We start from the raw sequence: 273772 nt of genomic DNA, 5'->3' as shown, positions 1-273772 counted from the left end.
AAACAAGAAAAATTTAGTGACTAAATACTATATAATTTCAACTTTAAACATTTCTGTATTTCGTAATTTTTGGTTGCAAAATTTGTTGCCAACAACTCGGATCATGTTAGTACAGTAAGGGAAGAAAGAAGTGAATCACTAGTAGAGTATTATATTTTCCCACCAGCCAACTCAGAGTCTGGCAGTTTTAGTTTGATAAGGAATAGAACAAATTCGGACTTCCCTATTTCCATTCCATCAATTTTCCCAGCCATTAACACAGATAGTGAAAATGATGGTAGTTCAAAATCCAACGAAACATTTCCAAGATTCTCAAATAATTCCAATTCCATAATGTCATTATTCCCACCAGTCAGGTCTGCAATAGACAATCCCGAAGATTATGAGATAAAAATTACAAATCCTTTCATTACCATAACTACAAGTTTTTCCATTTCATTAATATTCCCACCCACCATTTCTGAGACTAAGATCGACAATAGTTGTTCAGAGTCTAACTAATCACCTCGTGCACAATTCTCTTGTTCCATAGTGTCACTATTCCCACCAGCCGGGTCTGAAACAGACAGTAGTAGCTTCAAAAATGATGAAATAATACTTGGTCAGATCTTGCCCACCCCAAAGTTGAGGATCTTGCCCACCTAAAACATAAATACACATACACATAAACATACATGAACACAAACACAAACAAACAAACATAAATACACATATATATAAACACGCATAAACAAACATAAATAAAAACAAACAAACATAAACACACATATACATAAACACATACATATAAACATAAACATACATAGACATAAATACAAATACAGATTGAGAAAAATGAAACCCTTACATATACTGGAAAAATTGCAAACTAACACTAATCCTCAAACAATTTCGTTAGTTATTTTTGTGTGCTAAATCGAGCATTTATGTATGTTTATGTGTGTGTATATGTTTATTTATGTGTTGTGTATGTATGTGTGTATGTATATGTATGTATGTGTATTTGTAGTGTATATATGTGTGCTTATATATGTGTATGTGTATAAACATAAACACATACATATAAACATAAACATACATAGACATAAATACAAATACAGATTGAGAAAAATTAAACCCTTACATATACTGGAAAAATTGCAAACTAACACTAATCCTCAAACAATTTCGTTAGTTATTTTTGTGTGCTAAATCGAGCATTTATGTATGTTTATGTGTGTGTATATTTACGTTTATGTGAGTTTATACGTATTTATGTGTATGTATGTTTATGTTTATGTATATGTATATTTATGTGTATTTGTATGTGTGTATGTGTATGTGTTATGTGTGTGTATGTTTATGTGTGTGTATGTGTATGTGTATGTTTATGTATGTGTATGTGTATGTGTATGTTTATGTATGTGTATGTGTACTTATGTGTTTATGCGTGCTTATATTTATGTATGTTTATGTGAATGTGTATGTGTTTATATGTGCTTATGTATATGTATATGTATGTGTATGTATATGTGTGCTTATATATGTGTATGTGTATGTATAGGTCTCTTTGTCTTTTTAAGATTCAGGTGCAATACTCTGATGCAATTGTAATTAATGACTGAGATTAAAAGTTGAAAATATAACTTTCAATTTTAACCATTAAATAAAATATATTAAAGGAGAATTAAAAAGTTAAAAAAATAGTAAAAAATGTAAAAAGATACCTACGACAGTGCACCTGATCTCAATCCGTCTTTCTTCTCTCACAATTTTTCTTTTCTTCTTTTTTATGCAGTGCTTTGTTCTTCTTTCTTTTATTTCTCTTTATACATCGCCTAGGCTGACAGGAGAGGAGCGAGCGAAAGCTACGTCAAGAAAGGAAATCGAAGATTGTTCTGCCGAGTCAAAGACTATGAAAATCTCTTCCTCTCAATTCAGAAGATCCTCTTAGGTGAAATTGTAGCTCACGAGGCTTCACCGAATTATAGTGTGTGATTTTTGGTTATTTATTTATTTATTTGAGATTACGAAGCAAATAGTTTTTATATTTTGCTTACCCTTTCTATTTTCTGAAAACATTTTTTTGGGAAATACCATTTTTTTTTCTTTGCTTTCAGTCTATCATTCTTGCTTGTGGTATGTGTTTGATTAATTTGGATTTAAAATTAGCTTAACAATATGATTCTTCTTCTAAAATATAATAACAAAACCAATATATGTTTTTTTAACGGTGGGTTCACTTTCAATGTTTTGATTTTGTGATTTTGGTTGTTTTGTGGGTTTTATACTTTGATTTCGGTGGGTGTGATTTGATTTGTGATTTGGTGGGGTTCTGGGTTTTTGTTGCGATTTGATTTTGGCTGGGTTTTGGCCGTGGTGGTGGTTGTGATTTGATTTTGGCTAGGTTTCAGCAGTGGTGCGTGGTTGGAGGTGGTGAGCTTGAAGCTCTGACCATGGAGGTTTAGAAGGAGAGCTTGGTGGTTAGCCATGGAGCACGGTGTGACATGTGTTGAGACAAAGAGAGGATGAGAGGAAAACATGGGCGGCCCTAGACATTTTGGGGCCTAAGACGAGAACTAAAAATTGGGTCTTTTTTATACTTATATATATTAATTAAATTAATGTTTATTTAATATTTTTTATATTATATTTTTCATCATTATTTTCATTTTCTTCTAAATTATTTTGAAATTCATTATCAAGATTTGTTGTATTGCAAAATTGAACATCATTTTTTTCTAAATTATTTTGGTGAATTTCTTGCTCATTTGTAATATTTTCATATAAATTTTGTGTTATATTTTGTTTATTACTAATAACAAATTTATCCATTGATCATTTTTGAGACTCAATTAATTTTTTTTTCTTTTTTTTAAAGTTTTTCATATCCAGATGCATATTTTCTAGTAGACATTTCTAATCAAACAATATATTTATAAAGACTAAAATAAAAAATAACTTTCAAGTGTAGAGCAAATGAGAAATAGAACCTGATTTATATAAAAAGTATTATTGTAGTTTCACTGAACAATAACAAGTTTTTAGCAATCTCAACCTGCATAAATTAAAAAAAAAAAAATTAAGCACAAGCATAACAAAAATTTAAGTACAGCCATAACACTAACATAAGACTTATTAATAAGACCCACCCACCCAAAAAAAAAGAAAAAAAGAAAAAACACAAAACAAATCCTATCTATAACCAAAAAAAAAAAAAAAAAAAAAAAAAAAAAACTTCAAGGCCCAAACTTAATGCCCAGTCCAGGGAGGGTCCAGGCAGCCATAATGATAAACTGATAAGTGATAAACAAAGTTACAAAACCAGCCAGGGACAGGGAGGGCCCAAATAAACAAAGTTATCTTAAGTTCTTAACAAATAAAATGGCCCAAATATTTATAATTTTATACCTGATTCCTAAACCTCAGAACCTGATACGGTGAGCTGAGCAGTTGAGACTTGAGAGAGGCGGAGAGCAAAGAATCAGAGAGAGAACAGACTGAACAGTGGAGACTGGAGACTAGAGAGAGGCGGAGAGCAGAGACTAGAGAGAAAGGTAAAATTTTTAGGTCTATACTTATGATATTTTGCCGTTGTTAAATTGTTATCATAGGTCTATACTTATATGGGTGTTGTAATCAAAAAGAAAGAAAAAAAATTTTTTTTTTAACTTTGTAAGGGATGGATGTACTGCATTTCAGATAAATGAGGATTTCTATAAAAATATTTTGGGACCCTTAAGTCTAATAATAACTTCAACTTCTGAGAAATCTGTCAAGGGTAGGGGTTCACTTTGAAATCTTTTGATATCATATACTATATTTAGAGAGCAATACAGATAAGGATTTCTATAAAAAAAAAAATTATCTAGGACACTTCATTGTAGTTACTTCAAATTCTGAGAAATATTTCAACTTTCAAGGGTATGCATTTCATTTTGAAATTTACAATGTGTCTCTATTATATTTTTAATGCTGTTCATTGGCATCAGCTTCCTATAGGTGTATGTGATAGAATTTGATGCTTTCTATCGTGTTTCATGGGAAAGGACTCAGTCGGATCTATTAATATGGGTTGTGATTGCTCATTTGATTCTTTTTTTTAATAAGAAATAAAGATTTATTGATATAAAAAAAGAGACACCCAAGTACACAAGGAGTATAATGGGGGTGTTCAAATCAAATACAGAAATTACATAAATCAAGTAAATTAAAAATTGAAGATATGGATTGGTTTCTCCACACTGACAACCAGTCCATTAAGGTTTTGATAAATAATAACTTAATATCAGGCAGAGAAATCTCATTATCTTCAAAGCTGATGTTAATGGAAATTGATATTTTTGCTTTGGGTAATGTCAACACAATAGGGGATCAAAGATATTTGTATATTTTGTCAAGTTCATGAAAAGCAAGGGTGCTAATGGTCATAGCAGGTTGTCTTAATGAATTGAATGCATTGCTCTCCGTTAAGCATAAAGATTTGTCTTGGCTTTAAAAGTTTTGCTTCTGCAACTCATATCAGTCCCAATTCTAATCTTCGCTCTAAGACTCTATTTTATTAATTTCTGAAATTTAGCTTTCTGTTTTATTTTTAGGAATCTTATAAATATAAATGGATATTTGGAGAGACATGGTGGATATGTGGTTTTATATTTTTTTTGGTTTATCAATGGTTTTTATATGGTATAGTGTCATTGAGTTAGATTGGTAGTGAAGGATTTTGATTGCAATATTAAATCAAATTCCTTGATACATTGTATATTAAAATATAGATTGGTTCTAAATTTGAAAATTGGCATTGAGGTTTTTTTTTTTTTTTTTTTGGTCTAGGATGGCAGTTTCCTATTATTTATGTCCTCAATCTCTGAGAGTGTCCTCTGGGTCCCGTCTTTTTATTTCCAATAGTGGCTACAGTTGGGACAACCATAAGAAGAGGATCCATCATCTTGTTTGTGCATCCGCCAGGCAACCAGAGAAAGACCTTTGTCTTGAATCCAAGGTATTTTACTACTTAATGTAAGTTTTTGTCTCTTCTGTGCTTGTCATTGTGCATTCATAATATATTTATGTGTCTAATTACCCTCCTCCTTAGTGTTAAAATAGGAGTTGATAAAATTTGGTTTTGCTGCATGTGTGTGACCTGAATATACTTGTTCATTGTTTGCTATTAGTTTACCTAAATTGGTTATGCCCATTCATCTGGATGGTTTATTGGTGTGATTATGTATTGTGTGCATTTAAGTAATACGTTAAAAACTGAGTTATGATCTTGTAAGTACCAACATAAACTACTTAAAAAGCATGTTTTTAGTATTAAAGGAAGAAGATGCATCATACCAAATTCGGAATAGGACATAAAAAGGAGAGAAAATGGACTAAGGAGTATGTAAGGCTTTGTAGCCTAAGCTACATAGATTAGCCAGTGGAGTTGATATGTGAGCTAGGATAAAATTGCAGGAAGATTTGTTTACTATGACACAGTTTTTTTATTTTATTTTATTGAGATCCCTGGCATAAATTGTCTACTAGAATGGATTAGTAGTAGGCGTAGTCCCCAACCAATCTCTAAATAATAGTAATCTTAAGTTTATGTTGTTGATGGGGGCAAAACAACTCTATCACATCTAATGGAAAGTGCTTTGAGCTAGACTAATTATATTATAAATAACCAGAAGATTTAGGTTAAAAGGATGGGCTATTAGAGTGAAACATGGCCAACATGATTTGCTTGATCAATGTACTTTTAGTGTTCAATTTTGGGCTCTCATTGTAGACTCCCTGTGTACGGTTGGTGCCCTTTTAGCCTTTTCTAATGAAATTTTACATATATATTAAAAAAAAAAAAAAAAAATTCTTTGGCCTATTCTGTTGGTCTTGGACCAGAGGTAAGAATTGCAAAAAATTATTTACAAGTCCTATAGTTTACGTGGGTAAAGTAATAATATCCTCCACTTCTTCTATTTTAAGGTTTGAACAAGTCCATCTTTTTGTTCTTTTTCTTCTTTTGCAGTTGTAGCTATAGGTTCTTATATAGATAAGTAGCTATTGTTTTGGTTAGGAATATAGGTGATGGAAGTAGAACTATACATTGAGGAGGTCAAATTCCCTTCCAATTTCTATTTGGATGGAATCTCATTTTCTTGAACAATGACCTTCCCCACCTGAACTGCTTGATACAAACACAGTATTGGTATATGTAATGTTGGTGTTGTTGCCACTCATACTACTAGTTTGGGTTGTGTCGTAATTTACATGATTTTCTTATGAAGTGACATTTACCTTATCTTTTAGCTTCTTCACCTTCTTCTTCTTTGGGTGAGAAGGGTGGAGGTTGATCCCCACTTGTCACCACCCAAGGTTTGTCTAGACGAGAACCAAAGGGGTGGTAATCATGGTATTCACATCTAGAACATCTACCAAAGAGTTCCCCTTTAGGTAAACTCTGGGTGGTCCCATGTGGATTCACTTCCAACCTTCTCACCTAAAGAATATGACAAAGTTGAAAGCTGATAGATGATGTAACTTCTTCATCAACAAAAGGTGCAAATTGTGACACAGTTGGAGTTGGTAGTGTGAGTGGTGAGTGGTGACATAAACAAATACCAATGTTTTGTTTATCTCAGGGAATTCATGTCTGTAAGGTTGTCTGAAGACTCTGAACACATGAGGTTCCCCCTAGATAGGAATTGAAAGGGAATTCTCCTCAACTTTTACCTCCACCCTTTATTGCTTATGTTGCCTAACCAAAATAGTAGCCACTCTTCAGAATTAGTACTTATATAGCTGCCTGAGAAGAAAATGATAAGGACTTGTTTTACTTTTTAACAGCATAAATAGAAGAGCAAGAAAAGAAGAAGTAGAGGAGGATAATCATACTTTACCTATGGAAACAATGTGACCTGTAAATGATCTTTAGTGATCCATACCTTGCTGGTCCAAAACTAACAGGAAATGTCAAAAAAAAATTATTGGTCCACATCTTTAGCCTGCCAACACTCTATTGTCCCCTCCTTTTGACCTAACTCATCTGGCATCTAATAAGTCTAGCTTGAAGGGGTTTCCAACACTCCCCAATGCCAACGAGCTCTTATTGGTTTCCTTCAGAATGTGCATTTACAATATTATCCTTTTTGATGGTAAATTGTTATTGACCATCCAATTGTTTTTGAAATCAAGCTTATAACCCTAATGTTTATAGAGAGATATAGCCTAACTATGTTTTTTAAATTTTACAACTACAAAAAAATAAAGAAATTATTAATATATCAAACTTCTACTCATAGGATTTGCGAGGTTATATTGCCTAAGTAGGATTTCAAATTTACAATTCAAAAGACAACAAAAGATGAGCATTGCAAGAGCCTCTTGGCATTGAGGAGTGCTGTCAACCCTTTCAAGCTGAACTTATTAGATTATCCTCAAGAAGAGTTGTATTAAAAGAAGGGGTGTCAGGTTAAAGAATTGTTTCTGTGGGTAAACTAATATGACCGTTTTCATCTTCGAAGTGATATTTTCCTATTTGTAAATCAGGGTTCATACTTCAAAGTGATATTTGCAAATGGCCAAGGCATGATGAGCGTTCAATGAGGGACTTGTCACTTCGCATTTGTAGGTGAAGTTTGATGCAAACAATGAACAGTTAGATGGAAAACAAGATTAAAGGAAAAGGTTATTTAGGAGTTCTAGTCCTTGCAGGAATAGTATTGGTGTTTGGTAATAATCTGTAAAACAATCTTTATGAATTGAATAAAGGAGATAGAGACGTTGAATTTAATAAAATTCCAGTAGCTTATTTTTAAGCTTTATGGATGTGATTCCCTTCTCATTCCTAAGTCTAACTTCTTAGGGAACCTAGGTGTGACTGCTTAGAGTTTATCTTTATTGTTTCTTGTTCTATTCACCGCTTTAACACCAAACAGGCAAACAATCATCAAACTCATTCAAGATCCAATATTTTAATACCTAACCTACCTAATCCCTTTAACATCAAAGCCCTATTCAAGAACCTTAACTGAATGCTGATTTTTTTAAAATCCTGCATCAAAATTTGTATCAGAACCATTAAGGCTTCTGTCCTGCATCAGGTTCATTAAATTAAATTTGTGTCACAATTGTTGTTTTGCGTTAGAGTAAAGTTACAGCAGTCTTAAATTGTGCATCACCTCTATCTCTATTGTTAGAAGAGGAAGTTTGGCAATAATTTATAACAAAGGAATCCTATGTATAATAGTATATTCAATCCTATGTTATTGTCCTTTTGTTTTTTAATTAAGCCTTTCCGAAAAGTTGTCATAGTTTTCATCTAATTCACCTCTATGCATTATACGATTTCATCTTTTGATGAAGCTGTACAAATTTGACTGCTCCTTTTGTGCTGAATGCATAATTTATAAACTGAATCCTATAGTCCTCTTTCCTTTTTTCTTAATTCCTTTATTTCAACTCTACAAGCATTATATGTTTGATTTGGGATTAGTGCCACAATCTTTTCTTCATCTTGGCATCTTGGGTTTAAATAATTGTTGGGATGGTTTGTTAATAAATAAACTATTGAGATGATATGTCAAACCCCCCACCCCTCCCTTCTTTTCTATTCAATTGATTGATATAAAGTGGGAGAGGCAGCAGTTTGGTACAGAGACCAACGGCTTAAGGTTGAGTTTTGTGATTTCAACTAAAAAATTCATTATATTGGTGATAGTTAGAGCGTATAAGACCATCCCCGTAGTTGCAGTTTAATAAAAGACAGTGAAGGAAGTCTTTAAAGTAGTTTATAACACTAAAATATGAAAGGTCATCCTTGTCTATCTGAATGTTTTTTTTTTTTTTTTTCCTCTTGATTCTGTTTTAATTTTGTTGATTCTTATTTCTATTTTAACTAGTCGGTAACCCTTGCCAAAGGAGAGTTTTACATAATATCACTTTTTCTCTCTTTTAATTTTTGTCCAAATATGAAATTGGATAATTATGATAGTTATTAATATGTATTTATTTGATAGTTGGGGGATAGGGGTTTTGAACTCTGGAATCTCAATTGTAAACTCTAGGAGGTAGCAATTGAGCTACAAGGCTCTTTAGCATACATTCTATCATTTAAAGAAAATATGAAATGTAAAGTTATGAGACCTCAAAAATAAAATACATTAGAATAGAATCTAAATTTAATTATATATTTAAAATAATGACTTGTAAAATTGTGAGACCTCAAAAGTTTAAGCAACACAATATTATGAGGTCAATTATGATGCTTTGGTTATATATATATATATATATATATAGATGGCTGAAGTTTTGCATTTACAAGTAATTAGAGGGTAATCATTAATCAATAAGTATAATTTCAGGTTCAGACATTGTTAGACAATGTAAAATGGGATGACAAAGGTTTGGCGGTGGCAATAGCTCAAAATGTTGATACAGGAGCCATACTAATGCAAGGCTTTGCAAACCGAGATGCGGTTGTTACAGCAATTTCCTCTCGGAAGGCAACATTCTATAGCAGGTCACGATCGATGTTGTGGACCAAGGGGGAGACCTCAAACAATTTCATCAATATTCATGATATATTTTTTGATTGTGATCGTGACTCTGTATGTTTCTGAAGGCTTTTAGTTTAAAAATATTGTAGCTATTTAGTTTTCTGAGATTTGGTTCAACTAACTCACAGCTTTTTATCAGATAATATACCTCGGGAAGCCTGATGGGCCTACATGTCACACAGGATCAGAAACTTGTTATTATACATCAGTTTTTGATTTAAAAGAACACCAACAGGTTTGCACACTCAACCATTTGATAAGCAATGCTAAGTTGCTAACATATCCATTGCCGGCATCACTGTAGACAAACTTCAGCCAGTTTTGAGGTGATATAGATCATTCTTGTCAGGTTGAAGGAAATGAGTTGGCATTAACCACTTTGTACTCATTAGAGTCAACAATCTTGCAACGCAAATCTGAAGTAGAAGCAGAACAAAGTGGAAAACCTTCATGGACAAAACGATTGTTACTGGACAATCACCTTCTGTGCTCAAAAATAAGGTTCTTGATTATTTGGACTATCCATGTTATCATCCTTTTGGAACATTTTGACTATTTTTGTGTGTGTTTACATACTTCAACTTAAAATTTTTATGAGTCTGAACTTTCCTGTGCAGGGAGGAGGCAGATGAGCTGTGTCGAACACTGGAGGAGAATGAGGATAAGTCACGTACTGCCTCAGAGATGGCAGATGTCCTCTACCATGCTATGGTTCTTTTGGCACTTAAAGATGTGAAGGTAGAAGATGTTATGCAAGTTCTCCGGCAGAGATTTTCAAAGTCAGGTATTGAGGAAAAGAAAAGTCGAGTATCACAGGGCTAGGCATGGGCTGTGTAGGCTGCCGAGTCTGTTCATATTCACTTTCATGTTGTAGGCCATTAACCAATAATGGAACTGGTTTGGCTCCTGGTGACTTTGTTTAAAGCTGTTTTGTTAAAGGCTGTCAAGCAAAATTTGTTTGTAACCGTTTCCCTTTGGAATTGTTTTGGGAATTCATTCATAATACTGTTAACTTATTTGTATTAAATGGTGAATGAATAGAATTTCAAACACCCAGCCTTTAAATGTGGTCATGGCATAGGGTATCTTAACTTTTCTTTACAGGTTTTAAATCCTAAGCAACGGTTGAATTACTATCTGCTCAATTTAGAATATTCTCAAATTTCCAAATTTGTGGCAGCAGCAAGGTACTCGTCTCCAAAATTTTTAGTGATTGAGATCATTGTTGTAAAGGACACCGCTTAGAGTCAACACGATATGGACACGTGTCCAAATTTTGCTATGTGTTCACATTGTGTTGGTTCCAGTGCACTAGAACTAAACCTTATCCTATTGTAAAAGCTGACACAATACGGACACGTGTCCAAATTTTGCAACATATTCATATCATGTTAGCTCTAGTACATTGGAGCTAAGTCTTAACATGTTGGAAAAGCAAGTATACTGACTTATTCATGTGCCTTTCGCAGAGGAAGAGCCTTGGCTTTCGGACCAAATGAATTCAGTTCAATAATAAAAAAGAAAACACCAGAAGAGTAGTGCTATGCTTTCATTTATAGGAGTTTCAAATTTTGAGTCTATAATAAGACTGCTAAAACACATGATTTTATGGATCATATAATCTTCTAGGCCTTCTTAACATTGAAAGTGTATGTAAATCCTCCGACATTCCTTTAAAACTCACTCACCCTCTCACCCCTGCGTGCACGGAAAAATACCTCTATGGGTCGAGATACTCTTGTCTGTGCAGCCCATCAATACAAAGATGCATCGTATTATTAGCTTAGGTTAATGGGTCATGATAGGGTATATTATTATTATTATTATTACTACTAAAGCAATATCTTATCTTATATTAACGGTAAAAAAGAATTCTCTTTAACGCGTATTGGTATTGGTATTTGGTAAACTAGTTTTATTAATTATTAGCACGATATATTTCTTTAAGCACATGATGCAGCTCCTTTCAAACTTCATAATAATAATATTAAATAAATGGGTCAATTTAATACTAATTAATTAGCAACTACATAGATTTTTCTTCTCTACCTTGACCAACCCTTTTTTTTTTTATATATAAAATCTTTTGGGCAGTACAAGTTTCTCACTTTCTGGATTGAGCAAATAGATTAAATAATTTAAATAGAGACTATTAAAAAATTAAAAAAAAAAAATACAAAAGCAAAAAAGAAACAGATACAATAGAAGCAGAAAGTGCAAGATCCAAATGAAATTCATGACTAAAAAACACGTGATTCGAGGTTTGAGCACATGATAATTGTCTCTGCTCCCGTGGAATCCGCACTAAGACACGGTCACTGGATTAATCCACACTCAAATGCTCACTCGCACTTGAACTTGATTATCAAAAACTACTTTGGAATATTGTTTTAATTAATTAATAAATATTGCTTCAGTTTAATAGTAATATGTAGAAACTGAGAATAATTGTGCACGCCATTCTCTATATACAGCATTAAAGAACAAAGAATTCACGCGTTAAATATACGTCGTTGTGCAGTGGCAATTTGGCAAATGGCAAAGTTTTAGTGACGCAGACTCTTTGAAAGGCGTGGTCCATAGCTTTTACTCATTTAGTACACAATAACTCGTAGAGGTGGTTGCAGATTTTAGTGACAAATTTTATGGTGTTGGGGTCGACCTTGAGATGCTTTTACTCTTTACAAACACTTTTATTTTATTGTGATTTATGAAATGTGATTCATGCCTATATTTGTGCATTGCGTGCAATTGCATTAACCAATAAATCATATAGTTGAATTTAATTATTTTTAATCAATATGTCTATATATGCCAAAATTCTTGTAACTCAACTAGTTGATACTTTTTGGTATTTCCAACGGAAACATCTTAATCCTTTGATTGCCTCTAATATGGTTATGTATTTGAATTTAATTAAAGATTTAAGGTCACAACATCGAAGGAATTATTATGTACCTAAGTTTTGCTATATCTCTTAATGAGCTTGTTACACTTACCAGCTTATAGCGACACTCGATTAGTTAATTGTTGACATAAAGATTTGTTTTGTATTTGGCTAGGCTTTTAATGAGCTCAAATTGTTAGCTATGACTAATCACATCATTTGTGAGGGATATAGTGTGAAAATCAAGTTGATTGAAGACCAATTTTTAAACATTGAATGTTTCCATTAGAAACAAAAGTATCGATTAGTTGAATTTGAATTTGATTAAAGATTTAAGGTCACAACATCGAAGGAATTATTATATACCTAAGTTTTGCTATATCTCTTAATGAGCTTATTACACTTACCAGCTTATAGCTGCACTCGATTAATTAATTGTTAACATAAAGATTTGTTTTGTACTTGTCTAGGCTTTAATGAGCTCAAATTGTTACCTATGACTAATCACATCATTTGTGAGGGATATAGCGTGAAAATCAAGTTGATTGATGACCAATTTTTAAACATTGAATGTTTCCATTAAAAACAAAATTATCAATTAGTTGAGGTACAAGACTCTCAGCTTATAAACTATGTTTGTACTGCCCTAATAAGATAATCCACAAGGCAATAATGGGGTCCGAATTGCTCATGCAAGCGAGACAAAAAAAGGGGCTCATGGAGGTGTAACGAGACAAGAATTTGAGGAAGCATATGCAGGAACTAGGGACTAGGATATCAATCTACCTTCCCCACAACCCAACCAATTAATACTGCTTTTACACTTAGTCATGGACCTCGACAAGTTCTCATTTATCAAACATTGCCTCTTCCCCTAACCAAATCCCTTCAATGCTCTCAACTGTTTCTCGTCGTCATCGCTGTTATCATTCACGGTCCAAATCAAACCCACACTCATCAGGGTCCCACATTCTTCCCAATATTATTTATTATATGCATCTACCATATTTAAAGATTAATGTAAAATTATCGCAAAATGTAGCGCATGCATGGCTAATAATTTCATCACAATTAAATGATATAAGATCAAAATAATTCCTAGATTTTAATTAATTGAGGAAGCCTTACTTAAATTCATTTTAAGCTTAATTAAATTCAAATCCTCTTTACTATCGAATATTGTGCATGCTTTATTCTTATATACACTTAAGGGCATAAGTTTAAGAATACCAATAAATATTCAATTTTGAACTGTAAAACACTTTTTTTTTTAAATACTTGTAAATAATTTATTGGTTTGCAACAATTTCACATTATTATTATTATTATTTTTTAATAGAAAAAAATACAGAGAAATTAAGTATCGTTTAATATCACAAAATTTAGTGCAAATCTAATAATCTCATCACAATTAATATATTGACAAGCAAAGTACTACCTATAGTATAGATATTAATTGAGGAAGCCCTACTTCATTAACTTTTTTTTTTGACGTCCCTACTTCATTAACTTTAATCTTAATTAAATTGATACCCTTTACTTCTATTTAATATTGTGTATGCTACATTCTTATATTTTAATGAACTTTCGTGGTGTGGAACCACTAGTTCTTGGACAAGTAGACACCTACTACCGAAGACCTACTTACTAGTTATAATATTCTATTCTTTCGCAGCTTCATCTTCGGATCTTGAACCTTTCAGATCTGCAAGAAGTGAGGCATACACACTGACCCAAGAAACTACTCCCTCAGTCCAAAATGCTGAGTGATCACAGCCCTGACCTTGCTGAACAGTCCCAGCTCCTCATCAAGGACAATGGCAGCAAGCTCTCTAGGCTTTTGTCCAAGGAAAACTCTGTGGCCAACCCTTCTTTCAGGGTTTACTATGGAGGAAATTCAGGTGCTATTCCATTCATGTGGGAGTCACAACCAGGTACTCCAAAGCACACCTTTTCTGAGGCCTCTATTCCTCCACTAGCACCACCACCTTCTTATTATTCCACTCCCACATCGAAAACAATGAAAAAGAACTCAAAGCCAAACCTTTTGTACACCCTTTTCCCTAAGGTAACTCCAAGGAAAGCCCCTGGGTCACCTTCATCATCATTGTCATCTATGTCATCATCATCGCTATCATCATGGTCATCATCAACATATTCTTCATCATCACCTACTTCAACATTGTGCTTTAGTGCAAAAAAGCATAAAAGATCAAAGGTGTTTCGAGGGTGCTATCAAATTTGGAACATGAAGAACGCGTTCTTGTCCATTGTAGGCCACGGATCAGGCCAAGGTACTGCTTAGAATACTCATGTTGGATGTTAATCTTTTTTGGCATCATGTAGAAACTTTGATCTATAGTATAGGGGTCTTAGTGTTACATGTTTGGCTTCGTCGTGTTCAATGTCATCTCTCATGATCTTGCGAACGATGTCTCCTTGATATTTCATGTTTCCAAATTTTCTAAGCTCGTTTGTTAGATTTTTTTTAGCTTATTTAGCTTATGTACAATTTTTTAGAGCTTTATTATTTCTTTTTTGATGTACAACTGTATGTTTTCCAGCTTATTTTTTTTAAGTTTAATAAATTAATAAAAATAGTCTCATCCCAAAAGGAGACGAGTCTTTGTTATCACCACTGATCCTTGATTTTTATGGGAAGAGTTACAAAAGATATAGAAAATGTCGAGCTGATTGCAAAAACACCAAGACAAAGAAACTTTTAATTGTTTAGCAAATATAACTTTAAGATTACTTAGCCAAATGGTTGCAGAATTATTGCTTAGGATGAGAAAATAAGAGGGTTAATTCAATACTTCAATTCTTGCTAAAGTGATAAGACGATAAAAAGTGAGGCTCAAGTAGATATATCATATAGCCTAGAAATTAAGAGGCACGTTCCACTCTTGCTAAAGTGATAAGAGTCCTGTGACGATAAGGTGAGGCTCACAAAGATATAGAATATTCTGCCTAATCTTATTAGGATTTTGCTAATGTGTGCCCTAAGGGCACACAATAACTAACCATTTTTGGAAAAAAAAATTTAATTGAAAAAGTATTGACAATTTTTTCAATTTCTAAGAAAATGTTTCAAAAAATATATTTAACCGGACCCATCTTATTAAGAACTTTATCTTCTCTCTCATATGTACAATGCGATTGTATGAATAACCCACATAACTATTTATTTTATGTGTGAACTATCGACAAATTAAGTTGTCATCGATCGGCTTGGAATTGTAAATAAGAAGAGAGTGCATGCATGTTGCCCACCCCAGTGGCGTATTTTATGCGTCCAGCTAGCTGTGACAATCGGACAGACATAAACCTAGGAAGCAGATGTTGTTGATTATAAATTTTATGCGAGTTAAATTATAAATTTTACTATAAAAAATTTACATATTGCATAACAGTGAATGTGGTTGATAATTGATATATACCATATTATAATGAATAAATCTATTAATTATTTTTTGTGTTGTGTTTAAAAATTGATACATAAGTTTGATAATTGATATATACCATATCATATTGAATAAATCTATTAATTATTTTTTTGTGTTGTGTTTAAAAATTGATACATAAGTTTGTGAGAGAAGAGAGCAATAAAATTTGAAATATCTCTAATAATACTATATATATATATATATATGAAAGAAAACGATGTCCTAACTTTGGTTAAATTATTCTATTGGGAAAATTACAACTTACTCACCTGTAGTTTGACCGAAATTTAAGTTGCTTACTTGTGATTTGAAATTTAACACTTTACCTATCTGATATTAGCTCGGTTAGATTTTCTTAACCCAACTCTATTAAAAATAGGGTTAAATATATAATTTTACTTCACTTTCGTGTTCCTCTCCTCTAAAAACACAAAAAACATAAAAATACAAGATCAAAAAGAATTCAACGGAACACTTACATCATGAGATTTCAAATTACAAGTAGAAAACTTAAATTTCGATCAATCCTTAGATGTGTAAAGTATCAAATTTTAAACCATATGTAGACAATTTAAATTTCAGCCAAACCATAGGTGGGTAAACTGTAATTTGCCCTATTCTATTCCATACCCATAAGATACTTTGAAAACATTGTAGACCAAATATATAGTATGGTAGATGGAATTTAAAACTTTCAAATTTATGGCATATTCTTCAAGGTCATTAAGCTTATCATTTTTCAAATTAAATCGTAACCATTTTACAGTAAAATTAACAATAATTTGAACATTGTTCAGAGTCCTATGTGTCTCTAACCTACCACTACCAAGTACTCATGCTTTAAAGATGAAATTTTCCCACAGCATTTATTTATAATGTTTGTAGGGGGAAAAACTAGCATTCGTTTATGGTGGTGGGGTAAAGACTTTGGTTTCGTTGACATTCAAGTTAGGGTTGTAAATTACAAGGAAATTAATACCCAAATTCATTTATTATACATAGGTGTGCATTGAGAGTCCGAGAAAAGCTACCCTTTTTCATTTAATGACCATGTGTTGCCATTAATTTTCACTGTCCATTACTATGGTTGAGACTCAAGCGTGTGGCTCTGAAACTGATCCAATAATGTTTTTTTTTTTTTTTTTTAAAGGAATAAAACTGACCCAAATTTGAATTTGATCTACTGGGAGTTGCCTGAGCGATTATGGAATGAAATTTATTTTTTGGCGTACATGCTATTTATATGCCATTCATGTTTGTTACCACCTAACCATGGCAGGGTAGCTAGCTCAAAGTACATGTCATATAATTTTGCTTTTCATTTTGTACATGATTTCCAGAATTCAAACTCAATTGCTATATAATCCAACCACTATCAAAGCCAAGAAATTTATGGATCGAGATAGACCAATTTCAGATTAATGTCAGCTTGGATCAGTCAGCTTTGATTAGTCCATAGTCAAATGACAGAGTTGGGAATTAAATGTGCATTTACATTTTTTATTTTTTATAACTCATTTGTTCATATGCAGTGTTTTTAAAGTTTATTTAAACAAATTCAAACCAATAAATTCGATACTGCCCGGAGGGTTCAGAAAAGTTGAAATAGTCTAAGCTCTGAAGAGGACATCTACGTGTGCGTTAAAAGTTGTGTAATTGCGAGTAATTAAATGATGAGTAGATGCATGAAAGGGAATGTAAAACACAAAAATTTACACAGTTCAACCTAACAAATTGTGTCCACTGTGAAAAGTCTTTGACACTACATATGAATCTTAACTTTTTGTTTGGGTCTTTTGAGCCATAATATGTCTAACAATGTGTATCAAGTTTTTATAGCTGATGAACATATAAGGAGTGTTGAAATGAAAGTAACACACATACACAATAACTGCAATTCTGCAAAGAATAATATTAATGCTCAAGCAAACCTCCTAGCTCAATATATGCCTTTTGTAACCTTGCCCGAACATGGAGGAGTGAAATACTCCCCATGATTCGTGATATGCTATAATTTTCAGTTATTTTAGAGCATCTACATTGGTGGAGCTATTTTTTTAGCTATTTGACACCACAAAAAGTTACTTTATATTTTTTATCTAATCACTTTACAAAACATCCAACATCAATGGATCTATTTTAGATTTCAATACAATAAAATAATATAAATATCATAATAAAATAATATAAGAATAAAAGAACAATATCAATGTGAACGCACAAACAATATATAGTATATAAAAAAAAAAGAGTAAAAGAAGTGTGAACACAAACACTAGCCGTGTTCACACAGATGAAGAAAAATAAGAATAAAAGAAAGAATGAAAATGAGTAAAATAATCAAAAGCATTGTCAACATACAAATATTTTTTATTTTTTTTATTTTATCTTTCAGCTACAGTATACAGCCAAAAGTGCACTGTAGCTGTGGAGTAAAAAAATATAAATTTGGCACCACCATTGTAGGGCACATTTTTGTATTTGGTGGTTCTAAAAATAATAATATAACTATTTAGTACTACCAATGTGAATGCTCTTAGAGCACTAGTATCCAAGGATGTAAAAAAAGTGTATATTTTACATCCTTAAAACTTACTTTATCTATTTTATCATACTATTTTACAACTCACCCAACATCTCGGTTTCTATTTTTACATACAACTCATAATAATAATAATAATAATAATAATAATAGGTGAAATTGAGAGAAACTCAAATTAGAATTCCAAATTAGAGTTCCAATTTTGCGCCATGTGTCCTAAATTATTTATTCTCAAAGAGTTTTATTTTTTAATTTTAGAATCAAATATGGGACCACATCATAAATATTCATTTAAATGAGTTATTAAGTACAAAAACCAAAGAGTTTAAAATAAATGAACCGTAAAAAAAAAGTGCTTCACAATAATTAAAAAAAAAAAAAACAATTTACATTTTATACCTAATAATATTCTTACAAATTTTTTTAAAGAATTAACAAAATATAAAAATGACTATCAATAGTATTTCAATTATATATATATATATATGAATTATATTATGCATTTTATTGTATATTTTTAAGTGTATATATGCATATGTATGGGGTTACAAGCTAGTTAAAATAATAGTATAAACTATACCAACAAATAATATAAAAAAATCGATTTCTCTCTCATCTCTCTTTACTCTCTACCTTTTGTCTCTCTTTCCTTATTAAAATAAAATTTTTTGTTTACATCCTTGTGAATAGTTGGTAAAAAAAAAAGTAAAAACCCACCCCTAGATGTAGGTGGGTTTTGACTTATTGGTTGCAAAAAAAGCAACTGGCTATGGGGGTGTTTACACACCCAATGCTAGTGCTCTTATCCAATACAATTTTCTATCATTCACTTAATATTAAAAAAAAAAAAAAAAACCACTCCTATCTAGAGCATAGGATATTTTTAAATAAATAATTCAATAATTACAATGAGAAAGAGATTTGAACATTAGACATCTTCATCGAAAATACCAAGAAAACCCAACTGAGCTACAAAGTTTTTGACATAAGATTTGAACTCACAAATTTGTGACTGTAAAATGATTAGGACACCCATGGAGAGTAAAAAAAAGTACAACTATCACTTTTATTGCTTTTATAGAAATGTGATTTTAGTCAAGAATCTTGTAATTTAGTAATATAAATTGCTTTTCTTTATTTGGAGAATTGGGTTGAAATCCACCATCATAACTATTGAATTATGCAAAAGAAAAGAGAGAGAAGTGTGATTCCAAGTAGTATTTGTACTACTTCGAATCTTCAATAGTAATTAACAAAAAAAAAAAAAAAAAAATTATGAGCCTCGTATAGTGACATTTTTTAGTCTCTTTTATGAGGATAATCGGTGTTGGAAGCCCCCTCCCTAAATTATTGTAAAAAAGAAAAAAAAGCATTTTGAGTCATATGACATCTCTTCTTACCTGATCTGAGCTCTCTGCCTCGCATGACCTGATTCGAGCCAACTGCCTAATGATCATTATGTTATAAAGAACCATACCGCATATAAGAGCTTACGCTGAAACTAGGCCCAGCATATTTTGGACTAAAATAGGCCCATTTTTGATGATTGCCTTTTTATTTTTATTTTTTATGCGTGCTTTCTGGTCAAACAAGTGCAGAACTGGGACACCGTGCAGGCTCATTTTTTTTTTTTTTTTGATAAGCGTGCAGGCTCATTTGATAATAAAATCTAGGGTCTGTCATTGTTGATCAAGGTTGTCCGCTAAATTTATTTGGTCCTTCAACTCACTATGTGGTTATTAATACCATTCATGCTTAAAAAAATATATAAAAACCCCTTCATATGTTAAAATTTTTATTTACATGTGATTTTTATCACATGAATCAGTAAAGTATTTAAATTGGTTATATAAATATCAAGTACATCATGTAATTATAAATATATGTAGATGGTCATTTTAGTAGTTATGGAGAAAAATTCTATCACTTTACTTGGAACTCTTTATCATGATGCTTCTTAAGATTAGGATAAAAAATTAAATATGTTTCTCCAAAAAAAAAAAAAAAAAAAGATGTTTCTCAAGATAAATTTGGTTGGACCATATTCTATTACATCTAAACTATAGCTCAATTCAAGTACTCATTCATATTGCCCATTCTTTTTTTTTGAGGAACTCATATTGCCCATTCTAAGCACGTATGTATAATATGCATTTTTTCTATAAAAAATGTATTTTTTTTATTAAATATTTTATAAAAAAATTATCACTTCTTGCACAAATTGCAGTAGGAGTAGCTACTTGTTTTATGACTTTCATTTTAGTTTCAGATCCTAAATCTCCATAAATGGGTATGACTGGTTAAGGTGACCAGCTTTTGTGCGGCAACCGCAAGTTAAGGTACTTTGGATTTGTTATAGCGCCACCATTTCACAATATACATTGTCCGGGAAAGCTAGTCTTGGGATTGCTGTTTTATCCTACTGACGCTCTTCTTATGAAAGTGGAGGCTTTACTCTAACTGGTCTGTTAAAGTCTCCTTGCTACGGCCTTTTTTAATATCTCCTGAGCTTGGAGGGTTACTCAAATCTTTCGTTTTTGTACTTTACTCGTTCCTTGAAGGTCCAATTAATTAATAGTAATTGGAGAACGGTTAGTGTCTGTTCTGCATGACTCTGGAACGTTATAACTAAGGGGCGGATTCCAAGGTCCCTTGACTTGCCAAACGGTTTCCAGTATGCCTATATAGTAAGTCTTTACACACATGATAGTGGCAGCCAGGTTATTGACGGTTCTACAATAGGCGGGCCGCTACCCGACTTAGTAGTGAATCCCTTCCAGGCTGACATTAAATCTATCTTGTGCCAGTTCCTCTAAAAAAAATTGAAAAGGAAAATATAACAAAAAAAGAAAAGAAAAGAAAAAAGAAAAAAGATATGTGCATGTTCCTCTAATCTGGGTTTGTCACTGTTATAACTAATTAATCTTGTAACATTTAATCCTTAAAAGAGAACGTACTAAACACTTTGTGAATTAATATGAATGGTCATGTTTACAGCTCACTTTAGTGATGTCTGGCCAAAAGGAGAAAAGGCTCACTTTTTTTTTTTTTTTTGAGAAAAGAAAAGGCTCACTTTAAAGATGAAAGAGTCAACAATTTGGCATATTAGCTTGATGGCATGGGGTCTAAGTTAGGTAGGATTTAATACTTAAAATAGTACCTCACAAAAATGCAATATATTTCCTATAATTGTAGGAGAATATGCGTCATCTTCGAAACAACTCTTCCCTATTACATAAGCTATCAATTTCCTTTCACTGATTACAAAAAAAGTGATTAATTAACTAACCTAATGGGTTGATACTTGATAGTACTATCAAGTAGTGGTTCCAAGGCTTCATGAAACTTCTAATTAACTAGCATTCATCTTGAGCCCATTCCTAAAGAATTTTTCTTGTAATTATCTAATACGTATACGAACATTGAAAGAAAGGTGAGTTGCTTGAAAAAAGAAGTAAACGTTCCAAATGCTTAAATGCTATGATACTTGGTAATAATTCACTCTTTTGAGAGGTTTGAAGGTTTTTACTATGAGATGATTACGAGAATATTTCTCTCATTGTAGAGATATGGGGGCGATTTACTTAAAATGTGGACTCATAATTAATCACAAATATAGGTTGGGGTAATTCTTAATTAGACTTAAGTAGACTTGGTACTATACGAACTTAAGAAGTACCATAGGGACAAATATTGTTGGTGGCTTCGTGGTCCCTAGCTAGAAAAACAATTCTTTAGAAAACCCAACAGAATACATTAGTGTTGCTAAATATATGCTACACTTTGAAAAAATACTACTACTAAACCTGGATATAAAGACCAATTAAATATAATTATTGTACCAATAATTAAATGGAACCGTAATAGTCCTAATTTGTCCTAAAACCCGCTCCCCCAAATGAAGAGAGAGAGAGAGAGAGAGAGAGAGAGAGAGAGAGAGAGAGATTTGGTTCATGGGCCTTTGAGGTTGAAAATTTAATGTACATGATAGTTACACTTCGGCCCCAAGTTCATGCACAAGTAAAGGTTTTAATTTTTTTGACATGGCTTCCATGAAATTTGACCTTTGAAGGTTTGAAACGAATGTTTGTTTGGTATAAAAAAGTTGAATATGTGTAACACGTCTTGGATCTAAGATTTGGGGTGGGATTTTTGAAGACCATGAAAATGGAGGTCCTCTTTTTTTTTCTTTTTCTTTTTTTTTTTGGAGGGTTTATTTAGGGTTTAAAGAAGGTCAAGGAACTGACTGCATGTACTAGCAGTAGCAGTGGAAGTGGGTGGGTGGTGGTTTTGGTTTTGGTGCAAAATGGCAGAGAGGTGAGAAAGTTAGGTTGAGGTCGAAATAACAAAGAGGCGACTTGTTAGCCTTAAATTACGGGTCAAACAAGAATGGATGGTGCCATTTCCTTACAATCTAAGCAAATTTATCACATTATTTAATCACCTCCAAATATACCCTTCTCTTCCTTTTCCCTCCTTTTCACCACCAACTTTGATATAACACTCCTCAAAATCACAACCAAGCAATGACCTTTATTCTCCATAAAAAAAAATGGAAAAAATCCCATCAAGCACTAGATTCTTTCTGCCTTGCTTGTTAGTAGTTAAATGATACTAAAATTTATAATTTCTTGATCGTTTAGGTTTTTGGGATAACTAGTAATTTATTGTAATGTTAACATGCAATTTTTCATTGCAACTTAGCTTATGTATTGGAATTTTCTTTTAATGAAGAAGGTTACAATATATTGCTGCTAATTCATGCAGCTTTTGTAGGATAGTGCTTTAATTAAAGAATTTATTTAGTGTTAGAATTATGTGATTTAATAATTAAATTTACTATATTCCAATAATTTAAGTTTTTAGAATAATCCTTAATTTAACATGGTATTAGAGTAAGAAGTTTTAAGTTCGATCATTATTTCCTCCACTCTACTTTTCATTTAAATTCTCACGTGCAGTATAAACTTTTAAAACAATTAGTAATTTAACATACGTGTTAGTAATTAAGTGACTCAAGATGATAAGGATATTATATATATATATATATATTTATAATTGTTGACATAACTTGTTATTATTGGAATATTACTTTCACTTAAATCTGTCATTAACATCATTTTTATCATATACCAATTATAAGAGATCATATCAACCGTTATAAAAAAAAATGTTGCGTGCCTAAACTTATTAAAGTAACAAAAGCAAAACTTGATTAGTAAATGAAAAGCAAACACACTTAATGTTATGTCCCTTTAACTTATTAAAGTCACAAAAGCAAAACTTGATTAGTAAATGAAAAGCAAACACACTTAGGCGTTGACAACACCAATAAAAGATTTCCCAAAAAAAGGCAACAGCGCTATAGATATAGAAGTGGGAAATTTTTACTTTGTTGAAATCAAACAACCAATCAAGATTTTGTAATAACCACAACGCTTTCCTTACATGATAATGTGGGTGAGATGTGTCTTAAAAATCAGCAGCTGTATCTATCAGATTATCCCTCATAAAACTCACTTTCACAAACGATAATCAATTTATCTTGAAGGGTGTTCAATCTTTTTCTCTAAACGTCACGTGAAAATGTAGTGTAATTTATAGAATAAGCTCTTTCAAGTGGCGCTAGTTAACTTTCAATCTATTTGATGGAGTTACTGACAGTAAGGATCAGTCAGTAACAATATTCAATTATTAAAAAATATGAACAAAACAAAATAATGAGAATTAACTTCGGATTAAAGAATATGACTAGTCTCAATTATTATTACTCATATTACAAAATATAAAAACAAAACTCTGATACTATACTAAAAAGTAGATAAAAACATAGTTCTGATAAATTCAGTTTTGCTTTTCTTTCCACAGTTCAATGCCTCCCAATTGAAAACAAAAGACAAAAACCACAATAGAACATTTCAATATGTACTAATTGAAAAGGGAAATCCATTATCTTTAAGATGATGCATGCTTGAGTGCTCATATATAGTCACCACACTGAGTCTGCATTTAGTCTTTACCTTCTTCAAAGAACAGATTGCCGTTTCTACACGGCGAGATGATGCTGATATTAAATTTCATTTTCGTGACTGGGATCCAGAAATGGTCTTTTTAATCAAGGTGGGTCTTGATTTTGACACGAAACTAACATGCCAAGTAAAGTACAGTTAATTATGAACATATAATCTTTTTTCTCCTAGACACCATTAATGGTTTGTTTAAGGTGATTAACATAAACCCGTTCTCACCAGTTTATTAATTACTCCTATATGATAATATAAAAGACTACTAAAGGTCTCCCCTGAGAAAGAAGCAAGACCCACATGCAGCAATGGATTCAGATGCTTGATTCAAAAAAGTCAAAGCACATTTAAGGACTCACACGTGAGCAAGTATTCATTGAGCTGGCATTTATACAACTCTCTCTCTCCATTGATGTTTGATGATCTCTATCTCAGTGTGTTCTGATAAACTATAATTTCTGAAATCCTCGTACATATAGCAGAGAGCTCCATAACTATAACATCACCAATAAACAAAAACAAAAAAATTTTACCTTCTTATTTATTTCAACCTCATAGTTATATCCCTTTTGTCTATTTCTTTTGTAAACAACACCGTACCACTTTCTCTCCATACCTTGCCTTTTAAGCACACTCTATTCTTTCCTCATTTTCCTCTCTTCTTCCCTTCGTACCCTCTCTCTCTCTCTCTCTCTGAGCAAGTCCACCTCCATTCCCAGAGAGCATGCCTGAATGTCCAGAGAAAGGTAAGAAAGTACATGTGTCACTCTCTATCTAAATAGTAGATAATAAAACCTAAAAAGGTCGTCTTAGTACACAAATTTCCTCTTCTGCAAAATCTGAGAGAGATGATTAGTAGGCAGTTAACATGCTGTTACCCCCCAATTTTTTGATACTTTTGTAACTATGATTTGTGTTTTCGCTTACTTTTTCTTACTAGGGAAAGATTTGATGATGAGATAGGCAAGAGGATCAAGAGAGAAACCGATGCTTCTTCTCAAATGGGAAGAAGACACATGTTAGGTCCTCCTGGAACCCTAAACACCATTACACCATGCGCTGCCTGTAAACTATTGAGACGAAGGTGTGCACAAGAATGTCCATTTTCTCCATATTTCTCTCCCCATGAACCCCAGAAGTTTGCTTCAGTTCACAAAGTCTTTGGTGCCAGCAACGTCTCAAAGATGCTAATGGTAACAACCTCATTAATTATATGCCGAATCAAAGTTCTGTGTCTCATCCTTGTATTTTACTTTAATTTATACTCCATCAATTAGTGTACTGTAGTATATAATGTGTTTTGATCTCAAAGTGGGACAAATTTTTATTTATTTATTATATTTCCAATGATCTTCTTCCTTAGTAAAATCATTAGGTAATGGTTGTTGACATGTTGTTCTTGATTAAAAAGTAACAAATTTTTTTATTTTATTTTATTTTTTGTAATGGTAACTCAGGAGGTACCAGAGAGTCAACGAGCTGATGCTGCAAATAGTCTTGTTTATGAGGCCAATGTGAGGCTAAGCGACCCGGTGTATGGATGCATGGGTGCAATCTCGGCTTTGCAACAACAAGTTCAATCATTACAAGCTGAACTCAATGCAGTAAGAACTGAGATACTTAAGTACAAATATAGGGAAGCAAATATCATACCCTCCTCTCATCATCATCATTTGGCTTTGCTTACTTCTTCTGGGGCTGTTTCGATTGCTGCACCTCCACCAACAACACCACCACCTCCTCCTCCTCCTTTTCCTCCTAATTCCTCTTCTTCTTCTATGTACAACCAAACCATTACTAGTGCTGCCGATTATAGCACCATTTCATCAAGTGATAATGTTTCCTATTTTGGTTAATTTAATTTCTAGACTGAAAAGAAAAGAATCCCATTTATTTTTCCTTACTATGAATCAACTTGAATAAATGAGTAAGAGAATTTTAATATTGAATGCATGGTTCTTGGTGGGTTTCTTACTTAATAGTTTATTATTGTCCTAATCTATGATATAAATCCAAATAGATCCACAGGTATTGTTGGTTAATGTGTTTCTTTCTTCCCATATCCCTTTCATTTTTCATATCCCTATCATTAAAGCCACAACTACATGGGAATATTTGGGAGCATAGGTTACCTAATGCACCATATAGATATATATTTTTGTTTTTAAGATATTTAGGATTTAAATTTATTCTTTCATTATAATTATCAAATTATTTAATTAAAAAAAATTTATTATAATTTTTATAAATAGAAGCTGAAGAAAGGCATGGAAAAATCTCTCTCTCTCTCTCTCTCTCTCTCTTATATGGCTTCATTGGATCGGGGAAAAAAATTGTGGGCTGGACGACGACGTACGTAGCTCTGGTGAGTTCTGTATTGTGTTGGGAATGGATTAAAATGTAGAGTAATCGCACATGCAGTACAAGTTGACTACATAAATAGTATGCACATGTTAGTGCGTGACATTGAAGGATCTGAGCTGTTGTTTTGATGTTGGGGGAGACAGAAGGCATGGTTGTGATCTTCCCAATGTAGGTTAGAAACTTCTGTTTCATGCTTGAAAATCATAAATGCAACAAATATATTATGCCAATTGTTCCACTCTTCACGAGTTAACTACACTGTATAAGTTTGTTAGATTTTTTTTTTTTTTTAAATGATACGGATGACGTGATATCATTTAATAGAAAATATTATAGTTAGTTATGAACATTTTACATAGTCATGATCATACTCATCTCTACTAATTGAAAACGGGGGTCTTAGATGATAATGGTTTGTTGGTATTTGTAACTCCTAGGTTAGACATTTTTATTCTTCTATTTTGTTGTGTCTAAAATTATTTATACATTCTTTCTTGTTAAAGTATGTTACATAGTTTATGGTAAATTCCATTAACATACCTTGAAGTTTGGATTAATACCAATTAGGTTTAAGACTTTTTAAAATTAGTCAATTTGGTTCCTAAAGCTCCCTAAATAGTTGGTTATTTTTTCTCAATTGTTTTATAGACTAAATTAGATTTAGGGACCAAATTGATTAGTTTTGAAAAGTCTTGGACCTAGATGACATTAGCCCAAATCTTAGGGAGTATGAATGAAATTTACCCTATAGTTTAATACTAATAAATTTTCTGTTTTCAGACCTTTATTTCTAACTTTTTCCATTAAACCTTTTTCAAACCCTAGTTCAACTATTTAGAATCCCTACTAGCTAGTATATATGTACAGATTCTTTTTTGTCACACTTAGTTATATAATTTTAATTGATGGTTTGTTTGTAAAGTACTGTGATTGTTCCTGCCAATAGCTGACAAAAAGTCTTCACAAAACCACGTTTTTCATTATTGTTTTTTTTTTCTTCCTAAATTTAGTATTTAAACTAATGATAAGGAATATATATATATATATATATATATAGCCTTGTGACGTATTATTACGTAATTTCTACACCTGTATGTCATTTACAACTTTGCAACATCAATCCTTACCAACTCAAGCTAACAACAATTACCATAATTATCCATTCCAAATGGCAACTAATCCATTATGATCACAGACTCATTTTTACTGATTAAGTATGGTCATCTCTAATATACAACTACATATATAACAACACCAAAAATAGTAATAACAATCGCCCAGCACTTCTTACTAATTTCGAACCTGAAAGATTGTATGCACTCTTGACCTTTCAATTCATTTACCTTATTGCTATATAGTTCATTGTACTTTTAAATGTAATGACACTTTGTTCTATTTGACCGCAAAGATAAAGTGTAAGGAAACCCTCTAGTACCATATGTGGTGAAAGTGAAACTCAGCCTTTTCTGCATGGAAAAAAAAGTTTGATTCTTGAAGGGGGAAAACAATAAAAAAAAAATAAAGAAAGAAAGAAAAAATTTCTTTAGGCATGTGTTTTAACAAGTGGGGAGAGCAAGAAAAATATAAATAAAAATTTTGTTGAGACACGAAAATTTAAATGGAAAGAAGACTAAAGAAAAAAAGGTTGATATCATATCAATCTAAAACTAGATCTCATTCGTTTATGGAGTGTTGTCAATGAGTTTATACGCCTGAAAAAGGATTAGTTCGATTAATTAAATACTTTCTATGCTTATCCTAGCAACATAATATTTTTCTTTTTCGGTTCAATTGTAACAAACTAACAAGTAACAACTATTGATATAATCCTTGTTAATTAACCTTCTTAACTAAAGGTTTAATTCGATTCTCAAAAAAAGAAGAAGGTTTTATTCCCTTTTCTTATATTTTAAACTCTTGTAGCAATATCCAAGATTTGTTCCTTGCGTGTAAATTTCAACTCAAAATCTCGATACTCCAAGAAGTCATCTACAGTTATTAATTTAAAAATAGTTATCAAATATAATGCAGTAGATCTTTGACATTGTTAAGGCACTAGAAGAAAGGACCACTTGCTTGTTTAGGAATTAGTTCAAATATTTAAGAATGTTGAATATAATTTGGGACTTTATGTAAACCTATCAAAAAATCAGAGTCCATATCTGGATGAATTGTTTCTTAGTTTGATGAAAATATTGACTATAATTGGGATGATATAAGAAAATTTTGACAAGTAACAATGGTCATTGGATATAGTGTTAGTGTTCCCCTTAAGTAAGGGGAATTTTCATAAGTATAATGTATATATATCTTCCTACTTATTGAAGCTAGCTACAGCATTTTATGAAGTAGATGTATGTATTTGTTGGATAGTCAATGGTCTTGCCAGCTATAGATTGTTTTCTCAATGTTGGGTTTCCTTAGCGTGTAGATTTCGACCTGAGTGGGAAGGAGGAAAGAGGAAATCTAAATTATATATAATTAATTAAGGAAGAAAGCTATGGGGACCTTCATTGCCTTCACTAATATACATCTTCTTATTTTTTTTAATTAAATCTATCTCTCTGTCATTCTAGTCTCTAGAAACCATAGATGTGATGGAATTTGGTCTTGTGTCATGGTTGCTTAATGTAGTGGCATCTCTCCTAGTCTTTGTACAACCCCACTTGTTTTTCCTCTTTTTTAAAATCATTCATAGAATTTTGATTTTCCTTCTCTTTGTTCCCTAAAGATCATGTGGCCTCCTTTGTGTTAATTCAACAAGTGAGATTGTTAATTATTCTAAAATAAAGGTGATTAACATTTAAAATTTATGTTCAAGATTGACAAATGCAAACAAATTATTTTAATATGTACTTGTAGGCTGGCTTAGTTAATTAGTAATTAAGCCAAGCTGACACTATGTTAAGTTTGTTTATATCATTAGCACAAACTTCATTTATTTCTTGTCTCGATCTTGTCGTTGCATGTGAAGGGAAGATTTCCAAGGTCTTCCCTATTCAGCAAGCATGCATGTTTAGATTACTCAAATTCTTGCAAACATCCGAGTTAATAACCACCAACAATATTAATAAGAAACACACACACACATAACTCTAGTAAACCTATATTAATCAATTTATTTAATTACCAAAAATGATTAATGACCCAATAGACAACTTTTACTGTAAAGAAAAAATAGATAAATAATACTAAAGCTATTATTAATTTTACTACAAAAGAAAAAAAGTTTAATTTTTTGATGATAAATTAATTTGTAAAGTTTATAGAGTAAAATTTGTATTGGTGTTAGCATCACTAAAAATGGATTATGCCTAGAATATAAAATTAGGATTAGGCAATACTTTTGTTTAATTCTTTGATAGATTAAGAAACTAAGTAATAAAGTTAGTGCTCATTAAAAAAAAAAAAAAAAACAAAGAAAGTACAATATATAAAGTTAGTGACAATGAAGAAAACCTCAGCGTGTCAATTTAAGTTTCAAATTGTCATGTAATTTCACTATCCGTCATGGTCAGGAATCTTTTCTTTTCTCCTTCTTGAAGCTGTCGGCAAAATTGATATTTACTTGCATTTACGATCCAGTACTGAATCACTGATATAATTATAAGTTAACGAATGTGGAGAAGAATTGATTGCTAATGTAGACATTAGGAGTAGGATTGGAATTTTTTTTATAAATTTTTTATGAAGCCACTTTAGAAATTTTTTATAATTTTTTTTTATAAATTTTTTATAAATACACGATATTTCAGTCTAAACCAGTAAATTGATAATAAAGCACCTTCTACAATATTGAGTTTAATATGACTCCAAAATAAAACTAGTTTCTATTTTTTATTTCTTTTTAATTGAAGTTCCAAAACGTGTCTTCCAATATAGTCACCTACCAGGACAAAGGTTCATCTTGAATTTCTTACTCACATTCTCTTTATGGTCAATTGCACACTCTTATTAATATAAACCTTAATATCTTGAAGTGGATAGATAAAAGGAAAGAAAGAAAGTGGAGGAAGAAAAATCACTTCTCAAGTTTAGATATTGGGTTTGTTTTCTAATTTGAGGCTCACAAATGGCTCAAAAAATAACATTAATTTTTATTTATTTAGGATTTTAGATAATTATTATAAAAATTGAGTTATTGTTTTCAGATTTAACATTTTCCTTCAAAACAAACATAGTGTATAATAAAATGAGTTAGTTAAATTTATGAAATACTACAAATGTGCTTCTCTTATTTATCATTGTGGGGTCAAAGAATTTGACAACCCCAGTCCACTTTATACTAAACCCAAGGCCCACACCGAGGAGGAAGAAATGCCCGAGGACGAATGAAGAAAGCCCAAATGACCAAGAAACATCGCTGAGGACAATCCTGTTCTCGACCAACCTAGATCTTAGAAGGGAAGAATGGCACGCCATCGACAATAGCCTCCCAGAGCGTCCCAAGAAAAGAAACAAGTACCGTAGGACAGTCATGGGAGCATGGTGTAGGAACAGTTCAAGGAGAAATTGTCACCTCCACATTAAATGCCCACAACTAACGTTTTGGCCGCATTAATGAGGAAATGACCCCTGAACAGTGAGGTCTTGGTTGCTGCAACTCACAGAAAGTTTGGGAAGGTGGCTGATGGGACAAATACTCAAGTAGTGACCTGCATGATCAACAGATGTAGGGCCAAGATCGACTGGAAAAGGATATATAATGTGAGAAATCCTCTAGGAAAAGGGGATCGGGAATTAGAAAGGGAGAATACAGAAACAATTAGCACGATCTTGGAAATCTTTGTAATCAAGCACTGAAGAAAGAATAAGAACACTAAGTTTCTCGAACGAAATGCCCGAAGACAGAATTTCATACTTTAGTCCACGTCCTTATTATTCAATCCATTCATAACCATGTCTAGTTATTGTAATCCTCACTAAGACCTAGTTCTTAAACCCATTTTCTATAAATTTATTGTATTGGACTAGTTGGGCCTAAATTCACTCATCTAATAGGAGAAGTGTTCAATCTCAGTCCCTACAATCATTTATTTTCTCTCTAACTGAAATGATCAAACATGCTCTAAATTAAATGTAACTAGGTCATACCACAGTAAATCCTATAAAGAATGAAAAACTCAAGTTCAATTTATGATAAACAAATTTATTTATACATTACAATAAGAACTCACCCAGTTGACCGATGTCTAGGCATTTCACTCTCCTTGTCCTTGGCACATGTTTGCACCCGAATCTCGATAAGAGAGTGAGAAAGAGAAAAATGGTTGTAATTGTGGGGAATATTTCGTGGAAGTGTATTGCTTACATTATTCAATACGGAAAATAAAATCACGAGAAATCCCTCTTGGCAAATATTAAACTAGGCACCTTAATACATAAAAATGTGGAAAACTCTACACACTGACTTTAAAAGAACATGCAGATTAACATGACTATGCAAAATTGAAGAACATATAAAATTATTTGATGCGGGTTGACAAATTCTTCTGAATTAGGAAATGTCAGCAATGGGATTAAAAAACTCTTTAACAGCTTTTCATGCTATAATAATTTATTTTTTTTCCTGTACTATACATGCAATTAAGTATAAATCCAGTCTGATTCTGGACCAGAAGAATTGATGAGGGATTCGCAAATGGTTTTTACTGAACATGGGTCCAAACAAGAACTTCATTTTTGAAGATATATAATGGATAAAATATTCAGCTCTAGATAGTAGATAAATGAAGGCGATCTTACCATGATGAAATTCTTCATTAAAAAAAAAATCCCCCTAAAATGGAAACAATAATATTTTCAAGACATAATGCTCTTAATCTTAATTACTTTAGAATTTTCAAACTAGAATTGAAACAACTTAGCTTTTAAATGTTTGGTCATGAACCATGATCAAAGGTGTAATTATTCAGTAGTTCAAGAATACAATAAATATTTACTCTTTCTTTTCACATGAATAATGGGTTTACCATGAATAGTAGGGTAGGGATGGATTTAGGCTTTCCCGCCCTAATTTGCAAGGGTAGAGCAAAGACAAGGTAGGACAACAACCATGTGGGGTAGAGGTGAAGGTGAAGCACCTATGCATGATCCAGTATAACCTCACCCCATTGCCATCCCTACATTGAATAATTATTCGAGTCAAAGAGATCATAAACCAGACAAAAATATTGTTGTAAATGTGTAAATAAAAAAGTTGACCGTTCAAATCTCTAATTATAATGCATGAATCAAACAATTAAATCTATCTTGTCCTTTATTACAGAATTATATATATAGACCTTACATTGTTAGTTTATTATGCAATTTAGTTTTTTGGTAGTTAGGATAAAATTTAAATTTATGGTGTTCGTTTCAATATAATTATTCTTTACCATCAAGTCAAAATACTAATTTGTGCATGTTTGTGTCTTTTAAGTAGAATTTAACTCAATATCTTATTTGACATCAAAAAATTTTACTAGTTAAACTAAGTAGAATCTTCTTTTAAATTATATATAAAATTTATTTAGCCAAAAATCTTGTGACTAAATCACAATGACACTAACCAATTCTTTCCATGAGAAGAATCTCATTTGAATCTCTCACTTGTAAAGAGAAAAGAAAAACCCTTAATTGTCCTAATATTTCACAAGAGTGTATAATAACACACTTGTCATATTAAAGAAAATAATGCTATGAAATTTTTTATTTTATTTTTTAAAACCATTGTTGATATGACTTATTGTGATTGAGTAACATCGCTTTAAGCTAGTTCCACAACTAACATGAATTAGTTAAATTTATTGTATTAAAAATGACATGTAAAAGAAACCATTTTCCTTTCTATATTTGGTTAGGCTTCAAAGTTTGTTGTTCTGGGATGGATCAGGATGCAGGGACATGATTATCACAGCCCATAGGGCTTTATAAGAGCTCCTATAACATATCAGCTAGACCCACCTTAGAATTGGTGACTTTGGGCCACTCTTTCTTAAGCCCATATCATCAGAAATTTATTGTCAGAAAAAAACTATTATTATTATTATTTAAAAAAAAAAAAAAAAAAAAAAAACTAATCTCTACCCGCCTTTCTCTCTCACTCTTTAGCTACACCTTCAAACCGCCATAGCCGCAGTCCTCTGCTTGTCTCAGCTCCGTAGTCAGCCCCCGATGCTCACAACACTGCCATCGAAGCCAAAGGCCAGAAAAATCTCTCTCTCTCTCTCGCTTAATTTCTCTTGATTTGACATTGTTTGGTTGCCGAGAAACTGTGTAAAAACTGGAAATTTTCTTGTATCTGTTGCTTAATATGCCTATATATGGATTTTAAACTCGTTTTTGGATGTGGGTATTTGAAGGGCTTATATGGTTTGTGCGTGTAGGATGATTTGCGTCCAGTGTGAAAAGGCTATGAAAGGTGTTTGTGAAAAGTTCTCTTAGAAACTAAGGTATTCCACACTCATTACAAACAAGTCCATTGTGCAAAAAATAGCTCATCAGAATTTAAAAACAAGCCCGTTATTGGTTTTGCAGTTTAATGAAATGGAAGTAGCATATTGGTATATTTGTATTGGAATTTGTGGTTCAATACAATTGGTAGTCTCCGGCTGTTTCTGATATAATTTTGTTTCATTTTGGTTTTGTGTATATGAAATGGTCGAGGGTTTGATAATTATGACGAAAAAGTAGTTTTTAAAATATATATATATATAACTTTGGGTATAATTTTGGTCTTATAAATGAGTACAGTTTGAAATGATTGTTGTAATTATGCATCTGCTTGGGAATTTTCTTTTGTTAATGCATTATTGATTTGAGTAGGTGGTTTTGGGTCAATTTACTATTTTTTGCAAAATGTTTTTGGGTATATATTGATAAAATTTGCTGTATTGAGCTTTATTTTCTTTTCTGTATCATAAAGTGAAAGATGTATCTTGGAATTAAGTGGTGTGATACATTATAACCAGTATTAGAATGTGGGGCTTTGTTGTTTTGGGCTATCCCAAAGATGCAACCCTATGAATTGCATTTGCAACAGATGGGGAAGCTAGCTGTTTTGTAATTCTAGAGGGCTTTATTCAATTTAGTGGTTCATTGATGTTTATGTGACAGTTATAGGTTTCTGTAGATTGATAAAGTTTTATTTTTGGCAGAAAAAATAATCGCAGTTTCTAGATGTTTTAAATTCAGTATCAGAGATGCTATCATACCAAATTTCATCACAAAGGCTCATTCCTATCTGATGTTTCAACTCACTCAAAGTTTATTGCTTAGTTATGCCACACCCTGTAGTTCTAACCACTTAGAAGTTTTACAGAATGCTAGTTCCATGTGTTCAGTTCTTTCCTGAAAGTTTCAAGTGTTATACGGACTTATAACAATTTCAAAGCCAGCTGGTCAGTTTCTGTCAACAGTAAAATGAATCTGCATTGTTCTACACCAGCTGAAAGAGGTCACCATCAAGTGATGTTCAGTGTGGTATATGATCAATTTAAATTATGTGTGTTAGCATATTGATTTCAATTGAAATTTTGTAGAAGTCCCTGTGTAGTGCATTTTTCCTTAGGTTTTACAATCCTTTAATGCTGCATTTTCTCTGAGCTGTTGTCACTTTAATTTTGAAATTTATCATCAGTTCTTGTTTTGGTTGGGTGCAGGTACCAGCTTGGGTTTTTATCAATGGTGGAAGCTTTAACTTCAAAAATACCAAACCCACTTCATGGGTTGCACACTAAACCCTCACTCCAATCTTTTTCTTCACCTCCCAATCCCAAACCCTAATAAATCTCCAACACACCTCTGTCCCAGTCCTCCTCAGCCGCTCCCATGGCTGCTGCTGCTGCTGCTCTCCAACTCAGACCCAAACACAGAACCCTCCACAACCCTTCTGTGATCCACCTCTTCTCCACCTCGTCCACCCCTCCTCCTGACCCCACCACTGATCAATACCCATCCTCCACTTCATCCCAATCCTCATTTTCTTCCCATTTCTCTGATGTCAAAGCTAGTCTCAAACAACAACAAAGACCTATTTCCCCATTTTCTTCAAGGAACCCCACAAACCCATCCAAACCTTCAAACCCTTTAAGCTCATCTTTTTCTAGGCCTTCCAAAGCCGCTTCCCTTGAAGAAATCTGCAAGAACCTATCTGAGTTTTGCACCAGATCCTCTGTGCCACCTTCCACCATTCAACCCAACTCTACACACTCCTCTCAGAACATCTCATTTCAAGAGCTTTACAAACGGAATGTGACTGCGAAGGCAGACGAGAATGCTACCACAAATACCACTGAATCTGGCCTTGGAAAGTCGGTGGTGGTGGCACTGGCCGCAATCTTTCCTTTGAAGCGATTCAAGAAAGCTTGAGGCAGATTCATTTGAAAACTGAGCTGCCTCAAAATCAGAGGAGCAGTGGGGACCCCATGACCTTATTGGCATTTAAGAATAGTTTGAAATTGAAGCTGACATCAAATTTGGGCCCAGTGATTGGTGGGACTGATATGCTGCCGCTTTCGGTGTTCGGGAATGGGAGGGAGAGAAAGGCAGGGGAGAGGGAGACAATGGCGATGAAGACAGAGTTTGTGAAGATGTATAGCTATGGGGAGTTGGGGGAAAAGCTGAGGAATCTTAGGCCTTCTGTGGAGGAGGTGAAGAAGGAAGGGGAGACTTTGTGGTTTTCTCTCTCAGAGTTGAATGAGAGGCTGATGAAGTTGAGGGAGATGGAGGAGAAGGATACTGAGTTGAGGATTGGTGGAATTTCATTTAAGGACTTGAGGGAGAGCTTGGATTGGATGAGGCAGCTGGAACTTGAGAAGGCAAAGAAAAATTCAGGTTAAGTATCATGGTTTCAAAGTGATATTTTTTAAATTGCTAGTTTTCTTAAAGCATGTTTTGTTAATTTGGATGGCAGATGATTGGATTACGTAAATTCTATTTTAGTTGCTTAGAAATTTAGGAAATTGGAAATTTTGAACACTTGGTTTGCAATAGTTGGCATTTGGAATTGAGTATAAAAAATAGTGGAAAATTGTTTTGGTTGGTTGGTGTTGAAATATTATAGTTCTCTGATTCGTTCTTTAGAAAATTGGAGAAAGAAAAGAAAGTAGTGCCTTGGATTACTCAATTTTGTGTTAATGTCATGCCCTTCTTGAAATCCCTAGAAAGGTAAAGAATATATGAATCAAGAACTTTCAGATTTTGATAGTGAAATTGTTGAGGGGGGGGGGACTTGAAGTTTTCAAGTGAGTGTTTCCTGTGCAGCGTATTATATTGTGCTTTTTTTGATATTATATTTGGATGGTTGATGATAAGAGGATATAAACTCTGTTTTGGTTGCTGAGATTGTGGAGAAGGAAAAGGAGCTGAGTTTTGAATATCGGTTGTTTCAGCAGTTAGTAACCTCACTTTTTCAAATTATAGCTTTTTTAAAACCTCAATTTTTTTCTAGGTAAAGTTGTTGTTGTTGGGTTTTCTCTCTCTCTCTCTCTCTCTCTCAATGCTGAAAAATAAGCTGCATTAAATGGGCACAGATCAGTGATCACAGTGTTCTCTATTTTTTTAGTATACTATAAAATTTTATTTGATTGTTCTCAGTTCAGTTATCATGTAAAAGCCAGTCCACCTTGAGTTATTAAATTTGATGGTTTTAAAGATGATAAATGATAGATTAGGTTCCATTTTCGGCTGTCTGACACCACTTTAGAATCCTTTGCCCTTGTTGCTGAAAAATTGAGCTTTGGTTGCTGTGAAAGATACTTGGATGTTGAGTATTCTATCCTGTACTGTTATTATTTTCTTTGAGTAACATTTGGGATACTACATTTTTCATCACTGCTGACGTGACATTTTGATTGGAGTAACATCACTTTCACTTGGGTCCCCGCCATTGACACTACTTTTATAATACACCAATCATGATAGGCAATGTTAGTTGTGAAAAATGTTGGGTCCTAAGACTTATTGATTTTCTTTTTCCAAAGCAGTTGTAACATTTTCAGGCTACACTTTGGAATTTGGCTTGATCAAGTGAAGAATTTTGTTTCCTAGGTCGCAAATGGTGAAGTATCTAAGATTTATAGTTCTTCCTTTCTCATTCCTCTTTGCCATGGGGATTTGGGATCAAAAAGTTGCTATTTAATAAAGCCTTGTTGGGTAAATGGTTGTGGTGATATGTATTTGAAGACATGGTATTATAGTAACGGGTGATTAATATGAAGTATGGTTCCACTGGTGAGTTTGGTGAACGAGAAAGGTGAGGAGGCCATATGGGGTGGGACTGTGGAAGCATATTAGAAGTGGTTGGGACAGCTTTGCGTGGTTCGTTAGATGCTATGTTGGAGACAACACTAGAGTTTAATTTTGGCATGATGTGTGGCAGTGGTAGAGTACTCAATAGGAGAGAGATCCCAATTTGTTTCTCATTGCAAGAGATAGTGATGCCACAGTGGAAGATTATGTAGAGATTTGAAATGACCAGTGTTATTGGTTCTTGGTGTTTATTTATACAGTGCAAGTTTGGGAAGTAGAATATTTGGCACACTTGTTGGAGGATCTTTATGTTACAAAGGTCCAGTCTGGGAGTGCTGACAAGTTGGTGTGGTTCCCTTTGCCAAAAGGCTTCTAAGTGAAGAGTTACTACAGTATTTTGAGGGGGAGTCTTGCAGATTTCTCGTGGAAATGTATATGGAAAGTTAGTGCTCCACTAAGGATGGCTTGTTTTTGGGGTTCTTCTTCCCTTATGGTGTGTGGCTTTAGGGAGGGTTTTGACAATATCACTTAAGGAAGCGGGGTATAATTATTATAGAGTGGTGCTTCCTGTGCAAAAACCATGCACAGATGTAAATTATTTATTTTTACATTGTGCTATGGCTTAGGAGATGTGGTCTATGATATTTGGTTTGTTTGGGGATTCTTGGGTTATTCCTAAGTCTGTGTGAGAGATGTTTGAGTTCTAAAAGGAAGGGTTTGGAAGAAGAGGTGATGGGGGATACAATAGTCAGTCACTTTGTGTCTCATGTGGTATTTTTGGAGAAAGCGGAATGCTAGGTGCTTTGAGGGGCACGAATTAAGTAAGGCAAAGTTGAAATATTTACTGCTGAAGTCCTTATTTGATTGGACCTCGCAGCATATGGCATTTTCGATTGCAGGGTTCTTGTGTTTCTTGGATTCTTTGAGTTTTCATTAACTCTGCAGTTTCAATTTTTGTTTGTTGTTTTCCAAAGGAAATTTTTTTTGTTTCTCACAACTAAAAATAGGCTCAACCTGCCAAGAGCTTTGTTGTTCAATTGGCACACCCTGGTGTTTTCGATGGAGACGACCACGGTTCAGATCTCCTTTCCCCCATTGTAACTGCTGAATTATCAAAAAGAAAAAGAAAAGGCTCAAGCCCAATCTTAAGTTTTTTATTTTTTACTTTTTTAATATAATAATAAATTTTTATCATATTGATTTTCTTAACTTTCATGTAATACTTGTTTGAATGTGTCTCAAAGTTGTTGAATCTCACTTAAAAATTGTTTTTGATTGATTAAATTTTGCCAGCTTTAATTTTTCCCTACAATAGGATACAATACTATATGCATCTTCCTAAAATCTATTAATTCTGATTTCTTTTTTCAGTCCAGAGACTTGATATCTTGGGTCAGTTAGGCAGAACTCCTGACTTTATGCTTCAACCTCCAAAGGAGCATCTAGTTGAAAAGGCAAATATCCTTCTCTTAGCTTTTCTATATTCTTGATATTTTTTTAGTTGTATAAGATGTTTGTTAACTAGATCAGTTTTTTTCATTAAAAAAAGTGGAAAATCTCACATGCATAAAAAATTGGAGCACTAGATGATAATGTGGATGATAGGACCACCTAAAATGAGAACTCTCAAGTCCATTCCTATAAGTTCTTCTCTCGAAATTCTTATTGATGTTTAAACGTGGAATTCTTTAAGAAGTAATTATACTTCTAAGCGGTAATTTCACTTGTGGTTAAATCTGTTGAGATCTTGTTAATAAGGAGAGAGAATTTGTAAAACCTTTATGTTGTTTACTGGAAGACATTGTTCAGTGGCAGTATAGTAAATGTTGTAACTCGAAATTTCGAATACAAGGGCGCCTTTTGTGGTTTACTTTTCCTCAAGATGGAAAAGAATGAAGCTTGAGGAGCCTGCATATGTTGGAATTGTTTCTCATTAAGTCTATCTTTTGCTTCATATTTCAGATGGTATGATCTTGCAAAAGAGCTAAATGCAAATTCTTCACATATTTGTGACTATTGTTGCATTCTTTAATTTAAGAAATTACACTCTGGTACTCCTAATGACTGAAATAAACTACAAGTGACATGTATCATCTGCAATATGTCCTTGCTAGATTCCCTTGTACATCCTATCCTTCACTCCATGAATATTTTTTTCCAAAAGACCTGGAATCAATTTCATTATATATTGATTCCTTAACTGTGAATTTACATGAAGTAACAGAATCTTACAGTATTGTTATCAATTATGCATACTTAGGGTCCTTTATAGAGGGGTTCCCCCCCCCCCCCCCTTCCGCCCCTCAAGGAAGTGCATGTTCTTAAATGGAGCCCAGTATGAATCTTTTAATGCACCAACTTTTTTTAATGACTTTGTTATTTTTTTTACCAGTCAAAAAATTTAACCTTCTAAAGCCTGCATTTATGTAGATTTCACAGAAGTTACTCTACCTTTCTAAGATCTAAAGGGATTTGATGCTCTAATACTTTTGAAATATGTTTAATGCAGTATTTCCATCCAGATAATATGTCTTCTGCAGAAAAACTGAAAATTGAGCTTGCAAAAGTTAGAGATGAGTTTAAAATGTCAGATTCAGATTGTGGATCTGGACGCGTTCAAGGTAAAGGGGTTTACATTTTAGTTCCGTTACACTTTTCCATCTTGATAAATTGCATGTTTCTGATTTCTGTTTTGTGGTGCATGTGTATAACCTTTATCTTTAGATGCACTTTTTTTTTATAAAATAAAAGTATGCTGAAATTTACCTGCTTTAATATAATTCTTTTGAATGATGTGTTTTTGGTCTTATATTTTGGTTCCATTTCCTGTTTGTAATACTAGATGATAACCCTTTTTTAAAATTGTTTTACATCTGCCCTTATATGTTCCCAAACATGTTAAAGGAGAAGACCATTAAGAAAAGGATAAATGCCAATGGGTTCTAGCCCTTGTAAAAGCAAAGTGGAGGGTGAGGTCATCGTGACTCTTTTTGGTGCCTTGGAACACCACACTCTTCCATGGGAAACTTACAACACATGGGCCTCTCAATGTCTCATAATAGGAGCGAACATCAAATTCTCCATGCCTATTCAACCTCCACCTGATTCAACTAGGGTCCTCTCAGCTAGGGATATAACTTATAAGTATACAAGATATCAAAGGAGTTTGTCGACTCCAATTCCTAGACTCCTAGTCAGTTAAATCTCTATTAAACCTGAAATTTCCAGAAGTGTATATTTCCTCCATTGTATTAAATCTCAATGAAGAGGTCGGGCCTTGCTTCGATGACAAGTGCCTTCCACCAAAAAAGACAGGTTGCGGGTTCAAGTCCGAGAATTAGCCTTTCCAAACAAAATTGGAGGAAAAACTGCCTACCACGACCTCTTTTAGACCCTGCAAAAGTGGGAGCTTTGTACACTAGACATGACATTTTTTTATTAAATCTTGGTGAAACACAATATAAAATAGATTTTTTTTTTTAAGAAATGAGTAGCAGTTGAGTTGGCTAGCCAAGAGATACCAAGTAGCTATTATCTAAATTAGCTTCGAACTTTTCCATGAGGAGCATGTGGTTAGACTAGGACGGCATAAATGTATTTTTTTCAAAGTTCTGTTGTGGACTTACCAGAAAAATTTCTATTTTATTAGAAATCCCTGTTGTGGCTAGATGGAACATAAAATTAGGTTGAGCCATTTGAATCCCTGAAATATGAGGTTGTTCTCTCTCTCTCTCTCTCTCAATAATCTTTTTGATCATGTCTTTTTGCCCTTCTGTGGGTGCAGCAAACAACTTTAATGGAAATGAAAATACCCTTCTTGTTCTTTTTGCTTGCAAGAAGTGCAAATTTCAGTGATCCTTGAAACTTCTTCCATACATACTAAGCTTGCAATCATTTTTTTGGATATGATTATGGATTTCCTTTCTCTGATTTCTTTGCAGTGGCACAACTCACAACTAAGATCAAGCATCTATCTTCAGTTTTACACAAGAAGGTGACAGTTGAACCAAGTACTATTTATTTGAGTCTATTATTTAGATTCTTTTCATTATATTACTACTTAGTCCTGTATTGTTTAGTTTTAACACTTCCTTGAATTCAGTCTTGCATTAGATAGTTTTATTTGGGGGTAATATCAATCCCTTGATTGAACAATTTCTTACAAATCTTGTTATCTACCTGCACCTAGTTAACAATAAATTAGGGGCATTGAGGTGATTAACATGGTATAGATTGTTCTAGCTAATACTTTTAGTGTATGTTTGGAATGGAGGAAGATGAAGTGAGAGGAGAGGAGAGGAGTAATAAATTTCAAGAGCTTGAAATTGTGGATAAGAAATATTTAATCAGTTGCACTTACAGGTGTTCATGAAACCAAGAACACAGACCAAACTGACCACCACTGGTGCAAGTGCAAGTTGTGCAACATCAGTTTAGAATCTTGCCACATTTTTGCAGTGTGCAGTAATGCATGAGCACATTGGACTCTTGTGAAAGTTAATATCATTCAAATGAAACTCATGACAACTAAATGTTATTTTTTTGCTTTACTTATCTGATGAATTGACTCAAGCAAATGCAATGTTGCATCAAGGCAGCAATTGATGTGGCAGGATACGACTGGCATCCAGCTAGCTGAATGATATTAGGGAGCAAGAAGTTATATGTGTTTGACATTTTTAATTAGTTACTAGTTGCTGTTGCCTTCAGTACAACAGCCAATATATTACAGATGAGTGGGGTTCCAAAAATTAATAATAAGAGTGCTAAGTAGTCTCCCTTTTAAATTGATTGCATAGTCTAAGTACTGTAGGTGCTGTTACTTTCTCTTTTTCCCTTCTTAGATTTATTTATTTGTATATTATTATAACTATAATGTTGTAGGATAAGCATTCTATAAAGGGTCTTCAAGCAATGGTGCAGAGGAGGAAGAGGATATTGAAGTATCTCCGAAGAACTGACTGGGATTCCTACTGCTTGGTTCTCTCTAAACTTGGTCTCCGTGACAACCCTAATTACAAGCACTAGACTAGTCAACACTCAACAATGTGATCCCTTTGTTTTCTTTGTAAGATAATTATTTGGTCTCTTGGAAAACAGTGATAACAAGAAAAGTGGGCAAGTCAATAACGTGACCAGCTCTGTGTTTTTTCCTCACCTTTTTGTTAGATGTTTTTGTTTTTGACGTAAGATCACTATTGTAGTTGGTCTACTTGATTTTTGTTCCATTCCATATGGGAATCAAAGGATATAAATACAGTTCATTTTTTAAAATCTATTTCCTATTCTTTAATTGGATTATTTTATTTTATTTTATTTAAATTTATACTTTGAACAAGCTTGTTTTAATGCATGTCTTTTTTTAAAGACACTAGTCACTATTTGTGCGTTGCACTGGATAGTTAAATAAAATTATATATATATATATATATATTTGTTTATTTATTTAGCTTGAAAATATAATCAAACTCATGTAATTTATTTAAAAGTAATGACGTTAAAGTAATTGAGTAATTGTCCTAAATATTACATTTGTATTTTCATAACTTCATGTTTAGAAAAATATTGACTTAAATTTAGTTGGATTGAAATACGTTAATGTGACTCAACATGAACGTAGTAAAAATAAATGTTATGTTTAAAATTTTAGATATATATATATTTTGGTGCAAATCTATCTTTTTGTAGTATGTAACTACACAAAAATGGATCGAAGTAGACCAAATGGATCGAATAGGATCAAAGTTGATTGAATAGGATAGAATGGACGGAATAGAACCTAATGTGGATTGAATAGGACTAAAGTGGACCGAATAAGACCAAAGTAGACAGCATGGACCGAATAGAAATAAAGTGGACCATAGTGAACAGAATAGGACCAATGTGGACCGAATAAGTCCAAATTGGATCGAATAGACCGAAAAGAACCAAAGTGGACCGAATAGGACCAAAGTCGACCGAATAGAAACAAAGTGGACAGAATAGGATTGAAGTTGACCAAATAAAACCAAAGTAGACATAATGGACCGAATAGGACCAAAGTGGTCAGAATAAGACCAAAGTGGATTGAATGGATTGAATAGAACTAAAGTGGACCGAAGAGACCAATGTGGACCGAATAAGACTGAAGTTGATAGAATGGACCGAATAGGACCAATGTGGACTGAAGTATACCCAATAGGACCAGGTGGGGCGAAATAGGACCAATGTGGAACGAAGTAGACCCAATAGGACCAAATGGGACCAAATTAGACCAAAGTGGACCGAATAGAACCCAATGCACAAAATTGGACCAAACAGGAGAAGTGAACAGAATGGACCGAATATGACCAAAATAGACAGAGGCCGAATGGACCGAATAGGATCAAATAGAACCGAATTGGGCTGAATGGACCAAAATAGATCGAATTGACCAAAATGCTACATTGATGTAACTCAAAAGGAATATAACAACAATAAATGCTACATTTTAGCTTTTAAATATTATATAGATTTGTAAGACTTATATGCAGTATAATTTGTACTAACTATAATATCACTATAAAAATAAAATAATTAAGAATTTGTTTATTATGTTGTTGATGTACCAAATTGGAATTAAATAGATTGAAATCCTATGCTGATATGGCTCAACAGGAGTGTAGTAATAATAAATGTTACGCTTCAACTTTTAGATATTATCTAAATATAGATTTGTAAGACTTATATATAGTAAAATTTGTACACTAACAAATAATTAGGAATTTTTTTATTATTATGTTGTTGATGTAAACCAATCATGTCACTTTGTAAATTTTTTAGTTAGTAAACGATATCATTTAAATGTTTTTTTTACTATTAAAAATTTAAATGAAAACATTCGTTATGATGCCTTACTGAAAAGATCTTACTATTTGATTAATATTAATTTAAAAAATAGTTAAATGACTTTATGTACTAATAGATTTGGATAAAATAATTAAATTAAATCATTTAATTATATAATAATAGATTTTACAATGAAAATGGATTGAATGGACCAAAATGATACACTGATTCGACTTAACAAGAATAACAATAATAAATGTTATGTTTTAGCTTTTAGATATTATATAGATATCATATATGTCTTGCAATTTACTTTATTTTTATATAATTCAAAACTTGACTTGGGTTCTAGTTAGTTTATTTTAGTAAAATCTTTTATTATCAAATATTTTGATTGAATCCTTGGTAACTTGATATGCACATGGTTGACTTAAAGTTGAAGGTCAGTTTTGGACTCGATCTCAGCTCATAATGAAATATTGATTATTTTTCATCTACAACCTTTTTTTTTTTTTTTTTAAATAAAAAAAATTTGAGAAGACTTCTACAACTTTGTAATATATACTCCAGATGGCATACGCCATATAAGATAACAATTTTCTAAATTGGGGTCATTCTACAGTATCCCATATTTTTTGGGGTATTGTAGAAAGATAGTAATTAGTATTTAGATTGTGGGATTGTGGAGTGACATATCCTTTTTTTTTTTTTTTGTATGGTACTTTACTTTGAAAAAATCAAGTATTGGATAAATTTTGATTTTCTTTTTTATTTCTTTTGTAAATTTTATATTATTAGGGGGATTATAAGTATTTAAGATAGTAATTAGTATTTAGAGTATGAAATGTGGAGTGATTTATCTTTATCAAATTTTTTCTTTTTGTATAGTATTTTACTTTCAAAAAATCAAGTATTAGATAATTTTTTTTTCACTTTTTTTTTTCTTTTGTAAAATTTATATTATTATATGAATTATAATTATTTGAGATAATAATTAGTATTTAGAGTGTGAACTGTGTAATGATTTATCTTTATTTTTTTTTCCTTCTTTTTCTATTTGTATGGTACTTTACTTTCAAGAAATAAAGTACTGTGTAATTTTTTTTCTTTTGTAAATTTTATATTATTAAGTGGATTATAAATATTTAAGGTAGTAATTAGTATTTAGAGTACGGACTGTGGAGTGATTTATTTATTTTTTTGGTATGGTACTTTATTTCCAAGAAATCAATTACTCGGTAATTTTTTTTTCTTAAATTTTATATTATTAAGTGGATTATAAATATTTAAGAAAGTAATTAGTATTTAAAGTGTGGACTGTGGACTATGGAGTAATTTATCTTTATATATTCTTTTTTCTTTTCTTTTTGTATGGTACTTTATTTTCAAGAAATCAAATACTGAGTAATTTTTTTTTCATTTTTTTTTTTGTGTGTAAATTTTATATTATTAAATGAATTATAAAATTTAAGATATTAGTTAGCATTTAGAGTGTGGATTGTGAATTGATTTATCTTTTTTTTTTTTTTTTTCTTTTTGTATGGTACTTTATTTTCAAGAAATCAAGTACTAGGTAATTTTTTTCACTTTTTTTTTTCTTTTGTGAATTATATATTATTAAGTGGATTATAAATATTTAAGATATTAATTAGCATTTAGATTGTGGATTGTACAGTGATTTATCTTTTTTCTTTCTTTCTTTTTGTATGGTACTTTATTTCAAGAAATCAAGTACTAAGTAATTTTTTTTTCTTTTGTAAATTTTATATTATTTTAAGTGGATTATAAGTATTTGAGATAGTAATTAGTATTTAGAGGGTGGATTGTGGAGTGATTTATCTTTATATTTTTTTTCTTTTTCTTTTTGTATGATACTTTACTTTTAAGAAATCAAGTACTAGGTAATTTTTTTTTGGGACAGGCTCACCTCCCGTTCAATACCCTCCTGTTTTCTCCATTTTTTAAATAGATGAAGGACATGTGTAAGTGAAGCAATCCAAAGGCTAAAAAAGAACCCACAAAGCAACTTACTCTCTCTCTGTCTTCCTCTCTCTAAAACTCCAAAATTGAGTATTTCTCAATAAATTGTCTTGTTCCTTCATCTTCTACACAAAGATGGTAAAAATCCACAAAGCAGTGCACAAATCTCCAGTACTACAGCAATTACTGAAAAAATCAACTATCTCCATTAGTCTTTCCGTCTAGCTCTATTCAGAGTTGAGCATCAAACGCTCCAAGATAAGACCTTACTTGAGAAGATCGGTGCTTGCCAGAGAAGAAAGGGCGAAATTGGGACATTGGATGAAATATTCCATGGGATCTCCAACAAGATCAGGGAAAGGAAATTGAACCCAAACCTCACCACTCAATCATAAATGGTTCCACAAGAACACCAAAGCAAGTAAATCCTAGTCTATAGTTGTTTTGGGTTTCAAGAAAATACAAAAGCTTGGCTTAAACTCACCTAAAAATGAAAATATATATATATATATATATATATTCTTATAGATGAAGGGGTTCCATTGTAAGTAATAATGCCTAGAAGCCCAAAAAACTGAATATAAGATTCAAACAAAAGGGAATTTGTATTTGTGTATAAGATGAAGGAAGGAGCAAGTCACAATTTAATGAGAAAGAGAAACACCTTTGATGCTTAGTTTTGGAGTTCTAGAGAGAGTTGAGAGATAGAGAGAGACGAAGAGAGAATAATGGAGAGAGAATGAAAGAAAAGTTGCTTTGTGAGGTTTTTTTTTTTTTTTTTTTTTTTTGGGGGGGGGGGGCCTTTGGATTGCTTCACTTACACGTGTCCTTCATCTATTTAAAAAATGGAGGAAACAGGAGGGTATTGAACGGGAGGTGAGCCTGTCCCTTTTTTTTTTCATTTTTTTTTTGTAAATTTTATATTATTAAATGAATTACAAATATTTAAGATAGTAATTAGTATTTAGAGTATGGATTGTGGGGCGATTTATTATTATTTTTATCATTTTCTTTTTGTATGGTACTTTATTTTCAAGAAATAAAGTACTGGGTAATTTTTTTTTTCACTTTTTTTTTCTTATGTAAATTTTATATTATATTAGGTGGATTATAAGTGTAGGGATGATAGGTCTAGTAGTATATATTGGGCTGGGGGCTCGGTCCGAGGACGTCTAGTAGTCCGAGGACGGGTAAACGTTGTTATGGAGGTTGGCATTAATGAATAAAGAAAGGGGTTTGGTCGTGATGGTTTGAGAAGGTGGTCCGAGGAGGGATGTTTCCTTGGTTGAGCAAAGCAAAGGTTAGAAGGTGTGGTCTGCCGTCCAGAAGCAACGTTCTAGGAGGTTCTATTGATAAGGATATACATCATGAAAGCACAGGCCAAAGGAAAGTTATGAAATATCTAAGAGAAAATTGCTACCACCGCATTGAATGCTCTATAGCTAACTCTCTGGCTGCATTAATGAGGAAGTGATACTTGAACAGTAATTTTCAGCCATACAGCTACTCCCAAAAACTTCAGGAATGTGTTGATGGATAAGGATCAATATCAGCAATCTAATCTACTCGTGGAGGGTAGAGATGAAAAAAGGAAGATAGTATAAAATAGAAAGAAGACCCTGAAGGAAGGGGATCAGAGAATTAAGAGAAAAATATTGTAGCCACAAGAATTGTGCTTGTAATCAAATTCAAGAGATATATATTCAAGAACTGATCTCCTCGGATTGTGCCGATGAAGATTTTCTTTAGATAAAACCAATCTATCTTTACTTTATTGTCATCTGGATCCATTATAATTGTTATCCAACTCATTAGAGTTTAGTTTTCGAACCCACTCTCTATAAATTCATTGTATTGGACTCTTTGGACCTAGATCCTTTTTACCTTTTGGGCCTAGGAACCAAATTGCATCCTTACAATTGGCGTCGTCAGTGGGGATTTCTTGTGTTGTAGTGAGATTAACATTCAATTATGGTAGGTTCAAGTCCGAATTGGGAAGTATCCATGGGGTCCCAACATTAAGATCATTTTCTCAATCTTGAGCGAAGAAGGGATTAGGAAGTTAGTGTGCATACCACCCATACTAGTAGGAGCCAGTCTCAAGGTGGGAGCCACGTCTTTCATGAGGAGAATACTAGAGTCATGCAACTAGAGATTGATCATTGGAAAAGGAGGTTGCGCTACGAATGACAAAGATGGACTCCTTCCAATTCTGATTTTTCTTCTGACGATGATGGAGATGGTAGCTACAGGCCCAAATCAAGGACTCCCCTCAGTAAGTCTTTCTCGTGTGATAAGGATAGCCATCGCGAGCACAGAAATAATAGCTCATCTTGCAAAGGCTTGGAAAACGACGCTGTGAGCAGAGCGTTAAACCAGATTTCCAGATCACCTTTCACACGCAGGATTGAAGGAGGAGGACTTCCTTGGCAGTTCACTCAACCAATGTTCACCATGTACAATGGTTGAACAGACCCTGTAAAGCATGTGAGCCACTTCAACCAGAGAATGGCTGTGCACTTTAAGAATGAGGCCTTGATGTGCAAGGTATTCCCATCTAATTTGGAGCCTGTGGCAATAAGATGGTTTGATGGTCTGGGAGCTGGTTTTATTGATTCCTTTAAGGAATTCACCCAGGCATTTGGATCTCGCTTTATTACATGCAGTAGAGTTCCTTGGCCCTTAGATTCCTTGTTGTCTATAACCATGCGAGAAGGGGAGACCCTGAAAATGTACTCAGATAGATACTGTGAGATGTTCAATGAGATAGATGGGGACTTTGATGACGTGGCCATAAGGACTTTTAAGGTCGGCTAACCTGCCGAGCATGATTTAAGAAAGTTGTTAGCCAAGAAGCCCGTAAGGAGTGTGCGTCAGCTTATAGACCATATTGACGAGTATAAGTGAGTCGAGAAGGACCAATAGTAAGGGAAAGGAAAGGCGAAGGATATCCCTTAGAATAAGAGGGATTTCAGGTCGGACAGGTACAATAATAACCAGCCCCGGAGAGACTTTGCTGGGTAGTCTGAGTTTACTGCTACTCAGGTGGTCAGCATAGTGTTCCGTGAGCCGATGCATTAGGTTTAAAAAAAAAATTAAGAATGGGACATACTTTAAATGGCCAAACAAGATGGGAGGAGACCCTATGAAGCGCAATCAAAGTCTTCATTTCCAATACCACCAGGAGAGAGGACACACCACAGAAGATTGCAAAACCTTGTGAAATCATCTGGAACAGCTGGTCAGGGAAAGGAGGTTAAAGCAATTTTTACTTCAGCCCAGTGGGCAAGGGGGCTAGTTAGGATTGGGACCTCGGAGAGATGCTTCTTCGAGAGTCCCTTTGGGCACGATTAATGTTATCTTTGCTGCTCCAGGGAGAACTGGGTCTCATCCCTCTAGGGTGATGTCTGTAACTCGGCCACCTGTTGAGGACTCCAAATTTGAGCCGAAGAAGGCTAGGATAGAGTTCCGACCAGCGTTGAGTTTCTCGGATGAGAACAAGATTGGCACCATACAGTCACATGATGATGCCCTAGTGGTCACCTTCAAGATGGGGGGAATGATGTGAAGAGGGTGTTGGTGGATCAGGGTAGGGTAAATTATGTACCCTGATTTGTACAAAGGGCTAAACTTGAAACTTGAGGATTTGACAGGTTATGATTCACCTCTATTGGGCTTTTATGGGAATGTTGTTATTCTAAGGGGCTAGATTAGATTACCCATGTAGGTAGGTTCAGAGGTGGACTTCATTGTAGTGGATGCTTATTCTCCCTACACTGCCATTGTAGCAAGACCTTGGTTTCATGCCTGGAGGGTTGTTTCTTCCACCCTCCACTTGAAAGTGAAATATCCATCCAGAGATCAGATTGAGGAGCTGGTTGGGAGCCAATTCATGGCTAGGCAGTGCTTGGTGGCTGCAATCATGCATCAGCTTGAAGTTGGGTCATCAACCTCTGCTGATAGGGGTTTATAGCAATCAAGGACTCCGATGGTACCCATGGATGAGACATTAGAAGGGGCGAAGTGTGAGGAGTTAGAGAAGATTGTTGTAGATGATGATTCGAAAAAGTTCTTTCAGGTCGGAGTTCAGCTGTCTCCTCAAGAGAAGAAAGAGCTGATAGTGTTTTATAAGAGGAATATTAACGTGTTCACATGGAGTGTTTATGAAGCTTTTGGGGTGGATCTGAACTTCATCTACCATCATTTGAATGTCAATCCGTCCATCATTTCCAAAAAGCAACCACCTCGGCGTTCATCTAAAGAGCATTCTGATGATGTCAAGGACGAGGTGATCAAACTTAAGCAGGCCGGGGCTAATAAAGAGGTGTTTTACCCCGAGTGGCTAGCCAATACTCTAGTGGTGAAGAAGAAGAATGGAAAGTGGTGAGTATGTGTAGACTTCACAGACTTGAACAAGGCCTGTCCAAAGGACCCTTTCCCCATGCCTCGGATAGATCAGGTAGTGGGCAACTGTAGGCCATCCTCAGATGTGCTTTTTGAATGCCTTCCAAGGATACCATCAAATGCCATTAGCTTTGGGTGATTAGAAAAAGATAGCTTTTGTCACTCCTACTGGAAATTACCACTACAAGGTGATGCCATTTGAATTAAAAAATGCAGGGTCTACCTATCAGAGGATGATGACCAGGATGTTTGAGCCACAATTAGTCAAAAATATTGAAGTTTATATAGATGATATGGTGGTGAAGAGTAAGGTGGTGTTCGAAAGAGTAAGAGACCTCAGTAGTATTTTTGGAATACTGAGGAGACACAAACTGTGCCTAAATGCTTCCAAATGCTCCTTCGGTGTGGGATCTAGAAAATTTTTAGGCTATATGGTCACTTATCATGGAATTTAGGTCAACCCTAATCAGGTTAACGCAATTAATAGTTTACAGCCACCTCGGAATCCCAAAGAAGTCCAGAAATTAACATGAATAACTGCCGTCTTGAATCGGTTTATCTCTTGGTCTGCGGACAAGTGTAGACCTTTCTTTCAGTTGTTGAATAAATGGAAGGGATTTGAATGGACTAAGGAGTGTGCCTTGGCCTTCTAGCAGTTTAAGGAATACCTTTCTCAGCTACCTGTTATGTCCAGGTCCGAGGTGGATGAGGTCTTGTTTGCTTGCATTGCTATGGCTTCCTATGCTATAAGCTTGGTGCTGATATGGGTTGACAATGGCGTGCAGAGACCAGTTTACTATATGAGCAAGTCTTTGCCTGAAGCAGAAGTTTGTTATTTACCACTAGAGAAGGCTATTTTGGCAGTAGTACACGCTACACGTAAACTCCCTCATTACTTTCAATCCCACACAGTTGTTGTTTTAACCTAACTTCCACTTCGATCACTGCTTCAGAGTGCTGATTACACGAGAAGGATTGCCAAGTGGGGTACAATCCTAGGGGCTTTTGATATCAAGTGTATGCCTCGCACCTCTATTGAGGGCCAGGTCCTTGCATATTTGGTGGCCAAATTTGCTGAACCCCCATTAGAAAAGGAAATAGAGAAGTAGGACGTGGATGGAAAATCAGTTGACATAGTCTCCTTGCAAGAACCTTTATCTTGGAGGGTATACGTTGATGGTGTTGCGAATCAAAAAGGATCTGGAGTAGGGCTAGTTTTAATATCCCCAAAGAAGATTACTATTGAAAAATCCTTAAGATTGGGTTTTCAGTTACAAATAATGAGGCTGAATATGAGGCTCTATTGGTAGGGATGACCATGGTTCAGAAAATGGGAGGAAGAGTAGTGGAGATATTCTCAGACTCAAGGTTGGTGGTAGGCCAAGTAAAGGGAGAGTTAAAGGCCAAGGATGTGAAAATGCAAGAATATTTAAATTAGGTTAGGCACTTACAATCAAGGTTTGAGTCTTTCAACTTACTGCAAATCCCAAGGAGTGGAAACACACATGTTGATTCTCTGGGCCACTCTTGCAACCTTTTCGACACAGGGCTTACCTCGGGTTATCATTGTTGAAGACTTGTGCAAACCTACTGAGTTGAAGGGAGAGATAATCCATATTCATCAAATCAGAGTGGGACCTAGCTAGATGGACTCTATAATGCTATTCTTTAAGGAGGATATCTTACCCGAGGGGAAGTCCGAGGCAAACAAAGTGCGAAGAAAGGCTCCTCGGTTTTGGCTGTCCGAGGACCAAAAGTTGTACAAACGCTCTTTTTCTGGGCCATATTTGCTATGCATACACCCTAAGGCATCAGAGCTATTCCTGAAGGAGTTACATGAAGGGATCTGTGGAAGCCACACAAGAAGCAGATCCTTATCTCACAGAGCTCTCACTCAGGGATATTGGTGGCCAAACATGTGAAAGGAAGCACAAGAGTATGTGAAGAAGTGTGACCAATGCCAAAGATTTGCTTTAAACATTCATCAACCAAGGGAAGTCCTTAATCCTCTGTCCAACCCTTAGCCATTTGCTTAATGGGGCTCGGATTTTGTAGGGCCTTTTCCAAAGGCAACAGGGAATAAGAGATGGCTACTGGTTGGCACGGATTACTTCACCAAGTGGGTTGAAGGTGAACCATTGACAAATATCCGGGATGTGGATGCTAAGAGGTTTGTTTGGAAAAATATTGTCACCCGGTTTGGGATTCCTCATACCCCCATCTCAGATAACGGCTTTCAGTTTGATAACAAAGCTTTCAGAAGGTACTGTTGTGACCTGGGCATTACAAATAGGTATTCCACCCTGGCTTATCCACAGGGGAATGGACAGGCCGAGGTTGTCAATAAAGTTATAGTGAATGGACTTAAGAAGAGATTTGACGATGCAAAGAGAAAATTGGTAGAAGAGTTGTCACATGTCTTTTGGACATATCAGACCACACCTTGTAGGTCAACAAGGGAGACCCCCTTCTTAATGATTTATGGAGCCGAAGTTGTGATTCCTTTGGAGACTGGATTCCCAACACTGAGGATGAGTTCTTTCATTCTGGACAACAATGATGGGCTATTAGAAAAGAGTTTAGATCTAATTGAAGAGCGAAGGGAAAATTTCATGGTTCAATTGGCGTATTATCAACATAAACTCAAGCAAGGGCATGACGCCAACGTGAGGTTGAGGCCATTAGGGCCTGGAGACTTGGTATTAAGAAAGGTTTTGGGTACTGCAAAGAACCCAGCATGGGAAAAGTTAGGGCCTAACTGGAAAGGGCCATATCGCATCACCTCGGTGGTTGGAATAGGTGCATATTATCTCGAAGATCTAGATGAAAATGTAGTATCACGCCCTTGGAATATAAATAACCTACAAATGTATTATTATTAATGAAAGTCTTTTCTGCCATATTTTTGTTCATTACATTATGCGTTATACTTCTTATTTGCCTAAGTATTAAACAGAACTTTAGTTATACTTAGCTCCTCGGACCACATAATTTGGGTAAATTAATACTTCATATAATTTTTCTAAGTGTTAAATAGAACCTTAGTTATGCCTAGCTCTTTGGACCACATACTTTGGGTAAATTAATACTTCATGTCATTTTTCTAAGTGTTAAACAGAACCTTAGTTATGTCTGGCTTCTCGGACCATATACTTTGGGTAAATTAATACTTTATATCATTTTTCTAAGTGTTAAACGAAACCTTAGTTATGCCTGACTCCTCGGACTACATGCTTTGGGTAAATTAATACTTCATGTCATTTTTCTGAGTGTTAAACAGAGCCTTAGTCATGTTTGGCTCCTCAGATCACATGCTTTGGGTAAATTAATACTTCATGTCATTTTTCTAAGTGTTAAACAGAGCCTTAGTCATGTTTGACTCCTTGGATCACATGCTTTGGGTAAATTAATACTTCATGTCATTTTTCTAAGTGTTAAACAAAATCTTCTCACATCCTTTAAGTTTCTGTTTTCTCTTAATTGTACACAGTTCTTTCAGGAATTTAGCATAACGAGGTACTTGTTTAATGGCATCTAAAAGTGGAATATTTACCTCGCATCTACGAAAAGTCTCATATAAATATTTATTTTGCTCATATTTTCTTGATTCTGCTAAAACCTGAGGAAATGGAGATACTGGTTTATAATCAAAAAGAGGCAGAAACTTACGCTTAGGTACCTCATCATCATTGGGAACATTCTTGTCTGCAACGATATTTTGCTCCTTTTCTTGCTTCAACGATGCAGGGGCTGCCTTTTTTGGCATCTCAACCTCTTTACCACTTCTCAAAACGATTGCACTTGCATTTTATCTTGGATTTACTACCGTTTGAGAGGGTAATTTCCCTGAACTTTGTGCCTTTAGCCGACTAATTGCAGTTGCCATCTAGCCTATCTGATTATCCAAACTTTGAATATTGGCCCTTGCCTCTTGTTGAAATTGTTTCGTCTCCTGTTGAAATTGCAAAGTATTAGTGGCAAGAGACTTAACAATATCTTCTAAAGACATACCAGAATTATAAGTTTGGCCCGGTTGTTGTCTAGGGGGGTATGGCTGCTTATATTGCTAGCAAATTGGGCGGTTTTGAATCGTGGGCTGATTTATTTGTGGATTCCCATAGCTAAGATTGGGGTGATCCCTCCATCCCGGGTTATACGTGCTTGAATAGGGATCATACTTCCTTTGCGGTTGTCCAGGATCACTTGCTCAATGGGCTCCTCTTGAAGAGTTGGGCACATTTCAGTTGGATATCCTACTACCGAACAAATCCCACAAGCCTTCACCGTTTGCATAATACCTACAGCCATTTAACGAACAAGAGAAGTTAGACTCGCAATTTGTTGTTCAAGGAAGGAAATATTTAACATGCTTAGATGGAGGGTCAAGCCTAGTGCCAAATTGTTGAGAATTGGCTGCCATATTTGCAATCAAGTTTCTCGCGGCCTCGGGATTTTTATCCACCAAAGCTCCTCCACTAGCTGCATCAATCATGCTCCTATCAGTGGGTAGAAGGCCCTCATAGAAATATTGGATAAGTAGCTGCTCACTAATTTGATGATGGGGGTAGCTTGCACATAATTTCTTGAAACGCTCCCAATATTCATGTAGGGACTCTCCATTGTGCTGCCTTACACCACAAATTTCTTTTCAAATGTTGGCTGCCCTTGAAGCTAGGAAATATTTCTCCAAAACCAACCTCTTCATCTTGTTCCATGTTTTAATACTCCCGGAGGGTAGAAAATAGAGCCAATCCTTAGCCGAATCCTTCAAAGAAAATGGAAAGGCTCTTAATTTAATTTGATCTTCAGTCACCCCCATGGGCTTCATACTCGTGCATACCACATGCAACTCCTTTAGATGCTTGTGAGGATCTTCACCTACAAGGCCATGAAAAGTGGGCAAGAGATGTATTAGTCTAGATTTTAATTCAAAAGTAGTAGTAACATCTAAAGTAGGGAATGTTATGCATAAGGGTTGTTGATTCAAATCAGGGGCAGCAAGCTCTTTCAAAGTTTGATTTTTAGCCATGACTTCATCCTCTTCTAAATCAAAATCGCTAGCAAACAGGGAATCAAGAGCTAGATTGTGCTCTTCAGAATTTTTCCTGGCTTCCTTCCTTAACCTGCGCAAAGTTCGAGATATTTCTAGATCGTATTGCAAATCACCTTGATTAGAAGATTGAGATACAGTCATAAACAATCAAGGAAACTCTAATAAACCATGAAAAACAAACAAGGAAAAATCTAGAGTAATGAAAATAAATCAAAATTCTACGCTAAAACAAAAAAAACGCCTAAAAACCCTAGAAAACAGTGGAATCTAGCCTCGAAAGAATGGGGCTAGTAATCCAAAGGATTAACTAGTCTTGCTTAGAACATCATTTACCTTCAGAAAACTATACTAGCAAGGCCTAGTTCTATTGCAATCAGAATTCTGCCAAAACTGTAACTATCAAAAACTAACGAATTTTTTTTTTTTGAAAATTTCAAGAATGAAATAAGGTTCACAAGAAGCAAAAAAAAAAAAAAAAAAAAAAAAAAATCAACTAGAATCACTCCCTGGCAACGACGCCAAAATTTGGTGTGCTGTCGCAGGCAACCAAAAATAAAACCTATATTCCTAAAAATATATGTAGTAGTGCGAGTAAGAATCGTTCCCACAGAGAGTATCTAGCCTAGTTTTATACTACGTGAACAATGAGAGGGGGGGGGGGAGGGGGTGGAGTATAATGAAAACAATTTTAAGAAAAAAAAACAACTAAGGAACAATTCAAATTAAAGTATCGAAATTAATCAAAAGAACAAACCTTGGTCTAAGTCAACATCTACCATCGGAATTTTACAACTGATCATCGATGCAAGTATATATCAATCCAAACTTTGAATATTCACTATTGGAACAATTTTCCTATCTCTCCTTAGTTGTAGTTAATTAGAAAACAAGCGATTTAATAAACCCTAACTACTAAACAACCCAAGACAAGCGCTAAAGGGTTAATCTAGTAACAACCTTAAGAATTAGAGAGATCGATGAAACTAAACAACACAAACACAAGCGGTTGCATTTAATTTAGTCAAGCATTCTTCCTAAGATCTAATAATTTCTGACGTAGCAAATCATTAAATTTTGGTTGCTTCACAAGTTAGAGAGATCAAGTAATTACGGATTTGATATCTAACCTAGCAGTAGATTGCAACGAACAATAAACTAGTAGGCCTCCTAGTAATTAAACGAGACAATCATGAAAATAGGCACAGAAGAACATTCGATATTCAAAGCATAAATTGAACAATAAAAACAAATTAGATCTCACAATTTTATTGATTCCGAGGCTTCAGTTTCCTTCGACTAAGTATAAAAGTTTAGCCAAGTAGGGCCATGATGAAAACTCTGAATGTTCAATAAGTGTATAAAACACTATGAACGTTTAGACCCCCAATTTCCAAATAATCAATTCAAACTTATTATCAAACAATTAATGTGCGGAATATGAACATAAGCATATAACAGAACTGATAAACAATCTAAACCAAATAAAATCACATCCATAGCAAAAATTAAATGGCAAAGATTAAGAGAAGAAAGATGCAAATACAAGGACAACACAGCGATGTGTTATCGAAAAGGAAATCGAAGCCCTCGGCGTAAAACCTCTTCGCCGCCCTCTAGGCAGTAAATAATCCACTAAAGAATCAAGTTGGGATACATGAATAGCAGAAGACCCTCCAAGCCTAATCTACCCAGTGTACCTAAACCCTCCAAGCTCCTACTTCAACTAGGTTACATCGAACCTATTTCTTCTTTAACTTACCGGATTCCGCTATAACCCATAGCATCAACCAATATGAAATTGGTCCCTTCCTAACTGCTTCCCAAGTACCAAATGACCTTATCACAGATGTGGGTATAGTGAGAAAAGGTTTTGGTAATATACCTTTCAAGAATGTAACAATGGAAAGGGTGAGAGTAGAGGAATTTGAAAAGTCTCTATGTGAAGATTGGGGATGAGTCAATCTTGTTTTTCTCTAGGGTTTCTCTCTCAATATTCTCTCTAGAAGCTCTTAACAATTCGTGGGTATAAGGAGTATTTATACTTAAATGTGTTTGGAATGCGAAGAGTCAGTTTTTCCAAAACAGAGCTGGTTGGTGGCTTGGCCTCGCGATTTGACTGAGCCACGAGTTCCAGCCGTGAGGTAACTGAACAGCCAGACTGGACTTTTTGTCCTGTAGTGCTACAGCTGGCATGACGGTTCAGCTTTTCTGCATGCTTGGCACGTGTGCAACTTCTGGCGGCTTGCAAGCCGCGAGCTACCCGCGAGATCCAGTCACAAGTCCTTGATTCTTTGCATAATCTTGAGCATTTCTTCACACTCTCTCACACACTACCCTTACATGATTCTCACCTAAATACAGGGTTACTAATTGCTAAAATACAAGTAAATTTGGCACTAAATAAAGCCAATAAGATGATTGATAAAATTCAACCTTACAAATTCAAAGGAAAAAATCAGAGAAGAGGGGAGAGAGAGGCGTGTGTGTCCAATTCTGATTTCTCCTCCCTCTTTTGCACGTTAATTCCCCATTTCCCTAGCCTACAAAATCTCTTAAAAATATTTTCAATAATAATATCAAAATCTAACTAATTAAGGAAAAATATTAAAAATTAAACAAAGTCCTAATATAACTAGGAAAGTGGTGTTTTTCAGTTGGAAATTTCGTGCACTAGATCTGGAAGCTTCTGAAAATAAACCCCATCAGATCTGCGTATTAGAATTGCAGGCAAAGGAACATTCCAGAACGTTAGCAGTGCAGGTGCGGCAACTTCAAGCCTGATTTTGACCTTGATGCAGCCCATCTCTCAAAACTCAAAACATGAAAGTTGTAGAACTTTGTCTTGGCATTCCATAGCACCTTGAATCATCTCAATCAGAGCTTGGATGAGAGAGTTATGCTCAAATTACGAAACGATGTCAAAATTGTCTAGAATCGCCCAATTAGCTACGTTTTGCACTTAACGCCTCAATTTGCATCCTAAATCAAAATATAAGAATAATGAGTACATTTAGGCACCAAATAAATATAAAAGACTAAACATTAAGGGAGAAAAATATGACAATTTGCATTCTCATCAATGACAAAATACCTCCTCGGACAGTGGATTCATTCAATTCCATTTTCCTTGTTCTTGCTTGATCATCTTTTAAATCCATACTAGCCGTTGTAAAATTAATTAAGACTTAGTTCTACGACCCACTCTCTACAAATTTATTGTACTGGGCTCACTGAGTCAAGATCCTATACATCTTGGGCTTGGACTACAAAAAGTGTCCTTACAAAGTGGATTATAAATATTTAAGAGAGTAATTAGTATTTAGATTTTGGAATGTAGATTGATTTATTTATTTATTTTTATTTTTATTTTTATTTTTGTATTTAACTCTATTTTCAAGAAATCAAGTACTGAGTAATTTTTTTTTTCACTTTTTTTTTTCTTTTGTAAATTATATATTATTAAGTGGATTATAAATATTTAAGATAATAATTAGTATTTAGATTGTGAATTGTGGAGTGATTTTTTTTCCCTTTTTGTATAGTACTTTATTTTCAAACAATCAAGTATTGGGTAAAAAAAAAATTTCACTTTTTTTTTCTTTTGAAAATTTTATATTATTTTAAGTGGATTATAAGTATTTAAAATTGTAATTAGTATTTAGAGTGTGGATTATGGAGTGATTTATCTTTATATATTTTTTCTTTTCTTTTAAAGTGTGGATTGTGGAGTGATTTATCTTTTTCTTTTTGTATGGTACTTTATTTTCAAGAAATCAAGTACTGGGTAATTTTTTTTTTTCACTTTTTTTCTTTTGTAAATTTTATATTATTAAGTGGGTTATAAATATTGATGATAGTAATTAATATTTAGGGTGTGGAATGTGGACTGTGGAATGATTTATCTTTATATATATATATATATATATATATTTTTAATAGTACTTTACTTTAAAGAAATCAAGTATTGAGTATTTTTTTTTTTCATTTTTTTTATTTGTAAATTTTATGATATTAAATGAATGACAAATATTTGAGATAGTAATTAGTATTTACAGTGTAGACTATAGAGTGATTTATCTTTTTTTTTTTTTTTTTTTTTTTTTTTTTTTTTTTTTTTTTTTTCGTTTTGTATAGTACTTTATTTTCAAGAAATCATGTACTAGGTAATTTTTTTTTTTAAATTTTATATTATTAAGTGGATTATAAATATTTAAGATAACAATTAGTATTTGGAGAGTGGAATTTGGCCTATGGAGTGATTTATCTTTGTATTTTTTTTTTCTTTTTGTACTGTACTTTACTTTCAAGAAATCAAGTATTGAGTAAATTTAAAAATTTTTTTTTTGTAAATTTTATATTATTTTAAGTGGATTATAAGTATTTGAGATAGTAATTAGTATTTAAAGTATGGACTTTGGAGTGATTTATCTTTATTTTTTCTTTTTGTATGGTACTTTACTTTTAAGAAATCAAGTATTGGGTAAATTTTTTTTTTAAAAAAATTTATATTATTAAATGAATTAAAAATATTTAAGATTATAATTAGTATTTAGAGTGTGGATTGTGGAGTCATTTATCTTTTTTTTTTTATTTATTATTCTTTACTTTTTGTATGGTACTTTATTTTCAAGAAATCAAGTATTGCGTAAATTTTTTTTCACTTTTTTTTTTAATTTTGTAAATTTTATATTATTTTGAGTGGATTATAAGTATTTAAGATAATAATTAGTATTTAGAGTGCAGACTGTGGATTGATTTTTCTTTATTTTATTTTTCTTTCACTTTTTGTATAGTACTTTAGTTTTAAGAAATCAAGTACTGGTAATTTTTTTTTTAATTTTTTTTCTTTTGTAAATTTTATATTTTTAAATGAATTATAAATATTTAAGATACTAATTAGTATTTAGAGTGTGGACTGTGGACTATGGAGTGATTTATTTATTTTTTATCTTTTTCTTTTTATATGGTACTTTACTTTCTGGAAATCAAGTATTGGGTAAATTTTTTTCACTTATTTTTTTTGGTAAATTTTATATTATTAAGTGGATTATAAATATTGATAGTTTTTAAACCCTTTAAACAATTGATTTAACCTAGGTAATTAGTCAAGTTGCTACTTAGTCCAATTAAACAAGTCTAGGTTATCACAATATCAAAGATCAAATCATGCAAAACAGCGGAAAATAAATAACACAAGATATGATTACCCAGGAAACCAAACTGGTAAAAACCTGGGTAGGATTTGACCTAGCTATCATCCTCAAGGTAAACTTGAATCCACTATCTTGAAAGAATCGAAATTCATACAAAAAGACTTACAAGCCCCTACGCTCAACTTCTTATTACGACCAACCAGTAGAACTTACTGACACGACCACGTGGAAGTTCCGAATCCACAGACTCTTTCTTTCTTGGATTCAACACCAGATACAAGCACACCTGCTTGTGTTTTCTTTAAACTTCAATGGCAGCAACTGAATTGATCATCAAGGTGTAGATAAATCTTCTCCTTGAAAACCCTAAGTTTGTGTAAAGGAAAGCTCCTCTAGATCTCACAAGAGATTTACACAAATCGCAATTATGAGCAACACTAAAATGTGGCTAGGGTTTGTCTTTTATACTTAGGACAAATAAGAAACCCTAAAAAACGTTTTAAAACACTTAGGGCTGAGTTGGAAAAATCTGCAGAAAATCATTCTGCCCGAGCTTTGATCGATTGAGCCTGTCTTTCGATTGATTGAGCTAGGCCGAAAGGCACAATGCTTTCCTGCTTTAACTCAATTCCAACTTTACATAAAAGCACAACTTTGAGCTAGACTAAAACACTTCTAAACACATTGTTTTGATCATGGTTTGCCAACAATACAAATTAGAGTTCTAAATACATAAAATTCTAAGACTTTAGATGTCACGACCCAAACCTGTATTTCAGAGTTTAGAGCATGACCGGCATGTTAATATCAAGTTTACTTCAATATTAACACGAACCAACCTAACTGAAGGTACATATCAAGAATTGTTTGTTCAATTCCTGCTTATTGTCTTGCATAAAAGCCAATATATACAAAAATGATGGCAACCCTGACATTTCATTTCCTTCAAACTTGGAAACAAATACCACCTGTCTGAAACTTAAGGTATTCAAGTAAAAATTTACATAGCTAAACGTTTAGCAAAACTCTTATTACAAACCTAACCCCAAAGACATACAACTGGGGTTCAAAACAGCCTACAGTACCGAATTACATATGTGCTCAAAGGATCAAGTACATCTTGATTCCTTCTATACATCAAAAGAGCTAACTACTATACAACAAAACTCTACATTCTAATAAAACGAGAAAACACAGAATCCTTGCCACCTCTCATACTCTCGCTGCTTCCAGGAAGAACCTGTGCACTGAAATATAATAGGGTGAGCTGCGAAGCCCAGTAAGGTTTTAAAGCTCCATGGGCCTTTAATAAGAATGCATGTAAAACAAATAGTTTATGGATATGCCAACTTTGATCAAATAGCCTTCATACTATTCATATTGCTCTTAAATAACTTATGAACTTTTCAAATAAAAATATTTCATTTTCCTTTCATATAAAAAAAAAAAAAGGACATAATAAGGAACATACGTATAATTTCGTAACCTTATCTTTATAACAAAGACTATAAAATGTTTCATCATAAACTTCTTTTCATGAGAGCTTTTAATTTTCATAATGCATTTTAACAAAATCATTCTCTCATGCTCAATAACATAATGTAGCTATTCATAACATATTAGTTAGTCCACTTTTGATAAGTCTGTACAGAGAAGGCCTCATCACATTTGGGTAACCTCGTGTGCATGATATTGTCCTCTTTGAGAGGCCTGATGGCACATCTCCTCAAGGTTTTATTCCTCCCCGCCGTCCGTACACATTGGGGAGAAGGCCTTATTCAGATTAGAGTTACGGGCAACCCCATTTCCTCTACTTTAAATGGCCAAACAGATAACATCTTTCCATGGAAAGCCAATAATTAACCCCTATTGGCTGAGTTCAGAACATAACAGTGGAATAACCCGAACGCTATATTATTCTGATAGCTTTACTTTTACATAATTATTTCATAATAGTAGCATATCCACTTCATTCTAAAATATTATGTTCGTGACATAGGTACTAGCATTAATATGCAAAATTATCATATACATAAGGTTGAACAACTCACGAACATATACTTTACTTAAATCATGCTTATATGTAATATCTCAAATCGACAAGTTTTAATGCATATTAGTTTTCGAAATAAACTTTATACTTATTAAAAGCACACGTCACAAGTCCCTTACCTGAAAACAGAAGGCGCGAGAGATTGTACGCGAGGAGCTCAAGTATCCGTGTTCTCGTTCTCGCCACCTAAACGAAAAGAACCAAAACTTATTATGGACAAACTCTTCCTAATACATAAACTTATACCTAAATCACCACCTAACTTTCAAACTCAAGGAAATCCTAATTCCCATCACATAAAGTTCCCAAAACATATGATACAATCATCAAACATATTTGCAGCCAAACCATAGAGAAATCAATCCATAAAATTTATATATGCTTCAAACATACCAAAGGATGAGTGTATAAAATTATAACTCAAAACATACAACCTAACTTGAGAATTAAATCCACAAAGTTAGGTGTAGTATATATTGCTCACTGCTCATTACAGCCACGTATGCTCCATTTGTAAAATACAAACGGGCTGTCCACAGACCTCCAATTGTCATGAAATTTTACAGAACTACTCCCCTGTATGTCCAGTATAAACCATAAAAATTTCGGAGTCAAAGCATTAACCCATGATTTACTAAAAATCACACAATGCAGTATACTCAAAACTGTCCTGACAGAATTTCTTGCAACTTACAAATTAAACCACTAATTTTATGTTCATCCAAATGCTGTGAGACCACTTCTATAACAACCATATGTGTCTTAGAATTCATAAAAACTACTCCTTGCATCCTAATTCACAAAATACAATTTAATACAGAATTTTCTTGTAGTAAACATCAACTCTGTCACAGAGACAGCTTCAGTACATATTCTTACAAAATCATCAACAAATAGCAATAGGTCTTAATTTCATTTGGGTATTTTTATACCTATAGTATACATATTAAAATACCCTAATAAGCATTCAATTGATCAAAATATCATCAAACTTCAAGTAACTAAAACAGAATCACCAATTCAACTTCCAGAAACAGAGTAGAGAACAAAGAGGGAAAATAAACAAACAAATTTTACCATCCAAAATACACAAAATCAGATGAGGTTTAACTTACTTACCCACACACTTTGAAGATAAAATCTTAGGGTTAATTGTCTAATTTCTTCTTCAAAGAAACTAGAATTTTTGGTGAGAAAGGGAGGGAGAGATGTTGCCGTGTAAGGAAAGAAGAAGAAAGAAGAACAAAGAAAGGGGAAATAGAGAAAGAAGAAAAGCAGCTGCTGGACTTCAGAAGCAGCCAAGAAAATCAGAAAAGTAAGAAGACTTTTGGGGCTTGGGTACGTGTGTGGCTAGGGAGAAACAAATATCACAAACACCTTTTCCAATTTTTCTTGTATTCACACACACACACACACACACACACACATATATATATATATATATATATATAAACTTTGCATTCACACTTACCTACAAAGAATAAATAACACATTACCCACACACACATATATATATCCTTAATTTTATAAAGTTATAACTAACACATTAAAATGGCATATATGTTTTATAATATAACAAAAATCAAAGTTTCATGCACTTAAAAGTAATTAAAATAATGACATGCATATAAACTCATAAATTAATTAGGCAATTAGGTTGGGGTGTTACATTAGAACCTAACAAATATTTAAGATTGTAATTAGTAATTAGAGTGTGGATTGTGAAGTAATTTATCGTTTTTTTTTTTCTTTTTATATGGTTCTATATTTTCAAGAAATTAAGTACTGGGTAATTTTTTTTCACTTTATTTTTCTTTTGTAAATTATATATTATTAAGTGTATTATAAATATTTAAGATAGTAATTACTATTTAGATTGTGGACTATAAAGTAATTTATATATATATATATATATTTTTTCCTTTTTGTATGGTACTTTACTTTCAAGAAATCAAGTACTAGGTTAATTTTTAATTTTTTTTCTTTTACTAAATTTTATATTATTAAGTGGATTATAAATTTTTAAGATAGTAATTAGTATTTAGAGTGTGGACTGTGGAGTGATTTATCTTTATTTATTTATTTATTTTTTATAATAGTTTACTTTCAAGAAATCAAGTATTGGATAAATTTCATTTTTCATTTGTAAATTTTATATTGTTAAATGAATTAAAAATATTTAAGATAGTAGTTAGTATTTAGAGTATGGACTGTGGAGTGATTTTTTATTTTTTTTAATCTTTTTCTTTTTGTATGGTACTTTATTTTCAAGAAATCAAGTTCTAGGTAATTTTTTTTTCTTTTGCTAAATTTTATATTATTAAGTGGTTTATAAATACTTAAGATAGTAATTAGTATTTAGAGTGTGAACTGTGGAGTGATTTATCTTTATATATATATATATATTCTGTATAATAGTTTACTTTCAAGAAATCAAGTACTAGATTAATTTTTTTTTTTCATTTGTAAATTTTATATTGTTAAATGAATTAAAAATATTTAAGATAGTAATTAGTATTTAGAGTATGGACTGTGGAGTATTTTTTTTTTTTTTTTGGTATGGTACTCTATTTTCAAGAAATCAATTACTCGGTAATTTTGTTTTTGTAAATTTTATATTATTAAGTGTATTATAAATATTTAATATAGTAATTTGTGTTTAGAGTGTGGACTGTGGACAGTGGAGTGATTTATTTTTTCTTTTTCTTTTTGTATGATACTTTACTTTCAAGAAATTAAATACTGGATAATTTTTTTTTTTCATTTTTTTTCTTTGTAATTTTAAATTATTAAATGAATTACAAATATTTAATATAGTAATTAGTATTTAGAGTTTGGACTGTGGAGTGATTTATCTTTATCTTTTTGTCAAGAAATCAAGTATTTGTAATTTTTTTCACTTTTTTTTTTCTTTTGTAAATTATATATTATTATGTGGATTATAAATATAGAAGATAGTAATTAGTATTTAGAGTGTAGATTGTAGAGTGATTTATCTTTTTTTCCATTTTTTGTACAGTACTTTACTTCAAGAAATCAAGTACTGGGTAATTTTTTTTTTTTTAATTTTATACTATTTTAAGTGGATTATAAGTATTTGAGATAGTAATTAGTATTTAAAGTGTAGATTGTGGAGTGATTTATCTTTATATATATATATATATATTTTTTTTTTTGTATGGTGCTTTACTTTTAAGAAATCAAGTATTGCGTAATTTTTTTTTGTAAATTTTATATTATTAAATGAATTACAAATATTTAAGATAGTAATTAGTATTTAGAGTGTGGAATGTGGAGTGATTTATCTTTTTATTATTATTATTTTATTTTATCATTTTCTTTTTGTATGGTACTTTATTTTCAAGAAATCAAGTACTTGGTATTTTTTTTTTCACATTTCTTTTATGTTGTAAATTTTATATTACTTTAAGTATATTATAAGTATTTAAGATAATAGTTAGTATTTAGAGTGTGGACTGTGAATTGATTTATCTTTATATTCTTTTTGTTTTTGTTTTTGTATAGTACTTTACTTTTAAGAAATCAAGTATTGGGTAATTTTTTTTTTTTTGTAAATTTTTATTATTATTTTAAGTGGATTATAAGTATTTAAGATAATAATTAGCATTTAGAGTGTGGATTGTAGAGTGATTTATCTTTATATTCTTTTTCTTTTTCTTTTGTAAATTTTATATAATTAAAAGAATTTCAAATCTTTAAGATAGTAATTAGTATTTAGAGTGTGGACTATGTAGTGATTTATTTATTTTTTTCATCTTTTTCTTTTTGTTTGGTACTTTATTTTCAAGAAATCAAGTATTGGTAATTTTTTTTTTCACTTTTTTTTTTCTTTTGTAAATTTTATATTATTAAGTGGATTAGAAATATTTAAGTCATTTTTTAGGTCCTAAGGGTATTTCAGTCACTTTTTAGGTTACGAGGTTATTTTAGTCATTTTTTTTTGTTTCAATGTCATTTTGGTAATTTTCTAAGTTTCCAGGTCATTTGGTCATTTTTTTTGTCCTAGAGGTATTATGGTCATTTTCTAGGTTTCATTGTTATTTTGGTAATTTTTTAAGTTTTATGGTAATTTTGGTCTTTTTTTTAAGTTTCAGGGTTATTTGGTCAATTGTTTTTTGTTTTGAGGGTATTTCAGTCATTTTCTAAGTTTCATAGTTGTTTCAGTCATTTTTTGGGTTTTATAGTAATTTTGGTAATTTTGTTTTGAGATTTAGGGTGATTATGTCATTTTTTAGGTTCTAAGGGTATTTTGGTCTTTTTTTAGGTTTTAGGGGTATTATGTTAATTGGTGAGAAAAAAAGGAACCATTGAATGTGACAAAAGTATCATCGAGTGTGAGAAATGTATGGTCTAATGTGATGTTAGTACTGTCTAATGTGACAATAGAACCTTCAAAATGTGATAAAGAAATAAGAGGAGCACCAAATGTGACAAAAGTACAGTCATATGTGATGTTGGTACTGCATAATGTGAGGACGGCACCGTCAAAACCAAATGTGAGAAAATTACGGTCAAATGTAATGTTGATACTACCTAATGTGACAATAGAACCATCATTTGCAAAAAAAAAAAAAAAAATCGAACTACCAAATGTGACAAAAGTACAGTCACATGTAATTTTGATACTGCACAATTTGAAGATAATACTAACAAATGTTAGAAAAAAAATACAAGTATAACCGAATGTGGCAAAAATACTGTCATATGTGATGTCGGTACTTCTTAATGTGATAATGGAACCATTAAATGTGAAAAAAAAGAAGAAGAGAACTAACAAATGTAACAAAAATATGATTACATGTGATGTTGGTACTGCCCAAATCCCAATGTGACGATGGAACTGTTAAATATGACTAAAAATTAAAGTACCACTAAATGTGAGAAAAGTATGGTCAAATAAGATGTTAGTACTGCCCAATGTGACAATGAAACCATTAAATGTAAGAAAAAAAAAAAACCACCAAATGTGACAAAAATATAATCACATATGATGTTGGTACTGTACAATTTGAAGATGATAATATCAAATGTGAGAAAAAAAATACGAGTACAACCAAATGTGGCAAAAGTACGGTCAAATGTGATGTTAGTACTGCCCAATGTGACAATAGAACCATCAAATATTAGAAACAATTAAGGGACCATCAAATGTGACAAAAGTACAGTTACATGTAATATTGGTACTGCCCAATGTGACAATAGAACTATCAAATGTGAGGAAAAAATAAAAGTACCACAGAATGTGAGAAAAGTACAATCAAATGTGATGTTGGTACTGCCTAATGTGACAATAGAACCATCAAATGTGAGAAAAAAAAAAAAAATAAGGGAATCACCGAATGTGACAAAAGTACAATCACATGTGAGGTTCGTATTACACAATGTGATGATGATATCGTCAAATGTGAGAAAAATAAGGGAATCACCGAATGTGACAAAAGTATAGTCACATGTGATGTTGGTACTATACAATGTGAGGATGACATCATTAAATGTGAGAAAAAATACGAGAACTGCCGAATATGACAAAAGTATAGTCACATGTGAGAATGGTACCATCAAATTTGATGTTTTAATAACTTGATATAGCAAGTTGCCTACTAGTGAGTACTGTAAAAAGAAAAAAAAAAAAAAAAAAAAAAAGGGTACGGTAGAATTACCGTCTAAGTTGGTAGTAAAATGAGAAGAGCATATATGTAGCCATTGCAATAAAGCTTGTGTGCATATAAAATTTATGAGGAGGACATAAAATTTCTTTTACATTACAACATGATCACAAAAATACAAAATGCAATCTCATCAAGTGTTTTTTTTCCTACTAACATGGTCAATAATGCCATGGTACATTCCATACGGAAAAGCCAAAAATCACAATCACATAATATTCTATGCATAAAACAAAAGTTCCAAATTATTTATTCTCGATCCCAGTAAGATAATTAAAGACCCTTCTTAGTTCACCTTCCTACAGTTCTTTCTTACTTCTCCATTTGATCCAGTGAGTGGACTTATATCTCCCATCTTGATCATTGCTGCAGCAAAATCAGAATTGAAAGTACTCTCACTGTTGCTATAGGTACGCACTATTGAATCAGTGGATCCACCATTGAATAGTTGCTGGTCAGAGTGGAGAAGTCCTCTGTTTTGGAGCAAGTTCTTGTAGTAGTTGTTCTCAAATTTTGTGGGGGTTTGAATATCAAGAGGTGCCAAATTGTTGTCCCCTGAGCCGCTGGTTCTTGGACAGTTTGATCGCCTTGTGTTAGCAAATGAACTGTCTATGTTGGTCTCGTTGTATATGCGAGCTCTGAAGGATGTACACCTTGCTTGCCCAATTGTGTGTGAGCCTAGTACAATAAACCCACAATTTGTTTTAATTTCACAATTGCTTATATAATTTTATCATTAATAAACTATTCATGGAACGTTGACTTATGTTATGTTCTTAGAATATGTGCAATTGCATGGTATAGAATGAGTCAAAAAAAAAAAAAAAGTGAGCCAAAATTTGGAAATATTCCTAAGACAAGGGAATAGATAGAGACAAAATTGTAAACCTGCTAAAGCGACCATGTCCCTAGTGGAAAGTCCCAAATTGTTAAATCTAGAAATAAGTTGGTTTAGGTTAGAAGTTGGAGGAGGAATGCTATTATTAGCAGCAGCCTGGCTCGCAGTCCTAGCATCTCTTCTTCCAAGTTTAACATTCCAACTGGGTCCTCCAAGCTGCAAAGTTACGTGCACAAAAACAGAAAAACATGTTAACTAATTTCAATGCATATAATATGTGTTGGTCCCTCTAATTTGAGCCTTTGGCACACAATAGTTATCAAATTTTTATTTTTTATTTTATTTTATATGATCGATAACATAATTCGTTATGATTGGAGTAATGTTATTTTTATTTATTTCTGTGTAAATAAACTTATTCAACATGCAATTTTAAGGAAAACAAGAACTTACAATGGCAACAGAGTCTCGAGAAGCAACAGCCAATATATCAGCACATGAGACCACACCGGGGCACGCCTTCTCCACTGCCGACTTGATATTGTCAACTACATCGAAGCCTCTGGCAGAGTTTTTATTTGGGACAGCATTCTTCTCTCCTATGAAATTGGATGTGTCATCAAGGAGAATTGACCCATCACATCCCTATCCATCATTTTACATACAGATAAGTTACATAAGGTCCAAAAGTTCCTCTAGCCATATTAAACCAAAAAATAGAAAAGAATAGGCCTAATAGGTTAATGACAGTTAACACTGGGTCCCAATAATATTGTCGCAAACAGCAATTTTGCAACATAAGTCAAACTGATATTTCCGACATTCTTCGTTTTTGAAAACCCAACAAATTGAAAAGAGAGAAAAAAATAAGCTGTCATGCATCAAAGTGGATAAATTAACAGGTAGAATAGTAGCTAAAACAATAATGAGTGTACTTGGAAGAACTCATTGTCATTAATTAGAGGAAAATTATAACTCTAACCACCATGTGCCGACTGATAAAAACTATTTACATATGCTTTTAGTTTTAATCATACGAACTATTTAATAAATATATGACTTATTTAAATAATACATTTAAAAGTTTTTATTAATTAGTAATGGATTGAATGAGATTTTTCCAAATTTATTTGAAAGAAATTAAACATTGTCCTTTCATTAGTTTGTTACTTAAAAATAAGTTGGTAAAATGATGTGTGTGTGTATATATATATATAAAGACTTAAAAAAATTATATATAGACCAAATAAATAGATTAAGCAAAAAATGAGAACCATATTAAGCTCTTGCAAACAAGCTAGTATAGCATAGGCCACTTCAAATATTAGGCTGTGTTTGTGAATAAAGACTGGGGGAAAAATTTTCAGTGTAATTACATTGACAAAGCAATCATGGAAGAACAAGCGCAGGAGAGAGGCACCCATTCGGGCTTCCTTTGATATGGCAGATTGCACAGTGGATTTCACAGTGGAAAAGAGTTTTGGGCAAGAACTAGAATAAAAATTAGTTGAAAGTTGAGCGTTGACACTCCCCAAGAGGAGAGCCAAACTAACTATGGCTATGAAAGAAGAAGAAGTAGCCATTGGTTACAACAGTTTTGATGTGATACTAACAAATTGTGTGTATGTTGTGATATCCAAATGTCAAGAAACTGGACTTTATAAAGAGCTTCTCGCGGTGATTAGCGTCGGTTACTCAATTGGTAGCTCACCTAACACGTAGACTCTTAATGCATGGGAATTAATTTTTACGTGTGGATTCTAGAATGGGAACGACAATTCAATTAAAGATAAAAAAGAGTGAGAACGCTGTTTTTTTGACTTTGAAAAGGTGTAGCAAAGACTTGTGAATTGTAAATGCGGTGGGGTACAAATGTACAATTATTTGTCCAAAGTTTGTAAGTGAATGTGGAACAATTTGTCAAAACTTGGGTTCCCATTAGAGATTATTATAATCTTGTATGATTTGATTCTGATCTAGATAACTAGGAGAAATTACGCTTGTTAATGAAGTAAAATTTGACTTCACTTCTAAGGAATATATAAAGGATAAAAAGTTTGACATTTAATGGAAAGTACTACAACTGTAAGCATCTCTGGTTGATGGAGTCTTAAGATTATTGGACAACGCGGTTTCTATATTCGTCCTATGCAAGCCAGAAACTTCCACTTTCTTTGAGATAACAAGCAACCCCAAACCCCACAAAATAAAACATAATAGAAGAAAAGAAAAGACCTAGTACTCACGGATCTACATTAACATCTTAACACTTGTATATTTTTGCTTTGATATTGGTAGATTATTGGGTTTTTTGTGTTGAAGATCTTACGGTTAAAAGTTAAAACCCAAGTCCCTTATACTATGAATCATAATTCTAATTATATATAGTCCTAAACTCCTAATTAATATGCTTTTATAACCTTAGAAATCCTTAATATTCAACCATATATACATTTCAATGAGTTTATTATATTTTATAAAGCTTAATAGTTAATATATAGCGGTATGCGACTTTTTGCAAATGGAGCCAAGGAAAGACCACGTTAATTCTCATAATTTGTTTTTTCTTCTGTTGTCTTTGCTATCTGATGTATTTTCTAACGGTTTGATATGGTCAAAACTACTCTTAATTTGAGTGAGAGAGGAAAAAATTGTATGCTAAAGAAGCTGAAAATTTTGTATACTAAAGAAGCTAAGAGCTTTATAGCTTAAATGAAACTTTTTTTTGTATTTCTAACGAAAACTTCCAACTATATAGCATGTCCCAATTTGATACGTAATAAATCTGGATGGAGGAATAGTGGAATACCCTCCTTTTCTAAGACCTTTACTTTTGTTTTAATGGCTTATATATACATTTATATCCGTTACATGTATACTCTTTTCTCAATCAATAATTAAAGTTATCAACCTTTATTTCAAAAAAGATTAAAAAATAATAATAAAAACCTATAAAAAAAGATTAAAAAAACATAGACGTTCAATGTTCAATTCTCTCTTTCTTTTATCAAATTATAAAATATATAACATATGATAATGATATGTTTCTTTGTCTTAATTTGCGCATTATATAATTTGAAAGTTGAAACATAAAATGGATAAAATCTACGTTCGTGTATAATCTAAAATAAATACATAATAGTAAGAAATATGATAATGATGGTCCACTGAATTTACGTTCCTCTAGCCATAACAATACAAAAAAAGAGACTAAGAGGGTTCACTGAATCATCCTTGTAGAAAAATAAAAGATAATGATGAGATTGATTGAACCGGTTCAGAATAATATGCTAATTTTACATCAAGGAAAAAATATGATGGTTTCTAATTATTGGTTTCTAGCGTATGAGACCGGCTCTCTTAGCAACTCAATGACTTGACTACTTATAATGAGTATCAGGGGGTTTCTAGCGTATGAGAGGTAGAGAGGGAATCACCAACGTGATGCTGATGTCCAAAAATCAGGCCGTCCCAGTGGTGAAACGTCGCACTAATTGGGTGAGTCCTTCTCAAACAATGTATGCCACAATTTTTATAACCTTACTTAGTTCTTGGGACAAAATTTGGCTATGTTTCACGTTAATAAAATTAACATGATTATATATTTCAAAAATTTAATTGTTCGATTATTTGTTTTTTGCGTTTTTAACACGCATATGAAATTTCGTGTCACTCAGATGTTATTTATTATTTGATTCATAAATTTATTTTTTATATATAATTTTATACTACAAAAACTTGAAATTTAAATATTTATTAATGACATAACTATTAATTTTTAATATATTATAAATTTTGCAAGTATGGAGGATATAAAAAGAAATTACATAATCTAATGATAGGTATGTTAAAATTCATATCTAATAAAAAAACTGAGTAGAGTTGTAATGTTAGGCTACAAATCAAGTTGGTAGACAAACTTTATTTTTTTTAGATGAAAGCCAAACTTTATTCTTAATTATGTGTATCACGTTTATTTTTATTATTTTTTAATTTATCTCCTTCTTTGCTTCAAGTCAAAAAGAGTAGTTGATCAGTAAGAATCTTCCAAAGTGATGCCGTTGAATATTAGGCAGAGTCTTTTTCGTTGTGCCTTAGTTTCTTGGCATCCACATCACTTTTCTAGGTTGTAACTAGTCGAAATGTATGACCATCTGGCACAAAATGCTGTTGAATAACGCATCTCGATCATCTCCACTGTCTCTACCTAGCCTTATTTTGTTGGTGTTAGGAATAATTATCTCAGAATCTGGACAACCAACAAAGATTGGTTTGAGGGTACTTGAAGTCTTGAACTGCTGGCTGTGGTGCAAAACAATTTAAATAAATAAATCTAGTCAATCTCTCTCTCTCTCTCTCTCTCTCTCTCTCGCCTTTTCCTTCCTTCCTTGACTAGGCATTAGTTGAAATTGCCCAACTGCCCAAGTCCAATGTAAAATATGCAATCATATTGCCACATGATTTATATATGTGGCCGGGAATGTGGCAAGCATATCACTCTGTTTACCATCAGTTTTTTTTTATTTTTTTTTCTTGGTTTATCTTTTGAAAAAATATCTAGGACTACACCATTTTTACTGGCGACTCCAAATTAGAGTCAGGGTGGTCACAGGACCACCTGGCCTGAAAAAAAAATTATTATATATAAAATTTAAAAATTTTACGATTTTTTTATCTTAAAGAAATGTGTGACCACCCTAAATTTTTTTAGGTCCAATATAATTAAATTTTGAACAAAGTTTAGCAACAAATTTGATTGTAGATTAAGGCTACAACTCCACTCAATATTTTTTTTTATTAAATATGAATTTTAACAATTCCACAATTAGATTACATTTTTTTTTTCTTATATCCTCCATCCTTGCGAAATTTCAAAAAGATTAAAGATAAATAACTTATGTTATCAATTAAATGTTTAATTTTCGAGTTTTTGCAGTCTAAAATTATACGCAAAAAATAAGTTTATGGATTAAATAGTAAATTACATTCAATTGACATGAAATTTGACAAGTGTTTTAAAAACATAAAAAACATACAATTCAACGATTATATTTTCAAAATATGTAGTCATGTTAATTTGTTTAATGAAAGTTGTAGTTTGTAGTCAAATTTTGATTATTTTAACAATATATTGGGCCTTTACAAACAAAAAGAAAAATCCAAGAAAAATTTTATTTAACTAAAATTTTGAAAAAGATATATATAGCTTACAGTATTGATAATGAGATATAACTATCTTTTTTTTATTAAATATTGTATAATTTAAGTTTATTAATTACTACTTTGGAAAAAATTTCTAGAGTCACAACTGACCATTTTGTGTAACAATTTAATTTGCCACAATTTTAATGTGTTAGATTGTAATTAGTGGATTCATGTAAAAATGAAAGTCAATAAGTCACAGTATATCATATAATTGTATAGAAATATGTGTGACAAAGGTCAAAGGGTATGGTCCAAAAATTGTTTTCATCTTTTGTGGTGATTACACTTTTCACAATAAAATATCAATAACAAATCAAATAAGTCGGTACCAAAGGATGGGCGAAGTTTCCTTTTGTGGTGATTACACTTTTCCACAAAGTCTATATCGTGCAGCCTATCTTTAAGATAAGAAATCATGCACCCTTGTTTTTTAATGAAAAAAATAATAATAATCCCATTGTAATATAACGTTTGTCAAAATTTTTGTAGATCAATTAGTTAATATTTTATAATGTTTTTAACAGAGATATCTAGACTTTAGAATTTAAATCCTCATTTATTCCAACTAATAAATTATTTTAAAAAATAAAAATAAAAATAACATCAATTTTACCTAATTGTGATATTATTTATAATTTACATCATTCACGATGTGTCATGAAAATTTTTTATTCCTATATTTATTGTAAGATTTGAAGGTTCAAAGTTCCTGCCGGTAGAAAGCCGTGTCCAACTTCTATGGCCTTGATTTGGCAGTATACCTAATTTGAAATTTAAGAAACAGATTGGACAATCAAATCTTAAAGATAGGCTGAATTGGGAATCCCAATAATTGGAATTTGGACATCTCCTTTAGCCATACATCTTAATGAATTTTCTTACTTTTTCTTTGATGAGACATTTGAAATGGTTTTCATGCTTTTTCTTCGGTTAGTTGATAAGATATTTATGAATTGGAAAAAGAATCAATGTGCCGGTCATCTGGCGGTATAGTTTTCTCCCAGTCCACACTCCACACTCTTCATGCTTCATAAATCATAATCAATAAATAAAGAAATAAAAAGGAACCCCCAAAAAATAAAAGGTCTGTGCCTATATTTTCATTGGGGGAAATGGTACTTTTCCTCATTAGATTCTTTCCTCCACAATGTCCCACACTCTAGCTGTCTTGCATTCAACTGTGTTTAGTCAGGATCAGGTGGTCCTTTCCGGTCGATTGATCTTGGCATTTCATGGATCGACTTGCCAATATCATATACTACACGGTATTATTTAAATCCCCAAATATTGAATTTATAAACTGTATTCTCTTGCTTTTAAACAAATTTTGATAGATTAATTGGACTTTCCCACTATTTGTCCTATTCACTATTTTTTTAAAAATTTAAAATAATATGTAATATTGTCCTTTAGCAGGGATCCACTCCCAGAAATGGTCCCCAAAAAAAAAAAAAAAAAAAAGTCAAATGAATAGTCTGAAATATCTTTTTGCAGGTAACCCCTGTAAAAATTTAGTAAAAAAAGAAAAAAGAAAAAAAAGTAACCTTGTAAAAGATTTTTTTAATTAATATATATATATATTGTAAGGACTCAATTTGTAACGATCCTAAATTGGTATTGGGTTCGAACGTTAAAGGCTCAAATAATAAATTTGTAGAACGTGGATGTCAAAGAACTAGGTTAACTTCAAAAGAAAAACGATTAAATTTAACGTTTATAGATGGATTAGCACTAATATAACGATCAACTTCTCCTTGAAACCAGTTCAGTTCTTTACTTCATAAGGTTTTCTTCTAAGTACTCATTGTTTAGAAGTTTCGATCCCCTTTTCTCAATGCATTCTTTTATGTTATATACTGTCCTCTCGGTGTCATCTTCACGACACACGTGTAGATTGGGTTCAGGGGATCCCTTCCTGTCCCATCCAACACCTCCTAGAACCTCCATCTAGTAACTGTAAGACTGCCTCATCACTGTTCAGGCATCACCTCACATTAATGCGGCCAGAGAGTTGGTTGAGAGGCAATTAATGCGGAGGCAGCTGTTGTTAAAGATATTTGTTTACCTTTTCCTTCTTACCCTTGGTCCCATGTCCCACCTTTAGTGGTAATGTAGCTCTGAGGCGTACTTGCAACAATGTAGCGTTCAGGTCGTCCTCGGACTCATACTGCCGAGATGGATTTTGTCCTCGAACAAATACTGAATTCACCTCACGTGATATCTACTCTCCTTTTCATTTGGTTACCCTTATAACCTGATATGGGCCTCCTCGGACATTTTTACGTCCTCGGATGGGTCACAGGCCCAGTTAACACGATTTTAATAATTTATTGATTAACCGGCCCCCACACATATATATATATATATATATATATATTTTGGTGTGTCGAGAACCACGGGCCACTCCCTAGAGTAATTGGCCCCTGGTCATTACGATTTCGACCCTACTACGGCCCATACAGCCAAAAAATGCACTGGGAGGGAGCCTAGGATGAGGACTTGTCTGCTTGCATTTCTGCGAATCCCTATAGCCAAGGATCTTGGATAGTGCCTTGGGGACTTCCACCCATTGAGCATGAACCCCGTGTCAGGCACAAGTTATTATGAGGTTGCTTCCATCTCTGAAAGTGAGTCATCTCATTGACACAGGATTTGACCTTAGGCAACAGTGACCCTGACTGAAGAAGCCACTCATACCAACTAAATGGTGGTGCCCATTGGCACAGAATATTTGCTCATCATGGCGCCCCTACTCAAAGAAGGGTATAAATAGAGAAAGGGTAAGGGAAATGGGAGGTTAGAAAAATTGAGAAGAGAGACACAAGAGAAACACATTCTAGAGAGCAGGAAGTCCTGTTTGGATTCTAGAGAGGGGGTTTGGCTACTTGGTAGCCTTTACAGCCGAGCTAAAAGTAAGGTAGTTTAGTCTTGAGAAAAATCCTTAACACCATCAGTGACGCCACCAATCACTTCTTTGGATCTCCCATTGTGGGATAAACCCAGTCCAGAGTACAAGTAAATTGGGGGTTCAAGTCCAAGGTTATTAAGAACAAAACACTCGATAATTACAATGGGAGAGAGGATTTTATAGCAAAAAGCTTATCTTAAGAGCCTTATATCTCAAATGACATTTTTTGGAATTTCTAATGAATACACCTAAAGTTTAAATCCACTTTCTCATTGTAATTATCAAATTTATATATATATATATATATTTTTTTTTTTCTCAAAAAAAATTGTGTATACAAAAATTTTACAATAAATCTTATGCAGTAAGTTGTTATTAATTCTAAGTTTGGTCAATTATCAAAATTAATTATTTTCTCATCAATAATTGCTAATTACAATTTATCACCTAAAATATGTTGTAAATTTTTTTTGAAAATATTGTGTAACTAGAATTTCTCCGAAAAAAAAAATTAGCAAGTTTCCTATTTTAACTTAATTACTTATTGCATTTAAAAAAAAAAAAAAAACTTTACTTATTTGAATTTATTTGATCCGGTAAAAAATAAAGGTAGTCCTTATCCACGTAATAATATGTATTAAAGTTTTTAGATTGACAACACTCTAAAAAGTTTGGTCAAAAAAAGGTTTGGTAAAAAGGTAAACAAAACTTTTTCTCTCCCAAGTAGGAGCGTCTCTCTCGTCTTCTCTAGCCGAGCTTTCTCTCCCTTTCATTACACAGTAAGGGTTCCTTCCTAGAGATTTCTTTTCTCTTTTTTTCTCCCCATCACTACCATGGGCAACACGGTAGTGGAGGGTCTGTCCAACCTCAGTCTCACCAAAGAAGAAGAAGAGGAAATCTGCATTAAGTCAAGGTGTAAATCGGATCTGCTGGAGGAGTGCTCACTCAGTCTTTTTGGGCGTCTTCTAGCGGACAGAAACCAGAATTTAAGAGCGTTGAAGAACACCCTACGGATGGCATGGAAAATGGGCTCGGATTTACAGATTGTGGAAGTGGGTAACGGTATTATGCAGTTCAAGTTCAGTTCGGAGTACCAAATGAAATGGGTGGAACAAAATGGGCCGTGGAATTTCGAAAACAATTTGTTACTGCTGTGTAGATGGAAAAGAGGACTCTCTGCCACAAACATCAGCTTCACACACTCTCCCTTTTGGGTCCAGGTTTGGGGTCTTCCCTTTGAGCTCATGTCTGATGAAGTGGGTAGAGAGCTTGGGAATAATATAGGAAGATTCATTGAAGTTGATCGGCGAGCAAGACAGTCAGACCAGGCGAAATTTATGAGAATTAGAGTGGACCTTCAGCTGGAAAAACCACTCAGAAGAGGAGGAAAAATTGCTAGTATGGAAGGTGAAAAATTTTGGGTTAATTTCAAGTATGAAAGACTCCCCATTTTTTGTTTTCAGTGTGGGAGGCTGGGTCATGACGAGAAGCGCTGCAAAGAGCTCTCAAACCAGCAAAATCCCAGGCAATACGGCGAGTGGCTTCGAGCACAGGGGAATTCCAAAATGGGCACAGAGAAATCTTGCTCAACCAGCAATGGGGACCGTGGCGAGGGTAGTGCAGACCAGTTTGAAGGAAACCATGCCACTGCAACGAAGATTTCATCTACTTCGGTGTCCGATTGTGGCGATGGACTCTCAGGCAGTATAAAGAACCAGCGAGCTTCAAGTTCAAAAAATTTTGAACAAGCTGGTGGCCACAGTGAGGGAGACGGTGCACAGGAGGCAGCATGTGCCCAGTCAAATCAGAAGGTACAATTTACTGTTGCTACGTCAGACGCATGTGATAGGAAAACTAGCTCCTTTTCAAAATTGCCGTGTGAAGTTTTGAAATATGGGAGCACATGTGAGCTGGAAAATCATCCTCCTCCAGACTTAGCGCGTGAAACAAAGAGGAATTTGGGAAATGAATTAGCACGTGACTTGAGTCAAAGGCCTTTGACTGACTCAACGTGCTGTGATATGGCCTTAGTGGACTCTGAGGATGCTTATTCTTTAGTGGGCCAAAAAGCCCATTCCGAAAAGCAAGAGATGGAAGTGAGCAGCCCTATTAAGCCCACAAGTGATCAAAGAGAGAAAAAAGAAGCTGGTCTGGAGAACACGGGCCAAGGCTTAGAGGAGAAAAAAAAGATCACAGGCCAGTGGAAAAGAATGGCAAGGGAAAAGGGGAAAAATAAAAGCCCAGGTAAGGAGTTTCAATTTTTAAACAGTGGGACTAAGAGAGCCGGGAAGCTAATTTCTGAAGAAGATAAAAAATTGGTAGTTCCTCAGAAGAAGCAACGGCTAGTAAATGCAGGGGACCTAACACAAACTGATGAGAGATCGGCGGTGACTGCAAGGCAGCACTGCCGGGAGCCATGAATCCCCTAAGTTGGAACTGCCGGGGACTTGGGAACCCCCGGTCAGTTCGAGCGTTGCACGATATGGTGCGACGGTGGAATCCCAAAGTAGTATTTTTGATGGAGACAAAAGCAAAAAACAAAAGGATGGAAAGAATAAAGAGCAGAATAGGGATGGCTAATGGTCTTTTTGTTCCTTGTGTCGGTCGGAAGGGGGGCTTAGCTATGCTGTGGGCTAGAGATGTTGATTTAGAAATCAAAAGCTACTCTCCGAACCACATAGATGCGGTAATTAACGACACAGAGAGCAGCTACAAATGGAGATTGACGGGGTTTTATGGCCATCCGGAGACTCATAAAAGGTACGAATCCTGGCATTTATTAGCTTTCCTAAACAATCAATTGCATCTCCCTTGGTTATGTCTAGGTGATTTTAATGAAATTTTATCAAACTCTGAAAAACAAGGGGGAGCCATTCGATCTCAACAACAAATGGATGGGTTTAGGAAGGTAGTTGACTATTGTGCATTTAAAGATTTAGGCTATTACGGCTCTGATTTTACTTGGTGTAACATGCAAGATGGGGAGAACAGGATATATTTAAGGCTTGATAGAGCTTTAGCAAACTTAGAATGGATAGAAAAATTTGGGGGAATGAAAGCCTAGCATGTGGTTGATTCAACATCCGACCACTGTGCATTGCTTATCTCTGACCCAACATTTCAGCGCCAAAGCCGAGCTAAACGTTTTCATTTCGAAGCAATGTGGGCTAAGAATGCTGAATGTAAAACTGTTATTGAAAATTCATGGGGAATGAACCTTGACCTTGGTACTCCGGAGGGAATCATGTCTAACCTTTTTAACTGTGCTGTGGAGTTAAAGAAATGGAGTTCAAAAACGTTTGGCCAGATTCCAAAAAAGATCCAGGAAAAAAGGAATGCTTTGAATTCTCTAACCCTACAAGACAACGACGGATCTTTAAGCGCTGAAATTAATTGTCTAAGGCGAGAAATCAATGATCTCCTTGATGATGAGGAGATTTACTGGGGACAAAGAGCCAAAGCGCATTGGCTTAGAGAAGGTGACAAAAACACCAGCTTCTTTCATGCCCAAGCTTCTGAGCGCCGCAAGCAGAACACTATCCTCGGAATTTGGGACAGTCGTGGTCGATGGTGTGATGGGCAGGAAAATATTGCTCAGGCAGCCATAGATTATTTTAACAACATCTATGCATCAGCTTCCTCTTCCGAGATAGATGAGATTATTGATGCCATACCTACTCGGGTGACTGAAGAAATGAATCAAAACCTGAACAGAAACTTCACTAGAGAGGAGGTGGCCATTGCTCTCAAACAGATCCACCCTACTAAAGCTCCCGGCCCTGATGGTATGTCCGCTATCTTTTATCAAAAATATTGGAGCATTGTGGGTAGTAGTATCACTAAAATGGTCTTAAATGTTCTCAATAATAATTTATCTATGGCATGCCTAAATAAGACAAACATTGCCCTCATTCCCAAAGTAAATAACCCCAAAAGAATGACGGATTTTCGACCCATAAGTCTTTGCAATGTAGTTTATAAACTCATATCTAAAACTATTGCTAATAGATTCAAAGTCATTCTCCCTCATATTATCTCAGAAAATCAAAGTGCTTTCATTCCAGACAGGTTAATTACTGATAATGTCCTTGTGGCTTTTGAGTTGATGCACTATCTAAATCATAAAAATGCAGGGGGAGTTGGCTATATGGCTACAAAACTAGATATGAGTAAAGCTTTTGACAGGGTTGAATGGTGTTTCATAAAAGGGGTCATGGAAAATTTGGGGTTTAGTTCAAAATGGATTGATCTTGTTATGAGGTGCATTTCTACGGTCTCATATTCAGTTCTCATAAATGGGACTGCTTGTGGTAATATCACTCCCACCCGGGGGCTTCGGCAGGGAGACCCCCTCTCTCCAACTCTCTTTCTCATTTGTACTGAGGGGCTTTCTGCACTCATTAATAAGGCTGTCCGGGACCAGCTGTTGACTGGCATTTCCATTTGTAGGGGCTGCCCAAGAGTCACTCACCTTCTCTTTGCGGATGACAGTATTCTTTTTTGCAAAGCTAGTGTGGAGGAAAGCCGGATGCTGAAACTTATCCTTCAGAAGTACGAGAATGCCTCGGGGCAGAAAATAAACACAGATAAGTCTTCAATCTTTTTCAGCCCCAATACATCTCAAGAAGCCAAGGAGGAGATTTTGGCTAATCTTGGCCCAATGCAAGATACTAGACATACAAAGTATTTGGGCCTCCCATCCTTTATTGGGAGATCAAAGACGCAGGTATTTGCTATTCTGAAGGAGAGAATTGGGCAGAAACTTACCGGATGGAAAAGGAAACTCCTCTCCATGGGTGGAAAAGAAATCCTCATTAAAGCGGTTGCCCAGGCAATCCCCACATACACAATGGGGTGCTTTCTTCTTCCCCAAAGCCTATGCGAAGAAATTGAAAGTATGATGAGGAACTTCTGGTGGGGCCAACGGCAACAAGAAACCAAAATGTGTTGGGTCAGTTGGAAAACCATGTGTAAACAAAAAGGTTGTGGAGGTATGGGTTTCAGGAATTTGCAAGCTTTTAACAAAGCTTTGCTAGCAAAGCAACTTTGGCGCATTCTCCAAAATCCTAACACTCTTGTGGCAAGGGTTCTCAAGGCTAGATATTTTCCTACCGGGGACATCCTAAATGCAGCCGTTGGAAACTCCCCATCATACTCCTGGAGAAGCATCCACAGCAGCCTTGAAGTTATAAGGAAGGGAACCCGGTGGAGAGTGGGGAATGGGAAGCTAATTCACATATGGGATGACAAATGGCTGCCAACACCATCTACCTACAAAGTCATCTCACCTCCAAGCAATATCCCTCAATTCCCAATGGTCTCCTCTCTAATTGATCCAATGACAAGGTGGTGGAGAGTAAACACAATAAAGGCTGCCTTCCTTCCCTTCGAAGCGGAAACAATCCTAAAGATTCCCTTAAGTCATGACCTTCCTGAGGACAAAATCATTTGGATTGGAAATAGCCGGGGGAACTTCACTGTAAAAAGTGCCTATCATCTAGCTTACAACATGCTAGATTCAAATGGGAGTGAAGAATGTTCAACCGGAGACCCGTGCAAAGTGATTTGGAGGAAGCTTTGGCACTTAAGTCTCCCACCTAAAATTAAGATCTTTTCTTGGAGAGCTTGTATTAATGGCCTTCCTACAATGGAAGCAGTAAATCAGAGAGGGATTTCCCATTCCAAGACCTGCCCGGTTTGTAAAAATGAAGATGAAAATCTTGACCATGCCCTCCTTGGCTGCACTTCCTCATCATTGGTCTGGAATTTTTGGCTGGAGAATCCACTGAATACCCATGGTACTAAAAAATCTTTTCTTGACTCTACTATTTTCATTCTCTCTTATGCAACACCCCAAGACTCAGAGCTTTTCTTTACTATTGCTTGGGCCATATGGTACAATAGAAACAAGTTTGTTCATGAGGGTTGTGGGCTCCCTCCCAATCAGGTGTGGCTTATGGCAAAGAGTAATGTTGAAAATTATGTAGGCTCAGCATTGTGGGACTTCAATCTCCCAAGGGCTGCCCCTACTTGCTGGGTTCCCCCTCCTCATGGCTTTCATAAAATAAATGTAGATGGGGCGTCTTCTGAATTGGAAAATTCTTCTAGCATCGGTGTTGTCATTAGAGATAGCTTTGGCAAAGTTGTAGCTGCCCTCAGCAAGCCTCTCCAAGTTTGTTTTGTTGCTGAACTTTCGGAAATAATGGCTTTGGAGCATGGTGTTCTTTTGGCTCAAGAGCTTCAGCTACCCAGGATCATAATTGAATCAGATTCGCAGAACGCTATTCAAGCAGTCCAAGACAAGGCCACAGGCAGCAGCTATGGGCACATTGTGCAGAGTATTCTTCAAGCTTGTGAATCCTTTAAGACCTGCATCTTCAAACATTTAAGCAGAAACTTCAACTCTGCTGCTCATGAGCTTGCTCAGTCTGCTAGAAGAACTAGATCCCAGCACCTCTGGATTGGAGTCACGCCCCCATGTGTAACTTCTTTTATTTCTAGCTGATATATTTGTAATATGTTTGTAATTTGAGCTTCTATCCTGCTCTGCAGGTTGTCTCTGTATGACTCTTTGTTATGGTTTAACTCCATACCATTTCCCTTTCAAAAAAAAAAAAAAAAAAAAGGTTTGGTAGTATAGTTTTGCTGTATCTGTCATAGAAGACAATGTTTGTCTTGTGTGTAAATAAAAGTATCTTTTGATATATTGGGATTTGTGTTATGTTGTTTTCGATTGAAAATTACTTTCTCTTTGCCCTTTCTTTCTCTCGCGAAAATCTAAAGAAAGCGATATTTTTATTGATAGATAAAAGCTATATTGTTAGTTTATTGGTAGTAAACTTCAAATTTATAAGGGGCTTTTTGAATCTACAAGGTGATAAACTGAAATCCACTAAAAAAGAATAATAGACAAAATCTGAATTTTTATTAATATGAAAATTGAATTACCTTTGGAGATTACAATGCATTTAAATAGTAAAAGAAAAACCTAGGGCAATTAGAAACTCTGAGGTGATTACGAAAACATATAAAATCCTAATTTGATTAAACAACATTAAAAGCACATAAAAAGAAGGAAATAAATACCCTAAACCTAAAATAAAAAAAATTATATAAAAATACAAAATATAAAAATTACATAAATTAAACTGAATATTTTGTCCTACATTGGACCCCTCTACTTGAAACAAACTTGTCCTCAAGTTGATAGTTGAAATCTGAAATCATCAATACCAAGAGAACAAATATTTTGAATACTTCATCTTCCTTGTCTTCTTGCCAAACTTGAACTTCTTATCCTTCGATCTTCATGCAATTGACAATATTCACCAAATAAGAGTTATTAATCAAATCAAATCTTTCCACCCCAATAAAATCAATAAACTTTGTTTCGGTATCTCCCACTAAAATAATAGAAGCTTGAACGTTGAAACCATCTAATTTGACTTCATTGAGAACATTGACAACTTCCTCTATAATTTCTTCTTTATGTATACTAGGATCTTTGATAATCTCCTCCACATTAATCTTGATTTCAGGATCTTCTTCTATAATAAGGTCTTCAATAATTTTCTCAAAAATCTCTATATTTTCTTCTTTGACTTCTACATTTTCTTCAAGAAAAGTATTTTTTCGAACATGCAATTCTTCCCTTAATGGTGAAATATATGGCTCTTCAAAATAATTCAAGTGTGAACTTCTTTGCCAATAATTATAATCTTGTTTTGTATATGACAAAAGTTCATCACAATCCAAAGGATAAAATTTGATAGCAAGCATCTTTTTTATCCTGGACCATGAACGAATTTTGTGTTGACCTTGTTAGGTTCTATCAAATTGTACTCGTTCGGTTGTTCCCACCAACTTAAGGCATTTTCACTAAGTTTATACAAAGCAAGTCCAACTTTTCTTTCATAAGAAATATTCTAAAAGTCAAATAAATCAAGTAACCAATCAAGAAAATCTTCTTTTAAAAAATAACCATTAAAACTTGCAATTTTCTTATAAGACCTATATGAGATTTGCTTATCAATAGGTTGCTCGTGAGTGACGTCTCCACTGCAATTATCCCTATTGTTTCCATTCTTCAACGGTATCATCTTAGCATAGATATTTGTGAGTGCTTGTTGTACGTCACATAATACTCACTAAGTTATTCGTTGTTGTTGTGATGTTGGTTAGCAATTAGACCATGGTAAGTTAAGGCTTTGATACCGATTGATGTCACGAAGCCTGAAGAAAGCACAAACTATGCTTTCTTTGATGAAAAGAAACTAAATTATTAGTTATTGGGTAATAAACCTCGAATTCACGAGGGGTTTCTTGAATCCACAATATGATAAAATTAGAATCCACTAGAGAAGAAAATTGACAAAATCGTGTGCTTATTGATAATAGTTTGAAAATTGAATTACCTTTGGAGGCCACAATGCATTTAAATAGTAAAAAAAAAAAAAAAAAAAAACCTATGGCAATTAGAAACCCTAAGGCAGCTATGAAAGCATATAAAACCCTAATTTGACTAAACAATAATAAAAACACCTAAAAAGAAGAAAATAAATTAAATACCCTAAACTTAAAATAACGAAAATTACATAAAATACCAAATATAAAAATTACATAAATTAATTTGAATATTTTGTCTACATCACTTTCCAAACTAACTATTAGAGAAATATTAGGTTAATAAAATTTTCACAACAAATTTTGAATGGCAAGTTATTATACGTTGTTATAGGTAGGGGAAAAAAAAAATTCAACAGTAAATTCAAATTAGAACCAATAATAACTTAATATTTATGATTTGTTGTAAAAATATTATGGATGTATCAATTGCTGATTCCTATTGACATGCTATTGATTAGCCTTGATTGACTATTGAATTTTTTTCCAATTCCCCCTTTTCCCTTAAACCATATAATTTCACCTAATTCATTTTTCTTGAAGATTCTGAATATAAGGATTATTTTTCCTTTGTGGCTCCAAAATTGCTTAAAGATAGAAATTTTTTTTCCATGGATTCTATTTTCGTGAATGAAGGTTTTAGTTCATATAATTATTTGGAATTATAATAAATATTAATAATTTTCTATACAAGTGAAATAACAGAAAATGTTCTCCAACTCATTTTTAATGTGGGAACCAAATATTTTAAAATAAAACTGTTTTTTTTTAAAGAAATATTTCCCCAAAAAAAAAAAAACAAGTTGTTTTTCTAAAAAATTTTACGTTGAAAGGAATGTGAGAGCAGCTCCAACTCCTACCAAAATCCTAAACTTACTTAATAGTGAAGCTCTTTTACATAAAAGAGCTTCACTATTAAGTAAGTTTAGGATCAACCCGAGTGTTTGTGAATCTTCAAATGCTAGTTCTCCAATAAATACAGTTGAACTAAGATCGGAAGAATGGATGTTTAAACTATAATTGGATTCTTTTGCTGCCAGATCTAACGATTAGAATATACAGTTTCATGTTCAACGGTGTGTTATCATTGATATTAAGTAAATATGAAACGATAGTCTTTCAAAAATTTTGAATACAAGATGCTAGGTGACTATTTCACAAACAATTTGATCGAATATAAAAGCATAGCCATGCATCAGTTAGGAATTAGTATCTATAATTGAAACAAAGTGAATAACTACCATAGATGATATGATCCGAGATTACGAATATTTACTAAAAATCTGCGTTTATTTTTATTTATTTTTTCTTTTTTCTAGTTCTGGGGATATATATTAATATACTCTACTTTACCTCTTTGTGAATCGTGAACTAATTAATTAACTCAAAATTTTGAGATAATTTAGCAATGTATATGCTGGGGTTTCCACAAATGTGAAGCATTTGAATGACACACAAAACGAAACTATCTCTATAATAACCTCTAATTTTAAGAGAAATGGAAATTCTCGAATTTCATTAGTATTAGAAAAAATAATAAAATATTACTCTGATATCATGTTAAAATATTTAAAAGAAAAAAATATAAGGAGAGAAAACATAAACAAAGGAATTAACATGGTCCGGCTTAAAAACCTTATAATCATGCATCTTTAATATATAATATGTATATATTAAAGAGTATTATTAATAATAGGTTAATTCCTATTGAATTATAAAAAAAATAGGTTCAATCCTAAAGTAACCTAAGTTACTATACTTGCACTACAAACGGTAATATAATTATTTTGCTTGCATGATAGCGTTCCGTTTGGTTGGAGAGATGGAGAAGTGAGAGAATAGAAAATAAGTAGAAAATAGAAAAGCAAAGAGATAGAAAATTTTTTAGTTTTCTTTCTTTGCACTTAATTTAGAGGACAAAAAGTGAAGAGATAGAATATATAATTTTTGAAAATTTACGCTTATGTCCCTATTATATAATATAAGAAATAGTAATTTTTAATCATTAAATAATAAAAAATTTTACTTTTCCATTATACTATACTATATATATATATATATATATATATTTATATATAGTATAAACACCACCATTCAATTAAAAAAACCGTTAATTAAGAAAAGAAAGAAAGAAAAACTACTGTTGATTTTGTTTTTTAAGCCAAAACCAAAGAAAGCACGCTGAGAGGAAAAAGAAGAAAAGAAGAAAAAAAAGAAAAGAAAAGAAAAGCAAATAGCCAAATACATGTTAAAAAAGAAAGAAAGTGAGACATAAGTGGCTTGCGAAAGAGAGAAGAAAGGAGGGGTAAGTAATCAATATTAATTGGGGTAATTTAGTAACACCAATTGCATCAATCTTTCATGCTTGTTTTCTCTTTAAAATAGAGGGATCATTTTTTTGTGGGCCAGGGAAGAAAATGTCTGAGCCCCACCAAAAATCCTCCCACTTTCTCTCATTACCAAACAACCTAAAATCCTATTTTCTTTCATTTCTTTTTTATCATTCTTATTTCACCTTCAACCAAACGTAGTGAAAGTAAAATTATAAATTCTTTGCTTGTATTCTAAGTATGATTAGATACATTGAACTTAGACTATAGTTATATAACAAACTTATACCTTGTTTAGGATTGGATCTTAATATCTTAAACTATTAGATTTATTTACAACAAAATAATCAAATAGCAAAGAGTATTAGTTACTCCTTTTTTTTTTTTTTTCAAATCTTGTGCTTTATTAATCAAAAGTATGGTCAAATTGTTTAAGAAAAATAATTGGGATAACTTATTTTTCTTTTGCTTAAAAAATTGAATAAAAATTAATTGTCATTATTTTTTTTTTTCGTAAAAAATTTCGATAATCACAATAATGAGAAAAAAAAAAGATTTGAACTACAAATTTTTCTATTAGAAACACGAGAAAGTGCTGTTGAATTATAAGATTCTTTGAAGGCAAAGTTTTAAAATATGTACATATGCTGGAAATAATTAAAAATAGACTGAATTTTGAGATAATAGAAATTTATTCTGTATTTTATTGGGCTGCAGCTACAAGTCCATGTTTACTTCTTGGGCTTCTTTGAAGGACTTAAAAGCATAGCTAGTTCCATAGTTCTAACTTCTAGGGCCGAGCATTAAACTTGGAAAGCGAAAATTAAATATCTTGCTCATATAGTTTCGATCACACGAAGTTTCAGATTCAATTTTTCATTATTCCAGTACACAAACATAAACACAAGGACCACAAAATGATCAGTTTTGCTTTACGTAGAACACAAACATTTTTGCATCATGTTCGAAATTCTTAACTTGTCACACCAATTTTGCTTAGTAAAGAAACAATATTATTTTTCTGGTCATTTTGATCATTACAATCGAAACTCGATCTTACTTATTTAGTGCAACTACGTACCAAGAAAGACCACAGAAATCATTTATTTAATTGAGGGTCCTGCTAGCAAGTGGAGCTTTTACCTGCCTGACCAAAAGAGTTACTGAAAGGGGTCAAATTAAAGTGTTACATATATCGAACAAGACCATATATCATGCACAAATATTATACTTGTAACCCTAGAGGAGACTTGTCCAAGGCTTTGACCTCCATTGCAACACAAAATTCCTTGTCTTCTACGATTTCCTCCTTGTAAATATATTTACTTGATGCCCACAAAAAGACCCCTAAGTTAATGCAAGAGATGACCAAAAGGAATCCATAGTAGTAATCCAAATGAGAGGCATTCAAATTATTGCCTATCCAGCTCTTACCCCCATCTGTTCCTGTAATTTTATCCACCATTGTGACTAGAAAGCTGTTCAAGAAATTGCCAACACCAATTCCACTTGTGAAGAATGTTGTCCCAAGACTTTGCATGTCTTCTGGAGATTGATCATAGAAGAACTCTAGCAATCCAATTGCATTAAACACATCAGCAACGCCTAATAGAATATATTGAGGCAATAGCCAAAATATGCTCATGGGGACTATTTGTTTAGGACCTACTATATGGTTTACTTTTATGACATGTATGCGCCTAACTTCCACAGCATAAGCAACTGCAATGGCTATAACTTGGATGACAAATCCAATACCGAGCCTTTGAAGCAGTGTGATTCCCCTAGAGTTTCCAGTTCTCTGACGCATAAATGGCACGAAGTAACGATCATACATAGGCACAGCAATCAGCATAGAGAGAGTCACAAAGCTTCCAAGTGAGGCAGCTGGAATTTTAAAGTCGGGGCCTAGGCTTCGGTCCAAGGTGGTACCTTGTTTGACAAAAAGAGTGTTGATTTGTGCCCAAATAGTGCTAGGAATTAGTGTTACAAGCCATATCAATATCATCCCCAAAACCAGCTTGGCTGCTTCTACTTGTGTCACTGTGCATGGTGAATTAACTGATGAGGCGTCTAAGTTGCCATCTTTTATTGCAGCCTTGTCCAAGAACCTGGGAAATAATTGTAAAGTTCATTTAGTCTATCTTTTGTCTCATTTTGTTGAAAATATAATACCAATAAAACTTGAACTAACCTATCAGGCCAACCCGACTAGTCTATTTTCTTTTGCGTGTCAAATAGAAATGGTATTGAAATTCAAAATTTCAGATGCTATTAAGAGAAGAGAAGGTTCCCAACATTACAAGTGTTTCTTAGGGTGTGTTTGGATACTGCTTATTATTGAAAACTGAAAACACTGTAGTAAAATAATTTTTAAACGTATAAATAGTACCGTGGACCCAGTTTTGAAGTTGTTTTTGTTGAAAAAAGTACTTATGAGTCCCGTAAACAGTACATAGGATCTATTAAAAACGTGGAACGAATCTGAAAAGTGTTTTTCAACACTATCTAAACATACACTTATTGCAATTTTTTCTAGCTTGAAAAAATGGTGGGGGCACGCACTAAACAAGAGATTTTTTACCATCCATAAGGAGGTGAGAAAGGAACAGTTTGAACAGTGCACATGTAGAGGATTTATGAAATGAATGGCCAGCAAGCCCTATAGAAAGAAGGACGCTCTTTTTATTGGAATAGTAGATTCCCTAGTCATGCACATGAGAGGGGAACCCCTCTCTCTCTCTCTCCTGCTTTGGAATCATTATGTGATCTTATTGACCGTGCCCTTAGATTCCATGGCATCATCATTTATGAGGATGAAAGGGGTATCCTTTTCTTGGGGGACCAGGGGTGGGTGGATAACGAAGGGTGTCCATATTTGCACGCCCAAAAATTTAATTTAGAGCTTTCATGACCACTCATTTATCCATGCAACTATGCAAGTTCTGTCATCTCAAAATCTAAAATGGAAGCTTTAGAGTGTCGCAACATTAAATATTTTAAATAACTTGACTTTAAATGTTTCGAAAAATTTATAATATTTTATGAAATAAATCTATTTTAATTTTGAGAATTATTTTTTCGAAAGTGTAATCAATTACGGGTGGTAGATACTTAAATTATATCCAATATAATACCCTATTTTTTTATTAAAAAAAAAAAACTATTAATGAAAATTTTAGAGTTGACCTGAAAATTGGGGTGTGATGGACTTGCCGCTTCCCGCTACTGGTGTAATGCTGTAGCTCAAACTCATAAAGCTCTGAGGGATCGTTAGGTAGTTGAAGCTTTCTATTTTTGAAGGCAGCGATAGGGACTTGCATCAAGTCCCTAGTAGGGCTTTTAGTCTTTCTAACTTTGTGCCTGTAGATAGGGGTCCCTATGTAGAAAATAAATAGGGATAATAGAAGCCCAGCTGTAGGGATACCATAGCCTAATCCCCACCCCAAGTTCTCTTGAATGTAAACAAGGCCAAGTGTGGCAAATAAAGCACCTAAGAAAGAGCTGAACATCCACCAGTTGAAGAATGACACTTTAAGCTCTTTCTCATGGGGGTTGAAATCATCAAACTGGTCTGCACCAAAGGTAGATATGTTCGGCTTTGTTCCACCTGCCCCAATTGCAATAGTATAGAGAGCTAAGTAGAACAATGAAATTTGTGAAGTTGTGGCCTTGGTGCACACTCCATTTATGCATGTTGGCTTCAAGCTTTTGAGTGAAACCACTGTTGTCAGAAGCACCATTCCCTGTTGAGATACCACAGTATGAGTTCTTTTTTTTTTTTTCATAATTCTCCTAATTTAATAATTACTAATTATCTTATGCATTAGAAATATGCACCCTCCTTCTGTAAGAGGAAAAGATACATATTAGTCATGCTTCCTACTGTACTCTGTCATCCATTATATACACGTGAATGTTGTAATGCTTAAGAATCATGCTATTAAGGGGAACTACAAAAAAATGACATTCTTCTAGCATGAATAGCGTGGAGTTTTGTTCCTATCAGCCATTCAATTATACTAGTTGATGTTTCTATTGGTGAAAGACAAAATTTTTTGTTCCTATCAGTCAGTTGAAGTTCATTTTCATCAATTTAATCAATAAAACAGAATAATTTCTCAGTATTTATTATAAATTGATATGATAACTACTCCTCTGTGGACCTCTTATGAAACATAAGCTTGTCGAGAACTAACTATTTGTATCCATGCAGACAACTTAACAAATTTGCCTAGCGGTTCATTGGTCCTACAAGCAAAAACAAGGAATCTTATTGGTATTTGAAAGTAGGTAATCTAAATTATTGTCCAAACAAGTGGTGTATTTTGCTTGGAAGATAAAGATAGTGGATACAATCCTAATTTTGTGGAAGATTTTCCTAAGAAATGTTAGATTTGTTTACTATAGACCGGTCCCATTAAAATAAACAATCTTAGTAAGCAAAGTCATAATTTACCATGACGTATATGAGGGATGACACAGTGAATGTCCAGAATCGACCCATGTAAGAATCGGCTATGTAAGCGCCGAGAATTGGTGTCATCCACACTGATCCTGACCAGTTATTCACATTCCTTACTGATGAAACCGTGTCCTCATGAAGTTGGGTTGTCAAGTAATTCACTAAGTTTGAAGCTATTCCATAAAAGGACATCCTCTCAAACGCTTCGTACCCTGCAAGAATATTGGACAAAAGCATAAGTATAAGAAACTTATTGAAACTTAAAACATCATAGCATTACATTATAAGAAACTTATGGAAACAATTTGGCATAGTACTTGTGGATAGCCTATTATAGTACTATATAGTAATGGATCCACTACATATACACGTTATGGATGTTAGTATTGATGTTGGTATTGTATCCCAACAATACAAGAAAACATGATATTAATTTGTTCTTAATTTATATATTGATACATATACTAACGTGTATCTTCATACAATATTAGTGAAACATTTTGAAGTAATCTTATAATAAATGATGAAGCAGAAGAAAGAAGAATATATAATTACCAACAAGGAAAGCACACGCTTTCCATTTCCCAGTTTTAGTTGCAAGAACCGGGCGGCCATGAAGATCAACAGTGCCATCTCGGGTATAACCTTTGGCTTCCATTAGAGAGATATATATGTACTTCAAAGTTTTGATAGAAGCTAAGTAGGAGAAAATAAGTGAAAGAGAAAAACTATACTCAGGGCTGTGGATCTGGGGTATCCTTATATAGCTTTTAAGTAGTAGGCAAAGCTCTCACAATGCCTACCTGTAAAAGCGGGTTATATATTGTATAGCTAGCTATAGCCATATGAGTTCAACTTGGGCCTGTATTTAAGTTTTAATCTTCCTATGCTTAAATGTAGAATAAGATACCCTGTAAAGTTAAGCCTATTGTAAGTAGTTACTGTCTGTTATGTTTGGGAGTCATTGGTCACATCACACCGCATCACAGTAGGGGATGTCCCGCCCTGAGGTGTATCTCAAGAGTAACTTGTATATGTGCATGACCAGTGATCACACCGTTGTAGTTTGCTAATATAGTTAATCGTGAGTGATAAACCATCATTTTCATACAAATTTATCATTTTTTGTGGTTTATTTATTTATTTGGTTATTTCGAGTAGATATAGAACAAAATCTGATTTATTTGGTTATTTCGAGTAGATATAGAACAAAATCTTACTCTCAATGTAATTAAAAAAAAAAAAAAAATTCAAGTAAAATGGGGAGATTTCAAAGGTTTTTTTTTTTTTTTTTTTTCCATAAATATTCACCTATTAACCAAGGTATAGGGGGCATGCTAAGATCAACGTTAGCCGACCACACATCCCCAACCAAGCTCATTTCACTATGTGTTAACAACCACTTTAATATCTCACTTAGTTTTAAGCTTACCTTACTAAGCTCAGACAATTTCATAAGTTAAAGTGCATTTAATATTCTACTATTTGATTTCATTTTTTAAAATAAATAAGTTAACCCTACATAAATATATAAATAGCATCCACAAGCAACCAAAAATAAATAATTAAAAAAAAAACTATTTTTAGTTTTTGAAAAATATGGACTATAGCCTTGAATCATTAATATTCTTTTACATGTATGATGTACCCTTACAACAAGTAACTTATGAACAATTAATATTCTTGAACATCGATTTATGAACTATTAAGGCCCCGTTTGGTACGCGAGTTTACACACATGTTTTTAATTTTTAAACAACATTACACGTATTTTCACACACTTTTTCACCCACACGTATTTCCAAAAAAATTGAAAATTGTTGTTTAAATATAAGTACCAAACAGGCCCTAATATTCTTGAACATATATCCTTAATTAGGTAGTTGGTTTACAAGAACCTTATAACCTTTCACTTAATTAGAACTAACCACAGAAATATTGTGTGCCCTAACGAGTAATTAACGACCCACCAACTATTTTTAAAGCATGCAAAAGTGAAGCAGGCTTGTTTAATTGGTAAGTGTGTGATCACCTACATATTGTGAATAAAGAAAAAAACTATGACCGTCAAGGATTTTCACGTTACAACTACCTTCAAAGCGTTATGAGCATCAAAAACAAAAACTTGCCACATATATTACATTCCTGGATGAGAAAACAAGTTTGAGACGCATAATGACGTTTTGCAAATAGTACTTAAACATGATGTATTCATGAGGGTTATAGTTGGAGCCTTATCCACACCTGATAAAAAAAGCAACTTAGTCCTCCTATAATTGGAGTGTGCCTTCGACTAGCTTTTTCGGTTGAGATAATGCTATTCCTATGAGGAGCTCCTGCTCATATATGAGGACCAGCTTTCATTTCTTTTCATGGCATTGTGTCCCATGTAAGGCTAAATTGAAATCATGTAATTAATTATGATCTATTTAAGCACATAGTTCGTACCAGATTCACATATACATGCATGAATGCTCACTTATGTAGCAAGGGCACTTTGAGAATTCACTAGCAAAAACAAAAAAGGTGTAAATACATTTTTGTTCTATTCAGAATTGGACGAAAGAGCCATATTCAATTTGATGCTTTTTCTATTAAAATTTTGGGCCACACGAAAAGAACCCCACAGTTAATTACAAAATTTTGTGAGAAGCTAGCTAGGTCTTAGTCTATATAGCATTAATCTTCTAGCAATAATTTTTCCAGAGAAATAAAATCTTCCCAAACTATTAACCACCACATAAGTTAAGAGGCACTTTCTTTATCATCATTGGAAACAAAATTGCAAACGTTCCCTGTCGGTTAAAGCTTAGACTCTAAATCATCTTTTTCCAGCCAAAAATCATATTTGGCACCATAAATCCTATTGCAAAACTTTCTGAACATACTATTAATTCTAGAATAAACATATTTTTTAATATATATATATATATATATATATTGTGGAATCCTGGGTATGAAGTTGGAAACGTTGAAAATTCCCGATTTTGAACATTTAAAGTTGCTAGTATAGGTTAGGTAGGTTGCAAAGAGGCACTGGTAAAATTTGATCTCTTTAGTGATTCTTGAATAGACAAATCATGAAGAAGATAAATTGATACTCCTTGCCTTCATGTCTAAGCATTTATGGGCTCTGGATTAGGAGTTGCCCCACCAAAAAACCAAGTAGCACCAATGAAAGAAGATGCTTTGGTACCTCCGCCAGTCAATGGTGTGGCCAAACTGTCTCGGCCGGCTCAGCTACTGATATTAGAATCCCCCACTTGCACCGACCGCACTAGGATCACTTTGTCCTGCTTGACTGACCTAATTGATCTTCTTTGACTAATACTTTCACTATAAAACTATCTTTAACTAACTCTTCAAATTTTAACTAAAAAGTCACTTTTCTAAAATTTAAACTAACCATCTTTTTAAAATATCAATAAACTCTATATTCTCTGTCTATTCCATGTAGTTCTTTGGGTAAAAATTTTCAAACTCTTTCTATTCCACTTTTCTATTTAGTTTCTATTTAGAGTTATATATGTGTACTAAAATTGCAAAGTGCACCCTTTAAATTTGGGGCAATTTTGATTTTAATTTTTGAAGTTTATAAAATTTTATTTTAGTCCTAGTATTTGCGAACGTTTAGCAATGTCATCCTTTTGCCCATTCTTGTTAATTCAAATACCAACTAAACATATGATTAATATGTGCTAATTAGCCCAATTAAAACTTGTCAGGCCAATAAAACATGTTAATCCAATTATATAAGTAACAAAAATTAACTCATTCAAATTCCCTCATCCTTGAGTATCAATTTATCAAAAAATGTACATAGAAGTCTTCAAATAGACACCGTTATCACCAATCATATATCCTCAAACTCAACCAACCATCCTCAACCATAAGCATGACCACTAGTACACATGTAGCTGTGCGTACCCAAAATATAGCTATTGGGCTCAAACTCTACTTGGACTCACAATTTATTTGTATTGTGGGCTTTGGGTTTTCTATTAAGGGTGATCCTATGCTTGGAAGCCCAGGGACACTCCTGGTTCCACAAACCCTTCTCTTTACCTCACATAATCACTATCTTTCTTCCTTAGAATGGTTGCTCTCTTCTCTCCCTATTCTCTCCAGAATTGCCAACCCCTAACTCCTCATTCTCTTCCCCTATTTATAGGATAGGATAAGTGGAGGTGTCATGATTACCTTCCCTCACTAGTGCGAATGGGGGTCCAATTCCATCATCTCAAGGTGGATGCTCCGTCGGGAAAGGTGGAAATGGCATTGGAACTGATTCCTACCTTCAAAAGCTCGCTCGACAGCAATGTTCTCAAAGGCACTACCAGGTAGCTGAGTGCAGGGTGTCCTCGAGCAATAACATTCCCGACCAGGTTAGAAATGATCGGGGGGGTTTGCTTGAGGTATTCAAACTAGCGCAGTCTCATTCCAGCTCTTGGGCTTAAAATGGGGCCTGAGGTGTCTAGGTCGAGACTAAAGGTCCAAGAATAGGGATAAGATCACATAACATGTAGTGAGGCTTGAGCCTGAGGCTTGTGAGGCCTGGGGCCCAGCTCCGTACAGTAGCATATTGAGTTAGAGATATTGAAATAAAAGAAAGAGTAAGAGATTGGAGATGGGGAATTGGTGAAGGACTTGGTGTATGTGTGTGTGTGTGTGCGCATGCGCACGTGTGTGTTAGGGATTTAGGCTCTGGTTATGCCAAATTAACAAGTTTTGGAGCCAAGTTGAATTTAATCCAGTTAAGCTCAAATTTCAATTGGTAATTGCATTCACCATATATATCACATAAAGTAAAGCACATGAGACAATGATGTGATAACCCAAGAAAAACCAATGGAACAACTTGTCCCACAGTAAAATTCATTGCGATGGCTTAGTCTATCATCCCCAAGGTAAACAAAATCCACTATGAATAGAGTGAAAGTTTTACAATAGACTTAAACCTAAATCTATGGCTACTTCATATAATATGTTAGGTTCTAAAAGTTTAGAATAATTAGCAAATTGTGAACACAAACTTGTCTAGATATAGATCTTAGAGTTTATAGGTATTATTAGACAATGCTCAAGGTGATTCAAGTTAAGATTCAAGAACATACAAGCTGCAGGAAGAAGATTTCATAATCTGTTTGGTTTGATTGATCGAAAGACAGACTCAATCGATCGAAAGTCGTATTTGCTGAATTTTAATTAAGCCCAAACAGTAGTTCAAGCCTATTAAGGATTAGAGTTTCAGATCTACTTCTCCCAGTATATAAAGGAAACCCTAAGCACGTTTTTATAAGGCTTTTTCAGAGAGAGAAGAGTGTGTATCTTTTGTATTTAGAGTTTTGTTCCTAAAAAGTTCTCTCATATCTTCTACCGGTGATATTACTTGAAGAATCTCAAGATCCGGTATTGTATAAGTTGCTGCCTTCTCTAGTCATCAAAGGTGCTGATGATCTAAACCTTCAAGGGTGGTCTTGGAGTCACAAACAGGAGAGTTTATGTTGCTAAACCTTTGAGTGGAATTTCAAAGTCACAAACGTGGGTGTTTGTGTTTTGCAAAGGCCAAAGAAAGAAGGAGTCCATGGTCTCGGAGCTTTCACGTGGTCGTGTCAGTAAGTTTCTACTGGTGGATAGTAATAGGATGTTAGTGGTCTAAGTCCTATTGTAAAATTTCGATTCTTTCATAGTGGATTCAGGTTTACCTTGAAGATAGTTAGGTTAAATTCTTCCCAGGTTTTTACCGGTGTGGTTTCTTAGGTCATCATATCTTTGTGTTATTTATATTTTTATTGCTATGCATGATATGATTGTTTGATTGTGATAATCTAGATTTGTTAATTTGACTAAGTAATCACTTGGCTAATTACCTAGGTTAATCTGTTTGTGGTTTTAAGGGGTCTAAAAACTAACATAGTACTTCCTAACATGACCTCGCACAACTCAAAATCCATGAACTCTTCTATTCTAGACTTTGTTGAGCATGAACCTCCCACTCACGACTTTAAGTACCCACTTTAAGGTTTTTACTCCAAAACTTTGATGTAACCGGATTGCAGAAACTTCATTTTGATCACTAGATCGTTAGTACTTGAATTGGTTCTTCAATTGATGCTTCATATGAGTCTTGGGAGATCTCCAATTATCGTGTACAAAACATAGCTTTCCAAAAAAAAAAAAAAAGTGCTCTGAGGTTGCTCTTATAATTGGATTGAAACCATATAACCCTAGATCAAAAAACTGAAGGAAATAGAACAAAATAACTAATTATACATGACTCTTGATCTGTCAAGATTTTGGATTGCTGGTTTGTGATTAATGAAATGACGATTGCGTTCCATCAAAAGTGACAAGTCACAAGTTTGAGTCTGAGAATCAATCTCTCCAAAAAAACATTGGAGGTAAGGTTGCCCACCGTGGCTTCTCACAATTTCTACAAAAATAGGAGTTTTTTGTATTGGGTATGACCTTTTATGAGAGAGAGAGAGAGAGTAGAGTTTATGAATATGAATATACTCAATTATGAGTAAAGTTAGGAATACAATTTTCACAACTTTTTTTATACGTTGATTTGATTTGTTACAATGAAGCAATATCGCTTTCACCTATAAATCTACCTAAAATCAAAATTATTGACACGGGCTTTTTCCACATTACTTTTATATTGCACCAATTACAATAAATCATGCCAATACTTGTGAAAAAAAAAATTAAAAATATTGTCTCTAGACTTTTCGAAAAGAAAAGTTTAAATATACTACAAATTTTATTACAAAATGTTTACAAGAAGTGATTATGAATGTTCTTTACAAAATTGTTACACTCATGGTATGTCCAATAGTATATATGCTTTAATTGTTGCAAAATTCAGAACACAATATTATGTGGCACGTGATCTTGTGTACAAATGCACAATCAATGTTGGCATTGCCGTTCGCTTGACTCCATATATAGTCTACGACATTTTCCTCATGGAGGGGAAATTTGTTTCATAGGGATCGGGGTGGAAATTATAGGTACCTCGAAGAGATCATGTGGCTGAGGTTCGCACTTGGTGCCTGTCGGTACAAAGAATTAGGCTTTATGTTCTTTTGTAGTTTACGGCATCTTCCAATAGAAACAGTGTATGGTCATGACTCATGAGGTTGCATATTGTGCACAACTTGGTACGATGATCTTTGGTTCATTGAAAGCTGAAAACCTGCTCTCGAATATAATGGAATAATGTGAAGTCAAATCCCAATTGAATAAGAGATATCCGATATGTGATGCAATCACCTAAAAAAATCACATTAATGTTATTAGTAAAAATAATTATTATGAAACGTATACCTCTTTTCTTTTTTTGAGAATCAAGTCAAGGAATGTTATTGATCAAGAAGTAAGAATCATCACGGGTTACAAAAAAACTACATAACTTGATATTCCTCCAAGGAATTTGCCTTCTTGGCAAGAGCATATATGGGCATACCTTGTTGCCGTGCATTTGAAACATATACTAATATAATAGATTCAAACTAATGATATTTTAAAAGAAGAAGGTTAAATTACATTTTAAACTTAAAACTTTTGGATATGTTTTATTTAAACTTTAAATATTTAAAATGTCTCATCTAAACCTCAAAATTTTTACAAAAACCATCTATGACATTTTTTTTTTTTTTTTTTTTAATGTTAACACTGTTAAACATCACATGATTAGTTGTTTTAAATGAAATTTATTTTAAATTTTAAGGTTTAAATAAAATTTACACAAGACTCTAAGGTTAACACCGTTAAACATCACATGATTTTTTGGATTAAAAAAAATCTGTTTTGAACTTTGAGGTTTAAATGAAATTTACACAAAACTCTAATGTTTAAATAAAATTATATGAAAATATAAGGTTTTAATGAAAAGTTTTTTGAAATTTTGAGGTTTAAAAAAAACAATTTGAAAGTTTAAGGTTTAAATGAACATATCCAAAACTCTAAGGTTTAAAAAATAATTTACCCCCAAAAAAAAATTATTGTAACATTAGAAATAAGAGGCAATGATATAAATTGTTTTTGGTAATAACATTTGTAAAGGGTCTAATGGATTAATATGGAATCTTTCCATGAATAGTTAAGAAAAAACTACAACTAAGTATTCAAGAATAAAAGTTCCAATGCCATTTTTCTTAAATTTTCTACTACATAAGATAATTAAATTCCAATATTTTTCTTTAAAAAATAAAGATTTCTTTGGATTTTCTCTCTCTCTCTTATAATCTCCCTCGAAGCAAATTTAGCATGTTAAATCTTTATACAGTGCTTGATGTAAATTCTTTATGTTGTTAGTCTCATACGACTCTCATTAACTACATGATCAATTTCAAGATCTAAAATGATAATGAATTTTATACATGCATAAACGTAATTGATTAATTATGTGACTTACTTGGATCCATTAATGTTGCAATCATCACAAGAGATCTTAAGTAAAGAACTTTAATTTTTGATATGATAGAGTTCTCTCTCTTCAATTCAGTATCTGTAACTATAATGTTAAGGCTGAATACTTCTTTTTCGAGTAAAAAGATAACCGGTTTCTTTATATAATTAATGTCCACTTGCCCATCAAAATAACAGTCACTTGGGGTACCACTTCTCTATAAACCAATCGGATAAAGACTTAAGGATATGCAATTAAACAAAAGCCTTATCATGTGAGACATTAAATTAATTAATTAATTTAGTCTTACACTTAGAGCTTGCCATCATTCCAGTTCGATAACAAATTATTATGTAGAGTATATTTATATAGTAAGGCAATCAATGGACCACAATATATATGTACTGGTTTATTGACTCCTGAAGCCTGGGGCACCCTAGACATGGACGAATCATCCTCTGTATGAGTGTAAGATACTGATCCTTTTCGAATCTTCAGCAATAAAGAATCTCTATGCATTGCCAATGTCGTGAAGGTGCAATGACTGCCTCGCTCCAATGGTTGCTTTTCTATGTTGACATAAAGTTACAGCTCACCTGTCTGGCTCCAAGATCACCACAATGAAGATTTATATGGTCAATAGCTTGGACCGTATAAGATATTTTTTGTTTTTTATTTTTTTATTTTTAACCTCGATTTTGCTTGGCTGATACCTCGTCGTTCATGTCCTTGATCAATAATGTTACAAAAACATGCCTGTGACATTTTGGAACTGAGTAGAAGGAAAAGTAAACTGATGACACCCAGCTATAAGACATTACATTGGTGATTTTTGTTCACTCCTTTTTTTTAAGGGGTAGAACTTAGTTACACTTAATTAATTAAATATAACTTAGGTTTCCAATTAAATTATATGGTTGTATTAATCATTACGGTGCAAACAATATTATATTTCTTAAGTATATTTAATTTCAACCACATGGTTCAATTATATGATTGTATTAATCAATACGGTGCCAAAAATATTATATATACTTCTTAAGTATATTTAATTTCAACATTAATCAATACGGTGCCAAAAATATTATATATACTTCTTAAGTATATTTAATTTCAACCACATGGTTTAACTCTATTGGTAAACCTATGGTATAACACTTTAAAAAATTGAGCCTAAATTTTGTATTTTTTTAAAGTCATGTTAACGAGTGCCCTTAGGGCACTCATTAATAAACTATTTTAGGAAAATTTTGATACCATTTATGGGAAATGAAAAAAGCTATCAAAATATTAATTTTTTTTTTTTTATTTCCCATAAATTTTTTTTTTAAATGGATTATTAACCAGTGCTCTAAGAGCACTCGTTAGCATTTTCTTTTTTTAAATGATGCTATTGATTAATCTCATCGAATGTGATAGACCATGCATCAGTCTCCTCTTTCCATTCAAATCCGAGTGGTGGCATTTTTAATAATGCCATTGATACATCGTATTCATGTTTTTGCTGGGGTGCTTTCTCGACAAGAGAGTCTATTCCAACGTACGTGAGAAAAGGCTTGCAATCCTTATAATTGGCAGTTGCATGGTGTTCAGGGCAAATGGTGTCATCAGCAACAGCAACTCAGCCGAATTCCAAGGCTATTCATTCACATTCAAGGCTTAGTGTCTAAAACCTAGGCATGCTAGTGTTCTGCCTTATTAATTTGTGGCCAGAAAAAATGAGCTAGACTGTTAACAACTAAGTTTTGATGTCTCATTTGAAAGTGAGACAATTTTTGACATCCCCCTTAGAGCCCCACGGCCCCCACCATTTTAGATTTGTGATAAGGCTCCCTCATCAAAATGATGCCCAATGAGGGTGAATGAATTGAATAATAAGGACAGCCTATATTAATTACTGCTGGGGGTATCGGACATTGAAAGTTGAAACTATATGGGGAAGTGACAATTGCCTAACTCTTGCTCTCACAAATTTATTAAGTTCAGGAAGGGAAGACCCAACAAGAAATAACAAGAGCAGATTGTTTGTCTTCTTCTGCTACAATAATATTGTAAAAGTCCATCATGAAAAAAGGAGTGGGATATGGTATATTCCCTTTCAATGACCTATAGAGGCTCAAGTATCATTGGTCAAGAATATATGCAGACTTAAGGTCTTGATTTTGAATTACTACCCTTTGGTGAAGTCCATCAAATTTGGATGGGTGAAATAGTTTGTTCTTTACCGATTGTTGACCTAATCAACCTTGGTCTTTCTTATATGGGAATAGGTTAGATACTACGAAAGATAACCTCCCCCAGTACTCTCCGTTGAATTGCTATTGAACTATCAATTATGGATGACAATGAATTGTCAAGTTGAGCTGCATTGCAACTTGCTAGAATACTGACAAGGTAGGGTGACCTATATTATTGATAATGTAGTTGACACCGACTTAAAAGAACTAATCTCAAGCCAAATATGCAAAACTTCAGTTGTCCAATACACTAAAGCACTAAATAAAAATACAAGACTAACATGTGGCCAATGTTAAACACATATCGTGTTCGTATCACATTCATGCTCAAATGTACTTAACAAAAGTTGAGCTATCCAAACTTACACTAAGAATATCCAGCGTCAGCATGGTAAGAAGTGTAAATACTTTTAGATAGATAGTATTGTAACTGTAATTAAAAATATGTAAAATTAAAACTACCATAAATTTTAATATAGAAGACTAATAAAATGAGTTAACAATAAAAATGATTAGCATCACTTTAAAAATATAACTAATAAACAAATATTTAAATTACTGTATTTTGTAATTGTTAACACATCACGTGACTTCAACTTAGGGGGTGTTTAATTCGCCATGATATTACATTATATCATAATAATACATTATTATATCTTACATTAATGTAATCTTAATACAAGAATAAAATATTACATTATTTAAGAATGAAATAAGATTAAGGTGATGTGATATATTTTGTAATTTTAAATTATGATAATGTTAGAAAAAATAAAATAAACTAAAAAATTTAATATTATATTATCGTAGTGTGCATCACATTAAGGGCACATCACAGAAAATCAAACACCCCTAAGAGCAGTCTAATATGTATGACATATGATTCAAGTAATGGAATCAACATTACATATGCTTATTACAAATTGGATTCTAGAACCGGAAAGACTAGCAAATGGAGTCAAAATGTGCTAGGTCAACTTTGAGCATTTAGCATAGTGCTGCAGTATCGATCATAACAGTTCACCAACGTACGGCTGCAAAGAAATCACTCAAAGTTTCTAATGATGGCCTAAGCCTTAAGGTTGCATGTTGAGTCATAGATGCTCTTAACACATCGTGATCCCAGCCCCCACTAAACAAAAGTATCACGTTCTATTTTCTAAGTGCATAGTCTATAATTAATTAGGTTTCACATGGAATCATTATTCTTTCTCCATTGCTTCTCTATTCCTTTTCGTTTGCCTCCTGTGGATGAAAAACATCAATGGCTTTAGACGTAAGCTCAAACGTCAAGATGGTTATCTAAGGCAAGAAGGAGTTGAGGGCAACGCTCCCTAGACCCCTAGGACTAGGAGTTTTATAGTTGTACGTATATTAGTTGTATTGGGCCATACTAAACACAAACATAGCATGCCCATAGTATGTTCAATCTGAGTACTCATTGCCATAAATTGTCTGTTGTCAAAAAGCTGTATCTATTAGCTTACATACCCTTTGGTTCTCTAGGATAATGATTCATTTATGCAGAGATGGTGATCATTATTCTCTTGGAATTTTAAAGATCAACACTCAAAGGAAAAATCCGTCTCCCTTTTTTTAACAATTTCATTATTAGAGTATCTAAGTTGAGGATATTTGTTTGTATACTTGTTTTGTTTGGCATAAAAAGATGAAAAGGGAAAGAAAATATATAATTGAACCCCTGTCTATTCAATCCCAAATATCTTTTTCAACTTAATTTTCCTTTAATTTTCATTCTAGCTAGCTAACAACTTTTTCCCCCTCTCAAATGAGAAAGAGAATTTCAATTCTGGATAAAAATCTCCCCAGTTCTAAATACTCCTTTTGAGAAGTGTGTTAGGATTTTAGTGTTGGATTATGACATGCATGACAAGGTTGTATTATGATAGTTGTGTTTTTTTGGTGCATTTCATTCATTGTAATTGTCAGCTGACACAAGGACCTCAAAAATGCTTGAAGAATTGAATTATGAAGAACTTCACTAAAACAAAAGTGGATCTCACCCAAGCGAAGCATTAAATCAACCCGAGATAGTAGGGTTTTATCTACCTACTGTTGTTTGACCCAACTTTAGTGTTGTTTTTTCTCAAACCCTAGTGTGCACTTATATAAACCTGCCTTAGCACAATATTTTTTTAGGAGAATAGACTACCATAGTCTATGCTATTAAGAGGTACCTTGTGCCTTTCTATATTGAATCAGACTCCAAAAATCTTAGATGTTTAGCCACTCATCGATTGCGAATTGCTATCCCAAAGTGTGAGTGTATGAGAGATTAAAAGAAAGATTTCTTTCAAGTGAGGCTCACAATTGCAAAATATTGAAAAAGGTTTTTTAGAGTGTCGGAGGTTTTGGTTCATGTAGACAAAAGAGTTAGTGGAGGAAAATTGGTGAGGAAGATTCCAAAGGACGTTGTAGGGCTACTACTATAAGAAGGCTATAGCTAGTGGAACATTTACAGAGTTTGCAATAAAAAGTCCAGCTATATAAAGGTTTTATTAAAAAAAAAAAAATTGTTGGAACAATTTTTCTTCAATTATTTTTTAAGGCACTAGATTCCTGGAATGGTTTTTTGGTTGAAGCTAGATGTTATTCCTTAGTTTTTCATTTCGTTACAAAAGCTTGAGTATTGCTTTCGTATTTGTTATTTTTAGACTAGTTATTGATATATGACACGTGTTGTTTAATCTGTAACGGGTGAGATTGGTCAATAATTATTTTAAGTCTTCTACATTAATACATAGGAGTCTATAGTTTGAACTAAATTTTGAAAGTGAATTGTGAGATTCAAGTAATAGCTTAACGGTAATAATATCTATTATGATAAGCTATGTTTGTAGTTCAAATCCTATCTCCCCTCTTCCCATTAGCTACTTATCTAAAAATATTAATCAAACGGGATGGTATGAGTTTAGCATTTAAAAAAAAAAAAAAAAGTGAATTATCCAAAGCTATGACCCTTACTTTTATTTTATTGACCAAAAATGGAGTGGAAATAAAAACTAAAAGAATGTCACTTTTATTTTAAATCTTGGCGCCGCCCTACGTAATTATTATATAAATTTTTTGTTTCTGGAGGCAAAAGGGATAGAGATCTATCGTCTATGAATGAAAAATCAGTACTGTACAATGAAAAAGACTCCATTGCAGAATCTTCTAATGCTTGTGCAATATTATGTTACATTATCTAGAAATAATTTGATAAGAAATTTTCGAAATATAGGGCCTAACTCTCGAATAACTGCTAACACACCATCTATCTCCATCAGGCATTTCTCAATTCCCATTGGAAGTGAGGAAGACAACTAGTCAGTAAATTTGAGCTTTCTATTATTAGATTTAGATCCCGCATGCCGATAGATATTTCTAGGAAGTCATTTTAGGCACGGAAAGTAATGCTTTAATCATAATCCATTGAGGTGACTTATATTATCTACTGAACTGTGAATGCTCAAAACATTGTCATGTCAGATACCAAACAACATGAAGAACAGATAGATAAACATCCATTACATGGTGGGTCGATATTCATTTGCAATCATGTTGCTTTGTTTATTTATTTTAGCTAGCCATTTTCTTTTTGACAGACAGTGAAAAAAGTAATTACATGATAATGTTATGAAAAGAGAAAGAGCTAGCCTTTAATATAATATACTGGAACACTACTTGATCAAGAAGCTTAAATCAATTGGTATGCACCCGACTATATATGTTATATTAACAATTCACTCTTCTAATTAGTATCTAATGTGAGACTTCACTACTTAATGAATCATACTATTCATATGTGAATATTTAAACAAATCTCTCACTTTCATGTGAGCCTTCTATCAAGTCATTTCTGGCATTTCAGTTAGTCTCCCCCACGAATGAAAAGCTTTTTCTTCACAATCCAAGTGTAATGTATCACTATCATTAATAGTGTGCCATTTCCTCAACCATGGGTGGGACGAACATGAGAGTCTTTCTGACACAACTATAGGAATCACCAACATGCACCTAATAGAAACTTTAACCAACCATGGGTGTAGACATGAGAGTCTTCCTTGTTTTCTTGGTGGAATCTATTAGCAAATACTTGCCCTCAAATCATCGACTCTGATATCACTTATTAGGGAGAGAACACCTTGAGGAGACTCCACTTAAGTTTCCAATTGATAAAATCATTTTATTTATATAATGACATACAATTCTCAAATATAAATATTTTCAATGTTGGATCTATCGCTATTACTAACATTGAGTGGTTTTACATTTTTTGAAAATTTTCTTCTTAATACTGTATATTTTTTGTGTGACTTTGCATTAATTTTTCTTAACCTTTCTAGCTTATATATTTATATACATTTAAAGCCTCAAAAAAAAAAAAAAATCTAATTAAAACAATACTTTCGTAGGCTTTAGCAAATTTTATGTTTCATGTGTAACATAAATATGCGTTTTCTTTTTCTTCTTTAGTAGAATTATTGGACCGATTCGTAGCTTCATACAAGTAGTTGGAGTTGGACCCTATGGACAGGGCTGTCCAGGTGAATCTGTTCTAATTGGACTATGGTAATTTTGCTCAACATTCAAAGAGATTATAAAAATCCATATCCTTGGGACTCTTATGGGATAAATACACGGGCCTGGGACTCGTCTAATATATAGTTATATGGAGTGATGGACCTCTCTTTCCTAGCAACGAGAAACTACTATAAATCAATCTTGTGTTAGCTTGACACTACTGTGACTGATTTGGACTGATTTTAAAAACCCAGCCCAACTGAGAGTGGGCTCTGACACTTCTATTAGCTAGACAACCTATTTTGTATTCTGAAAACAAAATAAAAACTCCCCCCACAAGAAAGTTGGAAGCTAACAAAAACATAATAATCTATGGACCCAAAATCACATGGGCCATCTGCGAAAAACCAGAAGGGCGAACAAATCGAGGACAGAAGTTAATGATTGATTTGACTTTGTAGTAGACAGATGGGTACGGAGTGAGCTGCAGAAGTAGAATTCAAAGCTTCAAATCACCAAAGAAAGAATAGAATATTACAAAGAATAATACTTACCAGTAGTCGTAGGTAATATTACTTGAATTCTTGAGTTTGTATTTTTTTTTTTTTTTATTGAGAGGTAATGTTCCAATTTATGATATCTATTTTTTATGATTGTTTTTTATCATCAGTTTAATATATCAATTGATTTTTAATGTAGGTAAAAATAAAACTCCAAATCTCTTAACCGACAATAAAATATTTTACTAATTGAACTAACTGAAACTTACTTTTAAATTTGTATCTAATTATACATGAATAAAAAAAAATTCTATTAGTCAAATAAATGTTGATTAATTAGAAATTAGTCCTAATTTGATTTATTCCCTCTAATAATTAGTGTGATTGACAATCCTAAGAGCATTCATAATGAAACATCTAAAATATTTAGCTTTTACTAACTCAAAACACTACTTTATTTATTTTAACAATTCACTTTATAATACACCCTATAGCAAAACTTTATTTTAGTATTTAACATATTAAAATAATATAAACACCACAATAAATTAATATATTCAATATAGTAAACTCCTATCACAATCCACCCAAAACCACCCTCACCAATACTACAACCTCTGCAAATTAGAACCCCCACCACCGCTCCACCGGCCACAACCACTACAATGGCAACCACAACCCACTGTTAGGACATATGTGATTTGATGTTAGGAATATGTGTCAATATTTTATATAATTGGCTAATCTTTTGACAAAACGCACTTTACTTGTATTTGGGTAGATCTAGAATGAGTTTAATACTTCAAAAAATAAGGTTTCAAGTTCAAATGTTAAAACCATGCAAGTCTGTCCAAGAAACAAATGAGAAAATGCTAGATTTTAAATCTCGACAGCTAGCATCTATCGAGGATTAAAAAGCTGCTAAAGCCCGAAACTCGACAACTAGCTCGATAAATACTCTATCTGTCGAGGTTTATAAAATTCAGTTTTTTAGAGCTGATTTTCATTCAATCTGTGAGTATGTGTTTAAGCTTTCTTTTTTCACAACCTTAAACATATATAAAGATTATTTTGAGGGCCGTTGAAGGTTACACAAGTTGCACGAGTATGAAGAAAAGTCTTGTTCATGCAAATTATGACTGGAAATAAAATTTTCCCTAGTTCATCTTTCTCTTAAAGAAACTGCTGTATTTGAACACCGTATGGTTTTGTGACCAAGGAACTTCTTGAACTTCATCGTGTGATGAACTGAAAAATTTTGCAGTCAATATTTTTCTCAAGTTAGTGATCAAATCACGTATTAGAATCTGCGCATCTATTGGATAGTCATGTACTGGGAGCTGTGCATTGAAAGGAGAGATTGTCACTACAGAACAAGTCCAATTGGGTATTGGGGTAAGGGTTCAACTGTAAGTTGGTATAAGGTATTGAGATCTATTTACTTGTAACCACTTGTTGTAATAATAGTGAATTTTCGAGAGTGGTGACCTTAAAATCACCCGGTGGGGTTTTTGCCGTTTAAGTTTTCCCCATTCGAAAACAAATCACCGTGTCAATTTAATTTCCGCTGTATTTAGTTTAATTTGTGATTTGTTTGTACTGCTACGCATATTGTATGTTAATCTGATTAATTAATCAACTTAGTTAATTAATTAGTTAATTTATTACAAGGGGTCAATACATTCTTGGCCTATCACCTACCACAGGAAATTAAAAAAAAAAAAAAAAAAAAAAAAAAAAAAACTCATGGACCCAGGCTCCTAGCCATCACCTTTGGCCTTTCTCTTCCAAATCACAAAACCCATCCACCTTCCTCTTCCACCACCATCACAAGATCTCAGCCACCACCAAATCCGACCACTAAATCAAACCCAAACGCTGACAACCTTGAAACCCAAATCTGACCCTTAAAATTTAGTAACCTACAACCCCAAAACCCACCAAAAATCTTCGATCTCAATAGCTAAAACGCACCAAACGCCAAACGCTGATACCCAAACGCCGATCTCAATAGCGACTGATCTCAAACACTGAAACCCAAAAGCCACTGCTCACCGATCTCAATAGCCACCACACATTGTCGCACTGATCTTAACCCCACCGCATGCCCACACCGCACACTGATTTCTTATCACTGTTGAGAGAGAGGTGAGAAAGGAAAGAGATGGAAAGGCAAAGAGAAAGAGGGAGAGAGGTAGAGCTATGTCTGCATGTGAGAGAGAGAGAGAGAGAGAGAGAGAGAGAGAGAGAGAGAGAGCTTAGTGCGTGTGGGATTAAAACACATGTGGGAATAAAATAATATTTTTTCTTATACCATCTAGCTATAGTGGGCTGTTATCTTTAGCAGCCCATTGTAGAAATGAAGCAAAAAAATATACCAACTAGACAAATCAGCTCCCTTGCTGTATGGTGTGTTTTTAGTGTTTGAGTTGCTAAAATGACTAAATAGTCATTTTAGCAACCTCACTGTGATTTCTCTAAGGGTGTAGTGATTCATGCAATTGTTGGTAAGGCTTCATAATGTTTACAGTTTTACCATTATTATTAGGAAGCTACCCAACATGTGAAATTAGTTGTGCACCACCTATATTAACATTTTATTCTTCTTCTCAAAAACAAATATACATATATATATATATATATATATATATTAAAATCTTATACACGTGGTTTTATAAAGGAGAAATTATAATTTTAGACTTTCAAAAGAGAAAGGCTCAGCTATAAAGGGAAAGGCTCTAGAATTATAAGACATGATGTAAAAAGTGATTGCCCCAAACCCCTCCTAAGAATTAAGATAATCCAAAAGGACCCAAAAAAAAAGAAAAAAAAAAAATAACCAACTTGTTAGGATATGTGTCTTTTAAATCCTATTGTATGCTGCTATGTATAACATTATGTATGATATTATGTGGTGATTAATAATGTTGTTTTATCATTATCTAAAATAATGGTAACATAAATATTTAGACATTATCATATAGTTTATGAGATGCATAGTATGTGATTTATGTGATTTAGTCACAGAAGATATAAATCACAAGTTCTTTGTAAACTCAGAATTTTAGTTTGTAGTTGGTGATGAAATTGGGCATTTCATCTATGAATACTATAACATATCAACTAAGATGATTTGTCTTGATCATGGAAGTGAAGACTTCTAGTTAATATGTTTTAAGTGTTAAGACATATTGAACTGGACCGCTATGAGATTTATTATTCTACTAACAACTATCAAATGAATAATAAATCTCACGATTTCTATTTACATGAACTCTTAATCCTGAGAGAATAATGAACCTGATCATGAAGTATAGGTTATTTTTTTATATCAGGAGTGAGATCTAAAATCACGACTAAAATCTTAGTATGTTAGGAGGCCACATTTAATATTGAAGGAATATATATTCTCAAGATGAAATTCATAATCTCTTAACGAAAATATAAAATAGTCCCTTGAGATAAGTTTAATGGGTTCGGTTATTCAGAGTGTTAGGCCTAACCACTTTAGTAAGAAGTTACTAAAGTATATATTTATGAAATTGGATTTCATAAATATATGATGAATAACTTAAAGGATTAAGATGTAGTAATCTTGAAAGTGGTAGTCAATATTCATGACTTTGTATTACTACGAATATTTTAATGAAGGGGTTGAATGTATAATAAAGTCTTGGAATATAATTTATTAATAAGGCCTAGAGTGCAATTATATTTATATAGTAGTATTAAATATAATTAATGGCAATTTTGGGCTTGTTAAGAGTTGATAGAAATGCCCAAAACCTATTGGAGCTAGTGTTTATTTATCCCTTTTTGGTCTCACTCCAACCCACATGCTAAAGCCCAATTGGAATAGTACAAAAGGCTAACCCAATTAGATAATCAGTTATAAATAGGGAGAGAAACATATAGAATTTTGTAATGTATGAAAATAGTGTGTATGTGAGGGTAAGCCACTTTCTTATTCTCCCTTGAACACATATGTATAAACTGATTGAGAGACCACACTTCTTGGGCATAAGTGGAATTGAAGTGAAAATTAAAAGCGTTCCCAAATACTTCTAATCTTTGGTTTTGAATTTCATTGCACTAAGGTACGCTTTTTTGTTCTTAAATTCAGAAATTTACATAGTACATGTTATCAATTGTAAACGAAGTAGATCCATTAATTTTCCGCTGCGTATATTTTATATACGATACAAACTATGTTTTTCCTACACAACTTACCCTTACCTATAGCCTTGTCTAAAAAAATTAAATACGAAAACTCTAGTGATAGTGTAGCACCAAATATGTCAACTATCTCAAGAAGTGTTGTTAACTTGTCCACAGATCACCAATATCTTAAGGTGCTCCTCATCCCTCCACACTCTATCTTTAGGGGTTAATTCTAAAAATTTATATTTTAGTAATTATTTTGTTCTATTGATTACAAAATTATTAAACTTTGACATATAACAAAATAATTTTATTTATATTCTAGTCCAAAGAAATTGTTGTGAAATTTAGTACAAAATCAATCAAAAATGATTTTTAAATTTTAGAATAGTGTCAAGTTATGTTTTCATATATGATGAAGTTGAAATATGTTAAAAAAAAATTATTATTATTATTATGATAAATTTTAACCTATGGTATTCACTTTATAATTATTACTTTTTATCACCAGTCAAGACACTAATTGGTTTATTATGTAGGCAAGGTTCAAAACCTAGTTTTTATTTTATTTTATTCAACAGACAATGACTTTACTAATTGAACCAATCAAAAACCATAAAAAAGAAAAAAAAATTATTATATCTTTTCTTTTACTTGATCTTATCGTCAGCATTACATATATGCAAATTTAATTTTTCAAGCATTAATTTATTCTTGAATTTTTATATAATTCTCATTCTTAAATGGTATATTTTTTTTCTACATACTTTGGCCTCTCCAAAGATGAGATGTCGACACTCTAGCTTATGTCCTTTTCTAAAAACAAGATGGTAGTTGTAAAGACCAGACTTGTGGCTCAATTTGAGATGAATGGACTTAGGCCCAAAACAATGAATTTGTAGAGAGTGGGTCAAAGAATTAGGCCCTAATGAATTGGACAACGGCTAATATGGAATCGAATGGCAATCATACACAAATTGAAGTACTGATATGAATGAACTTCTTGTCCGAGGAGGCAAGTGTTCATATAAATCAACTAAACAGATGTACAAGTGCAATTTTGATTGCTACAGTGTTCTTTCTCTCTATTTTTCTGATTCCCTCCCTCATGGAGCTCATGGAGGGTCTCTTACATTATATAGCTCCTTTTGGACCATCTTGATCCTACATTTGTTGGTCATCTGAACCCTTATCTGAGTATCTGTCCCATCAGACATCTTCTTTGGCTTTCTGTGAGTTGTGATAGCCAAGGCAGCACTGTTCAAAGGTCTTCTCCACATAAATGCTGATAGGCTATAAACTGAATGACCCCTTGTTATAGAAATTAATTAATTAATTAGCCAAGTTATTAATTAATCAATTTATCATGCAAATGCATGGTAGTACAAACAAATCACCAATAAGCTAATAATGCAGCGGAAAACAAATAACATGGTGATTTGTTTACGAATGGGGAAAACCTAACGACAAAAACCCCATCGGGTGATTTTTAGGTCACCATTCCTGAAACTCTACTATTATCACAACAAGCAATTACAAGTAAAGGAATCCAAGTACCTTACCAACCTACAGTTGAACCTTTACCCCAATACCCAATTGGACTTGTTCTGTAGTGACAGTTTCCCTTTCAGATGCACGACTCCCAGTACGTGACTAACCAATTGTGCAGATTCCAGTACGCGACTTCAATCACCAATTAAAAAGGTTGTTGGTTGCAAAGTTCTTCAATTCATCCAAACGATGAAGATCAAGAAGATGCTTGGTCACAAAACCTTACGATGCACATACACAGCAACTTCTTCAAGAGAAAGAGATGAACTAGGGTAAAAAATTCGTCTCCGGTCACAATTTGTTTGAACAGAGTTTGCTCAAAGCTTGTGCAACGTGTGAACACCTTGACGGCCTTTAAACTAATCCTTTTATATGTCTAGGTTTAGGAGAAAAGAAGGCCCAAAGACATATTCACCGATCCCAAGAAAATCAGATTGAGATTCTGAAAATCTTAAACCTCGACAGATAGCAGCTGTCGAGCAGGTGTCAAGCACACCTTATGAAGAACAGCTTCCTTAAGCTCGATAGATACAGCTGTCGACCAGCTGTCGAGTTTTAATGATTTTGCACTTTGAACTTGTTTTCTTGAACAGACTTGAAAGTTTCAATACTTGATCTTGAAACAAGGTTTCTTGAAGTATTTAAAACATCCTAAATCTACCCAAATACAAGTAAAGTGCGTTTTGTCAAAAGATAAGCCAATTACATAAAATCATGACATATGCTCTTAACAAGTGAAATACATATATCCTAACAAATGCAATCAGAAAAGTAGCTTTAGTGCATTCAATGTGGTGGTAGCAGATTTTGCTTAGATATTTTTGGGTTCCTCTCCTTCTCGTATGTTCATAATGCACGTCCTTATCACTAGAACTTCATGGAAGGTCACTCCGATCATTAGAATACATATTTGAGCTGTACTTGTTGTAACCAAGGAGATATTCCTCCTCGGACAACCTTTCTATTTGTATCTTGCTCATTAAATCCTGAGCCTGAGCCGTTCATTATCATTCATTCCTCCTTGGATCACTCATGCTCTCAGCCAAGGCCCAAGTCCCAATATATAATTTGGGCCCTTAACCTACAATAGCCCCTCAAAACTCCATTTTTCTCCTCTCATCCGAGGAGAAAAGTGAGGTTCTAATTTTTCATGCATTATTATCATTTGTCCCTTTGATTTGCACATATGGGAGTGCCATTTCGCGGGCCCCATGATTGCTACTGACGCTTCGGAGCTCGTAAGGTGTCATTAATTGCTCCAGGAGGTGTTTTGTTCCCTGCATCCAACGGTGAGGCACTAATTCAATGGCTGATATTTCTTCTTGGATTTTGAGTGGGATAACTCCCACTTAATTTCGCCCTTTATATAAAGCACCGAGGGAAATCACTTTCCCCTCATTCCACAAGCCTTCAAACTCTCCAAAGATTCCAAGCACTCAAACTCACAGAGCTTTCTAAGTTAGTAAGCTTCCTACACTTTTTCTTAAGAGATCCTTGAAAATCTTTCTAAAGGTTTCAGGGACCAATACACATCTTAGTTCTTGTAAGTTTCTATTTCTTTAAAATTTTCCTTTTTCTCCTCAGCCAGTCTCCTCGGCCTTCTAGTTCTTATTTCTTCATTTGCCAATTTCAGTTGTTTCCCTTTAAATTGTCCAGATGGGTAGATTTAAACACCTAGTAGACTCCCTTGCCAAAATAGAGGCCTTTAAAGAGAAACACCACATACCACAGGGAGTCGCCCTATGATACTATTCCCTAGAACAAATAGTGACACACAGAGAAGAGGGGGAAGTCATCATCCCCATGATAAAGGGGGAATGACTCTTCCTATGTGTAGAATAACACAGGATTACCTTATCAACCATAGGATATGCCCCCACCAATGTGCGCCTAATCTATTTAGGGTCTTAGATAGTGTTAATGCTCTCAACGAGCATCTGCGCTTGGGGCTCACCTGGCATGATGTGGTCCACTTGTATGAGTGCCACTCCCTTAAAAACGCAAGATATTATCTCAAGACCTGATCTGACATTGTCAGACTAGTATCGTGTCTACCTAAATCTAACAAGGGTATGAAAGACGACTATCTAATAGTTTCGGGAGCGTGGCATGATGGCATTCACTGCCCCGTTTGAGAGGGAGAGTCAGGTGGGATACCTTAGAATTAGGTTCCTGAGCAAGAGATTTAGATTCTTTAACCCTGACCATGTCGTTATTTCCCTTTCATCTTACTTTCTTTTGATGACGGATTTCAACTTTCTAACCATGTTTTTCTTCTCAGCTTCTTTTGCAGATAGGAGACATATAGCGCCTAGGCTTAGTCTGACCAACATTGAAGCTCTCAACTACTTATTGAGATCCGAGATCTTTGTAAGTGAAGATAGGCAGTTGAGAGCAGACTACTTAATTTTGGACTTCGAGCCTATCTAAAAAATATACCAAGAAATAGGTCAGGCCATAAGAGTGGGTGACCAACGGCTAGCTTGGATTGACGTGTCACGCCTAAATTTCTTAGCCCAAGACAATCTTCCAACAGTCGCACTGCCACTTCAATAAGTTAAGCCTGAAGTAGCAGCGTCGCCCAAGGAGGAGATTGCATTTTCACGCCTATCACTAGAGGAGTAGATAGACAAATTCTACTTCGAAGAAGAAGAAAGTCAAAGGGCTCCTATGGTCAACATCTCGAATGTCAAGGACGGGACTGATAGACATTCAGGTGTTCACGCTCCCACTCTGGTGATTGCCCGTCTAGACAACACCTTCGAAGAAGAGGAAGAAGGGTGGCATTGAACTGGAGAAACAAGATCTTAAGAGACCTCATGGCTGCCAGGAATAAGGTGTCAACTTCGAAAGAAGCCACCAAGTCCCAAGTCCCCCCCTACATTTCCTCCTCTACCTCCCACCGACCTTGGACTGAAAGCCATTTCTAATCTAAAGAAGAAAAGATTGGTTCAGGAGCTCGAAGAAGGGGAGGTGGGCCCTCAGAAGGGGGCTAAGCAGTAGAAGGTGTCCAAAGACCCTCAGGACAAGAGGTTTACTTCTGTGGATAGCTGGGAGGAGCAAAATAGAGCCAATGTGTGCCTTCTGCAACGCACCTAGTCTCCTCGGTTGGAGGTGGATGGGGTTGCCATCTCTTGGAACGCCTCAATCAGGGACTTCTAAAGGGGGTGTGCAGGCTACATTGCCGGAGCCCTAGAACAGCCTTTTCTCCTCTCGAGAGACATGGAGGCTTATAGGCGTTTTAAGCAGAATGACTTCTTCCTGCTCCTGAAGAGGGACCTTACTATGGTAAGCAATCTATGATATCCTTGAATTTAAATGCTAAGCTATACTCTCATTCTTTCCTTACTTTTTTACTCATGTTATTCTGTTATTTTTGTGTAGGTTGCTCAACAAGTTTTTGTGGCCGAAGAGTGGGTTCGTGATGCCCGTAACGAGGCCAACACTGTGGCCCTCTCCCATGCTAATGTTGAGAAATCCTTAGGGGCCCTCAAGCAAGAACAGGCTGAGCTGTCCAAGAAGCTGAAAGAGGTGGACTAGGCTTGCCTAAGTGCTGAGGTGGGTCTAAAGACCGTGGAAAGGCAGGCCAAGGATTAGCGCCAAAAACTGCACCTGACCGAGATAAATCTGGCCACCCAAAGGCAGCTGGTCATAGATCTCAAGACTGAGCTACAGAAGGCTAAGGAAGTGGTTCAACTGGCCAAAAAGGCAGTAAAGGCCGAAAAGCAAGCAGCCTATGCCCTCGGCATGGAGGAGACACAAGCCAGGCTTACTGAGGAGCTTGCTGAGGTGTGTAGGGACTACTACGATGTAACATGGGATGAGGCCCTAAATGTTGCAAGAGTCCTTGCAAACTCAGCATGGAGGCAACCTGGGAGCAGATACTACCCCGAATATTTGCGAGGTTCCAGGTGCCATCCTTCCTCCCTCTGCCACTACTCCTGAGTCCTTAGAGCAGCCCTTGGTTGCCCAGGCTACTCTCCCCCTCCCTAAGGCTTCGAAAGGATCTAGTCAAGCTAATGATCAAGGCCAAGAGGTTGAGGCGGTCAAGGACAAGGGTCAAGGCAAGGAGGCTAAGACCTCCTCAGTGGCCGAGGATGCTACTAAGGCCAGTGCAAAGGAGACAGAGGCCACCAAGAAGACTATCCCTCAGGCCAAGGACGCTTTTGCCTTACAGCCGAGCCAATAAGAAGATCCCACCAAAGCCAAGTAGTACTTAGGATTTAATTTGAAATTTCTTTTGTAGTAGTTTTTTTTTAATGAAATTCTGTCAATATATATAATGTATTCCCTTTTTCATTTAATGAGAATGTTTTTCTCTTCGTCTCTTGCACTTTTGCTTTATGTGCTTTGAGGAGTATTCTGTTGTAAATAGCATTGAACTGTTGTTGCTTCATCTTTAGTAAAAAATGATAACAATACACTGCTAACAATTTAATCAATTTAACCAAGTACCAGCAATAGAGAAGTCTGCCACATACTTGTACTATGAATTGACCTTTCAGCAATGAAAGCTAGATCTAATGAAGATAAGTAATATACTTTGTAAAGAATAAGAAGGGCAGATATCCTTCACTCTACCCAACGCTTAGATAAACAACTAAGGACCTTAACTTACTCAGAGCCATCAATTTGAGGAGTTAGTTATAATCTTGGATCTGCCTTGACACTTAAAAGGATGCCAACAAGTATTAACTTAGCCAAAGCGTGTAGTTTAGGGAACCAGGCTTGACTAAGGTTTTGTTTAATACTGAGAGAAAAAAAAAAAAACGAATAGATGCCATTGAATGTTAATTTTACCAACGTATGTGGTCTAAGGGACCAGGTAGAGCTAAGTTTCTGTTTAACACTTATAAAGATGCCATAGTGTGTTAATTTTATCAAAGTATGTGGTTCGAGGGACCAAGCATGGCTGAGGTTCTGTTTAACACCTAAAAGGATGCCATAGTGTGTTAATTGTACCAACGTATATGATTTGTGGGACTAGACATGACTGAGGTTCTGTTTAACACTTATAAAGATGTCATAGAGTGTTAATTTCCCTAAAGCATCTGGTTCGAGGAGTTAGGCATGAATAAGGTTCTATTTAATCACTTATAAAGATGTTATCAAGTGTTAATTTCCCCAAAACATCTGGTTCGAGGAGCCAGGCATGACTAAGGTTTTGTTCAACCACATATAAAAATGTTACAGTGTGTTAATTTTCCTAAAGCATGTGGTCTGAGGAACCAGGTATGTCTAAGGTTCTGTTTAACTATTTATAAAGATGTCACAGTGTGTTAATTTCTTCAAAGCATGTGGTCCGAGGAGCCAGACATGTCTAAGGTTCTGTTCATTTACTTTGAAAGATGTCATAGTGTGTTAATTTCCCCAAAACATATAGTTCGAGGAGTCAGGCATATCTAAGGTTCTGTTTAACCACTTATAAAGATGTCACAGTGTGTTAATTTTCCCAAAGCATGTGGTTCGAGGAGCCAGGCATGTCTAAGGTTCTGTTTAACCACTTAGAAAGATGCCCTTGAGTTCTTTCATCTCTTGCTTCTAGCTCATCCTTCACTTAGCCAACAACCAATCTTGAGTCCGAGAACATTTTTACTGTTTTCCCCCCATTCTTTGAACCATGGACATTCCTTCCAGCAAAACTTTATATTCAACCTCATTATTTGTAACTGAGAAGCCTAGTTTTAGTGACTTTTCAATGGTGATTTGTTTAGGAGAAACCAGAACTAGCCCCACTCTGGAGCCCCTTTGATTTGCTGCACTGTCAATACACACCTTCTAGAATAAAGGTTCTTACAGGGAGATTGTGCCAACTAATTTTCCATCCATGCTCTATGTCGCTGCCACTTCCTCTAATGGAGGCTCAACGAACTCGGCTACTAGATCCGCGAGGACCTGGCCCTTGACAGAGGTACGAGGCATGTACATGATGTCAAAAACCCCTAGAACTATGTCCCATTTAGCAATCCTCCCCGTGTAATCGAGGTTGACTCTTATCAGTATGTGCGGTATGCACACTTCCCTCACAGTCACCTCTCTGCTCAAGGTTGACAAAAGGATCGCCATGCTTGGATCCTAAAGACTTTGCTTGGTGTGGACCTGATCCTACCATAATTAAGTGTTGCACTCACTATTACACAAGTTCTCCCCATAGACGGCCCCAATTGTAAGGACTAGATTTGTGGCTCAATCCGAAATGAATGGACTTAGGCCCAAAAAGCCCAAAATAATGAATTTGTGGAGAGTAGGTCAAAGAACTAGGCCCTAATGAATTGGACAATGGCTAATATGGAATTGGATGGCAATCATGCACAAATAAGAAGTACTAATATGAATGAACTTCTCCGAGGAGGAAAGTGTTCATATAAATCAATTAAACAGAGTACAAGTACAATTTTGATTGCTACAGTATTCTTTCTCTCTATTTTTCCGATCCCCTCTCTCATGGAGGGTCTCTTACATTATATAACTCCCTTTAGACCATCTTGATTCTACACTTTTTGGTCATCTGAACCCTTATCTGAGTACCTGTCCCATCAGACACCCTCTTTGGCTTTCTGTGAGTTGTGGTAGCCAAGACAACACTGTTCAGAGGTCTTTTTCACATAAATGCAGTCAGAAAAGTAGTTGTAGTACATTTAATGCAGTAGTAGCAATTTTCCCTTAGATATTTTTGGGTTCCCATCCTTCTCGTATGTTCATGATGCATGTCCTTATCACTAGAGTTTCATGAAAGGTCATTCCAATCATTGGAATACATATTTGAGCTGTACTTATCGTATCCGAGGAGATATTTCTCCTCGGACAACCTTCCTATTTGTATCTTGCTCATTAAATCCTAAACTCCAACTGTTCATTATCGTTCCTCCTCGGACCACTCATGCTCTCGGCCAAGGCCTAAGTCCCAATATATAATTTGGGCCTTTAACCCTACAGTAGTAAATACTTTATATTTGTGGGTTCCAATTAATTTAACTGATATTTAACCCTAATAATAAAAAAATAAAAAATCAGTTATCATGTAATAGACATTATAGGTTGAAATTTTATCATGTTTGCTTAAAATAAAAAAAAAAAAAAAAAAAAAAAAAAAAAAAAAAAAACCAAACAAACATTGCAAAGATGTCCCTACACATTTTCATATGTAATAGTAGAACTTGTAGGGGGTGTCGGGATACCTTTCTTGACCTTTTGGCTAAGATTAATTGTAGTAGGGGGTGTCGGGTGAATATCCCCTTGACCCCTGGAAAGATGCAAGCCCTTTTATTTGTCCAAAACAAAAGAAAATAAAAATGTCCCTACACATTTATACTATGTTTGGACTTTGGTTCAAGCTAAGGAAAGGGAAGAGAAAGAAAAGAGGAAGGGAAGGGGGAAGAGAAAGGAAAGAGAGAAGAAAATATTTCACTTTGATATGTTTGAATGTAGGAAAGAAATAGAAGAGGAATATATAAGAATTCTATCTTTCCTTTGTTTGGTTTGCAAAAGGAAAAGAAAGGGAAAATGCATATTTTTATCATTGTTCCCTTATGAATGATGAGAAAATTCATATATCTTAAAAATGTTAAGAACGAATTAGTCATTTTATTGTATAAAGTGGTCGACCCAATAAAATTTTTGCTCTCCCTTCCTCCCATTTCTGCCCAAATTGGGCTGATAACAATACAATGGATCCCATGGAAAAAACATCACTCCACCGCATTCTTCTTTTTTTTTTTTCCTCTTGTACAACCAAACTAAGGAAAGGACATGCATTCTTTCATTTTTTTTTTCTTCCATTCTCTTCGCTTCCTCCTTTCCAAGTACATTGTTAGTGTTAGTAAGACCCATTACTTAACATTTTTTTAAAAAACTATTCTTTAAATTAATTCGAAGTTGAGTAATAAAGTATTTATTCAGCCAAAAAAATATAATATAAATTAATTCGAAACATTGTCTTTTATTTCTAATTCTTTTACACAATACCCTTTTCCGGGATTTGGATTTTTTTTTTTTTTTTAAAAACCAAGAACTATTATCGTACTTTTAGTAGTTATATACTAATTGGCTTTCTAGCATTAATTTAAGTAATCAAAGCAAATCCCATCTTTATATTCCGAGGCCCTTAATTCATCTCCCTCTTCCTCTAATGGGGTGTCAAAGAAGATATGGATTGGTATTTGGAAGATAAAAGTTCTCCAAAAAATTAGACACTTCATTTGGAGAGCAGCCAAGGATTCCTTACCTTCAAGGCAAAACTTGGTTCAACGGTAGATCAAGGTGGACGAGACGTGCTCCCTCTGTAACGAGCACCAAGAATTAGTTTTGCATGCTTTATGGTTGTGCGATCAAGCTAAGGCAGTTTGTAAATTGGTGCTCTGTTTTGCGAGGTTGTATTAGAGGAATTTCAGATCAGTTTTGGACCTTGTGGAGACTACCTTAGAGCAAGGGTCAACTTTCCAAATGGCGTGGTTCTCAACCATTGCATGGAGCCTTTGGGAGAGAAGGAATAGAATCTGTGAGAACCAGCCGTCGTGGCCTCTTCATGGAATTGGGAACAGAGCAAAAGCGATGGTGCTAGAATTCTTTGACACACACGCACAGGTCCCGGGTTCAACACCACGGTTTCCTCGGGTTAGATGGTCACCGCCTCCAGTGGGTTTTTATAAAGCAAATTTTGATGCGGCTTTGTTTGAGGAGAGCAATTTCGCCGGGATAGGAGTGGTTATCAGAGACTGTTATGGTAAAGTAATTGGCGCACTAACGCTCCGTTTGTTTCGATGGAAAACCTTGTGTAAAGATACTTTTCCGTGTTTTCCAGTGTTTGGTAGCATAAAAAAAGATAAGTTAAACGAAAACTATCTTTAGTCAACATAAAAAGTATGGCTTATTTTTAGACATTGTTTTCCATTAAATTTTTTTGGAAAACAACTCTATCTCACAGCAAGCTAAATAAGGGAAGTTGAGAAATTGTTTTTCAACTCATTTAAAGTTACTACCAAACATTGGAAAATGAGATAGTTTTATAGAAAATAATTTTTGAAAAATGACTTATTTTCTAGAAAACATTATTGCTAAAACAAACAGAGCGTAAGTCAAAAGATCTTACTGCCTCAGTCTGTCGAGCAAGCAGAAGCTTTAGCAGCGAGCCGAGCGGTGAAGTTTGCAACAGAGCTCTGCCTTTTTGAAGTGATCTTTGAAGGAGATAGCTTACGGGTTATTGCTGCTATAAATTCTTCCGGAGCATGCCACCCCATGTTTGGTCATATTGTTGAGGAGATTCGTAGCCTCGGCTCCTCTTTAGCCAGCTGTCAATTCCAACATATTTGTAGGGAGGGTAATGCCTTGGCTTATGCCTTGGCTAGAAGAGCAGTTTTAACTGCAGATACTGATATTTGGGTGGAAGAGCTACCTACAGACTTGGAAGATGTATTTCAATGTGCTTTAAGTCAATAAAAACTCGCTTACCTCTTTCTCCAAAAAAAAAAAAAAAAGTTGTACAACATGAGATTATAGTAAAACTTGAGCACAAAATAATTATAAGGAGTCCCAACTCCCAAGCTTTTGCAGATCTCCACACAATCCTTAATTTAGAAGATTTCTTATTATTATTAGAGAAATTTTATTTCAACAACATTTTTATAAAAATTTTATAATAAATTCTAAGTGGTAGGTTGTTACTAACTGTTATTGGTTGACAAAAATGTAGTTTTAGTGGTGAAACCAAATTAGAATCAATAACAATTTATTATCTACAATTTGTTATGAAAATGTAGTACTTATTTATTATTATTATCATTCTATTGACCTTAACCTAATTCGAGGACCATTTCTACATAAGAAATCTTATGAAACAGTTAACAATAATATTCTACAAAGCATATCTATTAGCAATTAAGAATAATCATGCATTGATCCCAAAATATGAACAATCATCAAGGGAAAACTAAGAAAATTAACACTTGCCATTAATAGATCAATTATAGTTTTTTTATTTTTTAAGAAACAAACACAAGCACACACATGGGAGAGATAGATGAAGTTCTAACACTAGGATATTTCACAAACTCTATTCAAAAGTCATAGTAACTTTTAAGGGAGGGTGAAGTTCATATTTAATTACATATTATTATAACAATTAAGTTTTGTTTAAGCTTCTCTAAAAAAAGGTTTTGTTTAATTATTTCTCTATTTTGAGTTATTATTTAAGATAAATTATATCAACTTTCCTCATAACACTACAACAAACATGGACTACGTTGATGAAATCTAGTGAGGAAAACTAATTTCATCTTTAAATGATAACATTCAGTGAGGAAAACAAAAATTCGTCACCAAATTCGATAAAATATTTAAATATGGTGACGAAATCAATATTCTGAAATAGGTTTTTCATCACTATAGCTCATTAAAAAAAGACGCCATTGAATTTTTTTAAGGCACAAGTTTTACAGCTGTCTATGGCGACGAATGATTTTATCAAGAATCAATACTCCCTCAAACTTTTGCAAAAGTGAAAGCCAACCCCAAAAACAAATTTGACTTAACCCGGTTAACATCTTTGAATTTTCTCTAGATTAACTTATCTTCAGTTAACTCAATTAATAAGGTATCTGATGGTTGAATAAGAGATTTGAGGTTCAATATCCGTCTACACCAAAAATTGATTAGTGTCTTGATTTTATGATAAATAGCATAATCATAAAAAATGAATGCTAGAGATTAACACTCTATCCAAAAAAAAACTTACCCTTCGTTAAATGAACGTTCCTATTTTATTCTTGGTTAGTTCATAAAATAACTATTCTACCCATGAATTACTCATTTTATCCAAAAAAAAAAAAAAAAAAAAAAAAGGTAAAAAACCCTTAAAGGACACCAGTTCCAATATTATTGATGGGTTATTAACTTATTACTGAAATCCCCATATTACTCTTCTTTTTTTCTTCTTTTTCTTTGCATATTCCCTCACCCCTCTCTCTCTTCCCTTTTCTCTTTCACCCTCCGTTCTCATCTTAGCCAACCCAATTTAATTTTTTTCCAACCATAAAGAAAATGACAGCTCCACATTTTGATTGGATTTATAATTATCATGCAAATGAAAAAAAGAAAACGCGTGTTAAGGATAGAATTGATGTACAATACCTTAAGTAGTTAGGTGTAGTAAGTGAGGTTTTTTGATTATCTTTTTCAATAAAAATTAAATTCAATGCAATTATGTGTTTAAATTAAATTGAAAAACTTAATGTACTAAACCTAAGAAATGTACCTAAGTTATTCCCAATATTAAAACTACTATTAATTTTATTACAAAATGTTGAAAAAATGAAATGATACTGAATGTGAATTAGTGTCACATCAACAATATAATAAATTATTTTATTAATTATTTTTATTTGTTGTATTTAAAAGTTGACACATTAGTTTATAATATTAATATAGCAAGGAATAGTAAAATTTGTAGTATATCCTTAGCATTATTCAAACGAAAAAAAAAAAAAAGAAAAAGAAAAAAGAGAAAGTAATTTAAAATTTTATTCATTAAGTATGATATGACATCAATTATATTAATTATTGTCACGTCAATTTGTATACATTTTGTGCGCACCAAAAATGGGTTTGTTGGGCCAAACCACTATTTGGGCTCACAACTTATTTGTACGATGGGCTGGGTATTCAACTTTGGGTTGTTCTAAACTTAGGGACCTAATGAGACCACTTTTCTCTCTTCCTCTATGATTTCTTCTTCTCAGACTCTCTCTTTCTCTCTCCTTTCTCCTCAAAAAATTGCATCCCCCATCCATTCATTCGTTTCTCCTATTTATAGCCCATTTTTAATGGGGTGATCATCATTACCCTTTTAACTAGTGCCAAGAGTGGTCCAATGTCAATAAATTTAAGTGGATGTTTAGGTATGAGTGGCTTTGGAAACGGTTCCCACTACAGTAAATGTGTTCGGCAGCAGAGTTTCCTAGGGTTCTGCCGAGCACTCAAATGGCGATATGACCAAGCATGTTAATATTGATCGGGAATGGTTCCCCGGGCAGTATGCTAGCAGGGCATCCGCAGTCTGCTTTTCAAGTATCTGGACAACACCCAGTTTAGACTAGTAGTTATTGTGGGCTTGGGACGGGGCTTTTGATGGTGTGGAGGTCGGACCCCCAGCCCATATCATTGATTCATGGCCCAAGGCCCAAATGGACTTGGCTGTTAGGTGCCGTGCAATAGCCCCCCTTGATTCGTTCAAGACTCTTGGGGGCGAATCAAGGATTCAAAGAGGCAGCAATTTGCTTGAGAAATCCAGCGGGTGCGTTTTGGGCAGTTACAACGGCCCATTAATGCATTTCTCAAAAGGCGTGTTGCTTCAGACCTTCTGGTTCTGCCGTCATTATTACCTATTGGTTCACAAACCGAGGCGCGCATGTTGATTGCTCTAGGTATTTCTAAGGTCACTCCTTTTTACTTCATCATTGCTAATTAATGTTGATTATTGCTTATTAATCGATGCTTATTTGCCTTAGTTCCTATAAATAGTTCATCATAATCCATCTTCTCACTTTTCATTCTCTGCTCCTCTAAAATTTCTCTTTGCTGAGCATTTACCTGTGTTCCAGTCCACTAACCCATAATCCTCCTCTCCCTTAGAGCCAGAAGTAAGTCTTCTTCCCCTTTCCTTTGCTTTTATTTCCTTCCCTAGAGCTCTTTCTACTTTTTAGGCTTTAATATGGGTTTTGCTTATCTTTTGAATGCCAGAGCGCCCTTAGCCGCTTTTAGGCAAAACTTTAGCATCCCTGGTGATGTGGAGATGGCGTATTGCCATGAAAGTGAGATTGCCCTCCACAGAGGGGCAGACACAGCCTTTTTCTCATTGATGTCTGTTCTAGAGGGCGAGGTTAGGTTTCCTATAGACCTGCTTTTACTTAATACTCGTAGATACTATGGATTGAGTCCCGACCAACTTCCCCCCAACTTTTACCAAGTAGTGAGTTGTGTGAGTAGGCTAAATCAAACGTTTGGTTTGCAATTAGACCACCATAACATAAACCATATGTACAGCCTATGTGTAAAGAAGAAATCAAATTACTACTTAAAGACTAGAGACACAAGGGTACGGCTGATTTCATGTTTGCCGGACTCTAATAGGAACTCTGCCGGGGAATATATCCGGGTGCGTAGCAATTGGTTTGCCGGTGATATCCCTCCCCCTTTTGTCATAGCGCGAAGTTGGTTCGTTCTAACTTTTAATTAATTAATTTTTTTTTTATCCCTTCCATTTGTAACTATTTTATTTACCCTAACTCTGACTCGTCCTCTTTTGCTGAAAACGGTTCAGTGTTTACCCAGGACATCAGAGCGGTTCACGTTTTAGACTTGAACTTTGTGCTAAGGTCCGAAATTTTTGTGCACTAGGACGGGCAACTCCGTGCGTCTCACCTCATCCTCAGCGTTGATCCGGTGTACTCCACTTGGCAACCTTTCAGCCAAACCCTTATTGTTGATAGCCCCCTCCTTTCTTACATAGATATTCGACATACGAACTTTCTTCCTCCCAATTTTACTGTAGGCAAAGCTCAAGACCTCGGCCCACAATATAGCTGTTTGGATGAACTTGTGCCTATAAGGGACGAATCAGCCGAAGCAGTTGACAGATATCTCCGGGAACGTGCTCACGAGGCCGTTCAGCGTGAAGTTGTACCAGTAGAACCTGAGACTCCTGTTCAAGTAGCCGCACAAGAAGCCGCAGAATCTAGTGACTCTTTCAGGACACACTCTGTTCCCGAAGACATGGTAACTCACAAGATCTTGACTGTCGGCCGTTTTATTCCTGGGGTAAGCCAGCCCATTCAGCAGCAACAACCACCCCAAGTGCGTGTCCCGACTCCTCCCGCTCATCCTCCACCTCCTTCTCCTTCTGGGAGGCAATGTAAGAGATAATGGGTTGCTAACCTATCCTCCACCAGCCCGGGAGAGGCTCAGGTTCAAACCTCCCATCAATTATCTCGGGGTGTCACTATTTGAGAGCCTTCGGCCTAAGTTGGAATGAATGTGGCCTCATCCTCTAGACCAGCACAGCTGTGGCAACCCACGTTTGAGCTAGATGGCATGCCCTTCCTTACAAGTGCAAGCATTCGAGCATGGGAGAAAGGTGAAGGGGGTCGTATTGCCTAAAGCTTGGTGCAACGTCTCCTTTTACCTGAGGACGTGAGCACTTTTGCTGACGGGACCGATGAGTCCATGGGGAGAAGACTCCAATGGCACACTGTCGCGGTAATTTCTCTTCCTTTGCACACTTGCTTTTTACACATATTCTTATTATTTTCGTATTTGTTGCTCCTTTATGTAAAAACGGCTAAGGAGAAAACAAAAACTGTTGAGTCACCTGAGAAGAGGGCCGCTGCTGCGGAGAAATCCTGGGTGTTGGGAGAGAAAAGATCGATGGAGCTGGTGACGCAGCAAAATGAAATGGAAGTGAAGTTGGCCGAAGCAGCAAGCTTGAACGCTACCTTGTCTGAGGAAGTTGCTGATTTGTGGGCGGCCCTGGAAGCTTGTGAGAGCAAGTGATATGACGAGGGTTTTGTCGACGCGGAGAAGGGGGTGGAGTCAGTAGTGATACAAGCTCGACAGTTGTCTTTTCAGGAGGGTTGGATGGCTGCCCTACGGGCCTTAGGGGTTCCCGAGGACTCCCCTCTCAGGGACCCTGGCCGGATCCCCTTTCTAGACTCTACCCCAGCCATACAGAACCCTACAGGTCCAAATGATAAGGAGGAGACAGATAGCTTGAGGAAGCTGGTGGAGCAGATTGATGCTCATGTGAAAATGACCGGGACAGAAGTCACCAACAACCCCCTACTGACGGCCCTCCTGGTGAAGATGTTCATCTCCAGCCCCTCGCAGTCGAGCACCATTTCGTCGAGATGGCCTCTGAGACACAGTCTATGGATTTTACTTCCTGATTTGTCGAACCTGTTTTACTCTACCTTTATTTGCTTTCGTTTAATTACTTTTGATTTTAAGTTGGTTTGCCCATGTCGCCGGGCTGTGGCGACTAAACAGTTAACTTCTGGTTTTTTTACTAAACAGTCACTTAATTTCTGGGTTTAAACTTAATGTCACCGGGTTTTGGTGATGAAGTAATTGATTTTTCAAGCTTGGGTTTGATTAAGGTTTATTTGCCGGTCAGTTACCTTAATCGTTTTTGTGATTATGCATTTATATTTTAACCTCCTTATGAATGCTTCAAAGTTTCCATGCATGCATGTTTCACTAATGAACAAGGCATGTTTCCGACTTGGAATATAACATGTTTTTTTTTTCTTTTCTTTTTTTTGGTAATACTTCTGCCCTTGGAAAGTTTTGAACAAGGTTCCCTTCTGTTCGGTGACATGGATCGAACCGAGAAGTAGGTTTCTGACCTTAGAAATTTTTGAATGAAGTTTCCACCTGCTCGGTGATAGGGATCGAACCGAGAAGCAGGCTTCTGTCCTTAGAAAATTTTAGATAGATTCCACCTGCTCAGTGATAGGGATTGAACCGAGAAGCAGACTGCTGTCCTTAGAAATTTTTAGATAAGGTTTCCACCTGCTCGGTGATAAGGATCAAATAAAGAAGCAGGCTTCTGTCCTTAGAAAATTTTAGATAAGATTTCCACCTGCTCGGTGATAGGGATCGAACTAAGAAGCAGGCTTCTGTCCTTAGAAAATTTTAGATAAGGTTTCCACCTACTCAGTGATAGGGATCGAACCAAGAAGCAAGCTTCTGTCCTCAGAAATTTTTGGATAAGGTTTCCACCTGCTCGGTAATAGGGATCGAACCAAGAAGCAGACTTCTGTCCTTAGAAAATTTTAGATAAGGTTTCCACCTGCTCGGTGATAGGGATCAAACTAAGAAGCAGGCTTCTGTCCTTAGAAAATTTTAGATAAGGTTTCCACCTGCTCGGTGATAGGGATCGAACCGAGAAGCAGGCTTCTGTCCTTAGAAATTTTTGGATAAGGTTTCCACTTGCTTGGTGATAGGGATTGAACCGAGAAGTAGGCTTCTGTCCTTAGAAAATTTTAGATAAGGTTTCAACCTGCACGGTGATAAGGGTCGAACTGAGAAGCAGGCTTCTATCCTTAGAAATTTTTTTAACTGCTTGAATCTCTTCAGCTCCCTCTGTGTTTATCAACCGGACGTACTAAACAAAAGAATTGGTTGGGCCTTATATAAACTAGTTACATCGTTATCATATTAGTTAGTACAAAGTACATTCCTCCGTGTATGGATGGTCATTGATAAAACTTCTTGAGATTATAAGCATTCCAAGGCCACGGTAACGGTATCTCGTTCATGTCTTCCAGATAATACTCTCCTACACCTGCAATGACTGTAATTTTGTATGGTCCATCCCAAGTTTGAGCTAGCTTCCCGGCTTTTGTATCTCGCATACTGCCTATTGCTTTCCTCAATACTAGGTCTCCAGCATTGAATTCTCTCACCCTTATATCTTGGTTATAACGTCGGGCTTGCTTTTGCTGATACTCAACTAGTCGTATAGTCACTACGTCCCGGTATTCTTTAAGTAAATCTAGATGCTCCATCAGCTGGCCGTCATTTTGGGATGTGTTGAATTCTAAAACTTGTGCGCTACACAAATTTACCTCGGTTGGTATCATGACCTCCGCCTCGTACGTGAGGGAGAATGGGGTCTCCCCTGTAGACCTCCGAGGAGTTATCTAGTACGCCCACAAGACGTTGGGCAGTTCCTTGGCCCAGTTGCCCTTCGCGCCTTCCGTTCTTCTCTTCAAGCCGTTCACGATTACTTTGTTTACGACCTCAACCTGGCCATTACCCTGGGGATACGCTGGAGAGGAATACCTATTCCTGATATCGAGGTTGCTACAAAATTCACGGAAAGCTCGGTTGTCGAACTGCAGCCCATTATCCGATATAAGGGAGTCCGGAACCTTGAACCTGGTGATTATATTCTTCCATACGAATTTCTTCACATCTACGTCCGGATATTAGCCAGAGCCTCCGCCTTCGCCAATTTGGTGAAGTAATCGACTGCTACCAAAACGAATCTTCGATTGCCCGTTGCTCAGGGGAACGATCCGAGTATATCTAGCGCCCATTATGCAAAGGGCCAAGGACTACTAATAGGTCAAATGGCGGGCAAGCTGGTGTACCAGAGGGACATGCTTCTGACATTGCTCACACTTTCGAGCGTATTCTGTGACGTCCTTCTGCATTTGGGGCCACCAGAATCCCTGAGTCATTGCCCGGTGTGCCAATGATCGTCCCACCGCATAGCTGCCGCATACCCTTTCATGCAGCTCAGCTAGGAGTTGGCCTACTTTCTCTAGGTGTAAGCACAAAAGGTACGGTCCCCCGAATGATCTGCGATAGAGCTTACGGTCTTTGGACAACCAATACCTGGCGGCTACCCTGTGGATCTTGTTGGCTTCCTTCTCATCGTTCGGGATTCGATCGTTAGCCAAGAAATCAACGATGGGATCCATCCAGCTTGGTCCAAGCGTTGCGACCGTTGTGACTTCGACCCTTGCAGCTCCCTCATTTCCCTCCACTTTAATGCTAGGTTAGGGGACAAATTCCACTCTGATTAGTCGGGAAATATCCTCGGCAATTGACGATGCCAGAGTGGTGAGAGAATCGGCATGTCTGTTCCTTGCTTGGGCCACTTGGATCACCTTCACCATACAAAAGTTACTTATGACCTACTTCACCAATTCTAAGTATGCTTTCATCCGAGGATCTCGAGCCTCAAAACTTCCCTGCACCTGGTTGACTACGAGCCATGAATCCGAATAAATTTCAACATCCCGGGCTTCTAACCTTGAGAATTCCCTCAATCCGGCAAGCAAAGCTTCATACCCTGCCTTGTTGTTGGAGGTGTTAAACCCCAGTCTGAACGAATGCTCCAAGAGAATACCCTCTGGGGTAATTATAATGATCCCAACCCTGGCCCCTTTAGCGCTAGAAGCCCAGTCCACATGCACCTTCCACGAGCGATGTTCCAACTGACAGACTATTTCCCTTTTATGAGAGTATTCCGCCACAAAATTAGCTAATACCTGCCCTTTTACTGAACTTCTCGGCTTATATCTTAGGTCGACTGCCCTGAGCCGTGTTCCCCACCTTGCTATTCGCCCCGTGAAATTAGATCTTTTCAATAAAGACTGTAGGGGGTATTCGGTCAACACATACATGGTATGAGCCTGAAAGTACTAAGGTAACTTCTTGGTGGCATGTACTAGGGCCAGCACCAATTTCTCCAAAGGCAAATATCTGGTCTCTGCATCGACTAGGGTCTTCCTAATATAATACACGGGTTGTTGTACTCCTCGGTCTCTTAAGAGCACGGCACTTACAGCATGGTCAGATACCGAGAGGTACATAAATAGCTCATCTTCGGGCTCTGGTGCAGTCAACATCGGCACCTGCGTTAAGTACTCCTTGAGGTCCTGGAAAGCCTTTCCGCATTCATCATCCCACCAAAATCTTTTCCACTTCTTTAAAAGCTGATAAAATGGATGGCAATGATCTGAGAATTTTGAGATGAACTGATTAAGAGTAGCCAACATCCCAGTCAACACTTGTACTTCTTTCAGATTGCTCAACGACCTGAGATGCTTCACGGCCTCTATCTAGTCAAGATTAACCCTATCCCTCGGCTAGTGATCAAGTACCCTAAAAATTTGCCAGCCCCCACTCCAAAGGCACATTTTTCTGCGTCAAGGCGCAATCTATGTTTACGTAACACCTCAAATACCCCCTGGAGATCCTCTACATGTCGTGCCTCTTGCTTGCTTTTCACCACCATGTAGTCAATATACACCTTAACCAAATGCCTAATTTTATCCTGAAACATCCTCGTCATCATCCGCTAGTATGTCGCCCCGGCATTCTTTAGCCCAAAGGGCATCACAGTGTAATGATAATTAGCGGCAGGGGATATGAATGCTGTTTTCTTCTGGTCTTCAGCGGCCATGGCAATTTGATGGTACCCTTGAAAGGCATCCAAGAAACTCATCCTTGGGTGCCCATAAGTGGCGTCCACCAATTAATCAATTTTTGGCATGGGAAACGGGTCCTTTAGGCATGCTCGGTTCAAGTGCGTGAAATCCACACAGACCCTCCACTTGCCGTTTTTCTTCTGGACGATCGCGGTATTTGCCAGCCATTCCGAGAAAAAGGTCTCCTTTATTGCTCCTGCCTCCTTCAGCTTCTCTACCTCCTGCCTTACTGCCTCAACATGGTCTTTGGCTGATCTTCTCGACTTCTGCTTTTTCGGGGGATATGAGGGGTCTACATTAAGTTTGTGGACAATAAACCTGGGATCAACCCCGGGAACTTCATAAGGGTTCCAAGCGAAGACATCTATATTTTGAGTCAGAAACAGCAATATTTGGACCCTTTCCTCATTACTCATGCTCGCTCCAACCTAAAAATATTTATTAGTATCCTGTAATATCTTTACCTTTACTAGCCCCTTGGTGCAGCTAGCCCCCATTCCTTCTCGGGGCCCCTATGATTGCTATAAAGGGACCTTCCGGGATGCATCTTCCCGCTCTACATGCTCCTGTTCGGACCACCCAGTCTCCTCGTCTCTTACCAGTTGTCCGGTTGTTTCTCCCTGATTAACTTGATTCCCCCGCTTCTAATTAACTACGGCAGTAATACACTGTCTGGCCGCTTGCTGGTCTCCTCTTATCACAGTGATACCCTGCTCAATTGGAAACTTGATCTTCACATATAGTGTAGACGAGACAACCCTCATTAAATGGATCCATGGTCTTCCCAAAATGGCCATATACGGGAAAAATGAACTTACTATCGTAAATGTCACTGCCACCTCCTTCCCTTCTATAATCACGGGAAGTGAAATTTGCCCTTCAAGAATCACTACTTTACCATCGAAACCAACCAAGGGCGAAGTATGCTTCATCAGGTCCTCTTTCCTCAGTCCGAGTCCCTTGAATAGATCTGAGTACATTACGTCAGCCCCGCTTCCTTGGTCTACCATTATTCTTTTTACTAAGAAGCCACTTATCCGGGCCGTGACCACTAATGCGTCATCATGTGGTTGGATCGTCCCCTCTAGGTCGTCATTGTTGAATGAGATGGGCTCCTGTGCAAACTTCATCTTCTTACCTGGTGACTGTAGGTCCGGGTTACCCTCTACCAGTACTACGGTCAACACTCCTTTCCTTCTTCCTACAATGAGCTTTTCCGGGGCAACATGTATTACTTCAATCAACCCTACAGGGGGTGGGAGAGGGTTTCCTCTTTTTGCCGAGCATCTTGGCCTGCGATTTTATCCCCTGAGTCCAGCACAAAATCCTTTAAATGCCTGGCCTTGACTAATTGTCTAAGGTGATCCTTTAACACCCGGCATTGTTCTGTAGTATGACCTTTGTCACGATGATAAGTGCAATACAGACTCTAATTTCTCTTGAATGGGTCTCCTTCCATTTTATTTGGTCATCGAAAATACGGCTCGTGTTTGGTCCGGTCAAGAATCCTGTGTACCGGTTCCTTAAATGTCACATTCACTTCTCCCATCTGCGCGGCCGGCTCTTGAATCGTCAGACCCCCCCCCCCCCGAGATTTGAATGGGAAACCAGTTTTTCGGGGACGATTGATCATTGGTGCTTTACCTTTGCTTTGCAGGCGGTTATCCTCTAATTGTTTATATTCCTCAATGCGTCTCATAAGCTGCCGCATGCCTTCGGAAGGCTTCTTGGATAACAACTCTCATAACCCGGAATCCTCGGGCAACCCCATCCTAAAAATGCTGGCTGCTACCCTTTCGTTATCCCCACCTATCTCATTGTATAGCTCCCAATACCGGCTGGCGTAACTACGGAGGGTCTCTCCCGCCCTCATTTTCATTGACAGAAGCGCGTCTACCAGCTGAGGTACTCGGCTGCAGTTCACAAACCAAACGCCGAACTCTTGAATTAGCTCGAAAAAACTACGTATAGATATTTTCCGTAACCCGTTAAACCACTTTAAAGCAGTTGGTCCCAGACTCCAAGGAAATACCTTGCACATTAGCGCAGCGTTATGAGTATGCAAAGACATCATCTGAATATAATGACAGACGTGCTCTACCAGATTAGTCTTCTCGTCATAGCAATTGAACAGTGGGCGGGTAAACCTGTTTGGCATTTTAGCCCCGCTTGATTTCGTTAGAAAACAAGGACCGAGCTGCTTTTCGCAAAGCGCTACTTATAGCATCCATGGCAGCATTCCGAGGCTACCTTTCCTCCAGGGAGACTAAGTTTCTAACTTGATTTTCCCGAGAATGTGAGCGGTCTCGGTGTTGCCCCGACTCCCGAAAGGGAGACCGGTCCCTATTTCGTCGAGATCCCCGCGAATGTGAACGGTCTTGGTACTGATGGGATTCTCGGGAATGTGAACTACTTCGCCGCAGTCGAGATCCGACTTGATTAGATCCCTCCATATATCTATTTGCCCCAATGCTGACTTCCCGTTGTTGGTCATTTCTGTCTCTTCTCAGACGCCTACCTCTTACCTCCAGCTCCAAACCCCTGACTCGTCTACGCAGTCATTCAAGCTCTTCATCTCGTTCCTCCCTCTGCCTACATCCCGTAGCACCAGAGACCGTCCGTTGGGTTTGGTACGATCCTTCTCCTATGCCGGACATTTCTTCTCGTTGGTCGTGCTCCCTATCTTCATGTTCCTTTTGTCTGCGCTCTCGCCAACTAGACCCTCGAGAAGACCCTACGGATACAATTTCCGCGTGGTCCCCCGAATGACTTTCAGACATTTTTCTCGAGCTCAAGTCCCTCTAGAACCATGGCGTTGTAGGAGAGCCCCACGGTGGGCGCCAATTGTGCGCACCAAAAACGGGTTTGCTGGGCCAAACCGCTATTTGGGTTCACAACTAATTTGTACGATGGGCTGGGTATCCTTCTTTTAGGTTGTTTTAGACTTAGGGACCCAATGAGACCACTTTTCTCTCTTCCTCTACGCTTTCTTCTTCTCAGGCTCTCTCTTTCTCTCTCCTTTCTCCTCAAAAAATTGCATCCCCCATCCATTCATTCGTTTCTCCTATTTATAGCCCATTGTTAATGGGGTGATCATCATTACCCTTTTAACTAGTGCCAAGAGTGGTCCAATGTCGATAAATTTAAGTGGATGTTTAGGTATGAGTGGCTTTAGAAACGGTTCCCACTACAGCAAATGTGTTCAACAGCGGAGTTTCCTAGGGTTCTGCCGAGCGCTCAAATGGCGATATGACCAAGCATGTGTATATCGCCCGGGAATGGTTTCCCGGCTAGTATGCGAGCGGGGCATCCGCAGTTCGCTTTTCAAGTATTCGGACAACACCCAGTTTAGACTAGTAGTTATTGTGGGTTTGGGACGAGGCTTTTGATGGTGTGGAGGTCGGACCCCCGGCCTATATCATTGATTCATGGCCCAAGGCCCAAATGGACTTGGCTGTTAGGTGCTGTACACATTTCATAACAAGAGTCCTTAACTAAGGATGCGTGTAATTGCAAGATCACGAATTTGGCTCGAAAGTTAATACATCTTAAAATATCAGTTAAATGATTGAATTAACCATTTTCTAATAAGTATAACTTTTGGGATAATCCATTATTTACAATGGTATTAGAGGTTAGAGCAAGCGATTATTGGTAATTTATCAGAAAAAAATGGATCAACCATTAATCATGGTATTAGAGGTTAGAGAATACATTAATGTATGCCATCCATTTCACAATTCTTTTCATGGCATATGAGGTTGTTGATTGTGATTAGTGCACGATACCACTTTTAAATAAAATTATCATTGATATCACTTTATTGTATATCAATCACATATATGTTTCTAGATTTATCGACCTAAAAAAAAACTAGATTGAATTGGAATCACGTTAGAAGATTAAGGCCAATGGAATGGTGGAGTAAGAGATGTGGTCGCCTAAGACCCCAAGTATAAAAAAGGCCCCCAAATTTTAACCAATAGGGTTACTTATAATCAATAAATAAAAAAATAAAAAAATTTTACCAGATGAAAAACAAATAAAAAAAAAAGAAAAAAATGCAACGTCCACAATATTTTTCACAATACTTTTACAACTAATACTAAGTAGCAGGTTGTTACAGCATGTTATTGATGACAAAAAAATAATTATAGTGATATGTTCAAATAGAAAACAAAAAGTAACTTAAAAGCTAAGATTTGTTGTAAAAAATATTGTGAATATTGCATTTCTAAAAAAAAAAAAGAATAATAATAAGAGTTTAGTTAGCAAACTTTGACCAATTCTCATTTAAATTTATCACTAACACTATTCTTTTACTTCCCACTGTAATCTACCATATCAACAAGTGTGAAAAATTTTGTCAAATTTTTTGTCTATAAAATTTCTATAAAAAAATCAACATAATTTATGTTAATTAGTAATAATTTTACATCTAAAACAAAATAAATACCTATTAATGGGTATAGATATTAATAAATATTGATAATTAGATATTTATAGACAAATTTTTCAGAGAGGGTATAGATATCCCCGATCCATACCCTGCGCCCATCCCTATGCAGAAGATGTCATAACGTAAAAAGATAAGATGACAGTAGAAAAAATAGAACCATCATTGAGTTGGTGACAGACTGAAATCCAAGTCCTCCGCAGACAAAAAACGATATTTGAGGTGATAGATGGGACAATATTAATGATCGATGGTAAGAGCATCCACAACAGTGGAGCTAAATATTTAGCTATTTAGCTCCACTAAAACTTATTTTATCTATTTTACCTATACATATGCATACATACGCTGCAGCAGTAGATCTATTTTAGCTTTTAACACAATAAAATAATATAAACATCACAATAAAATATTATAACCACTACAATAAAATAATATATTTCACTACCAAAAAAAAAAAACATTCACAATACCAACCACAACCACCTCTACCATCAGCCGCCGCCGCCGTCGCCACCACCACCACCACCTGTCCACAGCAAGAAAAAGATGAATAAATAAATAAACTGAAATCTCAAATCTTTTTCCTTAGCCACCACCACAACCACAACCACAGCCACCACCAACACCAACACCACCACCACCAGAAAAAAAAAAAAAAAAAAAAAAAAAAAAACCCAAATCTCCAAGTACAACACCAGCAGTCCACAGCAGAAGAAAAAAAAAACCCAAATCTCCAAGTACAACACTAGCAGTCCACAGCAGAAGAAAAAAAAAAAAAAAACTCAAATCTCTGTAATAGGCGATCGGCGGCGTGGGTCTGCGATCGGCGGCGTGGGTCTGAGATTGGCAGCTTGGGACAGCTGGGTTGGGCCGGCGGCGGGGAATGAGGGAGCTTGAGAGAGTGATGGTGAGAGAGGAGAGTGACGGTGAGTTTTGAGAGCTGGTCGGGATGGCTAGTCGGGCTGGAGTGAGAAGGAAGATGAGAGCTTGAGGACAGCTGGTCGGGCCGGAGTGAGAAAGAGGATGAGAGCTTGAGGACGGCTGGTCGGAACGGCAAAATTGCACAGTGACAGAGAGGATGAGAGCTGGAGAGAGTTCTGGGAAGAGGATGAGAATTCAGAAGAGTGAGAGAGAGAGAGGCACAAAGTGAGAAAGATATAAAAGAAAAAAAAAAAAAGGGAACGGTATTATTTTAATCCGGTAAAAATTAAATATTATTATTAAATTATAGCATTATAGCAATATAGCACCACTGCTGTGAGTGCTCTAATAGCATGAATGTGGTGAGAGAACCAGTGATCAGTAGAAGCGATAGCAGCAGCTGCAGTAAAGTGAAGCCACTCGTTTTACAAATGGAAATTAGCTTACGTGTCGTGCATGCAGTGCTTGAGGTTGAGGAGGACTCGTTTAGCTGGCTATGAATGCTGTGGGGTCGAATGAGCAATGCATATATATATGTGAAACTTTTTTTTGAAAACTTGAATTCTCATATTTATCTTTTACATTTTACAAATACTTATATTTGTAAAATGATCATATCAAGAGTGCGTGATAGTAAACCATACAAATTTAAAATGAGAAAAATTAGGTCAAAGTTGAAATATTTAGAGCATCTTTTTTTTGACTATGTTAGGATAAATTAAGTTCAAACTTTAGTCTTTAATGCTTGACCAGACTAAATTAATTTCTTATTACTATATTAGGATAAAGTTCAAAATTTAGTCTTTAATGCTTGATCATCGAGTGAAGGGACTTCATTAAATTTTTTATTAACCATTAATTTATAATAAATGAGTGTTAGGTTGGCTACTTGGCTATGAAACCCTATTTCGTGCTTTGCCAAAATTAGAAGAACGAAAAACCATTAAAAAAGAGCATTTTGAGAAAAATTACAAAAATTAATACTTTTTTTTTTACTGAAAAAAAAAATTAATTCTAGAACACCAAATACGTCACAAAACTAGCAATACCTTATTCTGAATTTTAAATTAAAAATTACAATTAAATGGACAATTACCATAACAAATTCGATTAAATAAATGCCTAAAATGAAGAAATTTGTCCAAAACCGGCATAGGTCACAACAAGGTGATTTTTTGTTTTGATTCTCATAGTAATTCCTTTCAATTCATCAAATTTCACGAGATTGCATCATTGATTCTAATGATTTTCACATATTGTGTTATGTTAACTTGTTTGATATCATGTGAACTAGCACTGAGAGAATCAATCTACATAATTAAGGATTTATAAGTCGACAGAACGCGTAAACACAAATTACCATGTTTTGCTATATTTAGTAAGTAACTTTTGGTTTATTTTTTCAAGAGAAGAATTAAATAATTAACATCACGTCAGAAGAAGTCATGGGACTACTTAAAGAGTACAAATAATATCATTCGGGCCTGGCACCAGCAGTACTGACACACTGATAAAAGCCATGACTGACAAAAAAAGCATGGAAGGTGAATACGGATGTGACAATATATAATGACCCCAAGAAGAGTTGGTTAGCATACGGTTATGATTTATGAATGCTGTGGGGTTGAAATAAACCAATCGGATTGGAAAATGGGGCACATTATACATTTATACGTGCATCTGCACTAAAGAAATTATGAACCTTGAGATATTTTTAGAACCGGTAAAGCCTATTGCAGACACCAACTTGTACATACAGATGAAATATGAATATGCGATTTCAAACCATAACATGTTTCAACAATGTTCATCCAAAAAAAAAAAAAGTTTCAACAATAAGCCAATGAATTTCTTGCAATTTTAAACCATATATTTTAGTGTTAATTAAAAATTAACAAATATATTAAATATAAATAGATTAAAAAATTATAATAAAGATAATTATGTCGGGACATAAAAATCTTACATTCTTTAAAGAGATTTAAGTCATTTGTAGATTGCAAAATCCACAATTCGATGCAGCAGATTTATTATTAGACTTTCCATGTAGATAGGAATAGAATACAATAGCTCAACTATATCATTGCGTGTCTTAAGCTAATTCAATAATAATATTTTAGCACAAAGCTCCACCACATAAAACACATTTCCTTGCCCAAATCATTCTATCATTGTTTTACATATGGATAATGTATATTGTTATACATATGTTGAGGGATGGTGCACATAATCCTATTTGTAGAGTAATAGGATTCACTCAAAATTAATGGAATTATAACCCATTTATTCACATAAATTTTATACTTATTATGTTATGATGAGAATTTCTAAAATAAAGAACATTAACTCTCCATTAAAAATTGAAACTCCTACATCTTTTCATTTATCAACCAAATTCAATACAAATATATTGCACAATAATAAGAATTTTAATTCTCATAACAAAAATTTTAATAATTTATTTATAATAAATATTAAAATGCACCAACAAATAAATAATAATAATAATAATAATAATTTACCAAAATAATGATAATAATAATAATTTACCAAAATAATGATAATAATAATTGTACTGATTAAATTGTATACATCTACATTTTCTGGCTGATAAATAGCCTTTATATGCATTCATACATGGCTGTCTAGTAAATTCTCAAAAAAAAAAAAAAAAAAAAAAAAAAAACATGGCTGTCTATGTGCATTGGCAATTAATGTTGGGTTGTTAAAGCATTTAAGCTTTAGTCCCAACTCCCATTGGAGTTAGCTCACCTTCCATATCCCTATCAAGATTTAAAATACATGTCCCTCTTCACCTTTTTAAATATATATATATATATATATATAAAATGTTTGATGATAAAAAAAAATATATATATATATATATATTTTTTGGTTTTTATTTTTATTTTAAAGTAGTTTAGGTTTGTTTTCTGTTTGTAATATTTTATCGATAGAAGATTCCAACTCTGTAAATCTTTTAAAAGAAAAGAAAGGAGTATCATTAAGCAATACAAAAACAGTGAAAATTTATACTTATTCTGTTAGAAATTCTTCATTTCTTAATATGATCAAGACAAATTGAAAATATAGACAGCTGCATTCGTAGTCCACGTGAATGATAGATAGGAAAACAGCTACAATGGCTTTTGAGTCTTTGGCCAAAACAGCCACATGCCACATGGGTCTTTGGTCCTGATGGGAACCAAAGACCCATGTGGCTGTTTTTGGTCCTATGTGCAGCGAAGTGTTACATTACAACAGCTAGCTTATTATTATGAAAGGTAATTAAAAACCTACTCAAGTACTACGTTCATAATGTTCGTAGAAAAGATAATTTAGTGGATTATAATTTTGTTACACATGTTAGCGATTTATCTGTGTAGATGGAAGGTATTTTTCTACACATCAATGATGTATTCATAGCCAACTTTGGTTAGTTTTCATTCTTCTTTTTTTTTAAAAAAAAAATTTATTAACACATTAAGTATTTTGTTAACTTCTGCCTTAAAAACATTTGTTAATGAACCATTTTAAAAATGTTATTGTGAAAAAAAAAAATTGATTTTTAATATTTTTTTATTTTTCATAAAAATAGAAAAAAAAATTTAAAATAATTTATTAACTAATGTCATAGAAGCATCTAAAACATTTGTGTCTAATCAATCATTACCGAAATGATCATAAAAAAAAAAAAAAAAAAATCAATCATTTACCGAACTTTTCTCAAAGTTATATGAACTCTGTCCTCCATTTTCCCATCCCACCATATGCTGCCAATTAGCTGTCGTTGGAATGCAAATGACCACGTTTTCAAATAGGCTTAAAAACACTGATAGAGAAGGTAATTATTTACATATACCTTGAGATAAAAGACAATGCTAGAAACAAACCCCAAAAAAAAAAAAAAAAATTGTAATATTTTTACAATTTGGAACAACTATACTTTCACATGCTTGAATGCATCACATACATCACTTTTTAAATTATTTTTATATTGTACCAATTAAAATATATAGGTTGCGAAAAAATTGTTGTCGGTAGAATTAATTTGAAGGTAAAATTTGGTACTGCAATAAACATATAATTGGTAAATATAACTAGTGGCCATGAATGGCTTTTGAAGGTTCCAACATGAGGGGCAGTGCCGTCTCAAATGGTCCTTCAAAGAAAACGACATATCAAATTATCAAGTTAGCAGAGGTGCACTCCTTTGTGACGAAGTACAATTATTGGATCTTTCGAATTTCACTTTAGGAGTAGTGACAAGGACGAAATTGCTGGAAAAGTCGCCATTGATTAAAGTTAACTGTTTGTAGCCTCGTGAATCCTGCGGATTGAAAGTGGTTCCTTGGTTTCAAAATTCAAGAGGTCCTAAATTCTTCCAAACTCTTTGAGGATTTGTCTCAAGAATTGTTTAATGTATGTGGCCAAGAATTCCAAATATTGGACAAGCCTTTCATTCCGTACGTGGACTAGATGAACTTTAAGACTAATACTAGATCAATTTTTTGGATATTTACTGTGTCACCTCCAATACGATATTTACTGTACGAAATTGCTGGAAAAGTCGCCATTGAAAGTAACTTTTTTAAAGTTAACTGTTTGTAGCCTCGTGAATCCAGCGGATTGAAAGTGGTTCCTTGGATTCAAAATTCAAGAGGTCCTAAATTCATCCAAACTCTTTGAGGATTTGTCTCAAGAATTGTTTGATGTATGTGGCCAAGAATTCCAAATATTGGACAAGCCTTTCATTCCGTGGACTAGATGAACTTTAAGACTGATACTAGATCAATTTTTTGGATATTTACTGTCACGTCCAATGCACTAAAATCTTGGATAAATGCTCCCACCAAAGTACACACGCATGTAGAACTGCATGGGAGCTCAGATCTAGTCAATATAACGTCGCTTTCACATTTAAAAACTACCACACTTTTGTACATATAGATAAATATATAGTGATCACTTGATCATGAAAACATATTCCTTTGTTAAATTCATTAAATTTTAACAAATCTTATTTGCGAATTGTCTTATGATCTGATCAGCAACCCCACAGATTGGTGCATATAAGGCAGTGCCATTCTTGTCTTGATACAAGAATAACATGGCTTCTTACAACATATTTCTGCTTGTCCTCGTTGCTTCTGGTGCCTTCATGATTTTGGAAGCTAAAGGCAAGCTTTCCCTCTCCCCAACTCACTACTCATCCACATGTCCCAACGTATTATCCATTGTTAAAAAAGCAGTCATAGAAGCCATAAACAAAGAAACTCGTATTGGGGCTTCTTTACTCCGCTTGCATTTCCATGATTGCTTTGTAAATGTAAGTATATAGCTTCACTAGCATTTTATCATTAACTCTTTGATAACCTGAAAATGTTTGGACTAAAAATAAAATGGTCACAGGGCTGTGACGCATCAATACTGTTGGATGATATTCCCGGCAGCTTTGTTGGAGAGAAAACGGCAAATCCTAATAACAACTCAGTTCGAGGATTCGAAGTTGTCGATGACATTAAAGCCAAGTTAGAGAAAGCATGTCCCGGAGTGGTGTCCTGTGCTGATATTCTTGCTCTGGCTGCTCTTGACTCGGTTGTTTATGTAAGTTCCATTCAACTTTTAGGAACATTGTTATGACTTTGACTAAACTATACTAAATTTTTTTGAAGAATAGAAGGGAAAAAAAAATACCTGTAGCTGTAGGGCTGTAACCGATCTTAACTAGTCTGTTAAATATCCATAATCGACCCAAAATTTTGGAACTAAGGTTTGATTGTTGTTATTGTCTACCCAAAGTTTTGAAGAATCTCAACTTCACCATTTATGTACATATTATGAGGGGATCTTTATTTTACTGGCCATTGCAGTTAGGGGGGCCTTCTTGGGAAGTCAGTCTGGGAAGAAAAGATTCTACCACAGCAAACATCACTGCGGCCAACACTTTTATCCCTCCACCTACCTCCAACCTGAGCGGCCTGGTAGCAAACTTCTCTGCACAGGGACTTTCATTTAAGAACATGGTGGCACTTTCAGGTAATGCAGTTTAAGTTTGGACCAAAAAGCAAGGAAACAATGAACAAATTGTTGTTTTCAGTACAATGCCAAAAAGTAATCATTCCTTGTTTTAAAAACTTGTACTTTCATTAGGTTCGTTAATGGAATTGAACACCCCACTTGATTGTAAAGTAACTCACTAACTCATCATGGTTGACAGGTTCACATACCATTGGCCTGGCCAGATGCACAACATTCCGAGCCCACATATACAATGACTCCAATATTGACTCCTCCTTTGCCAAGTCATTGCAGCAAATATGCCCCAAAGTTGGAAATAATAACACTCTTGCACCCCTTGATCGTCAAACCCCGACCTTTTTTGATAACAGGTATTTTAAGAATTTGGTGAAAGGGAAGGGTCTTCTACATTCAGATCAGGAGCTCTTTAATCGGGCCGCTGCTGATTCCCTGGTTGAAAAATATGCTACCAACCAGGAAATTTTTTTTGAGGACTTCGCCAAGGGTATGGTTAGAATGAGCAGAATCAAGCCCCTCACTGGAAGTGAAGGAGAGATCAGAAAAAATTGCCGGAAAGCCAATTAAAAAAAAAATGTGCAAATGTACTTAAGATTATGGCTATATGTAGATGCATTAAGCTACAAATTTATGTTGAGAATTGTGTGCAATTTATCTTCGCCTTGACAGGTGACCATGTTTATCAATAAACACCTGGTTTACGCGTACAGATAAACCATTTGTTCAGTGCATTTCAAGTTTTTTACTAAATTTAATAAACTTCTTTGTAGTCACCGTTTTCCTGTTTAATGATTAGAGCCAAGGTTGTCAAAATTAGGATCATTGAAAGTAGGTGAAATCGTAAATCGTAGGATCGGATTGTGAATCATAACATCGGATTGTGAATCGTAACATCCTACATATTTTCAAATTTAAAGCAAAAAACACGTTGATAATGACTTTGTATATTGAATAATCACATAAATTATAAATTCATCCATAAAAAAAAAAACTTAAATTTGGATCATATGATGTAATTTGCATGTCATACATCGCTAAGTCTATACTAACGAAACAAATATATTTAAATTTTGACCCAATGTATTTCAATAAATGTTTAATATTTAGCAACTAAATACCAAAATATTTTTCTCAAAAAAAAAAATACCAAAATATTTATCAAAACATATGGAAAATATTTTCCAAGTTCTAAGTTCCTAGTTTGAAATCCAAAATAAATTAGCAAATGGAAACTAGCTAACTACAATATAAAACCCAAAAGCAAGATGAATATTAAGGTGAAATGAACATTTAATTATTCTCATTCTAAGGTTCTTATTACCACTGTCCTAAATTCCTAATCATCATCATCCATTTCATCATCTATGTAAATATTATATATTTGTATACTAAAGCTGCAAAAGACATCAAGATACAATTTCATACTCAACTATTCAAGTTATACCACTTAAAAAAAATTAATCAATCAATATACAAATACAAGCATAACTGATAAAATTATATATAAAAAAATATTTTAGTAATATTAGAACACAAACTAATATATTGATCAAATAAATTTAACAATATTATAACTTAAAAGGTAGCAAAGCCAACATCAAATTCTTCATTTAGAATTGATGAAATATTCTTTTATTTTGATTACAAGTGAACTAGCAATTAGAAAACATTTTATTATGTTAACATAATTTTATAAAATAAAAAATAAAAATCCATACCATCACAACATGAAAAAAATATAAACCCTTAAAACTTCATCAAAATAAAAAATTTATACCCCAAAAAAAATAAAAATAAAAAATAAAAAAATAAAAAATTTATGTTTTTGGTAGGATCGGTAGGATTCCATACGATCCTACACAATCCTACCATTTTTATGACTCTAATGCGATCCTAAACGTTTTGGTGAGGTGGGATCGTAAAATCGTGTGATCCTACGATCCAGATCGCAATTTTGACAACCATCATCAAAGCAAACAACACGTGATCAGATCAACCACCACAACAGTATATGATATTGTAGTCCACAGAATATCACTATCACAAAAATACTACCTACCACTGTAGTTTTCTCTGATTTAAGGGGAAAAAAAATCCCTACCGTCAAGTACTAAAAGAATATGATAATCCAGTACATTAGAGTATTCAAGAAAGATATCTAGCACTAGCACGTACATGGTTACATGGATAAAATTGGGAACAGGATGGTAATTGCACCAGAATTTGTCAAAGGTATCCTATATATACAGGGAATGTTAAGGGGTTAGATTTCCTTGACTACTCATCTGAAATGATCAGCCATATATAGCTCTCATCCATCTACTCTAACTGATCCAGTGACTCAACCTCCTCTTCTTCCATCTCGAATGCATCAATCTCTGCAAAGTAATCCCTCTGCTGTTTTATGAATTCATCCGGCAAGGCGTAATCTGAAACATTTACACGATGTTGCCTCTGCAGAAACATCACAAGCCAATACAAAGTTTAGCTAAATATCTATTTATGTAGGATCTTATTAAAAACTGATTTAAGATGAAAATGCTAGAACATGCAAGAGTTTCAGAGAGACAAATTAATACATGGCGTAATGCAACATGTAACAAAGTACAACACTAATATTTGCCACACAGTTAGTCTTCTCCCTTTAAAAGTGTTAATACTTTTTCATGAAGAGAGATGCAACAAAATACCTTTGTTGAGCTGAATTTATCCCCTTTATACATAGACAGCAAAAGAAGGGCAAGAAAACAAAGTTAAAGATAATTTCCCTACTCTAAGGGTTGAGAACAGTAATCAGATACGATTTAGGCAAACTACTTGGTCTGAGTTTATTCTCAAGCTTGACTACTTCAGTAAACAAGGGAGATCATAGAAACCAGGCCCAAAGCCAAAGATTAAGAATTAAAAGAAAAAATGGTAAAGACAGAATATCCTGCCAAAATAACATGAAATTTGAGACCAACAAAGTCTTTAAACGAACCTTTTTAGGAGGTGCTGTACAAGCCTTCGGTAGACTCTTTTCTCCATCTTTGTTTATCTTGTTCCTAATTTCAAGACAAGTAACATACTCGGCAGTGTTAAAGAACATGCTAGACAACAAAAGAAAGACACAAGATAAAGTCACAGCCATATTAGGCCTCACAGTATATCAGTAATGAAAACAGAACATCGATGAAGAAGCAAGAAGAAAGTAAATTTAGAATACTCTAATACAGTATACACACACACACACACACACAAAAAGCAGTGGTTTGGGTATTTAAAATTTTCATCCAAGCATAACAACTATCAGAATTAATGAGTATTCAGTTTATGGGGGATGTACAAGTCTTCAATATTCAAGTTCTAAGTATTTATGTTCATTAAATCAAAAAATTTCATGTCTTGAGCACCTCAAGAAGATGGGTTTGAAGAAATATTACACCAGTAACAAATAAGTATCATCAGCAGAATTTTCATCCAGGAGACTCATGATTCTTACCAAAATTTTTGAAATCAATGATCTAAAGACCAAAGAAGTTCAACATAAGAAAAATTGCAAAGATTTCATGGGCCATAAAATCACAGAAGTTATGCCAATGTTGTGCCAGTTTGATTCATGATTCCACAATTGGGAGAACTTGTTTAGTAAATCTAAAAAACCCATTAGACTCCATCAACCAATAAACAATATAAAAAAAACCCAGTACATCCTCCTCAACAAATAGTACCAATGATGTCTAACTTCCCAAATATTCACAATCTGATTTCTTCCTTCCTCTTCTACTGTTGTTCAAAGATGAAATGTAATCAAACTACTGATTAGAGCAGAACTCAATGCAAGAAAAGACTACGACATTTACCAAACATTCCCGATTTTAACTGCAGGAGGGCAACTCAAAGGCTCCGCAGTTTCCTTCCCTTTACCCTTTCGTTTATTTGCAATGTTTCTTCTACTGTAAACCGAACCAGACTCAGAAACCTCAGAATCAACACCAGCACCTAAACCCACAACATAGAAATACATTCATTATCTCGCAATCAAAACTCATCAGTATCTCACACACACCCTTCAAACATGCATTCAGACTCAACAACACAAAGTAGCAAATCCCAACTAAACCGTGGCTAATACACTCAATCCCGAGCAACCCATGAACATGAACAATCATACAGTACTTAACAAACACGAATTAGTTCGAACCTTCGAACCCATTGATTAACTCACAAATTCACAATTCATAAACATAACAAGCATTATAATTATCAAACACACAGACCCTACAAATCATCCTTCCAAACAATTCGCAAATTCAGCATTATAATTAAAATACCAAGAATCAAACTCATTCAGGTTCTTAATACAATTAATCCTTATTTGTACGGACAAGAACTAGCTCAATTAGAACAAAAAACAACAAAAATTGCTCTCAAACCCTAGAAATTGAGAAATCCCAAATTTGATGTGAAACGGAAAAAAGAAGAGAGGGCCGATAAAATTACCGTGAGGGGACGAAGATTTGAGCAGCCTTGCCGGCGGAGAAGCGAGATTCGGCTGCGGTGGCGGAGGAGCGGAGCTAATGACATCGGAATTGGCGGTGGTAGAGTTAGTTGAGGGGAGCAATTTTTTAAAAGCGGATGAGAGATTATTGGGTGCGGTGGTAGTGGTGGTGAGATTGGTAGAGTCAGAGAGTGGTTTTCTAATTTTTTTTCTAACTCTCAGGATTCGTTTCTCTGCTTCCATTACTCAATGACTTTTTTCTGTGTGAGACTGAGACTGAGTGCGACTGTGTGAGTGTTCATTTGCTAACTAACAAGTCTATCTATTACTATTACTATCAGGTTTTTTTCCTTTTCTGTTATTCATTACATAAACTATAGAGAGCGGCGTGTGTATGTAAGAGAGAGATAAGAGTGTGTGTCTGTGAGGAATTTTTTTTCTAAATAACAATAAATATTAAAAAATTTAGTTAATTGTCATGTTTCAAAACAATTTTGAAAACAAGCATCTCGAGTGTCTAAAACTCGAGTTCCAAGATATAAATCGAGTTTTTAAGTCTTGATTTGTAAGTGGATTAGATTAATGTGGGAAAAAATTAAGCTGAAAATCAAGTTTTAAAAACTCGATCTGCATAAATTGAATAAAAACGCCGCTATAGGTATATAAAACGTCACTATAGGGCTTAAAAACGCCACTATAGGACTCCATAAATCTGTACTTATGAAAAAAAATTTTCCAGGAAAACGCCGCTATAGGGATTTAAAACGTCACTGAAAGGCTTGAAAACGCCACTATAGGTGAAATTTTTTTTGCATGAAACTCGAGTCTTAAAGACTCGAGATCTATGTGGCCTTTTTCTAATATGGATCTCGAGTTTCTAAAACTCGAGATGCTACTTTCCTTTATTGTTTCAAACGTTGCCTAACTAACTATATACAATTCTTTTGCAATGCTGTTTTGCACATTACCTCGTCTGTGAGGATCTGGAGTGGCGGGAAAATTTTGGATCAAATTGGGAGAGAGAGTAGGAGAGAGATCAAGAAGGGTTGCGATAATTTGGTGGAGACTAGGTCTGGATTCTTCAATGGGGACGGGGTGCGCCTAAGTTGGGCCTTCGATTGTGCATAATCTTGGGAAATGGCATGGAGTTTGGGCTTTTGGGATATCTATACAAATGATATGGACTTGTTAACATTTTTCTTTAACCGAACTCAAACAGTGCCTCCTAGAAGCCCAAGTCCACCAAAACCTCTCCCTATTTTTGTAATATTTTTTTTTCTTCAAAATTTGTTGGGCTGATAAATTATTAGTAGAGTTGCAACCGGATGGGGTGAGGTCAAATCTAGGGTGACCCATTTCTGTCACATCATTTTTTGGGAGTGGGGAAAACTCGCATGAGAGATATGAATGGAGTGAGTTGGGAGGTATTTTGCATTTTTTAATAAGGTAGTTTTAACATTAATAAAGTAGAGATGAAATAGAAAAGGAAAGTGCAATTGTTTGAGTGCTACCGGAGAGAGAAGAGAAAGTAAGCGATATGGGGGATCATAATAGAATTTGTACCAAAATAATAATTTAACTATATGGGCAAAATTTAGGTATAATACTTCTGGTACTTTTCCTTAAGTTTCCTCTTTAAATTTGAACCATATGTATAAAATGGACAATTGAACAAACAACGTTTGAAGTAATAACACCGTCTTTTTTTATCGTTCTTTTTCCACTTATCTTTTCCCTGCGAGAAAAGCCAGATGCTTCAAACGCTTTCATCCTCATTTTCCCAAGAAACAAACAAATTCCAAACAAAAATTTTGGCTGAAACTCAACAAATTTTTGGTAAGATCCCTTCACAACCATACCACACATTCATTCTAGCCACCATGTGAGGAGGCAAATTGGTTTTCACCCACATGAAAACCCATAATAGAAACTTTAAGAAAGAACCAGCCTAACAGAGTGATGAAGAAGACAGCGAAGCATGGTGGCTGAATAGGGATTCACGGCGGACCATGATTTCCTTGAATCGAGTAAGAATTTTTGGTCCATGGATTTTCCCCTTATTTTCTTTGATTTGTTACTAAACAATAATGAGAAGACACTTTTTTTGAGAGAGGAAGTTTCGATTGCTATTGCTAGGTAAGCCATAAAATAAAATAAAAAATATAAATAAAACCCAAAGAAATATTAAAAAGAAAAGAAAAGAAACTTGATATCTCTAAAGGAGGAGACTTTAGTGGAAGAAATCTGAAGGAGGAGACTTGGAAGAAGTCGATGGGAGCAGATCAAACTAAAGTGCCAAAACAAAAAATAAAGATTTAGTGGAAGAAGTTAGCTGGGGAAAGATCTGAAATTTGAAGCTAAAATCACACTACAAAAAACAAGGCCTATAGCCACATTTCTAAAACGCGGCTATAGACCCAAAAAACGTGGCTAAGGCCCATTTGGTCTATAGCCGCATTTTCTATAGCCATGCTTACACACGCGACCTAAACTCCATGACTATAGCTCCTGTGGGTCTATAGCCACGTTTTTTAAAACGCGGCTATGGTTGAGACCTATAGCTGCGTTTTTAAAAATGCGCCTATAGACCATGTTTGGGTTGCATTTAAGAAATGCAGCTAAAGCCTTCTATATGGTTTTTGTCTATAGACGCATTTTTAAAAACGTAGCAATAGGGTTTTTTTTTCCATGTTTTTAAAAACATGGACCATACTAAATTCTTGGCAGTTGGGCACTCTTTTAGCATTGGACTATTTCATTCTAAGCTTTAGAAGCAAGGCTCTTAGGAGATAATTCCAATCCAAACCATCAGCCCTAAAAATAAAGCACCATATTCTACAGAAGAATAAAAGCCAACAAGTTGAAAGATAAGCTTGAAAAAGAAGAAGCTTATGACATGCAAACTTTGATAGTATAACGAAACAATAGTGTGGGTTCATCTAGAGCATAATTAGCAACTATTATGAACTTAAGTCAGAATAGTGAAATAAAACTCACATTCCAATCAAGTGTGGTGACATTTTTACTCTTCTTATTTGTTCTACCCTTAACATGTTTCAGCACCAGCACGTTCAAAGGACCATTAGAAGTAGATCTCGAGCTACCATCTGTAGCTCTACTGTTGTCCATATATGAGCTGTTGAATCTCTGAATCTACAAGTTTTATCAGGCATACAGCCAAAAACTATTAAAATTCACAACCTTGAAATTCTAGGAATAGCAATGAAATGAACACATGCTAAGTAAAAAGTAACCCTTCATACTTATTTGACATAACCAGCTAGACAATCAACCATTGCATCAAACACAAAAACACCACTTAAACTAATTAAGAAACCACACAATCAATATCAAATATAAAATATCCCAAGAAACCAAAATACTCTATTTTTTCTTTTTCTTTTTTTAAGTACTCATAGATTCCTAATCTTGGCTATGACCCAAAAAAAAAAAAAACACCCGTACAGAATACCCTTTATCCAAAAGAAACCAAGAATGACATGGGATTTATAAAAATCAATACTATGCACTAAAATGAAAAAAATAAAAGTATAGAATTATATAGATAGAATTATGGAACATGATAAGTTAACAAACACAAAGACGTGTGTAAATATATACAACACATAAAATCAAATAAGGCAGGCTATAAAAATAAAAACTTGATAAAACAATAGAAAACAATCTAATAGAAAGAAGAACAAGAAGATACCAGATAGAAGGAGGACGGTGATTTTGAAGAGTGAGAGACAAAAGAGAGAGAGAGAAAGAGAGATAAGAGATATGTTGTCGGTTGGAAAGACTTTATAACTACAAACAAAGTCTCTGAGCCACTCAACTCAACTACAATCCAAGAGTTAATGATGGGATTCCTTATTCCCTCTACTGGGGCTTTCACGGTAAGTTAATAAAGAGATTCCTTACTAATTATCCAAAAAAAAAAACCATTAATTAATAAGTTGTGAAAAAAAAAAAGTTGTATCATAGACTTATTCAAACAATGTAATTTCTAATAATAATTAACTAAAAAAAAGACAGCCACACAGATTGTAAATTTCTAGATACTATAATTTTCATTATATAAAACTTATACACATGACACATGACACTGATTCTACAATATAATTTAAATATTTTTATTATCTACATAATAAAAATATATATTTTTATTATCTCATGTATTTAATTTGAATACTAACTTCACCTTCTTAACTTTCTACCTATCTCAAAAATAAAAAATAAAGATGTTACATAAGGCAAACCAAACACATCTTACTAGTTGCATTCATAGATAAGGACCTCCAACTTCCCCTCTCAATTGTGTCCGCAATTCTTTAAGGGGTTGAAAATGTGTCCACACTTCAATAAATATAGTAAATGAAGATACTTTTAATAGATCAACACAAAAGCTAGCAGCATATATGTGGAACCATAATAAATATGATCATAACATAAAGTAAAAGTAGGACCACCTTCCTCCTAGTTTTACTAATATAGGCATATATATATATATATATATATAAATTACATCATTCCTTTACTTCTAATTCAAAGATTCTTCTTTTTACTTAGATGAGGATGAAGTGATTGGCACTTCATTCTTAGCTTGAATTGTTGTAGGCTTAAATGTGTAAGGAACAATTTTTGTTAAGTGACAATTCAAGAAATGACGTGGGTGGAAGTTACATTTTACATCACTTTCACAAGGATACTATTAATAATAATAATGCTTAATTTTTTTAATTTCCTCCTTTAAAACAAGATATTACAAATAAGTACCAGTTGTACAACAAAAAATTAGCCACAAGAAACTTCTCAAAAGAAGTGTGATTCTTTAATAGGTCCATATACATCAGAGATGGGTTGAATTCATTCTGAGCACATGAAACAATAGCATGTAGATGACATTTTGCATGCCTAGATTATGATCAATGAAGCATAACAAGGTTAACAATGTCCTCACCCCCGTAAAATCACTCCAAGGAGGTTTTTCATTCAGTATTTCAATAATGGTATAGCCCATACTCCATATGTCAACTACCCAAACACCATCAAATTCTAATGTGTGGATAAATAATTCAAACTTACATGCTTAGCTACCTAGGAATGGCAACAGGTTAGGTTCGGGCCGGGTTTCTTTATATCTGAACCCGACCTGCGGGCCTATATGCATAACCCGAACCCACCCTGTCGGAGCCCGCGAGGCCCGTGGGCCCCGACCCAAAATCACAAACAAAGAAATCAGTAAAAACCCAAAACCACAAATCATCACAAAACAACATTTTCTTGGCAATTTTCTTGGCATCCAAACAGATGCCAAGATCTAACAAACCCAGAAATTTTGCAAATCCAAAAATAAAAAAAAAAAAAAAAAAAAAAAAAAAAAAAAAAAAAAAAAAAAAACAAACAAACAAAAAAAAAAACCAACAAATTTGGCTCACAAAAACAAAACCCAAACCCAAATTTTGCTCAAAAAACACGAAAATAAAAAAACCCCTAACCCATCTAGTGGTGGGTCTGTAACTGGTGAGGGGTAGTTCACGGTGGCTGGGCTTGTTGGCGAGGATTTTCTTGGTCACTTAAGGGAAGGCTTGCGTGGGGCTTGATCGCTTGAGGGAGGGCTTGCATGTGCTTGATCGCTTGAGTTGAGATTGAGAGTGATAGTGGAAACTAGAAACTAAGGTTGAGGCGTGAGAGGCAAAGAAGGGCGGCTGCTAAGTGAGGGTACAATGAAAGAAGAGTGAGACTTAGGGTTAGATATATGGTAATATATATAGTTAGGTTTTTTGGTAATTTTAGCTAAACTAAGCGGGTTGGGCTGTGTTCGGGTTCAGGCCGGGTTTTTCTCAAAACTCGAAACCCAGACCCGTTTCGGGTTTTTTTTTTAAAACCCAAACCCGACTCTATTCTTTATCGGGCCAGGTACCCGTGGGTCGGGTAGAAATTGCCATCCCTATCTAAGCTACCCCAAAATCTGCTAGCTTAACCACGCCTGATGCATCAACAAGCAAATTAGCACCTTTGATATCCCTATAGAGCACAATCATCCAAGTCACTGAAAATTCTCATTAACAAAAGAAACCAAATTACTCCAACAATCTGTTTTTATTGACCACTAGGTAGATATAGCAGAACAATAAGTATTCCTTATAATCTTTTAAAGAATGCCCAAGAATCAAATTGTCCCTCATTTTTTTTTAACATATCAAATTTTCCTAATTGAATGAAAATCCACCTAAACCGTTCAAATTACACTGACAGTGAAGCAGCAAACCAAGAAAAGGTATCAACAAATATAGTATTAGTGGCAAAATTACTTAAAATTCATAATTTCTTACCTGTCGCAAATCAAAGAAGGGCCCAAAATAGGTGGACCTTTCAAAAGGATCAAATCTTGCAAACTGTAATGGAAAAAGATAACATTATTAACATTGAACACTAATCTCCAAGCAATATAAACCAGCCAAAGAAAAAAAGAGTTCTAGTATTTGTAAATTACCCTGTACATAACCTCAATTCCATAATCTTGACGGGGCTGGTCATTGTACTTCAATGCATCAATTCAGTTTCAATGCTACATAGTATTATTAAGTGGGGATTGGCACGAATTCAGTTTCACCTAAGTCATATCATTGTTTTACGAGGCTTAAGAATTCTAGTAACTGGTAACATAATCTTAAAAGTCCAACTTAGAAAGCTAAAAATAAAAAATCCAACAATTCAATACGCAGAATCAAAAGTGTACTAGTCGGCAAAGAGAAAGTCGGGAGCATCAACGGAGGCTCTAAATCGATATGTAACAGGTGAGCCTGAGACGCCATTGAAGCTCAAGGGTTTGGTTTTCAGTAAGAAAGAGAAAGATTTGGGAGACGATAAAGATAAAGATAAAGATGAACACAACGACATCGTTTTTTATTTATTTTGTTTTTTATTTTTTTCCACCTGCTCCTATTGCTTTACACATTCAATAGATTTAGGATCATCAGGATGTTAACATGAGCACAAAAATCCTAGAGATAAATTTCTTTTATTTTTTTTGTTCTTCCATCAACTTAAGGACTCATCAATTACCTTCTATCTTGAACTGTTACAAGACATCAATTATGTGAAAGTAGTAACAACCAAATTTCTTCCAATACTAAAAAAATGAACTCCTAGATAGTACAAATCCACACCAAAATCTGTGACTGAGCAATATGATACTAAAATAATTGTTTCTTTAAAACAAACACATGTTCAAGTCATAATTATGTCTAGGAGTCTAGCCAAACAAGAAGGCCAAATAATTTAAGGTAAACCCGGTTCCTGATTTGCTCTTTATGCCGAAAAGGCAACCCATATGAACGGTTTTCAAGTAGCTTTCAAGTGATAACCTTCCTTTATTCTTTTTCTTCTCGCCCAACCTAACTTTGTTAAAATTTCTTAACTTCCACCTCCTTTAAAAACCAAAACAATCTTAAACTTCCAACTATTTCTCCAAAAAATTTACTAACTTAATAAACATAGACAATGAAAAATAAGGACACAGAATTTTGGCCAAAATTCTCAATTTTGAATACATTTTTTCCACCTTAAACAGCAATTCACTTAAGTTGTCCACCCTAAATCCAAAACTTACACTTTCAATGAGATACAAAAAGTAACATTCTAAGTCAATACAAGCACCAAACAAGTTTCAATTTTTTTTTTCTTTCTTTTAAGCAAAAGCCCTAAAATTTGATTTGACGCTTGAAACCCAGAATACTATAATATCCGGAAACAGTAAACGACCAATCCTAAAACTTTCTAATCAAACGAAAAAAACCCAACACCACACTTCAAAGAAATAAATAGAGAACAAAAGAAATAGGGGAAGGGCTTACAATTTGCAGATTTTGGAGTACTCGCGGGTGAGAATATTGTAACCGGAAGACGTGCGAGCATCAGCGATGATCGTACAGTAATCGGCTCCAAGGATTGCAATGCAAGACCTGCATATACCAATCCAAACACATTTATGATATGCAACAAAAAACTAAAAGAAACTTATCTCTTAAGGTCCCCCCACCCCTTCACAAACACAGAGCTTATGAGCACAAAAATCCCAGTACCTTAGCCTCTGTCACCTGTGTTGTTCACGGGCTCACGCGCCACCATATGTGATCTCACGTGTCACCACGGCCACGATTCTTGGCAGATTTGTGAAGCCTTTAACCTCCACAACATCGATTCATGTTCCATACACCATTTGGGCTCTCCTAGGCAGGGACGGACCTAGGTAGAAGGCTAAGGGGGCCCGAGCCCCACCCTAGGCCCAAAAAAAAAAAAAAAATTTAGCAAGTAAAATTTTCCCAAAAAAAAAAAAAGGCCTTGGGCCCCCCCCCCCCCCCCCCGATATTTAGCTCCGACCCCCTAGTTTTTTAGCTCTGGCCCCCCCTCTCAAAAATCATGAACCCCTTCCCCTAGCCCATCATCCGGCCAGCTTAGAGCAGAGCCCATGACCCATGTCAATCTAAAAAAAAAAAAAAAAAACTCAGCTCTTAGCAGTCCAAAACCAAACGGAGAAAGCAAAAAACAAAGGAAAAAAAAGAAAAAAAGAAAGAAAGGAAAGTGAGAGGCGAGAGCTGCGAGACAGAGATAGAGATAGAGAGTACAGAGACCCATCTTGATCAGATTCAGAGGCCCGTGTCGCCGTGACAGAGAAAGACAGAGAGCCGTTCGTCTTGATGGAGAGAGACAAAGAGCGAGATGAGAGCAAGAGAGTGCGAAACCCAGTCCAGTACGGCAGTACCCATGCCGGCAAGAGCGAGACCCACGCCGCCATGTGAGACGAGACCCACTTGCCGCCGCCGCCGCCGCCAGTTGCCGTTGCTCGATTTGCCTAGCCAGCCCACCTTCGAGCCTTCACTGTTCACAGAATCACAGGTATTTACTCTTATCTTTTACTTCAAAACCTTGTGATCTGAGAATCAAAGAAACTGTGCTTGTGCCTTGTGGACTTGTGGTGTTTCATGTTTGTGCTTTTACTGATGAGTGATGAACTGAACTGATTTGGTGATTGTGAATTGAATCTGTGTTGCGGCTGCTGCCTGTGGTGTTTTTTTTTTTTTTTTTTTTTTGGGCTTTTTGGCTTTGTGACTCTGTGTTTGTGACTCTTGCATTATATAGATAAAAGAGATAGATAGAGAGAGTAGAGTTTGTAGAGATAGTCAGATAGTTTTTTCTTTGTTGACTGGTAGTTGGGCATAATAATAGGGAAAAGTGGAGTTGGGCAACGGACAAGTGACAGAAAAAAAAAAGGTAAAGTTAAGAAAAGTTTTTGTTAGTAGTGTCTGTAGTGGGATTCATTGGGTATTTGGGTTAGTGGGTCAGAATTAGAAATAGCCCGTTTGGTTCCACTTTTTGAGCCCAAAAAGGGCGTTTTCAAAAAAGCTTAACCAACTTGCGCGTTTGGTAAGCTCAAAACGCAGCTTTTTTACAAAAGTTGCGTTTTGAACTTTTATAAAAACTGAAGAGAAAACGCGGAAGATTTATGGACCCTCAGGGGTCCATAAATCAAAACGCGCATAGCACGTTTTGTATTATTACCGTTGCAATGTTAAAAATACCGAAATACCCATCACTTAGTTCTTCCTCTTCGTCTTCCTCTGCTTCTTCACCGGTCTATCCCCACACTCAACAAAACCCATTTCAACCTTTCATATTCCGAACACAGAATCAACAAAACCAAACCAAAAATAACTCAAAATCAATACAAAACAACTTAAAATTAACTCAAATCCCATTGAAAAACCCATCCCAAACCCAACTCAAAATCAACCCAAAATCCATAGAAAAAAAAAAACCCAAAATCCCAAAATCCCAAAATCCTTATGTTTCAATCATCTTCATCTTCATCATCATCATCATCATCATCTTCTTCTTCTTCTCTGGAGTGTGAAAAAAAAAAGAACAAAGAAGGAAAGAAAAAATAAGGAAATAAAGAAAAAGGACGAAAAAAGAGATGCAGAGACTTCATCATCATCATCATCATCATCATCTTCATCTTCTTCATCATCATCATTAGCTTCGAAGTGTCAAAAAAAAAAAAAAAGAGATGCAGAGAACGTTGAGCCAGCTTGAGGAATGAGAGAGGGGTTTGAACAAAGTGGAACATTCTGGAGTGGTGTGGAGTGTAAAGTGGAAAGGAAAAGTAAGGAAATAAATAAAAAAAAGGTAGGGGCACGTGTGTGGAGGAAGTGGCAGGGAAAGGGAGGAAAAAAGAAAATAAAGAAAAAAAATGAAGGGTATGTGTGTGGATGAGAAAAAAAAGGGGAAAAAAAAGAAGAAAATATGGATAAAAAAATAAAATAAAATAAGGGAAACATAAAATAAAGAATAAGAAATTAAAATTGAGAAATATTGTTACAATATTTTTACAATATTTTCACAATAAATCTTAAGTGGTATGTTATTATTAGTTAATATTGGTGAGAAAAAAATAATTTGTTTAAAAATTGAAAAAAATAATTATAATAGTACATTCAAATTAAAATCAGTATAAATTATCACAATACTTTCACAATAAATCTTAAGTGGTAGGTTATTATTAGTTAATATTGGTGAGAAAAAAAATAATTTCACAATATTGATTTAAGTATGAAATAAACTCTCTTATATACATTGTCCTTTTTTGTAATTTATCTTTCAAACTACCACTTTTATAAGTGTTAGCCAAACACTCAGCTTTTTTAAAAAGCACTTTTTAACAGCTTTTACCAAACACTCAGCTTTTTGAAAAAGCACTTTTTCATTATGCACTTTTTGAAAACTCCACTTTTTCATTATGCAATTTTTCAAAAAGCTGAACCAAACTCACCCAAAGATAGAGACAAACACAAAGACACAAAAGACATAAATAAAAGAAGAGACAACACAGAGACATAAATAAAGGCAGACCAAACACAAAAAGAAAAAAAATAAATCATATAATATAAAAAATTGTCACACAAATTTAAGAAAATAACGGTAATTCTTATATGATTTTTATTTTATTTGTAGATAAGTCAACTACAATGCTTGATTTTTTCAAAAGAAAAGGTTCAACTTCAAATTCTTCCGAAGTCAACGTGGAATTACCAACAACTAATGATGCTATTCCAATTCTAGAAAATGTGGGTGTTCCAATTCTAGAAAATGTGGGTGTTCCAGTCTCTCAAACACAATTTCAAAGAATTGACCTTGATTCTTTGGATTATGATCTTGGAACACGCAAACAAATATGGGAATATCATGTTAATCAACGTGATGAAATTCGACGGGCTTACATTAAAAAAGGTTCGCACCAACCTCCTCTAGAGACATTCAAAAAAAGTGGAAAATGCAATCTTAGCTTTCAAGATTTTTGGTATAAAAATAATTCAAAATGGCTTGAATATTCTCCTACAACAGATGCAGCTTATTGTCTACCCTGCTTTGTCTTTCATAACCCAAATGTGGTTGTGGGACAAAATACATTCATTGTTGGTGGATTTAGAAATTGGAAAAAGGTTGGGGGCAAAGATTGTTATTTTCAAGGTCATATAGGAAAAGATCCTAACTCAGCTCATAGAGTTGCTGAGCAAATGTGTAAGGATTTGATGAACCAATCGCAGCATTTGCAAAGGGTAGTTGATCATTTCACTACTGAACAAATTGCAAATAATCGGTTGCAACTGAAGGCCACAATTTTTATTTTCCGATATCTTGCCTTTCAAGCTATAGCTTTTAGAGGTCGAGATGAAAGTTTTAGTTCATTAAATCATGGGAACTTTCATGAATCATTGGGTATTATGACTTTTTGGAATGAGAAGGTTGCTGAAATAATAGAAAAAACTCCCAAAAATGCAACCTACACATCACTTAGGATTCAAAAGGAAATTCTACATGTTTTCTCAGCCAAAGTGAAGAAAGCCATTCAGGAAGAAATTAGTGACGCAAAGTTTTGCATAATGGTTGATGAAGCTCGTGATGAGTCCATGAAAGAGCAAATGGTTGTGGTTTTTAGATATGTTGATGCAGAAGGCTTTGTGAAAGAACATTTTTTTGGGCTTATTCATGTTGTTGACACTGCGGCTTTGACTCTAAAGAAGGGGATATATTCTTTGTTATCTCAACATTGCTTAGATATACAAAATATTCGAGGGCAAGGATATGATGGAGCAAGCAACATGTGAGGTATGTGGAATGGATTACAAGCTTTGATTTTGAATGATTGCCTATATGCTTACTACATCCATTGTTTTGCACATCGCTTACAATTGGCATTAGTAAAAGCATCAAAACAAGTTCTTCCCATTAGTCATTTTTTTCTTACATTGCTTTTTCTTATCAAAATTGTTAATGCTTCATGCAAGCGCAGTGAGCAATTGAAAGTTGCCAATGCTAATGAAATAGCACGTTTGATTGATCTTGAAGAGTTTGAGATTGGAAGTGGACTTAATCAAATTGGCACTTTACAACGACCTGTAGAAACACGTTGGAGTTCACATTTTAGATTAGTTTCTAACTTATTAAGGATGTTTACTTCAACTGTTGAAATTTTACAAAATATAATTGATGATGCAATTGATGGAGAACATCGGGCAGAAGGAGAGTCATCTTATGATGGTTTAACTTCATTTGAATTTGTCTTCATCTTGCATCTTGAGAAGGAAACTATGGAGATCACTAATAAACTTTGTCAAGCTTTGCAAAACCAATCTCAAGACATTTTAAATGTCATGCATTTAGTTTCATCTACTAAAGCACTTATCCAAAAATTTAGAGATGATGGATGGGATGGCTTAGTCACCACTATGATATCATTTTGTGAGAAGCATTGCATTGATGTCCTAGATATGAATGCTCGTTATGTTGCGAGGCGAGGTCGAGCTCGTAATCAGCAAGATAACGTTACAAATAAGCATCATTATCGAGTAAATATTTTTTATACTACAATAGATTCTCAACTACAGGAATTAAATTATCGATTTAATGAAGATGCAATGGAGTTACTTAGGCTTAGCTCAGCTTTAGAACCTCGAGAGGCATTAAAATCTTTCAGAATTAGTAATCTTTGTTTGTTGGTAAAGAATTTCTATCCACAAGATTTCACAGATTATGACAAACAAGTGTTGGAGAAAGAGCTTTATCATTTTGAGCATAATGTAGTCCAAGATCCAGAGTTCAAAAAATTAAAAATTTTATCTGAGTTGTCTCAATGGTTAGTGAGAACTGGAAATTCAAAACACTACAAACTTGTTTATAGAATGGTGAGACTTGTGCTTACTCTTCCAGTTTCTACTGCTACTATAAAGCAAGCATTTTCAGTTATAAAAGTTGTCAAAACTGACTTTCGAAACAAAATGGAAAATGATTTTTTGAATGACTATTTGATGTTATACATTGAAAAGGATATAGCTTCGACATTTAGTTTGGATTCAATAGTAGATGATTTTGAAGATTTGAAAGAGCGTCGAGTTCCCTTTTCATAGATGATTGTATAAAGAAACAATAGTGTTTCGTGTCTTTTGTTTTTGTTAGTAGATTGTATCTTAATATATTAAGAAACAATGATTTTTGGGTATTTTTCTTGGTTGATAGTTTATTAATACTATATGGATGCATATTTGAAATTTTTTTTTCGCTTATCTCCGCCCCCCCCCCCCGGCTTAAAATCTTGCATTCGTCCCTGCTCCTAGGTAGTAGATCGAGAAGTTGAGTTCTAGGTTTTAGAGAGAGGGATCGAATAAATATGAAGTGTTTGGCTCGAGTTTAAAGAGAGAAAGGATGAGAGGTTGGGAACCACCATCATGGTGGTGGTGGCTGGGCTTCACGACGAAGTTAGGAGGCTGTGCCTTGTTTAGATCGAAGAGAGGGTAAGGGGTGGGGGAGAGTGAGAGAGAAGGTGAGAGACCGAGTTAGAGAGAGAGAAATCTGAGGGTTTTTATTTATTTATTTAATTTACACCAAACCTGTAGTTGTGTTTAAAGAAACGCAACTATAGACATGCTTGAAGCCGCGTTTCAAAGAAACGCAGTTGTAGGCAGGCTATAGCTGCGTTTTCAAAAAACGGCTATAGGCCTTTTTAAAAGATATATATATTTTGTTCAACCTATAGCCGCAATTAAAACACGCAACTATAGGCAACACTATAGCCGCGTTTTTGTAAAACGTGGCTTTAAGGGTCTGTTTGGATATCGCTTATTGCTAAAAACTGAAAATTGAAAACACTGTAGCAAAATAATTTTTAAATGTGTGAATAGTGTCGTGAGACCCAGTTTTAAAGAAAAATTTGCTGAAATCCGTACTTGCGGGTCTTGTGAACAGTGCACGAGACCTACAGAAAAAACGCAGACGTGCATTTTTTTTCCTTTTCATCGCAATCCAAACCCAGCCTAAGTGTACCTATGGTTGTGTTTTCTAAACACGGCTGTAGAACTTCTTTAAAAAATATTTAAAAAAAAAAAAAGTTGGACCTATAGCCGTGTTTGAAAAACACGGCTATAGGCCCTACCCAATAAAACGCTGCTACAAATACTAAAAATGCGGCTACAGAACTCTTTTATAGCTGCGTTTTATAAAATGCAGCTATAGGGTATCTATAGCCGCGTTTATAAAAACGCGGCTAAAAAAAACACCCCTATAGCTAGCATTTTTAGTAGTGTCATCTAGTTCTCCATTGTGGGCCAGTGAGGAAAAACACAAAAACTAAAGCAACGAGGGAGATAATGCACTTATCTTTTAACATTGTTTGTTGAGTTGTCTTTATTGGACACATGGCTTAAATTTAAAGAGGGAACCTCTTTAAATCTATCCACACCCTGTCACCTCTTCAAAACAAGGAAAACTTGTGCTGGGTAGGATAGGTTAAGTGGCATGGCAAATTTTGCCATCACAGGCTCATGTGAAACAATATTATTAAGCCAATAAATGAATGTGAATTACTACTTATGGATAATTTTTATATTCTCATTAATAGATAATTTGATTTCTTTTGTTAAATGTGAAAGTTAAACAACAATCCCAAGTGGATTATGGAACTATAGAAGTGGCTCTTGCATTTAGGTTTCGGACATTTTAGAAATGGCTGTGTGCTTGTGTCATAATCATATTCAACTTTGATCAAGACCTTTTCTATAATCATGGTCTAATAAATATTGTTGTATATATAGGTATATACATGGATAGTTTGTAATAATGATGTTTGAGTTTGGAAAATATTGTTTCATAAAGTGAAAATTCATGTTCTGGGATTTTCTAAGTGAAAATTCGAAATACAGCATTTTCAATCGGTCGAAACTTTGGCTCAATCAATCAAAATGGTAAGAAAATAATCTTGGAGCCTCTGGATGAATCGATTGCTATTCGATCCCTGTTCAATCGATCAAAAAGATCACTCGATCGATCGAGAGGAACTTTCGACCGATCGAAAGTTGTAAAACAGGATTTTCTGTAGAATTTTCAGGTGACTGTTCAGAAAGGTTGAAGAGGTTTCAAGCCTTATTAACGATTTTGTGAAATATTTTAACTCTCCATACGTGTCTTTTGATGAAATATAACCCTATGGGTATAAATAGAGGCTTATATTCACTTGAAAAATAGTAAGTTAGAAAGAAATACAAGAAATCCTATGGTCATTCTTGCTATCTGTAGAACCTAACATTTTGATTGTATCCTAGGGACAAATTTGCAATAACCTTTTAGTAACAGTAGTGTGGGGGGCAAATATTGTTTAAGGAAAATAATAGTGTCTCCAAGTTATCTATTTTTTGTTTGCCTTTGTCTTAACTTTGAGCTTCCATTATTACTTTATGTAATTTCCCAACAAATATGTATTTATGATATGATCCAAAACGGTGGGATAAGAATCACATCTAGTATAGTAATTCAAGGTCCCTGGCTCTTTTGGATGTTGTTCATCATTGGCAATATCCGCTGCCTCCTGGCCTTAGCTAATTATTTCTATTTCCACAAGGTCAGAATTCAAATCGTTAACAAATAGTTTTTTGGCGTTAATGGGTTCAAGAAAAGTTAGATATTCTTGAGCAAATGGAAGAAGCCACAAGAAAACAGATCCTTCATTTGTTTTTTGGTTTTTTAAAATTGAAAATTAGAAGCAGTACATGACTCTTGAGAGTAAAAAGCATTATTAGTACCCCTTGTTTCTCACAAAACCATATAAGTCATTATTGTACCATGCCCCTCTTGAAGAAAGATATGGAGAACCCAAATGGTGTTGGCATTTTGGTAGCTGATTGCAGAGAAGGGATGAAGAAGATTCATTTGGTGTGTATTCAACACTGGTACAGAGAGGCAAACAAGTGTGCCAATGCGTTGGCAAGCAGGGGAGCTTCTTTAGCACATGATTTTACCATTTTCCTGGATCCCCCATCTGATGTAGCTTTTCTTCTTAATTTAGATTTTGTTGGAACTGTTTATTTTCATGATGTAGCCTCTGTTGTGGAAGGCAGTTAGTTTTCTTTGTTAATGTATTATCCTTTTCACCAAAAAGAAAAAAAGAAAAAAAGAGGGCGATCTTACTGTTCAATGAAACAAGTTGGGCTCCCTAAAATGGCTCTTTATGCACCTTTTTGGTTGACATGAATTGACATTTGTTTCTCCTTTTGCCTCTTTATTTATTTATTTATTTATTTATTTTTGATAAGAAGCATGAAATATTCATTCAACTTGAAAAGAGTTACAACAGAGAAAGCATACAAACACTGGGAGAAAATCACAAACAATTACACACCACTCTCCTCAATGAACCCGAGAGCCCAACAATATTTCTGAGTTTGCATATTAACATTTTAGGGTCTCTTTTCTTGGGCTCTAGTGGTGGGTTCATTAAAAGGAGAGATATTACTTGTGGTTTTTGGGCTGGGAAGTCCTTGGGCCAAAGAAGAAAACATTTGAAAGCCTAAAACTGATTTTTTGTCCTCAGAGGACCATTAGGAAACACTTGAGTGCTCAACAGAGGAGGGTGCTGGGCTCAAGGAGCAAACCACTGCCAGCACAGTTGAACAGCTGCCTTTCTCCGTACCCAGGTTCACCGGACTAACAGCCACCGGAATCTGAAAACCGATATCTTCCTCTCTTCTTTCTTCCTCCGACCCGCCTCGGCAAGTAGCACAATGTTTCTCAAAAACCCCCTTCCTCCAATCGAACAAATCTTGAGACCCAGACCAAAGAAACCCACCAAAACCCAAAACACCACAAATAAAGCAAAAGGAAGGAAGCCACTCCATTTGAAGACTAGATCTGAAATAAAACTGGAAGATCTTTATTCTTCTATCTACATACCTTAGATCCAAACCCATCTTCCAAGCAGATCTTGGAGTGGACTTGAAAGCTCGCACGCACTCCTCTAGGATGTTCGATCTCATGGTTGAAGTGGAGCTTTCATCATCCTTAAACATGGTGAGATGAAAATGTAGAAGTCCTCCAGTGATAGCTTGGTCCTTGTTGCTGAGGGGACCTTGAAGGCTACAGAGACTTAGAAAATACCCGAATAGGGAGAGGGAGAGAGGGCTTGTACCAAGGCAAGAGAAACAAAAACTCCTACTGAGGGAGAGAAAAAACTTTCTCTCTCCCTCAGCAGAAGAGAGAAAGTTAGCTTAAGGACCTTCTTTCTTTCTTTATTTTTAATTATTACAAAACAAGTTGTTTAAATCTAGCTCAGATTAATTAGCACGTTAGCATGATACTCCAACTTTCTAAATAGTGCCTAAATAGTAAATATTAAATAATACTGCTCAATATATTATGAGGGCGTTTGGGCTGGACGTTTTCTTGCTGATGCGCGTTTGCGTTTTCCGCGTGGGACCCACGCTACAGTAACACAGCAAACACCTCTCTTTTTTTTTTTTTTTCGCGTTTCAAGAGTGATCAGTTACTGTGCAGCCGTATATGTGGACTTTTCCAGTGTGAACAGTGCATTTGTGCACTGTTCATGAACCCACAAATTCCACTTTTCATAATTTTTTTATTAAAAATGGGTCCCACAGTACTATTTACATATTTAAAAAATATTTCGCTACAATGTTTTCAGTTTCAGTTTTCAGTTTCAGCAAAAATAAGCTCAATCCAAACGGACCCTATATAACTTTAGCAAGATTCTCTAATACTCCTAACTTTAGTATAAGAAAGGAACGCAACTTTAGTGATCGAGTAAAAGTGGTACTTTACTATTCATAATCTATGAAATTGTGACAACCATTGTGCTGGTAGAAAAATGGTTACATATATTGGTCAAAATGTAATATGAATGAATAAAATGTCTTTCTTTTTTGAAAAAACTTACAGCTCTGTTATGTCGGTTATCTTCACATTTAACCATAAAATCCAACGGCTAAAAAGAATTCGTCGGCAGTTTTTTTTTTCCTTGTTTACAATAATACAATGTAGCTCCTTGATCACGCTGATACACGTGCACATCTACAGATCCCATACTTTTGTTAAAGAGAGAGTCTATGACACAAATTTTGTGCCACTAATTAAGAGCATCATAATCTATGACACAGATTTTGTGCCCGAAGACTGTTCTATTACCTTAGAAAACTCGCAAGAATATAAAATTGCATCAAAGTAAACAGTACTCAACTTGTAATGCTAGAAAATTGAAATAAGTTAAAGGTTCTTTTTTATTCGATGAATATTGAACAAACTACTATTACGTTGTCCCTCCTAATTTGTTTGCCCGGCCCGAACGTTTAGATTTTTGAGGAGATATCATTACTATTTTCTAAAATCTATGACACATTGTTTTCTGACATTGTTCTATTATTATTGGCTAACTCAATAAAAGTAGATCGATCATCAAAAGTAGACAACTACTTTAATAAAAAGGAATAGAAGAAATGAGCGTTTTTCTGATGAAAATCCACTATACCACGGGCAATTGTACCTGGTAAAAGTGAACTCTTAATATTGACCGAGATTTGTACATCTTCAGCTCCTAGAATTTCTCCTAAATACAAATCCAACGGCTCACAGTATTAGACAAGTCACACAGGTTAGCAAAGCAAGAATCAATATAAAACAAAACCGGATATGAAAGCCTCTAGTTTAAGCTCCAAGACCAAGAGTGGTTCAGTGAAAAGAGAGAACAAAGTAAAACAATGGGCCACACTAAACACGAAAGCACATTTTTCAACATAGACCACTTATAAATACCTACCTTCCTATGCATTAAGCCAATCACCTTCACCCCACTGATTCATTCACTAGTACACTACTGAATATACTTTGTAAAACAAGAAAATGGAAGCAATTCAAACCTGGGTCTCCAAGAACAAGCTCACCTCCATTGGTCAGTATAGTAAACCGACTAAACCCTCTTTCTCAATTAATATGATCCTTTCTTCTTCTTCTTCTTCTTTTTTCTTAAATCTATGTAGTAAAAATACTAATACCACTAACATTAATTTTGTTGAATATGTAAGTTCTATGTATAATATAATTTGTGATAATTGAAACATCAGAATAATTGTGTGAATTATCAATATCTTCATCATTATGAAATGGTTACTATAGGGGCATTGTGGGCATCAGGAATTGGAGCATCACTAGCTTATAATTCACGTACAAGATCTCCCCTCAAGCCAAGCCTAAAGCTTATTCATGCCAGGTACGTACATAGGCCCCATATATTGTCTCAAACTGTTTAAGTTCTAAGAAGTGTGTGTTTGCGTGAGTAAGATACTAATAAAAATTGTGTGCCTTCTTTGTTGCTAGGATGCACGCACAAGCTTTAACACTGGCGGTGCTCTCTGGTGCCGCAGTCTATCACTACTACGAGAAGAGTACCATGGAGCATGGAGAGAGTACTCATGATTCTCCAAAGTGAAAGTTGTATTGTATCTGATCTGTGGATCTAAAGGGTTCCCTTTCCCTTTCAAATTTATTTATATTCTGGAATTTTATGTAGAAGGGAGATGTTTCCTATTCCGAGTTCCATTTTTAAGTGGATCATGATGTTCTATTGTAATTATTAATCCTGGAAACCTACCTTAATATCAATCATATTTGGTTTTATGTTCATATAAAAAAGGTGTATTTCCTTTTGGTCCTTAGCAAAATTTGAATACAATACCAATATATCTATCAATAATCATGTAAGGTAAATGAAGAGACCACATTTTATTTCTTATATCTAACTGTGTATATGATGTCATTGATTTGTAATATTCAATCTAAAACATGAAATTGAGAGTAAAAAAAAAAAAAAAACCCATTATGTTGCTACGCATGTACAAAGCAAAATGTACGGATCAATTACTTGATTCTAATGTTAGTACTTAATGAAGGGCATATTAATGTTTAATTGATCCTAATGTTAGTACTCAATGAAGAGCATATTAATGTTTTTGTTCTTTGATATCGAAATTTGTTTGAGATTCGGAAGCATAAGAGGGAGGTGAGCAAGAAGGCATTGGCTGAATGTTTGAAATGTGATATCCCATTAGTTAGATGTTGAAATTAAAATGAAACATAGAATATATTCTAGAGAAAGTAGAAGTGAGAACATAGGAAGTTGTATAAAACCATTGATGACTAAATTTTTTGGTATAAAAACATTGATGACTACATCGATCTAACAAAATAGCAACATATTATCAATTATTTCTTACAATGAACCCTCTATAAGAATTAGGATTTGTTCTACGTGGGTTTTAGACTAAACTAGGTCTCTTGGGCCATTGTACATAATACACCATTATCCATATTCTTTTAACATTAGGTGCCAACTATATTGCTCACATTGTTGGGCGCCTTAGTAGGCCTGCTTGAGCTCTCCTGCTATAACCGGTCTTCCTAATCGATAGTCGGTTGTCATTCTAACCGATCAGGCTTGTCTGATCCGCTAAAAGTGTTCTTTGCCTTCAGTGTAGGGAACAAGTTTGAGTGATCGACCTGACACATGGTTTAGGTGCGAGTTGAATCAATGGGCTTAAGGGTCCAAACAAATCTGAATGGTGGGCCTAGGAACTTATTCCCCGACAAAAATATATACAATTTTCATGGAAGACTAATTAAACGGGTCCTTAAACTATTTAATAATCTTAGAAGTTGATTTTGTGTATAATTAATTTATATATATAATATTAATTTTTAGTTAATTTGAGTGCATAACTATGGGAAAAAAAGAAAAAAGAAATTATAAATTATTACAAAAAAATACGTCACAGGTACCTTCTATGGACCCTAGGGTCAATAACCTCTTCAATATAGTTACTAAACCATGGATTCTCTCTTTTTCACCTTAATTGTCCTCCTAATTCCAGCTGATTAACTATCCTAAAGGATGTATTAGTATTTTAGTCCTCTTTGGCCTTGTATAAGGGAAAATTTCACTCCCTTTTCCTTACCTTTTAACTGACTCATTCTATTGTTATCTTTTTCTCTAGCTGCTAATCTATTTCTTTTCAACTAGTGAAGTGTCTCTGTTCATCATAGGCAAGGTGGTCTAGTAGGACTTATATACATGTTGTACACAAATGCCTCACAATCTAACTCGAAGACATCATAATTAATTAATAGGCCCAATCATCATATAAGTAACAGGCCACAAGTATGAAATATTGATCAGGCTGGCCTGTACAAAGTACAAACTAATGTCTACTTGTGAAGCTCTTCTTAGCTATTAGAAATATTGGTGTTGAGAAAGTGATTATTAGGACGTGCCTGCCTTGCACATATTTGCTGTTGTTAGGTTGGAAAGTCCCTTTCTTCTTCCTAACTTTTTGATTCCCTCCACTTATGAACCCATTGTTTATTTGGTTTCTCTAAAACACACTCAAAAAGACATGGCCGCCAACTTCCCATTTTTCTTTGGTTGACCATTATGCCCTCTACCTTATCTTAGTACTCTTTTGTTTCAATAATTATTAAACCAAAATTATAGGCCTTAATTAGATAGATTATCAAAAAGTTAAATGAAGAATATCACTGAATTTGCTTTTATAATTTGAAGGTTTTTTTCTTTAATATTCTATAATTATATCACCAATAATGCATATAATATTCTTCCTTGTAATAATCTGGCGCGTGTAGAACAGGAGGAGGACTGCATACACTTGAAGAAATATTCATATACTTGAAGAGGTTTGGATACTCTTATTTATATTAAAAAATATATATTGGTTAAAATGATTTAACAATAATGCACCATAATAATTTAAGCTTTTGAGATAATTGATAATTTATCTATAGATACCATTTTCAAACAAAGTGAACATACATCCCTTTAAACACTAGTTTGGACATTTCACCGAATTAAAATTATGTACTCCTAAGTCCCAACACAAGGCAATTATGCTTTGTTCCTTTTTCAATTTTTTTAATTAACACAAGGTATAGAATAAGGTCCAACAACCGCCATATAAACAATTACTTAGAAAGTTAGGATGGCCGAAGGCCACCCTTTTATATTGAGTTCAAAAGACGAAACAGCTTCTACTTTTCATTCTTCATTTCTTCCTCTTCTTCCTTGTTGTGGTTCATCAAACTTTGCCACACACAGGGAAGCCTAGAAAAAAAGGGCTGATGGACTGTTCAATTTGCACATCAATGCCAGTTATATTAAGGCCTCCAAGGAATACAATATGTGGGGCTTGCTATGAGGGAGCTAGGAGCATAATCAACCTGATAAACAAGCTTGAAAGTGAAAAGGCAAGGAATGGTCCCCCAAATTCGTGTAAGGCAAGCTCTAAATTCATGTTTCTTATTGTTGCTTGAATTATTAGTTGGTGCATTTGATTATTTTCATGATTAGTTCCCTTAATTAGTCATAATTTACGTATCTTTTAAGTATATAAAGCCATATGATATATCGATTAATTTGATGGAAATCTAGATGGCACTTTAGTCGTCTTGCCATTCTAGTAGTTTGATCGAGTATGGTTGGATCAAATGGTGAAAATATTCCTGCAAACAGGCTATTCATTCATAGGAGATGGTATTTAAAATAAATAAAAAAATCGTTTTGAGGATTTTTGTTTGAACAGAATTTATTTTTTAAAAATGGTTCCTAAAATCTGGGTCAAGCTCTATTTTAATTTATAAAATTTGAAAAGTTTATGTTTAGTATTTTTTTTTTAAAAAAAAAACTTGTAAATGTATCAATTAAGTCATTTTGTAGCTTTGTTGTTATAATTCTTAGTTATACGTGGTGGAATTTAACACACTATCACTATAATGCAAAATTATAAAATGACTAATTTGCTATATTTATTTATATATTAATTTTTCAAGAGTTTTGTAACTTAATTGAAACTTTTATCTCTTAATATTTCTAATAAAGACATTCATGGTTAAAATTTTCCTCTCAAAGCTGGTAGTATTTTTTGAAATTTATAAAAAAAAAAAGACTAAAAAAATTTAGAAATAGAAAAGAAGTAAATATTGTGCACGGTGGGCTTAATATGGTTTCGTACAGTTTCTAGGTGCGGAATTAGCCCATTAGATGTTTGGAGCAAAAGAAGGAAATATTCTCTTTTGGAATTAGCTCATTCTAGCCCAGCTAGTCCCCATTCAATGGGACTAAGTACACTTTTCTATAATGGGCTGATTACATTTATTGAGGTCTGAATCCAGCCTAACCTTATTAGGAGTTTTTCCTTTTTAATTTTTCCATTTTCTCAGGTACAAACCTTGCGTATGTGAAGTATTTTAATTTTTAAGCCACCAAGAGGATTTTTTTTTTTTTTTTTTTTTTATATGGCCACAAAGAGGAATTTATTTATGTGGTTTAGCAAAAATCAAATTAGAGGGAAAAAAAATTCCAAATATCATTTTGGAAAAAATAAAATGACACTACTTGCTTAGACTTGAAAAATCTTATGTGAAATTAGATGTTAATTAAACATGTTGATCTCAGGTAATGAAGTTATATTGTTTCATTACATCAAGAAAAAAAAAAAGTTACAGTGCTAAAAAAACCTTACTAATGATTAGTATTTAATATTTATATTGATAATTTGATATGTTCTTCATGTTACCCCCCTGCAGACACTCCTAGATGTTTCAAGATGGGTATGTGATATGAAGGATAGGGAAAATGTACAGAAAGAGGAGGTAAGCTTTCTTAAGGGGGGTTTCTTTACTGCGCTTAAAGATCAAATGCACACTGATATGGAACTCAAGCCAGGCAATAATGGGCCTTCCATACCTGCACATAGGGCCTTACTGGTTAGTCTCTCTTTGTCTCTCCTTGTCTTTTATATATAATTATGTAGATAAAGTGGGTCCTCTAATAATTTATAATCTCTATAGAAAAATCTGTAGCCAGAAGTAGTTTGATTAACTCACTTGTTTTTAAGGTTTTGTTGCAAATTAATATTCTTCAATAATGATTGTATTTTCTACCTTAATTATAAACTATTAGATGTTAAGTATGTAAAAAAATAATCTTACAAACTAACGTGTAGCAAATTACAAAAAAAGATTTTAGTCATTTATTTAGGATGTAGTTCAAGTAGCACTGATCATATTTATTATTACATTCGTTTATAAGTTTTTTATAATAAAACTAACAGTACCTTTAGTATTTATTCACTGGAATAGTAATGAAATCATATTAATGTAATGTATTATGTTACAGGCAACAAGATCACAAATATTTAAGAATATGCTAGACTCAGATGTATGTAAAGCGCCACCAAAGGACAATATAATTACATTGTCTGAGTTGAACCATGAAGAGCTGGAGTCTCTTCTGCAATTCCTCTACACTGGGAGCTTGCCTGAAGAGAAAATGGAGAAGCATGTCTACTCACTATCACTAGCAGCCGATAAGTACGAAATCCCATACTTACAGAAGTTTTGTGAGCGACACATGCTAAGGTCTTTGAAGTCATCCAATGCTCTTAATGTACTAGATATCTCAGATGTTTGTTCCTACCTATCTTTGAAAGAGACAGCTTTAAAATTCATTGTCAAAAACATTGAGGATATAGCCTTCTCAGATAGATATGATGAATTTGCACTCAAGAATCCACATCTTTGTGTCCAGATTACAAGGGCATCGTTGATGGAAGCCAGGAAAAATTGAGTTCATTGTAAGGGCATAATGTGCATACTTTTTTCCAGGCAAAAATAGCTAGGTTATGCATGGAGCTGTTGAAATTTCTTTATAAAATCAACTTACATATTGAACAAGTAGTCAAGCACCATAAGGGATTCTTTGTAGATGAGATTTATATAAACTATTAGTAAATTTGTATTGGTTTTTTATATGCCTCTGACATGAAAATCACTAATGTCTCCGAATACAACACATCATTTACTTGTTTAATACACCATTTGATATCAACTAATTAATTTTATATATGCCCTAGCTATGGCTATTATAATGGTTACCTAAAACAGTAAATTCTTCTAAGGATCTTCTCATGGAAGATATACTATCTTCTAATCCATTGTGGTATTATTCTAAGTTTCTTGGAATTGCTTTCCCCGCCATATGGTCATAACCAAAGTCCCTGTTTTATCACTATTGAAATCAATAGGTAACTTTATTTGAAATTTAAGGTCAAACTTAAATTTTAAGCTTGCTTGGTCTTTTACTTCAAACTCTCTATTTCTATATATCTCTGTGTCCATTGTATTTTAACCGGTTATTTTTCTTTTATATACCGAGAAATTATCAAACGGTGTTAAGATTGTGAAACAATATAATTTATCGTTTTTTTAATTGTGAACGTGGTTGAAAGTTAGATGGGTATTTTTTCCTATGTGGCAGTACAGTCTTAATTGCAGAAAAAATGGTTATGTTTTTATATATAATATTAGATATATTTTTTTATTAATGAGATAAAAGATCAAAGTTTCTTTTTTGGTCAAGATTGAAACATCGTAGATGAAATTATATTATATCAATATGATAATTGATAATTTGCATGCTATGCACGTCAAATACTCATGCCTTATGTTACATGTTTTTACTTACCATATCCATAGCAGTTTATAGATCATACTTGTATAAAAATTTTGTTCCTGAAATATTTTTACAATATCAAAAGTTCCTTTGTTCATATTACCAACACATAAGATACGAGCGAGCTATAAGCCCATAACAAATTCCTATGGCCGTGATGATTAGTTATGAGTTATGACATGTTGAATATAGTCCTCACTTGAGTAGTTAATGATCACAATTTATTGACCTATAGGATACTTATCCGGACCTTAATTATCTCAGTACGTAAATTCCTTGTTTGTTTTTCCCTCTATCTTCTCAGTTATTTCAAACTATTAGCCATAGATTCAAAATTATGTAGTGATGAAAAATTTACGTACTGATCAGACTTTTTACATTTGGTCTGACCAGTTTGAGGCTTAAAGCAGACATGCACAATAAAAACATCCATTGCAGAATCTACAAAGTTCCTCACTGCATAAACATCAGAGGAATAAAAAACAAAGAAAGTAGTCTTATATATGGCTTTGTTGTTGTGCCAGTACTTCATGTTATACGATCACTGCTTGTTTAGTCACATGACTCTTACACATAGCGAATATTAGTTCTACTTGGTCAGGAAGGTGTCACGTGTACTTCCACATTATGTGCAACTCCATGAAGAGACAATTTGTTTTGTTCCTCTTTGTGTAATTGCTCGTAGCTAGTGGCTCTGGTTTTATAGGATACCGCACTGTAATTCAAACCCAATACTCCAACCCATTTAAAGTTTTGAAATGGAAAAGATCTAACCACAGAGAGGGGAAAACAATGACCAATTAATATAGGATTAACTTTAAGGACAAAACTTAAATACAATTTTTTAAGTATCGTATATTAAGTTTTCAATTAAATTCGAATATAGAATTACATTTACACACATGATTGTATTGAATTTAATTGTATTTGTAAAGGTTAACGTTGTTTGTACTGTATAGGTTAATTAATTTAACTGATGTCAAAATTTAATTGAAAAACTGAATGTATAAGAATTATACTTAGATTTTGCCCTAATTTTAATTCATTGAACTTTCCAAAGGCACAGATAGAATTATATACGTAATTCATGCACCTCACAAAAAGTTGAGTGAAAATGTACCGAGGCATTAAGTGGAAAGCAGATTGAAATTCCATGGAATTTAAGCAATAAACACTTCCACAAAACAAAACTATAAGCATATATGCTAAGGAATCATCTCTCAGCTCAAGAAATTTTGTTGTTGTTGTGCAATATATATTAAAAGCCAAGAAATGCACGTGCCAAATGCCTAATAAATTCTGGTAAACCTAAAGTTATTTGTTTTCTTGGTACTTGTTTGTGATCTTCAATCTACTTCATAATTTTTGAAGCAGGGGTTCTTGATTAGCAACAATGCCTACCCACAACAAAAAAGATAATAGAAGCAAATGATAAATATAACACCGCGGATATTTGATTACACTTATTCAGAACTCTCACTCCAGTTCTTAATAGCTTGCACCACTGCTTGTTTCACCACTTGAGCATTAATGTTTTCGCCTTGTTCTTCATCCTGAAAGAAACATTTCAACATTCTTACCGCTAGTTCTACATATGTATGTATGTATCTTCATTAATTGTTGATATTTTGTTACAGAAATTTTAAAAAAAAAATTTAAATGATCTTACTTCTCCTCCAACTGCTTGTAACCGGAAATTATCAGTACAAGAAACCCTAGCTTCAAGAACAGTAAGACCCAGTTCTTCGAAGGCTTCCAATATGGAGACAAGCAGGCCTGGGCAACTCTTCTCTGATAACACATTTATTAGGTAGCCCTTCTCTAGGGTTGTTACAGAAACCTGTGGAAAATTTACTAGCTATAGGTTAATACGACTAATAGAAATGTTATTTGTGAAAAATAAGAAAATTAACTTAAACATTTAGAATTGCATTGATGGTGGGAGAGAAGATAGAATAGATGTTAGACTATGTATGTACCACAGGCAATGGATTTTGATCACTTGAGGTTCTTGAAGTTGCTATATCTTGATTCAGTCTTTCTACTTTCTGCTTTAGCTCTTGAATATACTTTGATGCGTCTATTATGATTGAGTTCTCGTTTAGCTGCCAAACATGCACAAAATAAGTAGCTGTGAGTTAGAATCCAATTGTGCATATTTTATATTCTATCCTTAAATAAGGACCACAGAATTTTTTTCAACATTAAGTTAGGGGTGGGGGATTAAATCTTAGACAGGGACGTGCCAACTAAGCCAATGCTTATTGGCAATTGCAAACTAAGTTGCATCTAGGTTACCAATCTTCATAAAAAAGAGAAAAAGAACAAGAACATTGTATCTGGGTTATTGAGATATCACCCTCTCATTTAATTATAGGTCTAGTAACTTATGTTTAGATTCAAAAAAAAAAAAGTAACTTATGTTTATTAATTTATTCTAAATTGTGTCATCATGGAATGAGAGAGAGAGAGAGAGAGAGAGAGAGAGAGAGAGAGAGAGAGAGAATAGGAGATGAATATATTGGACTGAGGTGCATCTATAAGAGTTTAGGATATGTTTGGAACAGAGGGAGTTGAGTGGAGGGTAAAGAGGAAGATGATCATAGTATACAAAAATCTCCATCCAAATATAGAGTTAGGAAAAACATGAAAGAAGACCAAATCTGGAAAACAAAGTATTCTAATAACAAAACAAAAGAAGAAGGATGAACTGAAAGAGGAGGTGAAATTAAAAGTGAGAGTTACAATTCTGCTTAATGGAACATTCTTATGTAAAATGACCTAATCCATGAGAATATATGTAAGAAGAAAGCCAATGGAAGCAAAAGCCTCAGGAAATAAAGCAGGGAATTACAGCATGAGAGTTAGTAATGGAACGAAGTAGTTGCAGCTTCTCATGCAGTGCTGCCCTCTTGTGCTCCCTAGAAACCATGGGATATTGTTTCTCTTTATCTTCTTTTTCTTCAGCTTTCTCTTTCCCTTCCTTTGAACTCTTCTGTGAGGCTCTTAGGCTGTTTAAAAGAAAGGGATGAGCTCTCAAATCGATATGATCTTCTGTTTGCTAGCTTCCACATGACTGCCTCAGTTTCTTCACAACAAAATACAACACAAAGTGGAGCTCAACTTACCAAACTGCCCTTTTGATCCTTCAAATAAATATATATATAATATTTATTTTTCCCCATTTAAAAAAAGAAGTAAAAAATAGCATTTTTCTAGCTACTTTGTGTAGGATTTGGAAACAAACAATTCATTAAAAATGAAAGAATTTTCCTCATCTCCAAAAAGAAATAAGAAGCGCATTTTCCTAAATAAACTAATAAACAGATCAACTAAGTTGTTAAATGATAGCTACTGTAAAAAAAATTGTCTATTCCAGAAAAGTTTCAAAGCAAGTTTAATAAAAGATTTAATAATTTGTTATTATCATTATAATATGACTTTCTACACAGCCAAGATTTTAGGATGAATAAATAATTTGCTAAATAATATGCGTATAATTAGTTTTTTAAGTTGTCTAGTTTTTTTTTTTTTTTTTTCACTCAAGAATAATTATATGTAATCATTCTTAAATAAAATTTTCAATAAAAAGTTATATCCAATACCTTATGAGTAACTCGTCATGTGAGCCATGTAGGGATATATTTTTACTAATTAGAACTCGTCATGTAATGAATTATGGTACAAAATTATGTCAAAGTTAGTATTCTCAGCATTACTCATACCTTATTCCTATAATATTATTTCACTCCGAAAAGGAGGGGCAGAAGGACAGAATGGTAAAGAGTAAATGAGAGTTGGCATATAACTTAACGCAAGGAGGGAACGGAGGGAATCATAAGCTCGTGATGGTGAGGGGAGGTAGGGAGTGAAAATTGGCCATCGAAAGAAGTGTAGAGGAAGCAACAAAAGGATGTTTAGTTGTGATTTCGGAATGCCTCCAAACACTCCTCACGGGGGGACTTTTTTTTTTTTTTTTTAGCCTCTTTCCCCTCCTCTCTCACCAGCCGGCATTTTGTCCCCTCTCTCTCTCTCTCTCTCATATGTATGCCACTCTGCTACAACTTCTCATCTAATGAGATATTGAGATTTATAAATCCTTCCTCTCGGAATTTGTGAAAAATATTTTCCTGCCATGTAAAGAATAAAGTCAGCATGCATATATATGCACACTTTCCATAATGATCTAATAGTGATTAGTAAGTATTAGTTTGTTTGTCATGTTTAAAGTTTTGAGATAATAAAAGTTCATCAAAACCACCTCATTTACAACGTACATGGGGTAAATTGAGGGGTGGTAGGAATATCATAAATTTTATGAGTAGTATAAATTACTAATGTTGATCTTTAACCACAATTAAATTATTTATTTATTATGTTAATGTAACGTTGATCAAATTGAATGTAATTTGTCTTCTATATTAAAATTTAGGCAAAAATGCAAAATTGACCCTCTAACTTTCACATTTTTTTCATTTCAGTCCTCTAACTTTCAGTTTTATCAATTCAGTCCTCTAACTTTCAATTTTTGTCAATTCAAGGCTCCGTTACAAATCTGTTACCTACTGCCATTACACACGCCAAAATGACACCGTTTTGCTTCTTTTTTTTTAATTATTTGGAATTAAAAGAAAATTAAAAAAAAAAAAAAAAAAAGCTAAATACCTTGCTGAATCAAAACGACATCCCTTGAATCAAAACAAAACAAAAGGATTCCAATCCTTAACTTTGAGAGAGAAAGAGAGGGAGAGTGAGCCGGTTTGAGAGAGAGAGAGAGACTGAGTTCACCGGCGACTGAGTTCGCTGCCACTGCTCACCGTGTAAACCACCTCGCTGCTCTGCCTTGACTGAATCGGAGATGGGTGTTCTCTGCCTTGCTTTACCGTAGCTCTTCCTTGCCTGTCCTTGGGTCGGCTCGTGGTGCCTGACGTGTGCAAGAAGAGTGCCACGTCGGATAGATCGTTCACGAGTTCCTTAACAGATTCGAAGTTCGAATCGGTGGAAACAGAGTTTCCGATGCTGATACTTGACGCGCCGTCTGAGAGCGTAGTGGTCACGTGAGGGAGTTTCAGCTTGGAAGCGGTGGATTGAGCCGGTTGAAGTCCTTCTTTCGGTGTAATCAAAAGCTTTGACTCAGAGTCGGAAAGGTAAAACTTGAACTCCTCCGCCGTGTAAGCCTGGTTCAATGGCGCTGCTATGGCTCGGCATCGAATCACTGCCAAGAACATCACCACAAACTGCACAAAACCAAAAATAAAAAAGTTAAAATTTTAAATTTTGTTTATTGTGTTTGGTTAGTGAGAAAATGAAGGAAAATAAAAAAGAAAGAAAATTGAGTGTTTACCTCGATAGTGTTGGGAAAAGAGAGAGCAACAACATCGCCGGGATGGATTTTGGGGGCGAGTAAGAGAGAGGCGGCGTGATCGATGAGGTGTTGTAATTTTTCTTATTTTCTTTTAATTCCGAATTATAAAAAATAAAAATAAAAAAAATAAAAAAATAAAAAAACCACATGCAAAACGGCGTTGTTTTGGTGGGTGTAATGGTAGCAATAATAGATTTGTAACGGAGTCTTGAATTGACAAAAATTGAAAGTTAGAGGACTGAATTGACAAAACTGAAAGTTAGAGGACTGAAATGAAAAAATGTGAAAGTTAGAGGGTCAATTTTGTATTTTTGCCTAAAATTTATAATAGTTTTAAATTTTAACATTTTTCTTTAAAACTTGTTGGAAGAGCAACAGTAGTTTTGCAGCAACAGTAGTTTTGCAATATAATATGTGTACATTATTGAGGAGCCCTAATTTAGAGAGAGAGAGAGAGACCATGCAAAATGCATTTGACTTTGATTTATTTTACGGTATTTTTACTTTGTTGTACCAAAATATATACTCAAATACATTTGATGCTAATAAACTGGTTGTTCTACGTGTACTTGGCAATATATATGGTACATATTGTATTATTGGCAAATTTACAATGCCTATATAAACAATAGAATAATGCTAGAAATACAAACTATTTTACAAATTTTTTTATAAACTATTGATATGATGAGTCATTATTGGTAAATAAAAAAATGATATTAATAGTATACGTAAGTCAAAATGAAAACCAATAAAAGATTAGTCACATCAACAGTTTATAAAAATGTTATAAAATAGTTTATAACTATAACATTACTTTAAAATCTAAACAATATTGTCTTTTCCTAAACACAATTAAATTTGATATTAATCATCAGTAAGTGCAAATTAATCACATCAATCACTAGTTAATTTTAGCTTACCAAATGAAATGACAACTCAAATGCCAGAAACTAGGGACAGGTTAGGTACCAGAAACCATTGATGTGAAGATCAAGTGGCGTCCAAGTGGCAATAGAAGGCTTGAACCTATCTAATTATCCGAAGTCTCCAGAGACTGATTTAGCTTTTGTTCTAGCTAGGCTATCTCTGATCGATGAGTGTATCACGAGACGTGTTATCAAACAGTTGATACGCAAAGTTTTAGAGAGCAGCTCCTTATTGCTTGCAACATTGTCTCCATTCAACACGGACAAATCACGTACCCACCCCTATTCACATGTGTGCCCATTAATCATTACAACACAACAACGCTCTCCATACATATACCCCTGCTCCAACCTTGTCTCTTGCCACCTTCCATTATAAAAATACTTTTCCTATACACTCCTATACAGTTTTAGATCTAATTTGATAATAATAATAAAAAATTTAAACTTATGTAATAAATTAAATCATATAGTTTTAAAAGTAACAAATTAAAGACTTAATCAATACTATATTATTCATTCAAACATGTACTTGAGATTTAGTTTGTTATATTTTTGAAATTATATGATTTAATTTGTTATTTTTGAAATTATAATGTTTAGTTTGTCATCTACTTAGACCATATGGTTTAAAATGTAATTTTTCTAAATAATAATAATATAACCTGCTTTCAATCAAGCTGTATAGTGCATGAGTTATATATGGGGATTTCATTTTCAATTTGTTGAGAATCAATTGATTTTTTACTTGCTCTTGATTTTCCATTAGAGTTGTAGTCAATATTACAAAAAAAATACTCTTTTTTTTTTAAGTGAATGTATCAATTATTGACGTAGTTTTCTTTTCAATCTTGACAGCCTCAGCATTCTTTAATTTCTTCAATGCTATACAATTGAGTTTGTTTTATCTTCAGGAAGCATCCAACTTTTGAAACGCTAAATGGCATAATACTGAACTTCAGCATTTTGTCAAATGAGCGTGACTGGATGCTTATCGAGAAGATGATATATTGAGAAAAAGTGGGAAAAATACAAGTTAAAACAGATAAGCAATTTGTCTTGGCACTTCTTGAAATTATTAGTATTTCTATTTGCTTCCCTTCAACTAAATATCTTTCATAAACCAGTCACTGAGTATTAAAAAAATAAAAATTGAGATTGAAAAAAAAAAAAAATACAAACGGTATATACAAGAATATATCGTAAGTGTCACAAATTAAAGGAGAAATTTTCATCTATTATAGATAGCTACGTACCTCACGCTTTCTACGAAAAAAAAAAAAAAGGGAAAAAATTAATGGAGAGGCAGGAAATTGTACACCTAGAACAAATGGGTTCATTAATTAGTTTACACCACTCAATCACATAACTAGTCACTAAGCTTTTTTTTTTTTTTTTTTGATAGGAGTCACTAAGCTTGTTGATGGTTTGTTACATGCAAAAAAGTTGGAGATTAAGAAGATTCCTTTTCCGAAATTCATTGTTTTAATTCACATGTATTATAATGAAGAATTGAACGGATGGAGAATTAATGCTTTTACTATAAATTTTTTTAATAAAAATTTTAGGAAGGGCTTTTACTATAAAGTATATATTCTAAACCTTAGGTTCAAAGTTATTGAAACACCTAGACCTAGGGTTTGGTAATTAGTACTATCATTAGCAAGTGATGTGAGTTATAGTAATCCATTGCTTACGTGTATGCGTTTTTCTGTCTACTTATATCAATTATTAATTATATCATGCGCACCCAAAACAAACCGAAGTGTCATATTTTATTGCCTAATCATGCAATTAAAGTAACATTAAGTTAAGAAATACTTCTCGTGGCATTCCTTTTTTTTTTTTTTTTGAGAATCATTCTCGTGGCATTCCATATTATTTGAAAATGAATTTCAAGTCCATCATAAGATGACAAACTTATGAAGCTAGTTATCTAAACAAGTTCATCATCATTATCATCAATATTTTGCTTTCTTTATTTCTCGTAATATATACTATATATTTTATCCTTTTGCAGAGAGAAGCATTTTAGGATTCTTGTGACTTGCTAGCAAAACTCACGTGAGTCGCACTTCGGGAAGGTACATTCACATGCACATGTGAAATTAACAAATCTAATAAAAGTAAAAAGTTTCGAGTGAGAAGCCTCTGTTGAGAGAGAGAGTTCTTGTTGGCATTTAAAAAAAAAAAAAAATTGGCCGTATTCTTGATGGCAATTAATTAAAGAATCTGCAAGGATATAATATGAAGTTATGAGATATGAAAACAAAACAAGATGTTTCGCTCTATATATGTGCATTCAATTGGAGTGATAGATCCTATCAAAAATAAAAAATAAAAAAATTGGAGTGATAGAAAATGTATAAATACAACATCAAATTATTAATATTCAACATCAAAATTATATATGTATGAAAAGTGTGTTTTTTTATTGAAGTAGAGAAGTCATTTTCACGATGCAAACACACACACTCTCTCTCTCTTCAGACACCCGCATACACACGTTAGAAGAATAAAGAGGTCACTTCCCATTGGAATTTTAGCCATACTTTGTTGTTATGAGCTTTTTGTGGTCGGATAATTCTTATATGCTCTGGGAGTAATACTCTCCCCTCTCACATGAGGGGTGGGTCTTATGGTGGAACCCACGCGTGAGGCCCACCCTTCATGTGAGAGGAAGGAGCATTGCTCCTAGAACACTTAAGTTTTTTCCTTTGTGGTAAGAGAATACTAGATGCATTATGCAAATTAACAAATAAATTCTCACACGCTGGACAGCTATATTACATTGTCTCTTTTTGGATTTCTACATTGTCTCTTCTTTGGTAAAACTTTTTTTTCCTTCCGAATTGATCACTGCACATTATCTCAAGCATCTATTGTTTTCTTATCTAGTATTACTATCTGTATATACTAAAAATTTCTGCTATATATACATGCAATAAACTCTAGATAAGTTAACCTCCACCAATATAAGATGTTTGGCTCTCTTGTTCAAGGTGGTAAAAGAATAAACTAATAGATGCCGCTGCCCTTCATATATATATATATATATATATATATATATATATGTTTCCTCCAATTCTGATTGTTCTCGGTAATTCACGGGGAAACTACGTGCATAGGGGGTTATTCATCCGAAGAAAATTACATGAATATTTTCCCTCATGATAAATGCAAGACGTGGACTGGACTATACGTGTAATGAGAGCTTATTGGTCAGTTGTCCAATCTCTTAGGACTGTAAGTCTGTAATAAGTGTGAAAATGACGATCCTTTTGCACCATTCTCGAAGCCCTTGCTTAATAGCTATACTCGATTTCGGGCCCACGAAGTTAATTAGTAAACTTAATATTATGGTATTTCTTCGGCAAAAAAAAAAACTTAATTATGGTATTCATTTTCTTCTCCCCTCTTAGATAAACACACAGTCTATGCATGTGTATTTTTTAATATTTAAATAACAAAAAATCTAATTTTACAAATCTCATACTACTATATATTTATGATGAATTAAACCTACAATCGTCCATTCCATTAAATTACATGTTTGGATCCCAAGCTTTTAGTTTTATTTCAAATGAAACATTTTTATACTTCAAAATATTTTTAAAAATCCTTACCACCGTCTAATAGATGGAAAATGTTTTTTTTATTTATTTATTTATAAAATATATGAAAAATGTTGACAAAGTAAAATACACATAAAGAAAATGAAACCACTTCAATAACATGAAGCCTATATTGTAGTATATATTTTGTTTGTTATGTTACTATTTTCCCTCTATAGAATGACTTTTGAACACTTTTAAAAGTATAGAAACTTGTGAAATATTTTAGAATATAAAAACAATTTTTGAAATAAAATTTAAAGTTTGAAAACCAAATATGCAGTTTGATAAATAAATAAATAAAACTGCTAAGTTGCATAGTTATTGATATACTCAGCTTCATGATTTAGTTACATAGCCCACATCTTTGGAGGTGAACTATTAAAAAAGAATAATTGTCTAGCAACATCATGAATATGCATGATAGAAGCAAAAATGGTTGTAGCTGTTGTTCAGAGATTGCTACCATGTAGGTCACGGGGTCGGTTTGCAGCTGTAGAACATGAAATTATTTCAATTACAAAGGACAGAAGGATAATATGGAATATTATATAATATTTGGAGCATATCACACCACGCTAGCCTAGCTTGTCCCTTATTCTTCACATGTAAGCGGAACCATAGCAAAATCCACCAGTGAAAACAACCAAAAAACCACAGTTGCACAAGAGAGAGAGAGAGGGATATGTACCCTGCAGAGGCCATATCTATTAGACATATCAGAAGGGTGTGTTTTCAGTTTTTGCGACTCTTTGTTGATTTCTGGATAGTGAATGAGAGGCCAGAGATTGTTGCATTTCGGCTTGATGTCTGATTTGGTATGCAAGTGCAACAATTTTCTTTAGGTCCCCCACTAAAATATAGGAGAAGCTTTTGATTTTCTTGGAATGAGGAGGAAGAGTTTTTAGACTTCCTAGCATTTTGAAAATGACCTCTTCTCTGATTTGTGTACAATAGGTTTTATAATATGTAGGGTTACAGCAGTATGCCAAAAAGGACATGCAATCACTTAGATGGAGAAAGGCTACTTTGACTCCCAACAAATAAGATCTATCTGTCTGTAATTTGAATGGCTCTTTTCCATGGTTAAGGTCTCAGATTGTCATGACGATATTAGATGCACCTTGATTTTTACAAGACATTGTCGATCACTTTACTGTTTACCAATAGTAAAAAGTAGGAAAAAAATGGCCCACTACCATTATTTAGCAAAAAAAATTATAAATCTACTGTGATTTTGGAAATATGTAGAGATATATTACCTTTTTGAAATTCGAGTTTGCTGTGAAACTCGAGTTTCAAAAACTCGAGTTCTTTGAAAAAATATATTCTGAAAAATTTTCAAAATTTTCAAGAACTCGAGTTTGATGTGAAACTTGAGTTTCAAAAACTCGAAATCTTTGAAAAAATATACTCTGAAAAATTTTCAAAATTTTTCTATAGTACTCGAGTTCCATAAACTCGAGTACCATAGAAAACTCGATTTCACTCAACTTGAATATCCAAAAAATGGTACATCCATACATATTTCTGAAACATTAGTAAGTTACAATATAGTTTACAAAAAAGTGCTATTTGTCTGTCATGTGAAAGTTCTGTGCAATTGGTTACAGCTATAATTTTCTGTCGTGTTATAAGCATAATACTTGAACACTGTTCATGTACTGATTCACTTGATTTTATGGATTGGAGTGAGATTCTACTATCTCTTCACGGGGAAAATAATAAGTAGTACTTGCACTCTTTTGTTTGATGCATTATAGAAGATAAGCATACTCAACGAGTCAACGTGCAAATTGGTTATAAATAGTAGCACCTAGTTCTGCAGCGTTAAATAGATTCCAGATGATTTTCAAACGGGTTCAGTAGATTTTAGATGACTTTTTCTAATACAAAACCTGGGGCCCGCAGTAATGGTGTTGCTGATGGGCTTCTCAAACCCTTTGAAACCTATCATTGGATCCGTGATTGAAGGTTGTTGCCCAAAAAAAAAAGAAACGCGATTCATTGATCCATACGCTTTCTAAGGGTGTTTGGATACTATTTATTACTGAAAATTAAAAATACTGTAATAAAATAATTTTTAAATATATGAATAGTATCATGAGATCCAATTTTTTGTTGAAATTCGTACTTATAGGTCCCGTGAACAGTGCATGGAACCCACAAGAAAAACATAGACACCCATTTTTTTTCCTTTTCATCACAATCCAAACCCAACCTAAGTGTGAGTTTGGATAGCTGCACAACAACATGTTTTGCGCGTCTGCATTTTTGTCCCTAGGTCCCATGCATTGTTTACGGGACCCGCATCTGCGTTTTTGTCTCTGGGTCCCGTGCACAAACCTAGCCTAAGTGTGAGTTTGGATAGCAGCACAGCAACACGTTTTGCGCGTCTGCGTTTTTGTCTCTGGGTCCCGTGCATTGTTCACAAGACTCGCATTTGCGTTTTTGTCTCTGGGTCCTTGTCTCTGGGTCCTATGCATTGTTCACGGAACCGGCGTTTGCGTTTTTGTCCTTGGGTCCCATGTATTGTTCACAGGACCTGCAAGTACGAAATCTGACAAAATCAACTTTAAAACTGGATCCCACGGTACTATTCACACATTTAAAAATTATTTTACTACAGTATTTTCAGTTTTCAACAATAAGCGATATCCAAACAGATCCTAAGTGTAAGTTTGGATAGCGGCAGAGTGAATTATTTTGCATGTTTGCGTTTTTTGGCTGGATCTCATGCATTGTTCACTGGACCCGCAAGCACGGAAAAACGCAAATCTAACTTTAAAACTGGGTCCCACGGCACTATTAACACATTTAAAAATTATTTCGCTACAATAATTTCAGTTTCAGTTTCAGTTTTTAGCAATAAGCGGTATTCAAATAAACCCAAACAATTAGTGTGCATTTGGGAAGTATTCTGTGTCTGTGTTTATGCATTTTGCTGAAAAAATGTGGGTCCCAAGGCACTGTTCACGGACCCACAAAAGTCATCCAAACACAAATTTCAATATAAATTTGGGTCCTACAATACTATTTACACATTTAAAAATTATTTTACTACAGTGTTTTTAACAATAAGTTTTTAGTTTTCAGCAAATAAGTGGTATCTAAACACACCCTTAATAAGTCAAGTGATACCAAATTTTTCACTACTATTGACATAGCTGATTGTGATTTATTCAAAATAAAAAAGGTGTTAGTGATATGTTCATATAAAAACAATCATGTTCCAATTATAATTTACCACATTAACAAGTTGGGAAAAAATTTGTGTCCTTGACATTTCTATTTTCAGAAAGCAAAATCATTTTCCAATCACAAGAGCAGGTTAATATTTTAATGCTGCAAGTACAAAATTAAATCAAAGTGATATGACATAGCCAAGCTCACTTTATTAACCAATAAGAGAAAGGTACAGAAGTAAGAGAAGCAACAATTTTAGGGTTAAAATTACATCCCCTAATGTAAATCAATTAGTTTAACCTCAAAAGTGTTGATTCTGCACTACAGAATGTGAAAGCAACATTTTTTTGTTTTTGGGTGTATGTTAACTTGATAACCCCTAACAGAAATCAAGCTCATTAATATCAATTCATAACATCAAAACCAAGCCAAATTTCACTCCATTAACAGTGCAGGTGGAGTGTGCTTGTTACATAATCTGTTCAAAATAGCCTGCAATTTATAAAGTGCATATAAGTGGAATCCAGCTCGTTCTGATCAGCTTGCGTTTATTCAGAGCAGGTTGTTTGAAGTGCAAATCAGTGGAAATGAGGAGACAGTTGAGTGATTCCTTCTACCAATGATAAAAGCAGCTATTCAAGTACTTGGGAAGCTATCAGATCTAAACAGCATGTGGTTAAGTGGTGGAAAAGTCTTTGGTTTTCTGGTTTTGTTCCTAAACATGCTTTCATTCTTACCATTAAGGAGAGATTGGTGAGAAATGAAAGATGGGTTTTTTTATGCAGGTATAGGATTGAGTCCAGAGACCATCTTTATTTTGAATGTCTTAACAGTAACACTCAGAAGTTGGAAGTAGATACTTTTGAAGTGTTTGCTATAGGCAAATTCAAGATCAGGATTATCAGCTATCTTATTGGATTATCAATAGATTAAAAGGTGCAAGTTTGAGATCAAGATTCTGCAAAGTGGCTTGGTAAGCTACAATTTATCATGTTTAGAGTGAAAGAAGTGAAGAAGGGACCCTAGCTGCAGTAATGGTTAATCTATGTGGGGTAGATTGGCTGCTGGAACAGATGAAAATTTCAGTTTTAAATTGAGTTAAATGTTGCTTTTGTTGGATTCCCTATTCTATTCTTATTAAATGGTTTTAGGCTATCGTCTGTTTCCCTTTGTTGTATATGTACTGTAGACCCAGTAGTTTCTGGATTTTTTGTTTTTTGCTTTGTTTTTTGAGTGCATGGGACTTTGTTTCTGTTGTAGGTGTGTATGGTTAGAAGGGTGCATTTAGTGCAGCTTCGCTGCTGGTTGTTTTTGGTTCTGCTTCTAGCAGGTTGGTTGTTCTGGTTGAAGAAAGTCTATATTCATCCAAAGACAAAGTTCTTCTAAAGGTGGTAAAAGAAGCAAATTAATTACAGCAGCAAGAAATGACTGCAAGCTCCATATGTGCAAAAAAGCATTCAATAATCATGCTTCTTTTGATTATCAAAAGAAGCATGATTTATTTATTTATTTAATCAGTCACACGAACAAAGTGCAGCTCATTATTCAGATCTGCAATTGCATAATTTAAGGCAGGAAACCATTACCTTGTCTTTGTACACCTTGAGCCATTGTTCCATACTGTTTTCAACTGCTTTGCAATGGTGGATGACCCGGTTGAGGATGTTCTAAAACACCCTCTTTGATTGCAAATATAATGCAACGATTGCCCCTCAATGACAGAAAATAATACCCACAAGTTGCTCTCTTAAATCCTTCATAATAAGCATATGGATCACAAAGTCTGCGGGGAGACCTTTATTCTCAAAAGTACTATCAATAGTGACATCCATGCCCACAACAGTTTCCTGTTAAACAAATCAGTCACATTAGCCTTAGTATTCTAAACCTATTCAGGAGCCATAACTACATCAACAAACGATGTTCAGCACTAGAATTAACAGTACCATTGTTCTCAAAAATATTTCCCTTTGGCTCTCTGCTTTTTAAGTAGACAAGGCTGTAGGAGTCATAGGTTAAGCACGACACTTTAGACCTATCACTAAACATTCATCAACAGGAATTCATCAGCCACATTTGTAGGTTCTCCTTGGCATCTCTAAATGCGGAAGTCCTACAACTCCTACTCAAAGAGATACATGTATTTGTGAAAGATGTGTGCCCATTTATATGTTTATATTTACTAAAAATATTGGCATGTGGAAATTTATATCTTTTAATGGGCTTCCACCAGTCACACAAAGCTTTTGTCTGTAATCCACATCTCACAATACAGAGTTGAAGTCTTGGACATAACCCATGGATTTGATTCTCACCCTCAACTCTTCTAACTTTGCATATATGGCCTCTTTTTGAGGATGTTGTTGATCATCTGCATAAAATTTATGGATTCTACCTTTGACAGAAATCCAACTATATCCTGGTTCCTTCTTCACGCCTTGCTCTTTCATCATATCTCTCAAAGTAAGTCCATCTTCATATCTCCCTTTCTCAATTGATTTTTTTTGGACTCCAGCCCATACTAGGTCCAAGCCGAGCAATGTTAATTTAGGTTTGGCCCAAACTTAATAAACACCAAATTGGAAAGTAAGCCTGCAAGTCCGCGGCGCTAGTATCCAAATAGATCCCACTATCCCCAAGGAAGAATAGTAGTGCTTTGGGAGAATCTGCCCACTGAGCATGGGATTTGGCGTCGGGTGCAAGTTACTAGAAAATCATTTTAACTGCAGGGTTGTGGGTCTTATCCCTAATATGCGATTAGATATACTGGAGAATAGCAATACGGATTTAGGAAGCCACCCAAACCCTATGGGTGAAGAGACCCACAAACATACAGAAGATTCTCTCATCATGACAAGCCCACTAGAGCATGCCTATAAAAAGAAACCATAGGGACGAAGAAAGGGGTTGGAACTTAATTCCAGGGAGAGAAACACAAGAAAAATTAGAACACTACACTGGGGTAAGGTGATCCAGCTCGAACACCTATAGGGGTACCTTGACTGTCCAAGAGTCTCTTTGGTCAGCCAGTAACCATTGCATAGTTGTTATAAACCATTAATCACCATCCCACTAGTCCTACACCATTTGTTATCAGTAAAGCATCTTTTAGAATCTCCCATTATGGGCTAGATTCAGTATGAAATACAAATTAATTAGGGGTTCAGGCCTAACGAGCCCAAAGTTGTTGGGAAAAGGCTACCATAGTTAACATAAAAAAAAACTAATTGATATTTTGTCTTGACTCTACTATATAGAGCAATTATAATGAAACAAAGGTAATAAATATAAATTCTACTGTGATTATAAAAATTTGTCACCTAGAAAGTAAACATAATATAAAAAATGATGGGCCTTTGGATTAGGTTTTATAAAAAAAAGAAAAAAGAAAAAGAAAGTTATAACATCTTTAGCATTTTAGCATTTTTATATTCTCAATAAAGTTTTAGTTCATGTCAGTTGTCTTGTATATTAGTGATATTACTCGATTTTTTTATATGAAAAAACTTAATTTCAAATTTCACTCCAATGTAGTTGTCAAGTGAATTTTTTTGAGTTCAAAATTCATTAAATGCATTCATCATTTACTAAATTCTCAGGATATTAACCGAAAGATTAAATTGAATAAAGTTGAAAAAGGTGGATGACTAAATTAATAGAAAGTAAAGTTAGATGATTAAATTGAATTTTAAGCAAAAATTAAAAGGTCAAATTTGTAATTTAGCCAAAACAAAAAAAATACTACAAGTCGTTTGTGAAGTATATAATATTTTTGGTGCTTGTTAACTAAAATCAGTTTTAGTCGTTTTCATCTCGCTCTTCTTCTGAAAGGCAGCTAGGGTTTTAAAAACGCTTCCCCTCAAAGTCTGCCTTCTTTTGGTCTCTCGCACACACAACTCAGAAAGAGAAAAGAAAAAAACAGAGACACACAGAGACAGAGAGATGGGGAAGAAAGCAAAGGGTTCGCGAAAGGGAAAGAAAGCATGGAGAGCAAACATAAGCAGTGCAGACATCGAAGACTTCTATGAGAAATCCACAAAAGACGCTCTCTCCGGTGGCTCTCTCTCCTCCGCTCCCAGCGACTCTCTCTTCTTCGTCGACAAGTCCACTGGTATTTACTTATTTGTATTTTAAATTTCTGCTTCACAAAGTTTATTTATTTATATATATATATATATATATATATATATATATATATTTTAATGTTCCAGTTTGATATTTCAACATTATGAGGATTAATTTGATTAAATTTGAATGTAATCACTTTAAATGGTATTGCCCATTTGTTCGAATTGGCCGAAACGAATACATGTGGTCGACCTTGATTAGTTTGGGACTAAGGCTTGGTTATTATTATTGTTGTTGTTGTTGTTGTATTGCCCATTTGTGTTAGTGTTTGGATTTTTTCTGTGTACAATAAGCCGATGCTCTGGATTAATGGATGAAGGAAGCATGGTAGTGTGCACAGAGATTGAATTTATGGGTCCTCATGTCTGCCCCTGCTGATGCCTTTTCAGCTTTGATTCAGGGGCCTGGTTTCCGACCCACTTTCTATCTCATCTATTCATTGAAAAGTAATTTTTCGGGTGATTCTGATTCCTGTTAAACAATCTGACTGAATTTATGGTAAAATAAACATACAAAATAATGTTTTAGTATGGATGGACTAATTTCGTCTATTATAAATGGGAAGTCTTCTCCTTTGATGGGAAGTGATTAGAAGTTATGTACTTCCTGTCTGAACAGATCTTTTGGTGAAGCGGAAGATTGAAAAACATAGGGAGAAAGTACTCCGCTGCGACAGCGTGCTACAGAAGAACCCTTTTGTTCAAGCAGTGCCGTCTTCAACACTGAAGAAACCTAAGAGAAAGCAGATGGGGGTTTCAAAAACAAGTGATGCTACTCAAGTTGGTACCAAGGTCGGCAGTTTATATAATGAGCATAGAAATGGACACATGATCTTTTTTGAAATTCTTTTGTTAAGTTTATGTGCTTATCTTTTCTATTGTTGACATATCTCAGGATGATTCAGCTATGGTTGACATTTGGGATGACAAAGGTTTGTTCTATGTTAAACTATTGTGTTCATGTTTTCACTGGCTTGCGATTATGAGATGACATGCATTACATAGTCTCTTTTTGACTCTTTTGCAGGTGAAGACAACCGCAAGTCCAAAAAGGTAAATATTATAGCTTAGAATTTAAATTCAAAATGTTTGTGGCACCCTTGTATGTCTCGAGTCCTCTTGTGTAAATTTTTTGCAATACTGATAAGGGGATGATATGAACTCCTTGATACATTAGTTCTGTCTGCTGAGCTGTAAGAAACTGGTGCAAGGTGTCTCTTTGGTTATTTTGGAGCCATGCAATTGTGCTGGATGTTCTCTATGTGATGTTTGATTTTATGAGTGCATATTGAGGACATTACGTTAATTGGTCTTTAATGGACCTTAGTTGATGATCTGATTGTTGACATCTTATTCTCTTTTGACAGAAATTGAAACATTCAGTTATTCCAGCAGTAGAAGTTGAGCATCCAGGTTGTTCATTCAATCCCTCAGAAGAAAGTCATAAGGTAACCCAGGTTTTTTATACATATTTAGACTGCCTGGGAGTTGTAAGTCACATGGCATTTTAATTTGTTCTTCTTATGTCAAGTCAGGATGTTTTGGCTCATGCTGTTGCGGAAGAAATGCAGAAAGTCTATCAGAATGAGTTGGGACCTAAGCCGGTCCCATTAACTGTTCCTGGCAAAGTTATTGATGAAGAAGAGGTGAGTCTCTTCTTCTACCTTTATTTATTATCTACTAGGAGTCCTCTTTGCCTTAAGGAGTAGGGGAGCCATTGAGATTTTTTTGTACATATCCCATATTTCCCATGGACTTGGGTGCTGAGACTGTTTATTTATGTATAAATGCTGATTTATTTATGAAAAAAATTGATCTGCTAGGTATCTCTTTCATGAATGTAAATATTGCTTTTGAATCGTTTACTTCAAGGAGGGCTTTATGATTAACCAGCTATTTTCATTAGATGTATTTTATTGACGCGGATAATGCAAGTGATGATGATGATGATGAGATGAATGTGGAAAATGAAAATGAGGATACTGCACAAGAGAAAAGGTTAGCTTGTATGCATCATTTTTATTTATCTTTAATGTATACTTTTTGCTCAAAATTTTAATGGTGAGAAGATGCATAATCCATCAAGTTGAATGAAAAGTTGTTATTAAGTAATTTGATTGTGTCCTTTTTATTCTAAATGTTGGTTTGTGTGTGTTGGTACTTGGTACGTTCTATGTAGTTGTTGTTCCATGTTTGTTTGGATTAGGATGAATTTTCTGATTTATATTTCTTGTTGTGCCCCATTTTATGGTGTAACTATTGTTGAAAAGATATGGTTTAAATATTTTTTTGCAGATCTAGCAAAATAAAGAGGGTGACCCGAGTTGAGTTAAACAAGAGAGCTAGACGTAAAGAAAAGATGAAAAAGGAAGCCGAGGCTAGAAAGATGGAGGGAGTTTCTAAAGAAATTGATAGGTAAGATGATATTTTGCATTTTTGCTTCTACAAACAATCATTTCTGCACAGAGGTACATTCTAACCATCGATTGGTCCTCCTGGTTGCAGCATACCTGATATCCTTCAGGAAATAGCTAAAGAGGATGAGGAGAAGCAGAAAAAACATCTCCGGCGAGTTGTAGCCAAACAAGAAAGACTAAAATCGTGTCCACCACGCTTGGGGAAGTACAAGTATGATCTCTTATATGTCTATCTAATTTATCTAATTCATTATGATTTTATGTGTCTAGCTTGGAAGTGGAAAGTTAACTTAAGTAATTGGGGAAAAAAAGCTCCAGTATTTATGTTTTATTGTATATGTGTGTGTGTTGGTTGAATCTCAACATAAAGTTTGCATGCTATATTTATTGACGGTACTTAATTGATTTTTATGGAAAAAATTTAGATGAACTCGGACTTAAATACTGTGAATACAGCAGAATTAACTGGTCATCTTCATTTCAGATTTGAGCCTGCCCCAGTTCAGGTCCTATTATCTGAAGAAATAACTGGATCACTTCGCAAATTGAAGGTACGATGATAATTTCCCTGTAGTTTCCAAAACATCGCATGTCACAATTAGATCTGCAATTCGGTTTACGGTTTAGATGTGCATTAAAAGCATTCCTGATTTCTTATTTGTCTTAAGGCTTGTTGCACACTTGCGAAGGACCGGTATAAGAGCCTGGAAAAAAGAGGATTGATTATCCCAACAGTCAAGAGCAGCAGGTCAATTGATTATCCTTTCTATACTGTATCTTATCATTCATCTTAGGACAGACAAATACAGGCTGCTTAGGAATTTATCAGATTTTGTTTGGAATCTTAATTATACTGTCATTTTGGCGCACCTAATACTTTAAGGTTGCTTTTCAATGTCTTCATATGTGAGACCCTCCTTCTCCCCAACTCCCTCTTATGTACACCACACTATTATTAAGTTTTTAGTGATTATGGTGCAATTCCATTTTTCACTTGCAACTTTTTTCTCCACATGGCATGTACTATTTGGTGATTATATCTCTTTCCAAAACTCTGTCAGATAAAACCTTGTCAGGTTATACCTCGGTTTCAGATGGAACTGAAAGTATCCCTTTGATTAAGAACCTAATTTTAGTATCCATAATCCTGTTTTCTTAGCAAGTTGAGTTTCCGTGTGTAAGATGGTTACAAACTTAGAATGAGTGAATGTACGCGTGGCATGAAGCTTCGTACTATTTTCTGTGATGAATTTTAATTTGCATGCATTTTGGAGTGGTTCTATACACTTTGCAGTTCCTCATTGCTCCTTAATGTGTACTTGAACAGGAAGTAGAGTGGTTTCGCTTTGGACAGACAGCAGTGCCTAGTTGTTGATGAAGGAGATCATTACAGGCTTCACAAGACTGTTGGTCTTTAAAAACAGAGTGTTGGATGGAGGACTACACTATGGTGGAATCATCTATATATGCAGCAGAGATTTGCCGTTTTTCATGTTTTCTTATATCGTCCTCAGTTTTGTGGTGGTTTCTTAACTTTACCAAGCTCTTCTGGTAAAAAAAAAAATTCAGTTTTATACTTTTATTCACATAAGGATTAATCAAAGGAAGTGTAACATACTGATTATGCTTAATATGTATTTAGGCTAATGTTATATCAGAGCCAACAATAGATAAAGGTGTTTGTTTAAGGCCCTTTTTATGTGGAACGTGAACACGTCTCTTGAAGTTTAATTATTTATTTATTTTTTAAATTATTTAATAGGTGTCTATTAGTAATTAAATTTTGTGGCAGTTTGTAGCTCATTTTTCTGAAGCTATTGTATGAAAGATTTTGCTATGATGTATTCATTATCGACGGTGACCAATATGATGTGGGGCCACGGCCAGTCATATAGTGGCATTTTCTGATTTTCTAGACTTGGGGTTGTGTTTGGGATAACTTATATTAGACATATTTTACTATTTAATTTATTTTTACTATAATTTATGAATTTCATTGCATTTTTGGTATTATTCATGAGTCTAATTATACAATTTTAGCTACTCTTTAGCTTTATCTATAGTACTTTTAATAAAAAGTTTTCAGTTTCAGCTAAATAAATTGTTCTTAAATAGACCTTTGGAATGAGTTGTAGATATTTTGGGTTTGATTTTCACTAGGAGGCATTTGATTCGCTGTGATGTGTTCTTGATGTATTGCACATTACAATGATATGACATTAAAGTTTTTGATTTATTTTATTTTATCTAATATTACCATAATTTAAAATTACAAAATATATCAAATCATTTTAACCTTATTACCTTTCTAAACAACGTAATGTTATATTATTGTATTGAAATCATATTAATGTAAGATTACAATAATATAATATTATAATGTAATGTAAAATCACTTATAGGTTTTGGCAATAAGTCTAAAAGGCCTTGCCGAGGTTATACCTTATTAAAAAAAGTTAAAAAAAAAAGCAAATAACAAAATTGCCATTGAAACAATATTAATTAGAATTTACCATTTAGAATTTGAGACTACATATGATCACAATGATTGCCCATTGAAATTGGGCAAGTATAATCTCCATCTACAGTAAATGTTGGTTAATTGGATTATTCAAGAAATAAAAAGTTAATTGGTGATATTTTGCATTTAAATTGTTTAATTAAGTTGATAAAATAACTAACCATTATAATCACACATTATTGTTAGTTTTAGTTTTCTTGATTATGTGCCTAATAGAGTAATTATGTATCTTATTTTTAATGATGTGACAATCGTTTTTATTAAAAAAAAAAAAAAAAATACATTTCAACAAAACCCACCGCCCTCTCCATTAATTACCATTTGTCCAGTTATTTCCAAGAAATTGACTTGCAGATTTGAAGTGCAACAACTTCTTATCTTTTCTTATCTCTTTCATTTTTTTAAAAAAATTTAATTAATTATTTTTTAAAATTTTTAAGAGGACTTGACATCCCTGACCTGTTCCTAAAAAAAAAGAAAAGAAAAGAAAAGAAAAAATAAAGCCCAAAAAGCCCACTAAAGTAAGAAGCCGAGTCCACTAGCTTACCTGCAACAGGCTACATCAACTAGTGCCGTTTGAACTGGAATTCCAAAGACACAAACATTACACTCCGAGTAGGAGGGGTGTACAAAGGTAACCACCGCAGACTTGGGAAGATCTGCTTCGTACCATGCGCACGTTAGCCTCCCACCTCACTTCTGTAAATCTTTCTTCTTCTTCATACTTGCTTTGATTTTTTTTTTTTTTTTTTCATCATTTAGTTTAGCTTGATGTAACTTGGGGTTTATGGGTTTTATATATATGCAGTATTTGTGTAGAAGAAAACTTGGATGCAATGTACAGTCTCGCAGTTCCTCATCATTCAATGTAAAAGGTCACTGCTTTCCCTTTTTTCCAATTACCCTTTTCTCTAATTACGCTTACCCAATTTGTGTGTGTGTGTGTGTGTGTGTGTGTGTTTTTAATTTTAAATTTAAACATGTACTTCATGAGGATTTTGGTTAGAATGTGATTTATATGAAGAGAAGCACGGCAAAGTTTTTCAATTTTCTTTTGATTGAAAAAAGAAAAAGACAAAAGAAACTCATTTGTCAATTGGGTTTCAATTTTACTTGCAGATGAGCTCTCCATTGAGAAGGATGCTGAAAGAAAGATAGGGTGGTTATTGAAACTAATCTTTGCTGGGACTGCATCAGCTGTTGCTTACCAGTTATTTCCGTATTTGGGTCTGTCAATTGGTTTAATACACAACCTTGAAATGGCTTATTTAGTCAAAATTTACTATCTTTGCAGTTCTAGGCTGACAAGATTGTTGTAATTTACATTTCCAGGTGATAATTTGATGCAACAGTCTGTGTCGCTGTTACATGTCAAGGATCCTTTGTTTAAGAGAATGGGAGCATCTCGGTTAGCTCGTTTTGCAATAGATGGTAACTTTAATTTCTCTATGCTTTTGATGTCAGTTTTTCTTAAGAAACTTCACTCATTGTTACTTTATCAACAAAGTGTAAATCTTTGTTTTTTTGGTTTTATTTTTAAATTAGTAATGTGTATGTGTGAGTGTTACATGTCATATGTCATAAGTTGTGCTGGATAGAGTATCTTATTTTTCTTGTGAAACGTGGCTGCTTTGGCTTTTTGCTAGAGGAGAGTTGTGATTCAGTCTTGAAATGATATCATGTAAAACTGCAACTTGCCTTGCTTCAAAGACTAAAAACTTAGAGTAGTTGGTTCTGGGATTAGATTCTCCAGTTTTTCCTTTTCCTCATGCCCTGCACGGGTCTTATATTAGCAGAGCCACAGTGAGGTGAATCGACCAATAAATTATACTCACCATGTTTTAAGGGCAACAATAATGAATTCTGGCATTCTGTTCATACAAACTTCTGTGTGGTTGAGCTGGGTAATATGTTAAGTAACTAGTTCTTGACTCTTCAACTGTCTGAAACTCTGGTTGTCAATACTTTTGTTAATTTTTTCCTATTGGTTTTCAATCTTAATCTACAGATAGCAGGCACATGAAATTGATGCGGTAGAAGCTGAAGTCTTATAACTGATTACTGCCTATTGCCTCATATATAACTTTTGCTTTCCTTTCAATTTATAGATGAAAGGAGGATGAAAATAGTAGAGACTGGTGGGGCTCAAGAGCTCATAAATATGTTGGGGGCTGCTAAAGATGACCGCACACGGAAGGAAGCTTTGAAGGCCCTTACAGCCCTCTCACACTCAGGTTAATTTCATAGTTACATTCAATAGTTTAAATGTCTATATTCATGTTAGCACTTCCTATGAAAACCTGTTTCTTCATACTTCTCAAGGGGAAAAAAAATTGTTTTTTTATGTGCATATTGTCTTACCGGTGAGCTTTTTTTCTTGGTGATTAACTATGGTTTTTCTAAATTTGGAATATATTGTGGAAAGAATATTCAGCTTGTACAATCACAATTAAAACTGGACTCTATTGGAACAGTTCCATTGTGTTGTAACTAGTTAAAACCATTTGGGAAGAGGAAGGCGTTAGATAAGGGGCTTACAACATTTGTCTTGCTGGAATTCAGGTGCTTGGTTTGGGCAGGGAATGGGAATGACCATTCAAATGACGAAATATAATTTTACACCAAAAGTGGGATGCTCATCCCCATGCCTGTTCGAATAAGAAATCATTATCACCACCACCTTGCCTCTGTCACAGGATGAACTACATTCATTGCATTTGGCATTAAAGGGGGGAATGGAATATAAATTTCTATTCCTTACCTTCTCATATAAGTCTCATTTCATTCATTTCCAACAAACCAAATGTAGCTTTAAAATCACTAGATGCATGAGCCATATACCCCTACATTCACATTTTGATACAAAATTATGACTATCATGAGATACAGAAACTTGTGTGTGTGTGAAATAGACTTTAACTAATGTTTGTAACAGAATATGGGTAAGAAGTTGATATGTTGGTTAGTCCAATATGTGATACTAACATTAAGGAAAGGCAAGATGCTTTAATATGGAATATTCAAAAGCCTTGTGCTTTGTATAAGGGAAAATTTACTGTCTCAGACAATATGGTGTATTTTAAGAACAGCTTCAGTATTTCAGTTACTGTTGTATTTCCCTCTAGGTTGCTAAATTTACTCTCATTTTTCAGATGAAGCTGTTAGAGCTTTACACCTTGCTGGGGCTATCTCAGTTATCAGGTCTGCCCCACATTCCGTTGAGGATGCAGATGTTGAAAAATACAAGTCAAGCTTGCTGAAGAGATTCCAAGACCTAAGATATGATGTTTCATCTTGAGATGTGACCAGGGTATTTGCCTTTAACTTAAGTCTTCAAACACCAATAGTAAAATAAAGAAAAGTATGTCTGCATGTGCAAGGAACTATGGTTTGTAAAGATAAGTTAGAATGCCTCCTCTATCTTTTTGTTTAATCTAATAAGAAGAGTTTCAAAATTTTGTTCTTTTTAAAATTGGCTTTGTTTCTCGGCTAAACGATTCTTTTTATTCACTTCATTTTCTGTGCTTTATTTATGTTGTGGGTGATTCCTTGTAGAAAACTCTGACAGCAGGCCACAATGGCATTAGTGCATGTTCATAAATCTCAAATTTTAGTGGCCAACTTCTTTGATACATGCTTACATTATACAGCTTAGTTCTTTATCTTGGTAGTTTAAAATGTGTTTGATTCAGACTTCCTTCACAGAGGTGCACATAATTTACTAGTTCTCCACGCAACCACCTCTAGATTCTTTCTGTGCGCGTGTGCACGAGCACAATATACAATAATGTTGCTAAGAGAGGTAAGCATCATCTTCTTATCAAATTTATGATAATGTTGTTTTTGGATTAAGATAGCTTGAACCCAGTTAATTACTTTAACTACCCAAGTTAATTGATTAAGTTCAATTGCATGGACATCGTGAAGGTACCAACAAATCACTAAATAAATTAAATGCAACGGAAAATAAATTGATACGGTGATTTGTTGACAAATGGGAAAGACTTTACAAGACAAAAACTCCACCGGATGATTTTTAGGTCACTACTTCTAAGAATCTAATAATCAACAATCAAGCGGTTACAAGTATAAAAAATCTTACCAATTATCCTGGCCTATCCCACAATACCAACTTACAGTTGAAACTTCGCTCCAATACCCAATTAGATTTAAACTTGTAGTAGCCTTCTTTCCTTTGATGCACAAATCTCCAATTTGTTACTAACGCATTTTTCACGGATCCCAGTACGTGACTAATTCCAACAACTTGAATGGACGTTGTTGGTTACGAAGTTCTTCACTTCATCAATAATGAAGATCAGTAAGTACTTGGTTACAAAACCTTATGATGTATAAACACAATAGCTTCTCACAAAAAAAATAAGTCTATTGGTCTCTGTATCCGTATGTAACGGCTCTTAAAATAAGCTTTATACATGTCTAAGGTCGTGAGAAAAAAAACCCTAAACAATTACACAAGCCTAGGTTGAATTTCAGATCTGAAAATTTTGCAATTGTAATTCTCGATAGATTGAGTTGCTGTCGAGCTACATATTGAGTTTCACACTAAGTCTCAATAGCAGGCATCTGTTGAGACTTAATGAACAACCTTTTTTCACTTGTTTCTTAGATCAATCTCCATGTCTTTAATACTTGGCTTGAAAAACATGTTTCTTGAAATACTAAATCCATTTTAGATTTATCCAATTACAAATAAATTGCATTTTATCAATGATTAGCCAATTATAATAAAATATGACCCTAAAAATCTTCCCCTTTGGCAATCTGTGACAAAACTACAAACAACAATTATGAGAGAAGTCAAACATAACTTACAAGAATACATAAGTCTAACCCTACTACGAACTCTTGAAAAACTTTGCAATTTGCAAGAAGAGAAATCATGGCATGGTAAACTTGCAACCTGTCTTAGCTTAAACAAGATTCATCAAGGCATCAAATGTGAAATATAGACAAGTTGTATACAAGAAAAAACATGCAAATAATACAATGTAGGTAAAAGTGGTCACAAGACTAAAGTACATGAAGTGAGAAAAGATACATAAAAACTTCACTACATCCCTCAAAGTACTCTCCTTCTATTTAGTATATTCTATGCTAGGTCTCCCTCTAACAAAAAGACTTCTCTCATCTACAAAAATAAACAGAATCAAAATCACCTGAAAAATTACTTTCAATGAATAGATGAGATAGAATGTGGGTTAGAAACCAGGCCCCCAAATCAAAGCCAAAAAGGCTTCAGCGGGGGCAGACATGAGCACCAACTAATGAGATGTTTCTTTTCAACAAGTATTTCACAACTGTTAAGGTGGTATGTAATGATTACTGTATAAAAAAAATGTAGATTTAAAAATAATAAAGGGAAATGCTAACGAGTGCTCTTATGACACTGGTTAAGAATCCAGTTAAAGAAAGTTTTTATGGGAAAAAAAAAAAACAATTAATTTTTTGACAACTTTTTTTTATTTCCCATAACGAGTGCCCTTAGAGCACTTATTAGCATGACTCATAAATAAATAAGGACTATCACTAGCAAACAACAGTAAAGCAAATAACAAAGGTTACAAATAACAATAGGTCACGCATTAGAAAGAGAGCATTAATCAATAAAAATCATAATCAATATGTACAACTCAAATCCACAAATCAGTTGTCTGATATAAATAAATATATATATATCATGAGAGTTTGAGGTACATTCATGAAAATTTCCCTACATCAAATGCCATCAATTTGGCAAAACAAAAAGAAATCCCTACATCAAATGCCATCTATTCGGAAAAACAAAAAGAAATCCCTGAGTTTACTTGTCATTGGCATCATCAGTTCTGGTTATGTGGCATCTAGACAAACGCATTGACTTAGAGAAGTCGAGCGTCTCCATCCCAAAGCTGGTATCTCCTGATGGTTTGCTAGCAAGTGGCACAGTAGGCTGGGAAGATGAGGGAACAAAAGATGTAATCGGTTGAGGCACAAAACAATGAGCAACATCTTGAGAGCTTCGGATATTGAAAAGTTTAGAAATCAATGATTGGTAAAGATATTCCAGGCGACCAAATATGCTCTGTCTCTCCTCAATCAAAGCTCTGTTTGCAGCATCCCAAGCGTGTTTAAGAGAGGCCATCTCAGACTGTACAGCTGTGAACTCTATAGAGTACACGTCATGCTTCTTGGTAATTTCAAGCACATCACACGGCCTAGTGAGCCTAACACTCTCTACATCTGTCGCCAATGGATGCCATCTAGGATGTGGGTGATCAGTGCGCTTTCTCTTACCTAGCAACCAAGACCTTGCAGTGGTAATGAAATCATCATTAGTATGTATACTGTTGTCATCAGCAGCATCATCAACTCCTGCTGCCTCAGCACTAGCGGTACCAATTACTATACTCCCCGCTTCCTTAACCCCGTCAGCCTCCACAGAGATGGGAGGCAAAGATTGGGTAGTGGCTTCATGGGCATCCTCCATAGAATGAATAATCAAAGCCATTGCGTCATCCATCAAAAGCTGCAGCACATCGGGGACAGACTGGGGAACAAGGAGTGGATTGACATCGGGGACAGATGGGGGAACAAGAAGTGGATTGGATGGCAAGTTCGAAACAGGTGGCTTCCCGTGATCAGCAGACATAGGGTGAGTCCCATCTCCAAAGCCAAACACCTATACAAAAAGTGAAGAATATTAAGACGCGGGGCTCATAACGACAAACCAGGAATGTAAATACTAAAAAAGAAAATCAGAAATAGTTTGAAAAGTAAGTCTTAAACTAGGTTGATTCAATAATTGAGTTGTCATTTTCCCCACAAAATGCAGGTTATTTCTAGTTAGAACGAATGTTATTTACACAACCCAAGTAATAATATGGAATGGTGAATGGAGATATATACCGAGCCAAGAGAGAAGAAGCCTTCAATGCGACCTTGATTAGGGAAGGGGGTATTGATGACACAATGAGCAGAATACATGAATTTTGCTGTGAATAATCCACGGGCATACTCAACATCATAGTCCTTCTTCACTCCATATGTCTCCCCAAGGGCCTGAAAAATTACAATCCTAATAACACGCTTTTTGTCATCTCCGACTGGATAATTATCAATATATTGAAAGTGATCATTAGGAAGCTCGGGATTCCCAGACACGAGAAAACAAAAGAACCCATTCCCCAAGTGAAGCAAGCTTGATGAGGTGTAGGAGTCAACCAATGGAGGAAGATTATGGTAAATAGCATCCATCTCCTTGGAGATGGAGGGATGATAAAGGGTCCCCTCCTCAGCTAATGGGTCTTTTATTGCAGCTACAATGGTGCGTTGACATCCATAAAGAGTACCTTCTACAAACTCAGTCCCGCCAAAGAATGATAAGCGGGAGAAGAAAGGGAGGTTTAGGTAATTTGCCCATTGATTTGTATCAAAATCAAAACAGTAGAGGCAGTAACGGCTAATCTCACAAGCTACAAGAAGAACCTTTTTTCCCACGATAGAATGCCAGCTCCATTCAGTGTTGTCCCTAATTGGAGGTTGATTTGGCAACACTGTCCACTTATCAACTACAGGATCATAGACTTCAAACAAAGCATGGGTTTCTATGTCATTCTTGATATATGGTTTGCGGGGTGGTTTTTTTTGGTACAGTAAGTCAAAATGGGATTGGTCTGGCAATTCGTAAGTGCTTCCAAGCACGTAAATCTTGTGATCGATCACAAAGGCCAAGGGGTGAGCCTTTCCAGTGTTCATGGGTGTACCATTTATCAACTTTTTGGTGGTGGGATCAAAAATATAGAGGTCTAGCGGATATATGAAGCGTTTTACATGCTGGTATTTTCTATCGACATCCTGATCAACGGATGGGGGATCCAATTCATGGTATTTGCCACCAAACAAGTAAAACTTAGAACCCAACTGAACGCAACACATGGCAACAGGGTATTCTACACTTTTGAGTTGGAGGATTGGGTTTGGGGTGGGAAGTGGATTGGGGCTATTTATTATTGCTTCGGATTTGGTTGGGGGAGGAGGGATAGGGTTTGGTACGGTAATTTCATATATTGAATATATAACAGGGCCATAGGTATGGCTTAAACATACGTATAGTTTTGTCGCTGATGCTTTGGGCGCACAATCCTCTGCTCTTGCTACACAATCCTCCGCTTCTCTCTTTTCCGAAGCCATCGATGAAGCACTAGGGTTTTGATTCTGAAGGGCGGTTCTGATGATTCTGAAGGGAGTTTAGTAATTTCAAATTCGCAGTTGCGACTAGCGAGGGCGGGTATCAGATTCAGAGTCCCACACGATATATATATAGGAATCGTATTGTTCAATTTTCAGGGCGGTGTTTGAGTTTGAGTTTGAGTGTTATTGAAATACCTGTTGGGCTTGCTTGCCGGCCTAAAACAAAACGAAAGTGGGATAAATTTTTAGCTCTGCACATGTCCCAACAAAATGGGCCTTTTCCTTCCATAAATAAATTAGGCCTATAACTATAAGCTTCCCACAAGGTAAAGTACAGCGAATGGGTTATGGGTAGGGAAAAAGTTGCGCTATATGGGCCTCATTAATAAGAGCTTAGCCCTTTTTTTTTTCTCTATATAAGAGCCCATTTTTATTTAGTGTGAGCTCCTGCAGTTTCGAATGGCTCTATCGTATTCGTATTCAATCAATTGTCTTAGACGAAGATGATCCTAAAATGAAAACCCTTGAAGATAATCTTCTTTTTGTTGGGAATATAATAGAAACAACTTACTTTTTGTGATTATACTTATTTAACTATAAGTAATATCACAAATAGATGTGATAGCAAAATAATAATACGTAATCTTAAGCTATGAGCAATTCTAAGCTGTGGTTTATTTGTACTACATAAATGGCAGGAAAGTCATTTGAGAAATATGCAAATGTATTTAGAAGTATGGGTATATGTAGATGCATTAAGCTACAAGTTTATTTTGAGAATTGTGTGCAATTTATCTTCGCCTTGACAAGTGACCATCTGTATCAGTAAACACCTGGTTTATGCGTACAGATAAACCATTTGTTCAGTGTGTTTCAAGTTTTACTAAATTTAATAAAACTTCTTTGTAGTCACTGTTTTCCTGTTTAATGATCCAATCAAACAATAACACGTGATCAACCACCACAATTGCAAAGACATCAATACAGTGTATGATACTGTTGTCCACAGAATAAGATTTATCACAAAAATACTACCACTGTAGTTTCCACTGATTTATGGAAAAAAAAAAAGAAACAAATCTCTACCGTCAAGTACTAAAAGAATATGGTAATCCAGTACATTAGAGTATTCAAAAGAGAAATCTAGCACTAGCAGGTACATGGTTAAGGGGTTAGGTTGCCTTGAATACTCATCTGAAATGATCAGCCAGAGCTCTCATCCATCTACTCTAACTGATTAAGTGACTCAACCTCCTCCTCTTCAATCCCTCTGCTGTCTTATGAATTCATCAGGCAAGGTGTAATCTAAAATATTCACACAAAGTTGCCTCTGCAGAAACATCACAAGCCAATACAAAGTTTAGGTAAATATCTATTGATGTAGGATCTTATTAAAATCTGATTTAAGATGAAAATGCATAACAACTAAAAAGCAAAAGCTTCAGAGGCACATTAATACATGGCATATGCAGCATGTAACAATAGTACAACACCCCATAAAAAAAAAAAAAAAAAACAATAGTTCAACACTCTAATATTTGCCACACACTGTTAATACTTTTTTGTGAAGAGAGATGCAACAAAATACCTTAATTAAGCTGAATTTATCCCCTTCATACATGGCAAAATTAGGGAAGTTAAGAGTTAAGTTGCACTACTCTTAAGGGCTAAGAACAGTAATCAGATACGATTTAAGCAAACTACTTAAAGGGCCAGACAGGAAAGTTGTAGTTAAAAGGATACAACTGTAAAATTGCCAAGGACACAAGAGAAGGATTGTCTCACATTACCTTTAGGCAAAAGCCGATATTCCCTTAAACCTTAAGTTTTAGCTGAGCTGCGATCAAGGACATGGAGACTAACAGACAGCCGTAGAGCTGGGAAGTCTTTAGTTCAACAAATTTAGCTTTCATGTAATCGGAATTAGGCTGTGCAACATAAGCTTTTCTTATATTCGTTTTTCGACTTACGTAAGTACCATTAAAATGTGTATGAATCACCCTTATGAATCTGATAAAACCCCGTGGTGATGAGTCATACAACGAGTGCTTGAACATTTTCGCTAGGGGACCATCTTTGGGTATGAGAAAGGACCAGTTGTTGTAATCTTTAAATTTCCGAAAATAAAGATCTAGCGTTCTTTGAAGGGTTGATCCGGCACTTTCATACACTCCATCGAATTTGATAAAAAAGTAAAATCGTTCCGTCCAAGACCATAAACAAGGATGGTTAAACAGAATTTTCCAGCTTGCCAACGTTCCATCTGAGTTTTGAAGAACTTGAAAGAAGTGAAGGAAATCATCCGATAGAGAATGAACATTTTCTATTTTTAGAATTACCCTAAATATCAGATCAAATAACTCCTTCATATCATTCTTGATGGCTGCTTTTCCCCATCCCATTTGTTGGGGTCCATAACAAATACCACCCTCTCAATGTTTTTCACAGCCTCACGATTATAAGGATCAAAAGCTTCATTAAAAACTAAAACGGAATCAAAATTTGATAGATTTCCACAGCTCTTTCCATGAGCATGCCAAAAACGTACCTCTTTCAACAGTGCTCTAAGCAGCTGCAGGGACCTTTTTGAAGGTCGATACACCCCCCAGCTCTGATACGCTTTTGAGAAGGTTCTTTCATTCAGTGAAAGCCAATCTCTAAGAGAGAGATTGTATTTCTCAATGCGGACTACATAACGATCATTTTCGTTGATGCAGTAAGGAACCGTTGTTTCATCGCCATCGCCAATTTCACAGAACGACTTCTTGGAACTTCGACCATAGACATCATACTTTATGGGGTTCTCTGAAAAGGGATGCCGAAATGTAAGTTTGAGGTTTCCCCTAGCGCCATCTTCATCTCTATCTCTGATTCTTGGGGCTAAGAAGGAAGACATTCTTGAGGGATAGAGACTTCTGAAACAAAAGAGAGGTATTCTTGAAAGAGAGAAAGGGGTTGTTTGGGTTTTGAAAGAGGCGGGGAAACACTCTTATCTCTCTCTCTCTCTCTAACTTAGATACACACCGCTCTCTATAGTTTATATATAAATAATTAAACTAATTAATAGTATTATAACGGCATCTACAAATGTCCGTCGTTTCACATTACTTTTTTTTTTTTTTTTGTAATATAAAGGCTTAACTAAAAAACTCTTTTAGTGTTTGAAGTGTGACAAATTACATGATTCTAAAAAATATATATACATATAAGTGTGTGTGTGTGAGAGAGACAAATTACAACGAATAAAGCACTAAAATTATGAATTTATATAGAGAATAATGGATTGTTGAGTTTTTTTTTTTTAACAAAAATATTGAAAAAATCAATTTTACGAAGCCTAGACACACTTTCCAACAAAAGAAAGTGACCATATATTTCGTGACCAAATAGCATTTTCCACCTACTCAACCATGTGTGCCACTGGTATCAATATTTTAAGAACAACGCGGTGGTGATGGCAGTAGTATTTCCCGGAAAAATCTTTTAAATTTGACTAAAACAAAGAAAATGGAATTAAGGGAAATAAAATTCCGAGTATTATCTCTATGCCGGCACCAAATTCTTGTACTCATGAAATATTTATTTTCAAACCGTTGACACTTAAAATTCAATAGTCGTTAGCTTTTGCGTGTGTTTCACTACTCCCAATCTCGTACTCTTCTTCCTCTTTGTAATGCCAATTACCAAATTCTTTCTGTTTCCCCATGCACATAATATTCACCCATATAAAGTTTAGAGTCTAGACCAACCCTCCCTCTCATTGTCTTGGTAAAAAAACATTTATAACACAAAGTCACAAACATTGATACATACCTTAAACCCTTTCATATAGCTCCCCAAAACAACTTCTCCAATGGCTTCTTCCCTTTCTAAATCCCGACATGTTTCATGCAACACTTTTCATGTTATTTTTTTCGTTTTCCTTCTAGTTGGTTCTTGCACAGCAACTAGACCTGGTGTGATGGTAATGGTGGACAGAAAATCAACGGTGAATTCGGAACATATGAAGACTCTCCCGGAAAATCAACGGTTTGAGGCACTGGCATACTTTCATGAGTTTCATCATCCGCCTCCTCCCACAATGTCTGCCTTGTCTCCTCTTCCTACTTCTCTTCCATCTCACAGGTATGTCGTAACAGTAGTCCCCCCCAAAAAAAAAAATTTATAATAATAAACCATTGGTTTTTAATTATTTATTACTACGATCCAACCTCTTTTAATTTCGTAACAGGGATGGACTGTAGCTGACGAACCTCAAAGTTGTTTCCGAAGTAGTTGGCATCCTCACAGGCATTGTTTTACTCATTGTTACAATATACAATTGTACTGGGTCCAGGAATGCCAGCAATGATGGTGTCCAAACGATCGATGCTCCCAGTCCCAGCACACTACCGGGCGATAACGATACTGCTACCACCAACGGAACCAACCAGGAGTAACCCCTAGACACTCCCCTTGCTTATTTGTTCGTCATATTGCATGTTCAGTTCTCGGTTGGAATACAAACTTGTGTTTGCTTCTTAATATGTTTTCGAGACCTAAATAGTAAAATTGCTAGCTTGGATCTTTTTGATCTTTTGACTCCATGTTATTATTTTTTGAAGCTTTGCTATTTGTTGGAATCTAAATGTTGTGGTCACTGAGTTTCAGAATGGGGCCTTGACGTTGGTGATAGACTGGTCATTTAAAAAATAGATGCAAAATAAGTCATCATTTCGAAAGGACCAAATGCTTATTATTATTATTTTATATAATTCAATAGTTACAGTTATAATGGGGTGGAAAGAATCTGAACCGTAGACGTTTATATTGAAAATACTTAGAGATGTCAATTAAACTATAAAGCTCTGGTAAAAATTTGACAACCTTTTATTTAAAAAAAAAAAAAAAAAACTTTTGAGATTCTTAAAGCACCTTAACATCCCTTCAAAAAGCCAAAGACCCATGGTATTGTCTCAATTTTTTTTTTGCTGGCCAAAAACATCACACAAGTATTTATATTATATTAACTTCAACTCTATTTATTGTTGAAATTAAAGTGTGTTTGGAGCTTATTTTCATTGGTCCATTGAGCTTAAAAATACAACTCAAATGTATTGTTATACCTAGTGTGGGGGCTAATTATCTAGAAGATACTATTAAAACTGTATGAATTGGGCCTACAGGGTCCAATTTGAGGCCCAAGCCCAACAAGTATGGGGTATTGGTCCAAGGAGCCCAGAAACAATGAATTTATAGAGAGTGGGCTACATAATTGGGTCTTAGTGAAGTGGACAGTAGTTAAGGTTGGGCTACACAACAATTAGACACAAATAAATCCTGTTAATGTCCGTATATTCTCAGTTTGAGGAGATGGAATGGATGTTTGCTGGTTCTTGCTCTAAGTTTTCAGTTATTTTTCTGCTCTTCTGTTCTCCTCCCCTTTTTCGGTTCCTTTCCTCATGAGGACTCCCTTTCTTATATAGTCTTCTTGAAGCCATCATGACCCTACACTTGTTGATTATCTGGACCCTCACTTGAGTGCTTGTCCTATCGGACACCCCCTCCATCTTTCTGTGAGATGTGGTAGCCAAGGCAGCACTGTTCACAGGTCTTCTCCACATTAATGCGGCCAAAAAAGTAGCTGCAACACATTTAATGTGGCAGCTGCAGTCTCTCCTTGGATATTTTATGTTCCCTTCTTTGCCATGGGTCTGTGGGACTCGTCCTTGTTACTAATGTCCGTTAGGGTGGGTCCTTTTAGTAGGCAGAGTGCATATTTGAGCCATACTCGTCACGTCCGAGGAGACATTTCTCCTTGGACTGCCCTTTAAATGTCTTCATGCCCACGAGAACTGGGCTGGGAGCCCTTTTGGCACCCATGTCTTCTCCTCGGACGTGGTTGATCTTCCCGTATGGGGCCCAAGGCCCATTGTATGATTTTGGGCCTTTGCCCCTATAATAGCTCCTCAAAATTCCGGTTTTTCCCTCTTATCTGAGGAAAAAAGGTGAGATTTTGATATTTATTGGATAAATTATCACAATTTCTTGATTCACGCGTGTGGGAATACAATCTCACGTGCCTCATTATTGCTACAATCTCACGTGCCTCATTATTGCTACTAGCGTTTCATAGCTCACGGGGCGCCATTAATTGCACCAGGCGGCTTTATGTTCCCTCGCATCCAACGGTGAGGCACTTAATCAACGGTAGACATTCCTCCAATTCTTTGAGCGGGAGTAATCCCGTTTGTTTTTTCCTTACTATATAAGGCTTCTAAGGGGAATTACTTTCCCTTTTTTAGAAAAGACACTCAAGCATTCTAGAGCACTTCAGCACTTTCTCTCGCAAAACACTCAAAAGTCCATAGCCATTTTTGTAAGGATTCCTGGCTGATCCTTTGAAAGCTCGGGAGGTTTAGAACTCGCGCTACCCGTAAGTGTTCATTTCCTCGTATTCCTTAACTCTCCTTCTTTGTTGTTCTCCTCGGCCTCCTTCCATTAGCAAACCTTTTTCCGTGCCACCTAGGGTTAGTAGGACGGGTAAGTTTCAAAACCTAGTAGATTCTTCGACCGGCATGGAAGGTTTTAGGGTCAAATACCGTATCCTACAAGGAGTGGGTCTAGAATACTGCTCCTCAGACCAAATCCTAACCAAAAGAGAGACGGGGCAGGTCGTCATTCCTATGATCGCTTTCATAGAAGGAGGAATGACGATTCCCATGGGGAGGATAATTAGGGATTACTTGCGCGGTCATAAGCTAGCCCCCTACCAGTGTGCCGCTAATATGTTCCGGATCCTAGGGTGCGTAGACGCTCTAAACAAACAGATGAACCTCGGTCTCTCATGGCACGATATAGTTCACTTGTACAAGTGCCATTGCCTTAATGAGTTGTATTACCTGAAATCCAGGTCCGATGAGGTGAGGCTGATATCTTGCCTTCCCAAGTCCAACAAAGGCTTGAAGGACGATTATTTGATTGTCTCCGGAGTATGGCACGACGGTCTTCGCTGCCCAGTTAGAGCGGGAGCACTAGGTGGGGCACTCTAGGGTCAAGTCCCTCGGCGGGGATCTTAGTTTTGAGTTTTCCTTTCACTTATTTTGGTCTCTGTTTTGATTATTTGCCTTCTCGGACTGACATAACCCTCCCTTTGGATATTTTGCAGACAAAGTACACAGTACTCCGAGGATAAGTTTGGTCAACGTCCAAGCTCTCAACTACCTCCTAAGGTCCGAGATCTTTGTGAGCAAGGACGGGCAATTGCGTGCTGCTCATCTCATCTTGGACTACGAGCCTCTCTCTCATGCTTTCGTGGACGTGGGTCAAGTGATAAGGGCTGGGAGTCCCCGATTAGCCCGTATTGACGTTTCTAAGTCGGGCTTCCTTGCTCGGAGAGACCTACCACCAGTCCAACCGCCCACTCAGCACGTTCTCCAAGAGGTAGCCGTTCCAGGGGAGGGAATTAACTCCTCGCATTCGTCCCTCGAACTGAAATCGATCACTTCCATTTCAACGAGGAGGGCGAGGTATCAACGAGGCTCGTAGAGCTTTCAGATTTTGGCTCGGATCTTGATTGCTTCTCGGCCACTCACTCTCCTAGACTGGTAGTTGCTCGGATTGACATGAGCCAAGAAATTGAAGAGGAGGGTATGGACTTAAAGCCAAGATCCGGTCTGAAGGGGCTTATGTCCAATAGGAACAAGGGGCAATACTTCAAGGGTGCCCCTAAAGAGCAGGTTCTAGCTAAACTTCCTTCTCCTCATCCTCCTCCTTCCATTGACCCCGCGCTACAACCCATTCCCAACTTGAGGTGGAAAAGGCCAGTGGAAGAATTGGAGGAGGGTGAGGTCGGCCCCCAAAAGGCCAAACAACAAAAAAAAGGCAAGGAGCCCAAGGACAAGAGGACGAAGTCCATCGATAGCCGAGAGGAGGCTACCATTAGGAGGGAGCAGCGCACTTGGTCTCTTCGCCTAGAGTTGGACGGCGCCCCCATCCCGTGGAATGCAACTCTTTGGGAGTCCCAGCGGGGGTAGGTGTCTTACCTCGCTGAGGCCCTGCAGCAGCCCCTCCTTTTGCCTCGTGACATGGACGGGCTCCGAGCCACCAGGCAATCGGACCTCTTCATGTCATTGAAGAGAGACCTTGCTATGGTAAAATGAAGACTTTCCCTTGTTCAGGTTCCTTATTCCGTGTTCGTCTATCTGTCATTTTTGTTTTAATAATTCTTCTATTATTCCTGTGCAGGTCACCCAACAAGTCTTCGTGGCCGAGGAGTGGGCGAAGAATTCTCGGGAGGAGGGTGAATGTTGAGGTTCAGTCCCGCCTTGCCACGGAGAAGGCTGCGGGTGCCCTTAAACTTGAAAAGGAGCGCTTAAATGAGAAGATCAAAGAGGCATTTAAGGCCCGAGACAATGCTGAGGCGGGCCTTAAGACCACAACGAAGCAGGCCGAGGACATGCGCCAGCAGCTTCATATATCAGAAATAAACCTTGCGACCGAGAAGCAAATGGTCTCGGACCTTAAGGCGCAGCTGCTATAGGTGAAGGAGGCAGCTCGTTTGGCCAGGGAGGCGGCTGAGGCTGCGGTGGCAGCCTCTTATGAGCGTGTAGTGGCGGACACTGAAGTCAAGCTGACCGAGGAGGTGGCTGTGGTTTACAGGGACTACGTCACTGAGTCCTGGGGAGTAGCCGTGGACCAGGCGGCGATTCCTGCGGACTCCGACCTTAGGAGGATCGAGAATATCTTCTTTTCTGAGGATATTCATGAGATTCCAAGTTCGGATCCTCTTGAGGAGCCCCTTTCTGCCCCGACCACTGCTCCCGATTTCATCATACCTAAAGGGAAAGAGGGGAATGAGGAGGTACAGCCAACAGCCAAGGACAAGTCACTTGAGGATGCCTTCACTATAAGGGACGTTGTCACGCATGCCAAGGATGTCGGACCCAAACCTACAGCAAGAGGTGATCGTCCCAAGGCTGAGGGTCCTGTAAAGAGCTCAACCCAAGATAAAGTCTAGGACATTAGTGTAGGGTTTCTCTTGTAGTTGTTTTGTTCTGTTTTCCATTTCCTTAGCTTTTGTTAATGTTTGTAAGATGACACATCTTGGAGCTTAATGAATGATATAATTTCTTCTTTGAAGTTTATTTTATTGCTTCAACTTTTGTCTTCATTGTGAATGAATTTCAACTGTGTTACTAGATTTCTGATGATAATCCATTATTCGCAGTTTAAGTAATACGGCTAAGTATGAATGAGAGAATAAGACTCTTCCCCCATGATTTTGCGCCTTTTTGAGTGACTGATTTCCCCCAAGTCTGTGGTCCGAGGAGCCACGCAGGACCGGGGTTCTATTTACCACTTAGATAAAACTGCATAGTGGTTAATTTCCCCCAAGCCTGTGGTCCGAGGAGCCACGCAGGACCTAAGTTCTATTTAACACTTAGATAAAACTGTATAGTGACTAATTTCCCCCAAGCCTGTGGTCCGAGGAGCCACGCAGGACCTGGGTTATGTTTAACACTTAGATAAAACTGCATAGTGACTAATTTTCCCCAAGCCTGTGGTTCGAGGAGCCACGTAGGACCTAGGTTCTCTTTAACACTTAGATAAAACTGCATAGTGGTTAATTTCCCCCAAGCCTGTGGTCCGAGGAGCCACGCAAGACCTGGGTTCTGTTTAACACTTAGATAAAACTGCATAGTGGTTAATTTCCCCCAAGCCTGTGGTTCGAGGAGCCACGCAAGACCTGGGTTCTGTTTAACACTTAGATAAAACTGCATAGTGGTTAATTTCCCCCAAACTTGTGGTCCGAGAAGCCACACAGGACCTGGAATCTGTTTAACACTTAGACAAAAATCCACAGTGATTAATTTCCCCCAAGCCTGTGGTTCGAGGAGCCACACAGGACTTGGGTTCTGTTTAATACTTGGATAAAAATGCACAGTGATTAATTTTCCCCAAGCCTATGGTCCGAGGAGCCACGCAAGACTTGGGTTTTGTTTAACACTTGGATAAAAATGCACAGTAATTAATTTTCCCCAAGCCTATGGTCCGAGGAGCCACACAAGACTTGAGTTCTGTTTAACACTTAGATAAAAATGCACAGTGGGTAACACCAAGAGTACGGACTTTCATTAATAATAGTACATTTTCAGGTATTTACATTCCAGGGACGTGGCACTACATGTTTATCCAAATCTTCTAAAAAGTAGGCCCCTATGTTAGCCACCGAAGTGACACGATATGGCCTTTCCCAATTTGGTCCGAGCTTTCCCTACGCGGGATTTTTTGCAGTGCCCAGAAATTTTCTTAATACCAGATCCCCAGATGCTAGTGGCCTTAGTTTTACCTTGGCGTCATAACCTTACTTAAGTTTGTGTTGGTAGTAGGCAAGTTGGACCATTGCTCTTTCCCTTCTTTCCTTGATAAGGTCTACGGTTTTTTCCAGCAACTCATTATTGCCATTATGACAAAATAAGCTGGTCTTCAGTGTTGGGAAGTTTGTTTCTAGAGGAATGACGGCCTCGGCTCCATAGGTCATCGAAAAGGGGGTCTCCCCTTCGCGTCATCTAACCTCTTCTTCAGCTCATTTACTATGACCTTGTTGACGGCCTCGGCTTGCCCATTCCCCTGAGGGTAAGCCGGTGTAGAGTATCTATTCGCAATTCCCAACTCGCTGCAGTACCTTCTGAAAGCCTTACTATCGAACTGGAGATGGTTATCCGAGATTAGGGTGTGAGGGACTCCAAACCTGGTGACGATGTTTCTCCAAATAAACTTCTTGGCATCTACGTCTCTAATGTTTGCCAGTGGTTCGGCTTCGACCCATTTAGTGAAATAATCAGTGCCGACAAGAAGATACATCTTGTTCCCCACTGCTTTAGGAAATGGCCCTAGGATATCCAAGCCCCACTATGCGAACGGCCAAGGGCTAGACAGAGGATTGAGGGTCCCGCCCGGTTAATGTATATTTGGGGCAAACCTCTGACATTGGTCGCACTTCTTCATGTATTCGTGCGCCTCTTTTTGCATGCTCGGCCACCAGTAATCTTAGGTTATAGCTCTATGGGACAAGGACCTGCCCCCTGTATGGCTCCCATAAATTCCTTCGTGCAATTCCTTTAGGATAAGCTCCGTGGCATCAGGGTGTACGCATAGCAAATACGGTCCTGTAAATGAGCGCTTATACAGTTTCAAGTCCTCGGATAGCTAGAATCGAGAAGCCTTTCTTCTAATCTTGTCGGCCTCACTCTTCTCTTCGGGTAAGACGTCCTCCTTTAAAAACAATATTAAAGGGTCCATCTAGCTAGGCCCCGCCTTGATGCTGTGGACATGCATCAACTCGGCCTTCACCACCGAAGGCCTGTGTAGATCCTTCACCAGTATAACCCGAGGTAAACATTAAGCCGAGGAGGTGGCCAGCATGGCAAGAGAATCGGCATGGGTGTTTCCGCTTCTGGATACGTGCAGAAGGCTAAAAGAGTTAAAACGCAACCGCGAGCGTTTAGCTTGGACCAGGTACTCTTGCATTCTTTCATCCCTTACCTCCAATTCACCATTTACTTAACCTACAACAAGTCTTGAGTCTGAGAACATGTTTATGGATTTCCCGCCCAACTTCTGGACCATAGACATTCCTTCCAACAGGGCTTCATATTCTGCCTCGTTATTCGTGGCTGAAAAACCTAACCTTAGCGATTTTTCAATGGTAATTCCCTCAGGAGAAATCAAGACGAGTCCCACCCCAGAGCCCCTTTGATTTGCCGCACTGTCGTCATATGCCTTCCAACAGGTGGACCACTGAGGAGAGATTGTGCCAACTAGTTTTTCATCCATGCTCGGCATTTCTCCCCCTTCTTCTGGTAAAGGTTTAGCAAACTCAGCCACCAGATCCGCAAGGATTTGGCCCTTCACGGCATTGCGAGGCATGTACTTGATGTCGAAGGCGCTAAGAATGGTACCTCATTTAGCAATTCTCCCTGTGTAATCGGCACTTCGGAGTATAGACCTGAGAGGGAGTTAGGTTAAAACGACGACTGTGTGTGCCTAAAAATAGTGGGGGAGTTTCCACGTGGCCTAAACGATCGCCATGATGGCCTTTTCCAAGGGGAGGTAACAGATTTCAGCCTCGTGCAATGACTTGCTCATATAATAGATAGGCCGTTGTACGCCGTTGTCCATTTGGATCAGGACCAAACTCATTGCGTGGGGGGCCATGACGATGTAGGCGAATAAAACCTCGTCGGCTTCAAGACTACACATGACTGGTAGCCAAGACAGATACTCTTTGAGTTGCTGGAAGGCTAAGGCACATTCTTCAGTCCACTCGAACCCTTTCCACTTGTTTAATAAGAGAAAGAAAAGCCTACACCTATCCGCTGAACGAGAGATGAAATGATTCAAAGCGGCGATCATGCCGGTGAGCTTTCGGTCCTCCTTGGGGTTCCGAGGAGGCTGCATGCTGTGGATAGTTCTAATTTGGTCGGGGTTGACTTCAATACCCCTGTGGATCACCATATAGCCCAAGAACTTTCTTGATCCCACTCCGAATGAACATTTAGACACGTTCAGGCGTAGCCTGTGTCTCCTCAGGACTTTAAAGATATCCCCGAGGTCCCTCACATGCCCGGACACCAACTTACTCTTTACTACCATGTCATCTATATAGACTTTGATGCTCTTACCCATTTGCAGCTCAAACATCCTGGTCATCATCCTCTGGTAGGTAGAGTCGGTATTTTTCAAACCGAAAGGCATCACTTTATAGTGGTAATTTCCGATGGGAGTGACAAAAACTGTTTTTTCTTGGTCATTTGTAGCCAGGGGTATTTGATGATATCCTTGAAAGGCGTCTAAAAGCTCATTCGAGGATGTCCCGTGGTTGAGTCTACCAGTCAATCTATCCGAGGCATAGGGAAGGGGTCTTTCGAACAGGCTTTATTCAGGTCCGTGAAGTCCACGCAGACTCGCTATTTCCCACTCTTCTTCTTTACCACGACTGTATTGGCCAGCCACTTAGGGTAGAAGACCTCTTTGATAGCCCCTGCCCTTTTAAGTTTCATCACCTCCTCCCTGACCGCATCAGCATGCTCTTTCGACAAGCACCGAGAGGGTTGTTTCTTAGGCGTAACAGCCGGGTTAACATTAAGATGATGACATATAAAGTTCGAGTCGACCCCCGAAGCCTTGTAGGCGTCCCATGCAAACACATCCACATTTTCCCTAAGGAAATCAATTAGCTCTTCTTTCTCTCGGGGTGGTAGCTCTAAGCCGACCTGAAAGAATCTCTCTGGATCAATGCCCATAAGAACTTTTTCCAAATCCTCGTAACTTGCCTCCTCAGCTGATCCCCCACCAATCATGGCTGGGGTTGTTAACTGCTATATGCGGTTCTCGATAGAGGTTGGGGGCTCAGCACTTGGCCTTTGTGAGACGGGGGATACCATGCATTGCCGTGCCATGGCTTGATCTCCTATTATTTCTTTGACTCAACCCTCCAACGGGTACTTCACCCTTTGGGGCAAGGTAGAGGAAACAGCCCCTAGGGCATGAAGCCAAGGTCTAGTTACAATGGCGGTGTAGGGCGAATATGCATCCACCACTATGAAGTCCACCTCTACTATGTTCGAGCCAGTTTGTATGGGCAGTCTAATCTGGCCTCTCGAAATAACGGTTTTCCCTTCGAAGCTTACTAAAGGGGAGTCGTATCCCGTCAGGTCTTCGGGCCTTAGTTTCAGCCCCTTGAATAGGTCGGGGTACATCACCTCTACAGTGCTACCTTGATCGACTAATATCCTCTTGATGTCATATCCCCCAATCCTGAGCGTGACGACTAGAGCATCGTCGTGGGATTGAATAGTTCCAATCTTATCCTCATCCGAGAATCCTAGTAACGGTGAAGCCATCCCCTTGGCTCTCTTCGACTCACGGCCGTCATTCTCAGTTGAGAGTCGGGCCACCGACATTACCCTGGAAGGATGGGAGCTCGTTCTTCCTAGAGTGGCGAGAATGACATTTATCATGCCAATGGGCGGTCTCAAGGTCACCTGCTGCGTCTCAACATTCGTCCGTTCTTGTTAGCCGTTTGAATGATGTAAGAGGTGACTTAGCTTTCCCTCTCGGACCAGCAGATCCGAGTGGTTTTTCAGGTTCCTACATTCATCGGTGGTGTGCCCCGATTCTTGGTGGTATTGACAGTATAGGTTTTGGTTGCGTTTTGTGGGGTTGCTTGCCATCCTATTTGGCCATTTGCAGAAAGGCTCGTTCTTGACTTTCTCCAAGATCTGATGTAATGGATCCCGGAACAGAGCGTGGACTACCTGCGCCTCGGCGGATCCAGGCTGCTCCGTGTAATCTCTTCTCGACCGGTTGTTGCTGCTAAATCGGTCCGACCTGAAGTCCTTCCTCTCCTGAGGGACAACCTTCGCTTTACCCTTACCCACCTACTGGTCCTCTTCGACCCTTTTGTACTTGTCGATTCGATCCATGAGCTGGCACAGGCTGGTGACCGGTTTCCCGGTCAGGGATTTCCTTAAACCGTGCTCGGTCGGCAGTCCTCTTTTGAAGGTGTTGATGGCAACGTCATCATAATTGCCCTCTATCTCGTTATACATCTCCTAATACCTATTCGAGTAGGCTTTCAGGGTTTCTCCTTCTAGCATGGATAAGGACAAGAGGGAATCCAAGGGCCGAGGAACCCTACAGCTCGTGATGAAGTGAGAGCCGAAAGCCTGGGTTAGCTGCTTAAAGGAATTTATGGAGTTCGCTTAAGGTCGTCAAACCATCTCATTGCCATGGGTCCCAAATTGGATGGGAACATTTTACACATCAAAGTCTCATCTTTGGAATAGATGACCATCCTTTGGTTGAACTAACTTACGTGCTCTACGGGGTCTGTCCAACCATTATATATGGCAAAAGTGGGTTGGTGGAACCGTTGAGGAAGTTCAGCCCTCTCTATCTTACATGTGAAGGGTGACCGGGAGATTCGGTCCAGAGCCTTACTCATGGCGTCGTTTACTAGGCCCTTGTAAGACGGACTTTTGTGGCCGCGTTTGTGAGGTTGCTTTTCCTCATAGGAGAAGGTTTCACTTGGTGGGGTTCTCGACCTTCGTCTGTATTCGTTGTCTTCTTCATCGCTAGTGTCCGGACTGGGGGAGGGACGCCTTCGCTGTGCTCGGCACAACTTCCTCTTCAGGTCATCAATTTCTTGCTGTAGAGCCCTATTACAGTCTCGCTTTTGGGATGCATGACCTTTCCCTCTCGAACGGCTTCTGCTCGTATGGGAGGTATTTACACTACCCTCTCGTCACTTATCTTGATCTCTTTCCCGCTCGAGGTTAAGAAAGTTTTCCTACCGTTGGGAGTTTGCAGGTCCCGTTTGGTGCGGACCTGATCCTTCCATTTTTAACAGTTGCACTTGCTGAGACACAAGTTCTCTCCACAGACAGCGCCAATTGTACGGTCATAATTTGGGGCCCAAGCCCAACAACTATGGGGTTTTGGTCCAAGAAGCCTAGAAATAATGAACTTATAGAGAGTGGGCTACAGAACTGGGTCTTAGCGAAGTAGACAGTAGTTAAGGTTGGGCTACACAACAATTAGACACAAATAAATCCTGTTAATGTCCGTATATTCTCATTCCAAGGAGATTGGATGGATGTTTGCTGGTTCTTGCTCTAAATCTTCAGTTATTTTTCTGTTCCTCTGTTCTCCTCCCCTTTTTCGGCCCCTTTCTTCATGAGGACTCCCTTCCTTATATAGTCTCCTTAAAGCCATCATGACCCTACACTTGTTGATTATCTAGACCCTCACTTGAGTGCTTGTCCCATCGGACACCCCCTACATCTTTCTGTGAGATGTGGTAGCCAAGGCAGCACTGTTCACGCGTCTTCTCCACATTAATGCTGCCAGAAAAGTAGCTACAACGCATTTAATGTGGCAGCTGCAGCCTCTCCTTAGACATCTTACGTTTCCTTCTTTGCCACGGGTCTGTGGGACTCGTTCTTGTTACTAATGTCCATTGGGGTGGGTCCTTTTAGTAGGTAGAGTGCATATTTGAGCTATACTCGTCACGTCCGAGGAGACATTTCTCATCGGACTGCCCTTTAAATGTCTTCATGCCCACGAGAACTAGGCTGGGAGCCCTTTTGGCACCCACGTCTTCTCCTCGGACGTGGTTGATCTTCCCGTATGGGGCCCAAGGCCCATTGTATGATTTTGGGCCTTTGTCCCTACAATATTATTAGTAATAAACTTGTTATATTTTTATTTATATGATTTAAAATTTTATTAATTATATTATTTATGACGTCACCGATTTGACCATAAGTCGGATCTTGGTTCGACCAAGAAACCAATAACCAGTTCATTTTTCAGTTCTTCGTACTGGTTTATAAAATCATGGAAAAAAACCCAAAAAAAAAAAAAAAAAAACTTGAACGAAAATCTAGGAAAAAAATTATAATAAAACCATTAACAAGGCCAAAACCAAATGCCAATAAAAAAGCCCAATACAAGATCAATCTCATCTCAGACTAAGGCTATCACTACTCCAACACCAACACAATTACGTTTTTAATTCAACAAATATTAAAAAAAAAAAAAAATCCTCATTGCCTTAGTACCTTGCGGATTCACAAGTCATTAAATAATTTAAATTAAAACTAAATCAAATATAAAGGCTAAAAGGAAATAAGAAACTCACTTACTCTCCCTAGCCATTGCCGTCCATCCCTGTTTAGCAACACTAACAACAACCACAACTGAACTCCACAAGTTTTATGTTGTAAAATTTTATGTATTTGTGTGTTTTTTTATTATTGTTGTTGTTGTTGTCAATATATAAAATTTTCTTTTTATTAAATTGTGTAGTTTATGCTTCTTAAGGAATACCTTGGAAAAAATTCCTGGAGCCGCCAATGGTTATTCTTATGGTTTAGTTATTCTTTAATTTGGTTAGATTTTTATTACAAGAAATAGTCATTCCTTATGAATAGCTATTCTTCAAAATGAGGAATAACTTTTATTTTTTATTTTTTATACAAGATAGAATTTCTACTCTAACCTAATCTAAGTGTATATGTGTGTGAAGTTCCTTCTTGGAGACTTGAACCTTGACCCTTACCCCCCATATCCCACAAACACTTATACTTATGGAGTGACCAACGCACCAAGGGTGTGCGGTGGTAAAATGAGGAATAATTATTCCTCTTTTAAAGGTTGTATTAGTTATTTCTTAGTAGGTGTAATAATTTCAAAACTTAATATATTTCCAAATAAACAAACTTTTCATATACATCTAATAATTATAAAAATAAAAAATTATAAAAAATAACACATATTTCTCTTAAATTTAAAAATAACAATTTTTAAGGAGATATAATTGTACGAGTGAGATATATCATAAAATAAATGTTAAGTGGCATTCTAATGTTATAACTCACAACCAAACTAATGAATAGGTTTAGTTATTACATTACAACACATTTTATTCTCAGTAATAAAGATTACAATTCCTGTCATAATCTCTATTCAATGTACCAAACATACCTTAAGTAGTTCTATCCATCTCTGCTCTTTGGGTAGAAAGTAGAATGGGTTCATACTTCATATATATATATGAGATATGTTCAAGTTACACTTGGTGAAGAGTTACACCTGATGTAACTTTAAAGAGTTACACATTTTTTAAATCATTGGATTTAAGTAGATCTAACGGTTAAAAAAAGACTATAATTATTACAAATATTCTGATTAGAATCTAATTAATTACCTTCATTTATTACTTTCTAAACTTATCTCTAAACCCAAAAAAAGTTTAACTTCTGACTCTCTCTCATTTACGTTTCTCTCTCTCTACGTTTCTCTCTCTTTCTCCTCCATCACCTCCACAGGTTGCCAGCAAAAGGAAAAAAAAATCCAAAATGGCGTACAAAAGAAAAAAAAAAAAACCAAACTAGCTGTCCATGTTCTGCAATAGATATCTTAATCTGATAGTTTGAAACCTTTAATTCATCAAGCACCATGGACATTCAAAATATATATATATATATATATATATGTGTGTGTGTGTGTGTATGTGTGTGAAAATAATAGTCTAATTGATAGCATCTATAATTGAAGGTCCCAAAACGTGTTAATGAACTCTGGCATAGTAGGAATCAGATGAGCGCCTTCACCATCACAAGATTCACAACGGTGTATGGATTCTATGGAAAGAAAATTCCAGTCAATACTGATAACTCTTTAGATTCTAACAATATCAGACCTTTCAAATCAATATGGTGAAATCCAATTCAATTTAGACCACAAAAAATAAAAATAATATAAATATCAAATTGCGTTAGTCATTCCAACTTCGCTCGCATTCCTATTATCGACATTATAGTTTCAGTATAAATATCCTCTCATATAATGGGTGTTTTTTTTTTTTGTACGCCATTTTTTTTTTTTTTTTCTGCCGCTAACTTATTGAGGTGGTGGAGGAGGAAGAGAGAGAAGCAGATGTCAAACATTTTTTTGGGTGTAAAAATAGGTTTAGAAGGTGATAAATGAAGATAATTAATTAGATTCTAATAAGAATATTTGTAATAATTAGTCTTTTTTCAACCGTTGGATCTATTTAAATCCAATGGTTTAAAAAAATTTAGAATTACACCAGTTGTAACTTGAACTTATTTCATATATATATGTATAGATTCAAGTTACACTTGGTGTAACTCTTTAGAGTTATACTTTTTTTAAATCGTTGATTTCTAAAAGATCTAACAGTTCAAAAAAAAATCATTAAATGTTATAACCTGACACATTTTTCTCTTTCCTTATTTAATGTTTCTCACTTGATTAAAGGGCACATGCCATTTTCAACAAATTATTATTCTAATTTATATGAAAAAATTTTGTTGGCTAAGGAATCTGAACGTGGGCTTATCTTGTCCTTTGTATGTTTTTTTTAGTTTAATTAAAGTAAGCAACGATTTGCAATGTATGTATAGTATTATTCTATTTTCCATTAAATTGATATTTTGAAAGTAATAATAAATAAAGAGAGAGAATGTTAGTATTAATTAGATGATATTATTAATAAGGTAAAAAGTAATAATATTTAATGATTTTTTTTTAAACTATTAGATACTTTGATCTCTTAGAAATCTATAGTGTAAAAAAGTATAACTTTACAAGAGTTATACCTATGCTCTGTTTGTTTCAGCAATGACGTTTTCTAGAAAACGAGTCATTTTTCAAGAAGTATTTTCTATAAAACTATCTCATTTTCTAATGTTTGATAGCAACTTTAAATGAGTTGAAAAACAACCTCCTAACTTCCCTTATTTAACTTGCTGTGAGATATAGTTGTTTTCCAAAAAAATTTAATGGAAAACAATCTCTAAAAATAAGCCATACTTTTTATGTTGACCAAAGATAGTTTTCCTTTGATTCATCTTTTTTTATGCTACCAAACACTAGAAAACATGGAAAACTATCTTTACACAAAGTTTTCCATTGAAACAAACGGAGCGTAGATGTAACTTGAACCTATCTCATATATATATATATATATATAAGTATAGCATAGCATGACAGAACCAGTCAGTCGCACACATGCATGAGATTTCCCAAGTCCTAAAACATCCCCGGAATGATACATTGAGCATTGGAATTTCCTAATCCTAATCCTACTCGAATTTCATAACCAAAGTCGATCACCGCCTCAAGCTTTTCTTTTTTGAGAGATCACCGCCTCAAGCTTCTATAAAAGAAAACAGCACAATGATAATAATCACAATAAAGCTAAATTCCCAAACTCGTTCTGCTTACTCAACTTCACTGGAGAATTTTTCAACCAAAAAAAAAAAAAAAAACTTCATTCTTGAAGCAAAATCAGCCATCAGGTACTCAAAGTTTTTTTTTCTTTAATTCTCTTTTTATACTCTTTTTCTTCTTTTTCTGATATTTCTAGTTTTCACGTTGGTATGGTGAAAATATTCAAACAAGTAATTTATGTAAAAATATCTTAGAAATATGACTGAGTAATTTAAGGAATAATTGTTATTTATTTATTTTTGTCTCTCTTTTATTTATTCTTTGTAAAGAGTTAAAGACCCGAACTCTGTTGAAAATAATCACAGGTTGGAACTTGGAATTTTATCTTCTTTTTTACCTACTTATTAATATCGTTATTTTTTTTTTTGGTTTCTAAAGTATTAAAATTTGCTATTTGTCACACCAAAAAAAAAAAAAAAACGTATTAAAGTTTGCTATTTATGGTTAGCGTAGTATTTCTCTATCGGCTTGGATGATTTGGTGAGATAATTATATGACATAATAACACAGGTACCTGATATTTAATAACGTGTTGCTTTTTCTAAGAAGCAAATCTCTATAATTAAATCCTAGAAACCAGTCCACACACCAAAATAATAGGGATTACACAAACCGAAATCGACAATGTTCTCTCTTTTTTAATCAAAAAAAAAAAAAAAAAAAACCGACAATATTCTTGACTGTCTTATATATATGCACATAGGTTATCACTAGCTAGTCTCATTCATAATTGAGTTTCTTGGAGATTCGGCCTTCAAATCTTTGAAGACTCGTAAGTAAGAATCTTGGGTAAACTACGTATTTGATCCTATTCTATACATCATATTTCAATTTGATCCCTAACTTTTCAGTATCGTGTCAATTTGGTCCCTAACCTTTCAGTATCGTGTCAATTTAGTCCTTACTATTATTTTTTGGATGAAAATTGATAACGCGTCTAATGATCAAATTAAAAAATTAGCTTTCGTTGATGTGACAATACACTATAATTTTATTTTGACCGTTTGACATATCATCAATTTTCATCCAAAATATAACAATAAGGACTAAATTGGCATGACACTAAAAGGTTAAGGACAAAATTGACATAATTAAAAAGCTATGGACCAAATTGAAATATGCTATAAAGGATAGGGACAAAATATGTAGTTTACCCAAAAATCTTTGTTGTTGTTTTATTTATTTTTACTTCTTGTTGTGGTTTAATAAGTTAGCATATCTCACAAATTATTCACTTGTAATATTACAGTATTTTTTTTTTTCCCTCCAAGACATACTTTTTATTTTCCTGTACTTTTTGTAAATAAACTCCGTGAAATACTTTCAAAATCCTCCTTCAATATATTAGGTTTTACAAATCTTGTCAACACACATATTGTTTAGTAAAAAGATTTGAAATTAAATATATATTTTAAAATCCTAGGACAATAAATTTTAAGGGTTATATACTTATATCCTTCTTTCTTTTCTCATATGTTCAATTCATGATATATATATTGATCATGGCAATCAGTAAACAAGGGTCCAAGACTCCGAATCTTGACGTGATCTGTTTTTTTTTTTTTTTGAGTAAGCTAGTGATGTGAGGTTTAATGGTATAACTTTATATCTTATGTTAGTGTTGTTGCTATTCTTGTTGATTTCGTAATCCTTGTTGTTATCTTCTTAAGGTTGAAATAAAATTATATAAGAAGTTTGGTTAGTTCAATAGATACTAGATAACTCTATTAGTCTATTGTATTGTTACCGCATTATTTAAAGAAAAAAAAAATTCAAAAATGCTGTTGAATTAATACATAGTACATTAATACATAGTACATCTATTTTAGACTTCAAATATTTTTTTTATATATAAGTTTTAGAATATTGGAGGGAAGCTTTGAATAAAATTATTTTAAAAACTCTATTTAAAAAACTTTAGAGTAAACCTAAAATAATTTTGCTATTCAATTTATCCCGATTTATTATTTTGCTAACATTTTAAATATTGTATAAGGATGAAACGTGACGACGTACCACAAAACAACAGCGCAAGGGCTCCCATTGCAATCTCTGCTGCTGATCGAAAATATTTAAACTCACTAACTGATTATGTAACTGTTCATAGCTCTCTCTCCCTTAGATTGTGCATTCTTCGATCTCTAAAATGCTTATTTCGAAAGTGCTAATTTTTGTGAAATGACTGTCAGATCTTAGTTGAGATTCGTCGGTGTTTGGGACTGAATAAGAGTAAAGATGAAGCAATAGAGTACATCTCAACTCAAAGAGATATGCAAATACATCCTGCTTATGTAAAAACTGGTAGGCATCTTCTTATACCTATTAATTAGTTTATATATCTAATCAATCATTTCTCACATGTTATATATATATAAATTACGAAGCAAGGGTGGTGTGAGGATCTCTATTTATTGAATGATGAAGTCTTGATGCTCCAACTATATAACATATGATATGAAGAGTTGTAATAAATGAAGCAAATAAGTATGAACATATTGAGCTCAACTCCGAGAAAAATTTGTTCATTCTCATTACCTTAGTAAACAAGTAAAGCTTAAGCTCAAGTATAAGCACATATAATTTTTCACAATTCTAGGCAGTAAATCAAACTTTTTAAGTTTTAAACAAAAATAATTCTATTTATTTAACTCAAATAATATAATTTTAACTACAATTTAGCTATTAGTTATTTGTATAGATTTGTGAATGGGTAAAAAAAATTTGTCGTGGTGATTATGATATATTAAAAAAAGAATAAGTTAATTAAGTTGTTTTCATGAATAAAGTCAAACTTGTTCGGCTTGTGTTAGAAATAAAATTAAATAAACAATTTTTTTTTTTTTTGGAACTAGCAAAAAATCAAGTAATTATGTATGTGGGTGGATTTTGTAACCAATTAATAATCTTCTAAAATCATTAGGAAATGTACAAATTATTATATTCTTTCTTTGTCAAGTTAAGATGGATCTTAGTTTTTTTTTTTTTTTTTTTTTGCATTTTGTAATTCAGTGTGGGAAAGGTTGGAGAAGGAGAATCCTGAGTTTTTTTATAACTATAACAAAGGAATACAACATCGTGAACAGCCAACTTTTACTCCTACAGGTAATTTCTCAGTTTTTCTTTCATGGCCTTGAAAAAGCACCACTCTAATTTATGATAATAGCCTTTTAGATATATTAATACTTGTTTTATCAGCTGCTGTTTGACTTACATATTTCTTATCATGTAGTAAACGATTCTCTGATGGGGTACTCGGCTCAAGAACAGTTTCCTTACCCTGCTTACAATCAACCTCATTTCAACTCCACAAGCCATGGAATACCCAACCATATGCATTATCCCTTTAATGTGGAAAACAAGTGAGATTTCATATTCTTTTGTTCTTTGCTAAGCCATCACTTCTATTTGATTTATGTTTGTGTGACTTGTCACATAATCGTTCATACATGTCTATTAGCTTGTAAATGCTTTGAACTTAATAATAACCTGACTAGCAGCTACTTAGTTCCTGATATATTTATGAATATTTGGACGTATACATGATGGAAAGCCTTTCATTCTGATTCCAATTAGAAGTTAGGTACCTGGCTTTAATATAATGAAAGAGCTCAAATAGCATGTTGTTGTTGGCATATTGGTTAATTAATTAAATTCACCAATTTTTGGGACGATTAAGTTTTGTCTGTGTATAAAAAAATTTCCTAGATTAATGAAGAGACTTATCTTATCTTTCTTTGAATATCTGGCTTGCCAAGTTTACTAATGATAGTTACTTTTTGTCCTTAAAATGAAGTGTGTTGATGGAGAGCTCTGCCGCTAGTATGGTTCAGTTTGTCCCACCAATCAGTTCTACATCATCCACATCCAAAATGATTGCAAATGCTTCATCTAGAGCAAGTTCACAAGGGATTGTAAATGCTTCATCCACAGCAAGTTCACAAGGGCTGAAGCTCGCACAAGATAATGGCGATTTATATACTGAATATCTTTGGGATTATCCCTTGCCACAGCCGACATCAAATGTGTTATCTACGGGTGAATTGTGATAATATTTGAGATATCATTCGCATAGTGTTTATTTGTTAAGATTGTAAAAGCTCTTATACCAATTTACTTTCAGTTTAGTTGATTGTAGTGGATTTTGAGTAAAATAGCATTTTATACTATTATGTGGCATTCTTGAGAAACATCATGAATCCAAATTGATTTAATCAACAATAAATTCAGTAAGATAATTTTAAAAAAAGTGGAAGTTACAATAATTTCTAAAATGTAAGTTTTTCTTTTAATTTTAATTTTTTTTTTATTTTTTATTATTATTTTTTTTTATGAAGATTCTGTTATTCTGGCTATATTTTAAAGCCTTTGAAGCTATTCTGATGGATCTTTATCCTGCATCACTGACATATAAATAATTTTGATCCAAATTTTAATAAATACTTGGATTTTAGTAGCCTTTATATGACCAAGTTTGAATTTCTCTCCTGCTATTGCTATATAATTTTTACTCTTCATGAGTTTGATTGTTTCTATTGTGGTGGAGTTGTTTGCAGACTCAGGAGCCCTTGGAGCCAATTTTCCTCCTCTGCCAGATAATTTTGAGTTGACGTATGATGAATTAGAAGGTTAGTCAAAATTGCATCTCTATACAATTTCGTTTTAGCGTAATGTGCTCCAAGAATATCTTTCTATTAATCTTGTGCAATCAATTAATTATAACAACATTTTTCTTTTTCTTTCAGTTTATGAGCTCATCTCAAAGTGGCAATGAAACTAACCTTGCAATTTGAATCCCTCAAGATCCCAAGCACGCACGAGAATGTGATAATTAAGTTACAATACTCTTGGATTATTTATTTTTATATAAATACATTAATATGAAGTTGTTTATTTTGTACCATGTTTGCAATGTTCAATATTTTTATTTTATTTTATAATAATGTTAATTTTTTAGATTAAATAGCCTAGATTTGTCGTTGGAGAATGTGATTTTAGTTTTTGTACAGCCAAAGATGGGACAATTACTTGTCCTTTGTCAATAATTGACAAAATTTTCAATCAATTGAAATAACCGGATGCATCTATAGAATCTATAGATGCCACTATATTGCTTCTTCTGCCTGATAAATAATTTTAGATTGAAAAAATGTGCTTATCATAATCTGCACCTTCTTGCTATTAGATTCTAAAATCTCATGCCATAAAATTCGAAGAATACACACAAATATACAAACACCTCTACCGTACTCAAAATGGTTGAGGGTGAAATATAACTCGTTTCAAAATAAACTGAATATATTTGTGGAAATGGCAATTGTGCTTGTTACTACTGCCAGAATAATCATTACTGCTGCCACAATCCTATCCCTTGATGTTGATATACCATGAACATCCCTGTCATTGGAAAAAAGTATAAAAAATTATTAAGCATCAATTTTTTTCGCCTTTTTGGGGAGAGAGTGAGAAAAAGTACCTGATAACAATTGCACCAGGGAAAATGAAGGCTAGGCAGACTGCAGAGGTTGATCCAAGAAATTGAAAAAAGTACCATATATTTGGGATGGCAATTGCAGCTAGGTAGGAGATGGCTAATAGAACAAGGGTGAGGAACAAAAATCTTTTTGTGTCTGTGGCCAAGAGAGGCTTCTTAGGGAAAAGGAATTCATCTATGTTGGCCCTCAACGAGAAGTTCAAAAGAGGAAACACCAGCATAATGTGTAATGCATAGCTTAACCGAACTATTTGATTAAGTAAAGAACCGAATGCTGAACCAGCATTTTGATCAAAATTGACAAGTATGTCTGGCATGATTGAATCCCCAAATAATAGGTACCCAAATAGACCAATGGCAAAGTATATGGCAGCACAAAGTGCTAGTGATATTCGACATGCTGTGATCATATCAGAAGGCTTGCCAAGCTCAAAGCCAATTGGATGAACTGCATGCATTCATCAAAAGCCTTTTTTAGAAAATTAGGAAATTTAGTGCTTATTTACAGGTGTAAAAGGCTGCTAATACTAAGATCAATGCTAGGACACAATTTTTTTCACAACTGCTGATAGGACTTATTGTGTTAGAGCAATATTACTTTTTACCTGTGTTCGCTATGAACACCACTTTTATATAGCACTCATCACAATAAACCATATCAAGAGTTATGAAAAATGTTGTGTCCCTAATCCCTATATTCGCTGCAAATATTAATGCTCTCTAGTCTGTTCTTACCATTAAAATGAAATGTGAAGGCTGTCACTATGACTGGGACAGCAGTGAAAAGGTCAAAGAATGAGACTTGGTTGTCCAAGTGAGGTAGCATTCTCGGGGTCTCTGTCTTCCCTTCCAGGAGTGCAGAGATTGCCATTGCAGAACTTATGCCAACAAACACTACTGCTAGTAGAACCGATATTGCTGAACTGAACTTCAATGATTCTGGAGACAAACACCAGTGTGATGAAGTAATTGTCAGTAAACATCTATGCTATGAAATTTCAAGATTTACAATCCCAAGCTTCTAACCACTTTGCATATGAAAACACAAGATACTTAAAGAAAAATTAAGACATAAAATATTTCGAGCACATCTTGTGCAGAGGTATTCTGGGTGAAAAGTGATCCTTTAGACTTCCTAGAATTAAATCAAACATAAATCATTCATATTCCTGAGCATCATTTCCTAGGAATTTGGATGTCCTGGTTGTGTTTAAATATCAAAGTTAATATCTTTTCAACTAATGAATTTGTTGCTAATGCAAAATATAAATGTGAAACATCAAATATGGAAATTACTGACCTACTCGCCGAAACAGTACTAATGGAAGCATAATGAAGACAACGGTGACTAGCAAAGCAAATTCACGCGAGTTCCACCAGTGAATGCCAAACCATTGTTGTAAGATGCCCAAGTGCACAACTCCTTCAGGCTGGTTTCCAGAGAGGACATCCCCTGAGGAAAGTCAAACAAATACAAATGTGAAATGTGAATTTGTACAATTGTACTCATCATGAATGATCTATATGAACTAATACTCTTTTGCCCATATTCTTACAAGTAGCCCATCCTTAGTCCTCAAATGGCCACAACATTTGGGTTCATAATCATAACTCACATGATCAAATTTATGCATCAAACCCGCGTTTTATTCCAATTGGATCAAATCATGTTTAAAATTAACTAAAGTAGTTCCTATAAAAAAATTCTTATAGACAATGATTTTTTTTTTTTTTTTTGATACCATAAAAACATGAAATTGAAACTACTAATTGTGTTATACCATGAACCATCAATCACACACCCAAAAAAAAAAAAAAAAAAACCAAATTTATTTATTATGTCATTAAAATAACATCAATCAAATTTATTGTCACATAGTTTGTAACTTTTTTTAATAGTAAAATTAGTTGTAAAAACCTTCGCTTCTCCGCCATCCATTAACCTTAGCACAATCTGACGCCAACCACCACAATATTCTTAGACTTGTTTCTGTATGGTTATCAAAGAAAACATACCGTCCATTTAATTCGATGACAATTCAATAGCCTTACTAGACTCCTCAAAATGTCTAATGCTTTGTTAAAAAAACACACACACAAACACAGAATAAAATCTTGGTAAATTTCGATGCTTACCAATAATAATAAGGTACATGATCAAACACCCAAGATTTGTAACCATGACACAAACTTGTGCAGCCACAGCTCCTCCACGACCAAAAGACTCCCTCATGACACCAGCATAAGTTCTTGAGTGACCCGAATGTGTAAACCTCATCAAAAACTCCACTGACACATCAGCCAGCATAGCAATAATCACTATTAGCAAGAAAGCTGGAATTACACCTAGCACCTTAAGGGTGGCCGGAATTGACATAATTCCAGCACCAATTATACTCGTTGCCACATTAAACACCGCCCCCGGTAGCGTCGCATGCTTTATCTCTATCTTCGGCTTGTGTTCCGGTAGGAGTGGCACGTTTATTCTGGCAGCCAGTGACATCCCGGCAATAGTTTTTTACGACTAGCTTTGAAATAAGACCCTTTTTTTTTTGGTTTGAGATTGTTGTCTTCTCCTACGTGAATACGCTTTAATGTTTATATAATATGGTCTGGTACTTGGTGGGGTGGGCAAATTTACCAGAATGTCCTTGGTGTAAGTGAAATGTGATTGGTTTGAATAATTAAAAAAGTGGGTAAGAAGGGAATTGAGTGAGTTCAATACAACAGGCATGAATCATATAACATTGGCAAGGACAATAATGCATGTACATTGACAAGGAAAGTGGAATGAAGGACAAAAATGAATGTGGACTCAAAAGTGGGTCATGGGAGGGTCTTCTCAGTTCTGAAAATCAAAGGCTTCGAGATGAGTCATCGCTGGCATGCTCGCAGATTCATCCTATTGTTAACCGTGCTGATTAATCCTATTGTTAATCATTACTGTTAAGGAGTGCATCTTAATCCAATTTGATAACATGTTGATAGAAATTGACACACCATTTGACCGACTACCAATAAAAAAATGTGGATTAATTTATTCATCCAATAAAATAAGTGGCAAAACTCAAATTGAATCTTACCCTTAAGTCTGTGTAATTCATATGGAATAATGCCGATATGCTATTAGAGCTACTGTCTCAAAAAAAATGTGTCTAATAATGATTAAAACGATTTATAATTTTTATTAAGTTTATGTATTCCTATGAAATTTGGTATAAATTCAAATTTTGGCCTAATCATATCTAAAAGAAAAAACTAACCTACATTACATGACACAATAAAACTGCATATGCCCCTAACAAAATTGTGTGTACAATGTTTGTGAGAATTCTATATGTAATATCATTTCTGAAAATACACTTTCTATTTATAATACCCTAACAGCTAGTCAGCGACCGCGAAAGGAATCGAATATTTTATCAAAAGAGGAGGGGAAACTGGAACATGCTTGAGTGATGATGAAACATCTTCTAAACGGGTCCACATAGACAAATTTGACAGGCCATAAGCTGAAGTGGAATATACTTGGCAGTATTGTTGCTGACATATATAGGACCGTAAAGCTGTAAGAGCATTCGCAACAAAAATATTTAAAAATATAATTTTTAATAATTTAAAAAATCACTTTACCTATTTTAATAATTTACTTTTAAATACATTAAATATAAAGGTTGTATTTTAACTTTTTTAAGATATGGGAAATTTACTTGCCTACACATGACATTAACCCTTTGTGGGCCAATATGGAATTTATCAAAAAGATTGAAAGTTACATATAAAGTTTGTTTTAATGGGGGGCCCTTATTTTATAGCCATCATAACTTTTGGATCAGAAACCAGCACCAGCCAATAGCTGTATTACTTTTTTTTATTTTTTAGTGGTACTTTTTCTTTCGAATGAGGATATTTGAGCTTCAATCACTTATGTGTAGGGTAATGAGTATGATGGATTATCATTTATAAAAAAAGAAAAAAAAGAAAAAGAAAAAGAAAAAGAAAAAGATAATGTTTATGATGAGTTGATGACTCAGAAAAGAAACATGTGTAGAATGTGTCATGAGCATGAACCCTTTTGTCTACAAAAATATCTATAGAGGTCAAATGAATAAGGTTAGAAATATATAAAATGAAACAATTTTGTGTCACAACTTTCTATGTGGTGAGTTATAAGTGGTAAAAATATGTCTAACATAAATTTACTATCATACTTCTACTACTCACAACCTGCCATGTAGTAAGTTATAGTATAAAATTATATCATTTTATGTGTCTCTAACATTAGTAAGACAAAATAGCCATTTCTAATTTTACACATCTGTGAATATAAATAGGTTTTCTTTACCCAAAAAAAAAAATATAAATAGGTTGATTATTTCAAAAATAAATAATGATATCGATGATTGGAAAAGTTGAAAGACCCTATTCCAATTAGAATCATCCCTACTCAAAGAAGAAGAATTCTGATAATAAAAAAATAAAAATAAAAATAAAACTATGGATTTATCCAACAGAAATTAAGAACAAAAAAACAAAATTGAAGGGGACAAACTTTGAAATTTTGAGGTAAGGAACCCATCAACAGTTCGACACTTTGACCACAAATGATCTAACACTTCTGCCGTTCTGCGGGGCAAAAATAACACTCTATTTTCTGGCCTCCAAAAAGTCACTACAAAAAAATCGTCCTGTCCCAGCGTTTTTTTCCCAGCATTTTTACAAACCGCCGTAATAGATAAGCCTATACCAGCGCTTTTTGTCGGCGCTTTACAAAGCGCTGCCATATGAGGCCTATAGCGGCGTTTTTCAAAAACGCTGGTATAGGAAGCCCAAAAGCGCTGGGATAGGGTTACTTATTTCCATTATGGAGAATGAGCTGTCCCAGCGCTTTTATAAGCGCTGGGATAGGTCATTCTGATAAGGGGATGAGAAAGACCTGTCCCAGCGCTTTTAAAAGCGCTGGGACAGGTCTCTCTGTTCCCTTATGAAAAGAGGCCTGTCCCAGCGCTTTTGAAAGCGCTGGAATAGGGTCCACCTATTCCAGCGCTTCTAAAAGCGCTGGGATAAGTCTCTCCAAAACGCTGGGATAGGTCATTCTGATAAGGGAATGAGAAAGACCTGTCCCAGCGCTTTTAAAAGCGCTGGGACAGGTCTCTTCGTTCCCTTATGAAAAGAGGCCTGTCCCAGCACTTTTGAAAGCGTTGGGATAGGTCTCTCCAAAACGCTGGGATAGGTCCCTCGCACCACTTAAAAATTTTCAGACTTCCCACTTATTTTTTCACCTTCCCACCACTTTGGCCTCTCGTTTTTGGTCTCCCTCTTCTTTGCTTCAGATGTTTTCCTCTCACCCACATTTTCTCTCCCTCTCCCTCTCCCTCTCCCTCTTCCTTAACCCATTTCCCCTCTTCCTCTCTTCTTCTTTACTCAAAACCCACCATTTTTTTTCTGAAATTTCAAACAAAAAAATATTACCCAAAACCACAAACCCTACCCAAAGCAAGGTAAGTCTCTCTAGCTCTCATTTCTATTTTGTAGCAATATTTGTATATATATTTGTTGTTAAATTTCTGGTCTTTTATTTTTGATTTTGGTTGAAGTTTGGTTTGGGTTATGTGTATATTTATGTGTAACTGTTGGTTGATTGTATGGGTTTTAGTTTTGGTTTTGGTTAAAGTTTAGTTCATTTTGTGGCTTTTTATTTTTGATTTTGGTTAAAGTTTGCTTTATTTTGGAGGAACTATAGGTGGCAGTAGTGCTAACAAAAATTTTCTCTAAGGTTTACATTAGAAATTGTTAATCTGCCTCTGTACATAGCAAGGTAAGTCTCTCTAGCTCTCATTTCTATTTTGTAGCAATATTTGTATATATATTTGTTGTTAAATTTCTGGTTTTTTATTTTTGATTTTGGTTGAAGTTTGGTTTGGATTATGTGTATATTTTTGTGTAACTGTTGGATTATGTTGGTTGTTGTTAAATATTTTGTGTATATTTAAGGTTTAAACACTCTGTGGCTATCAAATACAAATCAAAAGACTTTACGTTAATTGACTCCAACGAAACTCAATCACCTTCATTCACCAAGTTATGAATTAATAATTAATAATATATGTATGTATTTTACTGTTTGTTTGCAAAGAAAATTATGTTTGACTTTATTCTCTTTTAAATTTTTTTTTTTCCTTCTCGTTGTGTGGATTGCATCATTGTTTAATTAGGTACTGGTTATCTCTCCAAAAAAAGTACTGGGTAAGTAGTTAGTGTATTTTATTTTATTTTATTTTTTAATTGTGTGGATAATGTCCGGTGTTATTTTAATTTGCCGCTGCACCGATTCTTGTTGTCAAAGTCAATCAAGTTGGTCCAGATGGTACCTTTTCATGCACTTCAGCACTTATAGGTGTGTGGATTATTTGTATAGTTTCTAAGTTCTAACCTAATTCGAAAAAAAAAAACTAAAAAGTCAAAACAAGTGATATATTGGATGTGGTTTGTATAGTTGGATTGTGTGGGGGTGATATTTTGGGGCTTATGGCTTTGTTGCCCCAATTCTTGTGTTTAAAAATTTTCATGTTGTATATCTACTTGGGTGGCAAAGTTTGATGGGGGACCTCAGGTAATAAGCTCTCTTTATGTCTTGATTTCATTATTATTTTTCTTAATTTGAAGTTTTAAGTATTGGAGTAAGATACACATGAGTTAGAAAAACAATTTGTTGGACTGACATTGGGTTGAGAACAGGCTTCTATTGCAGCTGTGTTTTAGTTTTTGCTTTTGATCCTAATACTCCCTTAACTTCTTGCTTGACCCTTAAGAGGTTTTTGGTTTTCTGTTATATATATAATGATAATAATGACTAATTATTTTAATCTACATTTTTATCATTGGAGATTGGATATCTTGCTTGTCTACTTTGTCGGTTTTTTTAATTTAAGTGGTGATGCATTTGTGGTACTTAAGCTAGGTTGATTTTGTTTGGTTGCTTCTTGATGAAACATGCTTTTGAGTAGTCTTGCTCTTTATAAATTTTTTATATTTTCCTTTAGAAGTAAAATCTTATAATTTATAATTATTCCAAACTATGTAGCTGGAATTCTGTTTTTCAGTTTGCTCGTGTGGTCATCTTTCACATAGCACTTGTACATTTGTCTTCTTGTCTTGTTTCTATTGATGTTTTCTTGCTTATAGTGGAACCTGGTTATGTTGTGCTAGCAACTCTTTTTCTAGTTTGGATTGTCACATTCTGTATGCAGGAAGCAAGATGTTTTTGTTTGGGTGCTTCACAACTTAAGCAGCTGAGTTTGGCGATAAACTCCCTTTTTCTTCCCCTTTGTTTTTCTCTCCTTCAAGCACAATAATTTGAAGGATACATTTTTGTTGTTTTAATTTTGTCTAATACTTGGGTTTGTGACTGAATTTCCTAGGTTTCATTTTCGAGAAGAATTATAATTTCAAGTCTTGCAAAGTGAGGATTTGAAATTTCTATTGCAATTTTTCTTCCTTTGTCTTGCTGTCTTATTTTATTTTTGGTCATTATGTGTTGGCAACTTCAATAATGAATTCACAGCTTAATCTGGCAGTGCTTAGTATTGTTGTAGTCCACAATTTTAATCGTAGTGTGTCTTGAGGGAACGCTTTTGCTTTCTCTTCTCCTGGCATTTGTGGGCTTTCTGGGAGTTACATTGGTATGCATCGTAATTTGTTAACTTGGATTGTTGCTACTTGATTTCCTTGTCCCCCAATATCTAGCAACAGAGAAGAGCTTGGCTTTCTAAGTTAGAAAGGATTTATCTTTATATTTTTGCATTCTTTGAAATATAGTTGTTTTTTCATTTGTTGTTTTGCAACTCCTGTGATTCTCTGTGCATGTTAAAATTCTATTACTTATATGTATATAGAACTGTTTTTTTTTTTCTTCTGCTGTACTTGGCAGTTTAAGCAGCCAAGTTTGATTAGGTTGATAAATTTTCTTTTTCTCCTGCTTTCATCATTCTCCTTTGCAATCATGAGAACTTAAAAAACTTTTTGCTTGTTTAATTTCATTTGAAATATATAGTTCTTTCATTTGTTGTTTTGCAACTTCTGCAATTCACATGTTAAAAATCTATTCTTTGTTTGTCTACAGGAACTAGTTTTTTTTTTAATTTTTTTGTGTTTGTGCTTAGCAGCTTTAATAAACTGAACTTTTCATTTGGTGATAAGCTTTATTTTCTGCCTGCTTTCATTATTCTCTCTTGCAATCATAAGAATTATAAATTTCTTGTATTGTTTTAATTCTTTTTGATACTTGTGCCTGTAAATTCTTTTCTTAGGCTTTGGTTTCCTTCACATCCATAAATTCATGTCTCACCTAGGGAGGGCTTGAAATTTCCCTTGCAATTCTTCTTGTTTCTATGTCTTCTCTTGTTTAAATTTTGGTCATTTAGTTTGAATGTGGTAATGCCTGTTGATGTTGAGGGACTGGTAGATTAACAAAGTTTTTGACCTTAATATGGTTGCCAGGGAAAATAATACAGCTTTTTTGCTTCATCCTATAACACGAGTTAGGCTTTCTAGGAATGACTTGGTGCATGGTTTCTTTTTAAGGCATTTGTTGAGGGACAGGTAGATTAAGAATGGTCCAAGTATGACTTCATTCCATTTATTTAATAGATTTGGGTGCATGGTTTTTTTTTTTTTTTTAAAGGTGTTTGTTGTAGCAAGCTTTTGTAGATCAATTTTTTTTTGCTACAATTCTGTAGATCAATATGTTTCTTCTATTGGAGCATAATACATGAAGTTTCCTTTCCCTTATTGTTGGATGGCCGGTAATTATGGGTCTAAAATTTATGACTTTTTTCTAGTTCTGTAGATTTCACTTTTTGCGCATACATTGTTTAATATATTGTTCCCTCAAAAGGAATCGTTGTTCCTTGTTGCACCAAACTTCTGTAGAGATCAATTGTTGCTGAATGTGGTTCAATTTGGGGCCATTTTATGTTTGCAAGGTCATCGCTTATTTGAATGTGGTAATTTCTCTTATTGGTCTGGTGCAGGTAGATTGATGTTGATCTTGTGGTTGCCTAGGTTGAGTTCTTCAGGTTATTGGTTTGTCCTGTGATTGGCATAGGCCTTCCAAAAGCGCTGGTATAGGTTATATTCACATTTTCATAAAGACTGTCCCAGCGCTTTTAAAAACGCCGGAATAGGGTTTGAAAGCGCTAGTACAAGTCCGCACGACCCTATCCCCACATTCAAAAAGCGGCGGTCTGAAGTGCCGGGAAAAAAAACGCCGGGATAGGAATTTTGACCCTATCCCAGTGCTTTTTGGGGCTATCCCAACGCTTTTCAAAACGCTGGGATAGCCCTGTTTTTTTGTAGTGAGTCCACATTTATCCGATTTTACTTTTAGGGTTTTTTGTAATAAAGTAAACACTAAAAAGTTTATTCAGGAAAAATTTATTAACTAAATGAAATTTGCACTAGCTCTTCACAATGGTACAATTGTAAACTTGCAATATCTCCAAACCAAACCCTTAGCTTTTACTATTTTATGTACCAAAATCCTATTAAATTTTGGAAATTCCTTCCCAAATCAATCCCATTTAATTTGAAATCGCAAACCGATACCAAACTTGTTGATTTATCTTATCATTTGTTCTCTTAAAAAAAAAAAATCTGATCATTTGTTAGGTAAAATGAATAAGATAAAGTTGAGTTAACCTAAAATTAAACATGCAAATTACCATTCAATAAATATTAAGCATCGGTTAGCACTTTTACTCTAAACTAGTTGTAGACTCATACGATGTGTGGGAATAAATAATTATTTTGTAATATAATATATATAATGTATAATTTATTCTCCATCTTGTCCACTTTGATCCACTTCAGTCCTATTCAGGTCATTCAGTTCACTTTGGTCCTATTTGGTCCATTTTGTCCACTTAGGTTCTATTTAGACTATTTATCCACTTCAGTCCTATCCAGTCCATATTGGTCCAATTCAGTCCATTTTTCCATCTCGGTCCTATGCAGTCCAATTTAGTATCTTTCGGTCCATTGTATCCACTTCGGTCTTATTTGCTCCATTTGTTCTTATTTGGTCCTATTCGGTCCACCTAATTCTTATACGGTTCATTCGGTCCCATTCTGTCCAATGGTCCACTTTGTTCCATTTGATCCAATTCTGTCCATTCGGATCACTTAGTTCATTTTGTTCCACTTTGATCTATTTGTGTGCACTTACGTACATAATGGGAAAAGGCATGTTTAGATTAAAAGCACATAATCTAAATCCTAATTTATTTTAAAAAATATAAATCACAAACCCATAATATCTAAAATCTTAAGCATAGTATTTATTGTTACTACGCTTTTATTGAGTCACATTAATATAGCATTTAAGTCTACTTTCAATATGGCTAAGTTTAAGTGAAAGTCTTTTTAAACATAAAAACTATAAATATACGTGTTATTCTCACAACTTCCAACAATTATTTGCTATAAAAATTACCCAAAAAAAAAAATAGTGATCATTTTTAATGTTAACCACCACAAACTTCTAACAAAAAAAAAAAAAAAAAAATGTACTCTATGAGAAGAGAGTGATAGATATGTCAAACAGGAAAAAAAAAAAGAGAAAAGAATGGGATTTAACAATTTTTTTGTGGCTACTTCAAATTTTATGATTATTTTATAGTGTGAGTTTCAAGACTTTTGAAATTTTTTTTTTTTCATATCTTTTTTTTTTTGGGGGGGGGGGGGATTTGTTTCTCCTTTCTATTTCACAATGTTGATGCAATAAAAATTCATCTTCAAATTCTTTTGAGGGGATTTTTTCAGTATTTTATTAGTACATTTTGGCAATTTACTTATTTGTCACATATTGAAAATTATTGATCTTTAGAAAGAAAAAAAAAAAAATAGAAAAGCTTCTATGCGCACGCGGCTAGATTTTTTTCAAGCCACATGGCATAATGTGATGCACAGTTTAATCAAGAATCACTTGTAAACTAAAGAAAATAAAAAGATATTTCTTAATTTCATTAAAATTAAATAATAAAATAAATAATTTTTTTTATCGATTGATTATTCAATATGTAATAGGAACTAATTGTATCCAAACAAAAGTATAGGGTTTTTTGACCCTCAAATTAACGAACATTCACATATAAAAACCCTATATATTTATACAATAAACCCTTCTCTTACATTCATGGTCTCTTACAACTTTCTCTAACCTAACCCGTTTTTCACGTCGTTGTTCAACGTTAGAATCAACTTCAACCATGGTTATGCCAAAGAAAACCCAAGGCCGGCAAAAGGTAGAGATGAAGGAACTAGATGGCAACCAGCGACAAGTCACTTTCTCAAAGCGCCGTGCTGGTCTCTTCAAAAAAGCCGGTGAGCTTTCCGTGTTGTCCGGTGCTGAAATCGCTGTAATCGTCATCTCTAAGAAAGACAAGGTATACTGCTTCGGACACCCTGATGTTGAAACCATTCTCAACCGCTATCTCACCGGAGGAGACGACGCTACCTTGGCCGAGTCGTCTCAAAAGTATGTGGCTGTGAATGAGTTCAATATGCAATATGATGAGGCTCAAAGGGAGTTGGCGATGGAGAAGAATCGTTTGAAGGAGATTGAGGAAGATGTGAAGATGAAGAAGATGACTGGGAGTGGAGGGTTTTGGTGGGACAAGCCCTTGGATGAGAACATGGGGTTGGAAGAGATGCAACACTATTTGTGGTCTTTGCAAGAGGCGCGAAAGAAAGTGGCGGCGAAGTTGGATGAGCGAATGGGTCTGAGGATGGGGAAGAGTTCTTTGATGTCTTCAATGGATATGAAGGTGGATGTGGGGAATAATAATTTTGTTTATCCCAATTTGAATGGTGGTAACAATAATGGTGGTGTTTTTGATAGCCATGGCTATGGGTTTGAACTTGGACAGTATTGAAGTTTATGTTTTATATTTTTGGTTGAATGGGAAGATTTAGACATGAATGATAATTTTTAGGGTTTTTACTTTTTGGAATGAGTAATAGTTGATTCCAAAACTTTTAAGAGTATGGTTTGGTTGTTGATTATTAGAAGGAATACTAAATAAATTCAAACATATTCTTACAGATTTATTTTTTATTTTATTTTTTTGGTATTGTAAACCATGCAAATTAAGTATTTATTAATTTATTAATTCCTTAGTTATAAAATATGCTAGGTCAAATACTCCATATGATTGAATACATGGTGTGTCTGTTTTATGATAATTGTTTTTTATCATTATACTATGACACTAATAAATTTATAGTGTAGTTGAGATTCAATTTTGAATAGAGATAATGGAATGGTTTTCTTCTAATGTCTCAAAGCCGGTCATAACATAATAGATAAGCAAAGCACTAATTTCCATAACTCCGGTCTCCTTGATTGAATGACATCAAAATGTCTTGCCCATTTAAGGAATACGAAGGAGGTCTATGTCCTTTCTATTGCCTTGACGAGCTAATGTTTAGATCTTTTGAAAATTCTAGGAGATATCTGATTAGTTACTAACTCCTTATTTGGGTAGAGTGAATGAAATGAAATTAAAATAATATTTTTATAATATTTTTCCTTTCCCTTATTTGAGAATTTTAATGGAGAGAGTAGAAAATTCATTCCTTTTTTTTTTTAAGTTTAAACGGGAGGGAATTGATTGGATAAAAGGAAACACCCATTCTTTTTTATTCTCTCAAAATCTTAAATTTTCATTCCACTCAAAATTAGGAGGAATTGGAGGAAATAAAATTAGATTTAATAAAGTTTTTACTAAAACTCTCAAAATATTCTTATATAGTCAACTTTTTGTTTTAAAATATGGGTTTAATAGTAATATTTCTTTCCTTCCATGTACTCACAAACAAATTAACTTAACTTTAATCTTTTTTTATTCCTTTATTTTAAGAATAATGCTAGAGATACAAATTATTTTACAAATTACTAATATGGTGAGTGATTATTGATAAATAAAAAAGTGATATTAATGATATGTCAAAATGAAAACCAATAAGAGGTTGGCCACATCAAAATTTTGTAAAAATAATGTAAAATAGCTTGTGACTGTAACATTATTCTTATTTTAAAACATTCAAACAAGATTATTTATTCAATTTCATTAATTTTTTTTCATTTCTTTCCCTACATAAATACATTCAATTCAATTATATTCATTTATGATCATTTCATTCCTTTATGAATCGCCAAATGAAGGCTAGGCTTCTTTTTTCTTTTTCTTTTTTGAGAAGAAAATGAAGGATAAACTTAGTTTGATATGCTAGTTTTTATCTTTTTGCATTAGGATTTAATTATTAAAGTTATCCTCATAATTTTGCTAGTTTTTATCTTTTTTTCATTCCTTTCTATTTATTTATTTTAAAATATTCAAACAATATTACATAATTACATTTCATTAATTTTTTTTTAATTCCTTTTCCTACATAAATACATTCATGATTGTTTTGAACTGACAAATGAAGGCTAGACTCTTTATTTTTTTTAAAGAAGAAAATGAAGGCTAAGCTTAGTTTTTTTTTTTTTTTTTTTTTTTGAGAAACAGGCTAAAGCTTAGTTTGATATTGTAGTTTTTATCTTTTTGAATTAGGATTTAATTATTAAAGTTATCCTCATAATTTTGTACATGGAATTAGGTTATCTCTATATATTAAGATGATTCAGAAAGTTAGTTATAACTTCAAAAAATGTCAAAAATACCCCTAATCTAATTAGATAATTCTTATTCTTAAAAAAAAAAAAAAAATATATATATATATATATATAGGGTTAAAATTGTAATTCAATTTTTTTTTTTTTTAAAAAAAACTACCGGATAAACTTTTTCCTAAAAATTAGTACAATTTCTATCTAAACATATTTCACGTATGTTTTATACATTTTTTTTCCTAAAAATTAGCACACACTAAACCTAGTAGTTTATTCCATTTCAATCCTAAATTTTAGTTTTATAAAATTCATTTCATGTGTAACCTCACTAACAATAAATAAATTCATATTGAAAAATTATATTAAACTCAAAAACAAAAAAAAGCCTCATGGCACATGCCGAGCGCGTGTGATGAAGCTAGTATGTATTAATTGGTCTTAAAGTTTCATTAATTCTTTATGCGGTGCCGAAGTCGAGTAATTAAGGGTGGGCGTAAAACAAGGTAAAAAGCTTTGCTTCTTAACTTAAATGCATTTTTTGGCTTAACACACTTACGCTTTTTGTTCGCATCCACACTCAAATTAAGGAACTCTCACCCCTGTTTGTGGAGATTCTCCTAAAGTGGAAGAATATTGTTGTGAAAATGCAATTTTAGCTAGCTGAATGGGATTTAAATTGATATAATATGAGAAACAGATCCTGTATATTCTGAAGATCAAATCTTTAGACCAAGACAGCAACAGTTTTTTGTATAGGCAAAAATTGAACATCAGATCTCTTATTCAACCATTTCAACCATCAGAAATTTTACCAATTGAGTTAATTAAAACTCACTAAATTCTGAAGATCATAATATTGAAATGCTATAACTTGTGGTTGATTGTTTGTTTTATGTGATTTTTTTCTCCTCCAACAACTAATCATGATTTTTTTTTTCCTGGCAATCATGTAAATTTTCAGAATTATGTAATTGACTCTTAAAAAAAAAAAAAAAAAAAAATCATAGTTTTCTAGCTAGAAGAATGAGATTCGAATTTCAAAACCCGGTTTCAAATTTCAATTATAAAGGAGTGCTGACTATTTTATAATCTCCAAATTGAATTGGAAAAAAGTTTAGATAGGAACATATATTTATATATCAAACGGTTCCAATTTAACCGTACAAACTGGTGGATATGGCAATTGTGCTTGTCCCCAGAGCCAAAAGAATCACCAATATTGCGATTATCTTATCCCTTGTTGTTGATATACCATGCACATCCCTGCCCAAAAAATAAATAATATGTAACAGATAAGTTTACAGAAAGCACAGCACAAATTTCATTGTTTTTTTTTTTAATTTTTCATCTAAAGGTACAAGAAAGTAACTAGAAATTGGTACCTAAGTATGATTGCACCAGGGAAAATGAACGAGAGGCACACAACTGTTGTCGACCCCATGAACTGAAAAAATAACCATATGTCTGGGATGGCTATTGCGATTGTATATGTGATGGCAAGTAAAACACAAGTGAGGGACACAAATCTGAGAGTATCTGAGGCCAAAATTGGCTTTTTTGGAAAAAGAAGTTCGTCTATGTTGGCTCTCAAGGTGAAGTTCAACAGGGGAAACACAAGCAAGAGGTGGATTGCATAGGTTAATCTAACAATTACATCGAGTAATTTACCGATGGTGGTATCAGAATTTTGGTCGAAGTTTACTAGCATATCGGACATTATTGAGTCTCCAAATAATAGGTACCCAAAGAAACCAATGGCAGAGTAAATGGCAACAGTGATTGCAAGAGAAATCCGAACTGCTAAGCTCATCTCTGTAGGCTTACCAAGCTCTACTCGAATTGGATGAACTGCAATCATCCATTAAACATTACATGTTGTATTTAGAGCAAAACAAAAACATTAGATGTATTCATACATTCTTGACATTTCTAAACTTTAGTAAGTAAGGGTTTTCCATTTGAATTTATTTTATGGTTAAGGATTTTATTTTTTAGATTTAACAATATACAAAATGCTACATCTTTATTTTGTAATATTTAATCTTAAATAAAAAAATAAAAAAAAAGTCATCACCGACTATATACCTTTAGGCCGGTGATAACTATTGTGCATGTGTGATTTACTTCTACATGTTTTTCATGTGCTTCTTGCTTTAATTAGTTGTAATTTTTTGACTAGTAAAATTGTTGGCATAAACGTGTAGGTGCTATAGGTGATATGATTTTGTACTTTGCTTTTAGGTGGAAGCATCTAATGTTTTGTTTTCTTAGGTGATATGATTTTGTACTTTGCTTTTGGGTGGAAGCATCTAATGTTTTGTTTTCTTTGTAAGTTCCATATAAGGCTAGCTACGGATTGTATCGAGACATCCAATATCCAAAAGAAGTATTGTATCCAATAAGAAAGAGTGATAGCAGATGAGTATAAGGAATTAAGCAGCAGGTGAAATAGTAAAGAGTGGTGTATGTAACAAAGTGTGTGTAATGGATTAAGTATCAATAAAAGCTTCTATTTTACTGATTACTCCTTTAAGTATTTTACTTGAGTGTGGTGAGATTTATCACAAACTTATTTTGACAAAATTTGCGCAGCGACAAATCTCTACAAAAAGATCTATTTCAACGTATCTTGCCAGCCATTTAGGAAAAAGTACTACCTTGTTTTGTGAACTTTCAAAGGAAAAATGCCTCTAAAGTTTTGTACTTTATCTTGTAGCACATATGAACATCATAATTAAAACATGTCACAATATTTATGTACCCTTACCATTGACATGGAATCCAAAACCCGTGACAAAGATTGGAACAGTGGTGAAAAGATCAAATACTGAGACTTTGGAAAAATCTGGTAGTAATCTCAGTTTCTGAGTACTTTTCCCCTCCCATAATGCTTGAATTGCCATTGCCGAGCATATGACAACAAAGAGCACTGCGAGCAAAACGGATATTGCTGAAGTATATTTTAAAGAATCTGCAAGAGGAACATGCAAATGCAACAATCAATTATAAAACTCAAATATACAGTTTGCTTATTCTAAGTCACAACATATTCTTCTAAAACATTTTGGACCATATATATGATCCACCATTGAAGAAAAATTTCTGACCTACACGTTTTTGCCAGACTAGTGGAAGCATAACGAAGAGCACAATGAATAGAATTGCGAAGGCACGTGAGTTCCACCAGTGAATGCCAAACCATTCTTGTAGAATGCCTAAGTGCAAGGTTTCTCCAGACTTACTTCCACATAAGACATCCCCTAAAATAAATTTGTAAATCTAAAGAGTAAGATTGTTAATACATAAAATTGCAAATAAATTTGCTATTCTAATTATTATATCGTGATGAAATATTAGATCAGGGTCACATTTTAGAATAAGAAATAAGAATTGGCTTGAGTCCAGCACACAGAGCACTTGATCTAACCCGTGCCCAAAAGAATATGACATTATTGTAGTCTAGCATGTTGTATAAAGTTGCACTTAATTTTATATTTGCTGCGGATATATATTGACCTCTAATTTGTCTAAAAAATAGAAAAGGGCAAAGAGTTTGATAGCGTTGATAAATGCTATCTGGGGTGGGTCCAATGGATGGTAACACATTATATCATTACCCCACCACCACTATCAAAGTAACGTACAACGGTACAAGTGTGCCGCGGATAAAGGAAATGGGGTAATGCATCACCGTCCAGAAGATACGCTATAAAAAGAAAGAAAAAAAATGATGTGGGCGACTAGAAACTATCTCAAAGTTTACCCACTAAATAGGGTCATATCAAACTCTATAGTAAATGAAATATAATAACAGCGAAGAAATTTGTAATTCAATTAACAACTCTTAATATTTCTAATATAAACATTCAAAGTTTTATATTCTGTCTTCTATTGTAACTATGAATGGTTAAAAAAAGAAAAAATAACATCCTAAATTTTCAATCCACTTTAGTTAAAAAAAAAAATAAATAAATAAAATAACAAAACAATCTATTGTTTGTGACTAAAATTTTGATTGGTATCTATTGCACGCAAATGACATCATTTTGATATGGGTGAATGGTGATTGTCTTCTTCTCCATTGACATTAGAATCAGACCTTAAAAGAATGAGATAGAACACTGAACACAATAGAGATAGTAAAACTCAAGTAAAGAAAGAAAAATATTAAACAAACATAAGAATGAGTGAAATGACATTTAAGAATAGGGAATTGATATTTAAACACTGTTACTCATTTAGTAAACTCAAACAGATTATTAAGAATAAGAAATTGAAGATTTGGATAGAAAGAGGTGGAGATAAGATTTTGGATTCTTGAACCAAGTGAATTAAAAGCTTACCAATTATAATAAGGTAAATGATCAGTGCACCAAATAAGGTGATGATGACACAAATCTGCACAGCAACAGATCCTAGAGCACCAAATGACTCACCCACAATACCAGCATATGTGGTGGATTTGCCAGATTTTGTGTACCTCAATAGGAATTCCACCGTGACCTCTGTGAAAAATGCTACAAATAAAATGAGAAGGAACCCAGGAACTATGCCTAAGACCTTGATAGCAGCTGGAATAGACATGATTCCAGCTCCAATCATGGTGGTGGAGATGTTGAACACTGCGCCAGAAATTGATGCACCCTGTGAAGACTTTTGATTTTCCAAGACATCTTCTAGGAGTGGGGTGTCCATTCTTGTGTCTTGCTGATCTAGCTTCATCCTTTAGTTTTGGAAGGTTGATATTGTCTAGTGCATTAAATACTATATTTGTGCATATAATACAAGAAAGAACAACCCCACAAGGCTCAAAATTATTGATATGCTTACCATATAATTTGAAGATATGAAAATCACTGGTCATAGAAATATCTTTATTTATTTAAGGGGCATTATCCTGTCGTAGTCGTCATCATCTTCTTCTTCTTTAAAATCTATTATTTAAATTCAGAAAGAAAAGGAAATAGAACAATATGGTGGTGAAGGATACCATTTCTTGTTCCGGTAAAACTTAGGTGTTATTATTTAGATTCTCATTTTAAGTTTAGTTATGCAACTGTATTTAACTAAAAATACATTTTCATCTCTTAAGAAATAAGCCACACGGCTAAATCTTAAGAGGAGAATCTAAGAAACCGCAACTAAGTATTGTAACTAATTTTTGTCCTTCTCATTAATTAAGTGGTGTAGATTAACCATATCACTTTTTCTATACTAGTACTATTTAATAGTGCTAATCTTATAGTTCGAACCATTTTTTCTCTAGACCGTAGCAGAACCAAGAGTTTGGCTTTAGGTGCTAAAGAAAAAATAAATAATTTCTTTTTCTCTATATTTAATATATATCTATGCTATGTACCATAGTTAAATTAGTAAGAGTACTATTTTCCTTTCTTTTGATGAATAAATTATCAATTTTTAACTTGTTCATAAACCTATACTTTAAAATTAAATTTGAGCTCTTATATATAATGGCTATGGTACAACAAAATTACTAATAGACTAAAAGGTAAAGATTGCTAAAAAGAGTAGAAAAACAATCACTGAAAGCATTAAAATATATATATATATATATATCAAATATGAAATAACATATTACACATTATATTATTTTATTTATATTATACCGTAAATATAATATCAGTTTCAATAATAATAGTATTATATTATATAAATTATTAAAATATTTTATTAATTTAATGACAAATAAGAAATAAGTAGTAGAGGAAGCGTCAAACTTGAGAGTATTTGCGTTTGCGTTTGAAGATAATCATACATGTGTAGGACTTGGATCATATTAATTAAAACAGCAAACTAGACTCAACACAAAAAATGTGCGTGAGAGAGAGAGAGAGAGAGAGTCAAAAACTCATTTGTAAATGCAAATCTTTTGAAGACTCAGTTGTTAAGTGATGTAATTTATTGAGGATGAAGAAGAGATATTCCCACCGTAAATTCCAAAGTAAGTCAGAGGTTTCAGCAAAAATTATAGTTTTTTTTCATCTTTTTTGTTGTTGTTGAGATTATTGTTAAAATAATCTTGTGTTTATCAACTATCATTAGCTTTCTGATATATACACTGTAAGGACACGATTTTCACGACCCAAGGATGGCGTTGGGCTCGTGTGTAAAGGGCCCAAATAATATGATTTGTAGAGAGAGGGTTTGGAAAGGCATACCATTGGGCGCTGGGTGGTGGTTTGATCCGGATTTTCATGGAAACCCATGCGTAGGTGAATTTGGCCTGAAGGGCCCTACCTTACATGGATGGGGTTTGAGAGGTCCGTCTCCTCGGACTTAGTCCGAGTAGTGTCTCATCCTTCCCCATGGGTAACAGTGTCTGCCAGGATTTTTTCCTTTTGGGCATCCCCCCTCCACCATGATATCCCTCCCCCTTTTATATTGATATTTTCTCCCGTTCTTCAAATACGTGTCAGTTTCTCCTTATTTGGGGTGGTTACTCGTCTTATCAACCCTCACGTCGGAGTGGTTGGGGAAGAGCTGGATAGCATGGTGCGAGTATGGGTTTGTCAGGCGATGGGCTCCACATTAAGGTGTTGACAGCCTTTTCCCCTGTGCTGCTCTTGTGCTGAGTCTGTCTTTTTCTTCAGGCGTTTTGCGAGGTGTCGGGCATAGAGTCGTCCTCGGCCACGTCCTTGGGCCTTCAAGGAGCTTTTATTGCGTGTCCCTGAAGATAGGGTTCCTCGGCCTGGGCTTTGGGCCCTTAATGTGAAGTGGGCCGGGATTCCAATTTTCAGGCCCCACATACACAATTTATCATTAATAGGAATTTTTTTGAATCACCACTAATAGGATTGTAATCCTATTTAAATGAATGTAAACTTTTTCTTATTAAATCAAATTAATACCATTTGTAAATGTATATGAACATTTAACTGGGATGGGGGGCCAGAATTTATCTTTTCTTTTAAAAGTTTTTAAATGGTATGGATTACTCTTATTCAATATATATCTCCTGATTTTTTTTTTTTTAATTGTTGGCTATGACCTCTCCATCAAAAGGATTGTATTATTTCTCCCTCCACTAGCTTTAAATTCCAAACGCTTTGTGCGTGAAAATGTGCCAATTTAGTTAAAAAGCCCTTGAAAGTTTGTGAATTTCGGCTAATTTTATTGCTAAAGTTTTTGTCATTAAACAAAACACCTGAAATCAAATTCTACCTACATAGAAAAAAAAAATTTATTGATTTTAACTCAATAGTAAAGAAAAATCATTATGGATCGAAAATCATAAATTTAAATCAAATCATATTTATATTAAAAAAAAAACACTAATATATATATATATATTTTATATCTAAATAAAATACTTAGTAATGAATCAAACTTGGTGGTAAGATTATCTTCTTTTCACTTGCTTAGCCTGTGACATTCATGAATGGTATGTTAAAAGTGACCAAAACAGAGCCCAGGACTATCTTAATAAAAACAAAAAATAAAGCCCAGCATAATCTTATAGGAGTGGGGTGTCCATTCTTGCGTCTTGCTGATCTCGCTTCATCCTTTAGTTTTGGAAGGTTGGAGACTCTGCTCTCCATGAACCATGATATTGTCTAATGCATTAAATACTATATTTGTGCACATTTTTTTTTTCTTTGGTTAAACAGATGGTATTCATAAACTAGAAAACAAAGTACAAGGAGCGGTTACGCTCATACAAAGTTCCCACTGCATCCAAACTAGCCAACATGGCAACATCTGTTGGAGGGGATTGATAAATTACAAAATCTTGAGGACTAACGGTGCCTCTTCTAGCAACCGCATCGGCGCACTTATTTGCTTCCCTAAAGCAATGTTGAACTCAAACTCTTGGGATTCGTTGCAAACCTTCTTTGCAATCAGCAATAATGACATCATTGTCATTCGTGTTTCCCTCTTCTTTCAAAAGCAAATTAAGTACAATCTTCGCATCAAGCTCAATTACAACATTTGTCAAATTTAAATCGATGCACAAGTTGATACCATCACGAATAGCCCATAACTCAGCAGCTAGAAAGCACGGACGCGGCTGGGAGGGTGCTGCACCCTAGTCCGACGCGGTTGACCGCGCGTCGGTGCCGCATTTGAGCTTTTTTTTTTTTTTTTAGATTCGTGCCAACTCGACTTGATTCGCACTGAATCGACTTTGATTCGCGTCGAACCGGGCTGATTCGGCCAACATCGGGCCTTATCGGCAATATCGGTCCGTATTGGCCGGCGACCGATACGGTTGAAACAGGGCGAAATCGATCGTAAAACTCGCCGGAAAAGCCGAAATTCTGACCTCAGATGTGTTTCTTGCCTTCTTCTTTCTTTGTTTTGTGAATCAAGTATATTAATGTGTTTTTTAAGAATATTTTAATAGTAAAAATATATAGAAAATATAAATAAAAATATTTTTAATAATTTTTTAATCGCCGAGTCCCGCCGCACCCACACCCTACCATTTCAAAAATTGCCGAGTCCCGCACTTGCACCCACACCCGCACCCGAGTCCCAAAATGCACCCGTGCTTCATAGCTCAGCAGCCACACTGGTGGTATGACCAATTGTTCTAGCATACCCACTAACCTAGGCCCCATTTGAATCACGGACAAGGCCACCGCCACTAGCCCTGCCTGGGTTGCACAATGAAGATCCATCCAAATTCAGCTTATACCAGTTCTCTGGAGGAGGGTGCCACCGAACTTGAACTGAGACAATAGGGCGTCTTACCTTACTATTAACACCAAGGAATGCAAATTCAGAAGCTCTAGCAATAGTTTTTGACTTGAAGGGTCATTGGGAGGAGGTGTCTTTAAAGACCACCTTATTACGCCAAAGCCATAAACTCCAGACTCCAAATGAAAACATGGTACCCCAGTTCATATCCAAGAAGGATTTGTGCACATAATACAAGAAAGAACAACCCCACAAGGCACAAAGTTATTGACATGCTTACCATATTATATTGATATTGAAGATATGAAAATCACTCGTCAAAGAAATATCTTTATTTATGTAAGAGGCATTATCCTGTAGTAGTCGTCGTCATCATCTTCTTCTTTAAAATCTATTATTTAAATTCAGAAAGAAAAAGGAAATAGAACAATACATTCGATGAAGGGAACCATTTCTCGTTAATTGAGTGGTGTAGATTAACCAAATCACTTTTTTTTTTTAAAATAATTACATAATATTCCTAATCTCGTAATTTGAACAATTTTTCTTTAAATCCTCAAACACTTTGTATATGAGAATGTGTCAATTTAATTACAAAACTCTTAGACACTCGTGGATTTCTATTAATTTTATTGCTAAATTTTTTGTCGTCAAACAAAACACCTGGAATTGAATTCTACCTACATAGAAAATAAAATAAAATAAATTTTTAATAGATCTTGACTTTGACTTGACAGTGGAGAGAAATCATTATAAACAAAAAACCATAAATTTAAACCATATCATATCTATATAAAATAAATAAAATTTAAAAGGTCTTTCTCTTCTGGTAACCCTTGGCTATCACATACGACACTAGTTACCAGTGGCAGCCAAGACTTTCAGAGGAAGAGAAGCAAAGTATTAGTGGGGGGGTCACGGAGGAGGAAATTAAGGTAGCCTTATGGTCTCTAAAACCTTTTAAAGCCCCTGGTCCGGACGGGCTGCATGCAGGATTCTTCCAGAGATTTTGGCTGGTGGTGGGAAAGTCAGTGATGGAGGAAATAAAGTTGATTTTTTCGGAAAAGAGAGTTCCTGCCTATCTTAATAGTACCCACATTGCTCTAATTCCAAAAATTCAAGGTCCTGAGACGCTAGGGAATTATAGGCCCATAAGCTTGTGTAATACTGTGTATAAAGTGTTGACAAAGATCATTGTGGCCAGATTAAGACCTTATTTGGGCAAGCTGATTTCTCCTCTTCAAACGGCTTTTGTGCCAGGCAGAAAGGGTATCGATAATGTGATCATTGCTCAAGAGCTAATCCACTCCTTAAGCAAAAAAAAGGGGAAAGTTGGGTACATGGCCATAAAAATTGATTTGGAGAAGGCTTACGACAAGATTGAGTGGAGTTTTGTTAGAGAAATGCTTGTTAGAGCAAACTTCCCAACTGATCTTAGGGACATCATTATAAGCTGTATTTCCACTGTGTCAACCTCAATATTATTTAATGGAGAAACTCTTGATCCTATTTACCCATCTAGAGGGATTAGGCAAGGGGACCCGTTATCCCCTTATTTGTTCATTTTATGCATGGACTTTCTTGGGCAGCTAATAGAAGAGAAGTGTAATGCTAAGTTGTGGCAGCCAGTCAAGGTTTCCCAAAGTGGTCCGGCTTTTTCCCATTTGTTTTTTGCGGATGACCTCTTACTATTCGCAAAAGCGGACTACATCAATTGCTTAGCAATTAGAGATGTGCTTGACAACTTCTGTAGTTTATCGGGGCAAATTGTAAGTGAAGCGAAGTCGAGAGTTTACTTCTCTCCAAATGTGGATAGGGACACGAGGGAATCTTTAAGTGATATTCTTGGGTTTACATCCACTCCTTCACTTGGTAGATATTTGGGTATTCCTTTGAAGCATCCTGGTTCGTCTTCTCAGGATTTTAATTTTGTTCTTGACAGAGTGAAGCAGAAATTATCGGGGTGGAAAGCAAGCATGTTATCCTTGGCTGGCCGCCAAGTTCTTATTCAAGCGTCTTCGGCAACTATTCCAGCTTACGTTATGCAGTGCTCCTATCTTCCTGGTAGAATCTTGGATGGGATAGATAGAGTAAACCGTAACTTTCTTTGGGGGTCTTCGGAGTCTTTAAAGAAAATTCATTGGATTGGCTGGCATAAGGTTACAAAATTGAAGGAAGAAGGGGGGCTTGGTCTGCAAACGGCTAAGGGAAGGAATCTTGCGCTTCTAGCAAAACTTAATTGGAGGTTCCACACTGAGGGAGATGTGCCTTGGGTGCAAGTGTTGAGAAAGAAATACCGTTCGGGTAGAAGATTGAATGCTACTAATCCCACCAGCCTTCCTTGCTCTTCAATTTGGGCAGCAATGAAGAAAGGAATGGGAACTTTTGAGAAGGGCAGCAGGTGGTCAGTTGGTAGGGAAAGTAAGTTAAACTTGTGGTATAGTTGCTGGTTGAACAAGGGCCCCCTTCGAAGTCTAATTCAAGGTCCTTTATCTCGGGAAGCAAATAAGTTGGAAGTAAAGGATTTCATGAAAGATACGGGTTGGGATTGGAATGGTCTTTCGGTTGAGCTTCCTTTGGACATCCAAATGCTGATAAAAGCCACTCCTATTGCGATGACAAGTAGAGGTTGTGATAAAATTACATGGGCTGACTCTCCTCAAGGTACGTTCAACTTGAAAAGTGCCTATAGGATTGCTATGGGGCATGAAGAGGTTCCAAAATTTAGTGCTAGCTGGGTTTGGAAAGCAAACACTCTTCCAAGAATCAAAACTTTTATTTGGATGTGTGCTCACAATAGTATTGGGGTTAGGAGCTGCCTGATGAGGAGAGGTGTGTGTGCAGAAGCTGTGTGTCCTATCTGTCAAGAAGCGGAGGAATCAATCTTACATGCTCTACGTGACTGTCCTTGGGCTAAAGCGGTGTGGAATTGTTTGGGAAGGCTAGAAGTTGATCAAGTGTTTTGGAATAGCGAGCTGCTGGATTGGCTTAGTAGGAATGGAAATAAAAGAAGCACATCAGTTACTTTGAAGCCTCCGTGGGAAATTTTATTCCTCTTCACTGTGTGGAATATTTGGAAGAGCAGGAATAACTTTGTGTTTCAAAGAAAAAGGCTGAACCAGCAGCTCCACATAGAAGTATTGAAGCAATCATATGAATTTTTGCACTGTATTGCCTCCCCTAGAGTGATGACGCAAAGGTGTGTTAAAAGGATTAGATGGGAAAAGCCTCCTAATGGGTGGATGAAACTAAACACAGATGGATCGGTGATAGGCAGTATGGGAGTGGCTGGTTGTGGAGGAGTGATAAGGGATGATGGTGGAAATTGGATATCGAGCTTCACCAAACGCATAGGAATCACAAACAGTTTTATGGCTGAAATGTGGGGCTTAAGGGAGGGTCTTATTATGTGTTGCAATCTTAACATAGCATCACTCATTGTTGAACTTGATGCTAGAGCTGTTGTGGATGTTTTCAGCAATGCCCAGTATGTGAATAATGTTATATCTCCTATTTTGGATGACTGTAGAATGCTTAGCACCCGTTTTAGTCAGATCCAATTTCACCATTGCTATCGTGAAGGTAATCGAGTTGCTGACATGTTAGCTAGGATGAGTCATAGCCAAGAAGCTGATTGTATTGCTTTTTCTAGTCCGCCTGTGGACGTCTTAAACGCCTTTGAGAATGATTGTAATGGAGGCTATGTGAACAGGCTGTGTCCTGCCCCTCTTGTAATATCTTAGTTCTTTTTTTTTATTGAATTCGTCTTTCATCAAAAATAAATAAATAAATAAATAAAAAATACTAAGATATATTTTTTTATATCAAAATAAAATATTAAGTAACGAATCAAACTTGGTGATAAGAATGTCTTCTTTTCACTTGCTTAGCCTGTGATCTAAATTCATGAATCACCTCTCTTCCTCTTTGTATTAATATTTAGTATTTTCAAAAAAATAAAATAAATAAATGGTATGTTAAAATTTTCCAAAACAGAGCCCAGGACTATCTTAACAAAAACAAAAAATAAAGCCCAGCATAATCTTAGCCCAAGTTCTCTACAAAGTCCAAACATTATTGGACTATTTAAGATGGGCATTAATTGGGCCTTGAAACCTGAATTCAACCGAACAAACCTGGGAAACAAAAACAAAAGAAAAGAAGCACTGACTTTCTGGGAAACAAACCTGGCCTTGACAATATCCTTTTTGCTTCATAGACTCTCTCATCTTCTCTATGTGATCACTCCATTATAATAAACTCGAGAAAAAAAAATTAAGAAAGAAAAATTAAAATGGGGGATCAAATAGCAAGAGCAGAGGATTTCGAGAAAAAAGCAGAGAAGAAGCTCAGTGGCTGGGGATTGTTCGGTTCCAAATACGAAGATGCCGCTGATCTCTTTGACAAAGCCGCCAATTCCTTCAAGCTCGGCAAATCCTGTATTTTCTTTTTTTGCTTTTTTTTTAAAAAAAAATTATTTATAGTTTTTTGGTCTAATTTTCTGTATGTTTCCCGAGAAAGTTTAGGATAGAAAGTGATAGGATCTTTGTTTACAAATGGGTCTTGGTTTAATCTTACATTTCTGTTCTGTTTTCCCTTTAATTTGATTATTAAAGATTGGAATGACCCAAGTTTGGATTTTTTTGGACTTTTGTGAATTATGCAAAAATGGGTGTTTGGATTTTTTGTTTGCTTTATCGGAAAGTTTCAAATTTTGAGCATTTCCTTTTTGATGAGAACGGAGGGTGTGTGTATGTTCATATCTTGTATTGTTCTAATGAAAGATGCTGTGTTGGGTTTTGATATGATCTGGGGTTTGTTTGGTTTTTGAATTAGGGATGTTTGATTGATTTGATTAAGTTAGATTGACTGTTAGATAAATTGGCTTTAGATGTACAATGTGATTGGATTGAGTTTGGAAATGATAATTGAATACTGAATTGGAACTTGCTGTGAAGAAGTTGACAATTGTGATGAAAGTTTCAAAAATTGCCTAGTACTTCTGAAGATAGGTTGAAAGGTAATTAGATAGAATCATAGAAGGAAACAGAATTTATTCATTAACATGGGTTTAGTCCAAGAAATGGCTCTTGAACCATTTTTGTTTTCAATTAGAACAGTTTACTCTCAACATCCGTGCAGTTAGTCTTCCATTGATGATATTAGTTATTTAAAGATGTTTGCTCTATCTTTTCCTTGAGATGAATCTCATATCCCTGGAAAAGGTCATGTGAATTCAAGAATGAACTTGTTCTCTATACTAGATTTTTCCAACATTGCATGCTGGTGTTATGAATTTCTGAATCTATATGATTGTGGTTCCTCAGGGGATAAGGCTGGAGCGACATATGTAAAGTTGGCAAACTGTCATTTGAAGGTACTTTCAATTTTTGGGATTAAGTAGAGTTACTTTGTTTGGTTTTTTGTTGTATCTATTATTTTTATCAATCGGTTTGTATCTGATAATGTTGTCCTGTGCTCTTGTGCTTATAGTTGGAAAGTAAACATGAGGCGGCCCAAGCTTATGTTGATGCTGCTCATTGCTATAAGAAATCAAATATAAATGGTATGTATGGTGTTGGCTCACCCCGGTCAATTTTAATTTTCTGGCATGATCAATTTCATACCTTTAGCAAATATCCCATTTAGTTGAGAACTTGATAATCAATGATATAATGAAGAAATCCTACCAATCAAAATCAAATAAAAAGGATATAGTGAACAGATTGCATTTATAAGATAGATGCTTTGAATTTATCATTATTTGTTTATATAACTTCCTAAGAAACAGGACTCTTTTCCCACTATAGGTTTTAATTCCACATATTATAACCTCTATACTGTATGTAGGGCCATATAGGAATTATGGAAACAGTTTTCTACCAATTTCTTAACTTTCTATTTTTATAATCTCTGGTTTTTTCCTCTTTTAATTGAGTTTGATAATACTTTATTGTTGCTAAAATGCTTGCCTTTTTGCAGAGGCCATATCTTGCTTAGAGCAGGCAGTAAATATGTTTTGTGAAATTGGAAGACTCAGCATGGCTGCTAGATACTTCAAGGTACGTTTTTTACTCAGCTGTGTCATCAATTTTTTTTTTTTCTTTGAGATGATCATTTATAGTAATATTCTATTTACAATGTTATTTTGGGTTGTATTCCTTCATTTCTATCACTTGTTGCAATAATCTCAAGCCTTCTAAAATTTGAGAAATTGATTTTGGAGTGCTCTTGGGGTCTATGTTTATCCTTAATACACTTTTGGGATCGTTTCGGAGATGGTTTAATATTACACAGAAAAGACATTGGGTGAACATTTAACATCTTTTCCCTGCACAGGAAATTGCTGAATTGTACGAGTCCGAACAGAACATTGAACAGGCTATTGTTTACTTTGAAAAGTCAGCTGACTTCTTCCAAAATGAAGAAGTAACCACTTCTGCCAACCAGTGCAAGCAGAAAGTAGCTCAATTTGCCGCTCAACTAGAACAGTAAGCCTAAATAAATATTTTACTCATGTGACAGTTGCAGCAAGTTGTTTAGTATGGAAAACAAGATAATCACAGATTGATTATCTCAACATGATCCTGAGAATTTTCATAACCTAATGCATCTTGGGAAAATTTGAAAATGCCCCTTAGAGCTTTACTTGACTGTCAACTGAATGCTGTTGAGTGTGGTGTCTTCACTCCTCATTTTGATAAGGCTGGCAGCTAGTTTATAACACTACTGCTATCCTACTGATATATTTAATTTTCTTATAATGGTTTCTAGCTTTTTGCACAATATTTGGATAAAGATTGTATGTAGTCTGGGATATATTATTTTTTGTCATCATATATCTCCTAGTTCAACTACAGAAGTTCCAAGTGACCCAAATTCTGTAGTGGGAAAATGCAAAGTGATGACCGCATAAATCCTGATTTTGGAAACCTTTTATTAATTAAGGGACATGATGGGGATCTTAATAGTTTGCATGTGATATTTCTCCAGATATCAAAAGTCCATTGTGATTTATGAAGAGATAGCACGGCAGTCCCTCAATAATAACTTGCTGAAGTATGGAGTTAAAGGGCATCTTCTTAATGCTGGTATTTGCCAGCTGTGCAAGGGTGACGTTGTAGCAATTACCAATGCTTTAGAGCGATATCAGGTCTGAATTTGGTTTTATTTAAGCATCTCAGCATTCTACCCAATGGGTCATCTAACTATAAAATTGTTCCTGTTCACTTTCGCAGGAATTGGATCCAACTTTTTCTGGAACACGTGAATACAAATTATTAGCGGTGGGTTACTAAATGTTATTAAATTAAGTTTGCATTATATTCTTCATCTCTTTTTTTTTGGATGTGGGTAAAATATCTTCTATTTACTTGTTACTCTTGGTTTGACCAACATTTAGATGGTTGATGTCGCCTTTCATTTTATTGATCTATGTTCTCGTCTGTTGTCATAATCATTTTGCTTTTTAAAACTTCATAGTAATCTTTATCTTATAGAGATAAGAGAATCATGACAAAGAAGCTTATGTCTCTGTGCCAGGATATTGCCTCTGCACTTGATGAGGAAGATGTTGCCAAGTTTACTGATGTTGTCAAGGAATTTGATAGCATGACTCCACTGGTACAACCCTCTCCATCTTCATTACTGAATTAATGATTCCTTGAGAAATTCTGTTTTAAACTTTGGATGTTGATTACATTCTAGGAATTTTTAAGTTTGTTCTGTTACGGTTGATCTGGAATAAAATATTAAAATCAGCATAAAATTTAGGGAGCAAAGGGCAAAAAACACAGTGCCTAGAATTTGAATACTTATATTTGTACAGGGCCGTCTCCAAATGCAAAAAATGAAAACTGTTGAACGTGATGCATGGAGAAAGGATTAGCGTTGACCAATATATATACAATTCTGAATTTTCTCTCCTATTTTTGCACTTAGATATTCACTGTTGATTTCAGTAGCCCAAAATAAAATTCATGGATGAAGAAATCCTAAAATTTTTTAAATGAAATGAATTAATGGACTTTTTTTTTAAAGTAGAGATTGATGTGGTAGTTCTTTCAATGTTCTTTTTCAATACCAACTTCCGTGACCCCTTCAACCTCATTATGTGTGTGTTTTTATTCTCCACTCTCAAAGTGTATCTAACTTCTATTTTTGACCTCATCTAAGATAAGATGTTTCCTTACATTGCAATTTTCTGATATTTGCATAAACTGCTCTATAGGATTCCTGGAAGACAACCCTTCTGTTGAGGGTGAAGGAAAAGCTGAAGGCCAAAGAACTTGAGGAGGATGATCTTACCTAAAAGTTTTATATCTCAAAGTTCAGTGATTTTTAGCTTTTATTCTTGATGATTGCATTGTGTTATGTGATTGTGTCCAGCTACACTTGCTTTACAAATGGCTACTGGTACTGAATTGTTCTTGGTTTGAATGTTAATTCGAGTGGGTATGCTAAAGTTTGTGAACAAGAGTTTGTAATTCTGGGTATTGACTATTTTCTATTGCTGGTTTTCATGTTGGAAAAGAATGAGAACTCTAAATGGAGGATACAATTGAATTATTAAATTAAAGGGGCCATGATCATCTGCTCTAGCTTATCTCTGTACCTCTCAACCACGCCTACAATGAACTGAGCAATAAGCATTGGTCCTTTTAGTCATGCAATTCATAAGGTCCCCACCCTCATCCTGGTTTAGCCAACCACTATGGCAACCCCACTTTCTATTTCTTGTCCATTTGGTGATTGACCCAATATGGTTGGCCTAAGCAAACGTTGACCATGTAATCACAATTTTTTTATGACTGATTTGTTAAAGTTAGACCCCTTTGATATTTATTGTTGGCTCCTCATGTAATTTACCATCAAATTATCAATGGAAAGAAGTTTAAAATTTACCCTTTATTTTATTTTCTTGTTTATTATTTGCAATATAATAATATCTTAAACCAATAGCACTTTTCTGTCAAGGGCTAAGAGAACTTTTCCTTTTAAAGCCCTCCCTTCAACAACAGGAAAAAATGAAAAACCAGAACATTGAATTAAAGTTTCTTAAGCAGTACTGGACAAGTCTGGAACAACAGAAAAAACTGGTAGTTCCGTAGTTCTCTTCAATAGAACTTTTAACAAAAATGCAAGTTTCCCTCTATTAGCAGCCATCAATAATAATCCAAGACAGCAATCCAAAACAAGGTTTTTCTTTTCTTTTTGGAGGTGTAAAAATAATCCAAAACAAGTTACTTTCATAAATAATTTGACATAAATATTTTTGAAACTCCTATCTCTATCAAAGATTACTTGTAAATCAAAGTCGTTATAATAAACCTTCCCAATTCATCATGCTAAAGGCAAACACAAAATAAAACATTTTACATGTGACAACCAGTCTCATAAGAATATACTATACTTTTTTCACGTATGACAATGTCTCCTAGGATGGCCGACATGTTCATTCCAATTTCCACATTGAAAACCCAAACAAAGCATAAGACAATTTGATTCTTTTCTCATTGATAGCATAGATTTTTTTTTTTTTTTTTTTTATGTGGATACCATAGATATTTTACAGAACACATCAATAGTTAATACTTAATAGACCTCTTCTCATATACACAATTAGTTTTGGAAAATGAAACACGTTGTGTTGTCTTAACAACCTAACGCGTTGTCGTTTTAGTGGTTCTCTCTCACTTTCATTCCTAGCTACACCCACTTTGCCTCTTGGTCCTGCAAGTGCCTCTTTGACCCTACATATTTTGTATCTATCTTAAAATATTCTTGTTTTGGCAACTATTGCAGGTTTAAAAAGTACCACTTTGCTGGGGGAAAAAAGGAAAGCAAGAAGAACGTTCTGCAAGAATGATTGTTTGAGTCATTGATCAGAGTCTCAGAGAGGAAACTCTAGCTTCTTAAAGACTTTCCATAGGTATGTGTTAGCTCTGACACAAGCTTTTAGATCTTCTCCTATTCCTTCAATTTTTTTTTTTTTTACTTTTTGTTTGAGTGTAAATTGATGAGTTATTGTTTAAATATGCAATATAAGTTTGTGGGGGTTTTTTTTCCATTGTTTTTGTTTTTACTCTGTGGATAAAAAGATTGTGCTTTTAGCTTCAGTTTCTGGGTTTGAAGAATGAACCAATTGCATATTTTTGTAAATTGTGGATTTTTTTTTTTCGTGAATAAAAAGTTGTAAATTGTATTTGTATTTCTCAAATTTGTGAATTTTGTTCAGCAATAAAAGCTGAGCAAGTAAAGGTCAGATTTGAGTTTGTATAATTATCATGTATGTGTGTCAGGTATGTTTAACTTCAGTTTTGGTGTATGTGATTCTTGCTTTTTGGACAGCTTTTTGGGCTTATAGAGTTTTCAGTTTCGTACAACTGTTTCCTTTTACTTGCTAGATTCCTTGCTCCTCCAATCTGCCACAATTTTTTAAAAGAAATTATTTGAGTAATTCTCAAAATGTATTATTTGACATTCGAAGCTTTAGCCAGAAACATAGAAAAAGAACATACAGCTCTCTCTCTCTCTTATGTTTTGTCCTTTTTGTTGCGTGGCCCATTGTGAGTAATAAGGCTTTGATTGTGTTTTGTTAGAGAATGGTTTCAACTGATAATGGCAACCACAAAGAAGATATCGAGGAACCTAATGCTGTTGAAGTGAAGAGTGAAATTCCTCTTGATACATCAGCGTCTCGAAGGACACTAATTTCCAATGAAAACCCTCAAAGAAGGATTCCTGATACCTTTAGATCTCCAATTACTAGAGTAAATTTCCTCAAGTTCGGCTCTGCATCTGCCAACTTCAGGCGGATAGCCAATGAGAGAGATGAGATTTCACGGTCTGTGGCTTCTTCAAGTCATGCTTTCCGGGATCGCCTCCATGGGGTTTTTTCTCGGAAAATTAATTGGGGTTCACTCATGAAAATGGCCAAAGAATGGATTAGAGACCCAATGAACATGGCTTTGTTTGCCTGGATCGCCTGTGTTGCTATTTCAGGTGCAATTCTATTCCTTGTTATGACTGGAATGTTAAACCGTGCAATACCAAAGAAGTCTCAGAGGGATGCTTGGTTTGAAGTAAACAATCAAATTCTCAATGCACTGTTTACTCTTATCTGTTTGTACCAGCACCCGAAACGGTTCTACCACCTTGTACTTCTATGCAGATGGAAACCAGAAGACATTTCTAAACTTAGAAAGATTTACTGCAAGAATGGGACCTACAAGCCCCATGAATGGGCACACATGATGGTGGTTGTTATTCTGCTCCATATAAATTGTTTTGCACAATATGCGCTTTGTGGTCTGAACTTGGGGTACAAGAGATCTCAACGACCAGCCATAGGAGTTGGAATATGTATATCAGTTGCAATTGCTGCACCTGCAGTTGCTGGTTTGTACACTATAATGAGTCCCCTTGGGAAGGAGTATGATTTGGATGAAGAAGCACAGGATCAGAGTACCACGGGTGATAGGCCAGAAACAATGAGATTGAAATCGTTAGAGAAAAGATATTCTTTTGCAATAAGAGATGAACAGCAGTCTGTTGAGAGCAGAGCAGAATGGAGTGGGGGGATTCTTGATTTTTGGGACAATATCTCTATAGCATATCTATCACTATTCTGTGGCTTTTGTGTATTTGGATGGAATATGGAGAGACTTGGATTTGGTAATATGTATGTTCATATTGCTACTTTTCTTTTGTTTTGTATGGCTCCTTTCTGGATTTTCATCTTGGCTGCTGTAAATATTGACAATGACACTGCTAGGGAAGCTCTAGTTGTAACTGGGCTTGTTCTTTGTGTGTTTGGTTTACTTTATGGTGGCTTTTGGAGGATCCAAATGAGAAAGAGATTCAATTTGCCTGCTTATAATTTCTGTTTTGGTGAACCATCTGCTGCTGATTGCACCCTATGGCTATTCTGTTGTTGGTGTTCTCTAGCTCAAGAAGTGCGGACTGGGAATTCATATGATATTGTGGAAAATAAGTTCCGCATAAAACATACTGAACTTTCACCTTTACCTCGTGAAGATGGAGCAGTTGAATCCAGATCCGGCTCTAGTTCTCCACTAGGGAATTACTCTAGCCCATCCAACATTCTTTCAACTAGTTCTCCAAGTCCCAGCAGAATTGCAAAGGGATATTATAGCCCAGAGAGGCAACTTTCTACTGTGGAAGAAGAGTTGCCTGCAGGAGGAAGAGATGAAACTATGACCCCACCATCTCCATCATTGATACAAAGAGAACCCAGTTAGCTCAAAAAGATAAAGAAAAATGGATAAGAAAATTATGGTAGTTTGATTTGTATATGAAATTGTTTGCAATATTTCTTGTATTACATGGATTTTGAGTGAATTCAATGCATCAATTTTCATTTTCACTTTTCTTTATGAAGTTATCCCTGTCTCAGTACCATCAGTTTTCCTGTGGTGTTGGAGACTTTATTCTGAAAATAAATTTATACTTGAGAGGTGAGAAAACCTTGAACCAAGTTTTCTTTTTCTTGCTGAGCATGTATTAAATGTCTTTGGAAATATTTCTTGTTGATTGACTTTATTTGGCTACTGACAGAAAAAAAACTTAGCTGCACCATTAAGATATTTTCAATGACTAATATATGCTTTTGTTTGTTAACAATGAAATTTGTAAAATGTCCTCTCTGACTTATAGTAAAACTAAGAATGTAAATGAAAATTTAGTTATATGTCATCTGGCCCCAATTATCCATAAAGGGAAGATATAATGTAGAGGATGTTGGCCCAAAAAATTAGAGGATGAATGAAGTGGAGTAATGCTTCTAGGTTGTCTGTGTCATCATATAAACCATTCAAATACAGGAGGATGATGGTAAGAAAAAGTACAAAACCCGACCAAAAGAAGAAGAAAAAAACAAATGTTGTGAGAAGCTAGGTCAATTGAAATGGCAGTCATCTTTGTCTTAATCTACACTGAAGACTAGAAACTGCACAGTAAGAAGTAAGAGCTTCTAAAGACTGCACTAGTAAGAAGAACAGTTTGTGAAAAGTAAAGTGATTTGTTTCAGGTTGAAGATATTGGTAGACAAAAAAGAAAGACCAAAATGGCTTTGAGTTGAGAGCTTCTAAAGACCAAAATGGCTTTGAGTTGAGAGTACATGTCAGCAGTGTAACAGAACGTGTATATCTCTAGATAGAATGAAATTGCAAAACAGGATTGTGTAGTTAACTGAATTGTAGGCACAAAGTCTGATGACCAGAGTTTATTCAAATTACTCAGCACAACTACAAGAAATTGGCTAAAGTGTGTCAAATGAAATTTTTACTAAAATAATGTTTGATTTTCAAGGATATAAGCTGCACTCTGTACATGTAAAATGTTTGCACCAAAATGTATGTCTTGGCTTGTTGAGATTCTATCAAGTTATTGATTTTGATAAACCAGACCTTCTGCTCAGATAGGCCATGACTAATTCAGGGGCGTTCCAATTTGTAGTGAGAGCTAAGAAGTAAGAGCTTCTTTTTCATATGAAAAAGCGTTTTATGCCATCATTTGTATTTACAAATTTTGTCCTAGATAATTTCATAGCTTGAGAAATAAAATCTGAGGCTGATTATTCAGAGTAAACTTGGCACTGTGCCACATATAGGTTTGCTAAGTGATCCATTTGTCATGTCTTACTCTAATTGCATAGAAGGTGCCTACAGCACTTGATATTCTAATAACTTTATTTTTTTAGATCAGTTATAATCTCCATTGCACTGCTAAGGTTCCTGAAATGGGAAACTGAATTTGAAACATTCAGACTACTCTCCATAACCTCTTGTCCTACATGGCACTTTTCTGTGCCTATTTCATGCTGTGGTCAGTAAATTGCCATATATTGCAAATCTTATATTGGTATACCTTGTGATTCATAGTTTTCTGCTGGTCTAACCAATAGATTTCTCACACAATAAGTTCATCAATCAGTCCAAGATACAATATTTTTCATAATTTTTGATAAGGGTCATGGCTTGTTGTGATTGGTATATAATAAAAGAAAGTAGTGTCAATAATAAATCCAGGAAAGTGTAATGTTGTGAACAAACATGGTTCACAGTACAAAAATGGTTTCCCACAGTAAAACTTTGTCTTTACCATCTAGGATTGTTTAGAATCACCACCAAACACAATGATAATAATAGTCTCAAATAAAAAATAAACCATCTGAACATTTATATAGAGCTTCCAAGAACCACAAGACATCCCTAAATGAATCCTAATCGAACTCAAATACTAAGCTAAACTAATCATTATCTAAGAACAAAACTAAACAAATAAATATGTTAAAACCTAAAATTATCCAATGAAAATCCAAAATGAAAAATTGAAATAGTTTCTGATTATGTTAAAGGAGTTATGCACTTGAAATATAAATAGAGAGATTTTTTCCCCTCATAATAGAGATGATTTCTTTTGTTTTACGAAAAAGATTGTTTGGCTTTTTGTTTGTAATTTAAAGTCCGTGTCCATGAAGAGACATTTCATGTCACCTTTTCCTCCAATTCAATTAACAGCACCTGAACTTTCATCAAAAGGAAAGGGAAAAAAAATTTATCGGCACCTGAGCGTGCTTGCTTGATTGCAAGGATTGATTGATTTATTTTTTATCTTTTAAAACCGGCTTAAATTTTGAAGGAATTTTTCCTACTTATCAACTCATAAAAGTATAAAATCATCTATGTGTATAAAATCATCTTGTGAGTTCCAGTTAACTCAACTGATAAAGTTTTTGATGGTTCAATAAGAGATTTGAGATTCAATCTCTACCTACGCCAAAAACTAATTGGTGTATTAGTCTCCCAAAAAAGGAAAAAAAAAATCTACATGTATAAACAAATTAGCCAAAAATCTCTCAAAAAAAAAAAAAGCCAAAAATCATGTGACTAAAAATATGACTAGATAGTTTTATGGTCGCCATACAATACTGGGTTAAAAAAAAATAATTCCAAACCAAACATTTATATTTTTGGTCCTTTTTTATTGGTGATAATGGATTGTTACTTCCATAAATGACGATAGAGGCCATTATAGAGTGGCGGTAGTGATTTCATTGATTAGCATTTAGCAATAATTCGCATGGCAGGGATGCAGTTCCCTTTTTTCTTTTTCGTTTTGTTATTAGGTACTGAAAGATTAGTTTCTCGTATGTGTGATATGTCTTTATCATGGCCTAAATTTTCAAGCGGTGGGTGAACGCGTGCATTGGGGTATAGCATTTAGGATGTGTTTGTTTCATGTAAAATATTTTTCGGAAAATAAGTATTTTTTGGAAAATAAGTAATGCTATCTTCCAAAAAGGAAAATAATTTTAAGTGTTTGGTTGCATTTTAGAAAATGTTATGAAAAATATTTTTTGGTGTTTGGTTGTGTTGTTGAAAATATCATAAAAAACACATTTTCTACTTATTACTCACATTTTCTCAGCTGCCAAACAAATATATAATTTAATTCCTCAATCCAGAAACACAAATAAAACCCAAAAAAAAAAAAAATTCATAATCCAGTCGCGATTGGGTTCGACGAGAGGCAAGATCGCGCGAAGCCGATCGGTGCTGCGATTGTGATCGGCACAAAGGCGAGATCGCGATCAGGGACGACAATCTGGGTCGAGGACAATCGGTTTTGGGGTGCGACGCGATCGGGGACGACGATCTAGGTCGAGGACGATCCAGCGACGTGGTCGAGGACGACGATCTGGGTCGAGGACGATCGGTTTTGGGGTGCGACGCAGTCGGGGACGACGATCTGAGTGGGCTCTTCTAGGTTTTCTGGGTTCTTCCTCTCTCTCTCTCTCTCTCTCTCTCTCTCTCTGCACGCGGGCACGTCTCCCTCTCACTCAACTCTCTCTCTGTTTTCCGGAAAATGGGTATTTGAAGGTAAAATAAAAATGGAAATCAATTTACACCCATTGACAGGCCAACTGAAAAGCATTTCTGGAAAATGCATTTTCCATGCACAACCAAACACCCGTAAATACGAAAAAGCATTTTCGGAAGTGATTTTCACCCAAAACAAACACAGCCTTAATGACCACTCTGAGCCACAAGAGTTTTAACTTTTAACCAAACAAAAGTCCATACAGCCAAGCCAATCATCAATTTTTTTTTTTTTTTTTGGGACAGAATAAAGTACATAAGTTAACTACAAAAAATAGTGCTGTTAAAATTGTGGTTTTAGAATAATTTAAATGTGCTGACTTAACTTATTAATGTTAGCCCATCTACTTCACGGTTTTAACATTCAAATGATTCTCAATCCTTGGTAGTTGGTAACAGTTTCTTGCCACAAATTTTGTCATAATTTGATAATATGTACAATGGTGATTAGTAAATATTGTGAAAATAAAATGTTTTTACAAGATTACAAATAATTTATGTAATTCAGTAATATACCTACATCCATAAACAACGGCAAAAAAAGTTCACTATAAAATAAGAATATTATAATAGCAGCACATAGATTCTCTCACATAGATACTCTCACAAAACTTCAAACTCCAAATACAAGATTGACTCTCTCTCTCTCTCCCAATTGTATTTGCTCTACTATTGTAGCACCTTTTCTCTCAATATGCGGCTCATTATCACTAATTATTACAAGAGAAACGATGTCTATATATATATATATATATATATATATATTCACACACTAGTATAGGTCGGCTGGGCTTAGTGCACAAATTCAAAACCAACTTGAACTTGGTTTACTACTACCGTTAGACAAAGGCCGCCAACTTTAATATTTATAACACATGTACATTATATTCTTTCTATTTTGATAATAATGATGATTATTCTACTATGAAGACAAGCTTGTATTGTAAACTTGTAATACAACGCAAAAAATACACAATAATATGGTTGTCTGGATATTTCATTTGCACAATGGAATTTTGATCTCCTTTCTCCTAAAGAAAAAGACGTGAAGAACGATGGGAATCAAGGGATAATTTAGACTTCGGTTCATGCGTGTGGGTTTTTCTATTTCGAGAGTAGAAGTTGCAAATGCATGCACTGATGAAACCCTGTTTTACAGAAAAATAAGGGCATGATTGTTAGGTTAGAATTGGTGACTTAAATGATCAAAAGGGGAAATTTTGGCTAATGATGCTATTGACATTTTGGAGGATCATTATTGTCCTACTTTTTCCTTTGTGGTCATACTCATACCTAGCTAGCTACTTTTCCCACTTAAAAGTTTGTATTTTTTTAAAAGCTAATTAAAAATTGGATTATGTGCTTGTTAGGTTAATGCTGGTTTAAGTATAAAAAAAAAAAGGTTAATTGCTGGTTAGTTCGATTATTAAAACATATAAAATTTAGGCAAATGTGCTATTTCAATGACATGTTGGAGGATGATGCTTGTACCATTGTTCTGTAGGTATGCAAATCTACTTAAAGTAATCTCTTATAATATTTTAACTCTTTAGCCAAAAGGTGAAAGGTTTTTCTTTTTAATTAATGAATGCTTTTAGGCATTATTTATACATCATTCTCTTAAAACTAATAACTTTTATACAATCATCAAGAAACAAAATATATATATATTATATCAAAAGCCTTGCAACTCAGTAATAATATTGTTTATTCTCCTTTAAAAAAAAAATCAAGATTTGAATCTCTCATTCTCATTATTGTAACTATATATATCATGAATTTTCCACACATAATCATACTTTAAAAAAAAAAATTATCACTAAACACTAATTATTAAATCAACAACTTTAAAATACTTGTTAACAAGACCCAAACGTAAAAACAAAAGCCTGATACAATATCAATTTGGGCTTTCTATTTTGGTTTGGCATGACTTTTTACTTATTTATTTTACCTATTATTTTTATACAATAAAAAATTAAAACTTATTTTTGCTAAATATAATTATATATTTTTTCTTGTTCTTTTTTTTATTTTTTATAATTTAATAATTACAATGAAACATATAAAATTTGAATCACGATGACTTGAAAACACCAAAAAAAAAAAAAAAAATCAACCAAGTAAATTAATTACAAAAGCTCGTATTACTTATATTTTCAACCAAATAAACCACTAAGAAATAAGATATTCAAAAGCCAGAGCCCGCTGCCGTGTATACAGGGCCGGCCCAAGGCCTAGGCCTAAGACCCTACCACAAAAAATATACCCTTTACCAAAAAAAAAAAAAAAAAAAAAAAAAGGCCCTCATCCCATTGTAAAAGACCTAAAATTTTATAAAAAATATGAATTTTTTCATATTGTTGTGCACTTTTTATTATTAGTGATGTTAGGAATATTACAAATTTTACTATATATTTACAAACTGACATATTACCAATCACAAAAAAGTATTTTAAATATTCATTAATTACATTATTGAAGTTCATCAATTACTATTATTGTCACATTATATTGTGAATATTTTGTAATACTTTTTACATTTTTCTTTTTTATTTCTAACAAGGCTTTAAAAAAATTTGCAAATGTGTTAAATCATCAATGATGATTAATCTCCCCTAATAGTTTGAAACTTTAATATTTGTAAACTAATCTACTACAAAGCTGCACGTTAATTAATATCATAGATTATAAATGTAATTAATTATGTATCGTTATATATCCAAAATTAATTAATTTTCTTTTTACAATTTTTTTCTTTTTGTTAAATTAATTTTTTAACTACGATATTCAATTCTTTATATGAAATTAACATTAATTTTAATTAATATTATTAATTTAATTAATCTTAATTTAATTAATATTTATATATAAAAGTTCTTACATAAATCTTTCACCTTATACTTTCAAATTAGGTTGAGCCGGCCCTAACGAGCCCCTCGTAACATTGGCTCCCACCACATTTCGCTATCTTTATTAAATTCATGAACGGTACGTAAGTGTTACATAGCTGAATACGTGTTGCATTTGTGCAGAGTGACTGAGTGGGCACTGGGCAGTGTACTCTGCATAATGAAAGTAGTAGCAGTTGGAAATACAGTGGCATAAATATTATAATTATAATATCATCCAATATATATTTTTCTAATGCTAGTGGATGCTGAAGTTGACCATGAAAACCAGTGTACAGAGAGACAGAAATGAGGCACCACAAGTACCAAGAGATCCTGTCTTAGCCTGCATGTGTGGCATGTAATGAGAGAACCCACGATTCTAGTGACTCCAAATGACTCAGGAAACACTTTCGGCGACCAAAAAATAAAAAACTCAGAAGAAAGAAACATGCACGTGGATTTTTTCATTTTTTATTTATTTATTTATTTTCATTTAGGTTTTTTTTTTTTTTTTGAACTATTTTCATTTAGGTTGATTTGGTTTATTTTACCGGATAATACAATAAATCATATTCTTAGAAAATTTGCTCCTACACCTACTTTTGACAAGAACAAGATTGTTGGTAAGATAAAAACAAATAAGAGAAAAATACTAAACCCACAAATTTTATAAAAAAGCTTATAAACTTATGGGATAAAAATATGATTAATGTCATTTCAATAACATAATATAAATACATATTTGAATTATATTTTTGTTATAGGTGACATATCAACTGTAATACTTATATAATAAAATTTGTAATATCATTAACTTTTCTCTTATTCAATTTGAAAAATATCAAAATTACTACCTATTCTATTACAAAAAAGTTTTGACACTGACGTAATTTGTGTCACTTCAACAACATACTAAATGAATAGTTGAATTATTTTTTTTACAATTGATGACACATCAATTTACATAATAATTTATAGTGTCTCTAATATTTCTCATTCATTTAATTGGTAGATAGTTGCTTTTGTCAATCATCTCCTGATTTAGTCATTGGCAACTCTTCAAACTCTCTAGAAAAAGATTCAAATCACATGATACATATGTTATATTAGTAACAAATGACATCTACGAACGTCATAAGGAAAGTTATTATCTACATTTGAAATGGATTCATTTCATTGTTCAAATTAAACATTATGCTAGTATAGGAAATTTATTTTTATCTAAACATAATGATAAAAAACAAATGTCATAGAGCTTACATCATAAATTTTGAAATTCTATTATATTTATAAAAACTAATTTTTTATTATTTTTTTATGTATTTCCACCTAATCCCTATAACGAGTTACACATTCACAAAAAGACCGATTCAATGTTTCCTAGAAGGTCTAGTCACTAACAGTCCACAAATTTCAGTTTTTGTAGTTAATTGGTACCCATGACAATATCCATAAGCATAATATTTGAAAGAAAAGGTTCATATAT

At 34.8% G+C, this 273772-nt stretch overlaps 21 protein-coding genes, 2 long non-coding RNA genes, 2 other non-coding genes and 1 pseudogene across 33 annotated transcripts; 17 read left to right on the top strand and 9 right to left on the bottom strand.

The window, feature by feature from the left end:
- The first annotated feature begins 3307 nt into the window (after window positions 1-3307).
- LOC115958564 (histidine biosynthesis bifunctional protein hisIE, chloroplastic-like) lies at window positions 3308-10617 on the top strand. Of its 2 annotated transcripts, none has more exons than XM_031076990.1 (6): window positions 3308-3536; window positions 4813-4981; window positions 9327-9572; window positions 9661-9756; window positions 9871-10022; window positions 10139-10617. In XM_031076990.1, the coding sequence occupies exons 2-6, from the start codon at window positions 4814-4816 to the stop codon at window positions 10341-10343; spliced, it is 867 nt and encodes a 288-aa protein (XP_030932850.1). In that variant the 5' UTR covers window positions 3308-3536; window position 4813; the 3' UTR covers window positions 10344-10617. The 2 variants fall into 2 exon arrangements, with proteins under 2 accessions (XP_030932850.1, XP_030932851.1); XM_031076991.1 differs by having other exon boundaries at window positions 3310-3536; window positions 4888-4998.
- A 3390-nt stretch (window positions 10618-14007) lies between these two features.
- On the top strand, window positions 14008-15043 carry LOC115957617. The gene has a single exon (XM_031075908.1). It carries the CDS (start codon window positions 14168-14170, stop codon window positions 14711-14713), a length of 546 nt encoding a protein of 181 aa, XP_030931768.1. The 5' UTR covers window positions 14008-14167; the 3' UTR covers window positions 14714-15043.
- Window positions 15044-24699: 9656 nt separating this feature from the next.
- LOC115957661 (LOB domain-containing protein 15) lies at window positions 24700-26506 on the top strand. The gene is made up of 3 exons (XM_031075964.1): window positions 24700-25165; window positions 25360-25612; window positions 25877-26506. Exons 1-3 carry the CDS (start codon window positions 25152-25154, stop codon window positions 26273-26275), a joined length of 666 nt encoding a protein of 221 aa, XP_030931824.1. The 5' UTR covers window positions 24700-25151; the 3' UTR covers window positions 26276-26506.
- Window positions 26507-33844: 7338 nt separating this feature from the next.
- LOC115957352 lies at window positions 33845-43285 on the top strand (annotated as a pseudogene).
- Window positions 43286-55756: 12471 nt separating this feature from the next.
- LOC115958670 lies at window positions 55757-55860 on the top strand. The gene has a single exon (XR_004084596.1). It is a non-coding gene; the product is annotated as a small nucleolar RNA R71 (small nucleolar RNA).
- Window positions 55861-62321: 6461 nt separating this feature from the next.
- On the bottom strand, window positions 62322-64830 carry LOC115954912. Its single transcript, XR_004083971.1, has 3 exons — window positions 64585-64830; window positions 63585-63651; window positions 62322-62659 (listed from the first exon to the last, which is right to left on the bottom strand). It is a non-coding gene; the product is annotated as an uncharacterized LOC115954912 (long non-coding RNA).
- A 4353-nt stretch (window positions 64831-69183) lies between these two features.
- On the bottom strand, window positions 69184-71703 carry LOC115958225 (peroxidase P7-like). The gene is made up of 4 exons (XM_031076623.1): window positions 71367-71703; window positions 70444-70635; window positions 70041-70206; window positions 69184-69830 (listed from the first exon to the last, which is right to left on the bottom strand). The coding sequence occupies exons 1-4, from the start codon at window positions 71571-71573 to the stop codon at window positions 69439-69441; spliced, it is 957 nt and encodes a 318-aa protein (XP_030932483.1). The 5' UTR covers window positions 71574-71703; the 3' UTR covers window positions 69184-69438.
- An 18000-nt stretch (window positions 71704-89703) lies between these two features.
- Window positions 89704-94159, bottom strand: LOC115956078 (protein NRT1/ PTR FAMILY 5.1). The gene is made up of 4 exons (XM_031074537.1): window positions 93857-94159; window positions 93296-93513; window positions 92026-92582; window positions 89704-90947 (listed from the first exon to the last, which is right to left on the bottom strand). Exons 1-4 carry the CDS (start codon window positions 93957-93959, stop codon window positions 90062-90064), a joined length of 1764 nt encoding a protein of 587 aa, XP_030930397.1. The 5' UTR covers window positions 93960-94159; the 3' UTR covers window positions 89704-90061.
- A 28976-nt stretch (window positions 94160-123135) lies between these two features.
- LOC115957236 lies at window positions 123136-124128 on the top strand. The gene is made up of 2 exons (XM_031075436.1): window positions 123136-123420; window positions 123760-124128. Exons 1-2 carry the CDS (start codon window positions 123136-123138, stop codon window positions 124126-124128), a joined length of 654 nt encoding a protein of 217 aa, XP_030931296.1.
- Window positions 124129-144054: 19926 nt separating this feature from the next.
- LOC115954749 (peroxidase 4-like) lies at window positions 144055-145877 on the top strand. The gene is made up of 4 exons (XM_031072680.1): window positions 144055-144394; window positions 144478-144672; window positions 144939-145104; window positions 145286-145877. Exons 1-4 carry the CDS (start codon window positions 144176-144178, stop codon window positions 145669-145671), a joined length of 966 nt encoding a protein of 321 aa, XP_030928540.1. The 5' UTR covers window positions 144055-144175; the 3' UTR covers window positions 145672-145877.
- Window positions 145878-147116: 1239 nt separating this feature from the next.
- LOC115955941 lies at window positions 147117-157870 on the bottom strand. 7 transcript variants are annotated; one of them, XR_004084228.1, is made up of 8 exons: window positions 157675-157870; window positions 157447-157554; window positions 156084-156203; window positions 155923-155985; window positions 152582-152737; window positions 148947-149085; window positions 148085-148148; window positions 147117-147558 (listed from the first exon to the last, which is right to left on the bottom strand). XR_004084228.1 is itself a non-coding variant. In XM_031074356.1 (4 exons), the coding sequence occupies exons 1-4, from the start codon at window positions 149825-149827 to the stop codon at window positions 147424-147426; spliced, it is 579 nt and encodes a 192-aa protein (XP_030930216.1). In that variant the 5' UTR covers window positions 149828-150008; the 3' UTR covers window positions 147117-147423. The 7 variants fall into 7 exon arrangements, 1 of the variants encoding a protein (XP_030930216.1); XR_004084229.1 differs by having other exon boundaries at window positions 156084-156158; XR_004084230.1 differs by lacking the exon at window positions 152582-152737.
- Window positions 157871-160617: 2747 nt separating this feature from the next.
- On the top strand, window positions 160618-161757 carry LOC115957235 (zinc finger MYM-type protein 1-like). The gene has a single exon (XM_031075435.1). It carries the CDS (start codon window positions 160618-160620, stop codon window positions 161755-161757), a length of 1140 nt encoding a protein of 379 aa, XP_030931295.1.
- A 6997-nt stretch (window positions 161758-168754) lies between these two features.
- On the top strand, window positions 168755-169712 carry LOC115954801. The gene is made up of 3 exons (XR_004083955.1): window positions 168755-168875; window positions 169100-169193; window positions 169301-169712. It is a non-coding gene; the product is annotated as an uncharacterized LOC115954801 (long non-coding RNA).
- Window positions 169713-172001: 2289 nt separating this feature from the next.
- On the top strand, window positions 172002-174801 carry LOC115957860 (BTB/POZ domain-containing protein At3g56230). 2 transcript variants are annotated; one of them, XM_031076199.1, is made up of 3 exons: window positions 172002-172267; window positions 173576-173755; window positions 174168-174801. In XM_031076199.1, exons 1-3 carry the CDS (start codon window positions 172112-172114, stop codon window positions 174615-174617), a joined length of 786 nt encoding a protein of 261 aa, XP_030932059.1. In that variant the 5' UTR covers window positions 172002-172111; the 3' UTR covers window positions 174618-174801. The 2 variants fall into 2 exon arrangements, with proteins under 2 accessions (XP_030932059.1, XP_030932060.1); XM_031076200.1 differs by having other exon boundaries at window positions 172101-172262.
- A 1926-nt stretch (window positions 174802-176727) lies between these two features.
- Window positions 176728-178593, bottom strand: LOC115957750. The gene is made up of 4 exons (XM_031076073.1): window positions 178357-178593; window positions 177482-177607; window positions 177172-177342; window positions 176728-177055 (listed from the first exon to the last, which is right to left on the bottom strand). The coding sequence occupies exons 1-4, from the start codon at window positions 178432-178434 to the stop codon at window positions 176966-176968; spliced, it is 465 nt and encodes a 154-aa protein (XP_030931933.1). The 5' UTR covers window positions 178435-178593; the 3' UTR covers window positions 176728-176965.
- Window positions 178594-192391: 13798 nt separating this feature from the next.
- LOC115958006 (ribosome biogenesis protein NOP53) lies at window positions 192392-196899 on the top strand. Its single transcript, XM_031076369.1, has 12 exons — window positions 192392-192707; window positions 193343-193515; window positions 193619-193655; window positions 193751-193776; window positions 194091-194171; window positions 194259-194369; window positions 194630-194721; window positions 195019-195138; window positions 195229-195351; window positions 195625-195691; window positions 195809-195888; window positions 196468-196899. Exons 1-12 carry the CDS (start codon window positions 192539-192541, stop codon window positions 196472-196474), a joined length of 1086 nt encoding a protein of 361 aa, XP_030932229.1. The 5' UTR covers window positions 192392-192538; the 3' UTR covers window positions 196475-196899.
- LOC115958705 lies at window positions 193036-193148 on the top strand. Its single transcript, XR_004084628.1, has one exon. It is a non-coding gene; the product is annotated as a small nucleolar RNA snoR100 (small nucleolar RNA).
- A 1285-nt stretch (window positions 196900-198184) lies between the features above and the next one.
- LOC115957417 lies at window positions 198185-201265 on the top strand. The gene is made up of 6 exons (XM_031075651.1): window positions 198185-198362; window positions 198470-198536; window positions 198781-198888; window positions 198994-199092; window positions 199770-199895; window positions 200814-201265. Exons 1-6 carry the CDS (start codon window positions 198333-198335, stop codon window positions 200957-200959), a joined length of 576 nt encoding a protein of 191 aa, XP_030931511.1. The 5' UTR covers window positions 198185-198332; the 3' UTR covers window positions 200960-201265.
- Window positions 201266-203380: 2115 nt separating this feature from the next.
- Window positions 203381-205854, bottom strand: LOC115957233. The gene is made up of 2 exons (XM_031075434.1): window positions 204571-205854; window positions 203381-204343 (listed from the first exon to the last, which is right to left on the bottom strand). The coding sequence occupies exons 1-2, from the start codon at window positions 205852-205854 to the stop codon at window positions 203486-203488; spliced, it is 2142 nt and encodes a 713-aa protein (XP_030931294.1). The 3' UTR covers window positions 203381-203485.
- A 13469-nt stretch (window positions 205855-219323) lies between these two features.
- LOC115957232 lies at window positions 219324-219800 on the bottom strand. Its single transcript, XM_031075433.1, has one exon. It carries the CDS (start codon window positions 219798-219800, stop codon window positions 219324-219326), a length of 477 nt encoding a protein of 158 aa, XP_030931293.1.
- Window positions 219801-227657: 7857 nt separating this feature from the next.
- On the top strand, window positions 227658-230485 carry LOC115957231. The gene is made up of 7 exons (XM_031075432.1): window positions 227658-227753; window positions 227850-227961; window positions 228670-228762; window positions 228890-229019; window positions 229454-229695; window positions 230214-230285; window positions 230403-230485. The coding sequence occupies exons 1-7, from the start codon at window positions 227658-227660 to the stop codon at window positions 230429-230431; spliced, it is 774 nt and encodes a 257-aa protein (XP_030931292.1). The 3' UTR covers window positions 230432-230485.
- A 243-nt stretch (window positions 230486-230728) lies between these two features.
- Window positions 230729-233721, bottom strand: LOC115954775 (amino acid transporter AVT6C-like). Its single transcript, XM_031072706.1, has 5 exons — window positions 233288-233721; window positions 232452-232604; window positions 231887-232090; window positions 231134-231599; window positions 230729-231054 (listed from the first exon to the last, which is right to left on the bottom strand). The coding sequence occupies exons 1-5, from the start codon at window positions 233652-233654 to the stop codon at window positions 230940-230942; spliced, it is 1305 nt and encodes a 434-aa protein (XP_030928566.1). The 5' UTR covers window positions 233655-233721; the 3' UTR covers window positions 230729-230939.
- Window positions 233722-242418: 8697 nt separating this feature from the next.
- LOC115957230 (agamous-like MADS-box protein AGL61) lies at window positions 242419-243084 on the top strand. The gene has a single exon (XM_031075431.1). The coding sequence runs from the start codon at window positions 242419-242421 to the stop codon at window positions 243082-243084; it is 666 nt and encodes a 221-aa protein (XP_030931291.1).
- A 2777-nt stretch (window positions 243085-245861) lies between these two features.
- Window positions 245862-249772, bottom strand: LOC115957568 (amino acid transporter AVT6C-like). Its single transcript, XM_031075850.1, has 5 exons — window positions 249170-249772; window positions 247934-248086; window positions 247594-247797; window positions 246209-246674; window positions 245862-246089 (listed from the first exon to the last, which is right to left on the bottom strand). Exons 1-5 carry the CDS (start codon window positions 249546-249548, stop codon window positions 245981-245983), a joined length of 1311 nt encoding a protein of 436 aa, XP_030931710.1. The 5' UTR covers window positions 249549-249772; the 3' UTR covers window positions 245862-245980.
- Window positions 249773-257633: 7861 nt separating this feature from the next.
- On the top strand, window positions 257634-262087 carry LOC115957687 (alpha-soluble NSF attachment protein 2). The gene is made up of 9 exons (XM_031075995.1): window positions 257634-257926; window positions 258815-258864; window positions 258981-259053; window positions 259470-259549; window positions 259827-259978; window positions 260481-260640; window positions 260726-260773; window positions 261030-261110; window positions 261718-262087. Exons 1-9 carry the CDS (start codon window positions 257782-257784, stop codon window positions 261796-261798), a joined length of 870 nt encoding a protein of 289 aa, XP_030931855.1. The 5' UTR covers window positions 257634-257781; the 3' UTR covers window positions 261799-262087.
- Window positions 262088-263115: 1028 nt separating this feature from the next.
- On the top strand, window positions 263116-265885 carry LOC115957634. Its single transcript, XM_031075928.1, has 2 exons — window positions 263116-263418; window positions 264089-265885. The coding sequence occupies exon 2, from the start codon at window positions 264092-264094 to the stop codon at window positions 265748-265750; it is 1659 nt and encodes a 552-aa protein (XP_030931788.1). The 5' UTR covers window positions 263116-263418; window positions 264089-264091; the 3' UTR covers window positions 265751-265885.
- The last annotated feature ends 7887 nt before the right edge of the window (window positions 265886-273772 follow it).

Source organism: Quercus lobata, chromosome 8 (genome assembly GCF_001633185.2).
Source record: "Quercus lobata isolate SW786 chromosome 8, ValleyOak3.0 Primary Assembly, whole genome shotgun sequence".
Classification (NCBI taxonomy): Eukaryota; Viridiplantae; Streptophyta; class Magnoliopsida; order Fagales; family Fagaceae; genus Quercus; species Quercus lobata.
This window is presented reverse-complemented; position numbering and strand designations above follow the sequence as displayed.

Coding starts and splice junctions, on each gene's coding strand:
- LOC115957233 (XM_031075434.1), bottom strand. CDS start 205,854: ATGGCTTCGGAAAAGAGAGAAGCGGAGGATTGTGTAGCAAGAGCAGAG. Junction 204,344..204,570: donor GCTTCTTCTCTCTTGGCTCG/GTATATATCTCC, acceptor CTTTTTGTATAG/GTGTTTGGCTTTGGAGATGG.
- LOC115955941 (XM_031074356.1), bottom strand. CDS start 149,827: ATGGAAGCAGAGAAACGAATCCTGAGAGTTAGAAAAAAAATTAGAAAA. Junction 149,086..149,586: donor CAAATCTTCGTCCCCTCACG/GTAATTTTATCG, acceptor TTGTGGGTTTAG/GTGCTGGTGTTGATTCTGAG. Junction 148,149..148,946: donor GTTAAAATCGGGAATGTTTG/GTAAATGTCGTA, acceptor TCTTGAAATTAG/GAACAAGATAAACAAAGATG.
- LOC115957232 (XM_031075433.1), bottom strand. CDS start 219,800: ATGTCGGTGGCCCGACTCTCAACTGAGAATGACGGCCGTGAGTCGAAG.
- LOC115957231 (XM_031075432.1), top strand. CDS start 227,658: ATGAAACGTGACGACGTACCACAAAACAACAGCGCAAGGGCTCCCATT. Junction 227,962..228,669: donor TCCTGCTTATGTAAAAACTG/GTAGGCATCTTC, acceptor TTTGTAATTCAG/TGTGGGAAAGGTTGGAGAAG. Junction 229,020..229,453: donor CCCTTTAATGTGGAAAACAA/GTGAGATTTCAT, acceptor CTTAAAATGAAG/TGTGTTGATGGAGAGCTCTG.
- LOC115957687 (XM_031075995.1), top strand. CDS start 257,782: ATGGGGGATCAAATAGCAAGAGCAGAGGATTTCGAGAAAAAAGCAGAG. Junction 259,979..260,480: donor TTTGCCGCTCAACTAGAACA/GTAAGCCTAAAT, acceptor ATATTTCTCCAG/ATATCAAAAGTCCATTGTGA. Junction 261,111..261,717: donor TTGATAGCATGACTCCACTG/GTACAACCCTCT, acceptor ACTGCTCTATAG/GATTCCTGGAAGACAACCCT.
- LOC115957230 (XM_031075431.1), top strand. CDS start 242,419: ATGGTTATGCCAAAGAAAACCCAAGGCCGGCAAAAGGTAGAGATGAAG.
- LOC115957617 (XM_031075908.1), top strand. CDS start 14,168: ATGCTGAGTGATCACAGCCCTGACCTTGCTGAACAGTCCCAGCTCCTC.
- LOC115954749 (XM_031072680.1), top strand. CDS start 144,176: ATGGCTTCTTACAACATATTTCTGCTTGTCCTCGTTGCTTCTGGTGCC. Junction 144,395..144,477: donor TCCATGATTGCTTTGTAAAT/GTAAGTATATAG, acceptor AAATGGTCACAG/GGCTGTGACGCATCAATACT. Junction 144,673..144,938: donor CTCTTGACTCGGTTGTTTAT/GTAAGTTCCATT, acceptor TGGCCATTGCAG/TTAGGGGGGCCTTCTTGGGA.
- LOC115957235 (XM_031075435.1), top strand. CDS start 160,618: ATGCTTGATTTTTTCAAAAGAAAAGGTTCAACTTCAAATTCTTCCGAA.
- LOC115958006 (XM_031076369.1), top strand. CDS start 192,539: ATGGGGAAGAAAGCAAAGGGTTCGCGAAAGGGAAAGAAAGCATGGAGA. Junction 192,708..193,342: donor CTTCGTCGACAAGTCCACTG/GTATTTACTTAT, acceptor CTGTCTGAACAG/ATCTTTTGGTGAAGCGGAAG. Junction 195,139..195,228: donor GTTTCTAAAGAAATTGATAG/GTAAGATGATAT, acceptor TCCTGGTTGCAG/CATACCTGATATCCTTCAGG.
- LOC115957661 (XM_031075964.1), top strand. Junction 25,613..25,876: donor ACGTCTCAAAGATGCTAATG/GTAACAACCTCA, acceptor ATGGTAACTCAG/GAGGTACCAGAGAGTCAACG.
- LOC115958564 (XM_031076990.1), top strand. CDS start 4,814: ATGGCAGTTTCCTATTATTTATGTCCTCAATCTCTGAGAGTGTCCTCT. Junction 4,982..9,326: donor ACCTTTGTCTTGAATCCAAG/GTATTTTACTAC, acceptor GTATAATTTCAG/GTTCAGACATTGTTAGACAA. Junction 9,757..9,870: donor ATTTAAAAGAACACCAACAG/GTTTGCACACTC, acceptor CATTCTTGTCAG/GTTGAAGGAAATGAGTTGGC.
- LOC115957750 (XM_031076073.1), bottom strand. CDS start 178,434: ATGGTTTCTAGGGAGCACAAGAGGGCAGCACTGCATGAGAAGCTGCAA. Junction 177,608..178,356: donor CCATTACTAACTCTCATGCT/GTAATTCCCTGC, acceptor CATGTTTGGCAG/CTAAACGAGAACTCAATCAT. Junction 177,056..177,171: donor TACAAGCAGTTGGAGGAGAA/GTAAGATCATTT, acceptor TGTTTCTTTCAG/GATGAAGAACAAGGCGAAAA.
- LOC115956078 (XM_031074537.1), bottom strand. CDS start 93,959: ATGGAAGCCAAAGGTTATACCCGAGATGGCACTGTTGATCTTCATGGC. Junction 92,583..93,295: donor CATCCCTCATATACGTCATG/GTAAATTATGAC, acceptor GTATCTCAACAG/GGAATGGTGCTTCTGACAAC. Junction 90,948..92,025: donor CATCACACCCCAATTTTCAG/GTCAACTCTAAA, acceptor ATTATTTCCCAG/GTTCTTGGACAAGGCTGCAA.
- LOC115958225 (XM_031076623.1), bottom strand. CDS start 71,573: ATGGCTACTTCTTCTTCTTTCATAGCCATAGTTAGTTTGGCTCTCCTC. Junction 70,207..70,443: donor CTCGAGACTCTGTTGCCATT/GTAAGTTCTTGT, acceptor GTAACTTTGCAG/CTTGGAGGACCCAGTTGGAA. Junction 69,831..70,040: donor GGACATGGTCGCTTTAGCAG/GTTTACAATTTT, acceptor TTATTGTACTAG/GCTCACACACAATTGGGCAA.
- LOC115957236 (XM_031075436.1), top strand. CDS start 123,136: ATGGCGTGGTTCTCAACCATTGCATGGAGCCTTTGGGAGAGAAGGAAT. Junction 123,421..123,759: donor TCAGAGACTGTTATGGTAAA/GTAATTGGCGCA, acceptor TAAAACAAACAG/AGCGTAAGTCAAAAGATCTT.
- LOC115957634 (XM_031075928.1), top strand. CDS start 264,092: ATGGTTTCAACTGATAATGGCAACCACAAAGAAGATATCGAGGAACCT.
- LOC115957568 (XM_031075850.1), bottom strand. CDS start 249,548: ATGAAGCTAGATCAGCAAGACACAAGAATGGACACCCCACTCCTAGAA. Junction 248,087..249,169: donor CATTTACCTTATTATAATTG/GTAAGCTTTTAA, acceptor AATTTATTTTAG/GGGATGTCTTATGTGGAAGT. Junction 246,675..247,593: donor TTTTGGATTCCATGTCAATG/GTAAGGGTACAT, acceptor GGATGATTGCAG/TTCATCCAATTCGAGTAGAG.
- LOC115954775 (XM_031072706.1), bottom strand. CDS start 233,654: ATGTCACTGGCTGCCAGAATAAACGTGCCACTCCTACCGGAACACAAG. Junction 232,091..232,451: donor AGTACTGTTTCGGCGAGTAG/GTCAGTAATTTC, acceptor GTTTGTCTCCAG/AATCATTGAAGTTCAGTTCA. Junction 231,055..231,133: donor CCTGGTGCAATTGTTATCAG/GTACTTTTTCTC, acceptor TTCCAATGACAG/GGATGTTCATGGTATATCAA.
- LOC115957860 (XM_031076199.1), top strand. CDS start 172,112: ATGGACTGTTCAATTTGCACATCAATGCCAGTTATATTAAGGCCTCCA. Junction 172,268..173,575: donor GTCCCCCAAATTCGTGTAAG/GCAAGCTCTAAA, acceptor ACCCCCCTGCAG/ACACTCCTAGATGTTTCAAG. Junction 173,756..174,167: donor CTGCACATAGGGCCTTACTG/GTTAGTCTCTCT, acceptor ATTATGTTACAG/GCAACAAGATCACAAATATT.
- LOC115957417 (XM_031075651.1), top strand. CDS start 198,333: ATGCGCACGTTAGCCTCCCACCTCACTTCT. Junction 198,363..198,469: donor TAGCCTCCCACCTCACTTCT/GTAAATCTTTCT, acceptor ATATATATGCAG/TATTTGTGTAGAAGAAAACT. Junction 198,537..198,780: donor CTCATCATTCAATGTAAAAG/GTCACTGCTTTC, acceptor TTTTACTTGCAG/ATGAGCTCTCCATTGAGAAG.